At 38.9% G+C, this 288,358-nt stretch overlaps 10 protein-coding genes and 1 long non-coding RNA gene across 17 annotated transcripts; 4 read left to right on the forward strand and 7 right to left on the reverse strand.

The window, feature by feature from the left end:
* Positions 1 to 7,128: 7,128 nt before the first annotated feature.
* On the reverse strand, positions 7,129 to 16,459 carry si:dkey-202l22.6 (interferon-induced very large GTPase 1). Its single transcript, XM_055028932.1, has 4 exons — positions 16,331 to 16,459; positions 14,733 to 14,869; positions 8,109 to 12,795; positions 7,129 to 7,990 (listed from the first exon to the last, which is right to left on the reverse strand). Exons 2-4 carry the CDS (start codon positions 14,773 to 14,775, stop codon positions 7,855 to 7,857), a joined length of 4,866 nt encoding a protein of 1,621 aa, XP_054884907.1. The 5' UTR covers positions 14,776 to 14,869; positions 16,331 to 16,459; the 3' UTR covers positions 7,129 to 7,854.
* Positions 16,460 to 18,700: 2,241 nt separating this feature from the next.
* Positions 18,701 to 21,545, forward strand: LOC129358906 (uncharacterized). The gene is made up of 4 exons (XM_055028150.1): positions 18,701 to 18,994; positions 19,368 to 19,481; positions 20,639 to 20,681; positions 20,969 to 21,545. Exons 1-4 carry the CDS (start codon positions 18,941 to 18,943, stop codon positions 21,103 to 21,105), a joined length of 348 nt encoding a protein of 115 aa, XP_054884125.1. The 5' UTR covers positions 18,701 to 18,940; the 3' UTR covers positions 21,106 to 21,545.
* A 299-nt stretch (positions 21,546 to 21,844) lies between these two features.
* Positions 21,845 to 125,112, reverse strand: LOC129358907 (cell adhesion molecule DSCAML1). 2 transcript variants are annotated; one of them, XM_055028151.1, is made up of 35 exons: positions 124,906 to 125,112; positions 113,601 to 113,921; positions 104,459 to 104,605; positions 64,660 to 64,806; positions 64,253 to 64,531; positions 63,285 to 63,560; positions 62,177 to 62,476; positions 58,875 to 59,017; positions 58,579 to 58,708; positions 56,112 to 56,390; positions 55,384 to 55,512; positions 55,107 to 55,286; positions 53,701 to 53,906; positions 52,497 to 52,593; positions 52,243 to 52,371; positions 51,973 to 52,140; positions 51,700 to 51,770; positions 51,214 to 51,454; positions 47,437 to 47,583; positions 46,549 to 46,704; positions 43,523 to 43,662; positions 39,671 to 39,824; positions 36,859 to 36,976; positions 36,630 to 36,793; positions 36,386 to 36,484; positions 33,059 to 33,247; positions 31,288 to 31,416; positions 30,971 to 31,129; positions 30,715 to 30,873; positions 29,828 to 29,858; positions 29,560 to 29,678; positions 29,279 to 29,431; positions 28,778 to 28,972; positions 28,361 to 28,669; positions 21,845 to 27,781 (listed from the first exon to the last, which is right to left on the reverse strand). In XM_055028151.1, the coding sequence occupies exons 1-35, from the start codon at positions 124,946 to 124,948 to the stop codon at positions 27,192 to 27,194; spliced, it is 6,297 nt and encodes a 2,098-aa protein (XP_054884126.1). In that variant the 5' UTR covers positions 124,949 to 125,112; the 3' UTR covers positions 21,845 to 27,191. The 2 variants fall into 2 exon arrangements, with proteins under 2 accessions (XP_054884126.1, XP_054884127.1); XM_055028152.1 differs by lacking the exons at positions 21,845 to 27,781; positions 28,361 to 28,669; positions 28,778 to 28,972; ... (22 more) ...; positions 56,112 to 56,390; positions 58,579 to 58,708 and having other exon boundaries at positions 58,897 to 59,017; positions 62,184 to 62,476.
* Positions 125,113 to 134,667: 9,555 nt separating this feature from the next.
* LOC129359253 (uncharacterized) lies at positions 134,668 to 137,275 on the reverse strand. Its single transcript, XR_008605883.1, has 4 exons — positions 137,173 to 137,275; positions 136,032 to 136,080; positions 135,334 to 135,369; positions 134,668 to 134,742 (listed from the first exon to the last, which is right to left on the reverse strand). It is a non-coding gene; the product is annotated as an uncharacterized LOC129359253 (long non-coding RNA).
* Positions 137,276 to 138,415: 1,140 nt separating this feature from the next.
* Positions 138,416 to 148,451, reverse strand: fxyd6 (FXYD domain containing ion transport regulator 6). 2 transcript variants are annotated; one of them, XM_055028753.1, is made up of 8 exons: positions 148,143 to 148,451; positions 143,137 to 143,190; positions 142,730 to 142,753; positions 141,318 to 141,353; positions 141,112 to 141,186; positions 140,866 to 140,902; positions 140,699 to 140,748; positions 138,416 to 139,358 (listed from the first exon to the last, which is right to left on the reverse strand). In XM_055028753.1, the coding sequence occupies exons 2-8, from the start codon at positions 143,183 to 143,185 to the stop codon at positions 139,321 to 139,323; spliced, it is 309 nt and encodes a 102-aa protein (XP_054884728.1). In that variant the 5' UTR covers positions 143,186 to 143,190; positions 148,143 to 148,451; the 3' UTR covers positions 138,416 to 139,320. The 2 variants fall into 2 exon arrangements, with proteins under 2 accessions (XP_054884728.1, XP_054884729.1); XM_055028754.1 differs by lacking the exon at positions 148,143 to 148,451 and adding an exon at positions 146,379 to 146,828.
* A 2,031-nt stretch (positions 148,452 to 150,482) lies between these two features.
* tmprss13a (transmembrane serine protease 13a) lies at positions 150,483 to 159,727 on the reverse strand. The gene is made up of 13 exons (XM_055029098.1): positions 159,544 to 159,727; positions 156,039 to 156,213; positions 155,834 to 155,941; positions 154,943 to 155,113; positions 154,480 to 154,606; positions 154,041 to 154,136; positions 153,908 to 153,951; positions 152,868 to 153,030; positions 152,542 to 152,711; positions 151,932 to 152,030; positions 151,042 to 151,184; positions 150,724 to 150,876; positions 150,483 to 150,630 (listed from the first exon to the last, which is right to left on the reverse strand). Exons 1-13 carry the CDS (start codon positions 159,559 to 159,561, stop codon positions 150,616 to 150,618), a joined length of 1,482 nt encoding a protein of 493 aa, XP_054885073.1. The 5' UTR covers positions 159,562 to 159,727; the 3' UTR covers positions 150,483 to 150,615.
* Positions 159,728 to 166,798: 7,071 nt separating this feature from the next.
* Positions 166,799 to 171,492, forward strand: il10ra (interleukin 10 receptor, alpha). Its single transcript, XM_055027787.1, has 7 exons — positions 166,799 to 167,006; positions 167,651 to 167,771; positions 167,909 to 168,093; positions 168,182 to 168,327; positions 168,490 to 168,652; positions 169,796 to 169,914; positions 170,001 to 171,492. The coding sequence occupies exons 1-7, from the start codon at positions 166,943 to 166,945 to the stop codon at positions 170,877 to 170,879; spliced, it is 1,677 nt and encodes a 558-aa protein (XP_054883762.1). The 5' UTR covers positions 166,799 to 166,942; the 3' UTR covers positions 170,880 to 171,492.
* A 13,773-nt stretch (positions 171,493 to 185,265) lies between these two features.
* Positions 185,266 to 197,830, forward strand: tmprss4a (transmembrane serine protease 4a). Of its 2 annotated transcripts, none has more exons than XM_055028318.1 (13): positions 185,266 to 185,394; positions 193,304 to 193,373; positions 193,698 to 193,838; positions 194,025 to 194,177; positions 194,275 to 194,398; positions 194,494 to 194,613; positions 195,081 to 195,124; positions 195,674 to 195,830; positions 195,951 to 196,117; positions 196,399 to 196,494; positions 196,580 to 196,716; positions 196,842 to 196,994; positions 197,074 to 197,830. In XM_055028318.1, the coding sequence occupies exons 2-13, from the start codon at positions 193,367 to 193,369 to the stop codon at positions 197,083 to 197,085; spliced, it is 1,311 nt and encodes a 436-aa protein (XP_054884293.1). In that variant the 5' UTR covers positions 185,266 to 185,394; positions 193,304 to 193,366; the 3' UTR covers positions 197,086 to 197,830. The 2 variants fall into 2 exon arrangements, with proteins under 2 accessions (XP_054884293.1, XP_054884292.1); XM_055028317.1 differs by lacking the exon at positions 185,266 to 185,394 and adding an exon at positions 187,618 to 188,132.
* Positions 197,831 to 198,117: 287 nt separating this feature from the next.
* Positions 198,118 to 206,104, reverse strand: mre11a (MRE11 homolog A, double strand break repair nuclease). Of its 2 annotated transcripts, none has more exons than XM_055028319.1 (20): positions 206,065 to 206,104; positions 205,519 to 205,589; positions 204,960 to 205,092; positions 204,679 to 204,839; positions 204,511 to 204,598; positions 204,256 to 204,397; positions 204,059 to 204,173; positions 202,830 to 203,015; positions 202,577 to 202,748; positions 202,406 to 202,486; positions 202,203 to 202,332; positions 201,514 to 201,614; positions 201,164 to 201,334; positions 201,025 to 201,084; positions 200,775 to 200,952; positions 199,881 to 199,973; positions 199,722 to 199,783; positions 198,769 to 198,830; positions 198,584 to 198,671; positions 198,118 to 198,465 (listed from the first exon to the last, which is right to left on the reverse strand). In XM_055028319.1, the coding sequence occupies exons 2-20, from the start codon at positions 205,536 to 205,538 to the stop codon at positions 198,424 to 198,426; spliced, it is 2,085 nt and encodes a 694-aa protein (XP_054884294.1). In that variant the 5' UTR covers positions 205,539 to 205,589; positions 206,065 to 206,104; the 3' UTR covers positions 198,118 to 198,423. The 2 variants fall into 2 exon arrangements, with proteins under 2 accessions (XP_054884294.1, XP_054884295.1); XM_055028320.1 differs by lacking the exon at positions 206,065 to 206,104 and adding an exon at positions 205,790 to 205,929.
* A 583-nt stretch (positions 206,105 to 206,687) lies between these two features.
* Positions 206,688 to 218,574, forward strand: cep57 (centrosomal protein 57). The gene is made up of 11 exons (XM_055028321.1): positions 206,688 to 206,974; positions 207,232 to 207,418; positions 207,567 to 207,755; positions 207,838 to 207,953; positions 208,058 to 208,186; positions 209,010 to 209,087; positions 214,695 to 214,790; positions 216,020 to 216,091; positions 216,200 to 216,423; positions 216,501 to 216,645; positions 216,725 to 218,574. The coding sequence occupies exons 1-11, from the start codon at positions 206,927 to 206,929 to the stop codon at positions 216,893 to 216,895; spliced, it is 1,455 nt and encodes a 484-aa protein (XP_054884296.1). The 5' UTR covers positions 206,688 to 206,926; the 3' UTR covers positions 216,896 to 218,574.
* A 4,855-nt stretch (positions 218,575 to 223,429) lies between these two features.
* Positions 223,430 to 269,775, reverse strand: dock10 (dedicator of cytokinesis 10). 3 transcript variants are annotated; one of them, XM_055028104.1, is made up of 56 exons: positions 269,244 to 269,771; positions 261,134 to 261,253; positions 257,495 to 257,584; positions 256,612 to 256,694; positions 254,382 to 254,454; positions 254,037 to 254,177; positions 253,585 to 253,719; positions 253,048 to 253,237; positions 252,236 to 252,321; positions 250,094 to 250,177; positions 249,835 to 249,993; positions 249,405 to 249,653; positions 249,193 to 249,315; positions 248,832 to 248,914; positions 248,626 to 248,748; positions 248,442 to 248,521; positions 248,181 to 248,368; positions 247,947 to 248,012; positions 247,737 to 247,829; positions 247,507 to 247,630; positions 247,296 to 247,417; positions 247,067 to 247,150; positions 245,790 to 245,882; positions 245,480 to 245,598; positions 245,220 to 245,289; positions 244,332 to 244,445; positions 244,124 to 244,195; positions 243,868 to 244,014; positions 243,120 to 243,203; positions 242,925 to 243,021; positions 242,737 to 242,769; positions 242,025 to 242,203; positions 241,380 to 241,496; positions 240,756 to 240,864; positions 240,512 to 240,633; positions 239,607 to 239,721; positions 238,903 to 238,969; positions 238,449 to 238,496; positions 235,831 to 235,941; positions 235,326 to 235,435; positions 235,132 to 235,247; positions 233,660 to 233,797; positions 233,378 to 233,560; positions 233,181 to 233,291; positions 232,886 to 233,101; positions 230,304 to 230,361; positions 229,551 to 229,652; positions 228,807 to 228,913; positions 228,590 to 228,712; positions 228,263 to 228,376; positions 227,396 to 227,542; positions 226,032 to 226,242; positions 225,549 to 225,739; positions 225,358 to 225,458; positions 224,542 to 224,680; positions 223,430 to 224,139 (listed from the first exon to the last, which is right to left on the reverse strand). In XM_055028104.1, exons 1-56 carry the CDS (start codon positions 269,400 to 269,402, stop codon positions 224,092 to 224,094), a joined length of 6,567 nt encoding a protein of 2,188 aa, XP_054884079.1. In that variant the 5' UTR covers positions 269,403 to 269,771; the 3' UTR covers positions 223,430 to 224,091. The 3 variants fall into 3 exon arrangements, with proteins under 3 accessions (XP_054884079.1, XP_054884080.1, XP_054884081.1); XM_055028105.1 differs by lacking the exon at positions 229,551 to 229,652 and having other exon boundaries at positions 269,244 to 269,775; XM_055028106.1 differs by lacking the exon at positions 235,831 to 235,941 and having other exon boundaries at positions 269,244 to 269,772.
* Between the last annotated feature and the right edge of the window lie 18,583 nt (positions 269,776 to 288,358).

Below are 288,358 nucleotides of genomic sequence, written 5' to 3' on the forward strand. Positions count from 1 at the left end.
TCCAGTTTGACAACAGACGGTATGCTGTTGTTGGCAGCTTTGCAAATGTCAGACGTACAAAAGTAAAGAATGCATGAGCAACAACCTGCTGGTGCCATCCTCACAACTGATTTCTCACTGTACTACTGGGTTTCTAAATGTCTGCAGCAACAGGTGACCCAAAAATATCTTTCAGACAGAATGTGTGGAAAATAATCCACCGTGCGTTCCCCCGCTGCTTGCACTTTTCCTCTGCCCACCTCAGTCTGACATGATGCAACAGTACTAACTTTTTAATAACAAAATTTGAAAACAAGACTAATGGCAAACAAGATCACATTGATTTACAAATGACCAAACAGGAGGGGGGACCTCGTCATGGTATTATCTGGTGACAAGTTGTGTCCAGTTAGTTGCTTTTCAACAAACTCACAAAATTTGATGATGTCGAGAAAATAAAAACAGAAGAAATCTGTTAGGGGCAAATAATCTCACACAGAACACGCATTTTACTTCTATTGTCAGAACAATTTACCACATTTTGGTGGGCATAGTTATCATTACATTCATAGTTAACATGAAGAGAAGTAAAAAACAAACAAATGAAGTCACAAAAATTAAATTCATGGCAAGGGTTAGGGCTAGCCTTAACCCTAACCTTAAAACTACCCTATTAACATCGGTTCATATTCAAGTAAAAAGTCAAAACAATTATCTGCTTTAAATGTCATTTAGCTTGGAAAAAAAAAAAAAACTTTTTTTCTTTTTTCTTCTTTGGCACAATAATCTTTCAGAAAATCCTCCTAAAATAAAATTTTCTCCAATCTGACCCTCAGTGGGTGTTTTAACCTCTGTCAAAAGAACGACAAAAGGGTTTGTGGAAAATAAATAGCCTCTCCACTGTGAAATAATAAGAGTCATACATCACACAGTGGTCAAATGATTTCACTTTACAGGTGAGTAAACCTCCTTTCCTTTCTAAGTGATTCTAGACTCCCAAGTCAGTAACATCCAGTAAAGCTTTTCTTTAAATCTCTCATCTTAGACACGGCTGAAATGAGAGGCCTTGATAACTGTCGTATGTGTTTTCTTGATTGCATACAATAAATAATAAAATTAGGTATAAATAGTGGGAAATGTATACACATAAATATGCACCGCATACGTGTATGCATACTTTTCACACACTCAAAACAGATTTATTTATTTATCTGTGTATTTTTGTTTATTTATTTTGGTAAATTTTACTAAATCAAAAATGAGTACAGGTTTTGTGACACTATTAAATAAAAGTACAAAATCATTACAATGGTTTTCAAAAAAAAACAAGTCCTGTTTGTTTTTTTTTTCTTTGTTTGTTATGGTTTCTTTTAAATTTTGCTATTGATTTTGCGGTTCTTTCTAGATGTTTACCACAGCAGTGAATTAGTTTAAAGATGTAACTTGACCAACCCATTGTCAATTGAATTAAGCAATGTCTCAATCAACCGATGTTATGGGCTCCCCAGAACCTTCAGGGCTTTTTTTCCATCAGCCCAAAATACACAGCTGCTGCTTTGGAAAGTGCTGTGTCTGCTGCGTGAACTATGAAGTCATATCTGTAAATGTGAGTAGAGCCTCATTAAATCAAATCTGCTTTTATAGGTTTCATAAAAACTAGACTACTTCACAGTGTGTGCAGCGTTTGATTACCACTCAAATGTGAAATTTTCAGGATTCAACAGTGCGACAGGCCTACTTTAGAAAATGTCACAGACTTTCTAAATTTGCCCCTCAAGCACCTTCAGTAGCCAACAGTTTAGTCAGATTAGTCTGACTGCACAACTGTCATGGTTCTTATCTGCAATTATCTGCAGGTGCAAGAGGCTCCTGACTGAGATAAAACTGAATGCCATGGAGAACCGATGATGATTGTCTATCAAAAGACACCCAAAACCCTTTGGTTTGTGTTCTCTGGAAAATTACTGCAGGATTCCACCAATGAAAGAAGAATAACTTTAGACTTCAAGCTTTGAGTTAAATCTTTTCTGTTCTCTTAAAGTGAAACGTACTATACCTGTTGAGATATAAAGAAATTATATAGCGAATCTTCAGTCATTTTAATGTTGGCTATATTTTCTTGTCATTTACAATCTAAGGCAACTTGCTTGCATTTTACTGAAGAATTTGGTCACAGTAACAACAAGGCTGTGTTTCCATCTTCATTAAGATGGATTGATTTCTTTTAAATGATAGTTATCTCCATGAACAGGCTTAAGTCTGTTACTTATTGTATTGTGCAAAAATGATACAAACATTTGCTCATCTCTCCAAATAATTACATTTGGGTGTTCAAATTACCTCTGTGGTTATAGGTGCATAAAATCCAGACAGTCAAATTGCTTCTGTCATTATTTATGATAGAACAGGTCACTGTCATGTGCTCAGGAAAATCCAGTAGTTAAAATGACAAGATAAGACCTCTCCATAATTCCCGTGGTTTAAAAAGAAAGTTGAGCAGAGAGCAGCTGATGTATCTGGTGACCCATCGCGTATTAAAACATCATTTCATAAGAATTGCACCCTCAAAAGTCACGGTCGGACAGTGGAGAAGGTGGGGAGTCGTACCGACCGACTCACAGATTACGAAACCACACACTCAAACAACAAAACAACTTGCAGATGTTTTTCACTCTGTGTGCCTGCCTGTGCAAAGAGTAAAAACCTTCTGGAGTCTAAATGAAGCTGGAAGCCTTTCACATTTGTTAAAAAACTGGAAATATTTTAAGGTTTTGATTCTAATGTTTTGCTTTAAAATTAATACAAGCTTTTTGTTCGACACCAGGATGTTCTCTCACTGATAAGAAACAGACACTGCAGTGAGAAACTGGACTTTTGGACTGCATAAAAAGATTATTGAAAGTAATCCTGAAGTATGTTATCAGGGCAACATAGCGTCAGTGTTTGTCAGTTTCAAACCCACAAAGCAATAATCACCATCTCCTATCAAAAACTTAATTTTCCCAGGCTGCAGAGTTCATAGCTAAACTTAAAGAAAATTCTCACAAAAGCAAAAATTTTCAATGTGCAAATGTTTTCAAAATGTGTGCTCACGATTCAGGACCATGATTGCAACAGACAAACAAGGTAACTCAGAGCACACAATGGAAATGAAAGTCGCCACACTGAGCTGGTCGGCCTGTAGTCATGACTCATTCTTTATAAATACTATGTGAAGGATTTCAAATCAACATCCAGTAATGATGACCCCTGTATGCAATTACAGCTTAGATGTGTTTGCCAGAAGAATGGGGGGGGAAAAAAACCCTGAAATACCACTTCATGTAGTGTTTTCAGAAGAGAAATACCAATATTGCATAAGAGATGAATGCTTCCAACTTTTTATGAAAAGCATGCTGAGCCTGGAATGCAGGAACGTCAGTCCCTAACGTAGAATTAAAAATGAGTTGAAATACTGCTGCTTGTACTTTCTTTACTCATTTTCATTCTGCTGAAAAAAAAACACAACAGAAAAATACGGATGGATAAAGGTAATTAAAAATCTTTTAAACTCCGCTCATTTTTAGTATTGGACTTACAGTTTCTGAATGTAATGTTTGCACAGCCTTATGTACTGGGAGCCACAGTGACAACATGAGGAGTCACCTTTGTTTGAGCCCTGATGTGTTGCTGATGTTTCTGTTAGCTCAGGCACTGTTTGCTGCTGGTTTCTGTGGTTTTGTACCACACTGAGCTTCGAGGGCGCCCCAGTTGAGAGAGATTAAGTCTTTGTCCTTTTATTTATAGTGCCATTGCTTCAAAAATTAAGATAAAATAGAAAATCATCCCTGCAAGAATTGTACATTAGAGGAAAAAGCTGAAAAAAATCACAGATATGAAAGTTTCATTTGAAAACTGAATATGAAGGCATACACGATGGACGTCAGGTGGACAGCAGTTCAGAAATTAGCTCTGGAGTCTCATTTTTCTTTTCTAATTTCAACTATACATTTTTGGGTAACACTTTATTTGACGGGTTCTGAATAAGACTGGCATGACAATGTCATAAACATGACATAACACCTGTAATGAACATGAGTAAGTCTTAATTTATTGTAGTTTTACTTTCCTTTCATCAGCCACAGTCCATAACTTTGACCATCTGCAGCCTGGTTGTATTAACCTTTAAAAATCATTTGCCATTTGTACTTTGATATTTGCATTTCTCTTCCTTTCAATTTGATCTTAATGCTCAGTTTCATTCTGAGTGATTTCAGATCTGTTAGGAGAGGCCAGGGCCTTAAAGTGAAAGTATATTTTCTGGTCACTTCACTGCTTAGGTGTGATGTGTTCCAGAGACAAAATAAGAGACACCATGCACATCAAAACAAGACCTTCATTTCTCTGTGGTCTAGTATTTATACCATCAAACTAAATGTAGTTTCTTTTACTGCTAGACAAGGATCAGTGAGGGCTTTTTTATTGTTTTATGTATATGCATCTTTATAAATAAAACTGCAATAAACTGTATGTATGTTTGTACCAGTTTTTGCTCTACATTTGCAGCAGTAACGCTTGATTTTTCCAATGTTTACTTCTTAGACAACTTTTCATAGATCGACTGCAGATAAAAGACACTTAAGAGATGAATATTGTCTATACATCACAATTTTGCCTTTGCCAAAATTTGCTCACGACCTTACATGCTCGTCCGTCTTTTCTGCGTCTAAAACATAAAACTTTGAGGAAAATGTGTCCATCCCTCATGTCCCTAACAGGCACAAGAGACAATCAGTTCCAATCTTTTCAGCAGTTAGAACACCATACCTGATCTTTGTGCAAAATCCAAGCCACTTTACAAGACAAACAAGCCAATTCAATATGTTTCAGTACAACTATGTGTCCAGTGCATTGAAATCCAGTTGATTGTGTAATGCAATTACAAAAAAAATGAAATCAAATCAAATGATCTAAGCTCAGTTGGTTGTAAAACAACTGATGATTCTGTGATTGCTGCACAGAATGAGCAGCAAGCTACGCGTGAAAAACATTATTTCCTACATAGTTTTTGCAAAGCAAAGAAAGAAAATAAAAAAATAAAACAAGCAGCAAGCCAAGAAAATTACAGTAATTTATCCCAATTTTTTTGACATGTTATTTCAAAAAGCAACCTGATTTTTCTTTCCTTTTTCTACAAAGTAAATCAGTTTTTCTTTTTTTTTTTTTTTTTTTTTTGCCAATGCCTGTTGTACAAACACTGATTTTGCTGTCATTTGATAGTTTTTAACAACATGTCGAAAGCATGACTATTATTCACTGGCAACATTACGCATCATTGCGTGAAACTACCCGATTAAACTACTGTATTTTATAAGTGAACATCTGACATTTTCAGCACTTTATTTGCCATTTGATGGCGTAAACTTCACATTGCTGCATTTCTATTATCAGGAGGTTTTCATTCATCTTGTTTTGGTTTTAAAGTCAGAAGATTCGTGATGTGTTTAATTTTCATGTCGACCGTTTCTGCGTGATGAGGCAATCTGTTCACTCCCACTTGCCTGCGTACAAAAGGGTAAATCTGTGTGTCACAGACAGTATGTGGTGACAGTTGGCTGGCTATTTGTAACAGCTTCAGAACAATGAACCCCTTAAAAGGAATAGGCTATGATATTGATGTCAATTATGAGCTAATTTGAGGTGTGAGTGAGATGGAAGACAACGATTTGGAGCTGGCAAAAAATTGAAGTATTGATGAAGAGTGTGTAAGTGGCGCACTTCACGTATAAAAGCACTACAGTTTCATGTGAAAGCAAATCAATAAGACAAATGTTTTCATTTAGAAATCACACATAGAGAAAGAGAAGGCTTTTCATTTGTATTCTCAGTCGGTTTTTCATCACCTGTGTGTTTTATGTTGTGTGACCACCATTTGGAAATGTGTGTGACAGTAATGATGTGTAAATCATATGCATGTGGTAAAGGTCTTTCTATCAAACATGCTCTTGAATCTTGCAGAAGAATTTGCTCTAAAAGCTTCATGAAGAAATTGTATTTAAATGTGTCTTCTAAAACAAAAAGACTTAAATGTAAACAAACAGATAATGATAAATTGCCTTTGAGAAATCCTAGAGATTAAATTAGTCTTGGTGTGTCTTATTATTCTCAGACAGCCAGCTGAGATTTCTGCAGCTTACGTTGCCATCTTGTGGATTTAATATTTTATTGTTCTCCTCTCGAATCTTTGGCCTCTTAAATCTCATTGTGATCAACAAAACACACAGTTCGCTTAGCACTGCAAATACAACAGTACAGTTTACTGGCTTTTTGACCCGTCATGCTGCTTGTGTTATTCCATGTGTGCTTTTATTGGTTTATTAGCAGTTTGTAACAATCCTTGTAAGCTCTTACGGAGCGTCTAAATTGTGAAAACTCAGTTACAAACTTATCAAGATTCAGCTGTAATCACTGTTTTGTTTGCTTATGCTGTTAGGTTACTTGACCATCTGATCATAACTATAGTTTACATGCTGATATTTTGCTGTCAGCCAACCTGAGGCATCAGATTGTAAAACTCTTCTCTGTAAAATGGTGGAGAAATAGCAATCGGTTCTTGACCTTCAGTTTTCCTGCTCTACACACTTTCCCTATTAGGAATTTTGTGTCTGTGCCTTTTCAATAGTAAGTAGATTGCAGTGTGATTAATTAAAAGATCGATTCTTGATTGCATTCATTACTGTTTCACATTGTCTCATATAAAGCTTAATTAAACATAATTGGTTTGGATTTAAAAAACCTAAGTAAACATTATTAAATCTCCCTGTCATTGACTTTGTTCATTGAGAAAAGATTTTTTCATTTTCTTTGGACAGGTTTCACATGAATTGAGAGAGTGATTGTGATATTTATCTGCATGCTTCAATAAGGTTTGCGATAGCTTAACGATGCTTCAACACAGAGACAACGCTTTGTATTTGAATTCTGCATCAAGCATATGCCAGCTGCTTCTTTGGGATTCAGTTGTTTACTGATAACTCAGTAAATCAACTGGTGTCACAGCATAAAGACTGAATTTTTATCAGAATTTATACAACACACATCAAAAAAAGCTAGAAATAGAGAACATATAAAAAATACTACAGGAAACAAATACAAATATTAATACAGATATCAATCAATAATCACTTATACTTTTAATTTCACACGGTCATGTTGATCAAAAATACTTGTTTAACTACAGTCAATCAGAAAAACAAAACTCCACTGAGAAAATATGCACATTTTCATTAAAATATATTCTACAATGGAAACACATTATGCCATGGAAAAGACTAAGCAGTAAGAAATAAAGTAGAAACGATATAAAAAGGACAAAAGTTTAGAAATAAATTCTAACTTCAAAATTCATAATAAAATATTAAGGTAATGGATATAAAAATATTTAGTAACTTGTGATTTTTTGTATGCTATTTTTTTCATAAATCATATAACACTAAAAGAAAAAAAAAAACACAGCAACAGCCCAACAAATTTATTATTTAAAATAATTTCACTAGCTTCAGAAATTTTACCGCTTTGTGACAGTTTGTTATTTTTTCAGGCTTGGTGGAATATTTTGCCATTTTGTCATAATGACAATAAAACAGCACACAGCAGAATTTGAAGTATGTATGAAAATAGTAACAGGTGAATAAAAATAATGAAGAAAGTTAACATATCATCAGGTTTTATACAAAATTCTCACATCAGGCTCACATTTTTCTTATTTTAAATGAACATAGTCAAAATAAAAACCGAATAAAATACATTTAGAGTTACTCACTGAACTACATGAAGAATACAAAAATTAACATGGCATTAAAAACGGAGTACAAATAAATGCCCCATTTAGTTACACTATTTTCTGCCAAAGACTTTTTTCAACCCATCTAAGGCCTCCTCTCTTGTGATCTTCATCCAGTCCTCTGGAAACTTTGCAAGCTCTTGCTTGTGTTTTGCTGCAAACTTCTCTCTAAACCTCACCAACACGTACCTGTAGATTCAAGAACAGAATCTTTATTTCTGATTGGATAAGTGGTAGCAAACTGTACATTTGTGCAATGCTCAGCAATGCTATTGTAAAGCTCATAAATAGTAAAAACAGACAATACCTCCAATAATTGTTGGCCTTTTGGCTGCTGAGGTCATCAGAAACATCGCTCCAGTTCTTATCTTGCAAAGGAAGATTTTTACATACCATGAATTCTCCGTATGAGTCCTCGCTAGTTTCTGAGCTACTGAGCTGAAATGGAGAACAGATGTCATGAGGCAGTATGCCTTTGGGTCGATGAAGCAGAGAGCTGTGTATCTCATGGTCAAGCTCTTTTTCATCACAAGGGGCCTTGCACAGAGGGCATCTTTTGTCACAGCCTCTCACTATTTGGAGAAGGTGGTCCTGCGGCAGAGTTGGAAGGTCATCGAGAGCCTCGAGTACATTCACATTTTGGTTGAACTCCTGACTGAGACCTAATCGCATTGTGGCCAGTAACTCTACTAAACACTTAACAAAGCAATCCCAATCTGTTGTGATGCTAAAGAGGGGACCATTTAGAAACTCCTTTTCAACGTTAATGTTTGCATCTTTCTCTAAAGTGAGACAGACTCTCTCCAGCAGTGGCTTTGTATCACTGAGCACTCCACTTGCACCTTCTGTTGTTTGACTTACAGCTGCCGCAATCTTCCCTACGACTTCTCCAAGTCTTTGTTGCTTTAATTTACCAAGGCTGGTTGAGGCAGCCAAGTGAGCAACCACTGTGTCATGAATCTTTGTTAGTCGGTAGTCTTCATAGAACAACAAATATTGTTCAAAGCTTTCAAAGCAATCTTCATTAATCAGGTCTTCCAGTATGCTTTGGTGGAAAGCATGTGGAGACTGATACTGCTTAGCTTTATCCTCAATCTCCTTTGCTATATTTATCCCCAATGACTGATTGATGTACGCTAACACTAATGGTTTGATGACCATGGATATGAATGCTTGGGCCACTCTCTGGCACTGATCTCGTTTCCTAAACTGGTAAATGAACTCTGCTGCGTACCTATTCTTGGTTTCAGATATATATGTCAGAAGTTCCTTGTCCTTGCCAAATCGGTCATGTAATTTTTGGAAATCTTGGCATGCTGCATTACACACGTGAATTTTTAAATCGACTTCAAAAGCTGATCGGATTTCTAACGATTTTTCTCTTAGACCATTTTCAATCATTTCTAACAGCTCGGTGATGTAGCTTTCTGAGAAATCTGCCGGTAAACTGCATTTAGTTGCACTAAACCTTTTGTATTCCTCTATGATTTTGTTCGCTACCTTTTGAGCCTCTAATTTTTGTTGCATATTGTTGTCTTCAAGCATGTGTTTCAACCGGCTGCGATATCCAAAATGTTCATCACATACTTGGAAACTGGAAGGCTGCTTTTGGCCTATGACATCAAGTTTTTCCATGTGTTTCTGGAGGCCACGACTGATTAGATTCTGCCTCAGAACCTCTGCCACCCTTGAACTAATGTCATCACTTTCTGAAGGCCTGAAGTCAAAACCGGACAACATCTTCTTCCACACACTCTCAAACTCCTCTTCCAGTTCTTGATCTTGGAGAAGAATATTGGTGGACTTGCTTGTCTCCACTAGTGCAGCCAGCTTGAACTCTTGCTCTCCTTTCAGCAATATTTCAAATTTTTCAATCTGTGACAAAGAACAGTGTGACTCAGTGATTGCCTCCAACTTTTGCTTGACCTCCTCAGATACTCTTTCCTGGAGTTTGTTCATGTTGCTCAAAAGCATAGGCATGAATGTTTCAGAATTCATTTTGAGATTTTCTTCTGACATCAGATAGCTTTCTGCTTTTGATTTGAGTTTGTGTACTTCTGATTTGACTTCCTCTTGCGCTTCTTTCTTCAACTCATTTAAAAGGGCATCTTGAGTAGTACCATCCAAAGCCTTTGTGGCAATAATTTTTGTTGTTGCCCCCGTTAACCAGTCCTCCATGTGTTCCCGAAGACCATCTTCCCATTGGGAAAACTCTGTGCAGAGCAATGAAAACACTAAAGCCACATTGATGTTCTGTAGACTGATGGAAAATGAATCACTTTTTACTGCATCCCACACCTGAGACAACTCTCCAATGAAATCGGACTCTTTGGTCTTGGTTGAACATCTCTTTAGCGCTCCAAACAGGGTTTCCTTAAGCTTTAGCACATCATTTGTGTATTGTTTATCAACTGTTTCAGAAAGAGACATATTAGGCCAAGGTCCTTTCACAAATGTGGTGCTGCTTGTATTTAATGCATGGTGATTGTTGATATCGCCTTTGTCTTCAGTCTGTAGCATCTTGCAAACATGCCTCAACTGGGACGCTTGTAACACAGCGTCTAAGCCCTCGTCTTGAACCAGGCGATTGCAAACAGGAAATACACCGCATTCTTTGGAGCGGAGGAGAGAACTGACCATGACCTTAAATGTCGTCTCAATCTCTTTGCCAGCATGAGGAGAAATGTTCTGGAGTAAAACATCACTTAATGCTATTGCAACTGTGGCCATCATATTGTCGTGAATTAACATATCCATTTCAATTCCTCCTGAAGCTAAGCCAAGACCTTCCACATCAAGTAACAAAAGAAGATCACAATCTAAGTCTTTTCTGCAATCATCAGGGAGACTTAGAACAGCCATATATACCCCTCTGTTTGTTCTTTTCCATCCCTCTTGGAGTTTAACACCAAACAGGCCGGATAGAACCTCAGCATTCCTCGCGTCATGACTGCCAAGGATCGTCAGCACTCTGGTCCTCAACTTCTCTTGACGTAGGGAGTGGTTGAGCTCTGTAAAGATGGAACCCAGCCAGCATAAGGGGATGTTTGATGCATCTCCGTCCATTAGTTCCAGTGGAACCCCATGGAGGAGAAGATCCACTGCAAGTTTGGGCAAACGCAACACATTCTGACTTCCACTCATATGTGTGAGCTCAAAAATCAGCCCCATCTCACGGAAAAAGTGTTCAATGCCTAAATTGTATGTTTTTGACTCAAGAGACTGTGAATGTAAGGCTTTAGCAACTTCACATGAATCTTTAATGTGCAATTGTTCCTTGTTAGAATATAATAAGTCTGGTGTGGACTCCAAATGTTCTGTGGCGTTTTCTGTATTATGCAAATGTTGCTCCTCCTCTTGTGTTGTTTTGCAGCACTGAACAACGTCTGATCCTTCATTGTTTACTGGCTGTTCTTCAGTTTCCTCTTCAGAATCAGTCCAGAAACTGTCACTATCTACACTGATATCAGCTTCATGTTCAAGGTTTTCTGTCTGTGACTCTGGGAAACTGTTTAGTTTTTCGGTTTGATGTAATTGAAGCCTCAATTTGAGCCAAGTCAGGAAATAAGTCCTCTGAATTTTATCCTTTGTGAGAAGAGTGTCTATAAAAATCTTCATAGCTGGGGTCATTTTGTACCTTTTTAACTCTGCCAAGATGTCTTTCTTTTCTTCTTGAAGTTGGGGTTCAGTTTCTTTTTCTGATTTTCTGAGTTTGCTTTCCTCCTTATCTATCTCTGCCAGTCTGTGCCACAAATGCCCCTGCAAAGGGAGTTGTTTCTGCTGGAATTCGACTGATCCCTCATCTAAACCCTTCAATATTTCCTCCACTGTGGCCATAGCTTTTTTGCAGACTGGGCTTTCATCCACATTTAGGCCAATATCAAATGCTAATTTTGCTGCTGCTTCAAGTGTAATGGGCTTCAGACTGTCTGGTACCCAACTTTTAAGGATTTCACAAAGCTTGTTTGCCACTTCCTCCTCACTCAAAGTGCTCCCTGAAAGCACAGACTCTTTGGGAAGCCACAAACATTCTTGAAGGCTCTGTCCACTGTACTCCATAGTTGTGTTCTCTTCTCCTTCTGTGCCGTAGACGTCAATCAGGATGAGCTTACTTGCCATGGCTTTGCAAGATTCAAGGAGTTGCTTTTCTTTCTCCTTAAAGTCACCACAGAAGATTATAAGAGCCGATGATGTTTGACATAAAAGTTTGAGACATCTCTCATGATTGCTGGCGTCACCTCGTAAATTAGAGATGACGAAAGGGGCTTGGTAAATATCTCTGTCGATATCTCCAGTGGGTAGATACCATCCGAGCTCTACAAGGCCGTTAGAGAGTCTTCGGGGAACTTGCCCTCCATCCATGCCCTTATGAATGAATGTGTTTTTGCTTGATTTAAGTCCAGTCAGAACATAGTTAAGCACTTGTGACTTAGAGACACTGCAATGGCCAAGTTTTATACATGAAATAATTGGCAAAGGTGTACTTGCCAAATTGCCATTTTGTACTCTACCGTTAGTAGATCTCCATTGGCCCAGAACAGCTCTTAACGGCCAGAGAAGGAACTGACTGGGTTTCTCTGGATCAGCGTTTGGTAGGACCAAAGGCACAGCAAACTTGCACTGCGTCATGCGCACAGCTATCTCCTGCTGCAGAAATGGGTCGGCAGACATAAAGACAGATGTGACCAGATCAAGAGGGTTGATAGCATTTGTGGTCTTTTCTTCAGAACTGCCGAGTTTTCCCTCTGGTTGTTTGCCATCCTCATTGAAAGGGTCAAGCTGGGTCTGGCAACAAGTGCTCCGGGCATCTTCACTAAGCAGCCAAAGACGTCTGAGGAAAGTATTTGGAAGATCTTTAAGTTCTAGAGGTTGTTTGTCCTCCAGAGTCCATGTGTTGATGTTTGACACTGATGCAGAATCAAGTTGTCTAGTACTATAGGCCTCAAGGCCAAGCTTATGAAGAATGTCTGCCTGGGCATTGTCCTTCAGAGGTCCTAGTAACAAAGAAACAAACAAAAACATTATTCAACATTATTCAAGGATGTAAGAACTGTATTTTAAATTGCACTTGTAATTTTGTGGATTTAAACATATTTTCAATAATATAATGTTTAGATCTATAATCTGTTATTCAACATAATAGGAAAATGTTGAATAACATAACGATGGCAGTTTGAATAACATTGTCATTCAAATGTTGAATAACAAATTAAACTCTACTGATTTAAATTGTGCATATTTTGATTTCAGACCTAGCAATAGACTGAATTTCTGTTGCTATTTTATATAAATAACATATGTGATAAAAAAAAAGGCATCATGTTCCAATCCTAAATATGTGCACCCTGCCTAGGGTTTTATGTCATCTTCTATTTCTGTCATAAGATGTTGTAATGGATCACATCAAACACTTTTGCTAGTGCAGCTGCGGTTTAAAGGGACTTTAATTAAGAAAATGAAAGCAGTTCAGATGCTACTTTCAAACTTTGCTGCTCTGTTACTTAGAGTAACACTGCTGAACACAATTTTTTTGTCTCTCAAAGTTAATGAAATGAAGTGGATCGCTGGGTTTTGGAGAACAGAAGTTCATTTGTAACAATTTCAAAACCGATTGATCGATGGGTGACTGAATTCTTCATTTCCAGTCACCAACCTGTTCCTGTGGTGGGGAATGAGGGTTTTCCCAGAACAATTGTGACAGAACTAGCCCCACTGTCTCCGCAACATTTGACACAACAGAATGAAAAAGTAGTTATCTAAAACGTTATTGAACCAATGTTCACCGATGCGAAAATATGTTGAAACAATCAATAATAATGTGATTCTATCCAAGCATATTTCTCCTGGAATATGCTTGGATATTCCAGGAGAATATCCAAGGGAACACATTTTCCTGTGTTTTCAGGCACAGGGAAATGGTCAGCCTACAGTAAATACTTGTCTGCTGTTCCTAATGGGCTGAACAGTATTCCATGACACAGCATCCCTAACGTTCTTGTGGCAAAGGAAATTAAAATAACTGACCCCACTGTTTACTCTTGAGGCTGAAATTTGAAGAAAGCAGAGACACAGTTGTGTGACTAATCATCCATTTTCCCTTCATCAGTTTATAAAAGTGTCATCCATACAAAGCTTCCCACTTGCCAGTATTGTAAAACTGAAAAAGACACATTCCTACATTTTAAACTCGTGTACCTTATGGAGTATAATAAGGTACAGAGAGATATGATAACATGCATGTTTCTGGAGGATGACACATTCAGACATTTGAATTCTGTTTAAACAGGTGCCCCAAATGTTAGCTAAATGTTAAAAAGGCGATATTGGTCTGTTTGGGTGAATGATTGGATTTTGCATGTTGAAAATAAAAACATTCATGAAATGGGGATTTTAACACTGGGAAATGATCGACTATTCAGGAGATTTAGAGCACAGTTTCTTGGAAGTATTTTGATATTGCTCACTTGAACTAGGCACTATAGAGTGGAGTGTAGTTATGGTTTAAATTTTACACCCATCTAATAAGTGACCTTTGTTTATTTTAGTGGGTCAACGTTGCACAATATTACAGTGCCAAGTGCATTGCTGCGGCATAAAATGGAGATGGAGTTCAGACGCCATTGTTGTTGGTTGTATCTTAAGTAAATGAAGGAATACCTTTTGCTTTGTGTACTTATGACTTTTAACCTCATAATTGTTGCTAAAATATTTTAGGCAATGATTAAAATCAATTTTGATGACAAGCTTTCCCATGACATCCCAGCTGGTCGTCTATTTCACAATAAGACTTAGACAAACTACAACAAGGCCGATTCATCACCTCAATTTGATGGCTAACTGAAAAGTACAAATATCTGGGGCATGCAGTATTTTTTTCACCTAATTTTCTTAACTGCAACATACAGGGCAAACGAAAGTTCAATAAACATACTTTTCTTTTTACTGCTTGGTTTTTTGGTGAGCTTGAAAGACATTGTGAATGCCTCTGGGTAGCTTCACTCTGTCTTAAATGAGGTTTTCCTCCCTCATCTGGCTCATCCGCTAGAGTCTGGGAAACTGGCTCGAAACCTATGAAAAAAGAAAAAAATCTAAATGTCAGTAAAATAAATACAACAGTAACCACAAGACAGTAAAAAGCTTTGTTTTATTTAGTAAATATGCAAATATGCAAAAGTGACTCAACATGCTGTCTCAAAGGAATGCTCACTTGATATGGAGATAATGCAGAGGGCCTGTTTTACTGGACTTTTATCTTCCTGATCTGCCTCTAACACCACATCTTTCTTCATATTTTACTTCTCTACAATCCAATCTCATCTGTTTCAAAGCAAGTGTGACATGCTGATGCAAAGACATTTTTTTAGCCAGACATAAAGATTATGAGACGAACAATGAAACCAGTTACTCAGCAAAGCGTTGATAAGAGCTGCTGCTCTTCAGGTTTTATTTGGCCTCTGAAATTGCACACATCTAGTGAGGAGGTCAGGAGAAAACATAAAAGTTAGTCATTCCTATTTATTGCACTTAGAGTACATATTTAATTTATTTTTTTGTCATTTTTGATTACAGAGAAGGAAAGCCGCAAATTCTGTGTGCCGGAAATTTAGGCCATTGGATTTAATTGACCAAAAATATTTATTTTAAATAAAATTGTCAAGCTGCTGGGATCTATGCTTACTTCTGTGAGACATATTCTTAGTCATGGCTGCTATTGTATGAATTACTGCATGGAAACAATCCGTCTGCAGCATTGTTGAGGTGTAATGGAAGCCTAGGTTGCTTTGATACGGGCTTCCAGGTAATGTGCATCCTTTTTTCTGCCATTTCTCATCTACCTCTTGACAAAAACTGATCGATTTAGGTTCAGGTCAGATCAGGTTACTTGCCAATCAAGCCAGTAACCTGAATCGGCTTTTGCTGCCTTTGGCAGTGTTGGCAAATGTCAAGTCCTGAAAATAAAATCAGCATCTAAGCTGTGCTTGTCAAATGAAAAAACACGGGAAGTGTTCAAAAATCTTCTGAGTTGACTGCTGCCTTCAGAAAACTGATCAACACTAGCAGATGACATGGCACCTGAATTCATAACTGCATAACATTTTACACAACGCATACTCTTTACCTCTTCACGCTTCTTCCTCTCTGTGAGATCTTGATGTCAAAATAAAATTCAAACCTCAACCTTTGCTGAAAAGAGGGTTTTGGATCACTGAGCAACAAGCTGCACAAACTCCAGTTTCAATCCACTCCTTGTAAAGTTCTAACAAATTCTTGATTTTGCTTGACAATCTTCTCTAGACTGCAGTTTTACCTGTATTTCCTGATTAACTTTTTCCTACCACAGCTGTTTCTTTCTCTTTATTCTCTCTGAATGTGAATTTGTATAATGCATGATTTTCACCTTTTGAAATAAGAGACTAAAAATATTAAACTTTTACAAAGTATTCTGCTATTTTGAGATATACTTAAATATGTGTATTGTTTTGCTTTGCATTCTTAAGCATTCATACATTTAAATCAGAGAATTCTTACCCCCTTTTTCTTCCCGTGCATCTGCTTCATGGAAAGAGTCCAGACATTTGGTTGTCCCGTCACAAGTTAATTTATAGCCATCGGTTCAGCGATAAAATACTCCTCCTCTCTAGCCGTACTGGAACCAAATGGTCATTATTTACACCCACAGATACCGACAGAACACATTCAGGACCTGCAAGGAAATGGCCTGCTTGCTTTTGCAAAAATTCCTTACATCACAGGCTTGACACTTAATCTTGATAATAACACAGGATTGCAGTCTTTCAGGGCGCTGCTGAAAAGCATTCAGTTCCAAAAGGATTATCATTTCCCTTCAGGGGTCAGTGACAAGGCTGCAGTCAGTGACGCACTAAAGCCTCGGACATGTGTCATCTCTCAGAGGAAGGTTTCTTATTACAGAAGAGGAAGAGTTAGCATGGTGATGCAGAATTTTATTCACGTATAGCCTTTTTTTGTAACTCTACCAATCTGTCCCGTTGTAGAAGAAACCTTTTTGCTATTGTACCAATTGTATTTGGACGGACAATTTTTCACAGAGTTCAGAGGCCTCGGCTGAAATTTAAGTTTGTTGAAAGAGAATGCCAAAGACTGAGATGTGAGTCCTGACTGAAGTGGCACTTTAGTTGCCACTTCATTTGAAACTCGTTGTACCAGCAGCATCACAAAGAGGAGCTTTTCCTCTACATTGCCTACAGTGATGAGAGCAGCCTAAGGGAAATCTGACCTTCTCCTATCACTTTGCCATCTTTCTGAGACCTCCATTGTTCACTCATTTAAATATGAAATATTAAATCCAGCTCTGCAGCCTAGACATCCCAGAGTAAACATGTCGACTGCTCTTTCGTCTCTACTATAAGTCACTGCGCTCTCTGTGAATTCGTCTTTATTATTCCTTACATTTGAAACTCGACTCAGTCTCAGTCTCTCATGAATAATCTTTATCTCAGGGGGAGATTTTGACCAATAGGTGAAGGTTATTTGAGGAAATGATCAATGAGGACATCAATTTTACCAAGTTCCAAGGGCTGATTGACACAATAACATTACACATCTCTTCTATGGTGTCAACAAAAGGTGCTAAATGAATTAGACATCCAAGCTCTTCTGTTAATATTTAACATTACAGCTAAACAGGAATCAAGATGTAGACCACACCTGAGATGTGCATGTTATCCAGTTAGAAATTAGATTTGTTTTCATAACCAGACAGTGAGAACTCAATTGTTCATGAAAGCTTGTTCAATGTTTATTGAAGCTATGAAATAATGGCCACATTAAATGGGCAGATGAAGCCGCATGAAGCCTTTTCTTTCTAAACAAGCCAAAAAGATATTTCAAAGCTGTGACGCTCTGGTCTAAGTAAGAACAGTGGCTCCTTGTGGCCAACTGAAGCCACTGCAGCCTCTTAAGAGCAAAGCTGAAGTACTGGCTCTGTTTGCATCCAATGTGAACAATAAAACTGCAGCCTTGAACATCGTCAGTCATAAGCTTTTAACACAGCGGTGTTAAAAGCTTAAACACTTTGCTTCAAATGACTCCTACTCAGGAGGAGTGAGACAAACTCCACAGTCTCAGCATTTGTTCATTTAAAGCATCATTAAACCAAGATATTTTTTGAAGTGACAGACATCTGCCAGTTACTTTATTATTATTATTATTATTTCAGAATAATAAACTTGTTTATGTGCTCACTGCTTAGTTGTCATTATTACAAGTTAAAAAAAAGAAAAAGAAATTGAATCACTTCCTGTTTCATGCATTGAATTTGGCATTAACGGGTAACAACCTTGTTAACTTTAAACCCCAGCTTTTAAATTGTTTGTTTTTTCTTTAGGTGAGCTGCATGTGTTAAAAAGATAGATGATCATAAGTTAGAATTGAGGATAGCAATTTGGATTCATGGTATACATCAGGTTTGGTTTAGCCAAATAAATGGCTTGTTATCATTTTAAATGCAAATATTTGAGAACATTATGCAAGATTAACTGAATTTACAGGAACTTGGGATCTGTCCCACTCATTTACACTTATGGAGGGAATTAATATGTCACACAAGGAAAGGTCAAGATTAAATAGACAATAACTTTCCTGATAGTTCAGAATGTCCATTTAGGAAGGTAACAATGTTTGCATCACTCATTTCATAGACATCTCCACATGTACTTTGCATTATCAGTGGGTAAAGCTTTATAACTAAAGGCAACACAAAGAAAATTGTATGATATGTGCATTCGTAAATGCCACATAAAAATGTATGCGACACAAATACTGGAAAGCTGTACCTGAGGGATAAGTGCTCTGCAGAGGAAAAGATTACGGCTTCTCTATTTCTGTCCTACAAAGCTCTTTAGCAGTCTTACCCTTATGTGTCTGGAGCTGGAAGTGCGAGGCGTGTGTGTTTCATGAGCCTGAGAGAAGTCTGCAAACGGACATAATCAACACTGTCTTCACGTTGCCTTTCCCCGAGAAATCCTCTGCTGAATTGCATGCCTGATAGCGCAGACTAATTTCTGCATGGACTTTTAACTTTCTGTTGACTGAACTGAGGACTGCAACACAAAGCCAAGACCTTAAGGAATATTAAAGACTCAAATAATAGTGGTCAAGATGTTGATCACAATGCTAACGGCCATGTATGTGATGGTGAAAGTTGTAGAATCGGTAAGCTGATTTTATTAACATATGACTTACTAATAGACTGCTGAAGATCTGTGTTGAGAATAGTTGCAGCAATTAAATGCATACATAATCCATATTTTCTCGTCTCCAAATAGTTTCTTTATGGAACTGAATTTCAATGCAACTTGCTGAAGGAAATTTGTATATCTTGCAGTGAGTTGCGTCAGTTTAAATCTGACTTATTCAATTGACATCAAAATCTGTATGTGATTTGTTAGAAATTTTCAGTGGAAATTGTCCTCCAAGCGATAGAGATTCACTTCCAAAACTTCAGAGTGTTTCGAAAGGAGGAAGAAAACACTCAAACGTAACTTCTAACCCAAGCCCCATCCCCCCCCCCCTTTTTTGCTTTTAGATTGGGGCTCAATTTGCACAGAAAGACGAACCTTTGCCTTACATGGTCTCTCAGCCTTTGCCCTGGCAGGTTCACTCTGTGTCTCACAGCCGGAGGAGCAGCAAAGCAGAAGAGGTTAGTCTTACCAAGCTCTCTGCGACTTCATTATTGCTGATGCCATCTTACTACCTGCAGTTACCAAATGTATTTCTATGCATGTATCCAAATCCCGTCGTCTGGGTTCCTTCAAAGTGTCTTGTCCACTATTTTGTACATATGACTGCATCGACTGCCCCTCATTTGGCTTGGCTGGGTTTTCATTTTCATGAATTCCTCAGTCCAGTGCTCTGTTACTTTAAAATAAACCATGTGGAAAGTTCACCAGCCAGCCAGAGCTCAACATCATATAATGGCAGCTCCTCATAAAATCACAAAAATTTGACTATGATGGGATTTGCACCATTGGCAGCACCAGATATGTTTCCCAGTTCAATATGTAATTAAATCATTTACTTTTTGACATTGTACTTGTTCAAATACAATTATATTTGGCTTTAGAAAAATTTACTTTCAAGACTCTGATGAATCATTACCTGTAAGTCCATGGATGTTTGCATAAACTGGACACCTACAGCAATTAAATGCATACATAATAACCTCTCAGTTTGCTTTTTTTGACATTTTGGCTTCAAAAAATGTTGACTGACAATCCAAGTGATTCCTTGCACCTCTCTTGTACCTTCGGTGGAGTTTTAGGGGCCTGATTTGAAAGGTACCTCTGTGATTGCTTGACAGTGTAAGAAAAATAATTATGGACTAAATCTGGCCGCAGCTTCAGTTCACTTGTACCTGGGTGAGAGCAGAGTGCATACCTTTTGTTAGTGTCACAAAACCGGTTTTCAAGCTGAATGCAGGCACCTAGCCAAATTTGCGGGTAAGCATGCTAAGATCGGACAGTTCTCTGACTCTGGCTCCCCCGCCAGTTCTCCACTTGAGCTGTAATCCCAATCAAGAGGATTTGTGTTTGAGGTCATTATTCAAGCTCTGGATCAAAAAAGGGCACACGGGTGAAGTCACACATGCCAAAAAAAAGCAGCATGTTTTGTACGGCATCAACGGATTCTGCAAAAACTAGCACGATAATCTATCCATGTGCACGATCAGTTCCGTTTTCAAAGGAATGTGAACAAAGTGTACTGCAGCTTCCAGATAAGTTTGTGTGTTTTTATCTGTTGATCGGATGGGGGTTTTAGTTTGAATGAGATTGTAACAGAGTTTCTTTGCTTTTGCAGTTTGACGGCTACAGGAGGAACAGCATAGGCGTATACAGAAAGAGTAAGTCTCAGGACACTGACTGTTTATCCTACCGTGATTGATGTGTCTTTAAAATGGATTTTTGGATAAGTCCAACTTTTTTTTTGTGTGGATTAAAACTTATCGAAAATAATAATTTTAAAAATCTCATGACATAATTAATCACAGAACTACAAAAAAATACATACATATATATATATATATATATATATATATATATATATATATATATATATATATATATATATATATATATAAATTTATTTTTTATTTCATCGTTATTTTTATTTGCTTCCTCTCATTCTCAGGCTCCTGTACCAGCAATGGCACATGTGGCAAACCATCAGTTCCTCCTCTTAGCCCTGTCGAAGTTGAAAAAGCAGCATCTACCATCCAGAACCACTTCAGGAAGTTCCAGCAGAAAAAAAACAAGAACGACAAATAGATGAACAGTGAGGGTTGCTGTGTTGCAGGTGCAATTACTTTCAAAGGCAACAGGAAGCAGGTGGGCCATGTTGATTCACCTCAGATTAAACATAACAGCCTATAAGCAAAATTTGCATTAATGCTGAAATTAGTTCTGAAAATATATCACAGGAATCCAAGCAGTAACATAAAGCAGTAGCCTTTATGACAAGTGTTGTAGCGTCACTAAGAATTCAAGATGACAATTGATGTGAATTTGTGTGTCTGAATGAATGGTTTTCATGTGCATTGCTGCCAGGGGGGGTTGTTAAAATGTGTGTATTTTTTTGAGCATGCGGTCATTTTTATGACTTATTTTAAAAACGTGGCAAAAACTATGAACATATGTTCCTTTCAATGCGTCCTTGTTGAATTTTAAATCCAGGATATAAATAAAATTGTCTTTAAGACTTTGTTGGATGTTTCTCTCTGATGGTTTCCTTTTTTTTTCTCTTTTATACTTATCTTCGAATGTAGAGACAAATGGCTTAAAATGGTTGGATTTCACAATCACATTATTACTGGTACTCAAAGGTAGGCTGGAAAGACAAACTTAACTTGTGGAGAGAAAATACATGCAGAAAGAGCCTGGGCTTGGATTTTAGTGCAGGATCACCCAACTTCAAGGTGAAAGTGCTAACAGGTGCACTAATGTACAGCCTTATACTAAGACATTCCTGGGGCCAGTTACACTGCAGCCACACAAAATATATGTATTTTTCTATTCTGAAGACTTTGATCAGGAGTTTGTTTCATATATTTAACAGCTTGTCCTGACAAAAAAATTCAACTATAAACACCTTTTTTTTACATTTTGTCTCGATGAGTATGGTTTTCACAAACTTGCTATTTCCGGCTTTTGCTTACTTTACTGGAAAAAACAGACTAAACATTCAAGGTATGGGGAGCACTCGATAAACTCCCTGTTATTTTAGCATTGCTACTAAATAGACCTGAAAAAATAAACATCATCACAGTTTATAAAAAGATAGCTTTATTGCACAAGGTTTTAAGTACTCTTTTTGATTTTTTTTCCTCCGCTTTTGTTTGTTTTGATAGAAAAGCGAATGTAGGGTTAAACACAAGCAATTGCAAACTGAAGCAATGTTTCCCAATAAAAGTTTAAAGAACAACTGCTGGATTCTTAAAATTCGTATTTTTTTATTAATGTCTGTTCAATTCGCTTCGTCCCCCTTTTCTCTTTTATAACCAGGAAAATTTCAGAACATGCAACGCTGCTGTCCCACCCCCATAAAAGCTCATTGACAAAAAAGGACCTCTAGATAAAAAAAAACAAAAACAAGCTGTGATTAAGTAAAAACAGAAATAAATGCAAAAATAAAAATTTAAACTATGCAACAAAATGCCCAATAAAAATCAAATAATATCAGTTAACATTGCATGGTCCATTCTGACATGTTGTATCTGGTCCATGGATGAGGATAAAGCAGTTATTTGTTTAATTCTAAGTTTTCATTGAATCTTCATCACATCACCTGTTCTTCAGAGTTTACATTGTGCCCCGGTTGCTAGTGAAGATGTCGAAAATAGTAGTCATTTATACAAAACACTTCATATGTACACAAGTCCTTTCCTGTGGTGTAGAAATCATTGTATAAAGGTGGACAAAAGGCTACAGAGGAGGGGAGGGGAGAGGTTCTGATTGGTTGACAGATGTAGAAAGGAACCAATGTGAAATAAAGGCAGTATGCAGGTCAGTTTGAAAGCATGTTGTATCATTTTAAAGAAAAATCCACCCCACATAAGTTACACATTATGTTATACATTATGTGTAGCTGCAGTTATGGACTTAATTGAAAAACGCTGAATTGTTATACAACACATCTATGATTGAAACATTTTGAACTGGGTGAATGGGTTTCCATGAACAAGATCAAAATTACCCATTCATACTCAGACGTACTATCAGACTACTAATATTTTCATACACCGTCCTAAAGTTTTCAAAGCCGTCATCGAGGTTCTGATGTGATTCTGGGTGGATATTTCACATCTCTTTCTTTTGAAAGTTTATTTTATGTCCAAGTTTCAAACATCAGCGCACAAATAGTTCTTGTTCCTGTGGTCAAGTAGCTCAGTGTTTGCCTCTTCTGACCACTTTCTCCAGAGGCCACTTGGCCCGTCCATCCAGGCTCCTAATTTCAGGGTGTCACTTATGGAGCAGGTAACCTCTTTTCCAGTTTGTGCTTGAAACATGGCTAAATTCGAATGTTTGGAAGGATCAGCTTGGCAAACGTTAACCTCAAAGAGCTGCTGTGACTTTACCTTCTTGAGGTATTTTGCTTACAGGAAGGCCAATGGCAGAAAATCAAACTCAAATTACGGCACTTTCATCCACCCAGAGCCATAAAAAGTCGTCTTGGTGTTGACAAGCAGCATATGGTTTCTATGCAGCTAACCAGGTGAGATTTAGCCAAACCATACAGAGGAGTTGTGTAGATTGGAGAAAAGCCACAATAAATGGAAACATGTTCATCCAGAACCTATTGTTTGTTTTTTTTTAAACATTGAAGTTTCATATTTATTGTCAGTCCGTCCTGAAATAATTCATCTAAAGCCTAAAATTAATGGGATTTATACATTTATTGCACCCTTATCATTGAACCTCCCAAATTAAAGTGATTAAAAAGCAAATTGAAAATAAATCTCAAATTTACAAAAATTGTGCGAGCCTGATGAAAAAGTTATTTTTATTAAATACAGAATTATTAATTCACACACCATATCAGCTTGCAATTAAGATGGGGTGGAAGTTTCTTTGAAACATATTACATTCACTTTAGGCAAACTGACTGAAAATTGGAGGGAAAGCATGTTGGTTAAAAGTTTATTTCATCAATCCAACCAAAATCCATGTAGTTGGAGTAAGGAAGCCCTTATGGGGAAAAAACAGGCTTAATCCTTTTCCAAACTCATTCTTCTTCCCAGGACAAGTGTTTGCATAACTTAAAATGACAAGGCAAGTAAATGCATCTTAACACTATGTATAGAAATCAACACATATCCATTCTCGAACTCCAAAATACATACATACATAAAAAAAAAAAAAAAAAAAAAAAAAAAAAAATTCTTACAGTTATCCGCAGTAATATCTGTCTCTGGCCTGGAGAAATATGCAATCTGTTTGTGTTCATTAGTTGTAGTTTGGTAGTGGCGTTGAGTCTGTGAACACAAATATTTGGAAGGTACAATACAACAAACCACAAGAGGCTCAATCACTTTATAAGCTTTTCCTTTTAACCGTTTTCTTTTGCGACACCACACTTCCTGCACTATCTGAGACCACAATAAACCAGCAACACGTCTCGCACTATATTTTCACTTTCCTGCGCTTGTCCTTTTCAAAAATCACACGGGAGTCAACGTCTCATTTCTCAAGTCCCAGTTTCACCAGTAACTTTCACACCACTTTCTCTCTCCAAGGTCTTTAATCCACAGCTGTGCTACCCGTTTAAACCTCCCGTCTTCCTGTCTCCTTATCATTTAGTGTGATGCTTCACTCGGAGCGATTGTCTTGTGATCTTTTAATATATATTTTCAATTAGAACGGCTTTTATATGTCTCTGCTCTTTATTCATATATTTGCTATATATTTGAATAGAAATATATATGTACATACTTTTTTTTTGGAAAACAAACATATATGATATCTTTTTTCTATTGCGAGAGCCCTGATGTTACGTTTCACCAATGCAAAACTTTTGGAGCAACTCTTTTTTTTTTTTTTTTTTCTTTTTTTTTTTTTTTTTTTGGAACAATTATTGTTATGAGATTACAAACTTTGGGATAAGAAATGAAGAATGAAAACAAAAGAGGAAAACAAACTCCAAAACATTTCAACCATAGAATTGAAACTTAAATTCGAAAAAGTTGGAGAAACTTGATCTTTTTTTTTTTTTTTTTGCAGTCTTATATAGTAATCTTTTAACACTATATAATTTCATTGCCTGTTCATTTATTCAAAGTCATACAAATATATTTCTCAAAAAAATTGCTGAATGTGGCGCATTCAAGCCATCAATGAAAGTTAAGAATTTCTGCACAGGCGTGCATAAAGGATATCTCTTGTTCGGTTGGTCTGTCCTTGTCTGGCCAGCATGCTAGCAGTACATCACAGTGACACTGTATGAATGTGATGGGGGACGGGGCAGGAGGAAAGGAGAGGCATGGATGATGGAGGTGTTGTGAAGGCGACGGTGAAATGACGGGATTGTGAACAGTAAAGGAGTTTTCTAAAGTCTTTGTCCAGATAAAAATAAATGGAAACAAAAAGGACCCTCTCACCATGCCTTGCAAAACTATAAATACTCCTTTAACTTTTTTCATATTTCCTTAGATGCGACCTCAAACCTGAATGTAGTTCTTAGAAATTTAGTGTGATAAACCAACACAAAAGCAGCATATAACTGTGAAATGGAACGAAAACAATACAGTTTTGAATTAGAAAATCTAACTTGTGAATATTTCAGCTCTGGCTGTATGTTTAATGCAGTTGTTCCGCAGGGAGACAGGCTCAAGTGTCTTGCAACTAATTACAGGTTTTATTCCTCAAGTTTTCTGTACTTTTCTCAAAGTACAGGGACTAAACCCTGAGCCACTTCCCGCTCCATGCAATGAAATTACAATATGCATATAATAATTTTAAATTTGGGTATCATTTTCTTTCCTCTTTACAATTATGTGCTACTCTATTGGTCTATTTTATAAAGTCACAATATATATATATTTTAAAGTTGGCTGTTGCAATGTGACAAAATGTGAAGTAAATCAAGGGGGTGAATACTTTTGCAAGGCACTACATTTCTAATCCTCAAATGAAAGCTTGTGGACCCTCTCCTTCATTAGCATTTTTATAACTCACCTTCACCATGTTGTTAGCAACAGACATCAAATTCAAATCTGAAAAAAATAAATAAATACTAGAGCAAATTAAGTTTAAATTTAGTAAAATTGTCAGCGTCATCGTTATCATTCTGTGTTTTCATAGATACAAAAAGAAAAAAAAAAAATTGGGGAGGAGGGTTTTGTTTTGTTTAGACACAGACTTCTGCCCAAGAATTCAGCATACAGATTGGTTTTTAAAAAGGTCCATTGTTGGTGTGTGCCTGCCACATGTACACATATATATTTACACATATACATCCACGCACACGCACGCACACACGCATTCACTCATGCACTCACGACATTTCTGTTACTTGGATCCTTTCAAACTGTTTCCTTGTGCACATGGGGTTATGCTTCCATCATCTGAAAACAAACTTAAACCTTTTGGATAAATAAATAAAAAAAAAAGAAAAAAAAAGAATCTAGATTTCACTCAATGATGCTCGACATTTTTAGCTCCTCTTTCTATAAAATCTTCCATTTTGACCGCAATGCTGGGTCATCCATTGCATGTGCAAGAGTCATTCCTCTGCCTCTAACATATGGATCTATGATGGACTAACACAGAGGCTGGGGATTTGTGCATACAGCAAAAGCATCCTGCCGTGGCACAACGCTGAGATATGAACGAATCTTCCATCAGAGAACAAAAAGATTACATATTCTTTTTTTTTTAAAAAGGAAAAAAAAAATTAACACATCTTAAGCAACCTGGTTCAATCGACGGCTGTCTTGTTATAGAAAGCAAGACAGTGCAAGTTAAAAGCATTTTGTGCATAAGTTCTGTGTCCTTGCCTGAAAATGAAGATAGACTGAACAGATAAATCATTTTTGTTTTGGAAAGTGATTTCCAGGGTGATTTAAAAAATAGAAAGAGAGAGAGAGAGAAAGAGAGAAATTACACAAATATAACGGAACACAATCAGGCAGAAAGAAAGGCAAGCCCCTGTGCTGTGGACACCCAGCTCTGACCCCTTGAAACAGTTGTGTTGATGGGAGCCCAACCAGCTCCCTGCAGGCTGGCACAGCACAGGCACTGACGGGTAAGCTGTGCATGTGTATGTTCATCACCCCGATTCACCATAGAGGCTCCAGGCAAACACTGGTTGAACCAGCATTGTATTAAGAGTTACAGTGACAGGCCTCGCTATTGGCAGGCTACACCAGTGTGTAGGACTTGGAGTAGGCTCCTGACCCCCCATCCCTCTGCTTCTGCAGTCTGCCTAATCCCGAAGAGCTGCTCTCCAGGAGAGAGTCTCTGGATCCTCCCATTTTGGAGGAGGAAGAAGAGGCACCTCCAGGGGTCCCCCCTGAGGTCCCTGCTGCCCCACCGCCAGAGGAAGATGACGCGCCCCCTGCAGCAGCTGTAGCTGCAGCGGCGGCAGCAGCACTCTGAGCCGCAGAAGCAGAGGAGCTAGGCATGGTGAGAGTCCGCTGGGGAAGCGTGGAGCTGCTGGAGCTAGCAGACAAGCCTCCACTTCCACTGCCTCCACCGCCGCCTCCTGTTGCTCCTCCAGAAGACGCCCCAGAGGAAGTGAGGTTTGACAGGCCGGAGTGGCCCATGGTCAGAGCCTGTTGCTTTCCAGAGTCCATAGTCATGTGACGGCCCTGGCTGTGGTACGCCCGCTGGGCTAGGCCACGAATAGAGGCTTCGCGTGGTGGAACAACTGGACATGGGTCATGATGTTCTGACTGCTTTCGGAAAAAGGGATCGGACTTCATGTACAGGGGCAGGTTGCAGTAGTCGCCTGGAGAGGAAAGAAAAAAGAAGCTCAAATTTAACTTGAAGATCTCGCTCAAAACAAAAGGCTATAAATGTTGAATTAAGAATTACCATCTGAAGAAAATTTCAAAGATCTTCAGTGACAGATTCTGTTTGACTGTGCACATCAGATTTGCTGTGGACAAACTATTTTATTGGAGTGCATAAATTGGACCCTTGAAGATAAACCTTTGATTGGTTTATCAAGGTTTATCTTTAAGGTTTATCTTCAAATCTTGTTTGAAGATAAACAAACAAGGTTAACTTTCTCTGTTAATCATATAACATTTCAGACAATGACTGGAACATTGTTAATACTGCATTTCTGAATGGTTTGACAAAACCATTTACTGTGTGTACAATTTTGATTAAATCCTTGCTTGGTGTGAATCATTGGAATTCCAAAAATCATAGCTTTACAATGATGTATAACATGCGTATAAACGGAAATGGTATCAAAAACCCCTGCATAGCAGAAGAGTGTTAATGGGTTTTAAATACCGATCATATTATTTTCACATATGCATACGTACTCTAAAATAAATGGGAAACATTGTCCACTTACTCTTGGCGCGGTGTGGAATGGGCACGGCTACATTCTTGCCACGATCGTAGTCTTGGGGTTTGGGTGGTGAGGCAGTGAAACGGCAGATACCGGGCTCTGATGGTGTGCTCATAGACGTCATACTGTCTGCGTTGTCATTGGTACCTGTGGTCATCTGATCAGATGAGCTGTCGGATATAAAGCACTCTGTAATCTCAAATTTGGCATGTTGCAGGTGTTCCTCCAGCTTTGCATGCTCGTAGGCTCTCGCCAGTTCTTCGTAGGTGGAGGAGGCACTCTCGGTGGACACCATGCTGTTGCGCCCCTTGTCTGTGACATAAGAGGAAGTACATTTTGTCCAGTATTTTATGCACTCAAGAGCACGGTTTATTTGGTACATGTTAATGGCTGTAAGTGTCATTTCACCCTTGTACCAACCTGTGTCCTGTGAGAGGCTGGCACTGTAGCTGTCACTCTCTGTGACAGTGATACCATGCTGAGAACCAACTGTGCGCCAGTCTGAAGTGAGAGTGCGGGCTGGCGTTGAAGCCTGACACTTGGTCAGAGTCCACTGACTGGAGTAGCGGTTCCTGATGCTGTGGGCTGACTTGACACTCTTCCTTGACACTGGGTCTGGTGGCAAGCAGAAGAAAAAAACCCAAATAAATAAATGAAATGCACATATGTACAGACAGAGTTTACAGTCAAGAAAATGGATGAACATTTACAGAAAAAAAACAAAACAAAAACCACAGCTTTATATTTGTGAACCAATATTTGTCCCCAGTACCGTGACAAAAAGTTGATATGTGACAAGAAATTGAGCAGAAAAGCAGAAATTTTTCACAGTCGATGTTTATACCAATTACTCTATGATAAATATGGCATTTGCACTAGAAGTTTCTGGTAAAATGAACAGTGATGGAAAAGAACACATACTGGTTCCTGGTCTGATGTCAGACATGTCTATCAAAGGACCTGTGTTTTGGATGAGGGCAGGGTGGTGGACAGAAACACCAGTGCAGAAGCTCTGAGGATTCCCAGTTTGGTTGAACTCTGTGTCTGTCACAGGAATAGTGGCCTTGTCATCTCCTACAACAGGTAAAATTAATTTAGTTCATCAAACATACAAAGTTCCTAGTAGCTGTTATTAATCTACAGACTGCTTGATCCAGTAAATGTGAAATATGCACAACCTTCTCATTGTTTTTTTTTCTCACCAATTTGCTTGATGCCTTCTTTGTCCTCAATTAGCAGCTGCACTCTGGGGATGTCAATGTGTAGCCGTGGGCCCTGAGGAGGTCCTTTCACTGGCGTGTCAAAGCTGCGGTTGTTTTTACTAATTCAGAGAAGCAAGATTAGCATACACAATCACCTGCGTCTTTCAGAAAACGCATAAAGCTGACTTTCAGGGTACATTTAAGTTTTTGTCTTTTTATAAAGCTAAATAAAATGTTGGAATTTGGGTCACAAAATAATGTATCTCACCTGATGAGCATCTCTGCCAGGCTTTTGGCATCTAAGAGAACAGGAAATATAATGTGCATATAGTCATATGCATTTGAGTAATTATTCTTTTATTTCTTGTTAATACATTTATATAATAGCCACAAGTCATTGTGATATTTGCTCTGTGGTTCGACGGGAACCATGGGATTTCAAGGAAGGACAGGACAAGCGAAATGCTCTTTGTCCTGTGTAGCAAGCCAGTTTCTGGTGTTTGTCGCTCAGTGTTAAACTATGATTTGTAATACCAGCATAATGAAACTCAGGCTTGGTGATAACACTCAGTCACATGAAAACTGCAGAATCTGACACCACTTTAAGGTCAAAAATTACAGGTACAAAACATTTAAGGTAAAAAACAAAAAGGAAATGGCGAAAGTGTGACAGAGGTATCTGAGCACTCTGAGATTGCTGTTGCCAGCTATTAGCTTCTAACTACGCTAGGATTAGGATTAGTTTCTTATCAACTCCAAACTGAAGGGCTATTTCACAGTTTTTAATTAGTTTGATCGAAATATTTTAAGATGCATGCAACTTTCAGTATATTCCTTATTTGTGAAAACAACAAACTAAGCAATGTGAAAACTTTCTGGCATTAAAACCACGTTGGAGTCGGGTACTGAATATTGAAATGGACTGAATAACACTACAATAACTGCAAATTCTGTGGTTTTCTATATTTCTGAAAACTATTTTTTATTCTGCCCCAAAAAATATTGCTGAAACCCCAAGAGAGGAACTCAATATTGCTGCACTAAATAAAACTGCCAAGGTAAGATATAAACTGCTTAGAACATTTTCACGGAGTCTCACTCTGCTTTACTTTTACTGTGTTTATGCCTTTTCTCTTTTCTCAGACGGTCACTTACCTCGGAGTCTCTTCAGCCTCTTCTCTTTGCGTTTCTTGCGAATGGCGACAAACAGCAGCGCAACCCCAAGAGTCACCAGAATCACAGGACAGCCAATTGAAAACAGTTTCTTCACGTCATCATTTTTTTCCAAGGGGGACTTAATGGGAGGAATGGTGCCTGTATACAAGCAGGAGGATATTGTCAATGGCTTCTTTGTGACTGTAGTATTGTTAAAATAAAATAAAACAAACAAAGAGAAAGAGTATCTACTCACTGCCATCATAGTTCGGTGTTGAAAACTGAGAACTCTGGTTGCCACAGCCAGCGCTGTTACAAGCTTTCATCTTCAGCTCATACCAGGTGCCTTCACGCAGCTCTGCCAGAAACACATCTGTGGTGGCGTTGGTGCGGACATGCTGCCATGTCCACATACCTGTACAAATGCAAACTTTCATCTCAAGTTCGTTTTATTTTACTATGACTGTCAGTAAAGGCTGCACGATCTTGATAAAAGTAACCTTTTTGATGTTTTTTATTTTTTATTATCAAAACATATTTAGCAGTTTAAGAACTGAAAAACAAATGTCCCACCTTTTGGTCTGAATTCCAGTGTCATTGAGGTGATTGGACAGCCTCCGCTGGCCCAGCCCTGCAGGTTGAGGCGAGCATGGGTGGAGTTGACGTAGGTGAAGATCGGCTGGTCTTTGTTGAACTGAGGCTCTGAAAAAGCAAAACACCAAGATGGTTCAGTTGATATATAAATAAATATCATCAGTTATTATGAAATAGATTGTACAGTAGCCATTGTGGTAGATAAAGTATTTTTACAACTAAGACAAATCTAAGAATCCAGTTTGTCATCCTCAATAAATGGCCTTTCAGTGAACGTCGATAAGGGACTTGCCAAATATCAAACTTCAGGTAGTATCGTCACAAGGTCTCTTGCTTTTGTCATGATATTAAGTCACCTATGTTGCATCACAGCATGATCATCTCCTGAACACAGACCTCATCTCCATCCTAAAGTCTACAGTCTGACTGCTGGACATTCCTATGGTGTTTAAACTTTAGTGTAATAGCTTGAATACAAATTTGGCTCCTTTAGAAGTGACAAATTTGCCATTTCTAAAGGCAACATGACAAGGTTAACGTTTTCTTCTTGATGACATGATTTCTTTTTACTTCTCCATGATGTAACCGAAAGAAGCAATGTGTTACGATGTCACTTAAAAATACATCCACAGTGGCTCCTCTACTGCACTTCCCTCCAACTCTCCATTCTATTTCTTTACTGTCTGACAGAACCTCGTTAATGGTCTTCTTTTTAAATAGCTATATAACTTTGATATTTACAACACCGTTATAGCCTCCCTTAAAGTCACTTTGGATGAAGGCATCTGCTAAATGTGAAAACATAAATTAAGTCATCAGAACAGTTATGACATCATCATCCTGATGTTCAGAAATTGTAATACATAGCAATCGTGGTGAATCTCAACTTCTGGCTTCTACTAAAGAAATAAAAAAATATCTCTGTGTCTCATTATTCTGGCACTTTGCACAGAGAAATAATTGGTGGTTATCATAGCTGTTCCGAAACAGGAAGTGTTTAATTCAATCTCAGACAGTAATAAAAAAAGGTTGTTTTTTTTCATAAAATGCAAGTAATCATCTGATTTCAACTACACAACTATATATATTCCATTCTAATTAGTTTATTAATTATGCCACTGCAGAGTATTTGCAAACCTTGGCTCTGGTCAGTAAATTACACCTGTTGTCTCCTGCTCTCTTTTTCACATAAATGGGGTTTTATTTCAAGCAAAGCCATTCACATATTTCCTCGCTGAAGTTGTCAAAAAGACAAATGAGTCTAACTTTGATAGAAAATGTGCCCATAAAGACTGCATTTTTCTTAATCATGACCATTGTTGATGCTACATGAAACTGGTGTTTCTTGATACATCTAAGCTGTACTTGATAATACTTATCGTACATAAGCAATAGTAAGAGAGCAAAGTCATAAGGGACTGAATAAATTAGACTGCAGTTTTACTCTTACACTCAACTCTGCTGCATCTCCAAACCAACACCAACTATAACACTTTTAAGTTCAAAGCTCTCAAAAAAGCTACTGTGAATACCAGAGTGCTTATTTATGTCAATGCACAGCACTAATGCAATTATAATAGAGCTTGTGCAAAGATAGGTATAACTTTAAAACTAAAGTTACATGCTACATACATAATATCCCAGATTTTAAAGGGGATCTTTCTTCTTTTTTACCATGGTACTGTTTCCTCTTTTATAGGCCTGTTAATGTTGCTGTAAATGTTTTAGATTGAACTTTTTCTGACGCTACCTCGCCCGTGGGTCTTTGCCTCAATGATCTCGCTGATGCGTCCAGCTCCAACGCTGTTCTTGGCAGCCAGCTTGACTTTGTACCAGGTCCCACAGCGCAGGCTCTCCAGTTTAAATGAACGCTCTGATGAACTGATGAAAACATCTTTCCATTCTTCTGTGTTATCAACAGAATACTGTAGCACAAAGCCTACACGAAAAGAAAGACAGACAATACTCATAATGATCCTTGTTCTTTTTGTGCCCAAGTCAAAATATACATCCAGATGAAAGACATAATAATTTAATGGGAAATTCGAACAGATTCGCTTGTCAATACATGGAAAAAGTTAGGAAATTAGTTATTCTGATCTGATTTTTTACATCACAAAGAACTGGGTTTTATGAGGGGTATATACAGTTTTAAGATCTGCAAACTATGATTACTCTTGAGTGATTTGTTGCAGTCCTTTCCAAACGTTATGATATTGGTACCTTTACTGTCCACCAGATGGCAATGAAAGACTACCCTTTGCTTTCAGTGAAGCCTAAATAGACAGAAAGTGTTGCTGCTTTCCATCTACGCCGCCATTAGTTACCTACAAACCCAAAGCCTGGGATGGCGCTGACTGAGCATCTATGCAAATGCGGGTTTGCAATATGGTGACTGTTTTGATAATCAGCTTCCTTGCAGAGCCAGCTCCCACCTGCTATAGGAGTATTTCTACCTATCCTCTGTCAGTCTTTGCCTCTTTTTCATCTCTATGTAATTATGCATATCTGAATGTGTCCACTCTGTATTTTAATCCTTTGTACTGTCTGCTTTTCCCTCATTTTCTTTCTAACAGACGGTGTGTCTGACTCCAAAGCATTGCATTGGTTACTATGCAAAATTTGAGCTGTGTTTTGAAGTTTTAAAATCTGCCACAGAACAGAATAGCACAGCTACAAGCTGTAATAATGCAAGAAGATGCTAACTTAAAACAGATTTTTAAATAATGCAGATTTTGCCACCTTAAAGTGTTTGTAAATCTAGTTCTCAGTACCTTTTCTTTATTATTCCTGTGCAAACTGAATGGAAAACTCAGAAAGAGCATAAATGTTTACTGTTCCCAATTTAGAATTAATGCAGAAATGTTTGTTTATGGGAACCTTGAGCATGGCATAGCACAGATGCCTTACAAGCAGGCAGGCATTCTGGTATTCACAAAAGATACACAGATGAGATTATGCATATATGCAGCACAGAACGATGCATGCAAATACCAGAGTGAGGAGCACCATTATTTGAAATAGAAAACTGCACGTCCAGCACACTGTTTTTATTGTTTTCCATTTCGATGTGCACATTGAATGCACAAGAGTTTTTCTGTCCGTTTGCTTGTTTTTCTGAGGATCTCTTGCAGGTTGGTTACTGGTATGTAAAAAGAAAAAGTGTCAGATTTAGGTATGACAAACACTTAATGAAATCACTTTTGAAATCTAATTTCTTCAAAGTTCATCCTTTTTTTTTTTTAAATTAACAAATTAAACCATGGACAAAGTTATACACAATGTTAGGAAATGACCGCACAGCTGATGTTTGATGTGTCATATAGGTAATAACTGCAGCGTGAAATCAGACAGCTGAATCTGCAATGCTCCTACCACCCCCCAGTCCTGACAAATGGGATGAACAAAGACAGCAGCTGAAACTTCATTTGCATGCATGCCCATTCAGCCACACACACTGCAGCCTTCCACACAAAGAGATCACCAATAATACGATAATCAGATAGACACACAGTCAACAGGGAAGCATAAAAGCGAGACACCACTCAATGAATTGATGGATCAAAATGAACACTAAAAATGTGGCAGGTAACAAAAAAAAAAAAAAACCATCAAAAGCAAACAGTGATATACAGAAAGAAGACAGTATGAATTTAGTGGTGTCTTTTTCATCACATATGATCAAAAGTTATTTATTAAGTAATTAAATTCATACATTGTAAACAGTAAATCGATCAAAAAGAGCAATACATTTTAAGGGTTTATTCCTGTTAATTTAAAGAAAAGGGTTTGAATGTAAAGAAAACCCAAAGTCTCAGAAAACTAGAATGTTACATAACATCAATAAAACACCTAAATTGCAAAACTGTCAGCCTTCTGGACAACATGTCCGTGTAACGTACATTAAAGTGCTTCTGGAAAGTATTTGTATTTACAGCACTTCAATTTTCTCACGTTTCGTTATGTTGCAGCCTTATTCAGAAGTGTACAAAGTCAGTTTTCAGAGGATTCTGCAGTTTAAACATAGTGTACCTGTGGTCAATTCAGTTGATTGGACTTGTCTTTGAAAGGCACACGCCTGTCTGGATAAGCTCCCAAAGTTGACATCAGGTCAGAGGTCAAACACTAGGCATAAAATTAAAGCAATTGTCTGTGAACCTCAGATACTAGTTTGTCTTGAGGCACAAATCTGTAGAAGGACCCAGAAATATTTCTGCGGTTATGAAGGTCCCAATGAGCTCAGTCGGCTCCATCACTGATAAAAGGAAGAATTTTGGAAAATCCAGGACACTTCCTAGAGCTGGCTGGTCATTCAAACCGAGCAATCGGTGGAGAAAAGCCTTAGTCGGGGAGGTGAGCCAGAACCTGATGGCCACTATGTCAGACCTCCAACATTCCTCTGTGGAGAGTGAAGAACCTTCTACCTTGTGAGGTAGAATGGCTGGACAAAAAACGCTCCTTAACAAAAGGGGCATAATAAAGTATTTTTGAATTGAATTGAATTGAATTTGAATTGAACTGAATTAGAAACCAGGTACGATTCCATCACCAGACCATCAGTGAAGCATGGTGGCGGCAGAATCATGCTACGGGAAAATTTTATTCCATGTATGATAAAACTCCATGCAAAGAAATTCACTTTCTGAGATGACTGGCAAAATATATTGCCCCTTTATGCAATATTCAAACTCTTTGAGATAGAAAGGTTAGCCAGGTCAGGGAAATGAGAAGGGGTAAGTACTCTGAATCTTATAAAATTGTAAGAGAAAGAAAATGTAAATGTACATAAAAAGAAAAGAAAAATCCAAAATGCAACGAGGAACTGAGACAAGGAATTAACTAAAATGGTAAGAGATGAGAACAAAAAACATATTAGAGAAATGGTGAAAAGAGAAAAACAAACTGAAGCTTGAAGTTCCAGCAACAAGAGATCATCATAGAAGCAATGTGAACACGTTGGGGATCTCATCTCTCTCTCTGGTGTCTTGACTTGTCATGTCAGATGAATTGATCATTACAATTTATCATTGTGTAGGGACAACAAAAAGAAACCCTTCGTTTTAGTACAGCAACTCACCTCTGATGGAGCTGCCTCCATTGTCCCCTGGAATCCAGGCGAGAGTAATAGAGGAGGTGGAGGTGGTGGAAACGGTTAGACGAGGCTGATCTGGAGGGACTGTGGAAGAGCATGGAGAGTTCAGAGTCTACTCTTTCCTGCTCCTGCAGAATCATGGCTGCTGATGAATAGCTTGTTCAATAGATTTTTGCATTTTTTTAAATCATGAATGCCACAAGCTGCCACTAAACCCATAATCTCATACCTTGCACCAAAAGGTTGACTATGATGGTGTCGAAGCCCAATGTGTTGGTAGCTGTGCAGGTGTAATAACCAGAGTCTTCAGCTTTGACGGATCGCAGCACCAGTGTCCCGTTCGCCAGAATGAGACGCTGTCCATCGAGAGACACTGGGATTGCTGTGTCCTCACTAAAAGAAGGGAACAATTATAAAAGAAAGGTGACAGATACACAGTACATGGAATGGATGGTCACCTGTCTTTGGTCCATTTGATGGTAGGTGTTGGTTCACCTACGGAACTACAAGGCAGACGCACCTCCTTCATCCAAGGAGTGGTTACTGTACCTCCAAATGATAAGATTTTGGCAGGGGCTGTTGAAGAAAAATGGATACAAATGAAAGAAGTACTTGTAATATATATATATATATATATATATATATATATATATATATATATATATATATATATATATATATATATATATATATATATATATGGGAAAGAGCTTGAGTTGACTCAAATCTAACATACAAAGATGTGTAATTGTTTTATTTAAAAAATTCTCTCTTTTGTAAGCAATTGGTACATTTAACTATTTTAATTATTCTGCTGTTTTTACTTTATACATCAATTAAAAGCAGAAAACAGAAAAAAAAAAGCCATCCATCATTGTGGTACCATAAACTCAAACATAAAAATATTTGCATATACTTACAAAGTTAATTAAATAATATATTAAAGAACAACTGTTGGTTTTTTTATTAGTTGGGACACATTTATCGGTACTCCTGTTAATACTTTGTCCAGCTTTAATCTGGTAACTTTGTGTGGGATGTGTGAGCTCATCATTTTGATTAATATAGTAATTTATTAACTTAAGCACATTTCTTAATGTGCTTAAAATAATGGTTGCATTTTTATAAGATATGCTTATAAAAATAATGGTGTAATGAATGATAAATTTAGTTTACTTCAATAATTTTTACACATATTTACAGAGGTTACAACTGCATGTGGAGGACTCTGCTATGATTAACAAGCAATTCTCAAAAATGCTAAACACCCTATTTGGGTCAAATGAGTAAAATGTCATTTTCAATATAATCAAATATATGAATCCCTGGTTAAGCATAAATCAATGTACTTTTATTTGTTTGATAAGCAGATGGATACATTTTTTTTTTCTTTCCTGTGATTCATAAGAAAAGTAATGAGTTTTCTTATGAATCAGATTAAATTCATAAGAATTTCCTGGGATTCATATTTGACTTTCAATGTTTTTATGGATAACATTTAATATGTTATCCATAAAAAATGAAGAAAAAAAAGATGATTATAGGAGAAGACAACGAGGAAGTATAGAGGACACAAAAAATATCCTCTTTGGTTGTCACGTAACCTCTTTTTTCAGTGCTACTCCACCAACTGCTCTCTCTTTTTCTTTCCCACACTTCTAAATGGTTGTGCTCTAGTGCACTTATGTTAAGGTTAAATTAGGTATTGACTGTTCTAGCCTGGAGGACACTGTTTTTTTACAGCTGCTGATCAGATGAGCCCGGCACTCACACCAGCAAGCCAGCAAACCTTTGCCCTTGGAGGTCAGAAGGATGAGCAGATAAAGAAAACGGACAGATCATTCATACAATATTTTCCACCTTTGAATCCGAAAGCCTATTGATTAACTGTAACTGACACGCTCATTTCCTACACACACCGCCTGTATCTTGTTTTGCTTGGGAGTTTTCTCCACTCCTGTTTAGTCATTTTCTTTTGCCTTCCCCCTGTTGTCTTTCCTGCTGTCTGTCTCCCCTCCTGATCACCTCCCTGGCTGGAGGCATTTTATCTGGTGCACTCTGAACTCCAAAAATCAATAGCACACCTCTGTGAAGTCTTAACAGGCAGCAGCACAGAAGGAATCAAGAGGAGAAAAAAAATAAAAAACCTCGATACAGTGAGTTGAATAAGGGGCAAAGTGAGAAGAAGCTGAGTGATATCAAGAAAAAGCATCCTTCAGGAATCGTTGCTTTTGTTTCAAAGAAAGCAAGAGGTTTGAAGAGCAGCAACTACTCCAGACTTAATAGTGTAAAGTGCTTTGTGAGAATGAAAGACTATGCACGCAGTGAAAATCAATCAACACAGTTGACTCAAAGTAAATGTGTCAGAAATTGCTTTTAATATGATTTTTTAAATCTGTGAAAACAGCAGAAAATTACAACTTTCTGCTGTCTTTCAAAAGTTCCACATCTGTTAATAATGGACGAGATGGCTACATAATTTGAGAATCCTCTCCGAAGCATAAATTACTTGCGAGGCAATGATTTTTAAAATAGTGATGCCCTTTAATTTAAAGAAAACATTTAAGTTATTAAATCTTTCAGGCTTGTGCTTGAAAGAAAGCAATGGAGCAAGTCATTATCAAGCCGGTATACAGATGAAAGTCCTTTCAACGAGATGCCGGAGAAAGTTCAGTTCTGCACTGACCCTCACTTGTTGCTTTGTTGCTGGAAAGAAGGCTGCTATACTTTCTCTTAGCTCTGAAGGAAAACAAACTTGGCTCTTTGGTGATATTTTTGGTCATGAACAACATGGACAAGCTATAAGAAGCATGTATGTGAAGCAGGCAACAGATGACTTGAGCAGATAGCCAAACAAATTGCTCACAAATATCAGATTTTTCTCCCTGTGTTAGTCTTTAAACAACAGAAAAGCCAAAATAAACTTTCTTTCTAATTATTTTTCTGCTTACCTATTTGAAAACGAAGACTAAATTTAGTTTATTACATTTTATTGTTCGCTAAATATCAATATAGTAATATAGTAATTACTGGGTTATGTAACTTCAGTATCGGCCACTAAATTATTTTTCTTCAAATAAAAGCAATACAATCATTTTCAAAATTTTAGTTGCATATTTGTGAGATTACTCTGACACCTTGAAACATACAGGTAATCATACCACTAAAAAATTCCAACCGCTGTTTGCCATTAGGTGGAATATATTGTGATTGAAATCTATAAATGTTGAGTAGTCAGAATCGATGCCACAGTGCCATTGAAGGGCTCACCCTTTGCAGCAGGCTCCACCGTGACTTTGTCGCTGATGTTACCGCGGCCGGCGGTGGTGACAGCGGCAGCCCAGATCAGGTACTGCTGCCGGTGGTTCAGGTGGGTGATTCGGTAAAGAAGAAGTTCTGGGTTAGCTTCATACTCACTTGGCAGCTGAAATAAAGCAGAAAAAGCATGGGGTTAAACATGACGGACACATCTGGTGGTGTTATAAAATGGCCACTTTGTCCTGATTCTCTGGGACTGGAAAAAAAATAAAAATAAAAGAGAGAGAGAGACAAAATAATCAAGGAGACAGTAAACTTTTCAGAGATAAGTGGATCTATCTCTGAAAAGTGACATGTGTAGCTGGTTTTAGTCTCTCCTGAGCTTTAAGGTATGTCTCCAATGGGGCAACTTGTTCTGTGGGAAGAATAGAAATCTGAAAGCTGTAAACATGGACCAGACACTGAGCCCCAAGTGGCTTATTGACCCCTGTATTGTAGTATGAATTTGTGATTGAGACACTGCATGTATTCCACCTGGATCTAAAACTCCTTGATAGTCCATGTCTAACAGATTGCCCTGTATTTAACTTCCCAGATTTTGACCTGATTTCCTGTCCTTGTTGAATAAAATCTTTCCTATAGCATAATAATAAATAATCAGATGACCTTTGAAGGCAACTTATTTGCACTGGATTTCACTCTAAATGACTGGAAACAAATACATGCCACTTTTCTCATTGTAAAATCATTAAATAAACTTGAATAATTTTTCATCTAATTTTAATAATGAACATAAAATCCCAGTAAGACACATTGTTGTTTGTGTAGTTTGACGAAATGCGATAAAGCTGAAGCGGTACAGGAAACTTTCACAGGAAACAGTAGATGTGATGAGAAGCACTAAGTGCACATCACTGCTGTATATTTTGTGTAAACTGTGTGGAAGTGGAACAGATAAAATGATGAGACAAAGTCATAGAGGTTTGGGGGCATGGTACACTTGTTCTAAGGCAAAACTGTCTGAATGTATGAAGCTAGAAAAGTGGGTAGCGGTGGTGAAAAATAAAAAGATGTGAAGGTTTTACTGGGGGAAGGGAAACCCCCTTGCCCTTTCCTCCACCGTTCTCCTGGGAGATCAAACACAGATATGACAGAGCAAGACAACAGGGAACAGACTAATGAGTCAGTCGGAGATATCATGAACAGCCATATCTGCAGAAGGGATCTTTGATGGAGGAAAGGCGAGGAGAGTCACATAAACAGAGAAGGAGACATGGCTAAAAACACACCAACACATATAGACTGAGGCACCGACACACAAATAGATGCGCACACAGAGTGGCACACACGACCTGGAGGTGGATATGTAATTGCAGTGTGTTTAACCCGGCCATGTGTCTGCTGTCTAGACATGTACGCATCACTGTCCCCTCAGCACACACACATGCAATCCCACATTCACAGAGAGAAAAATCACTATTTTTTCTTACTGCCAATCACGATTCTCCTACCCACCAATTATACCTGTATTCCCTCAACTCCTACTCCACACCTACTCTTCAGCTAACTCAGCCTTCCCGTGACACACACCCACACACACACGCAATCCAGATGAACAGACACACACTTTCACACAGTTGTCCTTGGCCATTCAGTCCATTTCTGTGCTTTCATCTATGAATAGAGTCATAAAAAGAAAACGACATCACAAATGTAGCACTTTTGTGCGGCGGCATCATTTCACATCTTCCACCAGCTAAATCACTTTTTACCACACCTCAGTGATTTAACACTGACTTACATTTCTGACAGACAGCAGCTTGATGAAAGGAAGGTTGCGATACAGGAGTCAAGTGGGTTGAAAAGTCAGAAAAAAAAAGTCACATGAGTAAGATCTGTGAAAGCTGCTGAGCTCAGATCTTTTAGTGCCGAGTGGGGCAACAAAACCTGGGCTGGTGGCCGGGACATCAGTCTGATTGGTAATGATGGTGACCAGTCAATTGGAACTACTGAAAAATAAGACCTCGTCCAATGAGTATCAATGTTGTGGTAGCCACTGTTGAGTGTTGAGTGAGCAACTAAGTAAAAAAGAAAACAGTCAAAAAGAAATAGCTCTCATATCATTTGAATGCACAAAAGATATGAGAGCTATTTCAAGTATTACCAACATTTGTTAACCATGTTAAATGTGGTTATATAAGGTTCCAAATTCAACTTACTACATAAACTACACAATTATTTGGTCTGTTTTTTTATTATTCAAAAATGCTGTTTAATAGAGAATGTCATCTCTTCTCCTGATACAAATAATGATCACTTACTGAAAAATATATATGCTAAATGTTAATTTCTGATATTGTACTTCCTTGAGAGAATTTAGCATTGCCAGTGCAAAGCTTTACTGAAAATGACCATGCACTTCTGATTGGCTTATGTTTAGTAAGTACAATGCTTTAATCAGATTATGTCTCTCTCTTTCTTTTTTTACTCCCACGAACAAGTAATCATTGTCAAAATTACTGAAATTTGTCTCTAATGTGTTCATTCCCTTTTGTCTGTGCCATTCTTATCTGGTTTCCCTCCCTCTTTATCCAATGCACCATCTTTTCCTTTCCTTCACCACTGCTCATCCATCTCCTCATTTTCCTCTGTCACCACTTTTCCCTATTATCCCACTTATCTATGCATCTATCCACAGATAACCCCATGTGTTTTCAACAGTTCCCCCATAATCCCTCCTCCCTTTAAATATTTCTCTGCACATTTGTCTCCATATCCTCTGCAGTGAGTGGAGGAAAAGGATGGATGGGTGGATTGACACATGGAAAGAAGGAGGATTGTACAGTGTAGGTGGGAAAATCTTGGGAGGAAGGATTGACAGAGTGTACACTGCTGTAACGGATATTAAAATATTCCTCTAGCGTGGAGATAGCGGTGATCCGGGGAACGATAGAGCAAGATAATGAAAAGAGGAACAAAAGTACTCCCCGCGCGGAGTGTCTGACCCCCCCCTCCACCCTCCCTCTCTCCAGTCGCACTCATTTACATAGTAATCATCCCAAACTCTGCATGGGAGCTTGGGAGACAGAAAGAAAGGCCGAAAGAAAGAGATAGATGGATAGATGCGTAGATATAAAGAATGATTTGTGAGGGAGGGAGGTAAAGAACAAGATGGATTTTTTTTTTTTTGAAAGGTCCGTGGGGTGCATGCGTGTGCTTGGATGTGTATCGATGGCAGATGTATTTCTTGGTTTTGAATTCACACAGTCATAAAAAAACATTAAACGCATACTGTGCATGAATGAAGCACTTTGTCCCTGGCGTGATAAATTTCAGAGTGTTTTTCTACTTAAATGTGTGCGTGCTTGCGTGTGCGTGCGTGGAAGTGTGTCTGCGCGTGTGAGTGGGAGTGAGAGTGTGTGTTTGCTCTCGGCTTGTTTTCCACCCAGGTTGATGAACAGATGAGGTTGTCCTGGCAACGTGATGAGACGCAGATATGTAAATGAAGCTGGAGGGTGAGCTTGCATGCACACACACTGCACTATGAGGGGAGCTAATTTCACGCACACATCTTGCTGAGACTGCAGCAATAGGCCTCAGACACACACACACACACATGCACATGCAGAGCGAAACACAGACACATGCACAGAAACTCAGAGACAACAAAAGCGGTACAGCCCTTAATTAAATGAAACTGTCACCATTCACATAACATACAGAATGCACAACAGAAGGTCTTTCTGTTTCATCAAAAAAATAAATCTGTCCTTGCTTATTACTCTTCCACATTAAAGCCTCCCTCTTACCAGTTTTTAATCATTTATCAGTACTAAAATCCACCACACCCCTATGGTAACTCACCGGTTGGCCGGAGCCGGAGCTGGAGCAGTAGATGGTGTACTTGCGGATGATTCCATTTGGTTTGTGAGGGGGTAACCACGACACTACGACACTGCTGGCAGAGGAGGGCACTGCTTTAATGCCAGCTGGAGGTCCGGGATCTGAATCACACAAAGGAAAAAAAAAACACCATCCTTAGCCATTTATTCTGTGTTAAATTAGACAATTTTAGCTATCTTGATCTAGTTTGTATATTAGTGGTGTAAAATAAAATGAGTTTGGGAAAACAATGTTTGTGCAGTGGCTAAGCAAAAAGCTCAGCCACGATTACATGAGTTATGTAATTGTGGCTGAAGATGTAAAAAAGTAAATGTGTTCTTGCAGAGTCAGAATGCTCCAGGTTTGATGGTTTGTCCCCCTCTGGCCTGAGTCTGCACTGACCAATGGGCAGCTTAAGCCGCACAAAACTGTAGAGATGATGGTGGACATCCAGACAGCATCACAATCCTTAACAGCACTATGGCTTTGTTTGATTGCAACTAACTTGTTTGTTTGAAACAACTTAGTTGCAATCACTGACCATTGAAGTCTTTAAGTAAAAATATTATACAGTCCAAAATTCCTTGGTAAAATTGTTAAGAATGCACCAAATGATGTAATTGTCTTATCTCTCACCATCTTGTAAATGAGTTGTCTAATGTTGGCGTATGATTATTTTTTTTTTCAAGGCTGTAAACTACTTGCCAATTATAGTGACATGTCATAAGAGTGACGGTACCAACCTTTTATTTGTTAAATGAGAAAAAAGGCTTTATTAAATGGCAGTAGGAGTCTTCTGCAGGGTTGTGTGGTCTTTGCAGAGTTGGATTATTAGGAAGATAAATAATAATTAGCATTTTTAATAATTAGTATTTCAGCTTGAAATGCTCTTCCCTAAATATCCTTTGTCCTTTGGCCTTTTCACAAAATTATATCAAATCAGCTCCAACATGAAACCAATACTGATGCAAAGATGAAAGTCTGATTAAACTGTCATGGCCTCAACAATGCATGCACATGTATTTGTGAAAAAGTGTCGGAAAACCACCACTCTCCCACCTCCCACCTATCCACGTTGTTATGTGACCAACGTCCCTGTTGAATAAAAGGCCTAACAGCTGTAGACCTACCTCTACTGCCTCCATGTTGCTTTTACTCAGGCAGAAGAAGGAGGCATTTCAGGCCTTAGATGAAAGTGGCTTCAAAATTTATAGAATATACAGAATTATACATCAAAACGGTGTTGCTTAGACATTAGCAAAGATATTTTAGTAGTAAAATAGTAGATTAGTCTGACATAAGACATGTTGGTTTTGTAGAAAAGCAAGTCCAGATATCAGGTGAAAAAAATAAGACGCTTTTTTTTCCCCCTGCTGGTTTCACCACATTTTTATTTTCTCTGATATATTAACAATTTGTTGTTCCATTAGTAAACTTTCTTATCAACATTCATCCAATAAGATGTGACACCTGACTCTGCCAATATTCCAACAAAGCATTTCCTGAAAATTTACTTTAACAATAATTTTCAGTAAAAGCAAACGATTTTCCTTCCTTTATTTTCTCTACAAACCATCTCATGTTTTTGTCAATCTGTTGTTGAACATCAGTGTTGTGCACAGATGTCATGCTGACGAAGATTAAAAAATAAACCTTTTGGTTTTTACAAGGAAAGACTTTAGTTGTGACCTTGCTCTTGGCATAATATTTGATATGTAAAAAGTAACACTGGAAGTGAATTAATGGCAGAGATCACACTAATTGAAAACATTCCATTGAAATTAAGCTGGAAGTTATTTTAATTTTTACTAGCATTAGATGTGTAATCATTTTAATTGGGTTATCTTCAATTGTTTTACAGTTACAGCAACCAAAAATGAAATGCAATCATGACATAAAAACCACAAGACTGCTAAAATGTAAGCTAAAAACCAAGCAACTACAAATCAAAAAGAAAAGAGCCCTGGGTCTCCAGGACCTTAAAAAAAAACCCAATATAAATAAATGGCCACGTTAAAAGTTCTTATGCTTACTGTCCAGAGTGTGTTTGGGCATCCAAGAGACAGAGGCATAAGATGTCAGGCTGAAAGCTGGCTGTTTGCACAATTTCATTGCAAACACTTTTCCATGTGTTACAGACAGAACCGAAGGCGAATGGAAGGGTTAAGCCAAGAGAGACAGATAACGTTTGTGAAGAGGTTGCCCCTGGACACAGTGTCAACACATATCAGGGGTAAAAAGACAGACTCCGACAGACACACTCAAAGACTAAAAAAATACACACATTTGAAGAGCTCTTGCGCAGAGGCCAGCTCAGAAAATGGAGATACGGCAAGGAAAAGAGAATAAAGGCCTTTTTTGAAATGACACTTCTTAGAACCCCCCTCCCCAACACACACACACACTCTCTAGCGCTCCCTCATTTTCTCCATCTCGAGATGCCTGCCTCCTTCGCTGACTGGCCCCAGGGATGGAGAGGAGAGGCGGATACGGATGTAATCCACAGCCCGCCAGTGTAAGCACAAAATTAATTCTCTCTAAGCCACAAAGAATTAATCCCTTTCCTCTTGCTTCGTCGTGAGCTACTCGCACACAAACAATAATGAGCGGTGCACACATATGCAGCGATACGTGCACACCAACCCGAAGACTTGTCCACATGCAAAGACAGTTCTAACCCCCCAGATGCACACACATACCCACGTATCCACACACACTGACTGACACCCTTAGGGTTCTTTGCAGCACACACTTTTTGGCTTCTTAATTTTCATCAGCACTGGTAATGGCACATCAGAGCACAAAGAGGTTGTTAATCAGCAACCTCAGCCGTACAAAGACCCTCTCTGCACCCGCTGGCTCCCTGCCTCCCACACTGCTGCCTAAACTGGGAGGAAAAATCCTTAAAGCCGCTTCAAAAAACAGCGTCAAGGCAAATGAAACATTATTGTGGGTAATTTAATTACCTGGCTTATCTAAGCTGATACAGCGAATAAATGCAAACTTACAGTCTTCACGGGTTTGGATATACAGGACGTTGCTCCGAACACCATCTCCGGCCTGGGTGAAGGCCAGAACCTGGATGCTGTAGTTGGTGAACTTCTCGAGGCCTTTGAGCTCCACCTGCTCCTTAGTGGTTGTAATGTTTTGCATTTCACCCCACTCTGGGAACAGGATTGGTGAAAGTCAAACTATAAACTGAGGCATCAAATGATCACTGTTGGAGTATTTACAAGCTTCTCCACACACTAGTACAGAAAAAGACACATTTTCATCTCTTACTTAAGAAACATAGGACATTTCTTAAATCCATAAATATAGTATTATAAGTTTGAGTACAGTCATTTGATGAGAAATAAAACTCATGTTTCAAGTTAATATTTTTAATAACATCACTGCTGACATATTTATTTATGACATTGCTGGTAAACCCTTGTGCAGACTCCTTTTTGCCAATGGAACAGCACCGCAACAATGTTCTTAGACAGCATGGATGAATGTTATGTAAGAAAAAAAGGGACATTTGACCATTTCTCTCATCACTATAATCATCATCATCATCTCTTCTCTCCAGCTCTCCCCACATACTCTCCATATGATAATAAGGTTTGGGGAATAACATGGGCATTGAATAAGGTTGTTTTTATCTGGCAAGTAATTTCCATGTAAATCTGGCCTTTTGGTTTGAATAATCATCCTGGTGAAAGACCCAAAAAGTTGACTATGTTTAGGTTTTTGGTATAGTGTGCCAGATTTCTTTTATTAAGTCCCGTCAGCACAGACTCCATTGATTTGTGTAATTTGCTTAACGATTGAAAGTCACCAGAAACTGAGATCAACTTAAAAACACAATTAAAATTCATAATTTTGACAGACAGACAGACAGACAGTCGTACCTCCGTCTGGGAACACAGCCCAGAACACAACACGATATCCCTTCAGTACACCATGGAGAGTCATTCTAGGAGGTTCAGCCCAGTTGATCACCGCCTCATCTGACGTTACAGAGATGGCTCGAACGTTCTGAGGAGGCTGACTAGGCACTAAAGATGAGAGAGAAAGATGTACATATTGCTAATGTATCTCGCATTTAACCACATACATCTAAAGGTTTAACTAAAAATAACAGGTTGTCACAAAAGGGCGAAGGAAATCCCCTTATGTTACTTTTCAAAATAAATAATTCATAGAGGAGTGAAAATGGAGAATACATATTTTTATCTGAGGAATAAACTACTGAACAGATGTGGTTGCATCTTTTCAGATTTTATACATACAGGTCTATACTAAGTGGAAAGTTGACCACAGACGTCTACACATAGGCAGTTAATCAAAATGTCAATTATGTAATCAGGAAATTTAAATTTTAATTGATTAAACATTTTTAACCACATGATAAAAGTACACAGCTAACCATAGTTGATAAAGAGAACTTGAATCCATGTTGGCAGGTCAAAGCTTTATAAAAATCCAATTGAATATTTAATTTGAACTACCCTGCCATTGTTTGGTTTGTAGGAATAAGTCATTGTTGGTACAGAGAGAACAAGCAACACATATTGAACGGCCCCTGGTGCACATATGTAAAACAAAATGTTCACTCTAATGTTTCAGAATGAAAAAATAATACAATTTTACAACAAGAAAGGCAATATTGAATCATCCAAAACATAAAGCGTGGCCAATTTAAAGGATACCTCCACAAAGTTTGGCAAGAAATCATTTTGATACACCTATTCGGCATTTCCACATCCGACCTAGATTACGTAAAACAGAGTGGTGACTTATAAAAACAACTACAACAAAACCCTGCCATGCTTCTACTTTGATGTATAGGATCATCTCTCTTTCTCCATACAAGCCCCACTCTGTCTCTTCTAGCCCAGGTGTCTTTGGTATTGGCTGCAACTGACCACCAGCCATTCAGGCTTTGAATTACTCCCACTGTTGAAGATGAACAGAAGTGAACTTGTGAAAGGAGTAAGGACAGGAAGAGAGGAAGAGAGTTAACTAAAAGACAGCATGCAATCAAAGAAGGAGACGGTGCCAAGTCCACCAGAGAATTTCTCTGCAGCTGGTGGAGAGTAAAGGAAGTGAGGGGGGGAGGATGGAGGAAGGGAGGCAGAAATAAACGAGGGTTAGAAAACAAAAACAGAGCTTTGCATTAATAGATCTTTGAAGCTAATGATAAATAATGAGGATGCATCAAAAGATAGCCCAATATCCATATTTAGACCTTGCGCAGAGGCAAAGTAAGAATTAGAATGCAGGCAAAGAAAGCAGACACCTAAAAACATCTAAGATTTGGCTTTTGCTTAGCTGCTCAACAGATTCATACGTCTGTTAGAATGATTAGGAGGAAGAAAACAGGAATAAGTGCAGATTTTTGGAAAACCCTGCTAATATATCGAAGGCCATTGTGGTCTAAATCAACAACAAGGAGTAGATGGAGAAAAGAGACTGAATATAAATGGCGGAATTGAGGAGGAGAGTTAAAAGCAAAGGGGGAGAAAGATGAAAAGAGGGAGCAGAGAGACAAAGCACTCAGCTGTGGATAATTACAGCAGGAAGCCAGGAGAGGGAAAGAGAGAAAGACAGACAGAGAGACAAGCTAATTATAATTATTTTTAGTATGCTTGTTGGTATCATTATTATCATAATGGCCATCAATATCACTGTCGCCAGGGTTACAACCACAGGAAGGAACCAGGAGGGCTACGTCTCTTCTGGACCAATGAGGCTCAGTCACCTGTGGACAATTATGTGACGCATGTGTTCATGTGAACTTGAATGTTTTGTACATGACAGAGAAATTTTAGCATTGGATTAAAAATAAATGGGAATATATATAGTGCTCCATATCATTCAGAGCAAATGCATAAGTATAAATAAAATCATCAAAAATTGTGTTCTGTGAAGCCAGAAAAAAAAACACATTTTTTTTCTTTACGCATTCATGTGATGTTGCTTTTGTGGCTCAAAAATATTATAAGCTTGTAATGCTAAATTTCTGAGAAAGACAAATACTATATTTTGGTTGTTTTGCAATGTTTTCAGGCATAAAATGTGGGACATTTTGTGGGTAAATTATCTTTTTTAGCCAATAACTAAGTAACTTTCTATATTTAACTTTTTCTCTGCTCTTAGCTCGGCCATCTTTGGTAAAATGCTTTAGACAGATTTTCAATTATGCAAACCGTAAGCACTCTATTTCATACAAGAACAACATTTCATTTACTGAAAACAAAACAGCAAAGCTTTAATATAAATGCAAAGTTGTTTTAAGACAGACAGAATATGAGTCTACTGTCTCTCATCTTCCTGTCATGTTTTATACAAAGTCTATGTAGATCAATGTGTTTTTATTCCCAAAATATCAATGCCAGTCTTTTTTTGTGGCCAGGCAGAGTTAAGATCAGCTGCTTTTTTTCACATGACTGAATGTGTGTGTTTATGTTCTCTAGTTCTTTGTTTTAGTTGCGTGCTTTGTGCATTTTTGCATGGATGCTTTTGTTGCTAGAAACTTAAAGAAAATGCCCATTTTGCATTCTTTTAATAGACAATAAAGAGTCTTGTTTTGTCTAATTTAAAATCCTATTTGAGACTCTATCTAGCTTCTATTTGCAGTTTTAGTGGTGCTCATGATCTCCTGATCAGGGTTGTAAAAACTCAGTGTTTGAATGCATGTTTAAAAGTCCTAGTAGAGACAAAACAGTGGCATCATGACATCTGTTTGCAGAAATACCAAATTAAAAGCGACATTTTTGAAGTTAAACAGTCTTCTTCGGGTTCAATTCCCCACATAAATTCAGAATACTATAGTTGAATACTACTTTTCGGGAGAAATGTTTTTAATGACGTAAAAAAAAACCCACTCCAAGCTGACTCCCTGGCTGTGGAAAATCAAGAACTGACTTTTGCTTCGTCAAGGTTTAGCACTGTTACTGCTTTTGAGAATGACCTTAAATAAGGTGCAAGAAAAAATTTTAATGGATTTTGATCAAATTTCTTGAAATATTGCACCGAAAAAACATTTTTAATGAGTCTATGCAGAACAACCACATGAATGGTTGGAAGGTGCAATTGAAAATGACACCTTTTAACATTAGTGACACTGAGGCATACCTGACACACACACAAAAGATTTTCAAACGTCCCAAACTGTGTAATACCAGAAAACATGCCTTAGCAGCTCATTTAATCATTTGTTCACTCACTCAGAAATATTCTGTTTACCCCTCAGTAGTCAGGGGGCACAACAGCTTCTCCGCATGTATTTACTGAGATCACTCAGTTTCCTGCAATGCACTACGCTGTGTCTTTGAGACTATCTGTGTCCTTGGTGCGGAAGCATTTGAATTCTAGCAGCACAGCATTTATTGTTGCCTGGAGAAAACGAGTGAGAATATAACAATTGTGGATTGCAAATCAGAAAATGTCTTGACAGAGATTATTGTACGAAGAGAAAGCTGAAACAAATTGCAGTATATGTAGATCAGAGAAAAAGAAGAGCGAAGGTGAAAAGATTCATAGTGCTGGCAGGTTAATGTTTATAATGATCAATTCTGTTTAACTTGTTTTACTACTGCTGGTCAACAAGAGATCTGAATCCTCAATGAAGATGAATCACCAGCAATAATGATGATGTGTGTTATGTTTGTGGCAAACCTTACCATCCTCCAGTGTTGTCGCATTGATCTCTGAGCTTGAAGGTCCTGTGCCCGCTCTGTTGAAGGCCTGGACAACCACACCATACTGAGCAAACTTCTTCAGGTTGTCCAGGGTGTAGACCTCACTGTCCCCAGTGGCTTTCATCTCAACAATGCTATACTGGCCGTTGCTGCCAGGGCCATTCTCTCTGTAGCCGATCTGGTAACCGCGAATAACCCCATTCTGTAGCTCCTTTCTTGGAGCCTGCAGAGAAATGTAGCAAGAACAGAAAAAAGTGTATTAATTATGGTATTTGGTGCCTCCAGCTGCTATTGGAAAATTATGTTTTGATGAATTTTTAATTTCAATTTTTGTGTTTTATGATCTATGTGCTTTGTTGCTGAAATATCCTGCACAAATAAACTTGATCGACTGATTAACTGAATAGAGAAGCTTGCTTACAGGAGCAAGACTACTAAGAAAGAAAGGCACATGTTATATAAACTTGCCTTCCAGGTCACCCGGATACTTTGAGAGGTGACTGGCTGAAGGACGACATCCACTGGAGGACCATCAGGCTCTGTGCAGTGAGAGACAGAAAGTCAAAGTCTGCATCGTTATGGTAATTCCCATCAACACTATTCTCTATAGTCAAGATAAAATATCTTTTTATCCTCTTACTGTGTGAACTGTATAGAGGTTCACACAGTAAAACAGTTTAGGGTTTTACTATTTCTAGTACATGAATGCAAAAGTAAAGATAGTGCCATTCAGAAACCTACGTGCTTCTTCAGTGCTGATGGTGAGCTCTTTACTGGCCTCACTCTTGCCTATTGCATTGTATGAGAACATACGGATACTGTAGACGGATGCAGGGTGGAGGTCTACTATGTTGGCCTGATTGTTTGTGGGAGATATATTTCGAGTGGCATGCTTCAGCTCCCAAGTATCTGTCAAGACAAAAAGATTAATAAATCTAATTTCAATAACCAATAGATACAGTAAATAATAAAATGCTATGTAGTGTCAACAAGCAGTGTAGTTGAAGTTACCTGTCTTGTTTTTGTATTCAATGTCATAGGAGGTAATGACGCTATTTCCATCAAATCTTTGTGTCCATCGAAGATTCATGCTACGATCCTTTACTTCTCGCACTTCAAGCTCTGGAGGGTCTGGAGGCTCTGAGAAATTTAAGGAGAATTTAAGAACTAAATAACACAAACACACCAGATGGTGCAACCAAAAGTGGGGAAGTGATAGCAATACAGTTTTTAATTTTTGTGAAAATATTGTCTTGAATGAATACCTTGCACAGTTAGTTGGATAAGGCCTCGTCCTTCTCCATAAGAGTTGATAGCATGACAAGAGAAGAAGACTGAATCTTCACGCTCTGCTGGCTTTAGCTACAGAGAGAAATGCAGAAAGAGAAGCGTCAAAAAGACAAAACGACTCATTCACAGTGCTGGAATGTTGTGTTGGGAAGAGTCTTAATGACTTCTTCTGTGTCTGTTGCATGTTTGTTAGAGACTGCTTCTACATCAGTTAGAATTATAAAAAATCTTTGATGCCTGTCACATTTTGATTCACAATTTGCCATCCAGCTACTCGATCAAAGTTGTAGTTTTGTTAATTTATGATTAATTATTTTATTTTTTTGTTGTAATTTTTTACTCCAAGGATTTTTGTTGGCTCTACAGGCCTGTATTTTTTGAAAGCAGGCTGACAGGAAAGAGAGGACGACATGCAGCAAATGTTGCCGGGGCCAGGAGTCGACCCCGCGACGGCCGCATCGAGGCCTTCATACATGGGTTGTGCTAACCCCTTATGCCACCACAGCATGCCCCATGATTAACTATTTTCTAATTCCTAATGCATCAAGAACCCAACACAATATCAACCCACTGTCTAATAATTAGTAAATATCTCTCTTCTCTTTACTGATGTTTCTGATAATGTGAGTAGAGAGTACGTTGTTTTAAAAATGTACTTTCAGTAGTTCTATTTGAATCGTTGTATAGATGTAATTACTTTATTTATATCAGAACAATCTGAATCCCATTTGTTGTCATGGTGCATTACAAGAAGATTGCTAACATTAAACTAAAAAGGCAATATTAGTTAAGTGAAAAACAGCAAGATCTCTATATTCAAGATAAAATATCTTTGTATCGTCTTACTGTGTGAACTGTATAGAATTTTACATCTTTGTGATACTCCGATGTGATTGGTCAGACACTCAGAAAGTATGCTTTCTAATAGTTTAGGGGACTCAAGATTTGGATGAGGCACCGCTAAGATTCACTATGTGTACCCCAGCAATGCAGACCTTCACCATTTCACCCATCCCACCAAGGTAAAACCTCTAAATATGAAGATTTGTGGACAACAGGAAATATGTAAGAAATTAAAATAAGTGAAGAGAAAGCTATTTGTCAAAGATGTGAGTAAAAAAACACATAATTGTCTGATTTCATCAGCTAGACGCTCTGCTATAAACAAATGTGTTTTACCTTGAGAGTAGACAACACCTCATCTGTCTTTTCGTTGGGGCTTGTGGTTATGGAGTACCGGGGGTTGCGATCTGGGTCAATCACTGTATCACCTCTTTCCCAACGGATGATGATGGGCCATTCTCCTCTGGCTGTGCAGTTCAGCTCCTTCACATGACCTTTCTTGGCCATGGTAGTGTTGGGGTGACTGGTGATCATTGCTGGGACTAATGGGAGAGAGGAAATCGAGTGTGGTGTGGGCAAATATGTAGAAGCAAAGGAAAACACTAAACAGAAATGGAGGCTGGATGACAGTGAGAGATAAAAGAGAAATGAAAGAAAAGTCAAGAGTAAGTCAAGAGTACTAAGCAGAATTTAAGTGAAAAGGGAGACAGAAGTGAAAGAGCAGAGAGAGGTATAGGAGGAGCTCAGAGTAACAGAGTTCCAATGCATTAGAGCAATGAAGAGCTGTGGTCATTGAGGTAAAGTCAATAAACCTCCTTTCTCATTCTCCAATAGTTAACATAAGGGGAGTAAGTGAATGAAGAGGCAAAAACAATACACTCCACCTTTCGTGTGCGATACACATATCCCTCACATACTCAATCTTCTAAGTCCAACACGCGCACTCACACACAAACACGCACACACCCACAGTATCGATCCGACCATGGTTCTGCTGTTTTGTTTTCATCACTTATTCATCCCACTCGCCGTCTTTTCCGCTTTTCCCGCTTCTCCGCTGAGCGAAACAGACAGAATTGAGGAAGGCAGAGGAGAGGAACGGTTTAATCAATAACACTAACACGAGAAGGAGAAAGGAGTGCACCGGAGAGAAAAACATGTTGAGAACAGTAGATGCAGTTATCTGCACCTTGTTTTACTGGATTGTGTGCGCAAGTGTTAAAAGCTGCCAGATATCAAGCTTAACGTCTCTCTTTTGAGAAAAGCTGAATTGCAAGATCAATGCATTACAAGTTAGCCTTGGATGGTGCTGTACTTGACAGTAATAATCTTTGTTTTTTGGATTTATGAGTGTGTGCACATATACTGTTTCCTTTTCATTTTTACACAAGGTTTGGAGGTTCCTGACAAGCAGAGCGGGATGGAGGCATTGATTACAGATAACGATCAAGCTCAAAGTCTTTTTGACTGTCTCAACACAGATCCCATGAGTCAAAAGATCAATGGCTCAGTTATCTTCTCACTGTCTATCACAGGTCTGCAAACAAACTGCTCCCACTCGGGGGTGCTCTTCTTTTCCCTCTGTTAATCGTCACCTTTGCTTCATCAATCCAAAAGTACTGCAAGCTAATTTATTGGCTTGACAGCATGCAAGGATGCTAATAAAGCAAATAATAAAGCAAAACCAGAGCCTCCTAAATGTTCCATCTCTTCCACTGCCTTGTTTCCATGCGTATACTCACTCTTAACAGTGAGGACCATGCTCTTGCTGATGTCCGAACCCACGCCATTGGAGGCCTGACAGAGGTAGAAACCTCGATCTTCCTCCAGGACATGTCTGATCAACAGGGAGCCATTAGTCATGATCTGAATGCGGCCAGTTAGAGGAACTGTGTGGTACTGCTGTGGGTTTCCAATCCCAGCTGCACAAAAGGTGAGAACCAAACAAGGAAGGTTATTGTAACGTATTTTTCAGACAAAAGTTGACGTGCACATCGGTATGACAAGAGGTTCGTGTACCTAAAGCTCCTCTGGCGTGCTTCCACATGACCTTAGGAGGAGGGTATCCATCAACAGAACAGTTCAAGATTGCTGATTTGCCATAGATGCCATCCTGGTTGTTGGGCTGCACAACAAATCGTGGAGGGACTGGAAAATTATGAAAAAGTGCACTTCAGTACAAGTCAAAAGCCAATTAGTTTCAATCTAGGTGAGTGTCAAAACCTTTGACACTCACCTAGTGAGTGTATTTAAGATTCTGTGCAATCAACTGCATTCATTTGCAGGCATAGGCTAAAAATAAAACTTTGCTCTTTTCTTTTAACATATTGCAAAAGTCTAGCAGATTAAACGTGATCCGACCAGTAATCCCTGTGTTGTAATGAATACATGACTGCTTGTAAGTGTAGCCTACTCCATTTGAAAAATTTGAACAATAATATTAGCATTTGATGTAATATGTGGCTCTATTACACAATTTATGTGTGAAAGATATTAAAGTCAATGATAAAAAAGAGATATTCTAATTTCTTCCAGATTTATTGTTTCCTTTTATTTCATAATTTATAAAAGGGGGATATCATTTGTTTCACACTGATTTTAAACAAGACTTACAATTAATCTTCTTTACAACTAACTTTACAACATGTTTGTTGTTACAACTGACTTTACAACGTAAAAATGGTTTTATTAACGACTCATTCGCGATGAAAATGAATATCTTTGTGCCTACAGCCTTCTTTGCTTACCTGTAACTATGAGCTGCCTCTCTGTGCTGACTGTAGCAGCATCGTTGCTAGCGATGCAGGTGTAGTTGCCGTTGTGTTTGAGCGACACTTTGGAAATCTGCAGTGAACTCATGAACTCCTTTGTGTCGATGGTGATCCCCGAGGAGGGCACGATCTCCTGGCCGTCCTTACGCCAGGTGATTCGTATGGGCATGTCTCCAGATGACACCACACAGGCGATGTACATCAATTTACCGATGGAGGTTGGGGGAAAGTCAAACGGCTGGATCAGCGGGGGGACTAAAAGGGTCAGAGACAGAATAAATGAACGAGAAAAACCGAGGTAAAGGGATAAGAAGGATTTAGTTGAAGAAAAAGAGAAGAAGGTGCAATATAAGGGGAAAAAAGTGCTTTTTCAAAAAAACATCAGCCCATAGAATGACTTATTTTCATCTGACAATAAAATAAATATCTCTCTTTCTCTGTTAATAATAAAGTAATCAAATACAAATGATGTCTTGTGTCCATCTTCTCACAATGACATCTTAAAGATTAAAACTTCCATGGGCAAAACTTGGGCAACTAACCCACTACACCCTCTACAGTGGCCCTCACCAACTCCTCCACTCCAACCCACCCTGCCCTGCTCAAGCCAACCCATAATAGCTGCTCTAATTAGAGCACCATCCATAGGGGAGAAAAACTGTGTTGGCATGGATACCAGCTGAGGTGACGCTGATGATTTGAAGAGGGGGATGACGATGGGGGCTTCGAGGGTGGGGGTCTTGGTGTTTCAGCAGAGACATCTGGGAGATTTTATCTGGGCCTCATTAACATTCATCTAATTAAATCAGAGGCATGATGGGCACAAATTCAAATAAACAGATACCTACATCAACAAACAGCAAGAAGAATGTGCATATGCACACACACGTAAGTGGTAGCCTGCTCTTAAACTTAAACACTGCAGCGTGCAAAACAAGGAAGCAACAAAAATCTGACACGTCGAGAGAACGAACGCAACCCACACTCACACTTCACAACTTCCTGGAACAAACATGTTGTTCTGTTGCAGCTAAGGACAGCACGTAACATTAGGAAGAAAAAATATCCACAACACATACTTTTCATGTATACGAACGCGTGCAATGAGTGAGGAGCACACACACTCCCAAAACTTATACAATAGCCCTCCTGCTCACTTTGATTGCTGAGTGGCTGAGAGCTTGCACTTGGCCTCTCTGCCCCCTAATCAGGGGTCATTAGAGGGGATGCACACAGCTTTGTTTTTTCTTCTCATTCTGTTTCACTAAAACAGTCCTGCTTCTAACCATTCCAATAATCACTCTGTTTATGGCACGAAACCAAAGTAGATTAAAAAGGATCATAATTCCTCTTCACTGATTTGTTCTTTGTCACCGCTATGAATGATAATCCTAACAACCAACCTGATCGACAAATCCTTGATACAACATTATGAAGTAGAAAGAGCTTCAAGCATCCTGGAGCAGCACTGATTAACATATTCAAAAATAGCTTAACCTGAGACTGGGTTGAAGACAAGCAAAGAACTGATTACAAGTTGTCTCAGAGCCACAGACAAAAATGCACCATAACATAAAAGGTGAATAAAAGGTTTCAGCAGGCAGAAATTAGATTGTTGAACGTCTATAAAGTGAACAAGATTGAAGAACAACAGTTTTGTGAATCTGCCATTTATTTTCCTCACAGTGATCTAAATATATTTATCCTCCTGCTCTGGGCAGGATTCTGGCTTAAACATGCTGGGTTTTTGTTGACATCTTTCTCTTTGGAATAAAAAGTTTTTCTTCCGGTGGATAACCGTATTGCTGCTGTTGGACCACAAAAATAACCGGAAGGGATAGAGTGGAGCGCTACTCCTTGGAAGGACGTGGGGTGTGAAATATCTCATTCACATAATGTTTAAGTACATATAAAATGCTGTAAGATTGCAATGGTAAACTGTCTTTGCACTTACGATGGGATTTGTCACATTAAATGCATGGGACACAAAGTACTGTGCAAGCTCTAGTATTGGACAAATAGACGCTAAAGCTAGAGTCAGAATTATTCATACCCCTCCAAGTGAAAAAGGTTTTTGAACAACTTATGCAACAAAAGGTTGCAATAGTCAAACTGAGCAGAGAATTTAACTTCTCATGACTGTCAGAGTCAACCAAATCAACATCTGATTAAAAATTAACATGCTAACAAAAAAAATCCTACCTATATGTAGCAGAAAGAGTGTCTAGATAACAAAATATTGTATTTATGTGTTGCAGCACATTGGATTTTGCACATTCAAATGGTCTATCTGAACTCCAACTGGATCACTTGTTCGAGCAGATGTCATGTACAGCTGAGGAAATGTCCAGGTGTAGTGTTAGATGACGTTCCACACCTCCTTCAGTAAGTCAGAACCTGTGAAACAGTTATCATGTTAAGCAGTGTCATCTCTGTAACTGACCTTTGACGGTGACATAAATGGTTTGTGTGATGAATAGCTGTGGCTGGATCAGCACGCTGCACACATAGGCGCCCTCATCCATGCCTTTCTGAACATCGCTGAGCTTAAGTGTCCCATTCTCAAACACCACCTGGAGAAGCATCATGAATGTGTTAGCATGCACTGATACATCATCGGTAATTAGTACACAGAGGGGTAATTGTGAAGAGTATGTTTTTGGAGCGTAGGTAGAACATTAAAAAAAAAATCCCCTTATTTGCGTGCATTGTGTTTTACGAGTTTAAAGTGGACCTCACCTGCCGATGGTTGTCAGGCAGCAGAATTCCCTCCTTGTACCAGTTAATTGAGTAATAAGGATACCCAATTACTCTGCAGTTTATGAAAGTGTTTCTTCCTGCCACCGCTGTAATATTCTTCATAGGCCTAATCTTTGGAGGCCCTGATTTGTGGAAAGAGATAAATACAGATATGTGGGGAAAGAAAGAGAGGTACAATCAGAGGAAGAAAAAGAAAGAGGGGAAAAAGAAGATTATTAGTTTATGGTGCCAATAGCAGGTCTTGGAATTTTAGGAATTATGCCGAAAGGGGAGGTGGAAAAGGAAGGGAGTTGGAGAGAGGGGCAAGGAAAAAAGACAGAAAAAAAATGTTTAGAAAAAAAAGTTGAGAAAGAGATAGAGGTTTAAGACATTTCATGGTTTTCTGGTGAAATGGCATTTTACTTAAATACTTGAATGAGGGCTGCTCAAAATAAATCACATAAAAATGTTATGAGATGTGCCTGTTCCTCTATATCTACATAGATCAGAAGATTATAAATAAAGCTCTTATTTTTCTCATACTGGAGAGGAGATGAGATTTTATTCGAAGCTCATTATCAACAAAAACAAAAAATTGAACTGACTGCATTAACTACAAAGACAAAAAAAAAGTGAATGTAGGAAAACTTACATGGTTTTGTTTCATTTTTTTTCTAGTTTATTTAAATTTTCTGGATTATTTGAAGGAGGTGTATCTATATCTAAGCCAAAGAGTAGCAATTTATGCTGACTGATTGGTCCTGAAAGGTAAAACACCTCCACAGCAACTGACAAAGCAATTTTCAACATCTCAAATATTAATTCTTTGTGCCTCCCTGTTTTTAATGCATTTTGTCTTTTTCTTGCAAATACCAAAGTATGTTTTCTGTGCTTTTGTGTTGTCTATCTATGACCAATATAAAAATATACAAGACTGAATTCTGTGAAATTTGCTGGAGTCATCATCAAAGGAAAATCATCCATCTACAGTATTAAAAAAAGGTACCCATGTCGAAGCAAAATGCTTTTTCAAAAAACATCTGTGTGTAACTTGACAGAAATCGTTAAGCATTTTTGGCAGCAATTGAGAGCCATCTCTCAGTCATACGTCACTTTGTCTTTGACCTTCTCACCATTGTTCATTTTGTTTTTGCTTCTTCTGACACCCTCTCCTATACCCCTGCCATCTTTTGGTCTCTTTTTTTCCCTCTCCCCTTCCTCCTTCTCTCAGCATGTTCTGAGCTTTGAAGTCACAACTCTGACGAGTCAAAGATGTATTATTCAGGATCTCCGTCACATATACGCACGCGTGCCCTTGCAAACGCGCACACTCAGGCTTAACATAAATATGTGTTCAGCTACGTCTGTACATTTCTGTGAACTTGATTGCTCAGTGAATAGAATACTTCGAATAAAGCAAACCATAGTGAGTGGGAAAGCAGATTAGCATGATTGGGCTTTGTGAACTCTTGTCGTAAGTATGCGTGTCAATGTATGTGTGGCCGTGCCATTTCTGACACTTTGTGTAGCATGGATGGCTAAAATTCTCTGGCACTGGAGCTCATTCTCACTTCAATAATCTTTCTGGCATGTTTGCTTAGAGCAGACTTGCATGTCACAACTATACACGAAAAGGACCAAGAGAAGAGACCAAGAGGGTGATACAGCTTTGTTCAATGGTGTCACTCTTTATCAATGTCATCCCAGACAACAGTAGCTTCACCCCTTCTGTCACCAGAGTTTACAATCAGCTGCTCCACTTATAAGAAGCTGTCCTCTTCTTTTAGTTGTTCTCTTGTTTCACCCAATCTTCCTCGAGTACTTTATCATTTGTTTCCTTCTCATCTTAGGTTTCATGGGTGAGTTTTTGATAAAGGCTTCTTAAATTGCTATGACTAGATGTACAGCTAATGTACAGTCTGCATATATATGTGTAGTATGTGTACATGTGCATAGTGTGTATGTAACTTATTTCTCATGTTACCCACACACAGTGTAATGCACTTTATTGAGACCATCTGTAGGGCATAAATCTTAAGTAAAATGAGCGAGAGTACATTGTAGAAATATTTTTTACCAGAGCTAAAATTGTTACTCCTTTGGAACTTTATCATATTTTCACACAACAAATTTCCACAAATTTGTGAAGTTCATAATTAGATGATTTAATGTCAATGCATTCTCTTGCCGGAGCTGTAAATATCTGTAGTTCCACCAGGATTATCATTGTCCTCCTGGCTGCTTCTCTGATCAGTGCTGTCCTTCCATAGCTTAGCGGTGCACATTGTCCATTTGTGTCTGAAATGTAGTGTTTAAATCAGGCCTAAAAATTCAGCCTGACCTGGTCTGAGCCTATACACACTGTGTCCAAGCCTGACCCAACCCAAATAGTTAACTCTAATTAGAGGCCTGAACCCAAAAATATTATTATTATTATATTATTTTAAATTTCATCCAGATCTCTGACTTTGCTCTCTGTTGGCTTGTAAGTGTCACTTCCTTTGGTTTTCAGCTTTTGTGTTGTATATTCCAGCTCAATTTTCTCACTTGTTGTAAATTCAGGATGAACCAAGTGCAAATCTTCTGGGATATCTGATAGGGGCCCAGCACGATGGAGCCATGTGCGCACATACAGGCTAATAAACTTCTGCACCTTATTTTCTTTGTTTCCTCACCAGGGTAACCTACTTTCTCCTCTATTTATACTATTATAAGTATATTAACAGGTCTTTATGTTGTGCATTCTTGTTTAGTTTTCTCTATGTTGTATGCTTATTAAAAATGCACCAACGAAGCCTGAGCTTGACCATCAACCAACCATAAAATTTTAACCCGACCCGGTCTCAATTTTGATCCAAACTCCACTAAAAAGATTTGCAATTCTGTCACTCTCTCCATTTTCAGATGTTGGACTAAATAGTGCTTATATGGTGATTTAAAATGGTTGTTAAAACAGATTGGTTGTGGAGGTATCTTAGTTTGAATAGTGTATGAATCAACACTGCGGTACCATATATATGCTCAGAGGTTTTGATTCCATAAAAGGGCAAAAAAAAAAAAAGACAAAGAAAAAAGACAAATATAATTTCCAGAAGAAACAAGAAATCAAATTTTAGAAAGATGGTAAACAAAAATAAAAAGGTGTGAAAACTAAAACTATATAGAGGAGAAAAGACAGACATACAGAGCCAGAAATAGAGCAATAGGAGGGTACAGTAAAGGTTATTGGTCAGGGTAGGGGGAGAAAGGGGTCAGGCTATGGGAAGCCTCTGTATGACTGATATTGAAAAGTAGACAGGCACCTCTTACGTTTATGCGCGCTTGGTACTCAGCACTACCAGCCGAGTTTCGTGCGGCGCACCGATACACTCCTCCATCACGAATCTGCGGGCTGCTGACGTTGACGAAGCTAACGGTGCTCCCATCGGAGAGCGTGTACTGGCTGGATCTCACACGTGACAGATCCCGAGCCACGGGCTCATCATCCAGGGTCCAGGTGATGGTAGGCGGAGGGGCCCCTTTGGCAGCACACATCAGGGAAAACGGCTCACCAGGGACCACCACTCGTTCGCTGAAGGAGGCGACAATACGGGGCGTACCATCTAAGAATAAAAAATATAAGGCATAATCATAAGACATAGGAAATCACCCAACAGCTCACATTTCGTCTAAACCCTCGTAAAACACTTTGCCTGAACCATCAAGCAATTAGTAGAAAGTGCTTCGTGCTGTATATTTTGTGACATTTACCCACCAGCTAAGGTCTTCTAGGTCTCTCTGTGGAAAGCCATGTGCAGTCCATATTTTTGTGGTTGTGTGAGCTGTGTGCACTGGCACAGAAAGTAAAACTCCCAGTAAGATTTTAAGGCCAAACACAAAGTGGTTAAAGAAAACATTGGGTAAGATTATGAACTCTTAGTTTTTTTTTGTTGTTGTTTTTTTTTTTATATTCTTTCTTCTTCTTCTACTCTCAGTAGTGTTTCGGCATATAAAACAGCACCTCTATAAATCTACAATAAAATAAAAGTAAAATACAAAATATTAACATAATGATAAGGACAATTGTACCAACAGTGAGCTTATTAAAAACAAATGGGTTTTCCCCTCTACATAGACAATAAATAAATAAATAAATAAATAAATAAATAAATACTGTTAAATTTTTCAATATCTTATCAATCAATAAATGAACATAGTAGCAATCAACTGCATTACATATTCACTTATAAAGCAAAAGCCTAACAATCTGTTCACCAACATTTTTTATTTGTCTAAATATGTTAAAATACTGCTGAACTACTGTATCATTCAGACTAAAGACAAACCCCTATTCTGGCATTAATGCGAGTAAGATTACAGAACAGACAGAGAATAGTTAATATTACACCTGTTTTTTGTTTTTTTTTTTACCTTCCAGCAGTATGATGGAGAAGTCCTGGGCAGTCTGGCCCTTTCGTGAGGCAAAGCACTGGTAAGCTCCAGAATGTCTTTTTTGTGCAGCAGAAATGAAGAGTGTCTCATTGTGTGTTCCTTGGATGGAAAAGTGCTGATCAGGCATTACAGGCTCTGTGTTACGGTACCAGGAAACAGTAAAGTGGGGGGAACCCTGGACGGCACAGGAGAGGATTACTGTACTGCTGATCCCCGTCTTGAGGTTCTTTGGAGACAAAGTGACCCGCAGTGGTTCTAGAGATGAGGAAAAAAAATAGATGACAATAGTGTAGATGGAGGCAAGTAAGTACCTACATATTGAAGGAACAAAAGTTGGTATATGTCAGCATCCCAGGCACAGGATGGAAATTTTCTTATGAGCTACACTGTGCTGGCTAAGCAACACAAATCATATTTTGGTGTGTATTTCTTGTCTATGTTTCAGTTCCTGTGTCTGTCTGCATGCGTGTGTGTGTGTGATTGAGATTGTGTGCTGAGCAGCGAGGAAAAATCGAGACAGGAAGACAAAGAGGAAAAAAAATGTCAGTGAGCAATAAAGCAGCTGCTGTGATGAGCTGGGAGCTGCTGAATGTGTGTGAGAGCATGTGTGTCTGTGTGTCACTGCATCTGCATGGGTAAGATGTTTTTTTTCACAGAATGAGTGCATGTATCTGTGACTCCAAGTCTGTGAACGTCCTACCATATATGATCTGTCACTTAAGGTTTGACGTTTGCACTGTGATATGGTCACTCTAAGACGTGAATTTTAAGCAGTTGGGGTGTGGGACTTGCTGACTGGCTTGCTTTCATCCTCAATAAAACATAAAGAGTCCCAAAATAATAAGTCTGACTTTACGAGCTTTAAGCTTATATAGTTTTACCCAAGCCTTAGAATGACACTAAAGTCAAAATGTCTTAATAAAGACATATCTACCCTCACTACCTACCTATAACATTGAGATGACCTGTCACCTCTTTGGAGCCAAAGCTGTTTGTGACTTCACAGATGTAGTTGCCACTGTCCTCAAGTCTTAAGTCGGAGATAGTGAGGCCAGTGATCCGGCGTGTCCAGCGAGAGTCAGCTGGCAGTGGTCGACCATCCTTCAACCATCGGATGGTGGGATTTGGATATCCGGAGGCAATGCAGGACAACTCCACGCTGTGTCCAACCTGCATCTCACCAGACTGGAAACTATCCAGCACAGATGGGGGGGATTCCTTAGGGTCTAAAAGTGATCACAGAAATGTGATTTTGATTCAGATTAATACACTCATCAAAATCTTCTCAGAGACCAAAAGTCAATGCATGACACATTAGTAACAAATGAAAAAGAAAACAAGTTTCTTTGCCTACCCTTTACAGAGAGCCTGGCTCCATTACTCTGGCGGGTCTCTCCACTGTACTTGTGCTTTGTGATGCAGCGGTAGGTGGACAAAGCATCTTCCTTCTGCACTTCTGAGATATATAAAGCGCCAAATGAGGTCAGGAAGAAACGATTACCTGTAAAAGAGTGGAGAAGTACAGGCTGGTCATTTTGGCATACTGTCAAAGGTCATTTCTGCATGCAGTGTGCCCTATGTCACTCCTTTGCCATATAAGCCACTTCAGTGATGAAACCCATTCTGCAAAATATACCTTCTGTGTTAATTATAAAAACATGTAAAAGCTAAAGAAATATTTAGGGTAACTGATCTAGAGGGATAGAAAGTTAAGATTTGTTCACATACAGATTTCACAAAAAATATGTTGAAAGGCATCTGTAATTGAAGAAAAATTATGTCGAGGTACGTCATAGGACTTTTTACACTCTTCTCAGTATACTTGAACAGGAGTCCTGATATTCATGCCTCAAGGGTCAGTGTTCTGCAACTTTTAGATGTGTCCCCGATCCAGCCTCCTCAGTATACAGTCAGGTTCTCCAGAGACCTGCCAACAACATCAGTATATAACCTAGGTGTGTTGAAGCAGAAACACATCGAAAAGTTGCAAGACATTGGGTTTCAAAGCCTAGATTTAAAGACCCCTGCAGTAGGAGGTGGCTGTTTTATGCCAAAGAAGTATTCAAAAGGCTTGCTTTGTTTTTTGACATTAAAGTTTTCTTAAAGAATCAGAATTCCAGATGAAGTTATTCTGTTGAATTTTATAATTTAAACTTTCAGCTAAAGATGATCAATTGCTGCCTAGACTCCTTAAAAGCCTGTAACTCTCCAGTTTGGCACGGAATAAAAAGTTTTGAATCAGACTCTAAGCTTAGTGTCATTAGCTACCTTCGGTGTGGAACAAGGGTTGTTGAGGATTCCCATTGTGTCTTCTGTAGTTTCTGACAAAGGAAATCAAACTAAATTGTTTTAAATACCACACAAGCACACATGCGAGTTATTATTTCTACCCGTTTTAGGACTTTATATTGGCTTCCTTTCATTTTTCTGACTGTATTTCTGCCTGACCTGTCCAATTTGATGGAAAAACCAGCTGTAAAAGTTGGGGAATGATAAAACACGCTAACAGACATTAGAGTAGTTGTGAAAGATTCTTTGCATGCATCTGTGAGTTTGTTAACAGTTTTTTTTTCCTTAATGGCTCTCATGACTGTCAGCCAGAGCATTTACAATCATAAAGTTCACACACGTGTTTTCATGTGAGTCAGACTGTTGTGCTGAGTGCTAAGCAACGTAAGCTGTAATTTCAAAACCTGCCCTTTTGTTCCAACCTGGGTATTATGCCTTACAGGATAATATGCACTTGGTGAGCGGAGCCCTGTGTAACACATTGCTACACCCTTGTCACAACATGCCTGAAGAAAGAAAGACGGAGCACGGAGGGGGTGATCGGGTAGGAGGGGAATGAGAAATTCAGAGACTATTACAAATGAGGACAAAGTAAAGCAGCATAGAGGATATAAATGAAAAAAGGCTTGTCAAGAGACAATGTGAAGGCAACTCACTCCACCACTTACCCATCAGTTTTATTCTCCTCTCAATGCTTTTATCAATACAAAACCAAAACAAGTAAAAAAAAGAAAAAAAAAATCACCATCAGGAATCTGGTATCCTCAACATTGTAGGTTAGTGTGCTATAGAGTTAAGCTATTACACATTTACGCCAGTCGATTCAAGACTGCCCGCAACAAAGGTCACAAAAGTTTTACTTTGATTAGTTTATTGAATTATCATTTTGTGATCAAACCCTAATTTGCTTGGGGTTTGATCATGACATACAATTTTGGTTGATTTTTTAAAAAATGGGTCCACACTTAAATAAGAGATTTCTATTATTGTTCTGCAGAAATGAAAGACCTGTTGTCATAATGTTCTACACTTCTCTGGTTTTATCTTTCGATCTTTGCCCAGAATTAGAACCAAATATGGAGAAGCAACATTACGTTTTTAATGCTCCTCTGATCTGGAACAAACTTTCAGAAAACTACAGAACTGTTGAAACACCGAGTACCTAACACATTTGATTAAACTTTTGACGACTTTCACTTATTCTTCTGCAATGTTCTCTTTGTAATTGTCTATTTGTTTTTGAAATTGGATTGCCTGGTTCTTAAAATATGCTATACAGATAAATATAACATAATATTGACAACATCTCCACAATCATATACATGATTATGAGACATAAAACATTAATACAGTTCTGTTTTGGACACAACTAGAGTTTTGTTAACTGATTGCAGACTTTAAATTGACAGGAAGTGAGTTCCGAACTGCAGATCCTCTCACAGACAGAGCACTTTGTGCTAAAGTGGTTCTACAAAAGGGAACCTTACAATTTCAATTTAAAGCCGTTCTGGTATGTCTGCTGTTACCCTGCAATCTCTGTAGACAATCGCTGAATGGTGAAGGTGCAAATCTGTTTAAACACTTGAGACAGATTTAACACTTGGAGTTGAAGAGTTGTTGCAACAGGACAAACAAGACATGTCATCGTTTATAGAAATGAACGTTGATTCATAGATTTCCATAATTTCTTGCCCCATGTCTGCTCCCATTTGAGCTCTTTTGGTTTTCTGGCCCTCCCTCATTCTGTCTTTTCTTTTTTGTTATCTTTTTGGCAAAGCTTGTATTTAATTTCTAGTCACTGCCTATCCTCCTGCTGTCTACAGAGATGAGACACACCTAAAACAGTGGAGAGGGTGCAGGCAGGGATGAAGGGAGGCAGCAGTGAAGAGGAAGGGTCTGAGGGCCTACAGGGAAGAGGATGGCAGATGGAGATTGATGGAGGGAGAGATGAGAAGATAAAGAGAAACATGCCGCTGGGAGTGACAGAGGAGGGAGTGAGAGTGATGAGGGGCCTACAGGCCTGAGAGCTGTACACAGCTAAAAACAATTCTACGTCTTTCTCCATCTCGCCCTCCGCTCGCAAACCTCTCCTCGTGGGAGAGATCAATTCTCGTCTAGTCTGCCTACGCCTCCAGGAGTAGGCTGCTGTGGTTGAGTGTGTGTTTGTGTGTGTTCCTGCATGTGTTTTTGTGTTTATTTTATTTTATTTATTTTGCTCTTGGAGGAAGGATGGGAATTTTGAAGTCTATCTCACACCTATGGGAGTTGCACAATCACTTCACTCCCTCCTTATTTTTCATTCTTTCAAAAATATTTTCAGTTCCTTTAGTTCCCTTTTCTATTCTGCGTGCCGCCCCTACAGCCCTCCTTCTGCCCTCTACCATTTTTCCCCCCACCCCAACATTTACAGTGCTCCTCTTCCCCGTCTTTCACGGGGGTGGGGGTCTGTGAGTAATGGAATCAGTTCAGCTGATCTGCCTGAGGCAGGAAGTCAAGCCAGGAGCAGAAGCCTCGGCTCGATCTTTGCACATTTTCTGCAAATCCACAGACATACATGGAAATAACGAGACAGAGAAACAGGAATGGAGAAGAAAGGGATCACGGGGCCTAGGAGTGTCAATTGTCTCCCACAAAGTTTCTCCAGAGAGAGGACACCCCTCTTACTAAACATTGAGAGTCGATTAAGAAAAGTGCCGCTAAATGTGCACCGTGGAGGGCTACCATTTTTTTTTCTAACAAATTATTGTTAAGTCGGATAAATAAAAACAGAATAGAAGGAGAGAAGAAGAAAAAGAAAAACCTTTGAAGAAACGTATTCACCAGAAAGAATGGACAAACCCCCAGATAAGAAAACTGTGCATATTTTAAAACGCTAACTAGACGATGGGCGCAAGGTGAAGATGGAAAAAGACAAGAACAGAAGATGCACGCAGGAAACAGTCATTCGGTGGCAAACTGAGCTGAAAAGGAAATGGCGTAAGTAACCGGGGGATTGTTCTTGGTGCTGCCATGCAAATGAGAGCGGCGCTGCAGCTATGCTAACTAACAGCAATTCACACTGTTGGACTCATCACTTATTAATGCTCCACAGCTCTCCCCTCTTTTCTCCCCTCCAGCTCCCCCCACTTCCCTCCCATCTCTTTCTCTTTACCCATTCTCCCTCTCTCTCGTTCTCTCGCCAGGATCTCTCTCTTTTTTTGTTCTTTCGCTCGCTGTTGCTAGGGCCTGGGCACTCACGTGACAGCAGCTGGGTAGGGGGCGCTGCAGTGGCACACGATAACGAGGGCGAGTGTGCATTTTTATGCACTTAGCACGCATGCACGTGTGTGCGGCAGAGTAACCTTCATTAGAGGTAAAGAAAAAAAAAAAGAAAAAAGGGAGGAATCAGCCATTTAATGAAGGCGATGTAAATCAGAGGAGAGGGAACTGCTGAATGGATCTGTAACTGATTCGCATGCCCCAGACCCTGAGGCCGCAGAGGGGCTTGCCGCATCACTCGTTGCGTAGTGCCACTTTTGCTTTGCGCTCTCGACTTCTGAAACACGTCCTGGAGTTTTGGCGTTTGTGTTGCTGTCAAAAGTTTGCCTGTCGTCGTTCGGCGCCAAAGTGAGCACGGGCGCTGTGCGGCTGCAGGCCAGCAGCCGCGCAAATGGACTTTCTCAGAATTGCGCACCGACTCACAACGTTGTCTTACAAGCTGCACGCTTGCACTCCCACTGTTTCACAATCCACATTTAGAGCGCGCACCTCACAAACTGTGAGCCGAGCATTTTCACTACAGAGATGACACAGCAATGGGAAGACATCGGAGTACACCTACACATCCCTTATTTATTCGACTGATTTGTCCTGTTTGTGTGTGTGTGTGTGTGTGTGTGTGTGTGTGTGTGTGTGTGTGTGTGTGTGTTGTTTTCTCTCTTTTCCCGTTTCCACATTTTTCATTACAGATATAATTTGACCAATTAGGCTCCCTACCAGACATAGAATGCAAATGATCAAATATCTCGGTGGTCCTTATCAAAGATGCATGCCTGTATTGACATTTATGCTGTTAACGAATCATTAAAACTGTGTTAGCAGATGAAATGGATCGTTGGTGCATACATTTTTTTTTCTAAATAAAAGCTGTCAGGAAAATTTTTGAACACTGGGAGGCAAAGTATACTGTGTAGCATGACTCCAGTACTAGAGCAAGTATATGCAGCTTACAGCAATTTAATGGTAATAAGTAGGAGGAGTATAGTGGACAGTAAGGCTTGAAATGCACCAATTCAGATGCCCAACACCGACCATTGGAAATAGCCATTTTTTTCTTAATAGTAGATGTTGCTTGATTGATGCCAAGAAGGTCAAATTTTGAAAAATTGTGTTGTTTTTCTTATTTATTACATTTTTAGAAACACATCAAACATCCCTGTGTATTTTATGCACTTTTACATTGTCATGAAAATCTGATCAAGGTTAGGAATTTGATGCATAAATGGAACTACCATTATAATTAAATTAGGTTTAAAGTAACATTTTAATTGAGGCAGCATGTTTCTTCTGTCTGGACGTAATAGCGTTGGTTTGGAGCCCAACGTCACTTGAATCTGACATAAAGCATAACCTGATATAGAGCTCATGACTAAAGACACATTTATTGTTGGTAGAAAATGTCTTAGTGCTGCATTTTCAGGCTACTTGTTACTTCAACTGAGACTTATTTCTTTTAAAAATGCCAAAACTTACATAGCTTTAGATGTGATAGCAAGGATAAGATCAAGTTAAAATTACTGCTGCATCTATATTTTAAAACCTTTTTCAGATGTCTGTTAAAAAATGTGTGCCTACATTTTACAAAACATTCTACAGAACATTATTTGCTCTTTTCAGTACATGAATGATAATTATTCTACTCAAAAATCATCATCAACAACAACAACTGCAAAGCCAATATCACATCATTGCATAATGATATCTAAAATATAACAGTAGCTCTGATGCTGAATCACTAATTAAGAGCAGTTGTTTTTAAAAAAAATCTCAGTATTCAATGTCTTTGCACTGTGTTGGAATATCATTTTCTGCAGAATATTGCAGAAGTTGGGTGGATTGTCTGACAGAGTAATAGAATATATTCTTATGCGGTTGAATTTATGAGTACTTTTAGTCCTGGTAGGGGAAGATGGTACCTTGCAAAAGTGACTCATTTAGATTTTTCTGTTTCTAAATCAAGAAATATTTAAATAGTCACATACTTTACTTATATTACAAACTCTGACAAGAGGCCTTAAGAGAATCAAACAATGTGAGCAATTTAAACATGACTGGCATCCCACTTAATGTCACATGTGTTGAGATTTGCCTGCAAAATATATTCCTTTTCCAAGTGGCTATTCTTCAGCTGTAAAGCAGTGAATAAGGAAGAGGCTTTGAAATAAAGTCAGACAAGATCCCTGCACCTCTACTTTCTGGTAGGACTTCATTCCTTCCATAGCTAATTTATTTCATAATTACCAAGGGCCTATTATGGTTGATTTGAAAGATGCGCTGGGAAAGCTTACTAAAAGCTATTTCATTTGAGCTCCTAATGCTGTGTCTAAACTACCTCCTTGTGTTATGCATTACAGCAGACACTGATTACATGTTATTGGACATCAGTCAGTGCTCGTCTTTGTTTATTCGCCCAGAATATTCGCTGACATTTTGAGTTCCTTTTACCCATTTGTTCGTTCCCATCTGGCCTCGACAAAGATGTTGAAAGTCAAGCCAAAATTTTCACCACATTTTGACAACCGATGATATACGCCGACAGCTCCGATGGTCAAAATTTCATTTTTTCACAGAGAAAGTTATGTCGACTTTTTGGAAGTGGGGAGAAATCCCACCACCCATCAGCTGGGACAATAGCTGATTACAATGGACACTGATTAATGATATTTGCCATACACTGATTACAATATATGACGATTGTGCACTCGACTGTGCACTGCAAAAACAAAATCCCACCATGTATTTTTGCATAGTTTTTAGTGCAAATATGTGTGTACACTAAGGACAAAATTAACTTACAAATAACTTTTCTGCAAGATATAAGAGCGTTTTTAGGTCAAAAATTCCTTAGCATTTATTCCAGATTATTTAACTTATAACAAGACCTTTTTTCCTGTTGCAAACATTGTTGACCATAGAGTTTAAAGCCATTTCCGAATGTCCTTTTGATCCACTATCTGCCCTTTCTTGTATCTTGTCGCATGAACATTTAGACAAAAGAAAGAAATGGCCAGATATTCACACAAAAGCTTTGGGTTGTTGTGTCTGTAGCTTAGCAATAACTGAGCTGATGATCTCACATGAAGCATCGGTAACAGCAAATGGTGAAAACTAATCTGCATAATAAGATGAAAATGGTAGACAATTTTTTTCTTCATTTCAATGCATCGGGACATTCGGCATGAAGAGACACAAAGCTCAGTTATGCTCAAATTAACGGAGCAAGTTATGGTGGAACCTCTTTGGTTCCACCATTTCAGCCACATTCTCTGAAGGCGTCCACAGGCCGGGATCTCACCATATCAACTTAACTGGTATAACTACAAACTTATCCATGTTTAGATTTTGGTTGCACATTAATCTGAAAGGGGTTGAACTGCTTTCTTGGAAAGAGACATGTGGTGCTACACAATTTCCAGCATCTAACGGAAGACAGTTCTTCATTAGATATGCCCAATATTGTTTGACTGTGTATTTTTAAGTTGCATTAAATTAAATTAAATTAGCTGTCATTTTCGACTGACATGTTTGTGTTGATGAGGCAAATAGTATTTATCTGTGTATTAAGCATTAAGCAAAATACTTGTGGAGAAGTGCATGCATGCATCTGTAGAGGATAAAGATTGGATTGTAATAAAACGTCCCCATCCTCCTAAATCCCCCTGCTGCCCTCTGCCCTTACCTGCCATATTAACACACCCATTACAAGGGCAGATGAATGAAAATGAACAGAGCTGTGGCGTGATTCCTTGAGTGTCAAATCAATACGGCTACCCTTCTTTCTCTCTCTCTCTCTTCCTCTGTCAGCCTCCCAGCCCCCTTTCATCTTTTTTTCTCTGCTGCTATCATTTTCCTATTCTCCTCTCCTCTGTTAGGTCTGAAGAATTGGCATGTGTTTGACAAAGGGAAATCTACACCTAGTGACAATAGGCGCTTTCCCTGTTTGAGGCCCTTACCCCCCCACCCTCTTCCCTGGTTTCACTCTCATAAAATGAATGATGCTTGCCTCTATTTCCTCTCTATTCACATTGAAAGCAGCTAGAAATAGTGAAGTGCTTCTGAGAACGAACCCGATACAGAAAGAGCCACAAGGACGGCGTATTACCAGCGTTTTCTTTAACTCAATCAGAGACCAGAACCTTCTGAAAGGACCAGTGAGAGGTTAAGTCAAAATAATAAAAGAAGGTTAATAAAGAGGAACTGTGTGAATTTTGTCGACTCATTCTTTCCATGAATCTGGGATTGAGGTAGAATGATTTCTAAAGAAAAGACAGACAGACTCCTACTACATTCTTATCTTTGAACAAGTTTCACAGTTTTCAACTCCCAACCCTTGACCTTTTCATCTGCCAGCTCGGTTACGTCTGTTTTCCAGGTTTAGTTTGGATCAGTGATCTGAGGATGGCCATGGTGAGGGCCAATGGAACCATTTAAAAAAGACAAAAAAAACAAAAAACATACTAGCTGCTGCCCTCCCCAACACCACCAAGTCTCCTCTTCCTTTGTCTTTTACTCTGAGTTTCTGTTTCCTTGGTTTCTCCATTTCTCTCATTTTCTGATGCTGCAACTCTGGATCTATTTCTATATCAGTTATTAGAAGGTGACACCCCACACACCCACACACCCCTCAACTCATGCCTAAGTGTGGAGGGCTTGAAAAAGAAGAACAAGAAGCAAAACAAATAAAGTGCATATATGCACTCTTCCAAATGAAAAGATGTTTGTCTCAGTCCAACACTCTTGCCTCTTGCTCTAGGGAAGTCCTCTAAAGAACTAAAACAACCTTAATCACAGATTAGTTAAATCTAACACTTCTTGTAAAATTCACATTACGTCAGCTAAAATTTTAACGTACTTTATTGTCATTTTATAGGAGAGGTCAAAATAAAAAAGTGCCTATTTGTGAAGTGAAAGAAAAATTATAAATATTTTACAAATGTGATGTTAGTTTGTATTAAATCCTGTAATGAAACCAGACTCAGCTACATGTCTTTTAAAGATATGTATCTATTACCAGGTTTGCCCCACTAAACCATTCCAAGCTCTGGCTGTAGGTTTTCGGTTATTGACGTGATAATGAACTTCCACCTCAGTCTCAAATCATTTTCACCCTCTGACAGGATGTGTTCCAGTTTTCTTTGTATTCAGCCCCAGCCATCTTCCGATCTGTCTCTGCTGAAGAAAAGAATTCCCACAGCATGACACAGCCACCACAATTTTTCTCTGTAGGAAATTAGCTGTGACCTCCATCAGCACAACAGATTCTCCCACAAAAGCCATGGACCCCTGCATCCACATGAACCTCATGTTACCTTCTCTGATTGGTTGGTCTGTCAGGGTGTCTTGGTTTGCAGGTGTCCCATATTCTTTCCATTTTCAAAAGATGGATTAAACCATCTATTATGTGTTCAATACATGGGATTTATTGTCAGAAATACCATAAATATGCAAGTTGCAAGATGGCAGAGCTTGCTTGCCTGATAAGTGGAGTTAAAAGGTGCACCATAACATAAAATGACACATCATGTCATTTTGATTAGCTCTGTGTATCTACACAAAATGTGTTCAGCTAAATGTACATTTAATTCATTTTGGTGGCTAGCAATAGCAAATAAACACCGACTTCTGATCTGTCAACTTGTGTCTCTGTTTTTAAATATTTATTTCTGTCAATAATAGACACAGAAATGCTCGGCAGTCATGGGAAGGCTAACAGGGCATATCTAAGACCATGATGCATGAGCTAACTAAACTTTGCTAGAATGTCTTATTTCCATTGTGGCAAAACACAAAAACAACCCAATGAAAATTCACACATAGATCTGCTTGGTTTCATTGTCATCTATCGCAAAGGAACTAGCATGAAAAAGCAAGAAAAAGATGAATTGTGAACGTTATTCAAATATGGCACTAAAAACCTGTTCTTTGAGCTCTGGAACTTGACTCCACTTTGATTTGTTCTGTAAATGCCTGTGTGTACATGAGAAGAAGAGTGTGCTGACACATGTGATAAACTCTCACACAAATCAATAAAGCTTTGCCCTTTGTAAAGCCGTGTTCTCCTCGGTGGGAGTACTACAGTCCCTCAGGATGTAAGCACCACCCCTGTGACATATTCTGAATCTCAGAGAGCAGCGGGGTCACTGGGGAGCAAAGTCTGTGCACGAATGAGTGCACCTTACACAGCAAGACATATGAGGGGGAAGGAGAATCAGGGGGAGGCTTTACGCTTTCCACCGCATTCCTATGGAGGCTCCACTTGTTTGCCGGGCCACTTTCATGATGTCTCCTCAACACTGTTGCTGGGCATCTTGGCTACACAGACCCAAAAGAGGATGAGGAGGAGGAGCCTGCACACGAGAATGAAATGAGGGGTGACTGGACGCAAATAAGCTGCAGAGACAGATGTTGCAGATTGGAGCGGAGGAGTAGTGACATTCTTAAAAATGGGTCCCCCAGACGTTGTGGGGAGGCCTGAGGGGCCTGGAGTGCCTGAGGTACATTCTTGGAAAAGGAAAGGAGGAGGGTCATCACAGCAGAACAAGCAGCTATCTCTGCACAAGTGTCTTTCTGTCTCTTCTGCCTCAATGCCCTCCTACACTCTGTCCCACTTTAGCCCAATGTCACTGCCCGAGCAAGGGGGAGGGTAAACTTAAAAAAAAAAAAAAAAATGCAGGAGCAAGAGAATGAGCAGGAAAGAGGATAAATCAAGACAATCATAGAGGAAGAATACAAAGAAGATAAACAAAGGGCAAACAGGAAATTACAAAACTAAAAATTTAATAGTTAAAGAGGATGAGGACACAGATCCTCCAGTTAAAGGTACATCACACTCTTAAGTACCCAGATCTCTTTCCCTCAGATCTCTTTTTGTCTGAGGGAACAAAAAGAGATGTTTGTGCCCGTCACACAAACATATCGCTCTCAAGAATTATGTAGTTACACAAGCAGTCAAGCACACAGTCCCCAGTGCAAATACACCTACATGCAGACAGGCAGCACACACTTCCACATATACACACACACCATGATGGCAAGTCAAGCGTGTTTTGCGGTTTTGTAGACATGGTCTCCTCATGTAGTCCTCATGTGTTATTCCTGGAGATAGGCAACATTAGGTGAAATACAAATATACTACAAACTAAATCTGCCACTGAGTATCAAACATGCAAGATTAGAGTACTTAACCCGCTGATTATTGCTACTTTTTATGTTCAATCCTTCGTATTGTTGTCTTCTCCTTTTTGTTTCTATAGTCAGCTTTTAAATTAGCCTAACTTAGCTGATATCTCTTCAGGCAATCAATAAGAACATGTCAAAGCGTTCATAAAACTTATAACAAACTCTTGCGGAACCAAAATCCACATATTAAGTCAATTTCCAGTAACATGTCCATATGTCTGGTATCAGTAGATTTATGTAAAATCCCTTCCTCTTCCAGTCTCTCTGCAGTTTTGTAACAGTTTGTTGAAGAGGGAGGTCTCATCAAGGGCTGGCACTGCATAATTTGGCAAGCGGTAGCATCTGCCAAGGTCACTCAACATGCATGCGTGTGTGGAACGATCTCTGTTGTGTTGCTCAAACCCATTTTGCATTTAAAGAAAAAAAGCTCCACAAACATTGACTGATTTAATATCCGAGTTTGTAAAGGTGGATGCAGTGCGGAGGCCATTTTTTGAGGGAATATGCAGCATACAAACAGGCAACGTTTGCTGCTGCCACCGCTACTTATCTGTAAATGGGCCAGCAACTGAAGCCGAACCTCAAATCACTGTAATGAGATAGAGTGATGTCCACGTTTGCAAAGAAAGAGGAAGAGACAGCGAATGAGGATTTTAAGTAGAGACGGAGAAAGATGTGGCAGCAAACTATGTACAGTGAAAGCAGCAAAAAATAAGGGAGAGCCAGAGAGATTCCTCTGCATTTCTGATTTGGCTGGCTGATATTCATCAGAGCGACAGCACAGGGAGGAGTAGATGGAGTGAGGCAGCAACCAGGGTGTGGGGAATAGTTGCAAAATAGAAAGATTTTTTGTATCTCTAAAAGCTATTTGTTGCTGTTAAGCTTTCTTGTTTGGCAGTGCTGCTGTCTTCTGCACCGACCACTTTTTTACGTAGTTAAGCAAAGGCAAAACCTTATCTGGATGGAGAAAATTTAAGAATAACATACAATCATCTTGAGCTTCCTTGAGATATTTCTACAGATTAAAATGGAGTCCAACTGTGGTAAATTGAGTTGAAAAGGCACACACCTATCTACATAAGGTTCCACGGTGCTGGTCAGAGGTCAAACACCAAGCAAGAAATTAAGGAAATTGTCTGTAGATTTCCAAAACATGAATGTCTTGAAGTTCTTTGGGAAGACACGGCCCAAACCAACACAAATAGTGGCCATTTCATTCTCCAGACCTAAACCTTGAGCTCAGCTCAACAGAAATATAAAAGAAGATCTAGGACTCATCAAAGCTCCAGGGGAAAAAGGGTTTGACTATCAGGAGCTCATCAATTCTTAAAGCTCACCCATAAAACCAAACTCTGGAGTAGAGCACTCTACAGCTTCAGACAGATCCACCAGATTTCCTGGTCAGTCCAAAGTTTGCTAATCAGTCTTGCCTGTCACTCATTGAAGTCACTGATGTGCCTTACTTGGGGGTTTTCTGGGTTTACGTCATTGGAGGAAGACCCAGGGCCAGACACAAAACATGCTGGAGGGACGATATCATCTCTAAAACATCTTTAGTATTTTTGAAGAAAAGATCACCTTTTTGGGATTTTTTTTTTAATTCATTGAGATACAAGGAAGTACAAACTATTGTCATAAAATAAATTTCTTATACTACTTACTCTCCTTGTTTTATTAAAGGTTTTGTTAGCTCTAGTGGCCTTTATTTAAAAGTGGTTCAACAGGAAACAGGGTAATGAAAAAAGGGGAAGACATGCGTCAAATGTCACCAAGCTAGGAATTGAACCTGCAACCACCATCACAAGGACTAAGGCCTCAATACATGGGTTGTGCTTTGCCCCTGCACCACCACAGCACCCCATTTACTCGCCTTGTTGACAATACCTGGCCATGTAGAGGGCAAATACTCAGCATGAACAAACAAGGTATTTGTAATAAATGCTGCCAAACAAAAGATTTAAACTGTTCCAAAAAAATTGTGAAATATTTTACTTTAAAAACGCCAAGCATCAGAAGCTGGAAGAAAAAGAACGGTGGTGGGAGAGTGGGATGCAGGAAGAAGAGAGGGAATGTGACAGAGTGGTGACAGAGAGAGAGAGCAGGGCACTCTGTATGTGTGTGTGTGTTGTCTGTGTGTCAGAACTGCGTGTGTGTCTGTGCTCGTGTCCCGAGGCACAGGCAAACATTAGCTGCATTAAGTGAGCTGACAGGTCCCTCCCCATTACCACTACTGGTGGCCCAGGGAGGCAGAGAGAGACAGAGCAGGGCAAGAAATGGAAAAGACACTGTGGCTCCTACCAAATGTTTGTACAACTCAAAACAAATGTGTCCTCCTTCTGTGCACATGCAGACGTGATGACATAGCTGCTTAGAAAAATATGCCTCAACCTTGGCCACAAGCATGCAAAAATGGCCCTCTATGGAAACAATGATTACTGCCATAAAACACACACAGAAGCCAGAAAAAGTCTAAACCCTTGTTTCAACTCATCGGCAATACGTTTTCCCTCAGTGTACAGAAAAAACACACTCCATGCATCATGTATACTGACAGTGATTCACTGTCTCACAGTACACACAAACACAGCAAACACAGACTCGTGTGTATGAATATGTGTACTGCTTAAATATTGATTGTTGCCTTGTCTGGGGTTCAGGGTTAAAGACCTTCTACTACTCCCAGTCTTCTAATATTCCCTCACAGCATCACCAACCCCTCTGCTACAACACGTACACACAGATTAGTCCCTTGGGGGGCATTTCCTTTTTTAGAGCATCTTAATAGCCTAATACCACACTTACTACATTGTGCCATGTAAAATGGCTGAGATTTCTGTTAATACCACTCAGGTGGAGTGTCCTTCATCATAGATACTAATACAGAAGACAGGTGGACAGATCATTACACAAGTTTAGCCATTTTTTTTTTCACAGCCGAGTGGCAGGAGGTCAACTTTGTGACAACTCGGCTTCCTGAAAAAGAGCACAGAGGATAGTAATGAGATGAAGGAGGAGGAGAAGTGGCATAGATGTTGCAGAAAAAGAAGTGCAGAGAGGGTGAAAGGGGAAAAAATGGATAATGTGCAAAATAAGTGGGATAGCCAACTGGGAGGCAAAGAAGAAGAAAAGAAGGGAAAGACAGCAAAAGCAAAGGAGGTAGTTGACCCCTGGCAACAAAGAGCTTCACTCAAGTGCAAGGAAGTGGGGGTTGTGAGGAGTGGGATGTTTGTTCGTGAAGATGTTCTTACTCAAATGCAGTGTCTCAGCACTGTGGTCTGCATGCAGGCACAGATCTGCGTGTCTGTGTGTGTGTAATCTCCCCAGAGCAAATCCCCTTTTAGCCAAAGCAGGGAAGAATAGAGAAGAAAAGGAAAAGCCATCTTTATCCAAATCCAATTGCAGCTGGAAGGAAAGAGCGGCGCGAGGGAGGCAGAAGAGGAGAATAGAGGAGGAGAAGACGTCGTAATTTGTCTGAGGGATTACAAGAGGTGCTGGCAGAGCACGACTGCTTACTTTGCTTGTAAGCAGGCTTTCCTGTGTGCGTGTGTGTATTCCACGACCTAACCCTGTGAATTCAGTGCGTTGTAAAATAAGAAGCAATATTTTCACAACCCAAGTAGCACTGAAAAAAATAAAAATAAAAAGTCTCAACAGGTCTTCTTACTTCAAGTAGACATTTGAGCATTTCATGGTCTTTGAGAGCTGGCGAGCAAATCCTTTCAGTTTAGTGCAGTCTTCTTGCGCCACTATAATTCCTCTGCCTATTTTATTTGCCACATGTTGTGACTAAATAAGTGCAGGACCATACCTTATAGATCATACCCCATGCTGACATGACAACAACAACAAATCAATATTATCAGACCAGTCTGCATTTTCCCAATCTGCCATTTTTCAATTTTGGTTTGACCTCTGAAAACTAGCCTGACATAGTCTGTTCATGCTGAAAACCTTTGAGTCCAACAGGCTCTGTGTTCAGAAGTGATATTTATGGTTAACAAGTGATTGAGCAACTGTTGCCTTGTTTTATCACATAAAACTAGTCTGCCAATTTTCATCTGACCTCTGACATCAACAAGCAATGTTCACCTTACAACTGCTTCACTCTGAATGTATTTTCTTTTCGCATCATTTTTGGCGAACTTTGGTTTAGTACAAATGTTATCCCAACAGATATCTTTCAATCTGTCCTTACCTGAGAAGGTCCTGGCCACACTGTGGCCCACAGCACCACTAAGACCGTGGGGAATCTATTGCCATTTGGTCACCAAATACAGTATTTAATTTCATCCTCCCTGACTTTGCTCTTTCTGTTGTGACAATAAAGCTTTCTGCACTTCGGCACAGAAATTCAAGAGGATTGGATTTATTTTTATCATGAACTAACAAGAAAGGGATGTAACTTAGCCTAAAAATACTAACGTTATTATTTTTAAACAGCTTAACACAATATATCGGCATAAATATTAGCTAGTCCTCGTTTAGCTAACATTGTCTGCTGCACTACTCAACGTACTCGGGTTGATAGGGAAAAAAAAAGTGCAGTTTTTAGCCTTTTGCTGGCTCAGACTGCAAGCTGAAACATGTAAAATCGAAAATCAACGTCACAAAATAAACAGTCGTGATGCGTTTAAAGACGGCTCGGAAAAAATGCAGGAGGCACGGATAACAGTAGAGCAGGGGACATGTCCTCCCACAAAGCAAGTCACCAAGAATCATGTCGACACTAGCAGGTGCTGCCTAAACCAGGTGAGGTTGACATGAGCTTGGAAAATAAAACACATGGAGTGATGCTGTCCAAAAAGTTTAAGCTTATTTTTACTGACACAATGTAGCCATGCTATCAAATGCCCCACAGAGACAGTTCAGCATTGAAAAGCTTTTCTTCAGTCCAAACAAGATGCAATGTCAACAGGATGGATGGATGATGGATGGATGGATGGATGGATGGATGGATGGATGGATGGATGGATGGATGGATGATGGATGGATGGATGGATGGATGGATGGATGGATGGATGGATGGATGGATGGATGGATGGATGGACCTACAAACAGTATCCACGTATAGAAAATAATGCTGTAAATGGTTATCAACTAGTCCTACTTTTGCAGCTATCACTATTGTGCTTTGGTGCCAAATCAATAAACTGCATCAAGGTAAAAAGATACATTGATTATGTCTTTATGTTTTAGATACAATAAATTAAACATAATTTGAAGGCATTTGTTGAAAAGGACAAAACTTCAGGAGGAAAAAAAAAATCAAGTAATTCATTTCATAAGAGTAAGATTGTTGAATGAAAGAAAAGGGGGGAAACAGTCAACTACAGTAAGATGGCTAAAGAAGCTTTAGGTCAGAGTTTGGTTGTCAGTTTGATGCCATATAAACGTTAGAAACACACAAATTCGTACATCTGCCTGGAGCAGGGTAAGACTTAAGGACAGTGGAGTCAGATAAGTGTCAGGGTAAAATAGCATCAGTGTCTTTCTTTGTTTTTGTGAGTGACAGTGATGCAAGGCAGTCTGCCTGAAAACACAGACATAAACCGTGCAACAACACAAACATGCACTAATACGACTGCCCAGAGGCCTTATGCAACCGCAGTTGTTTTGGTGTGACACACAGCATACACTGCGCATCACATCAAATCCACAGCAGCTTCTTACCAAGAAACTTGTGGACCTCAATGACACAGATACCCTGCTTCAACAAACGATGACACACTCCTACAGATACATTCAGACTGCAGTGACACACACATATGAAAATATATATATGAGAAACCCAACAGTAAAACGAATTCACACTTATATATGTAAAATATTAAAATATCGGTCGGTGATACTGAGTAGTGATGCATTATAGACAAAAGGATTCTGTTTGTGCTTAATGGAAGCAATTGTAAAAAGTCAGTCTTTGTTCAAGCAATTGACAAAGACAGTTGAAAATTTTGGAGATTTTACATTAAAAATGTTGAATTGTGTTAACATGAAGAGAATAGTTGTTGCATAAATATTTAACTTTAATTTTCCAAGTTTTTTTTCAGAACTATAATTTCGTTTGCAGAAATAATTATCACTCACTACAGTCCAGAATATGAAACAATGATCTTCCTGACTCTGGGTTCAAACATGCGTGCACAACAGGATAATATATTTTTTCTGTGCTTTTCCTCTTAATAGTCTATGCAGTGTGTGTTGTATCAGTGATTCATCAATGTGGAATAAACTCAGCTTTTTCAGTTATGAATCTTACCTTCAGTCTTACCAGATTTCTATGGAAATATAATAAAGTACAATCAATCTTCAGACATGTTGCAAGTGCACTTACAAAGAGTGGCAAACATTGCGTAACTCAACTTGAGAAAGCTTCAATACCGAACGGATAAAATGCATAAAATTGTGCTCCGGGAATGTCTGAAAAACACATTGAAAATGCCCTGGAGATATTCAGTAGCACTGAATGTAGCAGTGAAAAGGAAAGTGGTGAGGTCGTGCCGTTTTATAAAATGACATTGTCAACATAGACAAGACACGGAGAAAAACTAGAAAAACTAGTCTATCGCAAAAGGACCATCAAAGAAAAAGGTAAACCTCAGTCAGCAAAGGGGAAACCAGAAGAGAAATCTCAAGCAAAATACTCACTTGTATTTAGGTATGGCTGCACATTTACACCATGGAAAGAAAAGCTGTAGGATAATTATAGGATAAGGATTATTGTATGTAGTAAATTGATTATTCACGCCCTCCTCCTCCTTTCAATGGGCTCGTCAGCTGTCATAGAAAAACAACCAGATAATTATCTTTTTGTATTGTTTCAAGTCATGAGATGCAATATTGGTAATTTTAACTGTGGAGTGTAATAGATCTGGCAACTGAGAAATACAGAATCCCTCTTCTTCAAAAGAAAAAGCAGAAAATATGGAAAAGAAAAGGAATGGTTGCAGAAATAAATCTCACTGAGCTCAAAGGGATCCCAAGATTAGTTGGACACTAAAGATGAACTAAATCTTTTAATTTTCTTATTCATTCTGATGAGAAATTGCCTTAACATACAACCAGAGCCAATATGGAATATTTAAGATGTGCTCTCCAACTCTAGTCTAAGTATTGCTGTCTTTCTGATTTCTCGTTTGTGTTTTATATACTTTTTTGACATCTCTTGTTGCTTAGATATAGTTTTTCATTATTTTGTCTGACAAAGCAACAGGTAGGTCTTAAATGACTGGTGAAAATAGGTTGTGCAAGTTTCCCCTTTCTCTCCTTGCTCCTCTTCCAGTTGGATGGATGGAGGTGAGGAGTAAAAAAAATGGGAGAACAAAAGAGCAAAAAAAGACAAAGAATGCAAGCCCCCACAGCAGCACTTAGAGTAAGTCTGCATTATTGATGAGGAGACAAAGGAAAACATTTATTTGTCTTTGCAGATGTGAAGCTAAGGTGATCCCCACAGAGTTGAAGGAGAGCGAGAAAAAGAGAGCAAAACCCAGTCAAGTGATGGAGAAAGGCCCTGTTGAAAGACAGATGTCTACAAAAACTTCAGTGTGTTTGTGTGTAAATAATATATAAGGTCAGGGCTGAGATTTGGCCTGTACATTTCCACGATCTGTTGCGGGATTTCCTACGGGTTGAAGGATCGAGACCACACCATGGAATTATTTATGAGTCCTAAACAGGCGTCACACCACTTCCAGTGTTCAACACAACAAAACGCTAAATCTGATGTTCAAGCTCAATGTTCATACACTATCATTCTTGGCTCGTTTAAACAACAAACATAAATGGACACAGATGAGTGACTAGTTTTCCCCCACATTTGTTTTTACTCTGCTTTTTTTTTTTTAGCATTTTAGAAGACTGATTGTTTAACTCTCACATTTTGAAGAACACTATCCCTTTTTACACCACAGAATCAAAGTGCAAACAAATCCTAATCATGCAGTCTTCCTGAACAACTTGTGATCCCAGCACTGCTGTGTAGTATCACTTTGCCTGTTGTTCGGCGCCTTGTAAAGGTATTTATGCCTGTAGCAGAACTTGTTCTCATATGGTTACATAATAGCAACAAATTGTCATTTATTTTACAGGCATTTTATGTTAAGGGCTAACTCAAACCACTACTTAATTTTGATGTGAAATAAAAATGATACATGATTTTCAAAGCCTTCTCCAAAGCAAGAGCACACAGCATAATTGAAAAAAGAATGTGTTTTCCGTAATCAAAGGCATGAATACACACCTTTAAAACACAATAGGGACTTTGTTTTTTGCCCCAGAATAATATTCTGACAACTATTAAAAGTTTTGGTTCACTTCTTTAAAAAAATCTGGCATTTAATGTGGTGCGTGTTTTGACAAATATAAATATTGACCTTCACATTGTCATGCCAAATGAACACTCTCTTCCCTTTGGTCCGACTGCGATCTGCAGAAATATAGCGCTCAGTAAGAAACAACCAATCAGACCCAGGAACAGACTTTCAGTGCTGTCAATCACCCTGTGAAGGGGCTGCTCACACCCTCCCCCTTGCTCGCTGAGCAGCATGTGACTGAGTGACCTTCCTCTTCACTCTGATTGGTTATTTCTGACATAACAGCAACAACAGACAGCATAGGACCACATGGAGGAGCTAGAGGAGGAAGATTTTGTTTTGTCAGGACATAGTGACAATTTTAACCAATAGATAAAAACATATTTCTTTTTATAAAAGTCACTGATTGCAGTTTTAATCTTTGATTATACAAGGTAAAGATGGTTTCTCAGACTTGACTCCAAATCTCAAATTCATGTGAAGTCTAACGTTTTCATTTGCGACATAAATGCAACTCTAGTCTAAGTGTCAGCACTCATTCCTGTGTGTTTTTTCTTCTCCCAGCGAAGGGATGCTTTTAAAATGAAAAATGGATAGCGTAGCCTAGACTTATCAAAGTTCTAAAAATATTTTCACTTTTTATTCCTTATCCATATTTATTTGTTATATATATATTTCAGTTTCAGTAGTGATGAGGCTTCATGTTAGCCTATCAAATCTTTCACAAGCAGGAACCTTTTCCGTATGACATTAATCTGATGTTTGCTCTAGAAATGACCCATTGTCTAGCTGGGACAGATGGCCTTCCTAGGAACTGACATGTGAAAGTGGCAGAGCCTGCATGTATGTACAGGGCGGTTTTTATCAGCATGGCTATACATTGTGTGTATTTGTGCTTGTGTGACGAGGGGGGCCGTTAGGGGATAAGCACTCAATAACAGCTGACACTGAGCTGCCCTCTGCTCTCACTCACACAAAGAACTATGATTATATTACTGTTTGACTGCCTGTCCCCTTTCCCTCAACCCCCCTCCCAGCACTCCCCACTGTCAGCCCCTATTCTGCCAAGCCCTGTGTGCTCTCCACGGCTGTGATAATTACCACTATTGTGTGTTGCACACATACACACACACATACACACCCATGCAATGTGTGCCACGTGCTTGCCAGCTACCCCATCTGTCTCCGGTTCTCACTACCACTTTCCCCCCACCCAACCTTTGCTCTTCTGATCAGTTTTGTTATTATTTCTGTGGCAACATTCACTATCTGGTACGAGAGAAATAATTTTTACAGATGAAAGAAATTGGTGTAACTTTCAAGTTTTTTCACAGGTTAGTGTCAGTCAGTCAGTCAGCAGTGTTCTCCTTTTGAGACGAAACATACAAATAACATAATCCATGGTTGCTCCGTCTAGTGACACAAGCAATAGAAAGCTATATAGACTATTTGGCAGACTTATCACTGAATACTGATTACTGAATCAATATTCTTTTTAGCGTATTATCATCCTCTCCAATTCCTTTTCATCAGTCTTTCACGTCTTTTCCAACTTCACTATTTAACAAAGAAGATGAAAAGCAGAGAATTGAGATTGAGTAGTTATTGAATGGAGAGTAGCTTGTGCGACAGTGGCGTCCTCTTCCTTTCTTCCCTTTTGCTTTCCCTTTCGTTCCTGTGCCGGTTAAACTTTAATGTGTTTTCCCCACTCAAGTACTCAGGGAAACTCCTCACAAATGGCCTTGGTTGCAGAAACATCAGAGTGGTTGTTGTGTGGCTTCTGTGTGTGTATGCTGGCATTGTAAGAGACTCAGATTTGAGTGGGCTTGTGGTTGTGTCTGTGTGTGTGTGGTGATGTGTGGGGCAACAATATGATGTTGAAGTGCCGTTTACACGAGCGAGTGAAGCTGTGGACAAATGTAGCCGTTAATACAGAAACCTCTTTCTGCCAATTCTCCATCAGTCCTTTTTTTTTTTTTTTTTGGCTTCATTCATTTTGTTCTGCAAGCTGCAACAAACATACATTTGAGCAATCTAATCTCTCCTGGTATTTCTTTTTTATGCTAATGTCCATCAAGGAAAAAGTATTTTTAAACATTCACATCTATGAAATTTTCTCCAAGGACTTCGATTGCTGAAAAACAGTCTCCAATTGTCTCTACAATTACTGGCACCCCGGCAACAGTTATACCAAAAGTTATTTAGACCCCTGGAAAATTTAGGTGTAAAGAATGTTTTAAAGTTTCTGGTGTGTTTTAATTCCACTTCAATTGACATTAAGAGTTGAGCAGGTCTAGAAGAGCCTGAAAGAGAATCTGTGGAGGGAGTCACAGGTTTGGATGATGGCAAGGTGGTTTTCCAAACTCAAAGACTTACTGCTCATCACCAAATGTAAGTAGAAGGATGGAAAGGTTGGTTTCAAATGCAAAAAACTGATTACTGTAAAGCCAATAACAGCAGTTTTCCATGTTTTTTGAGAAGGGTCATTTTTAAAATGTCATTTTTCAGGATTTCTTTTTAAACACATTTTTTCTACTGATTTCAAACTCCATCAAAGTTATTTTATTATCTTTTGAGGGATGCTTGTCTTGCTTCCTATCAGAAACAAACTCATTGTTTAAATTTCTTAAATTTGCCAGTTTGTAGAAACATCTTAAAATAAAAATTTAACTTTTACAAAGGCATAAACAAAGACTGAAAAAGGTTAAGTTTCTGTATTGATTAAATTTTTTTAAATTTATTTTATTTTTTTGTTTTTATTCTTCCAGAAAATCACAAGGCGACATACTTTTACTTATAGAGGAAAACTATTATTTTGAAACTTTCACTTATTTCAACGCAATGTAACAAGGCTTCCTTAGGAAGAAAGAAGCCCACATCTTCACAGATCCTCCACCGTGCTTCACAGCAGTTGACCAGTCTCATTGTTATCTATTTAAAGGTACAATAAACAATAAATTCCATATCTTCACAGTTGTGAAGATATGAAATTTATAAATGGAAATACATATATGATTTCCATATATATATGTAAATCAGCTATTCTGCTGATTTACAGCAGAAAAGCCTTTTTCTGATATGCCTTCCAAAAAAACCTCTCTGCATGTTGTTGTGAGTTGGTGCAGCTGAGCACCACTCTGCTGCTTTTCAAAAACAGGACAGTTCGTAGGTGCCATTATGCTGAAGACTAGCTTGTTGTATGGCTTTTCGATTGTCTTTCCCAGGGGCTGGCGTTAGGTGTGGAGGGTGCAGTAATACAATCACTCCAGGTGAAAACCTTAAGACAAGCTCCCAAAATGAGGTTAACAGTGACTTCTGCTGGAGAGAAGGACAGAGACTGTTAATGCAAGGCAAAACATGATCGAGAGAGGGGAAAGAGGAGCACCTCCCTTAGCGGCTGCCATGTGGCTTTAGCCATCTGTTGGCAGAGTCAAAATTAATTAGCTCCACTCATTACTAGTTTGCAAGAGTGCCGTATTCTAAACCAGACACCAGCTCTCTGACTTTTTTATGATCACTGGTTGCCTGACCAAAACCTGTCCACACCTCCTGTTGCAGTCTGCATAGTGAAATAAAATAGGATTTTTTACATTCAAGACCATAATCATATTATTATTGAAACCCTGAAAAGGTTCAGCTGTGACAGTTGTTTTAAAAATCCAATATAAGTGAAATGTTCCAGTAATCAATAGTTTATAAAACCAATAAAAATAAAAAAAAAACAGTGTGTGGGTGTGAGCAGATGTGGAACTGTCATGCTGATGTGAACCAGTGGAAACACATGACCAGTTAAACTGATAACGCTTTTATCCAAAGTGTAATCAGTATTGTTTATTTCTAGACTTTAGAACGAGGCAAGTGTTGGACGGCTGTTTCACGTGCTTCTGATTCAGGCACGTTGGATTTAAAGTAATGCTTCAAAAACGCATCTCTATCTTTCAAAGCTGCTCCTTTTCCACCAGCTTAAAAAAAATGTCAGTGAAAGCAGGGAGAAAATATTCTTCAGCTTTAGGGAGGGAAACTATATACTCAACTATTTTGAGACATTAAATTAAATAAACTAATACATTCATAGCTAAATAGTAAATGATAAATGGCCTGTTGAATTTTGATAAATATAGTTATGATGTGAAAATCTGTTGTGTCATCTCATCTTGTGCAGTAGACACCACACAGAATATATAAAGATGCTATTCCAAGTTTTACAGTAAATTCTAATTCTATAGATCTATCTGATATTTACAGATCTTTTGATGTCATCTATTTGGATACACCTTCTTCACCCTTCGCCTTCCCTGTTTTCTTTTTGCTCTCTTTTCCTTCCTCTGCCCTCTTATCCCACTTTCCTCTCTCTTCCTTGGGGACTGCTCTGTGCCACCACAGAGATGACAGATGGGGCTCAACATCATTCAGAGAGGGGAAGAGGTGGGGCGAGAGAACAGGGGAAGGCTGCATTCATTATTTACATCACTTGGTATTGGAATATTAATGCTAAAAGCAATCGGGCAACCCTTCATTAAATTAACTCAAAATATAGGAAAAGATAGGAGAGGTAAGATGGAAGGAGAGGAGAGGAAGGGAGGCAGAGGCATGGGAGAGAGAAAAAGGCACACTCAGTTAAATGGGTCCTAAAATTAGTGAAGCAAAAACACCTCCATTAAGAAAGCCTCCATTTCTCTTTCCTCTCTTTTCCTGCACTCTAACACTCCTCTCCTCACTCCCTTATTCTAAACACCTCTTTGTTCCTCATGCTCAGAAAAATCACTGCTTTACCCTCAAGTCCCTGCTCAAGAGAAATATGCATCTCTGTGCTGTCCCTCTTAAGTGCCTGTTCAAAATTTAAACATGCTTATGGTGGCAGAATGTGTCTTTGGTCTCCATGTGCATCTCTCCAGAGAGAATTCCTCCGTCTTTCATTCTCAATATCACTCCCTCCTTGGCAACTGCTCTTTTTCTTTATGTTAGCTCCCTTACCACTTACATTTCTTATTCCTACCTCCCTATCTCTCCTTTTCTCGCTACCTACCATTGACACATCGGACATACAAGTGCATACACATCCAGTGCTTGCGCGAGAATGCGTGAACGAACACGCACACAAACACGCGCACACGCATGCACACACATGCATACGTGCACATATGCAGAAACATGCAAATGCCAATTTGAAAGTCTAAAATTATGCATACAGGCAGTAAAGGAACACATCCAGATGAACACACACTGACAGAACAAGAATGGCTCTCTGCTGCACAGCAACACATTGCGTAAATGCAAAACCACTCTCCCTATTAGTGGAAAGCTGCAACGTGCTGTTGACTTCTGGAGAGGAAGCGGTACGAGTGTGTCTGCCAGTTATCTGATGCCACTGTTACCTACCCCTCAAACTATCCACAGCCCTGCACATACCCTAGGTAGTGTCCCATATTTGCTCGACTTCAAATTAAACATTGTTCATGAAGAAGATATGTATATTCTCTACTTGGGTGAAAATGAAGGTCCAAAAAAGGACACAAATCATTATGGAAGAATCTGCCATATTTGCTTCTATTTTCATAATAGAAGATTCAAATTACACAATGACAATTTTAATATATTAAAATTTCAACAACTAAATTATTCTTTAAGAGGACTGCTTAGATTTACTTTACCACGTCATTTGTTTTTTTTTTTTTTTGTAAATTTCAACAGCATCAGATAGGATAAGAAGTGATAAAGAAAACGTAACTCTTCAACTGTTAAGTTTTAACAGGTTGCTTTTGATGTGTACTTTGAACCTTAATTGTCACTTCACTGAAACTGAATTTAGCAGCTCTATATTCTCCTTCTGGCCATGCAATTTGTCTGCAAGTTTTTGCTTTCCTTTGCGTGTCCACATTACCTTCATCATTCTAGCACCAGTCTTGGATAAAATTCTGGCTTCTTTAAATTCCCCTCTTAAGACAGCAGCATAAACTGAATTATGAGTGGCCAATCCAAACATTTCCATTTATAAAACCCAGATATCAATACAAGAATGACAGAGATTGTGTATATATTCAGTATATACAAATTAGTTGAATTAGACTAGTTCATATGTTCCATTTGGAAATGCAGTAATTCAAAGTACAACCTCAAATTCATTTCATTAAAGATTTTATTAAGGATTTAAAAAAAAAACATTTTTATGACGACACTCAAAATGCAGCAAACAAGCGGAGGATAGAGTACTGGCTGCAATGGTGTGAAGCTCTGATCATGTCTGCCTGCTTACACCTAACGAAAGGAGAGACACACCAGGTGCTTTCTGACAAGCACCAGGTAACCTTTTCAAAGCAAATGTCCTATTATTGCACATGCTACTTTGATCTATATCCACAGTGTACATATTTTAATTCTCAGTTTTATTATTTTCCTCTTTCTTACGGGAACGTGATCCATACCGGTATTTATCAGGTTCTAAAATTAAGTCTACAAAACATGTAACACAGATTTAGGCTTTGGGAGATTTTGACCACCACATACTTCCATGTTTTACCAGACGTTGTACATTTCAATTTACTTATCTTGACAATTAACAATGTAGGTAATGTACAAGGATGAATGTCAAATTAAAAGTATCTTTCAAAAATGAACATTTAAGCAGGTATTAGGCATAATCTTAATAAGCCTCCTTCGACGTATTAAAAATGTTTTATATTGATGTGATGACTAATGCAATTTTAAATGCTGCGTTATTAAATAAAAGCAAAAAAAAATCTTATAATTACCAAAAATAAGGGCTTGAAAACATCAGTCTGTGTGTAATTAATCTACATAGTAACGTGTCGTACTTGGAGTTCTTGAAATAATATCGCTTTTCAATAATATTCAAATTTATTGAATATGACTGTAATTAGTGTTATCTTTCTACTCTGGTTTGTATTTGCATTTTTAACATGGTAATATATTGTTAGGGACACACATCACAAATTAGCTTAGAAATTTCCTATTGTGGACGTGTAAGATATATTCGGCAGCTTGTAGCACTCATAAATTTCTTTCAGTGCCTACAGGTAGAGTTTTCTTCTCTGTCTTTGTGTGCGCCAGCTTCTAATGTTATATCTAATGTACCACAGCATGCAACAATTGAAGCCAGTATAATGGATTTCATTATGCAGAGAGGCTGCATGTGACACACCATGTATTTTCAACTCGGCTGCAGAAATATAGTCAACAAGGATGAATGAGCTGTAGTGCAAACACTCAACTGTCAATCTGTGCTCACACACAAGAGCTCTGTCCATGGGAACCGGCTGGGCGAGGAGGTTACTGTGTCTGTGTTGGTGTGCGCTGGCGGCTGCAGAAAGAATGCATAAAGGCTGGAATGACGTTAAACTGAAATGTATATGAGATTCAAATTACTTCCTTTCTCCCTTTTTACCCCCTTCCATAGTTTTTTATTCAGGGAGCCTTACTCAGCTTTGCTTTAATGCAAAAACACTGGCTTCTGCTTCCGTCTCTCTAAGAAAAGAGCACATAAAAATACAAACATGCACTATCATGAGGCTGCTGCATGTACTTTTACAAAAATATGTGAAATTTGTATTCCAGTTTTTATTACTTGTATTGAGGTTGATCATGACTTTCACTGAAAGATTTTTTTGTTATTGTAAAAATATCTGTAACTTCCTTTTTTGTCAATGGGGAGTTTGAGTCCTCCCATATTAAGCACCCTATTCATTTACTGGTATCCATATTAAAGATATTTGTTTTTCCTCAAGTGGATTAGAGTTTTAAGAACTTTTAATTCGTAATCCGACTTCCTGTTTCTTTGAAGGATAACATGGCTGCTTCTTTCTCTTGATCGCACTATAAGAAGAAAACATGTCATTCAAATAAGGAAGATGTGAAATTATGTTCAAGCAGTCCTCTACAAGAAAAAGACTACCATCTAAACATTTAGAACAGTACATAAATAGCTTAAAACAACAGGGACCCATATTTATCTTGGTACAGCACCAATCAAGAAGGATCATAAAAGAAGGTAAAAAAGATAAAAAATAAAAAACAACCCCCACTGATCACTATTAGAGATCATCATCAAAGAACGGCATCAAGAGAAAACTTATTCTTCAGAGCAGACATGATACACAATTTGCTTGCCAATAGATTATTTGGACAAAATGGCAGAAAAGATGTATTTTGGGGTACCATTAGATAACTTAAGATGTATAGTTTGCCAAACATGTGGCTTCACCTGGTACCATGTGCTCAGTTGTTCTCAAAGTAATAAAAATGTGAAAAATCTGAAAAAAAAATGGCTAGCACACTGGATGATCTGTGGTGATGTGGGCCTGTTTTTCTTCCTACCATCGTAGAATGACCATAAACTCTTTTACTCCATCGAGATTTTAAATGAAAAGCAGGTGTTCTCTGCAGGTGTGAGTGAGAGTGGAAAGCAGAATTCTGGATCATCAACAAAGATCGAGCAAAGTGGGTGGATCAAAAACCCCTTTTTCTGTATACTTCACCATTGTAAAATAAATACTACAAAAAGACTCATGTCAACCTCTACATGGTTTCTGGATCCTGGTTGTCTACAGCCTGTATTTTCTACAGGCTGTAGACAACAGAACTATCAATCACCTTCACTTCACATCACTGCACACATTTGAAGCGGAAGGGATCAAATATTGAGGTATTGTGACCCTATGCCAGGATTCAAAGACAAACTGATACATTTATATAAAGTCCAAAATGGCGGGCATCATAGATGTCATAGACAAAAGCAAATGTTGTAAGGTTAAGAGTTAAGAGGACCTTTTTTTTGTAAAACGCTGTTTTAATACATGTTTATGAAAAATAATATGAGGCACATTTGAACAGCTTAAATAATAAGACATTACCTGAACTTGAAGGTGTTTGACCTTCTTGTCTAGTTGGTAAATCAAAACAGAATAACGCCTGATTTAGTTTCCCATCTACTCATAAACTTACGGTTTAAAAGTTTTGCTACAACAGGTCTAACGTCTAACATTTTTGGTCATTTTCAGTGACTGGAAACTTACTGCGTTTCATTCCTCCATTTGAATAGAAACTTGTTTGAATTCAATGGCGCTCCAACTATTACTCAGCTTAAAATTTCAGTCTGATGAAGCCAAGAGAACCAAAACAACTTTAAAAAGCGACAGATTCTAAGTCCACAAACCAGACACTCTCCTGCCTCAGGCTGTGCCTTAAGGCAAACAAACTTGTTGGCCATGGACCACACTGACACTATCGCAGAAAGTAAAAAGCATTTTCTGCTGTTGAGACAGATAACGGAGTCCATATGAACCACAATAGCACTTCATGTGGGATGCAGTAAGAAACCTTTTCTACCTCATACAAACTCTAAGGTAAAGTATGATATGGACTTAGATCATAAATCAGAGTTTAAATAAACAAAAATATGGTGTCAAGCAGAAAATAAGTCCAGTTTGACACCATCACCAATAAGTATTGCTTCACACAATCAAAATGTTCAGAATTTGCAAAAATCAATAGCACTGCCTGGTAGTTTACCCCAACAATCAATACTGAACAGTAATCTGGTGGTAGATCTGAGCCATTTCTACCAATAGGAGGTGCAAAAGCCACGACAGCTGACTTTAATCTATTGACTACAAAGGAAAACACTCAACATGATGCCATCGAGGGAAAGCTAAATTCTCTATAATTGTTGAGAAAGAACAAATAACTATAGATGTTCCTGTACAAGCCCTCCAAAGCGTCTTGGAGAAAATGCCAGCAAGAGTGCAGAACAGATATACTTATTCTCCAAAAGAAAATAACTAAACACAACCGGCTGTAAAGAGTTTTCAGGATGTGGTATCATTGATTTTAATTGTAGTATTTTCAGAATGAGTCAAAAATAATTTCACAGTTTAGAAATTAAATTAGCTGAAATATAATTTATTTATACTCCCTAAATGTCAAGGTACGCTCACTTAAAACACACAAAAATATTATTCCATTTCTAATGTTGTCAAGCCTCACTGCCATGATGCTTTCAATGCATTTACAAAGTTGACATGATTGTCAGACACTATATTCACGAGAGTGCAGTTCAGTTTCAAACAGTAGCAAACATGTACGATCTCACAAAAGTCAAGGCAGTGCAAGAGATAAAGGGGATCTGTGCGGCCCATCATAAGGTTGGGGATGAAAAAGTGATATCATTTTTATCATTGTCTTCTTTTTTACAACATGAGCTACATAGTGCCACACTGCCCTCATTAATAACAGTGGCTGTCATCAATGGCATAGACATGTCAACAAAATTCATTTGAATGAGTGCTGACGTTTTCACACACTATGTTTACACCACACAAGCACTGCTGCAGCACTATGACTCACTAATGACATTGCTCTCCCTCTATGCAAACATTTAACTTACCTCAGCATGCTAGTGGTGAAAGCTAAAAGGGAAACTGATGGTAGGGCCTACTTTTGAATCAACTTGGCTAATAGTCATCTGAACACATGGGGGGCATCCAGATCGTTCAGCTGATCACCTTGCGTCAAAAAAACAGCAAATCAGTCACAAAACAGGAAGGAATTAATTTGTCACCCTTGATGCCAATACACAGACACTGTTGAAAATGGAACTTCAACCAAAGCAACACCCTTAATTCAAAGGTTAAACAGGATTAAATGTTCCAGACAGTCTCCTTAAGGTCTTTACAGTAGGACCCAGGAGACACTTTTACAAGATGACGGCATATCCTGCAAAATAAGAAACAGTAAAAATTCACCTTTAAAACCTCCACTTCACATAACCCGGCAGTGTATTGTTTTAAAGACACAAAATATTCTTGTTTTTCTTTGTAAAGAACAAAAAAATCATATCTAGAACCTAAAGTTTTAGATTTAAAATGCTGGAAGTGTTTGGTGCAAACAAATGTCATTAGTATTAGAGGAGTAAATCATGTTTGTTTGTGTTGTTTTTCCATGTTGTAAAGAGGGGAAGAAGAGAGGTATGTCTAAAAATATGCATTAAACGCCGGTGAACTATTGACGGGTGAGCACTTAGATGCCAGCATATGTCTTGCGGGAGTCCTCGGGCCATAACATACATCCCAGAGAGCTCATTGATTAGCTATTAATAAAGCACAGAGATTCCATTGCTGACAGGGGAGCTCAGGCTTACACACACACATTCCGACATACACACACTCACAGCTGCACAACAGAATATAGAAGGTTCCCTGAGTTGAAAGAACAGGATAGAATAATAATATTAACAAGAATAGTGATAGAATTCGAAATTAAAGAAGATGCTGTATGTCAAAAAAGACAGAAAACTGAGAACAGATAAATTATGTAAAAAAAAAAAATTGATAAACAAAAGGAAAGATTTGCATGTCTCTCCATGTCATTTCACATTTATTTGCCACAGTTTTCATCCATTTTGTGCCTGATCCTTATCCCCAGTGCTCTATGTCTCCTTATACTCCTCTTCTTCCTCCTGCTTCCTTTATGTCCCCCTTCAACTATTCTGTCGCTCGCTTTCTTTCTTCTGCATGTACATCTTCAGGTCACGGGTCATTAAGTCAGCTCCAGCAGGCATGTGTTGGAACAGGATATTTCTCATACTGCCCTGCCCCCACGGCACTACTGAAACACAAATATGTATAAACACTTGCATCTCTGAAAATACATGTAAAGATGTTTTGTTTGTACTTATTCCCATTGCTTTTTTTTTTCCACACGTACCTTTCATGTCTTCTTAAGAATGCAATAGTGCATAATTTATTTTTGCACGAGATACAAATTTGGATGTATACAACACACATCTAAAAAGCACATAGCCTCTGAACAGACAAAGTCATGTTTGGTCCGTCCTTTGAACAGACACGTGTTTCTATATTTTCCAATATTTTGAAATTGTAGATCACATTTAATAGTTGCGATTTGTGTTTGGAGACCCTGAAATAAAATGATACAATTTTATCCTTGCATCCACAGACAAGATAGGCATGAAACAGATGTGTGTTTATAAAAATGAATCACGTTGCATTTTCTTTGTAAAGAAACTAGAAAACAACATCAGCATCTTAGAATACTTTGAGAGGTAAAATCTAAAAGTGCTGATAGCGTTGATAGAGGTATTGATGCAATCCGGGCCATCTAAAGCACTGATTGCAAGGTGACAACAATTACAGATTAATAAAGCCCATCACACAGTTGACTAAACACGACATAATAATCCCCAAGACTCTGTGGAAGGACAGGATAAATATCGAACAAATGTTTTTGAAAGGTATTCATCACATTACTAAAACAGCGGTTCTAAAACAGAACCCGTTTCATTATTTGAAGCAAGAAAAAGTAAGAAAAACTTTTTTCACAGCATCGTATGTAACCAACTTGGTCAGAACCAGGTAAGAACTTGACTTCAAAACCACACACACCCCCACACATACACACAGCAAAGTTTATGAACACACATACAAATGCGCATATCAGAGCTCTTCTCCACCCAAGTTGTTGTGCATTGTCAAACAACATTAGATTGTATGAGGTGTCAGTGGGATAATTAGAATAACACGTTCGCTGCATTCTTCATTATATGTGTCATCACCACTTACTGGCTGAACTTCCTCACTGACACCACCCCAACCTTCAAACCCTCACACCCAAACAAACAATCACACCACCTTACTCCAACATAACTGATGTCTTCTTTTTCCGGGGGTGGGGAAGTGAGGGTGGTAGTCATGCTCCCCATTAAAAATGGCCTCCAGCAAAAACCTAATTGTCTGAACTTACATCGTGTATTTTTCCACTAATTAGTTCCTTGGGAAGGCAGCATGATGCACAAAGTTGAGGAGCAGCAGCACGATTTCAGGAGGAGGGTGTTGGCAAGAGATCATGGCGGGAGATGAGTAAGGCTCTGACGTCGGCTCTGGATTTGGCAAAATATCTGACGGCAACTCTGTCTGCTTTCGCTGTAATGGAAGGAAGCAGTGAAGCATGTGTCCACGGAGTCAAAAAAGATGTTGAAAACATGGGAACCCCCCCCCCCAAAAAAAAAAAAAACACTGCTAGCGATGATCTCGGGCACAAAACATGAGGATGGCATCAGTACAAAACGAAAGACACGTTGGTCTGCGGGAGGTTGTGCGGGTGTGGGGGATGCGAAAAGCCCAGACAAACTCACACAAGCGGCCTTGCACACACCTTGTGCTTAATGAATAACTAACAAGCAGAAAGGAAAGGGAGCCTTCTTTTCTGAGTGAGGCCAAATGAATTCACAGAAGCGCTATGCAAATGTTCCCTGGGCTAACGAGACTGCCTGCATGATTGGAGTGCCATTGAAATTCTCCTCGTGCACAGCCCTCTCTCACTTCCTACCTCCCTCATATCCTCCTTCAATCTCCCTCCATCTCTCCCGCCATTTCAGTCAGAACGTCCATGTTCTATCTATCTATCTATCTATCTATCTATCTATCTATCTATCTATCTATCTATCTATCTATCTATCTATCTATCTATCTATCTATCTATCTATCTATCTATCTATCTATCTATCTATCTGGTTTTCTGCGCAGATAAACACTGCAGGTCTATCATTGCCTGGACAGCAGTGAATGCCCCTGTGTCTGATTCTCTTTCTGTCTGTCTCACCGACAAACACCCTCACACACACACACACACCCTCCAACCCACTGCAAACACACACTCACACACACACAGACACAGAGTCCGTTCAAACAGAGCAAGCTCAGAGTCGCTCTGCACCTGTTCTCTCTGTAAAACATCCAAACACGAGCGCTGAATAAATAACCCAACTTAACACACATCACAGCCAGGTTCTCATACACAAACACGCACACACCACAGCCCATAAACACACATCAATAAGTAAACACCACCCATTTCCCCTTCCCGGTTGCCCTGCTGCCTGCCCTCTTCCCCTACCTTTTACGTGAGGTATAAACTGCTCTGCTCCTAAAGGAAATCACACGTAGATGTGTATAATGGTTAATGGTCAGACACTAACAGGAGCTATAACAAAAGGACAAAGAGAGACACAGGAGAAAAGATGGAGGAACTTGTCAGATGCATCTTTAATGATTGGGGGCTTTAAAGCTCCCGCTCTTCTCCTTCCTTCTCCCTTGGGTGCTGGGGACAGCAAGAAAACTAAAACATACACCTCTCTCTTTATCCATCCACACACCCTCTCATGCGTCCTTATCTACCTACCTAACTTATTCCGTCGTCTCTCCATCCCGTACTCACTTTGCCATCTGCATAATTTAGCATGTCATGCTTTTGTGCCACTTTGTGTTCCCCTGTTTTCTGCTTATTCTGTGGTTTTTGGGCCTATCTCTTGTTCACTTAAAGGGGTGATGGAGTGGATGGAACAGGCCAGGCACTGTCACTTCACTATCTCCTAATAAGTGCCTCTAAAAAGGAAGGACTAGAGGGGGAGAAAGTTAGGAGTGGACAGACGGAGGGCTGGAGAGAGGTAGCAGGCCTCTACAGAGAGGACACAAAATGGAGACCAGGGCAGGAGAAGCAGCAGCTGTGGCGACACTGCACTTTACTCAGAGAGGCACCGAGTGCGTGTCAAAGAGGCAGCTTCAATCAGTGAACATCACATGTTTTTCTTCACTTTCTTCTTTAGGGGAAGGAATCCTGGTCTTTTTTCCTGCTAATTAGTTGAATTAAGATTAGATCCTCCAAGCTGAAAAGTCGATTTATTCTGCATTTCTGAAGTTAAGAAGTATGCATGTTGATGCAGGAAGTCTTCACTGGTATTTAAAAAGTTCTTCAGCATTATGAAAAAGTTTGTGTTCCCCTTATAGAGGGTAACATGCAATATTATGGAATGCAGTAAACTGTGTTTTCATTCATGAAGGATTATAAATTATACCTTGTGAATCTTGTTGGACTGTTTTGGATCATTTTCGTGATCACTAGACGATCCGACATAAAAATTTACAGGCATTGAACAACATCCAAGCTTTATTTATTCATCGAAACAAAATAAAGCTTTAATAAGTTTATCTACCTCTGACGATTACTCTACTTCCACCATCTTTGGCTGTAGTAGATATAAACTATAACAGCATAACAGAGAAATTTACACTGTTATGCTATGTAAATATTATCCCAGAAACTCCAGGTAGGCTAACCAGTCCAATGAAGATTTGTCAGTGTTTCAGATTATCTCCGTTTCTGGATAATGGCTCTCTTCTTAGAAATGGCTTTGAACAGATATTTACATCAATATCTATGTTTTTCTCCTGTTTTTCTTTTTTTTTTTTTTTTTATTCTTCAGGCTCCTTAAGAACTTTGTGTTCTGTAAACCATCAACGACAGATGAATTAATGCACAAATACTCTTGTAAACTAACAAAGAATCACAACACACTATTTTTAGTTTGTGCACAGCTGTCCTTTTTTAAAAAAAATAAAAAATAAATTAGTCAAAACTGGAATTAGAAGGGCAGTCTTCAAAAAAGGTTAGAAATGTATTTCCTGTGAAAAATATTATTTTCCTATAGAAAATGCAGTGTTTTAGCCATAAAAAGTTGGAAGCTTTGTGAGGGAGGTGGCCACAGACAGTGCTTTGAAACATATGGTACTCAGCATCAAAAACCTCAGTGGCTCATTTGCAAATTTGCATGTACTGAAGTTGACGCAATGGACGCATTTAACAGTTTCGGCGAGGACAGTCTGACCGCCTTACATCCCAGGAAAGAATAGAAATGTGCATTGCTGTCCTCTGCTTGCCTGCGTGTATGCATGAGTGTGAGCACGACTGTGGTGGAGCTGAGCCATGGTGATGCACTAATAAAAATCAAGCAGCGATGCATCCTCACACCTTCCTCATTCCGCCTGCCGGATTGCGCCGGTTTCCATGGCGACCGGATAAAACTCACACTGTTTTAAGCTCCAACTGGAGGAGGCGATTCACACAGTCTCACACACACACACACACGCAGATGAAGTTCCTTATTACACATCTGTCAGAGTGTACTCCTTCAGTTGCCTAACTGACAAGAAAACAAATGCTGATTTTATTATAAGTGACGGCGACACCAGCAAACCATCAATTAAGCGGAGAGACGCAGCTATACGGAGAAGCTGTGCCAGAGCGGCGGTAATGACAGCTGAGTAAAAACCACGAGAGCTAGTCCAAACACTTGGCCCTCCTCTGTTTGACTATCAGCCTGTCTGTCTGTAGATTTTGTCCGTACCGCCCAACATTGCTCTATGTGCAGGCCACAAAAGCAAACAGATTTGGCTGTCAAATACTGACACGACACTCAAGAAGGGTCGAATCGCAGTGAGGCCAGCTGTCAGCAAACACCCTCCTCTCTCTTCATCAAAACCCATTCATACTCAGTTTTATTGACCAACACGACCGTCTGTGTGACATATGTCATCTTGTCAAGCCGACACCTAGCATGCACTGTCTCTAATAAATGGCAAAGCACCAGAGCATCTCGAGTGCTCAAGCGAAGGCTGAAAGTTGAGCATGCAACCAGGAGCTGATGGATGAAGGGGATGAATGGACGGATGGATGGAGGCATGCACGAACGCCTCTAATTGGAACTCGGTGTGGGTCAGTGTTTGTGTAAGTGTTTCTGTGTGGGGCCGTCGACACAGGCCACCAGTCTGTACCAGGGAGGGAAAGAGATGAGAAGAGCCTTTGAGCCGAAGATGGTCGAAAAGAAGAGCACCACTGTCTTACCAATAGGAACTATTCATCAGCTGTGAGGAGAGAGGAGGAGGAGTGACTGAGAAAATTGGGAGGAAAAAATAAAGCTCCACAATGTCTTTAGATTAACATTTTGACAGGACAGCAGAGCATGGTTTCCTTAAGAATCCCAGATCATCATTTCTAGAGATGTCTGAACATGAAAAAAGGAATTTTTTTTTTTTGCTCCAAAAGTTATTTTGCTAATACTTATAATACTGCTGCTTTGCAATTTTTTGTTGTTTTAAGTAAAATTATGATAAACTTTTTTGATCAAAGAGACACGTATGAGCTGTCAGCAGATAAACTTTGCAAAACTTCATAAGTAAAACAATAAACTACATAATTAACAAACGTGTTAACTTTTTTGACTAAACTCAAAAGAAGTGGGGCTTTTAATATTTACATTTTCAGGGTGTGATTTCAACAGTTTGTCTTGTGGGCCTGTGAAAAAAAAAAGAGCTCTAGAAGGATAACTAAAACCAGAATGGATCTTTAAGACCTGAAATGAATATATGACACTTTATTTCCTTCATTTTTTTCACTGTAACACAAACACATCAAGAATTAATTCGACTGCAGATGATACAGAGAAGAATAAAGTGCAAATTTGTGCATAAAGCTTGATAGATTTACAATTTACTTTATTATAGCATTACTTGTGTTTCACTGCTCATGTTCTATTTTAAATGTAATAAAATCTCTGAGTTTGAGTCTTGCGTTACTCCAAGTTAAATAAACAAATCTAAGTTAAAATTGTGTATCCACTTTATTGTTGCTGATTGACTGTGGATCCAACCTCTGTTAAGAAACAGCAATGCTATATGTTCTTGTAGCTGACTGTGTGAGCTGTAGAGAGCTGTGTTTTGCAATTTTTTTGTTTAGATAACAAACATTTAGTGATAAGTGCAACCTGTTGCATTGTTTTGGATGAATAAGCGATTTTCCATCTGTTGGTAACAGATCAGGTATCAAGATAAACGTGGTTGAAAGATCAAAATCGGAAGAGTTTGCAAAAACCATCTTTAAGTTTTCTGTTGTGACTTTGTCAGCAAAACTCTCTGGAGAAAGACGTTTACCAGCATCTATAAAAATTAGTCATCCGCTTGGATGTTTTACCCTTATATTTATTTTTCTAGTCATTTAGGATGAATCAAATTTGGCCTTTTTGACAAAAAAAGAAAAACACTTTTTTAATGTCAAAGTGAAAACCCCATGTTACCTGACAGAGTTTGAAAAGTATTGCACAGCAGAGTGGAGGAAAATTGCAGTGTTCAGATGTGATTTTAGCAAATGGTGCATCTTCTAACTACTTCCTTGAATAGTTGTGCAATCATGTATTTCATCTTAAAGTAAATGATTGCACAATTATTCTTGTCATTTTGTACAAACCACTTTCTACTTTAACATTAAAAGGGTTTTTGTAAGTTTTTCCTTTTCTTTGTTAAGGAAGCCAAATTTTGTTGGCCATGACTGATTTGCAAAAGCAACAAAAAGGGTAAAACATCCAAATGGGTGAGCGCTTTTTATAGGATATATGGTATGGGCCCTATAGGTAGTGATTTACCACTGCATAAAATCTTGACATCTACATCCCTGAGCTCATAACAAAAAATTGTCAATTGAAATACACAATGGAATAAAAACCCAGCAGACTTAAAGTCGTGGATACTATCTGTATTTTTCCTGACTACATCACTGGAGGATGGCTGTGTTGATGGGGGCCAGAATACTGTCAAATGATGACTTACCCTTATCTCTAAGGTTAAGTACGGTCTCCCTGAAGAGGCAGCTCATTTTGACTGTACGCATCTATTTATTTATCTTTGCAAAACAGTACATTCTTATTTCATTCATTTAGGTGTAAGGTCTTTTTCAGGAAACTGCTTATTTACACTTTAGTGCGCGTGTGTGGGTTTTCGAGCGAGAGAGCGAGCGAGAGAGGGCGAGACTATCCCAACATGCTTTTACTTGTTTATGTGTGCATGTTTTACCAAATGATCAATACCATACTCCCACTGAGCGCTTAGCACACAAACGTGATACACTGACTTTTACTAACAAAACACACACACACAGACGCGTGCACGCACACACACTGAGCTATGAGTCAAACAGACTTGCCTGGTCTCACCACTCTCACACAGAGAGATCCGTGACAAGAGAGAGGGGAATCCAACAACAAGCTTTATCGATCCAGACTGGAAACCCCCCTCGGGCCACACACATACACATTCGCACCAGTGTTGAGTTGGATCAATGGGTGCTGCTGTGTGAAGGATAGAATCGTACAAAGAGGAGCACAAGCATACCTTTCTGCACAAAGGCCCATGCACTGTCCAGAGACGAAATAAGCGCTCCGTATCAGAGAGGGCGATAAGGGGCAGAAAGAGCAAAACGTATCATCTGACCTAAACAGTCTCATCTGACAGGCTGCAGTTTGGCGTTGCTCTATAGAGCAGATGTTAACACCGTGCCACGCACAGCTGAACACACTCACAAGCACACGCACAAATGTCAATGCACACTGAAAGATTAGCTACTGGCAAGCTCAGTTTCAAAGTGATATTGCTTCTCCGTTGAATGATTTAAAGAAAGGATCATGTGGAGTAAAGAGAGCTGCTCCGAGACGCAGCAAAGATATGGCTGCTCAATTTTTTTACGAGCGGTGACACAAATGTATCACTCATCCGACTGTGTACCATCTCAAGCCTTCTCAGTCAACATTCCCACGCCCACATGGGCACAAGTAGAGTTTCCTTTATGTTTTTATTAAGAGCACTAAAGGGATGGTGTGTTTCAACAACATGTGTGGATGTATTTTATGTGACCAGAAAAATTTCCAAATGGCTGAATTTGTCTTTCTTGAATGCAGAGGAAAAGTCAGGAGACATTCTTTGAACAAGTGACAGTGTAAAGCAATAGTGCTGATGCAGACCAGTAGAAAAACCTGCAGTTTTTCCACCATTTCCTGTGGCAATCCATGTAAAGAACTTTTCAACTATGGGGATTGTATGGTGAAAAATGTTTTAACCAAACAAGCACCGCAAAAATAAAACCTATTTATCACTGCATGCCCTGCGACAGACTGGCGACCTGTCCAGGGTGAACCCCGTCTCTCGCCCAGAACGCAGCTGGAGATATGCACCCTCAACTCCCGACCCCACTAGGGACCAGGGTGAACAGATAATGGATGGATGGATTTATCACTGTAATAAGACGATAACCAACATTCTGTAAAATTTCTCCATCTAATTTCTCCCTGATGCAAATAAAACACGAGCGTCATGGCATCAGTTTTTTAGCTATTGGCTAACAAAACCTGTCAAACTAATTTCCAACTGCAACCTGATGGTGTTTGGTGAATCACTGATGATCACTGTGGCATTAATGTCCTACCAGGGATGATGGAAACAGTGTCTTTCTCCCAGGACACCACGCTGACGTACTCTTGAACAGCTGAAGGGATGAGGCACTTGAATACGGCAATGTTACCCCGCATGGAATGCTGGTCTGCCACTCGGACTGTGTAGGGCTCCCTGAACACTGGAGTTTTGGAAAGAAAAGGAAGAATGATAATTATTTAAAGCAGTATTATGTTGTTGACCTGGATTCTTTTAGCTAATAAAAATGAAACATCTTTATTTTTTGTAAATTAAAGTGCATCATGTTTGAGAAGCTGAAAGAGAATAATTATAAAACACATCATCAGCTGAGAAGCAAAGCATCAGATTATCTATTCAAGTAGACACAAAAACCCCGTAGCATTTTCATGTGGCTTTGATAAGTGCAACTTTGTGTTTTATTGAAATTAATGGAAACTAAGTTTCCAGAGAGCTAAGACCAAAAAAGCAAAGGTGTTTCTCAATTTGAATACTTTTTTTTTAAGTATTCATATCACTTTAGTATTTTATTTTGTCACCCTACAACCACAATTTTCAGCATCTGTTTTTTACCATCTGCATAGCAAGCAATTGGATGAAGTGAAAGAAAACGATACATTCCTTTTGATATTAAAAAGTGAGACATGCCTGTATTTAGCCCCCTTAAGAAGAGCACATTACTAAGTAGTTCATCAGTCTATAATTTGTTTCCAGTATAAATAAAACTGCTCTGTAAAGAACCCGTTTGTTTGTGTGAGAAAACAGACAGTACTATGAAAACCAAGAGCAAGCGACAAGTCAAAGGGAAAACTGTGGAGAAGGTAAAGCAGAGTTAAGGTTATGAGGTATCTTAACCTTTTAACATTTCAAAGATCACTGCTAAAGCTGAGAGAGAGTATGGGGTAACTTAAAACCTGAAAGGAACACCAAAAACCGCCCTTTCCATGCTTTTGTAGGATGTGAGGAATCTTTAGCTGCAAATACAAAATAAAAAAAACAGCTAAATTAGTAAGTAGTATTACATATGTACACATAACAATCTGAAAAGTAGTGACTCATAACATTTTCTAACTTCAAAAAAATGTTTTTCAATGTCTCTTTTTTTGTCAACACGTCCAGAACCACCAAGTGACGAATGCAGGGACAGACCAGAAAACAATGCTGTCTGGTGTTCAGTTTAATCACATTAGGACAGCGATGCACTTTTTAGCCCCAGACGTAAAGCCACAGTTTGACAGTAAGAAGGCCTGACTTTGAGCTGCGTTGAAAGGGATGCACAGTGATCGGCCCCTGGCCTTTTAAAGCACAGCGCCACAGATGCTATGAGACGGCAAGGAGTGGAGGACCGCTCACAGCCGATGGAGCTGTCACATGCAGGCGCCAGGCATCAAAAACACACCCTCTGCTCATGGCACGCTGAGCTCCAGACTACGAATCTGTGCCAGTGTACAGAAAGGATGGTAGTGATTAAGACGGGCCTCATGATAAAAACAGTGGCCTGCAGCTAACCAAATTATCTCTCCAGTTAATACTGTCACATTTGGATTAGTGGAAAAGTGTGAATTGTTAAATCAAAGCATACATTCATTAGATAAATTAAGTGAGGTGAAATTAAATGAATGGATTATTTTGATAAGAAGGAGAGACAGGTGGTTCAAGGGCACAACCACTAGGCAGAATCATCAGTGTATTGTTTTCTAACCCAAACTGTGTTTTTTGTTTAAAGTTAACTCACTAGATTTTTTTTTCTCTTTGATGTGCACAAAAAGAAGAATATCTGACATGAGTAAGATGAGAAAAACACAATTACAGAAATCAGATAGGGTCTAGACTGATATTGGGGACGGATTCTGGCAATCTATCAGCCGGGCCTCACTTTAGAAATTAGGACAGTAATGGCTTAACAATGTAAAATGTACACGCGCACACACACACCAAACTGGGAGTGGCCTCACCCCTCCCGCTCTCTTCCTCCAGCTCTCCAGTGATATAATTAACGCCTAGCCTGAAGGCCAGTTTCCTTGGTCATTAATAATGCTTTATGCCAGCCGCTACTGTCACTGGAACCCAGTGGAACCAAAGCCAATGTCCTTGTCGAATCGGTGGAGAGTCTTTCACCTTAAAGTTCGAGCTTTATTCTCCCAAGTCTTTTGTCTCATTCTATCTATTGATTTCACAGTTGTACTTTATTCATAAGCGGCTGAATCATGGACGCCGTCTTTCTTCTTTGGTGACTTGTGAAGGAGCACAGAGTATATATAGCGCATATGTGAACCTGACAAATATAGATATACCTTTATTAGATATAATTCAATTTTATCAAAATTTTATTTAGAAGGCTTTTTTTGTGTGTGTTAGTTTGACAATGTAAAAGATTTTTGAGTGTTTTTTATATGTTGGAAGGTTTGTGTTATAAAACCACTCTAGACTTATCAGAGACAAAGTGACAAAAGGTTCAGTTCTTTGTAAATGTGTTTTTGTCCCCTAAAGATCAACGTATATTATGACTTCATTCGATAAGACGAATAAACTTGACCATAATGAAGTAAAATGTGAACGCTTTTAGAATTAAAACTGAAAGATGTGGCATGCATTTCTACTCAGTCTCCCTAAATTAGTCATTTATAGAAATGGTTTTCAGTGGAAAGAAGTTTTTTTTTTTTTTTTTTTACCAATTATTTGCAGAATAACTAAAACACCAAGATGAGACTGAGAGCATCTGGAAACATCCTTTTCTTCAAGACTTGCAGTAAATGTTTGACTAGGCAATTCCAACGAGTAAAAATTGCAGGTCTGGCTGCACATTGAGAGTCATGTTATGCAATGTGGTGAAATCCATTAATATGCCAAGAGCCACAAACTGATTTATCACAGAAAATATTAATAGAAAAAGCAGAAACACAATAATAAAGCAAAGTTTCCCCAGGTTTCTGAAGCACCTGCCAAATCTTCTTGCAGTATTTCTCTCTATCTATCTACTGTCTTCTTCTAATCAACTCCTTATAGTTGTGCCTATTTTGCTATTTTCAGAGGATGAACTGAAATGTTGAAGCTATGTATGTTGTTTTAAAAGCTTACCAGGCTTTAAATTTAAATTTCACATCTTTCTGATGTGATCTTCAAACTCAACAATGCTGTTTGGAGTTTGTTTGTGAACTGAGGTGATCTTTGAAAGAACTTGGTTAACTTGGAGTGACACAATACACCATGTACTTTTTAGGTCCCAACATGATGAAATGCAAGAGACAGAATATAGATCATTTTGCCACCACTTTGGTTACTAGAAGCAGAGCATCGACGACGAGAGCGCAAAAGCTAAAATAAAAAAATCATTCTCATTAGGCCTTCGTTTGACTTCCTTAAATTAAACAACTCTAGCGTTTCATTGATGCCATCTAGCAGTGGATCAATAGCCTGGATCGACACAAGAGCCCCGGCTGTTGTGACCGAGCCAATCCTTTCAATCATTTATTTACTCTCCAAGTGACCTGGCTCCCTTCTGTCAATAGAAAGTAGAATCTCTCCGAGAGTGTTTAAAATCAACCTGACAGCTTGTAAATACTTGCCACAACGATGACAGATATCACATTTCAGTTCAGTGGAAGTTCATATCCAGTCAAGGTCACTTGTTTTACTCTTCACACCCTTTCGAAGGGTGTTGAGCAACAATTCCTTTTCTCACTTCAAATCTGTCAAATAAGCTCTAGCAGCCACCACAACAAGAGGCCACAGTTGTGATTTATTGCACGTTATTCAAAGACCTTATAGGGACGAGAGGGCAGCTTTTCAACATAAAATAGTCTGACTGTTTTGTATGTAAATTGCACTCCCCCACCCCTTCATCGCATGCGCAGCAGAATTATTAGGATGTTACTGATGCCTGACTATAAGTAGCTGGGTTGCCAGGAAACGAGCTAAAACATGGGTCTGGGCGCACTGGGCGCACTGGGAGGCGAGTCTTGTATCACTGTCGCTTCAATAATTAACGACAGGGAAACCAAATACTGCATTTACTAATTTATAAAGGAAGCTGAGAATACGAAAAGATTGTGGAGGAGCATGATGAAACACAAGAGATCCTAATGTACGTGGCTTTCATTACCAACTGAAAATGTTATAGATTATAAAAAAATAAATAAAATAAAACAAAACACTCTTGGGAAACCTGTTTTTATGTTAGAAATAAACTACCAGTTAGAGGAGAGATGCTGAGGACAAATTAAGAAAGAGGATCTATGCGCACTCTTTCCAGAGCTTTGCAGTTTTGTGTATTTTAGCCGGAACAAAGAAGCGGTAAGGATAGCCGCAACGAACAGGTGTCCTTCCTTCATTGTATTGTGTCTGTGGAAACAGCTGTTAGGTAAATGAAACTCAAAACCCTTTGTCTCGTACAGCCCATTCTGTCAAAGCATGACTGCATGTGTGCGCTGAAGTCTCATGTTAATCATTTATGCTGGAAGTTATATGAAAATAAAAACAGTCTGTTCCTTCATGACATTCAGTGATCGGGCCAAAGGGCAACTATTAATTAACCTCCTGTCTTTCTGATTATATGGATTTTTGGTTTTTCAATCTGATACCAGCAAAAAAGAAAATACAAATATATTAGCAGACACAAGAATATTCGGTGACTCTTCTGCTTGGCCTCCATGGAAAGAGTGCCCTACGACATTTAGTGTAAAACTAATTCAAAGTCATACCAACAGTCAAACATGATGGTGGTGGTACAATGGATTCAGGTTGCATACTTCTGTGGGACATGACCTCAACTTCCATCATATTGAATCAAATTTGCATTTCCTCCCCATGCATGCCTGCTTTCTTGCCAGGAAGTTTTTCTTCTTCTTTCACAACTCAAAACCTGCATGCAAGGATGTCAACATACATCGTCTATGTGCGTTCCTGTCTGGCAACGTGTCCGGTGTGGACTCTTTGTCTCAGAGTGACGACTGAACAAAATCCCCAGTTCCCTGCTTGGACAAAGTGGGTGCAATACATGGATTAATTAAGGTTAACTGATCTGGAATATGCATTATAAGTTTAAAGCATAATTATTTTGTCTTGTAATGCCCCTTTTGTTTGATATGGTACTAATAGTGAAATGAGCTTAACTCAATTTAATTGAATTTGTGCAAATCAAATCATATGTGTTATCATACGACCCTATAATGTAAGACACACTTCAGTATCTCCAGTCTTATTCCATCTATATTTACCATTAACTTGTTACCTTTACAATTGACCACAGCAAAAGAGGTTTGTAGAGATGTAGCATTGTTCCTCTGACTATAGAAGAGTTTCACCAAACATGCCTGAACCTACACTCTAAAAGACTGGGAGACTTTTAAAATGTCTTCCACTGGTATTTAAGTTTTCACTACCTATCAGTGGACTCAAAATAGTTTAAAATGTCCAACAATACTTTCTGTTTATGAACAGCAAAAAAGAAAACAAATCCCCAGGATTATAGCTTAAGACTTTTCTTTTTTCCACATCGTGACTTTATTTTATTGTTATTCCTGGTGATGAGTCATTTAGAAATATTTGCCTCACAGCACCTGCTTACCTACAGTAGCAAGGAGGAGTAGGCTTCAAAAGCAGGACATTATGTGTCTTTATTCAATTTTTAGTCTGATGCTTGAGATTTTAAAACTTTTCTTTGGTTGTTTTTTGACACTTCAGTCCCTGGAATTACAAGACAAAATATTCACTCTTTATCACAGCTTTTTTACAAACTAAAAAAAATAAATAAAACGAGTGCCGAACTAAATTAATTTTTACTGAAATTCCACAAAAAAAAAAAAATCTGGGAGTTTTTGCCCAAAAAAAAAACAAAAAAAAAAAAAAAGAGTACCAAATAAAAACATATCTAAGAAAAAAAAAGGCTTTCAGACTGGTGATAATGTTATTATTGGACTACTTGGAGCAAGCATGGGAGAGAAGGAAGAAAAAAAAAAGAGGACAGGAAGAACAGAGGAAAAAATAGAGATGGCAAAGAGACAGAGAAGGGAAACCGCATGGATGGCGAGGAGGGGGTGGGGCAGATTTTTGTGGAGGGTGTCTCACTGCGACTTGTCAGCTGTCATCATTCTCGTGCACCACCTGAGACGGGGTACGCCACACCCCGGCGCTCATGCCTGGGTTGCCAGTGGCAACCACAGACAGAGGGTTTTCATGTGCACACGCGTGCGTGTGTGAGAAAGAGTGAAGGCGTGCCTTTGTGCTGCGTTAGGATCCAGAGGTAATGAGGTGCGCACACATGCACATGAGCCTGGCTATGGAGCTGTAGAGTTGTGGTTGCCTCAGCATTTAATTGATTAATTGTTGTAATTATTTGGAAAGGAAGGTCACTTCAACACTGGGGCTATCTGGAAGGTCACTCTGACGCTGGAGGGACTCTCATCCTCTGGGGACCACATAGGCCATATGGGTTTGTTTGTGTGTGGAGGAGATTTCAGATCCGTTTTAAGAAATATATTTACCTGTGTATGCAGGAGTGAGGTGGGGAGCCGATGACCGCCTCTTTATGTGGCTGCAATGAATGAACAAATTCAACAATGTACGTGTGTAGCTTTTAGTGTGACCCAAAAATCCACTTCTTTTCATATCTTTATATGTCTGTGGCTCATCTTTTCTGCCAAACAACCTGGCAGCCAAAAATTGTGCAGTGAATGGCTCAGTGTGTGTGCGTGCGTGTGTGATTTAGCATTTAGCACCTTGTGAGGACCATTTTTTCCCCCAACAAATACGACTTTGTGAGAACGCACTTTGCTCAAAGCCCTGCCCCCACAAGAAGACGTGCTGCTGTAGGGTTAGCAGGTTTGGTTTAGGACTAAGGTGTGAATTGAGTTTAGGTTAACTTTAGGGTAAGTTCAGGGTAAGGGTCAGGATTAGGCTGTGGAAGTGAATTAAAAATATCAAATGGAAGTCAATGTAAAGTCCTTGTGAAGATAGAAAAGCAGTGTGTGTTTGCGTGTGTGTGTGCACGTGTGTAGTTTTGGGACTATCCAGTCCATGGACAGATGGAGAGACTGGGAGACGAGCGTGCTGGCATGAGCTGTACGCAAGCTGGAGTGGATGGGAGTCTGCTAGCTGTCTGTGTGAGTTCAAAAGAGTGTGAATATAATGTATAAATCTGTTGTATGTACACCTATATGCATTGTATGAATCATGCGAGCATGCGTGTGTATGGGATTTCTGACTGTATCTGCGTGTGTTTGCGAAGATGAGCAATAATGCCTTCTATCAGCATGTTCATCACTTCCCTCCAGCTCTGACCTTGGCAGGGAGCGCAGACGGGTCACTGAGCCAACTGTTTGTGTGGTTGTGGGTTTGTCCTCTAAAGAATTTCACTAATTCATAGGGTCACAGCATGGCATTTTAGGGCACTTGAACAGATATTGAACCAAGATAGCTGTTTTGACAAGATCTTGAAATTACTTCATGGGTTGAAAAAAAAAAAGATGAGATAATTTCTTTTCGATTTTTGTCTTATAATTTTAATAAAATATGTTTCAAATTGAAGATATTTAGAAAATCTACCTCCCGTTTTTTGTGGAAGGTACCAGCTGAATTGTTGCATGAAATCATACGCACTGATCTTTTCCATGCTTGTCACCTTTCATACAGGTCAGGAATAAAGTTATTGAGCAGTCCACAATGTGTTCATATCTAAATATCTAAAGCTTTTTTTAATTCTCTGAGAGTACTGTTGAACTCATCATCTGATAATACAAACAGAAAGGCACTGATACATTGGAGTCCAACTAAATTGACAGGTCAGGAAAGGACAGCAGTTAACTCTGGCAAAAGCATTGCAGATTTGTTTTCTTTATTACGTTGAAACTCTGTGTAGTGACATAAAATATTATGTTTTTATTAGGCATAAATCACCTCCTGTTTGTCTCCTGTTGAGGCTGGAAATGTGACTAAATTATGACAAATGATATGTTTCATGTTAGAAAATCCAGCCTAAGTGGGAAATTTAAGAGATGCTGGGTAAACACGGTGTGCAACCCATTTGCAACTGAAACATCAGCTCTAAAGTGGGGGTTGAATGTTTGCAGTCCAAGCTTTTAGGGCCTCTTCATGTCAATCATAATGAGATTACCAAGCCAAACAAGGATGTTACCGAGCTTGCTGTGGAGAACCACACCTAACTTTGGATGATAACCCATTGGCGTGCCCAGAATGACAATGTAGGGCTTTAATTTTATTTCCAAAGTTTATGTTTTATTGGCCAATGTGATACTTAGACTTTTCTTCACATTGTTGGAGAGTTATAAATCGAGAGGGCTCTGGGAACTGCCATTGAAGACAGTTCTTTTCTTTCTTTTTTTTTTTTCCTGGTGAACTATTTCTGTGTAGGTTTAATCAAATGTTTTGTATTATTATCCCATTGAAAGCTCCGGTGATGACCTATTTTCAGTTTTCTGTTAGAGGCCAGCATATTCTCACTCAAAATCTCTTGGTGTTTCAGAAACTTTTGATGCTGTGCGCTTAACCGAGGCAGAACAAGATAAGTGCGTGGCGCACACCTGAGCGACACCAGAACCATATGGGCTTTTGCTCATGGTCGTCTCTGGCTCTGTGAGAGGTAGGGTTCCCCCACTTGACAGGTTGCCTGTGCGGTAGGACAGAGAAAGTTTGTTTTTTTTTTCCTGGCATGATTCCCAAATGAATTGTTGGCATGTTAATGTATCCATTTGCTATTGTGGAGTCAAAGTGACTCCAAAACTTCATTTGCTGAAGTTAGGTGAGCTTTTTTATGATGCTTTTGATTTTCTGTGGTGAGTGCATAAATATGGGTTTACCTTACAAAAAAGCAGAGTCAAGTAAAAGTTTTTTTTTTGTCAAGATCATTTCCATTGAAATAAAACATATTAAACATATTTTTTAATAAAGTCATCATCTCTGTATTAAAAAGTTTGAATTTTTATTTGATGTAAGATTCTAATGTCAAATTTTAATAACGAAGCAGAAAATTATGACTGACACAAACAAATACTTGAAAACTTCTGTCTGTGTGCAATTGATCTATTTCACTTAGTGAAATGAGATTGTGAAGAGAAATTAGCTTTTCAGCTTGCTAAATTTGTCTGCATGTACAAAATGCCAGATTATTTCCTTCACTTGCTTGCAGCTTGCCTGAGCCTCACCTGCTTTAACGTGGATGCTGGGGCTTCGGATCTTGCCCGCTTGATTCTCGGCGGTACAGAAGTACTCGTTGTCATGGATGATGCTGTTGTAAGCAGAGGGGGAGAAAGGGTAGAGCTGGAGGGTGCCGTTGGCATGCACGTGGCGTATATGGGGCACGTCGTAAATGTCGTCTCCGGCAGCCAGGTACCAGCGCAGGACGGCATGGGGGGCGCCGCCCGCAGGGCAGGGCAGGGACACCCCCACCGAGCTGGAGAAGGTCACTCGCTGCAGGGAGGCGTTCACAAAGTACAGCCGAGTAGAGACAACATCCTCACTGTTGGCTGTTAGGGTGACAGAGACAGGGAGAATCCGTTAGAGGCGACTTCACATATCAAACAAGTACGAAAAATGACAACGGCTGTTCATTTTTGCTATTTAAAATTTATGTAAAATTTTAGGACGTAGAATTTATACTTTCTGAAAAATATGAAACATAATCATTCTACTTCATTCTTTATAAAAAACAATTTAACTGTGCATTTAACTTCCTCCTGAATAGCATCTTGCAATTGACTCAATCCAGTTTCACATCTCTAAAGAAAAAACTCAAAAACCTGGAGTCTCTTGACAAAAGATGGCTAAGAGAATTCTATAAAACTGTAAGTGGCTTTATTCTTACTGTAAAGAAAATAAAAATAAGTTAGAAAACAGCAAATTGGTTGCAAATTAAGAAATATTTTTAGTCAAGGCAATGTAAGGCAGCCTCTTACTTTTGAAGTTCAAAGGCATTGTTGAAGGCGATGTAGAGAATGTCTTATTTAGTTGGAAATCAGAAGAATTTCAAATTAAAACTTCACCATACTTATGGAGTCGTACTTGTTGCAATGAATACGACTCCATTTATAAGACATATAGATTATGGAGGAAGAATCTAATTGCAACTAAGGTCATTGCAGCATTTAACAATACCAAATGTTGCAAAAAAATGCTTTGGCAACAGTTGGTGAAAGTTTTATTGTTTTAAATATGTAAATTCTAATATATTTGTAGTTAGTGCATAACATATTTTGAAAAGGGAGAAGTCAGAATATGCTTTCTACCTCTACCTACTTATTTATGACCCCTTGTTTTGTTTTCTTGCTTGGTTTTTGACGAATTTTATTTGTGTGTGAAACAAAATCAATCACTCAAAAGTTTAAGTCTGTTTTGTATTTCATGTCTTCCTAAGGTAAGCTTGACTTTTTTTTATTTTTACAATCAAAACTATTGGAAAATCATCTGTCCTTTTCTCTCCGTTTCACAGATATGTTACATTACCTTCTTGTTTATTTGTTTAAGATATACAAACATATCAAGCCTGACAGCAGAAGTGGAAATCTTAGCAATCTTGAAATTAAATGTCATTCTGTGTTGGTTCTACATTTCTATGTTCAAATGTTCCACATGTTTTATTTTCTTTACATTTTTTCCAATTAGGAACCCCCAAAAAGTTCATGTTCACTTAATTTTTTGGAATGATGTTGATGTTTAATAATGTGTGAGAAAATGTTTTCTTTATTCAGTCAGTTTTCAATACAACCGGCACAGAAAATTGTTAAAATATAATGATGTGCTTCTTTTTTTCAAATTTAGCATATTATTAAAACAGTGGCATTTCAAGTTATAGAGAGACAAGAGAAAACTCTCGTATTTTTTAAACTTCTTAATCGATAACTTGCATCCCTACAGTATGCAAGGCACTGTGTCCACGGCTCTGTAAAAAAAATAAATAAAACAATAAGAGCCCACTGCACAGAACCCCGTTGAAATCCTCATGATTATGCCACCAAATATTGATTTAGCATTGTTGTTTATAAATGAACATGAACTTGTTTTCTTTGCATAATTTGAGGTCTGCAAGAACTGCACCTTTTTTGTGATTTTGATCATTTTCTGCAAATAAGTATTGCATTTTGACTTGGGATTTCAGACACATGTTGTGAGTAGTTCATAGAATAAAATAACAATGTTCATTTCACTCAAACATATTCCAATAAACAGTGGAATCAGAGAACAGATCATTTTGCAGTGGTCTCTTAATTTTTTCCAGAGCTGTATGTTCATCAATTTCACATTAACCCAAACAACTTCCTTCATGTTCCAAACTGCTGCAAATTGCTGCAAATTGTCTGATTCCATGTGCATTATCAGTAATGTAATAAGCTGCACCCACACAACTCTGAGTAGGGCAAAAAATATATCACAACTTCAAACCATTTCTTCAGATTATGTCCTTTAAGCTAGAGAAGTTGTTGCTTGCGATTCTCAGAGAGGAGGAACTCTTTCTGTTTGAGCTAAGGAACTGGAAACCACACAAGGCTCACTGTGAACGGCTAGCAGATATGCTTTCACAACAACCTCCCCCTCTCAAAATACCCTTGATCAAACTAAAGTGGGGTATTAAGACATCCATGAAAATCTCTGTTTCTGTGTATGTTTGGCTGGGATTAGGAATGGGAAGGGAAAGGAGGGGGGAACCGAGGATCATAAAGAAGTGCTGAGCTCAGCTTGGCTGCAGGCCAGGGGGAGATGTGATGCCCCAAGCCAGAGAATTTTTATCGCAGACATTGATACTTAATTAATTCCTTTTTTCCCCTGGATTGTATCAACAATGCCTGGATTTATTCAATCCAATCTTTTCAATTTTCTACATCCTCAGAGAATAAAGGGGCTCGTTCAACAATTGAGGTTTAAAGACGGCATTGAATTGCTCTTAATCTTTCATTTTTACTGATCGCCTCCGCCATTGTTAATAGCCGTTGACAACTGCAAGATAAGATAAAGAGACCATGAATTTAGGTTCTAAATTTGGGTATGAAACAAAAAAGTGACATACTGTGGGTGTATGGTAATGCAGTTGTTAGCCGTTGTTAAATGCTGACTGTTGCCTTAATCTTCAATCAGAATCATTTGGAGAAAATCAAGCAATACAAAATATAAACAACAACATTTTGAATGAAAAAAATAAAAATAAAAAAACACCTAAACAGTTTTTGTCTTGTATGACATAGCTGGACCAGAAATACTTTTTTTTACTACAATATATAGACTTGTTTATGCAGCTTTGCAATATTTTCGGCCTTTATATTTTCTGTTCCACACACTGGAGCACTCCTTCAATTTAGTTTATCTTTATTTTGTTTGTAAGCATATAAATTTAGAAGTTAAATCTGACCATAGGAGAAGGAAGACTGTGTCACTGACGTCTTTTAGTGGTTTCCTCCTTGTTTGCTCACGTTAGCATCCCTCATTAGAGTGTTGCTCAGCAGCACATTGTGGTGCTCTCCATGGTCCTGAAAGTGCAGATTGGTTTCCCTCAGAGCCTTTGAACATGATTGACACCGAATCAAACAGCACCATTGGATTGAACTTGACCTAAATTCCTATTTTTGAAGAGAGTAGCTGCTACAAAATTGTCTCACTATCTGCTTGTTATCTTTACTGTGCTCGTGCACACATACATCCACGATTGCATCTTTTTTCCACCCCTCTCTCTCTCTCCCTTTCTCTTTGTGCTCCCCTGCCTTTGCTGTTGGCTGAGTTTGACATCAAAACTGAGCCAGTGATTTAACAATAACCTCTCCATCCCTTTGACATCACCTCACACAGAAAGAAACATACACACATTCACTCCCTCAGTTGCTTCTGAGCACCTTTGTACCCGAGAGCCTCCTCCTCTCCCCTTCCAACCAACCACCCATATCCTGTCAGGAATAATGCACTCCTGATCTCTAAGTCAGCTGTAGAATAACACACACACACAAACACACACACGCACAAAAACCAGGAAAGTCGGACATCAGTTTCCTACAGCGGTGTGATTACAATGCGGATGAGTTAAACAGGAAATATTATGTGGATTTAACACTTTCCCTCTGGTCATCAAATCCCACACCGTCGCCTGTCAGAAAAGTGGTAGGAAAAGACAAGAGGTGCTCCCTTTGACAAACACAAATGTGGATGTTTCTGATGTAAAAACATAGAGTCATATTAGATCATTTAAAGATTGTCTCACCTTAATAAGCCTTGTATCTTGTATAGTCAAGCTAAAAGATAAAAAAAAAAAAAATCCTGCCACAAGACATTCCGTTCTGGTTTTGCTGTATATTTTTTCCTTTTTTTAATGAACAGCCCAAACACACAAAGCCAAACAAGACCCAAACGAGAAACACCACCCCTACAGTGAAACACATCAGTCGCAGCATCATACTTTGGGATTGCTTTTTGTATTTGTACTCTTGGAACAGCTAATAACTTTCTGCTTGAAGGCTGAAGATGAAGGGGGGATTTTGGGATGCGAGAGTCCCTAGTCACACCCCAGAATTAAATTTTAACATGTTTCCCTTTGAGTTTAAACACTTGAATTAAACACAAACTGCCTCACCAGCATGCAGATGAGCTGTATAGAGCCATGCTAATCAGCTAATGTTGGAACCAGGTGTACTGCAGCAGAGGCGTGTCTAAAAGTTGCAGGACACCAGCAGTTTAACATCACTGGATTACAGTAAAGACGATTGAACCTGTTCTTTTTGAAACACAAAGAATGATATACATTCTGTGAGGTGAACCATCAACCTAACTTTTCAATGGATTTATTTATTTATTTGTATTTTTTAACTAAAACGTGTTAGCAATGCACCCCAACACATTCACACTTCTCCACTTGTTTTTGCTGTTGATATGACAATGGAGTATGAATATTTATGCTGTAGAGGCAAGGATATATCCTACGGTGAATCTCTATGCATAATGCAGCTTTTTGTGTCTCATCTAGATTCATTCAGGAACAACATCAGAAAATAAAAAATAAAATAAAAAACATTTTGGACGCACTAAACTATGCAGCTGCATTTCAACTTAGAAGTTTACATACTCTGATCATTTGCATTAATGTCATATAAACAGTTAAACACATATGGACTGCACAGCTTTGGTATATACTTTCCTAATTCACACAGGTTCAACACAGGCTCCAATTTACACATCCTTGAGGGTAAAATGATTCCTTCAGTGATTGGATTAAAGAAATTGTAGAGACAAAAGTTTTCTGATTCGATGCTTTGCTTATTTCACATGGCTGTGTATTCTGCTGCAATGTATTTTTAAACATGATTTAGGCAGGCAGGTATTGAACATCTGCAACATACAAGGACGCTAGTGAGGAGAAAACAGAACACTCTAATTTTTGGTCTCTGCCACCAAAGAATATCAGCGAAACATCAGAAAGGACAATGCAAATGGATGCATTTACATTATCTATACCTGCTTATCCTTGCAGGGTGAGTTTTACTTGCTCCATTCAGTAAACGAGCCTTCACCTCAGGAACATTTATGTCTCTTATTCCACAAGTGGGTCAGAAAAATCTCTGAAATCCTGACAGAAGCATCAGACCATACTGAGCCACCACATTCAGTTTAAAACCCGGACATGGAACAAACCTCTTTACTTGCCCAGTATGACACTATATTAACTTTTCCTTGTGAGCAACAAGGTTACACCATCCTGTAGTTGTATCAACTTACCAGTCAAATGCAAGAAATCAATCAGCAGCTTTCCAGCTGGGTCTCTTCCAACATGGAGCTGCCACACCTCCACAGACGCTGCCCTCACTGCCCAAGAAGCTGCTGTCCCCACTCCTGAGAGGTTCTTTGGGGAAACTGGCAAATTAGTGTCCAGGTTTTGGGAAGACTTCTGCTCAGCTTTTGGGAGCAGAAGTCTTCTGGTTTCAATTCCTTAGACTTGAGACTTTGAGGAAGCCCTCCTGCCTGTTCCCTTCCAGTCAGTCATTCTAGAGATTGCAGTTTCCCCATAATTGTCATACTTCTGCAAAGTGCATCATCACCATCATCAATCTCAGTCCCTCATCTTTGTCCTCCAGACATTGCTGTACAACCAGGAAAATCAGACCTTTGTGACTTTTGTGAAGTGTCAAAGAAATGTAAATGAGCATCCTTTGTTAACACACCCAGGTAGCTAAAACTTTAAGGGATGCTTTTTCAATTATCTGGTTTCCAGAGTGCCAACATTCAACGGCCATATCTTAATTTGATTTATTATTATTATTATTATTATTATTATTATTATTATTATTATTATTATTATTATTATTATTATTATTATTATTATTTCCATGCGTTTGACATAATTTTAAAAGCTTAGCATCCACATTTTCAAAAATCTGTAAATAACTCAAAATGACCGTGGGAAGATTTATTTCCTGGTTTTGGTAGGCAAGTTACATTTTCCTGTTCCATTATGTGTGGAAATCTTTTAACGTTTTTAAGATCGTTGCCACCTTTGATTGTGTCAGTAAGATTCCCTGAAATCGTGACATTCACTGCTGGCCAGACTTAAAAAACCTATAGCATGCAGTCAACATTTAATTAGACTGCATGACATCTCTTATGCTAAACCACGAACATTCAAATGCTTGTGTTTTCTATAGAGCAAGGAGCGTAAAAGCGCAAGGCAACATTATCCCTTCAGGTTTTTGTGAGCACACTTTTGGGGTTTTGGTTCATTTTAGAAACTGCCATGTCAGTTTTGTTGTCATTTTTCTCGCTTTGGTAAGAACCGAATTTGTCTGAATGCTTTGCCTTAGAAACAGTACATCACACCAACTGGCCAACGAAGTGAGCGTGTTCAAAATAAACAAAATGTTCAGACAGAATGTGAGGCAGAGTGACTTCTTTTCTTTTCTCACGTTTGTGCTGCATTCATCTACCAAACACTCCACAATAAAGAAACATACTGCTTGTCTGAGCACAATGATGATAGCAACCTAGCTTCAAAGTGATGTGTAGAGGTTATTCTGCAGAGTTCTAAAAGCATAGAAACAATGCACTTCAGTCCAATCTGATGTTGGAGGAAATTATGCCTGGAACATAAGACTTATTGTATATATTGTGAAGCATTTTCACAGAAGACTGGTAAGATGAGCTTCCATTTTAACTGTGTACAGTTTTGAAACAATCGCATTTTATTTGTATGCAGTATAAGTGTCAGACTCATAAGAGTTCTACAAATTTTCCAATCTGCACAGATCTCCAAATAAACTGCAAAGTTCATTTTGGGGACAAGACAGGTTGGGAATAAAGTTCAGAAGTTTCAAGCAATGTAGGGTTTGAAATCTCACTGTTCAATCCATCATTCAGAAGTGGAAATAGGATGACTGTAAACCTGGCAAGACAAAGCCGTTGACCTAAACATACAGACTGATGAGAGATGAAGCCAAGAGGCCCATGATGACCCTGGACGAAATGCAGAAATCCACAGGTCAGGTGGGGGAATCTGTCCACAGGACAACTATTATTTACTCACTCAGTAAATGTGTTCTTTATGGAAGGGTGGCAAGAAAGAACGTCATTGATTAAAACAAAGAAAAAAAACATGGAATAGTTTAAAACAAAACATATTCATGTGTTAGAATGGGCCAGTCAAAGTCCAAACCTAAACCCAATCAATAATCTGTGGCAGGATCTGAAAAGTGCTGTTCACCGACGCCCTCCATCTGATTTGTCTGAGCTTGAGCTGTTTTGCAAAGAAGAATAAGTAAAAGTTTCAGTCCCTAGATGTGCAAATCCGGTAGAGACAAACTCTTAAACACTTGCAACTGAAATTGTAGCAAACGAATGTTCACAAAGTACAGACCCCTAGGTGCCTAAAAACTGTTACACTCCGCACTTTTCAGTTTTTTATTTGTTACAATATCATCAATTAATATATTCTTACAGAACAAAAATGTTTCAAATCCCGTGTAATTGTCTTTCTACTTCATAACTGAATACCTCTTTGTGTTGGTCTTTTACATTAAATTCCACAGGAATATACTGATGTTTGTGATTGTAATGTGACAAAATATGAAAAAATTCAAGGGGAATGAATACTTTTTCAAGTCATTGTATCAGTAATTAGCTGCACATTTTTTCCTGCTTTCTTTCAGGAAAAATTTAATTGCTAGAGTCATGATACACCAACTCTGTGATGGACAACATGAGAAAGTTTTTCAAATTTTTCACAAACTAAATTATTTAAGTACAGAAAAGGCAAATTAACAATATGTATGATAATTAAAGCAACAATTTTCTTTTGAAAACATTTCATGAACAGAGCTGACCCCTAAAATAACAGAAGTGCAATATTCCCTAATGTGTCTTTCAATCAGTCTTCATGTTTTTGTTGCCTTTTAGGATTGTGGATTGGCTTTGTAAACTTTTGTGTAATTATTAATGATGCATTTATTTATCTTCTTCTCCCAGTCTTTAGGTTTCTACACAGGTAATCATCTCAGCATCCTTCTCCATTATGCTAAACCCTCTGCATCCTTCACTACATCTATGAAGCCTCTCTTCTCTGTAATGTTATTCGGAATATTTACATGATCATAATATTGAACATCAAACTAAGCTTACACTGTAGGACAAAGCTGTTGCCTTCCTCACACTCATGTAGGATCACGGGTTTTCTTCTACTTCTCAGAGGTTAACTTGAACTTTGCTCTGAGTTTTTCCTGGTGCTTCTGTCATCCAATTAATGCAACAAGATGAGATCTGATTAGTAACCTTGGAAAAAGCATCAATGCCATTTTTTACTGCCGTTTTTTTCTTTTTTTTTTTTTTTTTTTACTCATTGATGTCTGTGATTTCGAATGTAACTAAGTAAAATATTTAAAAACAAGCAGAAATAAAAGTAAAGGTTTAGGTCTGTAAACTCCTTTAAAGAAATACAAAGCTTTCTGTCGTTAAGCACAGAAAACTTGTACTTAACTTCAGTAGTTACTTTTCACCTCTGCAGAGTTTGAGAGTAACAGAATTAACCATTTCCGGCATTTGTGTTAGAAACTCCAATTGCTAGTATAGATGCAAGCATAAATCATTAGTATAATAATGTTATAGTATTTGGTTAGGCTGGAAGAAATTGCAATGAGAAGTTATCAAAAGAAAAATAATGAAAGTAATTGTCTTTAAATAATAAACCACATTTTCCTTTTTTTCATTAAACACTGCATTTAGTTCAGGGAATGTGGTTGAGAACAAGGTGGTGCAGATCACCACAAGACATTTTCTTTTTAACATTTTTTGGAGTTAAGAGTCAATGCCTTTAAAACTCCGCACATAAGCAAAGGTCCTGATTTCCCAGTTGATTCTATGTTCCATCGACTGCAATAATTATTTCAGCCCTCTTCCTTTTGAACAGGCCTGGATCCGGCCTATTGGGCCTGGGGTAACATTCCCATACATCCCTGACCTGGATATGACTCAGTTTTATGTCCCTCATATGACAAGCAGCCTTCCAAATCATGACAGAGAAGAATGAGTGACATGTATCCATTTATCGACCCATCCCTCTCCACTCCGCACTCAGACATGGGCTCAGGTGTGCTGACACGCAGCCAAACTCACGCAACCATCAGTGACAGGCAGAAAGAGAAAATGTGTGTAAAAAGAAAATATTCCAGGTAAATTCCCTCAATTCTGGAGTAAAGAAAACACAAGACGCAAGCAGATGATAGTGTGCCATATTGGGTGGCGCGGCGCTGCCAGGAAAATACGCAGTACTGATTCATATGCATGTATGATAATACACCTCCGTCTTTCGCCGTGAAATTGGACAATATCATCAATTAATATATTCTTAAAGAACAAAAGCGATCAGATGTTTGATACGTGCAAAACCAGAGGGAGCATGGCTCTGAAAAATCTGCGGAAAAATTGAAGTTTGTTTTCCACTGCGTTATCTACATCTCTCCCGTCTCAAGCACTCTTTCCGCTCCAGTGGCTGCTTGCAGCCCCCGACCCTCCTCCCATCACCACACACGCACGCACACGCACACACACATACACGATACATTTCGTTCAGTCACGGGACAGGGGAATGTACAGTGCGTAAAATCGAAATAGACCCTGTAATCCAATTACATACAACAAAAACAGCCCAGAAGTCCCCCACCGCGCAGGTGCACCCCAGCAAAGGGCACTGCCAAGGCCAGCGACTACAAACGTCTAACACTCACGAAACAAACATATTAGTTCATATGAATAAACTTTCATTATATTTAAGCATCCAGATTCAAAGTCGCTTGTCAAAGCAGCGGATTGAACTAAGATTCTTTTGATTTTCTTTTTACATAAATATTTATCTATATGCAGATATTTATATATATGCATATTTTCCCCCACTAATTCTTAGATTAATATTTAAATGTTTTTGATTTTTAAAGAAAGGGGAGAAAATGACTAATTATCTTGCATCTGCAGTGTTCAGAGCAAGGCCAATCAGTACAATGTAGTGGCACAGAAAATGGTGGATGAATAATTAGAGCAAGGATGATAACAACTGAGTCACTCCGACATTTTAGCAGAGGAAACCCAACTATAACTGGATTTTTCTCGCATTTTAAAACATCCAAGTGGAAAGCATCACCTGAGCATCTCCTTCATCTCATCAAAATCTACTGACCCCTTTTTGCTCTGCTTTCGCAGGAATTAAACAACTAAGCAAAATCCTCAGAAAGATCTATTTTTGGCACCTATAACAACAACAAATCCAAACTGAGATAAAAGGGGAAAGATGCTTTTACTCCTAACACTCCATTTTTTGCCTTCTGCACTTCCAACACACACATTTCCGTGCGCGCGCGCGCGGGCGCACGCAACCACATCCACTCAAACTCGCTCTCTAACATCTTGCTTGGACAGAAAAGATCTGCAAAAGCTTTAAACTTCTCCATCGGCTCGGACTTTTCAGAGGAAACGGCCCCAGAGCCCCACCATCCGCGCTCTTCATCAACACAGATTGCTATCAGCCTCTCCTCCTGTTCAACAGCCTCCATATTCACGGCACATTCTCATATTCATCATGCAAAATTGCTAATACTGCAGCTTTTTGTTTTTTCCTGTTTTTTCTTTTTTTTCTGGTTGCAACAAGATTGCAGTTTGTGCTCAACTTTATGTTTTTTATGCTTCACACAAATAAAAGTGATTGCTGATTTTTGTCTTCCTCTCTATAATTTATTTGCGCCTAATCAGATTAATCAGCATTGGGGGTATGCAGACGTTAATCCAAGCAGCAATTTATGATAAACTGATGGCCGACAAAAGAATAAACACCTTAAAAAGGAAAAGAAAAAGTTTTCTGTCTTCTTCAAACAGTGGTTTGGAGTTGGGTGCGCGTCCTATAGAGCATGTTAAATTTCAAATCTATCAGCCAGCCAACTTCAGCGTCTTTTTTTTTTTTAGAGAGGAAGCAACATGCAGACAAGGCAAACACTGAAATCTCCAGCTTACCTTCTTGCAAAGAATACAGCAGGAGTAAAGTTACAAGCCACATGCCATTAATAGCAGTTATATTTCACAGGAATGTTGTGCAGTCCCCCCCAAAAAAAGAAAAGCGCACGGCGCCGCGTTCGCCCAGTCGAGGCTCCGTGCACAGGACCGGATCTTTTCTCTGATGCTCCCCGGCGGTCTTCTCCAGCCCTGGTCCCAACACTCTCCAGCTCCGAAAAAGCGAAGAGCCGAGGAAAGAACCGCCTCTGCTCCCCGTTCTCCCCTCCCCTTACCGGGACAGGCTGCTGCTCGCTCCACCCCCGCTATCCAAATGATGCTCCGTGTGTTGGAGAGATAGCCTACAACGATAACGCACTGTTCAGATGTGCGGGTGAAAAAAAAAAAAAACTCGCTGGAGACAGCACTTTTACGCGCAATGACCTGATGAATTCACTCTGTAAACTGAGGAAAATCCGAGTTCAAACTAAATAAAAAATCTTTCTTGCATAAAAGTTTAAGATGGTTTGGGCTGATGTTCTCAATCGTAAAACAATCTTGAAACTGGATATAATAGAAAAACTAAAAACGGATCATGAAGTGTCAAAGTAGATGGATGAGGGGAAGCGCAAAGATTCCGTAGAGTCCGCTTCGGAATGCGCTCTGCCCACATATAGCTACAGACAGCGGGTCCTTTACGCAGATGATAATTTCGATAATACTATTAAGAAAATAGTTATCAAGACCCAAATTAAGGAACAAATTGAGAATAGAACCAGTAACTTTACTGGAATGTATAATTTAGTAGATTGCAACACGCAGCTACTAAATTATAATGATTGTATGAGTTACTGGTGATGGAATACATACAGCTATTTGATTCAGGTGTGTTGGAGCAGAGATGCGCCTAAAAGTTGCATGATTCCAGCAGGCCTGAACTTGGGCATCTCCGACATGCAGCTTTAAATAGCAGGTGTAAAAAGAGACGCGTCCAAGTATTTTGCATGTTCTGCGTCATGGAGCAAATAGGATGTATCGCCGGCATGTTTCCTTGTCACTATGTAAACTATCTATGTAAACTATCTCTTTTACGTTTGCAAACTTCGTCACCTTGTGATCCGCCACAGGACATAATCTGGCTCTTTGCACTGACCTCACAGGATTACCTCACTTATTGTCATAACAAATGTACAACTCATCTGATATTTAACAGTCTGAATTCCCAGACAGCTCTCTGCCTGGCTATGCTCTAAAAAATATTTGCCTTAGAACACAACCCACTTGGAGGTATTTTTCTGACCTAACTTTTTTTTTTTAAACTCCAAAGTTTTAAAAAGGCAAATATTGAATCCTTACAAGTGCAATTACAAGAACAGTCAATAATAAACACAATCTAGAGTAGGCCAGCTTTCACTTTCTATGTGCATCCAGGAACCTTGGCTGTCCATGATACTGATCACATGATGACTGATACTGATCACATGATCACTGGTCAGCCACTGTTCCCTCCTTTGACGAGTTTTAAGAAATACTGATCAGTGCACACCAGCAGCTATGTATAGTTCTTAGCATAAAGGCTAATTGTCTCCAAAGAGAGCAACCTTGATCTCTAGTGTGAACGTAATCATTGGTTGAACAACTGACTTCACTGTGAGTAAGCAGCATTATTTTGCTGTCTTACCCATTTTTATTTTATCCCGAGGAAGACGTTGGTTGAAGAGCAATTAGGTCAACTGAAGGTGGAAAAAAAAAGTGTGCCTGTGAAAAATAATGAGTCTTCTTTTTAGTCTCTCCTCCACCCCTACAAACTTATTTTCTTAAAACTCCCCAGCATCTGTCCTGATGGTACTAACCAAGCATTTGGGTTAAAGAAATGACCCAGCAGTTTTTAGAGTGCAAGGCGGTGTTTTGAGAGGCATAATCAAAAAGCATTTCTTGTCGTTTAGTGGAGCTGAGGCAAGCTGTGGAGCCCTTGCACTCCCACTGAGGAGCCGCTGTAGTGTGCCAGGGAAGGAAGCAGATTCTGCCTCCACTCTTTATTATGTAACAGGTGGAAACCCACAAACCCACGCGATCTGTCTCTCTTTTTCTTTCTGACACACACGGAGCCAAAAAATAGGAATACACAAACACCATGCAATAAAAGTGATATACACAGAGGCAGAGAGTGAGTACTTGTGTGGATGTAAATCTTTTGGAGCATCAAGGGCACTAAGCATGGTGTGGTTTGTCATTCTGATGTCATGATAATATTCATGAATAAAAATCCATGGTTTTTGTGATACTTATGTGCACATTTAAAACCAAAATCCATACCTGATCTGATTACTTTTATTTATATGGATTGTTATACATTGACTAAAATAAAAATAAAAATCTGAAAATGAAAATCTTGCCAAATTTGCAACCAATTTATAAGAAAATTATACCATATTAATCTTTTTTTTTTTTTGCAACATTGCTGAAAAATATTCTAAATGTATTTTAAAAATTTACCACAGTTGTTTACGTCATAGATCTATCAATGTGCATGGTCAGAGCCAAGCAAACACAAATGCTGGATCATAAAACAGACGACCATAGTCCATTGTTTCTTGAATTGCAAGAAACACATCATTTTCATTAATAATATTTTAGAATACATTAGTATTTAATTATGCTTTCATGGCCAAATGTTTTAAACACTAAAAATAGTAATAATAAAAAAAACGTATGAAGTTTAAATAGCCGGAAGGAAACTGAGACAGAGGTCAAAGCGACACAGGTGATCAAGAACACAAAAATAAAACACCAGATGGAACAACATAACCAAAATAGCCAAACTAAGCGCAAAGTCCAACAGATTATAACCAAAAACATTTGAGGGTTTGCAATCATCACCAGTTAGAATATATTAAGTAAAAAAATCACAGGCGCTTGGTCGCCTGTCTGTGTCAACCTCTACATCTGACTGTTCTGCGCTAACCTCACCACTTCTCTCCTGCATTCTGCAACTTCCCTGGTCAGAAACAAACAGACCATTGGACAGGACTCAACACACTAAAGCTCTTCGCACAGAAGCATCAGCCATCTGCCTTGTATGATAACACACAAGGAATGTCTCCTAAAAGCAATGTGGCAAGATGGTTAGGGGGGATGACGCGAGTCGGTGTGACAGCACCAAGCAGGTTATGCTATACGTCAGCCAGTGATCGTCATGGGGACTGACAGTTTGAGCTCGGCCGGCCAACCAGCCAGCCGGGCCAGTGAAAAAGCAAGTAGCTCCCAGAGAGCTCCAGAGACTGAGAGTGAGAGCAGCAGTCCAGGACAGGCCCACCACACTTATTTCCTACTATCCCTTTGCACATCGCTGTGCACTGCTGTTCTTCAAAATATAAGGGAGGAGGATAGAATGGTTATGCAATAGGGAAAGTGGAAGGAAGAGGTTTTGTTGACTGAAAAACAGGAGGGCTTAATGTGTAGGCAATCAGAGACACCCCTCAGGCGCTGCCAAACATGCCAGGATCATATTTGCATTAATGTGTCCGGTATTAATTCATTGCCCAAAGCCCAGTGAAACCTCTGCAAGGTTAAAATTAGGAGGATCGTGTGCATGGCTTTGCTGCTTCGCTCTGCGCAAGGTCACTGAGATCAAGACGAGAACGAAGAGAAGTGCCGGCATGGGAATGATGGAGGACAGTTTTGATTGGTGGAGCAGACTGAATCAGTTGATTGGACAAATGACATAGTTTATGAATCCTTAAACAAATAGGACAATTTAAGGCAGAACACACACTCTAGAAACATAAAAGAAGCCACAGATTGTTGTAGACTTCAGAGTTTCTCAGCGGTGCCAGCCTTTCCGTCTCCGCATGCTGCATAAAGCTAAAATGAATCACACACACACACGACCGTATACAGCAGCACATTAACAGGAAGCTACCAGCCAATCCTGTGTTTGCCTTCAACTAAGCATGCGTGATAGTTGTAGCAGAAAGTGTCTCAGCACATCTGAGAATGCGTATGTATGACGGCGAAGCACGGGGCAAACATCTCCGGCTGTTCTCGTCGGGGATTCATTTGCCCGAACGTGGTTGTGTTTGCACACGCATGACAGTACATGCCCATAAGACATCGAGGGGTGTTAATTTATTCAAATGAGCTGAAGAGGATAGTTATGGACTGGGGTGAGGGGCAGTGGAGGTGTATTTTCTGTTCAAGGCAGGGCAAAGAGAGAAGGGTGGGGGCATCAGCCAGAATTCATGTCTTCATATTTTCTCTTGTTTCCCCGCCCCTGATTTGCAAATGAGATCATCTACATGCTGCGAAAGACGTGCAAGGTAAATATGCAAACATATGTGAAATTCGGAGAATAAAATAAATATGAGGAGTGAAGAGATTCAGAAGCAGATGTAGCACCTTCGACACAAACATCATACCAAGATGATAGCCGTACTTCCAAGATGGCTGCTGCTGGAGGCGTCCTCTTTGGGACAACCTGGAGATCTGCTGCTCTTACTTCAAATTCGGTGACATCCCAACGTAGTTTTTGGCTTCAGGTTTCATCTTCAATAGTATAAAGTGAAATATGCAACGCTTAGTAATAAAATTAAATAAAATTGTCAAATCATAGCAATTTGAATATGTTAAACACCTTCGCTGCATATCAGATGAGCAGATATTGATCAGAGATATCTGGTGACACCCAGTGGCCACAGCTGAAGATGTTATCAATAATATGATTACAGTACATACTGACTTAGTTCTCTTTTGGCTATTAATGAAAAAGTTTTTTGTGACTGATAGTAGATTTCTTGAATATTAGATCAGTGCCAGATTTTTGACATATAATGCTATTTTTTTTTAAATGTCCTTAGTAAAAGCAAGATTTGTATCTTGCTTTTGATATAGCCATAGAGGAAGGTTGATTTTGTGTCTATTTAACCAATATGTGTTGATTTTTTTCACATGTTTTGCATCATCTGCTGAAATATCCAGCAATGACTCATTTTTAGTTTACTGATTAAAACTCTTGCTTTTTTTTCTAATAAGTAATTGTTGTAATGGTTTCTTAGATGCCACGTAGTTTGTTCAAAATGTCACTCTTTGCTCCAGTTCTCAAGCTGCCTATTTGAAGAATTATATATTTTACCTCCATTACTAACATGCTCACTGTGAGTGGCGGCAAGATAGGCAACGGTCCGCATTTAACCGAGTGACTGATAAGGTAGAGTCCCTGCGTCGCGTCATAGTTATTGTACAATGCATGTAGAACTAGTGAGTAACGTTGAAATACAAAAAAGTCAAACTCAATTTCAGTACTAAGAAATACAGTCAAAACCGTTTTCAATATACAGCAGTATTTTTCAGAGATAAGGAAGCAATTACAGTGCAACAGTATTTTCATCAAATTAACCAGGACAAAACCACCAAGCAACATTTAATTAGAAAAAAGACAAATAGTTGTTTGTCTCTGTAAGAAAACAGAATTTTAACTAAATTTGGTTAAAAGATTAGTACCAAGTTTGATTCATTGGAAGTGACAAACTATATCTCACTGTACCAGTTATCTGTTTCAATGACAACCAAATATAGCCAGAATCCAGAATGTGTAGCTCCAATCACACTTAATTATTTTGAGGCATTTTACACAACTATACCACACAACTATACCCCGGTATAGTTTTACACAACTATACCAAGGGTATAGGGGTATTATACCAGTTGTGAGCAGTCATTCAAAGAAACTGCAGTAATCAGATCATAAATAAGGGTCAAACAAACATAATGAAACTACTGTGGACACTCATCACTTTGACTTTCTGGTCTATTGCATAATATTAAATCAACAACAAATGGTTACATAGGAAAGGAAAACAGACCCAAGACAGAAAAACCATGAGCTGTTGAAAAGTGATCCTTTGAAACATTTCATGAAAATATAAATAAACACACTTGTGTGCTTTTAGCTCATATCTTACCAACTATAACCAAGCAAACTCTGAAGGAATAGAGACATCTGATTAAAAAAACAAACAAAAAAAAACTAAAGAACATCTATTGCAAAGCCACAAATTATTCTCGGTGAATTACTTGCCATTTTAAAGTGAACAAAACCACACCAGTATGGACTACCTACTTGTTCTTATGGTAGTGATGCAGGTAATTTGTGCAGTGAAGCACAAATTACCTGCATTTATTTTCAGGGCTGACTTATGTAGTTTTGTGCTCAATTTTTTTACATTTATAATTGATATGCTATCTATAATCTAAAGTTTTTTGGGTCTTTTTCTAATATGGTCAGTGTTACAATACGAATTAAAATATCTTGATCTTTTTCAAAAGTTGTCAAATTACAACCACTAATAGGTATAATGCAAAGTATAAATTGAAAATATGTATTTAATGGGGTTTTATGCAACCAAAACATAATTCATGAGTGATGGTGACATACACATGTATCCCCCTCCCGCATTTGAAATTTGATGATTGGATTATATGTACTTTGCCTTCTCAACTAAAGTACCCCTAAATAAAATCATGAACAAGCTTGAGTAGTATGAACAGTTTCACAAGGCACCGCTGTTCCTCGTACGTCTTGAGGCGTTTCATAAAGATGCTAAATAAGGAAGTGTTAAATGCCTCCACCTGTTTGCTTTTTGCAGGAAACCCCCGAGGCTGTTAGCTTTCTGGGCAGGACTCTGAACAGTAACCAGTCCCATAAAGACTCGTGGGAACTCTATCTGATCAGCTCTCACACCTGTCCAGCATAATTTGCAACAGTATGTGGTTCTATTGCTCTCTAAACTTCCCCCTTCTGATGCGATGTTATCAGGTGGCTTCTCACACTTGCCTCAGCTGAAACCCTGATGGAAAACAACTGAAATGAGCCCAGGAGATGCCGCTGGTATCAGGGAGTGGGGGGTGGAAAAACTGTATACTTCACTACAAAGCAGCAACTTTTACAACTTCATTTTTTTTTTTAATGAAGTCCTGGGGCTTCATTCCGGGTGGGAACAAAGAGGAGTGCCAGACAGAGATGGATGGAGAACTGGGGGTCCTTGGGACTCACTCGCTTGACAGCGCCTGTCTCTTCTTGTAATGGCTTATTTATTCTGGGGTTATTAATCAGGTGTGGTTTTTCTGCTGATATGATTTATGTGCTTTGTCAGCTATAAAGGCATCATTAAAATGGAAAAAAAAAAAAAAAAAAAAAACAGAGGCCCAGCCTATTATGGATCAGCTTCAGTAGACTCTGATGTAAGGGCAAAGTGCTTGGTCCAGTTTTTGTTTAGTGACCAATGGCAACAGAGGATCATTTTTTTCCCCTTGGAACCACAAAACACTTAACACATCGTCATTTATCTGATAAGCTTCATCTGTTCGGAGAATTAGTTCCTCTGTCGATGTCGATCCCGCCCTGATGTTTTTAAACAAAACAAACAACAACAAAAAATAGCATAACTTGCACAAACAGATCTTTAGATCTCTGGCCGTCCTTCAGCAACTTTTCACTTACTTGTCATTTCCCTGTTTGTGTCTTCAAACAGGAGCTTGGAGTTTCGGCCTTGGAGAGTTTTTTGCAGCCGGTGGTGTTTTTCTCTTGTCCAGTAGCCCCATCTTGTGTTTTCTTTTCCTCACTACCAAGAAGCCAAGCTTCAAATGAAGCTTAGGTGTAAATTCAACCTGGGAGACTCGATCCAGCTGACATTCATCTCGCAATCGCCACGTCCTACCTCAACCAATCAGGGCTGGAGCAACTCTCCGATTTGGGCCTATCATCATCCAGGACCGTCTTCAAAAGCCAAGCTACCAGAGGGTCAACCCGCTCGTCGCTGTGCACAACCCACCTCCTCCCCTCTTCTCCACCTCCGTTCTGATGGATGTTTCCAGGATTCTTCTGCACCCAGCTCCACCACCGGTTTCGGCCCCGGGGAAGACTGTCCGAGCTCAGCCGAGCTGATGTCCTGCCCGCGGTGATCCGCGACTCACAGTCTTCAGCCGGGGCCGAGCGCCAAAGATTCTGTATCATTAAATCTCTAACTGCTATTCTCTTCTCTGTGTGAGTCTCTCCAGATTGAAATGCAATCTTTTTGGTTTTCCTTGATTACATTTTTTGGAATTAATAAACGTTTCAGTGAGTGAATAATGGAGAGGGAAAAAAAAGTATTTTTCCATTTTTTATCATTTTCATTAATACCATTTTTGCAATACTGTATGTGTTGTTTCTTTGCAGCTCTGACTGCTTGTTCACTGTTGTTGTCCTGATGGAAAGGGAACCTCTGACCCTGTCTCAAGTGTAGTCCAGCTTCTAACAAGCTTCCTTGCAGGATTGAGTGCATTAAGTTTCAACAATCGACCCACCAACTCTGACTGGTTTCTATCTCCCTGCGGAAGAAAAACATTCCCACAGCATGATCCTGCCATCACCTTTTTTCAACAGTATTTATAGATTTTGTTCAGGAGTATTACTGTACTGAGACAGCACTGCTGTTTTCCCACTCAAACACTGTAAAATAAATGTTCCATTTGAATTTTTGTCCTATTATAAATATAAACATCTTCTGTTCATATTGTGTTCTTTTAGGTGTAAAGAACACCAATGTTAAAATTGTCCATGTCCTCAGATGCAGTAAATGTACTGCAAAGCTAACAATGACACATTCACATAAACACAACAGGAAGTTTTAACTCACAGTTAACTTCTAGTGCACTTTACTGCATCATAATTGTCTATGGGGAAGCTAAACTTGCAGGTTTCTTGATTTTAGCACTCTGTGGTTATTTTTAAATTTTTAAAAGAGGAATTACACTTTCACTGAACAAACACAAAAAAGGGGAAACACCAAACACACAGAGCAGGCAAGCATTTCATCACAATGAAAGGGAAATTTGTTCTTTTTCTGTGTTTGAAATCCAGGTATCTTCTTCTTGTTATTCTTGTGGCTCAAGGAATCAGTGATTACAGTGACAATGCATTCCGCTTACATATACTTTATTAATACAAAATGTTTTCATGTCACACACTTAACAACTGACAGTACCATATTCTTGCATCCTTTTGTGTTTTTTCGGTTGCTTCCTTGGCTTGGCTCAGTAATCTTCTTCTGGAACAGGTTTACGCTGAGGATAATAACAAATACGTTAGATTTAATGTAATCACCATTAAATGTTAATATCAGCTTTTATGACTAAAACATTTTTTTTAATTTAAAAAAAAAAATTAATAATCATCTCATAAATATTTTAAACCAGTGGTTCTTCAAAACTATGGCTTTCAACTCACAATCTGAAGGTGGAGGTTTCTATAGCCCAACCAAAACATGAAGAAAAATAAAACAGCTTAAATAAGTATTTCTAAGTAGAAGTAAATATCTCTTGTCAGTGTTTCATACTGGTACAAATTTCCCAACCACTGATTAAAAATGTGATTCCCATTATGGCCTGCAGATGTCCCTATAAATCCACGTGAGGTTTGGTCATGGGCAAACTTACCTTGGGTTTGCCACAATTTCTGATCTTGTTACCTAAGAAGAAAAAGAAAAGATCTATTGTTTTCTTTATTTGTATTAAAATCAAAACATCAGTTTATGGAAGCATTGCAGTAACCAAGCCCCATAAACCGAATATTTATATTTTCTGGCTGCCTTTTAACTACTTTCTTTTGAAGCCAATGAAGTCTTTCCAGCCAAACACTGACTGGAGGAATCCAGGTTCAACACTCACGTATCATTGTTCTCTTTTTTATTACATCTCTTTTATCATGCAAACCCAAAGTGTCCACACATAAGGTTGAGAAAGACTTACCAAGCAACAGAACGAAGGAAAGGAACACGACAACTCCGGCGAAGATCAGTCCTCCCATACGCAGTGTTTCGTAGTCTGAAAATTTGCACAAAAAAAAACATCACCAAGTCATCACAATTACTTTAACGCTATAATCTACTTTTCTCTTTTTATGCTCAGTAATCCTTCTCCATCCATCCTCTAACACCCTTGTTCCTAGAAGAGTCTGGAGTTGCTGGTGCCAATCTCCAGCTAACATTTCAGGTGAGAGGTAGGGTCACTCTGGAAAGGTCACCAGTATGTCGCAGGGCAGCACAGAACAGACAGGCCAAACAACCATGCACACACACTAACACCTCAGGAGAATTTAGAGAGACCAATTAACCTGACAGTTTTTGGGCTGTGGGAAGAAGCTGGAGTGCCCGGAGAGAACCCACACATGCACATGGAGAACATGCAAACTCCATGCAGAAAAGAAAAAACCGGGGGCAGGAAACAAACCCAGGACTTTCTTGCTGCAAGGCAACAGTGCCACCAACTGGGCCACCATGCAGCCAATAATTCTTCTGTTTTTCTTTAATTGCCCATTTAAAAATAGCTTTTTTCATGCCTTATAATTCATGCTGGCAATACATGCAGCACACTGTTCTATTATCAAATGTAGATTTCCAGGAAACAACTACCCACCGTATGTAAAGTCTGCATCCCAGTCAATTGCTGCATCTGAGCGGAGACAAGGAAAGGACAGAAGCAGAAAACTTTAAACAAAATTAAAAAGAATATTTTTAAAGTGAAACTATAACAGGTTTTATTTTCCTTTTTAAGTAATCTACCCCTTATTAAGCATAAATTAACTGTGTAATTGTTTGCATTGGAGTACAGATCGCATCAATGACAGAAAAAGTTATTGAACTTCCTATTAGACTTGGAAGTTCACATTAATAAAATACCACCTTCGGTGTCATTAGCTGGCTTCAGGGTTTTTGCATATTTTCTGCCACTGTGCACAATACATTTAGCACCAACTCAGGTTTAACTTGACAAACAATGAGCAACAGAAGATGCGAAATGGACAACGTTTATTTCCCTGCTCTCTCTGACACAATACCACCTTGAGTGGTGAGGGCTGGCGCCCGCATTAAAAGCCACCTCAGCGACAAGCTACTGCAATGCTACGGGATGCTCATGCTACAGGATGTTTATGTTTATGCTCAAGTTTCAAAGAAGCAGAATAAAAAATGGACAGTAGCTTGTGTAAGGTAGTAAGGTAGGATTTATTAGTTTGCAGCTGTTTGTTGTGCTGAGAGTGACTGTGACTGAGTAATTGCACGGTGCCATGCTAAAGTGTTTTTCCACTTCAAGTGGTAATGAGCGGCTTCACTCACCTTTTGCCGAAGACATGGTGCTTTGTCTGTGTGAGTTCTCTTGACTCAGCTGTACCAACAGAAAACAAAAAGTGAACAAAACAAATACATACCACATCCAGTGGGCCATCAAAATCCAAATTATTACGTCATGTATTACAGTTATTTGTCACATTGCTGAGTATTCTCAGCGGGTTTGGTGTCCGAATGCTTTTTTCAGGGGTAAAGGTGAAAGTTTTTTTGTTTACGATGGCCTTCATTTTAATGTACGCCTAAAAACTGTTGAAGTTAATTAATTTCAGCTTCTTTATTTTAGATGAACGCTCAGTGAAAGGCACAGAAACTCTATACAGTGTGTGTTCTGACAAATTGCCTCATTAGGTTTCCTGCTGCAGCCACAATGTGACTGCTTTGATCTTTGCTGGGAATTTAAAGAGGCTAATGGTATTATTGAACTTTTACACTCCATTCCTTCTACCATTACCCTTGAACTACACACACACGTACACACGCACGCACACACACACACACAGAGCGAAAATCTTTTCCTTTGAGCTACATCTTTTGACCTATAATCATTAACTCCCACAGATTAACAGACTAACATTTTCCTTAGCTGTCTCTCCTTTCAGCTGAAACACACCTCACTGAATTATGGACTTCACTGCTCTATGTATTATGTGACCTGGCCTTTTCCATCCATCAGTGAGCTTGAGGACATTCACCAAGGGCAAAGAGGTTACTCATTAATGCATTATGGCTCCAATATTCATTAACCTTGAACCTTGATCAGTCAGATAAAAGTAATAGAAAAACTAGCCGCTCTTTCCGCAGTGTTGATACAAGGTGACTTTAAGGAAGACGTACAGCAAAAACAGTCTCTAAAAAAAAGTACGCTTGAGAAGAACATCCAAATTAAGTAATCTAAACTTTTTAACATATATACCTATTTAATGTGTATCACTGGTTTGGAGAAAATACTTCTTACAATACATACAAACTGTAAGTTTCAAAATACGGTATCAACTTTGCTAAGCAGAAACTCGACCCTTTCTTACACTTTTGTAATATGCAATGCACCATAAGTATGAATATGAAACAATTTTCAATGACAAGCATGATTTATTCATGAAATATTCTTACAAAACAAGAAATAACCTACCTGAGCTGCTGAAGGTTCTGTATTACCTCTGTCCAGGTGTGTGTGGGCATGTGCTGGGTGGTCCCATCTTCCTAACTTACAGATCCACCCACTTGCACACACACATACCGTCACACCTAGACATACACACACACACACATACAAGTTTTCCATTCCTTCCACCACACTTCAGTGCAACCTCTTGGTTACATATTCACAGTGTCATAAACATAGCGCAGATGTAGAGGAGAAAAGACAACCTTTGGAATCGTGAAAGAAAAAGAGGAGGACGTTACAATCTACGTTGTTGCAAAAGAACCCCTTTCCACACGAGCTGCTTCAAAGCTTTGACAGTGGAACAACCTTGACTGACATTGATGCAGGATCAGTGACATCTTAATGCTTTCAAGCATAAAAGACTGTGGAGAAAAGGAGACGTTTTACAGAAAGAAATAGATTAAAGGCACACTCTGTCTTTGACCACACTTTTATTCAATTATGCCAAAAGCACAACAGGTTGCTACACAACAAGGCTTTATGAAGGAGATGAACACAGCAGTAGTTGTACAGCAGTCTGTTCCCACTCTTTGCTTTAGCTCGCATATAGCTGCTTTTAATATAGACTGGCACAGAAATAACACAGCTTTTGAGGTTAAACCTCTCAACAGATCATCCACACTTCATCTTCCAGGGAATGTGTAGTCATTTGAGAAAAAACAAACAAAGAACAACTGTGACAGCAAAAATAATAACAGAGTAAGAACACTTCCCCTGCTTTAAAGAGCTTGCAGCGCTAGCGACTGCAAGTGGAGGGGAAGTTAATCGCTGCCTGCAAGAGACCGGTTAATCCCAGTGGAGCCGGTGATGCAGCAGTGCAGTAGATATGTGGAGAATAAAGGCAGTGACACAGCTGATGTGTGAGCTCTCTCCGCTTCAGGTGGTTAAAAAAAAAAGTAGATAAAAAAAAAAAACACAACATCGGAGGAGACCGTGCAGATACCTGCGAATCCTGCTCAGAGAGCAGTGCTGAGATTGTCTTGTAAAAGGCTAAACATGTCTACATGGAGAGATACACGATCAGAGCAGATGTGATTTGTTCACAATCCTGCACACCAAACAATAAACGTCCAGGGCCGGACTTAAGAAAAAGGGGGACCAGGGCAGTAGCCTGTCGGTACAGCATTTTGGGGGTTGTTGTTAAAGACGCAGTATGTAACTTTTTTTTTTCCCAAAAAAACACGTTTAACATATTGTGATAGCACATGCAGGCTAGTAAGCATGACCACCAGTTGATGGCAAATAAATTGTTTTCCTGTAATTGTCAGCTGTTTCCTCCCCATTAGCATAGCTGCAGCTCATACATTAGAGTGATTGATAGCACTAAGACACTTCTACTGGCTCTGATGGAGCAGTGTAATTCTGCATTTGGCAGTAAGACCACAGCTCTAGCATAGATGGTGAAATATTTTGGGCCAACATGTCTCTTTTCAGCAGATACAATTCAGGTCTTGATAAGCTGCAAAAATTCTGATAAATCAAAGACACACAAGAACTGAAAACTTGTTAAAAATAAAAAAATGTTTAACTTTATTACTTTAATCTTTTACTGGAATGGATTTACCCTGTGGGCCACGTTCTCCTAAATCCAGCCCTGTACACATGTTCACCCAAACACGCCTAACCATACAAACACAAACATAGATCTAGAATATTTGACTAAACAGCTCATATGTAAAGTATTTAAGTATAAATACTGTATATATATGCATGTATCTTATAATATACATATGACAATTTTTTTTCTCAGGACGGCTGGGAAAACGAGCAACAGATTCACAAATCCTAAAACCTAAAGTCAAGTAGTAGAAGCACAACGAAACATCTGAACTCACAACACTGGAAATATCTCAAGAATTTATAAGACAAACTTGTGCCAAAGATGCCACAACAAGCTGCAGTGAAAGACGGTCACAGAAAAGGCGCAGCATTTGACAAGAGCACTGAAGGACAACTCACAAAAAAAATTTAACACCTGGCAAAAGATCTACTCACTTGTTACATTTTTAAACGTGTACACCATGTCCTCACCCTCCTGTACAACTAACTAGAATAAACCTCACGGGGTTTTTTTTTTTTTTTTATATATATTATTGTTGCGCTCCTGTCGCCTCAGTTTTCTGCTGGAGTCTCTTTGGCAGCCGCTGCAGCTGAAATGGGTCAGAGAAATAGGTTTTAGATTCAGTACTGTGGAGTATGCCAGCTACCATGCAATGTATTTATAGTGTGGGAGATCTGCAAAAAGTATCCCACGAATTGGAAGGAAAACGATACTTTCTTTATACAATTTAATAATCCAAAATGTGAAGAATGTGTCATGCATTTGTTTTCAGCCTTGTTTTTACTTATTGTCCTTAGATAAATCCAGTGCAACCATTTGCTTTATATGTAGCAAATAGAGATCACCTGTATGTATCTGATTTTAAGTATAAACACTGCTGTTCTGAAAAAGGACTCAGAGAAGTTTACATGAACAAACAGCATCATGAGAAACGCATCGGGAAAAGTTAAGCCAGATCTGTGTTTTAAAAATATATTCCAAGTCTGAAAATTCAACAAAGCACTGTTTAATTATTCAGAAATAGAAAGGAAATGAGAAAAACTCCCAAGTATCCTGACAAATTAATAGATCAGGCAAGAAAATAATTAGAAACAGCCAATAGGCTGTGGGGGACCAACTATCTGTCACGAACTCTACTAATCCTTGCTTTGAAGACAAGTACTAAGAGGAAAGTGATTGGTGAAAGAAAGCTTAGGAAGTCCTGTGTAAAGTGTGAGGGTATCAAATTAATAAAGTCTAAAAAAATACATTGGATTTTGTGGTATTATGGGACAAAATGGGGTGAAAATAGGGTACATCTTCCATAAGTATTAGTTCTTAATAGGGGAAACATTAAATTATATATGCAAAAAAGGCACTGCCAGCTTGGATTTTTGTCATGTTAAATTGAACTTTGTCAACAGATTTGGTGAAGTTTTAATCTGACATCTGACAGAAATGACTTTAACGTAAAGTAACTCATGTTGTCATGACAAGGACTAAGAGTTTTCACAAGTCAAAAGTGTCACCACTTTGAATGTGATTTGAATGTCAAAAACTGCAGCATGTCTGAGATTAGCTTTAGAAAATGATCAACCAACATTACTCTGTTCTTATTTTCACTATGAGGAGCCAGGTTCAACTTATCGCTCAGCAGTCTTCGACTTTATTTATTCAACACTTTACAAAGCTTGAAAATCGCCAAACGAGGACTTTTTGCTCGCTTAACGTAAAAAAATATATATATTCAAAAAACATTCAGATAGAATTTTTAATGGCCTTTTATGGAATATGAGACTGGTTAGAATACACATTATTAACATTTACTAAAATATATCATGGCAGTGGACACAATATGTTGCTAAAGAAAAGGGGTTTGATAAATTCAACACAGAATTAATTATGTGTATTTTGTTCTCAAAGGCATCAACTTATATTTATGATTGTTACCCTTGGTGACAATGAGGTTCTCTTCCTGTACCTCCTCGTCTCCAGGGGCCCTGCAGAGAGAGTTTATAGGTTGTCAGCATCACTAACTAATGATAGACAAAAACATTAAAGGTCGGTCACGACCAAGTCTTCTTCTTCTCTTCAGCTCAGCAGAAACTCGGGCTTACCTGGGCTTCTGTTTTCCTCCACAGCGGCATCGTCGACCTACAAGCAGACACAAATCATCACCTGACCTCTGAATATGTCATAAGACATATCTTTTACATTTTCATGGTTAAGAGTGGGATTAAAAATTTGAAGAAGTGCTACTATAATTACAGGACATCCTGAGAGACCTTTACGTTTGATTCTGTTCGAAATTATTTTGAGTGCATGTAGATGTGGTCAAACAGAGGAATCAGAAATGTTCTTACTGAGGATTAGAAGGATGCCCAGCATAAACAGGATCACCGCAAACGTCAATCCCCCAATTCTCAAACTCTCATAATCTGAACAACAACAACAACAAAAAAAAAACGCAATAATTTACACATCTTGTAAAGCAGTGTATTTGCTATTGGTTTCATACATATGTCTGATAACACTTTGGTCATTTGCAAGTCGTCTGCTTTAAACTTACCATAAATAAAAGGATTTTCAGCCACTGAATGCTCCTCTGTGAAAGCATAGAAAAAGAAAATCTTACAGGACAAATAAAAATATACTCTTGTCTTTTGCGCTATCCTCAGTTACATTTTAAATACATTTCAAAGTAATTTAATAATATCTCTTAAACTACATTTTTAACATATTTCCCACCTGTAGCTGAACTCATTTAAGGAAATTGGCAGTGCCACAAAATGTATGACACATATCAGCCAAAATGTTCAATTTTCATTTTAGAGGACACTCCTTCTTGTGGTGACTGTGTCCCCTACAGATGAATTTGGGCAAATAGGACCTGCTTTACTTCTCCCCACTCTTCCATGAATCCTTCTACAGATTTTTTCACCAAAATGTGGATGTCTGCAGCTTTTAAAAAGGTTTCTATTAGCTTGATGGCTGCTTCTCTTTTTAATGCTTTGCTACACCAGCCGTCAATTTGACAGGTTTCCAGCTATGAAAGTTTTTTCCCCCATTTTGTATAATAGATTGAACTGCACTCCATGAGATATTCAAAGATTTATAACCTAACCCTGTTTTAAACTTCTCAGTAACTTTTTCTCAGACCTACAAGTTTTTTTCTCATACTTTATGATGATGATGTTTGATCACTATAAAAAACATGTGGCTACTGTTATCAGATGTATTTATTCTTAGGTTAAATTACACACATTGTATTTTCTAAATGCATGGCTCATCAATCTATTATATTTAATTTGGTGGTAAGAGCCTAAAGAGGGCAAAACAAATGATATTTCATATGTTTACTGGTGAAAAACAAATGAAAATTATATATATTATTTACTTCTACTTCACAATGATGAACTTTCCTTTTTCTCTTTCTTGTTTCTTTCAAATAACAACAACAAAATGACGTGTAAAAAAAATCTAAAACCTTCCAAAAAGAGAGCAGGAAGATGCAGAGGCTTATCCAGTTTGTACCACAAAGCTTGGATAAGCTTAATCAAATCAGGAGGGAGTCTATTGTTATAAAGTCAAACAAGTTCAAGAAGAATTAATGCTTTTCAATGCATTGTAGGGCATCCTCTTCAAAGCTATTCCTTAATAGTGTTTTGAACGTCTGTTGGACTTTGACCAAAATAAATACTTTTTTCTTCCAGAAATAAGTTAAACATGTTCAGAAAAAGACACACAACAGAAACAACATTGGAGAGCCTCAAGAACAACTGATCAAGATAAATAATTTTAGCACTTTTACTTTTGTTCTCAAAGGCATCAACAACAAAAAAAAAACCTCATTAATTTGGTATTGATATTTTTGCACTTTTGCTACTCTTTACTCTTGTGCATACATCCTTATGGGGATGATCTCGAAACCAAATGTTCAGTTTCAACCCTGTTAGGAAATAGGAGCTGCAGGGCACTTACCCATAGCACTGGGGTCTGATTCAGCTGAAAAGCACAGACAAGATGAAGAGATTAGAGGAAGACTGAAGAAGGAAAGAGAAGCAACACAGGGAACGAATTGGAAATGATTTGACGTATGTTTGCTTTCAAATGTGTCTCAAAATGGCACGAGTTATATATTTTAAGCAGAAAAAGACTATTTTATATATCATCGTATCTTAAGAGACCTCACACACTGAGTGGGCGAGCCAGTGTGTGCATGTGACTCATAAAGCTTTCAGGTGGTAATTGATATTTTGCTGAACATCCCACCGAGGCTGGCTTTGCTTTCACGCCAAAGCAACCCAGTCTGCCCAAACAGCGCCTCCTTATGGGTGCTTTGTGACAGTGCATGCGTGTTTCTTTTTGGTAAGCAGGGGAGCACTTACCAGCTACACACACCAGGAGTGAGGAGAGGAAGAGCAAAACCGTTTCCATGGCAACTGTTGACAGAGTAAGAAAGAGTGAAAGGGAGAAAACATCAGAAACTCCCGTGAATGAGGTAAAACACACTGCTGCAACCATATATATATTTGCATATGTCTCCTGAAAAAAATAAAATTTGACTGTTTTACGTGTTACTTGAGGCAGAAATTCAAATTTAGAATCAACAGGAAGCAAATGACACATCGTTCAAACCTCTGGAGGTTGACTGATGTCTAAACGCCCTCGTATCTAGTTTTTTTTTCAATGCTGCATAATTATCCGTGTTCGGAGACACACAGGTTCAGTCACTTCTAAGCTATCGTCCCAAAGGACAACACATAACCTTGACCCATTTTCATATAGACTGCTCAGTGTGCTCACACACCCATCCACTGTGTCTCATACCGTATGTGCTCTGAATCAACCATCACCATTTATATCTGACCTGTTTCCGGGATGAATCGGTCAAAATAAACCAATCCCCACATCGGCTGTCACCACATATTGAAAAGAAAATTCTGAAGGCAAGCTGAAGCCACACTTTAGCAGGGCTTCACAGTTTAATGCTGAGGTTCCTGAAGGTTTTATTATGTCTCCTGCTTTACAGTTCTTCTTTTAAAGGGTTAAACAGGTTGCAAACCTCATCATTTGACTCACTGTTGGTCTATTTCGGTCCATTTGGCTGCTTGTCCTTTCTGAGCCTCATTACGGTATCAGCAGAAACAAATCATAAACATCGCATTGTTGCACATGTACACTCACTGTGTCAGCCTTTTGTAAGCAGTACAGTTTATAAGATCTTCAGACATCTCTGAAATTATGAAAGAAATACAGAAGAGAGTTAAACTCCACTAGACTAAAGTTTTCTACACCTAAAGTGTTAATTAAAGGGGGATAAGAGAAATAACTATTACATACTTTACTTTATTTACCTTAACTTATATTGACAGTTATCCTTAATTCATTTTTAGGTTAATTCCTGCTGCATGTGGGTTTACATCACAGCATTTATATTAAAGTTACAGATAATTTTGTGTTTTCATCAAATTTGGAATGGACGAGACAGATACATCATTTTATAATTTATATGTAGTGCCTATGTCTTATAAGCTAATCTGAATGATGCTATGTGACAGTGTGTCACATTTGCATATTTTAAGAGGCTTTTTGTTTCCACAGCGGATTTGATGACTGAAGGTTGTCCCCAAACTGTACATCATATATGTTCCATTCAAATAAATTATTTAACAACACTTCAATCTTATATTTTTATGTAATTCAGTTTTTAGAACATTATTTCCAATTTATTTGGTAAATTCTAGTCCTTATTTAAATGTTTTTTATGTGTTTTCTTGCAGTGCTTTCACCTGCTTGAACTCAATTTATTAATTTATTTTGGCTATTTCTTCATTCTAAGCCTCATTTGTCTTCATAACAGAGCCCTCTAAGAATCGCATCATTCTAAGTGGCCACATCTTAACAAAACTACAAAAATATAGAACAGATCTTTGCTTTTTTTCTTCCTGAATCCTCACCCTTTCTTAGGATTTACACACATGTGATGCTCTGGCCAAATTGAAAGACGAAGGGACAGAACAGGGCGAACAGGACAATTCAGTGAAAATAATCCACCTGATTTAGAGAACACAGATCATCTGTGCAGCTTCAGAAGCCATTGTGTAAAGCGACTTCTTCCATGCAACTGCAGATATGTATCTTGTCACTTCTACTTATATTCATGTTGTAATGCAATTTTGCAATTACTGAGAACCAGAGCCATAAAGAGGCCATTTTTTTCAGATACTGCTTCTGTACTCATTTTTTTTTAGTTTGTTGCAATGTCAGATTTATTTTAGATTGAAAATTTACACTTGATGCCACCAATTAAATGTGTTGATTTTAATCACTAGCATTGCCCTATTAAGATAACACTTTGTGCATTTTGTTGCATCTTCTTTGATTAGAATCCACAACCAGCCAGCATTGCTTCCAATCTGCTACCAAGTAAAACATGAACATATCAAAGTTTATTATAATTTGTGAGAATTTTGAATATACTTGACCACATAAATTCAAAAAGGCCTTAATCATATTTGTATGTCCCTCTATTACACATTCAGCATTTGTGTGAAAATATATATTATCCAGTTCATATTTCTTCTGTTTTTCCTTTTTTTCTTCAATTTAACTAATCAATATCAAACTATTTTTTAAGCCGTACAAAGTGAGTATAGCACTTCTATTTTCAAATGTTGATTTAAATTTTCAAGGGAGAAAATCTACACAAATCATCCTGGCACAATGGGAATGAAGTAATTGCCTTAATCCTTAAATCATTAATTACCTTTAATGAACCACATTTTTTTGGAAAGCTGAGTCTAATTTTACTAACCACACAGGGACATAATTAATCAACTGATTTAAAAGAAACCTGTCTGACAATGTGAAGAAGGCACAAATAAATATAAAATACACATCACATTTAATTTAAATAAATTTGAGGACATATGAAAATCTAAGTCACTAATATTCATCTGAATGAAACAGAGGGAAAAAGAAAAAGAAATCTAGCGCTTTGGGACTCCAATGAACCACAGGATTTCTCCACTAAAGAAGAAAACATGCAGTGGGGAAATTTTTAAGGAGTGGTCAGCCCCTCAAAATTGCCCTAAGAATGGCTGACAACATCTAAAACTCCACAGACTTCAATTGCTCAGTTACAATTCAGACATAAGTAAAGAACCTGAGCGTTACAAAGCTAGCAGCTGCATACAAAGAATACACACACATTTTGCTTAAAAACATCTCAATGACCCCCGAGACTTTTGGGAAAGTATTGTGGACTTATGAAACAAAAGTGAAAAATTTAGGATGGGTCGTTTAGCTGAAGCAGGACAGAACTGACGGAAGAAGAATCCTGAAAAGAAGACTCTCCAGTATTTGTGACTTTAAGCCCAAAATCATCACCCAGCTCACATCTGCGGGTGATGATCCAAATCCCACCTGCAAGTTCACCTCCAAATGATTCACAACAAATTGAATGTTTCAGCAGTCTAGTCAAATTTCAGACATAAATATCAAACCAATGGTGGGGTTATTCATAAAAAAAATAATAATAAAAAAAAAACTCCAATGTGGATGAAATGCAACAGTTCTACAGAGAAGAGTCAGGCAGGATTTATCTGCAGCCATGTAAAATACTCACTCTCAGTTATCACAAACGCTTGATGGACGTTTTTTGCTGCCAAAGGAGGAAAAAACCAATTAAGATTAGATTATCCACAGAGGGCCAAAGAGCTTTTTTGAAACGTCCATCTTAGTGTACTAAACGTCCTCATCTCCATGCTCAGAATTCCCCCACTGAGGGACAAATAAAGAACAAACCTATTCTATTCTAGACACTTCATATCACAGAGAGAAGGAGGAGCAGGTGGAAGAGAGCGAGGTGGGGGGAAAATAACACGACAGATGGAGAGGCGCTTTTTTTTTCTTTTCTTTTTCTTTTTTTTACAACACAGGGACAAGGAGAGGGCAAGCAGAGAGACGGTCAAGGTAGGAGACATGAACCACACCCTGGGCGGGGGGAAAAAGCACTGTCTGTTGAGAACGCTTAGTGAAGGGCATTTAGGGGAGACACTGTCTGAGGTGAGGACTGTGGAGAGGCAGTCTGTTGTATAGAAATCACATAGTGTATGAAATGTGAGAATGCATAAAATAATTGTGAAACATTATACGAGACTCATGGGGGAAAAGAAGGAGCTTATACGAGCAAGATGAAAATGTTTAAGCTTGTTGATTTTTAGGTTATGCGGGGCAAAACCACATTGTAAAAAGGTCATAAAAAGTACGATTTTGTCCCAGATGAACTACCACGAGCCTGATGACCCATTATCAGAGCTGTGTTTCAAATAATGTCATCAGAAGTGGTCCTCTTATGGTTAACCATATTTTTATTCAATTTAATGTAAATCGAACCACCGATAAGGAAGGTTTTCATTCATTCACTCTCTTTCTTTTTCAATCTAGGAGAAATAAATGGGTCACATTGGCCTCCATAAACCATGTGCAGTGACCTGCTCCTTTATATCCGCCATCATCGCAATAAAAAAAATGTCAAATCACCATGACAACAATGTGCGTCGTTCCTCAGTGTCCAATAGGAAATCGCATCTGAATGAGAAAGAGGTCCGCGAATCGATGGTGGCCTTATATCAAAACACATGCAGGGACAATAAATCAGTCAGGGTGCATTTATAAGCAAAAAAAAAAAAAAAAAAAAACACAAAGCAAAAAAAAAAAAAAAAAACGGGTGTGGTCCACAGCTTTAAAATCAAAAGTTCAAGGTTGAATTTCACCAAAACTGTAAAATCCTCTAGAAATGCACGAGTCAAACATGACTGGGACATGAAGTTGATCCGACAAGGTCATCAATAACCTTTTCATCAGTAACGAGTCAGGCTATTAGCCTCAGGCACCCTTACGTGTAATGACACCGTCATTACTGTGGAGCAAGAATGATTCCCGTCAAGTCTGTGACGGCAGCGCATCGGTCCTCCCCAACCTGTGGATCATGTTCTGGAGGGGGAAATAAAGACACCGTTCGCATCTGAGCCGGTGTCTTTATTTTCTGTGGAGCCCTGAGGGATGAAATAGAACTTGATATTTATGTCAAAAAAAAAAAAAAAAAAAAAAAAAAAAAGTAGGCTACTCATCTGATAAGCAATCAAAGAAAGTCAATTAATCAGGTTGCGACTCGTGTTTTCTTGCGTGTGGTGCCAGCCGACACACCCTCACGGTTCGACTGGAAGTGTCGTTAATTGCGTCCCTGCGAGTTATTTAGACCGCGGAGCCGCATTGTGCCTGCGGAACGTGACGGCCGCTCCGAATGCACGTGAAAGCATTATTTCCCAGAAAAACACGCACGGCAGTGGCAGCGTGAACGAAATCAAATATGCGCTCATCAACTCACCTGTTGTTTCTCCGGAGGACGTTTGGGTTTGTGTTGGTAGAATGCGTGTCCGCCCGCGACAATCAGTGACTCAGTCTGCTTCACTATCGCTTTGGTTTCGACACGACGGCTCTCATTTGTCTGTTTGTTGCACAACGATCATGTAGACACGACTTCTCTTGGAAAAACAAAAAACAACATCAAAAAGAAAAAAAAAACAGACGTGATGGATAACAACGTGGTTCCTGCAGCAACCGCTTTTCTCCGTGTGTTGGATCCTGTCGCTACCCCTTTCTCTGTCTCTCTCCGTCTTTGCTCGCTCTGCAGACACTGGTAATATATAGATTCCATCATACGGATTTTTTTTTTTTTTTTTTGCTCATTTTCATAGGGTATACTGGGGCATGCACAGTTAGAATGCCTTCTAAAAGTTTCATTGACAAATATAAAAGCTTAAAACCTTTATGTTGATTTTCAATATTTTCCATTTTGGAAACCCAGAATGGAAATTTTGGGTTTCCATTGCAATAATAACCCGTGTTACCATAGTTGCATTGAAAAAGTACTCCGACTATTCTTTAGATTCATTCTAAAAAAAAAAAAAGAAAGAAAAAGTAATTAATGACTTTATTAAGACAAAAAAGGGGGGTTATTTAGAGCATTAATGTGAAGCTATTGAAAAGTTTGTCATGTAACAGTAAATGCATCCAACACATGACTGGGGCTTATTTTGTGTGAATGCATCAATGCAGCGTGACTTGGAGGCAAACAGTCTGCGGCTGGTCTGCAGCTCGGTTTGCGTTATTTTGGTCTGGTGTCCATCTTATTTTAATCAGACACAAACAAAGAAAATTAAGCTAATTTTACAATGTTGATCGATACCGAGTCTGGTCATTGCCTTCCGACAGAATTCTGCTCAATTCTCATCTCCCTTCTGTGCTCTGTCTGGAGTTTCTCCCATTGAGCAGAATTTCTCTGGTAGGATTTCAACTGGGTCTGTCAACAAACAGAAGGGGAAGTTGTGAATGAAGTTGTAAATGTCAATTTGATGTGCTAGAAAGGCAACGGTGAAACTGAACAAAGCCGTGCTGGCCAGACTTCCAAATATTGAATAAACATTAAGACCCATCTGGTTTGGCTCGGCCCTTTTCTCCTTGCAGTGGGGCAATGTTGTTTATTGCCATGACTTCAAACTAGTGCATTTCATTTGTCACCCCCAAGGAATTTGGTTTTAAAATTAAAAAGTTTTGTCCATGCCTCCAGCAAGTGACTGTTTCACAATAGATTACAGAGCTTCTGCATGAAGCAAAGTGTGGAAAACAGAGCTGGCTTTTACTGAGCCACCAGGTACCAAGTCCTTGTGGAAAACTAAATCAACATATTGGCAAAGTCTCTCTCCAGGGGATGTCGAAGTGTTCTGAAACTTCACAATAGACTTCAAAATATTGTGTGCCTCTCCAACTGTGGGGATTTGTAAGAACCAGAAAATGTGTGAACAAGGAACACAATAAAACAAAACCCACAAAAATGTGTTTAAATTCACAAAATTCTTTGATTTCAGTACAAAGTAAAATGTACATTTCTAAATTAAACAGACAGACAATGCCCAGATGTTGCCCTGAGAAGAACAAACCTTTTGACTACACACGCACATATATATATATATATATATATATATATATATATATATATATATATATATATATATATATATAATATATATATATATATATATATATATATATATATATATATATATATATATATATATATATATATATATATTCCTTCATTTTTAAAGTATTTTTAAAGTGTTCCTTCATTTTTAAAGTGTATCATGATCCCACTTTGATCAGTGGGATGACGATACTAAGTTCTGTCATTGGCAAAAATTAAATATAGAAAGGTGAGTGATTTTTGAAGCTCAGCTAATGTGAAGGGAGAGTGAAACACCCAAAATTAAAAGTGCTAGACTGATTTTGAATTAACTTGTTCAGTATTTATCTTTAGATGTGTAGCGTCCGAAGACACCGGCAGCAGTCCCAGTGTGGCATGTAGATGGTGTTTAATCTTCTCTTAAGCCAGACTAAATATTCAGTCTTCTGTGTATCTGTGTGTTAGTCGATCTTCTGCTTGAACAAAGGATATTAGACTTAACTATGTCTTCTATTTCATGACTGGTGGATTTGTTGTTTTCAATAGTGTCGTCAAAGCTGTCTTAACGCAAATTATTCTAGTCTCCAAAACATTTTCCTTTTCACACCTTTTATTGTGGTTGCCATTTATATAGTTTGTTATCATTTACCCAGTTAGGGTAAAACTGGGTAATTGGCTTTTGTTTGTAAACCAACATGTATCTTTGTAAACCAACATGTAACTTTTTATATGACAATTTTCACTCTATAATGTCTTCTCATCACAGTGTTGCAATTTCTTCATCAAACACAAGTTTGCGGTGCAGACTTCATTAACTTGGCTGGACGTGCAGGAGATATTAAGGTTTCACTTGCTGAGAGAAAAAGAAAAAAAGAGGAAGCAATGTTAAAACAAATATGAATTAATTAATATGGTCAGAAAAAAAAAGTAAATTCTCAATTCTTACCTGCAATTTGCTGTAGACCCAAGGCAGAACAGCGCTCACTCTGGTGTAGACACCAGGCTTGTTTACGTCACCACAACCTGATCCCCAGCTGGTGAGCCCCACCAGGTACCAACGACTGTCTGCTTTACACACCAAAGGTCCTCCACTGTCACCCTAAATCACACGCATGAAAAGTTAGCATAGACAGTTACCTGTAATTTTTGTGTTTGCTGTGGCTGTAATTTAAATGAATATAGACATTTGTTGTTTAATTTAGCACACACAAATAGCTTTGCGAATTCACGCCAGACTTGACTGATTGTCATAGAATAGCCTCACCTGACAGGAATCTTTGCCTCCTTCCAATGTCCCAGCACAAATCATATTCCTGGTCACTGCACCTCCATATACTGATGCGGCATTGCACACATTTGTGCCAATGATATCCACATTCACTTCCATTAGGTCCTTTGAGGGCTTTCCTTTTATTTGAAACGATAAAAGTGAAATATGAGTGAGTGAAATAAGCAAGAAATGCCTAAGAACAGATCAAATTTCACATTTGTGTGCAGTATCATAGCAACTGTTACAATTTTTTGGGATTTTATTTCACTACATTTTTAGATTATTCAAATCATCTCCCTCATGTGCACGGTGTCTCATTCAATTAATGATTATTTACATAGTTAATATACAAGCTGCTGGCAGGCTATTTGTGTTCGTCTAGTGACACTGACAATGTCTTTACTAATGTTCTACCCTCGCTTTTATGCAGCTTTCAAGTCAAACTCCACATTTCCAAAACCCGTTAACATAAAGGCCTAAACAGCAGCACTTATGGTCAAAGTCTAACCATGCCAAAACATTTAAAATTTGAAACAAAAGCCAATTATTGCCTTCGAATAACACAATTTGCAATCAGCTGTATGAACTCTTTCAATCAATAAACAGCACTTCCTTGTCAGTGTAGCCCTGGGGTTTTCAAAGTGGAGAGCTGGCCCTTCTCAGAGAAAAAAACTAAACTGTTCCCCCCCTAAACTACATTTGCAATTATTTTTGTAAACATTTTGCTGTTTCTATGCTTCACGTTCCACTCATACGTTTCACTGTTGTAGGGTTTACTTGAATTTGCAATGTGCTATTATGGATTTAGCGAGATAGCAAATGTATATTTTTCACTGAAACGAGTTACCCCATTTCTTTTATTTTTTCTTTTATTTTTTTTTTACCTGATCCTTCACTAGTACTGCCAAAACCAGACGTCCAACACCTGGTTCCCTGTGGAAAGTCCTGGCCATTGAGTGGAAGGCAGGCTGGCTGAACATTATCTGCAAAACGCAAACGCATTTATCTTCAGGAAATTCATCAGTAGCTTTGTGCTTCCTTGAGGAAATTAAAGGACACACAGTGTGTTTTATCAAATGCTCAAAGTGAGACTAGAAAAAGCACAGGTTTACCTGTAAGGGAAGCACATTTAGCTAGTAACGCTTCAACAGCACTGTATCGTATTCTTTTTAAAATGCAACAGACCTTCACAGGACAATTACAATTTTCTCTGACGTTGTCTCAGGCAGTTTGGTTGTTTGACAGACAATCAAATTACATGATGGAGGTTATTTTTACTGTACCTATCATGCAAAATCCCAATAAAATACACACAACAAAGACATAAATGTTCTTCCAGACTCCATATGTACTATTTAACTCTTACTATTTAGACACTTAAATAGCTGAAGTCTTCAGTTGTAGTGGCTTCTCTTTTAATAATAAAAAAAAGGTTCCTATCGCTCCAAAATATTTCTCAAAAAAGCAGCACTGTGAGGTAAAAATTACCCTCACCGTTAAAAGTAACTTGAGATGTAAGCTTAAGAAGAGCTACATCGTGGTCACTGGTCCTGCTGTTGTAGATCTCGCTGAGTATGATCTTCTGAACCAGGTAGGGCTGAGTTAGTTTATCCAGAGACACAATTCCAGCATACACTTTCCAGTTTTCAGCAGAGCGATACTCCCTGTGGTGACAGGAATGCAAAATATATTTTTCACTGTGAAAGATGTTGACTAGTCGCGGTTTATTTCAAAATCTCAGTATTCCAGGAACTCAAAAGGTAAATACTGTTTCGATGTTCTGCAGTTTTAACGTAGCTCACAATTTCGGCATCACTCACTCAGGGAAACAATGAGCAGCGGTCAGCACAAAATCCGGTGAGATCAGGACACCACCACAGACGTGGGATCCTTTGAACTGAAGCGACACCTGCCAAGGCCACTGACCCGATTTAGCCACAGTGCCCCCGATGATCCGGGATGTAGACGGCTGTTTACCACAGTCTGAGGAAGAGAAAAGTGCATAGGAAAAATATTTCTTTATTCAAGGTTGATTTATTTGTCTTTTTTTTTGTTCAACCTCCTATAGAATCGTAAAAAGTTGCCCCCTTGAAGTTAGCGTTAGTTTGTCTTTTTATTTTCTCACTTGGTCTTATTTTAGTGACTCATTCATCACCGGTGTCATATAAACTTCAGTGGTATCAGTCCTTAGCCACTCCTTAGCATGCTCCTTGCTTCCAGGTATGTCTACATTTATTGTCTGTGTCTGTACGACTGTTTGGTTGTTTGGTATTCATCTGTGCTTCCCTGTGATTTACTGGGAACTTATAAATATACACTGGTTTTCCCTGATTTTCCTCTGGAGAGGTGACACTCACCTCATCACCATGCAAAGTTTAAGCAGGTATAGTGAATGGATTGGTAATATTTAGGCCTGCATTCATGTATTGGACCACACTCAGACTGGTAAGTGATCAATTTGACAACTAATTTAGGTCTAATCTGGATCTAAAATGGTTTAAATTGTCAAGTACATGCAGAAACAACGGGTGGTTGCAGGTGGCTAGAACAACAGCACCAACCAAAGCAGTGGAAGAAGGTGTCATGTTAGCAGATGGGTAAGTAGTGTGAGAAAAAGCAGGCAAATGAAAGTATAAACATTGGCACAATTTTCCCCCCTATAAATCATTTTAAACCTTTGCAGTGTTTTTATGAGAGCTCCTATTCAATATTTAAATTTCAAAACTATTAATGTGACGAGAAAAAAAAATAGTTAAGTGAAACTGAGTGAGCGCAAGGTTTTACACGAGTTAAAACAAACAATGAAGGGAAGAAAATGGAAGCTGTTGTGTGACTGTAGGAACAGATGGAGGCTTCTTACCCACACACTGCAGGGATACGATCTTCTTGTTTGGACAGGAAGAGCTGCGGAATGCAAAAGAAATGCATGCCAATTACCATAAGTACACGTCTACAAGGAAACAGTTTGAGCACAACCTGATAAACCAGCTTACCTGGTAGTTAAGAGACCCTGAATAAGAGAAGGTGGATTGCTGGTCAGTTTTAAAGCCATGGATGGATTGGAATCAATTTCTCCACTTAAATAAGACCTGAAGAAGAAAACAAAAATTACTCAGACAACTGAGAAAGCAAACCAGCCAACACAGCAGAAATTTCATCAAATCAGCCCCTGATTGGTGCTGGAAACTGACTCTGGTTCTGTCCAGCTGAGAGATAACAATAATTTCTACAATTTTCAATTGAAGTCTAAGTTCACGGGCAGCAGGGGAGGAGAAATTAAATGAAGCTCTGTGGGTATGATATAGTTTGCAGACTGAAAATCTAATTCTCACTGATGGCTGCTGTAACTGGATCTGATAAGAGAGGTTTAAAAAGTCCTTTAATAAATCTCTGTCACTGTAAAGTATTTTGTTAAAACTGAAATTTGTTTACTGTCTTAATCCGAGCTGTGAGCAGACACGGTCAGCATAATCCTTGTTCCAGCCACTGTAACACACTGGTAGGAAGCGTGTATCTTGGGCTGTTTTCACCTCCAGGCTGTTGCTTTCTCCGAATCGCACTATAAAAAACATGGAGAAACACTGAATGGTGATGGAGTTTGTTTACTTGTTAGCTTGGTTTTCATTTTTGGAGAAAAGGGGCTTTTAGCTTACCCACTTCAAGTTATTTTGCACACATTTACAACCATAACATAAACATGTACACTATGTACAAGTTAGTGTACAAAACACATATAGCCTGAGTGTACATAGTGTGCAACTTTCAACTCTTAGCATTATTTTATTATTCTCATTGGTTCATAGTTTGAAACAAATGTTAGACACAAATCCCTTTATAACAGTGGATTTTAATAACCTGGCTGGTGAAGTCTGATTGTGTGCCTGTGTGTACTCACCACAGTTTGTTTCGTCGGAGCCCAGTTGGCAGTCTTTGGTCGCATCACACGGGACAGTGTCGTTGGGGCAGGTGTCAAGCTGAAGCCAAACATTTTCTTTGTCAAGATCTTCTTTGCTGTTGTCATCATCATCATCGTCTGTGTCCGCTAATGCCTTGGTGCCATAATAAACTGTGGATGTGAAAGTGGAGATTATTAACTACTGAAATGATGTTTAAAAAAAAAAATCACAAAAACAATAAACTGTAGTTTAAATGAAAATGCAACTTCTGTGTGAGAACAAGCTGTTACAAGATGTGCACGTTTTGTTTATCTACCTGGGTTTTTTCTGGCAACCAAATTGATCAAAACAATGTTACAAAAAAGAGAAGGGAAGACTTCATCAGCCGAAGTTCCTTTATTTGTTTTATTCTATGTGACCTGTTTTTTGTACTGTATGACCAATGTGCTCAAACATGTCTGGGTAAGAAGAGCCACTATTGCTGAAACCAAATGAAGCCCAGAATTTTAATGTTATTTTATGTTGTGACTTTACAAAGCAAAATAACAATGTACCTTTTCGAATGTTCACATATTGTCAGAAAAGCACCATTCATTTTTACAACATAAACCATGTTGCAATGATGAATGTGTGCAATTTATCTAGGGGTTTGGTGTCAAGGTAAAAATATCCTGATGAATAAACCCTGATCCTGTTGATTTTGTGCAAACTCTGAATTATTTACTCAAGTTAATAAAATAGACATGAAAAAAATAGAGAGAAGCAGACAGATATATGCATGTCTTTAGGCTATGTGTGTCAAGGTTTAAAATGGCATCAGTGCTATGTTGGAGGAGCCACTTAATATTTATGACTACATTCACTCATGTATATAAATAGACAAACTTTACCTCCAAGCCATATAGCAACTCCCAGCAGAGTAAGCACCAGCAGAGCCGCCGCTGCCGCCTTGAAGAACTGAGCCTGGTTTCCACAGGAGTTCTGTTTCTTCTTAGGCACTGGACAGAAACCGAGAAGTCACAGATTAAAAAAACAAAAACATAGATCTTTATAGTTCAGACTTGTTTAATCTCGACAGCTGTAGATGTTACTCACATGAACTGGGTGCAGTGACTGGGGGCGGAACAATGGGTGGGGGATACTGGGGGATATAACGGGGCTGGTTTGGGAGTGTCAGCCCTGGGTTAGAGCCATACACCACTTCTTCATATGGTCTGAGGGGGGGCTGAGTGTGTAGACCAAGAGAGTAGTAGGGAGGAGGAGGTGCGTCCTAAGAAAGAGACAGAGGAGAATGTAAAAAAAAATATTTTAAATTGAGTTTGTTCATTGATATGGGATTTATTCTTGACAAAGTAACATAGGACTGTATGTGATAAATATAACACAAAAGAAAATGTATGCTTGTCCCTTGCATTTTGCTGTCAAGACTGATACTATAACATTATTTTTTAATGCAAAGAACTAAAATATCAAGTATATATTTGAGTCCACAACGGAGTAATAAGCTTGAAACACAAAAACTGAACGCATCTCGGCAACTAAAACAAGAGGTTCAGGAATTCCTTTGAGATTTTCTTTCCACCATTCTCTCTTGCTCACACTTTCACATAGCCATGCCAGAAATTCCCAACAAAAGCCTGAATCAATATTTGGACTTTCGGAAAGATTGAGTGATGTCAGCATACAAAGGACAGGTGATAAGAAGGAATGGAAAACTGAGACTGAGGATTGAAAAGGAGAAATTGACATTGGTGTTTCAGCAAAGTTCACAAGGTTGATTGAAGATCTTTTGCTTTACATAGCCCTACTTCCTGTTTCACCCAGCAGGTGGTTGAAGTTTTGCTATTATGGTCGATATTGTAACCAAAAATGGAAAGGTTGAAAAGAGCAGGGAAATATTTGTATGAGTATTTTTCCATTAGAGAAGGTTTTGCCATATTCTATTAGGAAACATGAAAAGTGCCCTATAGAAATATTTGTACACTGAGTTTATTTTAATTTTTTATATTGATTCTGTCACATTGCAAACACATGTCATGAAGTGTGAGTTTGTTGATGGTGGACCAAAACGGAGACAGAAACTGGGACGATGGATCATTTTGAATAATGAAAGTATTAGAAAACAAAAACTTACAAAGATCGATGGAGCTAAAGCAAAAGCACAAATCATAAATACCGGGGAAAGAAACTATAAGGAGACAAGAGGAGAACAGAGAGAAGTGACGGGAGATGTCGCGAGTGGAAAGAAGGATCGAGCGAGTAATGACTGATAATGAGAAACTTAAATTCTGAGGAGGCTGATGGCAGAAGGAAGCAGATTTAAGAGAAGGAGAGAGAAAGTAGCTCAGGAGACAAAAGAAAGTACACAAGGGACCAGGAAATAAATCTAACAATAAGGATTAACCAGACAAAAGAAACCTAATAAAACAAAAGTAACAAAGAAGAACTGAGAAATAAACATAACCAGAAACACCAAGAACTGAACTAATTGAAAACAGGAACGAGACAGATCTAACAAAAATAATAGCAGTAGACAAAACTCAAAACCAAGTCAAAACAACCCCAGATATCACAACACACTTAAATCTATTTTATTAAGCTTTGATGTGGTACGTTAACACTGCAGTGTATAATTCTGAATTGAAAGTAAGATTCTCTGATGTTTATTCTTTCTGTACAGGCAAGGCCCTCAGTCAATACCCTATTCAACCACCTTGAACTGTAAGTGCACATTAAAAATGGCTTTACCTCAATCAAACTGAAAGAAACTGAAGCCGTTTTCAACTCTGTGCACATATTTTTGGTTGGCTGTCAGTCTTTATGTTTGTTGAGCTCTTCCAACATTGATGTTTTCAATATCTATTTTTTGTTGAAGGTTATTGTCCAGCTGGAAGTTGAACCTCTACCCAAGCATTAAATCTTTAACAACATCTTAAAGGTTTTCAAAGAGTATATATATATATATATATATATATATATATATATATATATATATATATATATATATATATATATATATATATATTATATATATATATATATATATTTAATGTGCAGTGGTGTATAACTTAACGTGCAGTCATGTATAACTTTCTCTTCAACCATGTTTCCAACACATACTTTGACAGTAACATTGTCAATGAATGCCTGTCGTGAGATGTTGACGACTTTTCCTGTACATGTTTATCAGAGTATGTGTTTTCAGAGACAACTTGCTACTTTTGTGTGTGAAATCAAAGCAGGGAGATTTGACCAATATATAAGAAAATCCACCTTTAGTTTTTCTATAAAATCTATTTCACTATCCAAACATTTTGGGACTATGGTTCTGTGTTGATGAGGTTTTTTTTTTTATTTTATCATAAGCTTACCTTAAAGCTCTGAAAGGTAGGATAACTTAAGCAAGTGTCCTATAAAAGAAACTTTCTGAGGGGGCCGTGCTGTGGTGGCGCGGGGGTTAGCATGCCCCACGTTTGAAGGCCTCAGTCCTCGACGCGGACGTCACGGGTTCAACTCCCGGTCCCAGCGACATTTGCCCAAATGTCTTCCCCTCTTTTCTCGCCCTCTTTCCTGTCTACCTACTGTTGAAAATACGAGCCACTAGCACCACAAAAACTCTTCGGAGAAAAAAATGATGAAAATAAATAAATTTTCATAAATTGACAACATTTTACTGATCCCGAGTCGCGTGACAGTCAAATTGAAAACTAAAATTCTTGTAATATTTCAGGTAATGTGACTCAGCCTTTTTGAGCACAAGTTAGCACAACTATTCATTTCCTTTATGGCTTCAGTGTTTACAGAAGGTCATGAATGTGACCGGACAGGTTTGTGATCTGTAGTTTCTCTGCTCTAAATGAGGTTGACTCTACACAACATTTTGTTTTGTAGCTTTGGGAAAACATTTTCCAGCTATTGTGTTCCTGCTGCATTCATAGTGTTTGGCTTACAGCCAAACTCAAGAGTTAATTTTATATTATTTTTTCCATTACGTAAATGTTTGAACTATTTTTTTCTTCACCATTATTGTACTTTCATAAACTCTTCATTTTCTTTTAAATTATTTTAAGTCTTATTTTTCCTCTTCAAAAACTAGAACATTGTGTGGTATGGCATTGTATTCCTATCACAAAAGGTTTAATTCAAACTACGCTTTCACACGTTTAATTCTGAATGATTAATCCATAGGTTTGTCCATTAACAGGTTGTGTTGTACAGTAATTGCATCATATTGTCTGGATAACTAAAAGTTGTGATTTTTGAGGCATTTGAAACTGTCCAAAAATAAGCTACTGAAAATCCCATAATAAATCCTGCCTGGAAACCATAAAATTGGTCTTTTTCACATCATAAAAAGTTCATTTTCAAAAAAATTGAATAAATGTACTTAAAACTTAATTTAAGACCGAATCCTTCACTGGGTCTGCTGCATTGCAGGTAAATCATCATTCATCACACCCCACAGGAGTCCAAAAACAAACAGCATTCTGCGCAGGTTTAGACAAAGATTCTCTCCAGCAAAACAAACACATCCACATTTCAATTCTGATGAGCTTCACAAAATATTAAAGAAAAGATAAAAATTTAGATAAAAACCTACCACATCTCTCTTTGCCATTGGATTTGGGACAGCAACAACAATGTAAAAGCAAGTGGGTGGAGCTTTTTCACAACCAGGTTAACTCTGTTACAGCAGCAGTCAGAACATGGTGGTGAAACATTAAACTCCACTGTTCGTCTTTCTCCGTTTTACGTGAAGTTGGATTTTCAACAAACTGAAACATTAACTATAAGGGTTGCTCTTTGTCATCCCTCCTTACGGCCTCCCACTTTGAGCAGTTCATTCTTTGGTTCACAGAAATAGGCGTGCCCAGCAGTTCCTCACCTGCCAGGCCAGTTACACTGGTTTCACAGTGTGACTCTGCATGATAGTTCAGATTACTTCAGCTCAGCTGACAAAGACAACAACCTTCATAAAAAGAGTCAAAGTAATTAAAAAAACAAACAAACAAAAAAATCACCTCAAAATACTGAATGGCATAGCACCAAGATACATTATGGATGTGCTGTTTTATCAACTATCCAGACCAAATCTAAAACAAACTTTGAGAAAACTGCAAAGCAGCTGAAACACAGTTCTTTTTAATGAAGGCTGAATGCACCTGTGTAGAGTTTCTTTTGAATCATAGTAAAATTTCCAACACATTTGATGTGTATTGATTTTAACAAATGTCAAGTGCCAATTGTTGGTTTTCACTTTATCCATGAATTTGACGTTTTCACAGCGTAAAACACTTTGAACTGCCATCTTGTTGAAATAAGCTATACAAATAGCCTTGATTGATATGCAAGATACAAAGTGAATTTGTACAGTGGGAAGTTGCTTGGCCCTCTCTCCAGGAGAAAATGGAAACTCAGTTAAGCCAACATGCAAATCACAGTCCATTCACTAAGGAATCAGGAAGACTTGAAGGTCCCAGTCAGACTCTAAACACAGAATCTTACCTGTTGTGAACAGAATCTTCATAAACAATTAAAATCTTGATCGTGGTTCTCAATTTTGGGCAACATTCAGCATCAGACACCAATAAGTGTCTATACAATTGACTGGGTTTCTTAATCTAACTCAACTTTAAGGTTCTGGAAGAGTCCAAAATCATACCAGATGCTATTGAGGACAGAGACGAGGTTTAAAGGGCGAAAAATAATTGTACTCTGAAGAAAAAGATTAGGCCTTTCAGCTTTAGTTGGAAAAAACATAAATTTTTCACAAGTCAGAGTCCACAACACTGCATCAGTTCCACAGCTAAGAGTCCACAGTTTCTACCAGTTCAGGCATGGCAGCTCTCCACAAAATGAGGTTCTTGATTCAAAGGTAGCTCACCTTCAGAGAGTCCACAGAGATGTCAAAATACAGCATTCATTTGGTTGAACAACACTTCAGTTTAAATTACAAGTGTTTTATCTTTACCTCAAGCTTCAAGTTTGTTTTTAAGGGAAAAATAACAAATACACTGTTGCAATTAGTAACGGTATATTTCTAATTTGCAATATTAGTAATATATACAACATATTACTAATATATGTCAAGTGTAATACATTTACATAAGATGCATAATAAGATCTGCATCTTATTGCACAAACTCATTAAACTGTACAAACCTTTGTTTTGAAAGAATGAATGGGTCTAAAGCTTGTGTTTTGGTGGGCACCTACTGTGGCTGGTATAATGCTGATCTAACAGGTTTAGCCTCATGACTGGCAGCAAAAGGAAAGTTCGAGAAATTACTTTGTGATTTTGTTTGATCAATAAGAGGTTTTACTAATTGCTGAACACTGCACCACCGTGTGTAGAAAGGTCTGAAAATTCAAAAACCTTTCAAACAGACCTCTCAGTCAGACAGAGAAACTGAGGAAATGGGAAGTGACATGACTTGCTGTCTTTCTTTATATACTCTGCAGGAAAGCTGCAACAATGCAGTTTGGTAACCAGGTGCAGCTGCTGAACAGTGGATTATGTGTGCTATAAAAAGAGATGGGCCAAACCTTATTACTACTGACCCCAATAACACTAGAAAACCATTCACTTTTTCTCTGAGAAAATGTAAGCTTTTGCTTGTTTTTTTTTTTTTAATTATGATGACGTTGAGGAATATTACGTTGTTTTCCGAGTACATATCCTTACATGCACTTCATGTCAAAGGTAACTGTGCTGTTAATTACAGCTAGACTGTATTCTCTTAAAGTTAGACCCAATATTTGTGGGATTCCCACTAGTTGTGTATTGCTATTACAATAAATATCACAAATATTATGGTAAGATTGTGGTAAGACTGGCATGGAAAAAAAAATTATCTGATGAAAAGGTAAAACAAAATGGGCTGCACAGTGGTGCACTTGGAAGCACTATTGCCTTGCAGCAAGAAGGTCCTGGGTTTGATTCCCAGCCCGGGGTCTTCCTGCACAGAGTTTGCTGTTTCCTGTTTATGTGTGGGTTCTCTCCGGGTTCCTCCCACAGTCCAAAAACATGACTGTTAGGTTAATCTTTCCAAATTCTACCTAGGTGTGAGTGTGTCTGTTTGTTTCTGTGTTGCTCTGCGACAGACTGGCGACCTGTCCAGGGTGTACCTTGCCTCTCGCCTGGAACGCAGCTGGAGATAGGCACCGGCAACTCCCAACCACACTATTTGTTCATTCTTTGTTTTTGTTGCTGATTCATAATGAAAAAAAAAATCAATAACCAAAATATGCTCATGAAAAGTCTTTTGGTGTTTCATTTGTCTTTAAAAAGGACAATTTCTAAACAAAACTGGTTTCCAAAATCTTGACCAGCCACCCACCACTAGAGGGCAGCATCATTTTATTACCAGAGGGATATGCCTTAATTAATGAAATCCATGCTGTGTACAGTTTTCTACTTTCTATACATCAACAAAATTAGTGAGTATCTAGTGAATTCATATTACTCTTGGATCATTTAGGTTTGTTGAATATAAATTAACCTGAATATAAAGACAAGTTATGGCACATATATGATAATTATTTTCTTTTGTATGATTATTAACAATGCAATATTTGTGCTGTGTCCACTTTGATAATTGTGTGTCAGCATATCCAGTATATCCAAGTCGCTGATTACGTGTATATTTTTCTGCAAAATGCCAGTAAATGAAGTTCATCTTGTGACTTCATTTACTGTTGAATAAAGTCAGACGGGGAAGTTGAACTGTTATCAGTCAATCTAAGTTTTAGTTCTATAACCATGAAGATAGTTTTGGTATCAGCTGATCTTTCTAACTTTCCAACTCATGCTGTGTATTTCACCCAGGGAAATAATATGTCGGAAGATTACTATTCAAAATCAGAAGCGCTCTAAAAATAATACTACTTATATGGTAACAGTGACACATCTGCTGCAACTAAAGCCAGACCAGAAGTTACTAATATGACAAAGCAAAAAAAAAAAAAAAAAAAAGAAATAATAAGTGTTAGTGTTTCACCCCTCTGACCCAAACTGTCACCCTCAGAAGAATGAGATTGCTTAGAATAATCAACAAACACCCAGGAAATAAGGTGAATCATACATCACAATCTGCTGGAGCACCTGGGCCTCCTTTCCATAGAACAAAACAGCTCTTACATCATGGACTGAAAGGCTATTGAGCAAGAACAAGACACCTCCAAAAGAGCTATAAAAAGGCTTCATGGTCAGAGCACCAAAGGCTGCACAATTTTGACACAATGACATTTATGCAAGAACCATTTTTTTAAACTGATAAAATTGCACCTTTTATCAAGCGAAGGTAGTTCCACTTCCAGTGCCAGTGGTACAAGTTGAGAAATGGAATAACAAAGAGGCAAGTCTTCAATTTCACATCAAATCAGCATCTTTTGGACACTTGCACACTATTTTGTGCTCCAACAAAATATGAAAAAAAAAAAAAAACTGGTGATGAATCTTGTGGGATAAGAGTAATTGTATAGAATGGCACAAAAATGCACCTTTCAGAATATAATTTAATTCTCAAAACGCAATGCGTGAAAACTTAAATCTGTCAACTCTTAACGCTTGAGCTTTGACCTTTAACTTTAAACTTAAATGTCCCAGAGCTTGTGGTTTAGGTAAGTAAGATAGCCAAGTTCCGAGATAAACAAACACTGTCACACTAAAAGGCCAAAGTTAAGCCTGAGCCTTTATATGACGATGCCATTTTGATGAGTCATCCTGCCGCCTTTGCAGTATTTTGTTTTTTTATTTTACATTATTTGCACAAACATTGCCTAAGGTGTAATTTTCTATAATTGTTTTTAATATACAGATCATACAGTAAACACAAGGTTTCGGTCAACTTTTATCACTTTTTCTTCAGCATAATTTTGTAGTATGGTTTTGAAAGGCCCTATGAACGCTTCAGTCGTCATGTGTACGTCATGCTCTACCACCACTAGAGGCCGCTGTGTAACATTCTCTGCCAATAATGTTTGGAAGCCGTGGGGAAAACTCTCAGAACAAATAATTAGTAAAAAAAAAGAAAAATCCCCCTTGTTTGAAAAACCTGTAGATAATCTCTCACACTTTCACAAAGACTACCCACATTTCACATTGACTCAGTATCTCTCTGTCCAAGCACAAGATAGAAATCAAAAAGTGACACCAGTGAGCAACAAAACTGTTTTGTCTTTTTCATGACTCCTACCGGAAGTAAAACTTGAAAAATAAAAAATAAAATTCCATTAGAGGAGGAGGTGAGAAGCCACCTCTCTTTACTGAAGAGAAATGTTGTTTCTCAGAAATGAAAAACAACAAGTTGTTTTGGAGAAGAACTCAAAATAAGTAAATGAAGTTCTGCGAAGCCCAAAGGGAACTTCTCTACTGTTCTATGATTAAAATAATAATGACTTACATACTTTACATTTTCACTAGTTTATTAAGGAAGTTTTACAAGAATCGCTGAATCACCGGTCAGTCTGGTGTAATTTATGTTAGGTTACATAATAGTTCTAACCATCATGCTGCTGCTAAAGATGTGGATGCCCAAAGTCCAGTGATTGAGGAAAAATATCTAACAAGTGTTAGATGCATCCATTGTGCAACACACCTGAATCAATATTTCATCAGCATGTGTATTTAGTGCTGCAGAGCAAAGGCTTGGTAATGTGCAAATAATTTGGGCCAAGAGTGTTGGAGAAGGAAACCAACAAAAAGCAGGATAGCATATTTGGGGGGACTGGACTTGGACCCCCAGGTGTCAAAATATCAGCTTGGGTTTACACTCTTGGTAATGAAAGCATGCAGTCTTCTGTTAGCACAGTGAATAACACTAATTACATTCTAGCTAACATAATGGTGTTACCAACAGGTTATTCTTTCCACATTGGTAAATCTGAACATGAATAGCAGACAGAGTTAACTACCGTATTTTTCGGACTATAAGCCGCTACTTTCTTTCCACGCTTTGAACCACGCGGCTTACAGCCCGGTGCGGGCTTTTCTGTGAATTTTTCTTCAACTCTTTAGCAGGAAGTAAATCATTGAAAGTCAAAATTGGAAATAAAAGAAGAAAGCGCTCATTTTAATTTAGAACAAGCACATGCTAGCAGCAGGGACAACGGAGAAATTTCTTCAAACTCATACCCCCTCATCATGGAAACAACACAAAGAAAAAAACGCCGCTTTTAAGTTGAGGAGTACAGGAGAGAAATATAATAAGGTGCGCCCTATAGTCCAGAAAATATGGTACTGGTATTAGCAACATGTTAGTTACAAGTAGCTGCTTATGCTAGCATGTTAAATATGCTATGATTATGCTAACAAATTATCCTAAACGAGCCTATCACATATGGACAGTCATAATCACATAGCCTAACTTTAAACATTTAAAGTGTCACTGACACAATAAAACCACTTAACAATGCAGAACTTGTTTGAATTAAGCCAGAATTGAATTAATAGGTTTGTTCATTACTATTCAGTGGCTTGGAGGTGACAGATGTCCAGTTCCAACCGTTCCCGCCCAGAAACGTTGGAGTCATGGTGTATTCTTGAACTACATGGCTCAAAACATAAGAGTTGCAGTCTGTCAGTGGAACCGGCTCCCTCTTCTCTTTCCCAACTAGCTTCTTTCTCCAAAACTTTTCATTGGAATAAAAAATTCACTTAATAAAAGTGCTTCCAGCACCCATTAGTGTATTGTAAAAGTATTCACACCAATAACTTTTCCACATTATGTAAGAGTATAATGTGCAATTGACAATGTACTATGCTATTCACATTTTGTAATAGTATATTACATTGAACACTATGTTAGCTTCGGTAACTTGTTTTTTTTGAGTTTATATAACTTCAGGTCAACACAAAGATTGCATAGCAGTGGAAACTAGTTTTTGAATCTTTTTGCAAAAACAAAAACTGTGAAGGTGTGGTGAGCTTTTTTTTTTTTTTTTTTTTTTTTTTTACAGCTGCATGTTCTTTGTGGTACGTCTCAACCCTCTTTGAACATCATGGTTTAATAGAAAACCAAGCCATTGTTGCTGCTGCGGTATGTTTGTGAACCTGCACTCCAGTCTTAAGTTTTTATGCACCCTCCAACAGCTTTCAGCCTGTACTTATCTCCACCCATCTTCGTTAACTCAAACCAATCTGACTGTCCTTCCTGAAGACAATGATTCCATGTTGCTACCATCACAATGGTAGAGATGGTATGTATATATGCAGACAGTATTGCATGTAGGCCAAAAAAGGTCTGTGACATTTGCTGTTTCCCTTCAAAACACGGAAGGTTCAAGGGGTATATTTGTTAAGGTTATGATGTAATTATACATTAAAATGATGGTAATTTATGGTGAAAAGGACCCACATGGATCCAAGTAATGAATCAGGGGTCATCAATAACAAGTCTTCTGAAACAAACATACTGTAATGCAGCTGAGAATGAATTAGGCCTTTCTGATGTAGCCTGTGACTGGTAAATTCAGATAGAGAGTATGTAAACTTGTGTAGAAAGAAGATAAGACATAAAAATTCCCCCACAATGTAGTGCTACTTTTCATAAAATAATAATGATGAAAGTCATAAAAAAAAAAGTGAAAGGGGTATTCCCAATACTTTCCTCTTTCCTCTGTTTGTACAGTGAGATGGCAGAGTAGCCTGTGCACTGTGACTGTATGGAAAGGAAAAAAAGGCAAAAAGAAAAGAGGAAGTAAAGGCTGCGAGAGGAGGAGAGATGTGAAACCAGAAACCCCGTCACTGATTATGTCACAGCAGGAAACTCATCATCTGGAGGGCGGGGAGGGAGCAAAAGCAGATCTGGAGGAAGGTTTTATTTTTTTCTTCATATCGACAGCTGTCACTGAAGAGAAAGCCACATCGCCGCCTTTGATAGGATTCTACACTGATAATGGTTTCAGTGATCCCTCACTGATCACTGGAATGAAGGACTTTGCTGGAAGTTGTTGAAGGATTCTGACTGCGTGTTTATATCCTTCTCAAGGGCGTGAAAATGGATAAGAAATATCAGCCACTGAGTTTGGTCGTGCTAATCGTATTCATCGGACATGTTTCAGGTAATTATAAACTTTACTGATCGTACTGACTTTTCAATATCAGTGGATGGCAAAATTTAATAATTTATAGTAGTAGTTAATACAGAGAGTATTCACAACTTATTTATAAATAAGCCACATCGCCGCCTTTGATAGGATTAATAAATAAGTTGTGAATAAAAACAAGTTTTTAAAGTTATTTTTACTTCTAAACTTTGGTGGAAAATTGTAAATGGAGTAAATATAGCATGAGTAAATCTTAATATATAAAGTCAATTTTTCATCATTTTTATTGATCACACTTTGACTGATATTTACCCAAAAACTTAAATACTTATTTGACCTTTGGGTTCAACTTGAACATTTTCTCTTTCTTTCTCGTGAATAGGACACACACATAGCAAAGGGTAATGCTCTGTTCCCCTTCTGAAAAAAATCCCTAGTGTCATTACAAATCCTATGATTTGCAGCTAGACTTCCTCTTTTCTTGTCTCTAGAACAGCTAAAGATACCTCTTCTCAGTATATATTTAGCATAAATGTACATTGCAGATGTTTCCTCTTTACAAGTTATGTAAAACCAATCAGTGATTGGAAACGTTAAAATGACTGTACAAGCAGATGCTTAGATTTTAATTTTTAATTTTTTTTTTTTTTTTGAAACAGGATCAGCCATTAAACCGCCTAGAAATGTGGAAGTGCATATTTCAGAAGATGAAGTAACGGTTCGGTGGGAAAATCCTGAAAATGCTCCATCAGAAACAGTGTATAATGTCCAAATGAGAAAGTATGTTGAAGTTGTTTTCAGATAGCGAATTGCTACTGGCGTTACACATTTCAGTAGCAGTTCAGCTTTTATAAGACCGTACATTCAGATTAGTCGCATTTTTCTCATTTATTGACTGGTGAAAATTCTGCCTTCAGGTATGTCGCAGAACACTGGGATAATGTATCCAGCTGCATGGGGATCGCAAGAAACTTCTGCATCCTTACCGCAGATATAAAAAAAAGAAATGAATATCAAGCTGCCTATCAAGTCAGAGTTCAGCTTGTCAAAGGAGATCAGCAATCTGACTGGAAAAGAGGGAAAAGATTTTTATTAAATGAAGGTAAGTATTTCAGTTAGGGATGAAGTAATTGTATCAAGATTAACTCAGCTTTAGTTGCAATAATTTTCAATTTCTTCTCTATTCAAAGGTGAATTGCAGCCTCCTTCCTTTAGTCTCTGGGCTACTTCCAGCACACTTACAGTCCATGTCCATGAAAAACCCATCTTGAGAGAAATCTTTCCATATGGAGTTGTCTACACATTGTATTTGGAGGAAATTGATCGAGAAAACAAGGTGAGTCAGAGAATTAGACAGGGCATAGCCTTCTGTAACCACAATATCACTTAAACTCACACATTAAAAGCAGTAATAAACTAAATGGATATTGAGTAAAATCCACATACTTTACTCCAGAAACATAATTTTTTTTTTTTTTTTTTTTTTTTTGATTGCCAGAGTACCACAGTTTACCTGGAAGATGATGAGGAAGGGAGCAAGAAGATGTTCACTGGTCTCCAGTGGGGAAAAAAGTACTGCATCAGCGTCGAAGTCAAAGGCAAAGGTGTTACCAGCAAAAGCAACATGTCTGCAAAACAGTGCTTGCTCCTCCCAGAGCAAGGTAAAGTAAATTGTTTACACTTACCAGTAACTTAGAGAACCTTTCAAAATTATTCAAAATCTTTAACATTTTCACATTTTGTCACGATGCAACCACAAATTAGTTTTTTTTTAAATCTACAAAAGTGAATCATAAGTTTTCACTGAGCCCTCTTTACTCTAATATCTATAGAGCCATCAATGTTACATAACCTTTTGAAAAAAAGATGAATTATAATTCTGTACAAATATCTATCACAGAAAATTTAAGGTCATTTTTGAAAATCTACCATTTATTAGATTTTAATAAGAAATGTATAAGATGTATTCTCTTCTATACATCATATATACACATATCAAAAATGTGGATATTTGTGGAAAATGATGTAATAAGAAGTGTGCGTTGTTTCCAAGCTCTCCATTTTGCAATAAGCTAGGGAATAAGGGAAACACCAGACAAAAAGAATTTCCCCTGGTCAGATGAGACAAAAACAGATTTTTATTTTTTGGCCTATGCACAAAGTATTATGCACGACTGAAAACTTACTGCACATCACTTGAACACACCATTTCTCTATTGTAAAACATGGAGATGATAGAATCATTCAGTAGGAAGTTGGTCAGAGTTGATGGAAAGATGGATGAGCAGAGTTAGTTTTGGAAGAATCTGCAAAAGACCTGAGACTTCAAGGCAGAGGTTCAGGAAAACGACCCTCAGCATACAGCCAGAGCTAAATTAAATTTAGAGTGTATAGCAAGACTTGAAACTTGGTGCTCAGAGATGCTTCGTTTTCAATTTGACTGAACTTGAGCTTTTTTGCTATGACTGAGCAGACATTTCAGTCTCTTTAGAGCAAAGCTGGTAGCGGCGCGTCCAAGACGCGCCTCATCAATATACACTTATACAACTGAATTTTTGCATCAAATAACTCTACGTCTGAATTTGTTTTGGTCAAGCACATAAAATACAATTAAGTTTCTGTCTGCAACATTACAAAATGTGGAAAAGTTTGTTAATGAAGAAAAATTACCTCCATCACTCGAGACGATGGCATGTAATACAGCAAAAAACATTCCCTAAAACTGCCTCAGTTTCTTGTGTTTGTATATTTTCGCCTTGAACTGGTCGGTTTGTAAAACGGAAATTTTGTTTTTCTTCTTTCAGAATTTTACATTATAGCTGTATCATCCTTATCTATTCTTGGGACCCTGGTATTTGTTATGGTTGCTATCGGCATTCTGTTGGTTTACCTAAAACGGCCTGCAAAAACGCCTGTAGTATTGGTAAGTTTAAAGAAAAAACACAAATGAAAATGGTTAAAATATGATATGCCTCATGATTTCTTTTCATCTTCTCTTCCCCGCTTCAGAAAACCCCTGTGAGTGGCTGGCAGCCACTTTCTGTCACAGAAGGGTCCATGGAGGTGGTCACGGACAAAGGATGGTTTATTTCCAGTTACAGACTGGAGGCAAAACCCGCAGTGAATCTCCCCGAGACCAGCCTTACAATAATAGAGGATGGCGAGGAGGAGAACAGGAGGACCAGCTTGGACAGTGGGGTCAGCGTAGAGGCGAACTCCGCGGCAGACAACAGAGGACAACGTCAAGAGAGACAAGAGGACAGCGGCTGTGGGAGCATGGGAGGCCCGGAGAGCTCAGCCCACAGTCACACAGATTACCCTATGCAGGATGAAAGCATGGAAGCGGATGATGTCAGCAAGAGGGAAGACAGTGGGATGGGTTTGGGCTGCCCACACCATTCCTCTTTCTTGACACTTGACAGCCAGGACACAAAACCTCTTGTCGAGACAGTCATTGTTGGGAACTACCGCACCCAGAGGCCGTCTGAGATGCAGGTTCAAAGCAGAGATGGTGAGAACATGTTAAAACAGATCCCTGCACACTCAGTCATGGCTGACGTGGTGACAGGATACAAACCCGGGCCACAGTCCTGTATCTGTTCACAAACAGGCCAGTGCAGCTGGTGCCACAGACACGGCAGTTATGGACCCGAAGGAACCAAACTGTGCAGAGCAGTGTGTATCGAAAACGTGCTCCTTGGTGGGACAACTGACCTGGTGGACTCAAGAGTCGGCAAAACACACATGGACTCTCTTATAACAAACTTGGAAGAGTCATTTTTACATGTCTCTGACACATTTCCCCTATTGAAGTCAAAATACGAACAGGACAGCAACATGAACAATGTATCCCTCTCCCTCTGTGACGTTCAGCTGGCAACTGACTAAATGGTGTGGAATTGCAACACTATTCATGCATCCCTCCTGACGTACACATCACATTGAATAGTTTGGAACGGAAGTGAATAGATTGCAAAATGCTCTGAAGGATTCAGCTGGTGGGGCGAAACAAATCAAGTTGCACTCTGGTTTTAACCCAGGCGGGGCAGAAAAAACAAGTTAAACGGCAAAACTACTGACTATTAACCATTACTGATGCCTTTTGAGCTTGTTGGTTGAAGAAGTTCTTCGAACCTGCTTCTCTGGGTGTATCGTTGACTGACTAAACTGCACATGCCGGAAATGAAACCGGTACGAGGAGAACTGTGAAAAAAACAGTTTGACAGCTACCCACTTTAACATTTCATTTCACCTCCTCCGTCTGTGACGTGTCGTCTTTCAGGTTCTTTTTTCTTTTAAATGGAGAACTACTTATGGTACTCCTCCAGTATTAAATGGAGCAGAAAAAGAAGCATAAATCAGTTTTTCACTGCGATCTGATATCTAACAGATCGCTGTTTTTGATTTAGCCTCTTGTGCCTCAGCAAACAGCCATTCTTGAGTACATCCTGTTGAGACTATGTTGTGTTTCTAAAAATAAATGTATTTATTTAGTATTTCAGCCTTGACTTGGGTGTGATTAAACCATTACTTTGGATTCTTCTAGAAAATTCCACCGATAACGTTCTCGGTCTCTGAGTAAACAAATGACACATTTAAGCAGGAAAACCCTGAAACAAAACATGTGTGCGACAATGTACGGGATCCCCAATTGCAGATGAACTACAGGAACTCGTGCTGTGGTTTTTTTTACGCACCTAAACTAGGAAACAAATGCTTCCTCTGCACATACATCCACCAAGCTTTGAAAAAATCCCAGAGCACAGTTCTATATTGTTTTTTTTTTAGCCATGGTGAAAAGGAACCCATCAAAACAGCAGGCCTTAGCTTTTTTTCCAGATACCATTAAAAACATTATGTGACCTATTTCTTCTTATGCGCACTGACGTTTAGAGGAAGTGAGACAATTTTTGGTTTTTCCTTCTATATGGGAAAAGCACTTATTTATTTAAATGATGATTATTACAAAGTATTATGATAAGTATTTCTTGTCTGAATGACTCAAAGCAAAGAGAGAACTGAATCCTGTCTAGTCTGTTTAATAATCTTCTATTTAATATGTATATTAGTATAGATATATATTTATGGTATAGTCTAGGTTTTTACATATAGCCACATCATGAAACTTTATAATTATCTCCCATTGTTTCTTTTCAGGAAGGAGACTGTTTCTCTGTCCTAAAGTTGCACGTCTCTTTGTGTAAAATGTGTGTATTTAGCATGAAAAAAAGCTAAATACCTTTTGAAAAATGCTGATTGCCGTTAGTAAAAATGATCATACCCGTAGTGTACTGAAATGGTCCAAGCAGCCACTCAGAGAGGAAGAAATAATTTCTCCGAAACCAACATAAAAAGCCAGGTTAAATTCACTCATAAAAAAAAGACTTCTACTTTTTAAAGATATCCCCTGTGATCTAAATTTTAAATATTTGGCCAAAACGACAATTGTAAGAAAATGAGGGGATCTTGCAAGCTTGGAAACACTGGCTCCTCTATGTCTTGGTGGCAAAGTCACATTGTGTGAGTATTTTCCTACAGGTCGGGGTATTCCACTGGTGCATCAGCCAAGAAGTGTGGATTTATTGGAGAGGCTGTAGCAAACCCTTTAGAACATACCTCTGTAGAATTGCACAGAACACGCAGGAAATCTGCACAGCACCTCACCAGCTGTCAAGCACAAAGGGAGGGGATGATTTGGGCTGCATTGAAGCCCCAGAGAGAACCATAAGCTCCTTTTAATTCTAAAATATTCCACAATCAAATGCGAAGCTACTCATGTGACAGTGAGAGCTTACCTGAAATATGGTCATCAACAAGACAAACATAACAGCAAATCGTAAGCTGTGTAAGGGGTAATCAAGGTATTGCAACAGCCTACTCAAAATTATAACCTCAACTAGGGTGAAATGCCGTGGCAGGAACTTCAGACAGCCGTGGAACTACAGAAACAAATGCCCGGAAACCTCAGCGAAGTGAGATGATGTTTTTAAGAAGAGTGGGCAACAATTCTTCCACAATGATGTGGGAAACTGATAAAGTCATACAGAAACTAACAACGTCAAGTCACGGCGACTAGAGTTGGCCCTACAAGTTGTTGAATCATGGTTAGCTTTTTGCTGTTATCAATGCCTGACAAACAACTACAATTGAACATGGTGCACATTTTTTTTTTTTTAAAGATAGAATCAAAGAATTGTGGAACCTTGTGAAGCTCATTTAATTTTTACAGAGAGGATGTCATGATTTCATGAGATTAAGAAATAACAAAGCAAAGTGAAAAACGTGTTATGTCCCTGGTATTGCAAGTTAAAAGGCTGTAAGAGTCAGGATCAACTTTATGACCAGTGACAACCCACAAGTCATTGGTCATGATGTTGGTTATGCTTGGGTGTCTCTTTTCATCATTGTTAAGGAGCAAAAACCATCCAGTTTGGTGCAATCTAACAAACAAGCAACTTTATCTTAGATTGCTGAGAGCATCATGTGTGTGTGTGAGGAGATGGTGCCAAATGTCATTTCATTTCAGTTTGTTGCTAACAGGGCAACATTTCTGCAGACTGGTCAGGGTTCCCATGCTGGTGCCTTCATACCACTGAAAGTGCCAACAATGGATGTGACAATAGACATCAGAGTGTGATCTGGACCATGAAGCAATGGAAGAAGGTGGTCGGTTTTAATGACAGATGCCGTCCTTTTGTTTTGTTGGTTATTTTTACATCACACAGATGCCAATGAAGGAAGAGGACTGCTAACCTGAGGAACTTTTGACAGCAAAATCTTGAAAAATACCGTAGGTTGGCTACATATTGTTCCCAGAGTACATAGCATACTTTTGTGCATCCTGTAAATTTCATGCTTTGATAGATCAGTACTGTCTTTGGCGAAAAGGGGACCAACAAACTATAAGGTATGTGATCATATCTTATGCCACAAGAATATTTTACAACAGTGATATTGCTAATCTTACTTTTTATTGATCAGAGGTATTCTCACTGTACTCCATCATTTACATCAACTGTATGCGCATTGCTGACTCTTGAGCTAAATTTCTGATACATGTTGACTCTAGAGTATATGGGCTTTGACTAGGTGTTTTTTGAACAGGTTCCACATAGAAGTGTTCTTTGTGAGAACTTGAAATTGGAGTTATCAGTTTGGTTCTAATTGTGTCGTAAGCTATTTATTTAGAAACGCAATGTCATATGAAAGGCACATTTATCATTTTTAAATTATACACGTGTTTGCAAGAAACCAAAAAGTGAAGCACACATTGAACATGCAGCTCTCCATTCATGCATACCTAATTGCCACTGACTGCAAGCTGATCTGCATGGCTTGTTGCAGCTTATGTACAGATGCATTTTTTTTTTTTTTGGAACAGTGCAAATCAATAGTGCCATAAATATAAAACATGACTTTCCTCTCTAATACAGAATAGAGTAATGCCATCGCATACCCATAACATCAAACATTAAAAGGTACTATTACAGTACAAATATATTTATACATAATTATAATTCCTCATATCCAGTTCAGCATAGCATAATGGGATCTTCTGGTGTCAATGAATGTTTAAAGAATATTTAAATAAGGACTGTTTCACAATGAATTTTGAATTTGGTGCATTGCGTCACTCTACTGTTGGTAAGTAACAAATTCATCTGAGTTTTCTAACCCTGTCTTAATCTGTTTAAAGATTAAAACATCATTAATCTTAAAAATATGAATTTTTATCCTCTCTGAGCGCTTTCTCACTCTCTTCTTGTCATCTGCTTTTTTTCTTTACTTTCATCCTCAGTCTCAACCATATGCATAAACCTGAGCTGAAATATTTTTTTAAAGAAGATTAGAAAGTTAATGTAGGCCTTCGTAGATGTGAAACTTGAGTAGAGAACAAAATTCCACCAGACAAGCTAAAATGCAGCACGTCTTAGTTTTTTGTCAAAGTGGGGCGCACAGGTACAGCAGGTAGCTCAAACCTAATGAATATAATCACATAGGTATGCACATCTAATGGAAATATACTATTACTTAATAAGAATTATCCTCTGTTTTTAACTTCACTTATCTTCAAAAATGAGTCAATCCTGTCCTCTTTGTATTTTCTGCATCTTTCTAATATTGCAGGGAAAGTCTAGTTTAATTTATACCTGGGTCTGAGTATATAAGATATGAGCAAGCGTTTGAAAAGCGCTCCTTGAAGGATGACCGAAGGCATATAGTTTAAAGGGCACTTCTGCAAAATCCTAAGGAGTGGCATGTAAGACATTTTGTCTCTAAGTTGCTCTTTCTATTGTATCTTCTTTTTATACATTGTCGAACTAATTGCTTGATTAAAAAAAATCTTTTTTGAAACTTTTTTATTGTTTTCAGTTGATGTAATAACAAACCATCAACAATAAATCACTCAAAAAATTAAATAATACATTCAATTTACATAAATATAATACGCAGATACAATATACAGATATAAGGCATGTGCTATATACAATCAAAACCACTAATTCAGAATCCTTTTAGTATGTAAAGCTATCACCGAAAAAATAGCACACAATGTAGGTTTCTCTTCTACGAAATAGGGAATCAATCCAACATATAAAATGCCAGAAATGAACAATAACATGTATTTTAGCCTTTGTCAAAACCTTTGGAGTTCTGTTTTGAGACATCAAGAGCATAAATGATTGTTTTTCACTCAACGCGATAGGCAACATCGTCACCCCACTGCAAACTGTTTTGAGGAAAATAAAATTTTTAGCAAACAACTTCTGGTTTCAGTAGAGGAGAAACAGTGAGACATTGTAGTTCCACTAACCATAGAAAGTTTCAGATGGGCGGTAGAGATGTGAATTTAGAGGGAAGTCACCCGCAGTTTATAAGAAAACTGATGTGCCTGGTTCCTGTGGCTGGGTTGGTGAGATATTCTTCCCTTTGCCTCAGACAGTTACTATCAGCAGTGAACGCTGTCTCTTCTTTCTGTTTCTCTGAGTGAGCAAAACTGACTTATCATCACGAGACACCTCATGTTGTCGGTTTCTAGTGACACAAATCAAAACCGACAAAGTTAAATTGCACGACAATATCTATTAACATATGAATTGATTGCTTTGTGTGTACTCTAGAATCAGAAGAGACAGCGTTGGTTTTGAATTATCAACTGGAATACTTCTGTGTCAAGATAAAAAAAAGAGGAATTAAAGAAAGCTTTAATACAATAATGCAAAGTTACCTACAAAGACAGAACAACATACAAAAATTAAGGTGCAATCAAATAAGGTATTACTTTTAACTACACAAACAGTAATGCAAGCTTTAAAAATAAACTTCATGCTGCTTAAGGATGTGAAAAATGAGGTGGGCTCCTTTCATTGTGTCGGAGTTTTCCGAATGCCAAACACTGGTTATTTTACGGAGCCGCTGATTGTGAAGGGAGGTTTCGACTTTTTCAAGCCAACTTTGCTGTAAGGTCAAAACACAGCAATGTTGATTGCAATCACAGTGCAATTTTAAAAGAGGAAATAAAACTTGCATATATGGCTTTGAAAGAAAGGCAGAACAGAAGAATGTACTTACGTGAGCACTCTGTCTTTCACTGTTGGCTCTGGAAAGAAGGAAAAAACATAATGAAAAAAGTTGACTTTAGTTGTTTTGCTTCCATGAGTATAAATTTACATACTGGTTTTGGGGATTTTAATATTTATCCAAAATCAGTCGAAACACGTTTTCCCTTTCGATTTAACTCTGGAAAGTGGCAAATAGCAGGGAGACGAGAATATTGCGAGCTCCTTATTCTGATGTATTGATCTATCAAAAAGAGATACCTATATGGCTGATTTAACTAAAAGTATTGCACTTCATGCATTATGTGTTCAATTGTGTTGCTTAAGTGGTCTTTCACTGTATTTTGTATATGATGTGTGATATGCAAGATGCTGTGGCCCAAGTATTCATTTTTATCTTACTTTTTTTCTTGCAGCAATTTTTCAACTTCTTGCATTTATACTTGCAGCAGAATTGCACAATGCCAATAGTAAAGAGGATTGCCAGGATCCCAAAGCCCACCAGGACCCCAACCGTTGCTGAGTTTACGTTGCTTCCTGTGAACACAAACACGGATGCCCTTAGAATGGTTAACTTGCAGATTTCCCCTCCAGCGTGTCAAAAACAAACAAGTAAAAAATACATGAGGCAAGAGTGGCATCTGAGTGTTTTTGAACTTAAAACATCTTTCATTATTGGTGTTCATTTTTTAAAAGATGAGGTAGACCGCATTGGCTTAATATAGACAGTTTATACATATTTGTTATTAATGGATACTTTATTAAGACAGGAAAACTTCAGTGGAAAGACAAAAACTAGGTTGTGAATCAAGTACCATATTACTCTATTTATAGAACAGATCTTTAGTTCCTCACCCTAACATCATAAAAAGGCAGTACGTTAAAAAAACAAAAAACATGCAATCAATGTAAAGGTAAATTATTGTTTAAAATCCCAGCGTTGTCAGAATATCTTGCTTGGCTGTAAGACTTAATGATACAGAACTGAATCTTTCTTAAAAAGAAGGATTCTTACCACTATTCCCCATGCCTGTCAAGCCACAATGACCGCTGCTACCTGGGGTCTTTCTTCTCTTCCCCTCTTCCTGCCTGCCGGAGTTGAGTTCTGTCACCCACTTCTTAGACTCGACATAAGATTTTCAGAAGATTATTTTATCCTGGATCTGACGAGCCAAAACAGAGAGCTCTCTTTTCTTTCTGCTTTTGCCTACGTCTTCTTGTCACGTCCCCATACCAAACATTCCTTCAAACCGGTCCATCTCCTTTGCCTGTCCTGCCTACAATTCACTCTCCCTTTATTGTCAAACTTTTAAGTGATTCTGATGGCCTGTTGTTGTCATATTTATGCTTTGAAAGCTTGTTCCAGAGTTCACCGATACTGTGGTAGAAGCCTTTTTTTTTGGTCCGTTTTGAAGAAAACCACAGCTATGAACAAAACCAGAAACATCAAGAAAAACAGCTGTGCTCTTTAATCATATGACCTTCAGTACTTCTTAAACGTAGGCGTTAACACCTACTCTGAAGATGACGTGGCATTTTGACAAAATAACCAAATTCAAAGCAAATGACTCAGAAAGAAATATTAGTTCTTTTTACGAACTGACTCAAAAGTATACCAAGCAATGACTTCAAGTAAAAAAGTCCCAAAATTCACTTGTATCCAAAACAGACAACTGGATGGGTAAGTGATTGATCTCATTTATTGATCTTGGCACAGTGTGGCATTTTCAAGATATACTGTACTTGGATTATTTTTCAGTGCAAATTAATGCTTGTACAGATGTTTATATTTGTAATACAGAGAATTATGTTGTAATACAGCACCTTGCAAAATCATGCACACACCTCAAACTTTTTCCCATGGTGTCAAGTTACAGCTGCATGCTTCAACAGACTTTTTCTCAGATTTTAATAACTTAGCAGCACTAAGTGGTGTCATTGTCTTCCTGATCAATTCCAATCTATGATCATGTCCCTTCAGCACTTCACCTGATGATGGCTTTCAACCGGCCCAATCAGCGATCAATGTTCTGTGCTTTTCATTGCTGTACCCTGCCTGTAGTTTTAGCAATGACAGAGGAGGAAGTGAACAATGTTGTTTGTTTTGTGTTGGCTACGGTTTCAAAAATGGAATTAACATCAACAGCCATCTTGTTTTCGTGTCTCTGCATTTCTCTCTTTGTAGGTTTTTTTTTTTTTTCACATAGCAGGCAATTTTTTATAACGTCAAACTGATGCATTACGTCACGCAGAAACTTTAGCAATTGGCTAAAATTGAAAACATCAGAGTCCTTGTCTCCAGCAAACAATCATCCAGACCCTATGTATGAAGCAAAGCGTACGGAAATGGACAGTTTTTTTTGGGGGGGGGGATTCACAAACAACATTGTTCTTCAATTTGTTTGTTTTTGTCCAAAGCTGTGAATAGTATTTTAAAGTATATTTTGATATCCACTGAAATATTAATCTCAAGTCAATATTGTTGCCTCCACTTTAGTAACATTTCTGAAAAATAGTTTCTTCCTCTTATTGTCACATTATCAGCTGCAGACAGACGGGTAAAGAAAATTACCCCTGCCTTTTTGTTCACACATTTACCGCTCACTTACAGTAAGCAGAAAAAGAGGCTTTTCAAGAAAAAATATTTTTATCTTATTTCAAGGTAACACATTTCCAGTTTTTCCAGTAAAATCACACAAGGAAATGACCAGAGGAAATGTAACTAATCCTTTTCACAAAGACTAGGGAAATATTAGATTATAAGGCTGCTAGGCTTCATTATGACATCACATATCCCTCTGCTATTATTCATGAATAGTTATTGCTCCAGTCACCCTTCTTGGGTTAAATATTGAGTGGCATATTTCACATTTCTGAGCAGGGTAAAACAGCTTTTCTCATACTGTAAATCCACCCATTCAGCAAGGAATGGGATGACACACCCTTTACAATATTAGAACAGCAAAAACAGTCCCAAGGCTTTTTGTAAAATCTCCACAACTAAATCCCTGATTTAAACATTGAAAGAAAGTCAGTTTTAATGAACTAACTTAAATAAAAGATACATTTTTATTTCAATGAGAGTGTTTACATTGTGGAAACAATACATACATATGTTTTTTATTGTTTGTTTTTTACTAGGATAGCTTAAACGTGAAATGGATGGGGGAAGGGAACAAAGTTTAAATTAATTTACAAATAAAATTCTGAAAGTTTTGACATGCATTTGTATTCAGCCTTCATTACTCGGATACTCCATATGAAGACAGCTCGACAGTGAGGTATCTTTCTTACTAGTAAACCGTGAACTACACTTGTGTGTCATTCAGTCTCAATATAAATGCAGTACAGCTGCTGTGTGAAGGTCACAGAGGTTTGCTAGAGTTTGCAAAATGTGAAAAAGTTCAAGAGCTTTTCAAGGCACTGGTGAAGTTCAGTGGTGCAGCCATCTGTGTCAGAGGAAATCCTCTGAGGTTTTTCCCCCAAGCCGTTTGACCTTACAAAGTCATGTTCCTTACAATATTACACAAATTCTAACTTAACTTAAAAATAAAAGGTATTTAAGCAAACTCCTCTGTTTATTATACCTATGCTGACACATAATTCTGAAAGCAGTGAACGTTTTGGGATTCATTTTGAAAGTCTGTCTTCATAACTTTGTTATGACTGTTTGCTTAATGTTTAATGAGGTTGTAACAGCTGCTAGGTAGGGAGAATACATCGTTCTGTATCACATCATATTGTGTGAATGTCTCTGTACATGTTTGAAAGCACGTGTCAGTCGTCAACAAAACATCTGTCGGTACCGTGTGGTTGAGAGTTTCCTGTTATTTAAGTTCGGTGAGTAAGTCTGTCTCTGACATCATGGGCTTAATTGCAAAACACAAAATGCCACAAATATTTCTGAAGAGGATAGATGCCTTCATTTAACTGAGGATAAAGCAAAAATGTTTTGTTTTTTTTACTCTTACTTGTATAAGAATATAAAAAAAATAAACTGACGATTTTCCCCATGCCGGCCATGTTTATGTTGCATCTTGAACTGTAAAAGCAGGTGAGCAATTCAGGTCCAAGCAAAACAGGAGGAAGTTGTGAATCTCTGGGTTCTGGCCGATGAATCGTTCATAATTTAAGTGGAATTGTAGTCAATTGGGGTCACGGTGAGTGTTTCTTTTTTTGTAACTGCAGAGAAAATGTTGCATGTCTATACATCTGAATGATGTGTGACAGAACAATTTGGATTCTCTGTTCAGATTGCTTGGAATGAAAATTAAACTGAATAAAAATAAATGTAATCAAATATGTCATTATTGCTATTTTAAAGATTGGGAATTTTCAGTCAAAAAGGCAGACAACAAAAAAACATTGAGCTACTGTGACCTCTGATTAATATTATACCAATATACAATTTATGTGTCGAAATGTCTGTGTTGCGGGGTATAATACACATTTAATGTTATTAATATCAAATCTAAAATTTTGAGAGTTTATTTACGGATCGTGCCTCGATTAGTTTTGTCTGTTGACTGATCGTGTCTGATCGTGTCTCGATTGATCTCGTCTGATTCAGGGTAGTGGAACGCGTTACTTCTGTTCCTCCGTTACAACACTGGAAGTGAAAGAAGTAACGTCGTGTCCGTGTCTGTGTTCACCATTCCCTTATACAGGTAAAATTACAACTTATAAGGTTCAGATCTGTATGTATATGTTTATTCTGTTAACCGAATGAGCAGGGAGTCTTTGAGTTCTTTACAGCAGTTTGAGTTTTATTAAGCGTTGTACTCGCATTAGCTTTCTGGCTAGCAGCAGCCGGTGCTACATTTCTTATTACTGTATGGCGATAACCATAATGTTTCTGTACAATGTTCAGCACTCAGTATGTGGTTATGTAATGTTTGAAACTATTCTTGAAAATACATTGCAACACTGGAAGTGAAAGAAGTAACGTCGTGTCCGTGTCTGTGTTCACCATTCCCGTGTCTGTGTTCACCATTCCCGTGTCTGTGTTCACCATTCCCGTGTCTGTGTTCACCATTCCCGTGTCTGTGTTCACCATTCCCTTATACAGGGTCGACATCTGCCAATATACATTGGCAGACATCAAAGTTGATGTGAGGCTGTACTCATTTCCACAGTCATTTTTTTTTGTTGATGCACCTGAAGCTTCAAGGGGAAAAGAGTGTGCACCACATTTTCACAACCACCTTTGTGCATGAGGCCTCTGGAGAGAATCAGTTAAGATCAGTCAGATATGGATGAAGAGGAAGGACGAAGCCCACAAGTGTGTCCAAACTCCCTTTATTCCCAAAGCAGTTGAAACAACAAGAGACAACTCAGTCACAGGTATGACAATGTCTGTTTTACTCTGTGCTTGTGCAACGGATGGCGGATGTTAACAATTGATGTAGAACTATCTCTAGTCAGCAGCAGCCAAGTTTTATGGGAACACGCCTTGTGGAGCATCTAGAATGTGGAAATGGTTTTCTGCTGGCAGGCATGACCAGGCTACGCAATTCGTTTAACAACAAAAAGAGAACCAATGACTTCCACTTGCAAAGAAATGTTATACTCTGTGAGAAGTGAGAGTTCTTGAGGGCAAGCAGTTAACCTTATTTTTAATGGGCAGCATTATGTGTTTTCCAGGCACATAGGGCAATTTTATAGTACAATCAAGTATCTATGTTAACTACAGTCGTTATAAAAAGTGCTATCAAATATGATAAAATAACTTTTACTTCCTGATATCACACCTTGAAATTGGCCCTCTATCTCTTTAAAAGCTCCTGCTCATTATTAAACTCCGCCTTCAGAGAGTCATCACAACACAGCTCCTCTGTTAACCCTTTAACAACAATTTTGCAACGTTGCACTGAGAGGGAGCTTGTATAGTGAGCTCAGCAGATGCACGGCTCCACCAGGTGTTTGCCAATTCCTGCAGGCGAGTCTGAAGAAGAGTGGGGGAGTTGGGTGGAGGCAGGAGCTCAGAAATTGCAGCTCTAAGGAGGAGCTACACCTCCTCGGTCCAACCAGGCGTTTTGCATAGCTGAATGGTTGCCATGCAGATTTAAGGATTTCTGTAACATGCACGAAAGAATAAAGGTGACACTACAGGTGTTATTTTTAATGAGGGGACAAACATTATGACATGATGTAAAGCTAAATAAATATTACATAGTACTTCCTCTTCAGCAATTTCAACACTTCTAACATTGCATCTTGCAAAAGGTGACTAAAACTGACAGGTGTACAGCACAGAGGTCATGTTAGACTTTTTTTGTTTTCCGTCATTTTGAACGACTCTATCACACAATCAATCAACTGTATCTCGCCACTTACAGAACAGTGAAATCAAGTGACTAAACTTAAATTATGAGCGCTTCACCTGGTCTGCATCTGGAAGAAAAATCTGTGCTAAAGTTTAGATCAGCCCAAAAATAAATAAATAATCCAACACAACCCAACCAAGTCCATAGGCACTGTGTCCGAGCCAGATGCAACCCGACTGATTAACTTCAATCAGACGCCCAAGCCTCAAGTAAACCTGACATTTTTTTTTATTTAGGATTTTACTGCGTTTTGATTTCACACCATTTGAGTAAGCGGTGCAACTTCTCACAGATTTTATTTAACATCTTCCAGCTCCATTTTGCTCTTAGACAGTAGGCTATATTTAATTCAGTGTCCATGTCAGAAATTATATTCAAATGGATTTATTTTTATGAACTCTGTGCAATAAGTTGGAAGTGTCTTCTCATCTGCAGCAAGTACAGTCAGGGGTGTGAATTGTAGTCTGTCAAAATGACGGACAGGCTTCAGATTTCTCCATCGATTTAAAAAAACTACCGGTCAAGTAGGAAAAATATAACATTAATGTGATCCTTGATACTGCATGTTAAGAACGATCTTTTTATCATGTGAAATGTATCAATATGTAAAAACCTTACTGGCTCCATGAACTACAATTTGATCAGTGGAACCCTGATGACAACCACAGAAAAAACATAACTCTGTTTGGAAATTAGACTTTATGTATGTCTGGGCCCCCCACTGCAACCGTTTCTGCTTGTGAGCACTGGTTAGGGGTAGCCCAATAGTATGTTTACACACCACTGTAAGCCTCTGGAGGATCCTCCACCTTGAGGTCCCAGAGGCACCAGCAGCTTCAAATAACTGTTTGCTGGTTTGTAATGGCATTTTAGCAACGGCTCTCTTAATCCGATGAACTTGCCTGGCAGAAACCTTCCTCATTGAATCAGTCACCAATCTCTTAAGTTTTCATGAAACATCTAATGTTTTCATAGGCATTACACTATTTGATGCTTTTCGGCAGCAGAGAGATCCTTTTTCTTTCCAATGTTGCTTGAAACCTGTGGCCTGCTTAATAATGTGCAACATCCTTCATAAGTAGTTTTCTTTAATTGGGCTCACCTGGCAAACTTATTATCACAGGTGTCTGAGATTGATTTCAGTGATCCAAAGAGCCCTGAGACACAATGCCATCCATGAGTTTAATTGAAAAAGAAAAAATATATATCTTTATGACACTTCAATCCAATTTGTATAATAATTTGGAACACGGTGTATATTAGTGCAGGTTTTGTAACGCATGTATCTTATTCACATATGTGAATCACATCAACAACAACACAAACAACATTGCTCTTCAATTTGTTTGTTTTTGTCCAAAGCTGTGAATAGTATTTTAAAGTATATTCTGATATCCACTGAAATATTAATGTCAAGTCAATATTGTTGCCTTCACTTTAGTAACATTTCTGAAAAATAGTTTCTTCCTCTTATTGTCACATTATCAGCTGCAGACAGACGGGTAAAGAAAATTACCCCTTGCCTTTTTGTTCACACATTTACCGCTCACTTACAGTAAGCAGAAGAAGAGGCTTTTCAGGAAAAAAATCTTTTCATCTTATTTCAAGGTAACACATTTCCAGTTTTTCCAGTAAAATCCCACAAGGAAATGACCACAGGAAAATGTAACTAATCCTTTTCACAAAGACTAGGGAAATATTAGATTATAAGGCTGCTAGGCTTCACTATGATATCACATATCCCTCTGCTATTATTCATGAATAGTTATTGCTCCAGTCACCCTTCTTGGGTTAAATATTGAGTGGCATATTTCACATTTCTGAGCAGGGTAAAACAGCTTTTCTCATACTGTAAATCCACCCATTCAGCAAGGAATGGCGTGACACACCCTTTACAATATTAGAACAGCAAAAACAGTCCCAAGGCTTTTTATAAAATCTCCACAACTAAATCCCTGATTTAAACGTTAAAAGAAAGTCAGTTTCAATGAACTAATTTCATCAAAATTAGGTCAAGCATCATGCTTGACCTATTTTTTTTATTAAATGAGAGCATTTGTATTGTGGAAACAATACATATGGGTCAATGCTTGACCATGGAGATGAGAAGATTTTATTTTTTTCAAATCACACTTCCCACAAGGTGTCTAAAACCCAATATTAAGTTTCACAAAATTTACTCCTAAGTGCGAAAACAAAGGATAAAACGCCTCCACTGGTGGGCGGCAGTGGAAAGACGGTTGAATGTAGAGAGAGGGCTGATTGTGTGTGTTCAAGGATATAGTGAGCGAGAGAGTGTGTGTATTTGCTTTTCAGAAAGAGGAGGGCGGAGTGATGGGATGAAGAGATATTGAAGGCTGTTTGCTTGTTGAAGCTATAAATGTTAGTTGTAAAAGTCCACAGAGGAAACGAATGAACAATCTCCATCAGGAACTATTGATCTCTGTCCAACTTTCTTGATACTTTTTGGATTCTATATTCACCAGCACCAAAGGAATAAAAACATTTCTGTGGCAGGTGAGCATAAACTATATTAATAATGATTGTGTCAACGTAATTACTAAGATGTTTTTATGACTTCCTCCTTTATTTCCAAATTCAAACCTAAACTTGTTTCGACATCGCAAAGTTAATTATCTTTTTGTGTTTCAACGGCTTACAATAATGTAATAATTATGGAGAAGAGCAGAATGAGTGGCATGTGAACTGTCTGACAGATTTAAGTCTGAAAACTCAAACTTTGGTCTCTTTCTGTCAAACTTTAACTGTTTATTTGCTTTTCTGATCAGAAGGACTAACTGTTCTCATTGAAATGACCTTCAATAAGTGTGTTGTAATCTGTTTGAAAGGGCAGTGTTTGTTCTCCTTGTTTGTAAATCTGATAGTTATAAAAAGCTAAAAAATAAATCTGAATGCCATTTGCAAAATATAAAAAAAAATATATAATATATATATATACCACGTGGATGCAGAGGGGGGTTCAGTAAATATCAATGTAACTTTTACTGCCAAATATAAGAAAAGGTGAAGATACCATTTAGTTAATTGTGGATGTGGATTCCTATATATATATATATATATATATATATATATATATATATATATATATATATATATATATATATATATATATATATATATATATATATATATATATATATATATATATATATATATATATATATATATATATATATATATATATATATATATATACATATATATATATATATATATATATATATATATATATATATATATATATATTATTATTATAATATTAATAATAATAATAAAATTTCTTTCTTGTTGGGGGCCTTTGGAATTGTACTACTTGTTTCCCCACTTTATGCAAAACCCTGGGTATGAAAATGAAGAAAAGCTGCGTGGAACCATGCAGGATCTGCTTGGAGATGAATCTGGCAGTAGTGGACAGGAGAAAAGACAAACAAACTGCTACGTCATTTGATCTAAATTTTAAGTTTCATGTTGATCTCTGTAGCTCAGGCAAACACATCAAAACAAGATTACTCATTCCACTGGGGTGGGGCTCTGATGCATCGTGGAAATTGCATGACAGAATGACAAGTGGATTAACAGAAGCTGTTTTGCAGAAATCGAGTGCAAACCTGGCTGTTTAAATCAGCCTAAAACTGTTTCATTTGCAAGAGATATCACCAAGACCTTTTGTTTTCTTTACAAAAAATGTATTGATCCAGGCTTTTGTAGTGCAAGCTCACAGCTACGATCATACTGAGGTTGCTTGTACGAGAATGATTTATGAGCCATCGGATGCATGACACCTGATGACATGCACCTGAGTGGAGGAAGGTGAGGAAATACTGGAAGTGACCATCCGATATCTGAGATCAGTAAAGACTATCTGCTTCTGTTTGTAACAAAGGCTCTTTCTCTTCTGCCATCCTGATCACTCACTTCTCAAACTTCCCACCTAGATTCCTCCCCCCTCCCTTTATCTCGTTGCGTCCGGTTGGTTTCCTGTAATATTTTCACTGGATTAATTATTATCCCAAATGACAGGGTTTCCAGAAGTGTGACGTGTGTCTTTGAAAGACAATTTAACTCCTTCAAAGCGGTGTAACAGTTTGTTATGAACTCAGTCTTTGCAGTCTGACATATTTGATATGTGTGGCTCTTTAGGCCACTTAATAGGTTGGAAACTGAAAAACTAAGCAGGGAGTCTCGATTTTCATCCTGAATTGTAGCAAGTTTTGTTTATTTGAAATATAGGTCTGGTGTGAGAATCGTAAAGAGCTACTTCTGCAAGGAAGAGTTTCGTAAAAATTGGGAAATAATAAGAAAGCCAAAATATGAAGTTGAATAAAAATAAACAAGACAATGAATTGAGTCAATCTGATCTTCAAAGATGTGCTTGTACATAGTAATAAATATTAAATTTATTCAAGAATGATCACATTTTCTTCAGATTTAAATAAAATTTGGAGAAATATCTAACTTTAAATGCATACTTTTATAGTTCACCATACCATCTCATACGACACATTTACTCAGTCGTTTTAGGTATCTTATGTTTACATGCCTCACCTGACCTACAGTTTGTGAGTCAGGATGACTGACTGATACCTGCTCAGCATATTACTGTCAAAACAAATCAAGCGGCCACGCCTGAGCAACTGCTTGCAGTGGCAGACATGTTTTGTCTGTCAGCAACGTGCTGCTTTTTTACACTTAAATGTATAATAGTTCATGTCAACTGAGGGAATCCTGACTAATAAACACTTAATAAAAGAATAGACCTAAAATATAAGACCTCGTTAAAAGTAAAATGCTGCCTTTGGGGCTTTTATTGAAGTTGTCAGTTAAGATGTTAAAAGGAGGAGGGACGATACAGAGGGAATGCAGGTAGGAAGGTTAAAGTGTCGTGTTACCGGAATTTAGTTTTGCTCTGTCAAAAGACCTTGGGCTATTAGGGAGAAGCTTCTTTCTAAACTGCACTGCAACAACACTCGGCACCGTACACCGGCACGGTTTACTACAGCGCTGGGATCGCGGAGGTGGAGGTCAAACTTCAAACTAGATTCAGATACGCAGATAGATTGAAAAGGAGAGGGAGCTCGGAAGGGAGACCGGGACAGGATCGCTCCAGGTTTTCCTGTTAAAACCAGTGGGAGAAAAGGTGACAAGAGGCAGAAGAAGGAGGATATAGAGGACAGCACAAACTGAGGAAAGGGCAGTGGTACGCTACTTACAGGAAAAAAAAGGAGAAAATGGGGGTAAGTAAAGCATACGAAGCTGTTCTTTTTTTTTTTTTAAGGCAACCATCTAGTAGTTATGATTGATCTGACTATTTGACCTGAAACAAGCTTGAAAACACTGCAAAGTAAAATGTGGTGACTTCTTAGGTTGAATCATATTAATCAGTTCTGCAGTGTCGTTGGGTAAAATCTTCTAAATTTACACTTCCTATTTTGGACTTTGTTCCATCACATAAATGAATTATCTCATTTTATATTTTGTCCCGACCCCACCAGGGACCAGGATGTAAGAACATGGATGAATGTTATATTTTGTTTTTACATCCCTCAGCTCTCTTCTCCTGCATAGCTTCTCAGATGCCCATTTTTCTCAGCTGAATTCAGATGAAATATTTTTGTTTTCTAAGTTAACGCAGTTATCGAAGAGATAACTGTCAAGGTTTTCAAATGACCCAGTTATAATTGCTTTTGTTAAAACTGGAGAGCTTCCCAAAAAACTAACTAAAATAACTATTGGTTTAATATGACTTAAAAAACAAAAGAGAGAGAGATTTGTGTGTGACTCACAGACAGGTTTATGTCAGTCGTCATGTTATTTTAAGACGTCGTCTTACAAAATATGACGATATTTCGGGGAACAAAAACAACCCACTGATCTTAGAAATCGTTTGTTCAATTCCCAGAGTTCTACAGCCATGTTTCAGGTTTCCCAGCTTGTCATGTCTAGTTTCGTCCTCCCTGCATTCTCGATACTCGGAGTTTACGGCACACTTTCAGGTGTTGGTGACCTAGTTTCCTGTTACAATTTGTTTGTTTGTTTGTTTGATTGAAACCAGGAAAAAGAAAGTCATAGAGATGAAAAATCTATTGCCAAAGACCATCCTGGGCTATACACCAGCAACGTTTCTTAACATGACATTGGTTTCTTGATGTGTGTTTAACCGTTCAAAAGTATTGATAGTTAGAGATTATATTTTTTTTCTAAAACTAGAATGAAGTTCTGAATAAAATGAGACACTATTTTTGTTACTTAAGATCAACATTTTAAAGAAATTAGCCACCTTTGACTTATTTGCAAAGCCATAATGTAAAAAAGAAAATAATTGAAAATACGATAAAATAACTCTTTGAATGAAAAATTCCTCACAAAAGAAACTGAGACACGTATCAAGAGCTGAACATATCGACAAAACCTGTTATGACAGAATATGAAGCACAAAAAACCTGTTTGGCAACATTCTCTGTCTGTATAGCTACTGGTCCTTTATACAGTAGACAAGTGTGCTTTTTCTGTGTCTTGTAACAAACAAATCTACATAAAATGTAGGGCTATGACAGGTCTTTAGAATGCCTTTGTGCTGTAAACATGGTTGCAATCTAAAGGCTGTGTGAAAAAGTAGTAGAGCAAGCTAAAAAGTAGGACAACAGGCAAAGCAAAGAGTTCCTTAAACCATCTGATTGCACATTATGTGCTAAAATTTCTTAATGAGACTCTTAAAAGCCAATTGCAAAAGAACAATATCTACCTTTTGTGAGAAACAACCTTGAAATAAATTTGTATTTGATTGCTGCAACATAATCTCCTAACAGTATCACCTAACAGCGAACTTGTTGAAGCATTTGTTGTTGTCCTTTTAAATTCCCCTTTTTCTAATATGATACTTTACAATCATTTTACTCGTAAGCACAAACTGCAAAAAAACTTCCGTGTTTTTAGACAAGTTCAAAATGAGCTGTACTTTATTTGTGCATTAGACTTCTCTTGACTAATTTTCAATGCAGACGCTTCCTTATTTTCCAACAGTAAACATGGTCAAACAGGATTATATGACTTTTGTGCAGCTGCAGAGCTGTGAATTTGACCAACATACTAGTGCATTCAAATTAATTCTAGTTATCAGGAGCTACATCTCTAGGGCATCTTTGTGACGAGTGCTGCCATGACTTAGTGACATTTTAAACATTCACAAAATATTTTACATGATTCTATATGCATATAATTCATATATGTAAAAACAGGAAAGATGAATGCCCTTGCAATAGTGCTACCTTTCGAGGCTCCGACAGAGATGTGTGTTGTGTTGTGTGTCTTTGTGCCATTATCAAAGAAAAATTTCCATTTTATGTAAGTTTATATGACAATAAGGAAGTCTAAAGATTTGGCATTGAGAAAAATGAGTTAATGTTGCCTGATAGAACATAAATTGTCCTCATGGTATGAATAAATATGTTAATAATTACATTTGAAACTAACTCTTGTTTTGTACAAATTGAAAAGCATGATGGTCACCTTAAAAGGGAGCAGTGCTGGAGAGCGTTGCTGTTTGGTTTATTCTTTACATAAAAATGGTTACCACCACAGTAACACAGGCTTCAGTTGCTGCTTTGCATAAAAGAGGGCCTCACATGCAAATGTGCTACTTCTAGTTAGGCCACACCCAACTCAACCATTTATCAAATTAAGAACGTCAAGGACAAAGGGTTAGCTGCTGTTCAGAAGGTTTCAGGCCTCCTAAGGAAGTGACGCACCGGGAATTTCATTACAATCAGAAAGGAGGGCTGTATGCATATTGAAGAGCTTGCTAGGCAATGGCAGCTCTGATAGGTATCAGTGATTCTGCAAGCAGACACATCTTTGCCTGGGCTCAAGACAGGCAACAAAGAATTTCTCTGCAATATAATAAAAAAATTAAAAACCAGAACACTTCGGACAGGCTGAGTCAAGAAACTCCTGCGATGTTCAAAGGTAAAAATCAGCGTGTCAAAAGAAATCTTCATATTAAAAGAACTGAGAACTCTGAAATTATAAAGTCTGTTTCAGTCTCTAAACTTTGCTTGGATTGTGGAGTCAGCTGTAGCGAACTTGGTGAAACTCTCTTCAGAGCTTATCCATCTCATCTACAGATCTCGCATCGGGCTGTACAGATGTTCAGAAACATCTCAATAGCTGTTGGGCAACACACTGTAGATTGGATAAAAGCTCATATTATTTATAGCGCCGACATTACAACCATTGTAGAGATTTAGAATAACATAAACGCCTTTCTTATTGGTTAATTACAGATTCACAAGGAGGTCAAACCTAATACATTAAAATCTAACATATATTTATCATTTGCTTGCTTCTCCTTAAAGATCAGTTGATAGGAATGTGATCACATCTCAGTAATTATGCTTACCTGATTGATAAAAACATATCCAGAAGCTCTACATTCATGTTGGGATCCAGTCAAAAGGGTTTCTTTGTTCAGCTAATCCAATAACAAAACAAACATCTCCAGTTTTTTTTCTTTTCTTTTCATAATATATTTGCTTTGTTGAAACCTCAGACAGAGAAGTGATCATGTAGCTATTATGAAACAACTAAAGATGGGTGTGTCATCCAAAAGGTTGAACATTTTTTCTGCCTTTGAGTATATCATTTCTAGTAGAAACTTTCTACTAAAAATCTGGATTCTAGATCTTTACAGCCAGAGCTTTCATAGCAGAGTAGCGCAGCTGAAGGATTTGGATATAAGATCCCATTAATCCTACTGTTGGTTGTTTTACAAATAATGTTAAAACGTTACCCTAATCTTAGCTTTCCAGATATCAGTCCAGTAAATGGTTGTTTAGATGCATTCAAGTCATTTGCACATTTAGTTTTAAACTGATGTAGGTACAATATCAGACTTCTGAATCACTGAACAATTTTTCTTTGTGTGTGGACGACTGCAGAAAGACAATAAAAACGTTCTCAACTTGAACGTTTGTTTAAGCAGGTGCATCTGCATTATTGGTCAGGTACACCATGTACAGACTTGCAAGGTCGATGCTATTGTGTTTCTGTGCTCAACCGATGCCTTTTAACAAGAAACATCAAGTACCATGAGTCCTCAGCCTGTGGCTCTTGTGGTCGAAGATGCAGCTCGACATCGATTTGCATCAGTGTCGCTTTTTTCCCACAATGTGTTGCAGACGAACAGCTCAATCATCAGATCTAATAGACTTTGCAGTTTGGTTGGATGACATTAACGCAGTGGTAAACATTGAAATAACATTTTAATGGCCACATCTTTTCTTTTCAGTCATTACGATGTTCCCTCTCTGAGCTTTGGTATCCGACAACTAAGACCGAAGAGATGTTGGAAGTAAAGGTCTTTTTCTACTGTTCAAATATCGGCAGGCAGAGTTTGAATGCATGACGTTTTGATCAAAGCCGACCAAATACCGCATCCATCCAAGCAGTTCTTGGTGATTTCAGTTTTTCACACTTCATCACTGAATGATTTTTTTAATATATATGTATATGTATATTGCAGCTCAGCTTTGCAGCACATGCAAAGCTGTTCTTTTGAGTGTGAGGTTGAAATGATCTGATTGCATCTAATAGAAAACCAGAAAATAACACTGTGGCAATTTAACAACTCATATTTGTAGAGAAAAAAAATGTTCCATGTGTCGTGCAGCATCCTGGTTCTGCACCTTTAAAACCACCATAGCGGTCTTGCTTCCTTTTCTATTCTAAACAGTTTTTGATGATATGCTTACAGCCCTCCTTTCTGATTGTATAATTTCTCTGAAGTTAAACCTCATGCTTTGTACCCAAGGATATCAGTGAGGGTATTTCATAACAATTACCAATTATTTGAAAATTATTACAGCCAAGCAACTTGATGGTAATGTAAGTCAGGCTTCACATATCTTGTACATTTCACTGACTGCTGTTTTGCTAAATGCAAGCATGAATATTTATATTATTTGAATCAAAAACCTCCTTTCAGATGAATTGCTAGATTTTTTTATTTTTATTTTACCAATGTAAACATGCAAAAACTAATCAACAGTTACAAAAAGGTTTTGATTGCTCCAATTCTATTTCAGGATTTTCCATTAAAAGGTTATAAACACTTACTAAAATGGAGGGGTTTATTTTATACTCTTTATATAGTGGCTTATCTTTTGCAGGTCGCCTGTGTCTCTATTAGGAACAAATGTCTAAGTTGAATTAAAAACTATTGAAAGTCTGAATCTCGCAGAGGTGTGAATAATTTTGGGCTTAACTATAATTTTCAATATGTTGTAAAACGCCTGCTTAAAGAAAACTTTTACAGGTAGGGCACTGAAACCGGCCCACACTTCCTCTGAAATCTGGTCTGGTTTCATAGACACCTGTTGCTCATGTGATATCTGTTGTCTTCTGTCCTCAGAAATCTCAGACCAGCAGGGAGACTCAGGGACCAGCAGATATCGAAATACCACTGAATCCAAGTATGCAAAGTAAGTTAAGAGCCCATCTCTGGTTATAGATCGAATGTGGAATCAGGAAGCTAAAACATTTGAAACTGCGGGTCAAAACTTTGGAATCCCAATCAGGTCCTTTTCCGGCTCCTTTACAAGTCCTAGAAAAGGCATTATCAACTCCAGTCCTCAATGGCCAGTGTCCAGAAACATTTAGGCCTACCCCTGGTCCAACACACGTGCATCAAATTGACATCCTCAGTATGCATTCAACGACTGGAGTTGAAGACCACTGTTCTTGATTGTTTCATTTTTCTGTCTTTGATATTCTGATTTTTTTTTTTTTACTTTGTTCTTTTGCAGTTCCTCAAGAAGTTGTTTCCAACAAGCCCATGACGAACTCAACACCTCAAAGACAAAAGGTGTTGAAGACGAAGAAAATATTAATCTGGATTGTGATAGCAGTAGTGATTTTGGCCATATTGGTCACTGCAGGATTTCTTAGTAAGTCCCAATTCCTGATAACATTATATGTTATCAAATAAGTTTGCTATTTTAAACAAGATTCTCCTTTGCATTTCAGCAGAAGAAATGTTTCTATGTAAAGAATAATTTCCAGGATTTAGTGTCACACATTTCCAGCCCATATTCTCAGCCACTGTTCTTACATGTGACTCCTCTCCCCTCCAGTTAAGATGCTAATTGAAAGCCATTACTACTACTGCACACGCTCGGCGAAGTTCATCCCAATCGCTCAATCCTGTGACGGAAACTTTGATTGTGTTGATGGAGAAGATGAGGCTTATTGTTTGTCAGAATTCAAAGCAAACGGCACATTTCCAGGTACAACTGAAACACCTGGCCTTTTCACATATTATCCTCTAAACAAAACTAGAGTTTGGAAGCAAAATTGTGATTTTCTCCCCCCGATCCCTCTCAGTGCGTCTAGTTTCTGATGAGCATGTCCTCCAAGTCTTCAACGGCAAAACATGGGGGACCGTCTGCACCGACGACTGGAGCACACAGCACACCGAGACTGCTTGCAAACAACTAGGATACACAAAGTGAGTTTTAACAATACTGTCACGACTTAAGAAACTGGTTGTTTGGTCTTGGATCACAAAGAGCCTCACATTTCTCCTTTACTCTCTGTGAACAGATCCCCAACAAGCAAAGATGTCTATGTTAGCTCTTTGCCGTCTCCTTTAAAAACTGGACCGTTCATGGCAGTCAGGAGCGAAAGTGGAAGCACACCAGTACATCAGGCAACCGTTGAGCGGTGAGAACAACAGTTTTGCTCATGTTTTTTTTTAAAAAGTCCTGTTTGTTTGCACCACTTGCAGGGATGATTTATGGCCAAATTGAGGTTTCAAGCCATCTGAGCAGGCCAAAAGCTCTCCCTACAAAAAAAAACAAAACAAACGAAAGTTAACACACTATAAATATTAATCTGCTATTAGTGTACAAAAACTCCCCTTCGCTTCACTTTTCTTTTTGACTCTTGTTGTCTTTTCTTTGCTGAGTTTCTGTTCCTGTAATGCAGAAAAAAGTCCAGTTTTTGTTCCTTAAATGTATTTTCCACGAAAGTGAACAAACGGGTACTTTACCCAGACAAAACGGAACGAAAACTGGATTGAAGTTAGAGAAGCAGGGGAAAGATTATTGTGTCCATCATGTAAGTTGTTTTTGGTTGCATTAGCATATACAGTTCTCGGCTTATCACCCTTTCTTTTTTTCTACAAACAGCAGCGTGTGCCGCACTGGATCTGTGGTCTCTTTGAAGTGCTCAGGTGAGTTCTGGTTTTAGAAAACCAGTGTGTCGTGTGACTGCATTGTTTCCAGGGTTTTCATGACATAAAATAGGTTTCAGTGGAGAAGAGCATTGGAGGTAACAGGTTTCACACATGCAGGCCTAAACAACCCCTAGAAACTCACAACACATTGTGTTTATTCCTGCTGCCAGGATACTAAGAGTTCACGTCCCCCTCTGCCATATATAATAATAATGAGCACAATCTTTATAGATAGTGTCTTTCTTGCATTTATGCTACTGTTATTTTATCCATTACTGCACAAATGAATCAAATTTGTACCGACTATAAAACAGTCCTCTGGTTACTTTATATATTACATATTTTTAATATCCACCTTTATCAAACACATGATACCAAGTATTACAAGACAAACTTTTGCAATCATTAGGTGATAATTTGTCAACCTCGTGATATAAAAGTAAAGATTGTTATAGAGTAGTAAATTTTGTAAAACTTATTTACAAAATTTGCTAGTGGGTGGTGCCATTAAAAACCGTTTCTCATAAAAATTGCTGTATTGGTCAGATTGTGGAGAGGGGGGCAATGTGGAGCGCATCGTTGGTGGCGTGGATGCCCGGATAGAGGATTATCCCTGGCAAGTCAGCCTGCAGAATGGCGGGCACAGATGTGGCGGCTCACTGGTGTCATCACGTTGGATAGTCACTGCTGCACACTGCTTTAGGTTAGTAAAATCGCCGCTGTTGGCCATTTCTTGTGAATTTTGGTCCGCCACGAAATATTAAACCCCCTTTCTCCTACCTGTCTTTCTCTCTCTCCCTACCTTATTCTCGGGCCCCTGCAGCGGTAACAAAGAGCTGAGTCGGTGGACAGTGATGGCAGGAGAGACATACATGACCTCATCAGGACTCTCCTCTGTGGACAAGATCATAATCCATGATGAATACGATGAAGGCAGAAACGACTACGACTTGGCAATGATGAGGCTGAGCAGGCCAATCTCAGTGGGAGGTTAGGCCTAAAAACACACAAAATCTTAACACGCTCAGATACATCTCTTAAAGGTCGTGACCTTTAAGAGATTTCTGAACATTTATCAAAGCCCTTTACTGACATCTGGTGCTCAGTGTTTTCAACTCCAATGTAATTTTAAAATTTAAATCAACAAGCTGATGATCTTGTTTTCTTTGACTGCTTCTCTGTAGAGATTCTTACTCATCCTGGTGATGGTAATCGTACATGCTTGAAAAGCAGCTAATTCAACTCGTCTTTCTAACTTTCTTCATGATCAGGGAAACGCAAGCCGGTGTGTCTCCCTCCTAAGTACCTTCTCCTTCCTGACAAGGCTCCTGTGGTTGTTTCAGGCTGGGGACTGCTGAGAGAAAATGGTGAGACTCTCGAACCAAGGGAAGAAAAAAAAAAGGTTTTGCTTTTGTAAGCTAATGCTACAGCAGATTTGTTTTACCTTTTCAGGGAAAACTTCAAATGTACTACAAAAGGCCAATATTGAGATGATTAATCGAAATACATGTTCCAGTATTTATGGAACCTCGCTATCGCAAAGAATGATCTGTGCTGGCAACTTGAAGGGAGGTGTGGATTCCTGCCAGGTAATGAGTTACACTCAGGGTCCATTTAAATGTCTAAATTGAGCTACTTGACGACGTATCGTCACTGTGCTGTTCTTGCAAGATTTTTTAATACCGAGCCATTTGTATTGTGGTTCAAACTACAGGGCGATAGCGGAGGCCCCTTGGTGTATTTTTCCTCCTCTAAGTGGCATCTGGTGGGAGTGGTGAGCTGGGGTGATGGCTGCGCACGGGAAAACCGACCTGGCGTCTACAGCAACGTGGATGACATGCTCAACTGGATCTATACAGTCATTGAGGTACTGCATGCAAACAAAGGAACCTCCATTTTTACAGGCTTCAATTACATGAGTTTTTTTCTTCTTTTTTTTTTTTCAGAAAAACCCATGATGTTCCAATGTGACTGGAGCCACTGAGTGGATTTCAGGCATTTTTACCTGAGTCAGACTGTGAAGCTGAGGAAATGAAAGTTCTTGTTTTTGCACTGCTTTATGGAAATAAGAGGACTTTGAGGGAGAAGAGCAGAATATGCACATCTGCTGTCAATGAAACATTTGCATTACCCCGAGCCGCAAAAGTATGGATGCAGACATATTCATTTTCACAGGACATGTGAAAATGAAGGTGAATGTTTTTGTAATTCTTTTTTTGTGTCTGCATTTACCTCAGGGAACATGTTTGCTTTTGTTTTTTCTGTTGCCTAATTAAGGTCTCAAAAAGTATTGTAGCTATTTTTTTTTTCTTTCTTTATTCTGGAAGCACTTTTTGGCAAAACAAGCCAGTCAGATTCAGTGATGGTTGTTTTTTGCAATAATAGATGCTTTTATGGTGCTGAATTTGTGGCCCTTTTCTCAACTTAAGTGCCAATAATGCACGATTTTTACAGGCAAGGATATTTTAGATTAATTAAAAAAAACATTTTGTTGTATCAGTGACTCCTAAATAGTCACATTGTTTTTTTTTAAATGCAGGTCAAATAATTTTTGCCTTTCTGTGTAAATTAAATGTTGATGCTGTTAACATTTATTTGATTTTGACATATAGCTGTAAATAGTCTGTAAATATATATGATAAACTTTTTCTCACCTTGGAGACTGTTATGTTGAAGTGAAAATAAAACTGGGAAATAAACGTCTTTCATTTTGTCTACTTCACAAATGTGAACGAACCACTTTGTACCAATGTATTTAACCACTCAACATTAGTTTATTCCTTTTAGTAAGGTGTTTTTGATTAACAAATAAATATATTTTTTTTTTATTATAATTTCTAGTAAAATGAATTCGTTTCTAAACATTTGAGAATACTTCGAGTTTCAATTGACTTTAGTTCTGAGGTCAAACTGATTCTTTGGATATCCGGTCAATTATAATAAACTGCAAATCAGGAATGAAAACCTTGGCAGAGATTTTAAACAACTTGGACAGATGTTTGTCATTTTTATATGACAACTCTTTATTTTTTCATATTTAGAAAGGGCAGTGAAAAAAAAAAGATTCACAACAGGAGCCCTCCAGGAAATGGAAACATGAATGTGCAAACTTGACATTTTCTAAACTCCTCTGCTCAAACTCTTTAATCCCCACAGTAATGGAAACTCCATTATTTTACCCCATGCAGTTTTGGTTGTAGACTTGAATTAATCATTGTCACCATTTAAGAAGACAGAAGAACAGTGCAGGAATACAGACAGTAATTCTTTGAATTAAACACAAGTGATGGATGTGCTTATCTTCTTGAACCACGACTGTGGCCTTTGAATGGGTCGTCCTGCAAACATGAAAACAAGTAAGATAGAAGAGTCAAGATTAGTTTGTACATTGCAAAAATAACAAGATGGAAATGTGGAAAGTCTATGAGTAATCTAACTTCCCATATTTGTTCGTACCTCCTCATCACTGTCATCAAAAGCAACTCCTCGAGATGTCTGACTCTGGCTCTGAGAACCGTACTTGGGGAAGGATGATGATGACGATCTGTGTTTGACAGGAACAAAATTCAGCTTAGAGGCAGAAGAGAAACGGTATGCATCTCTCTGGCTTTTCTCTGGCTAAATGTTAACGTTGCACAAACCTTGGAGGCGGCCTGGTAGCTTTCATTACGGGTATATCTTCATCTGAGTCTTCTATGATCACCTGAAGATGGTCAAACGGCACAGAGAGGAATTATGTGTTACGTTTATGAAGGTACCAGGAATATTTTCCAAGTCACAGGTAAGCTCTAGAATTAAGCTGCACAAGAATTGGTCTGAATGTTTTTATGTTTCTTTTTGACTTAATTAGTCGCTTGAGTTTCTAGCCAGGTTCTCTGTTACAACTTTCCATTTCATGATGTTTTTGTAATTCTTTTTTTTAATTTTCATTTGATCATTTCCACAGTCCGAACCTGACAACGAACCAAAATTCGGGCCAGGTCAGGCCAAAATTAGTTGCTCAATGGTCAGGTTTGTGGTCTGTGGCATCCTACAATACATTCAACAAAGAATAGACCAAATGTAAATGCACAATATAAAGTTGCGTTAATCTACTTATTAAGGCCTATTTAACTGATTAGGTAGTTTATCATGATGAGGAAAGAAAGACAGTAATGTGCAGATGTTTGTTAGACTGTAAAACATGCAGCGCACATCCAGCTCCACCCCGCTATGCTCCCAGATGACACATCCCAGATGATTTGCACGTGAGTCAGCCTGCGGTTACAAGTGACGAAATGGAGCTGGAAGTTGCTAAACAAAAGCTACACCGCTTACTCAAATTATACTCTGAAAGCGAGAGCAGTGAAATCTTATTTGAAGTAATATGTCGCATTGACTTCAGGCTCGCACCTATAATCACAGTTAAATTACTTATGATAAGTTAATTACATGGGTTGGATTGGGCTTGGGATTTTTTATTTTTTTTTGCCCCAATCTAATCTCTAAAATTGGTGGAGTTGAGACATAAGCAACAAGGAAATGTTGAAATCCATTCGAATTGCTGAATGAAGAAAAAATCTCAATGGAAGCTACGGTTTATTTGTTTATTTACCTCTTCAGCTGCAGAAGAAGTGGATCCTCCTATTTGAGGTCTTTGGGATGTAGCCTGAAAAGCTGAGAAATGAGAAGAGATAAAGACATAATATTGAGAAAATAGGAAAAAATCTCAAATATTTCAGCGGGTTATTAATGATTGAAGAGTCCCCTCTACCCTGAAATATGTTTCTGGTCTGAGATGCTGGTGCTGATCTCTGGGAACGACCCCGACCCCGACCGGCTGGCTTTGCTTCTGATGCAGCAGAACCTGGACAGGTAAAGGACCATAAGATTTATGGGGACAAAAAGACACACACACACATCCGCAACGCAGAATTAGATGGCAAATTCTTCACGACAATTTAAGTAAATGCTTTATTAAATGAACAAAAAGGCTGTCACTGCAGGACTCCAGTGGTGGCTTATTTATTTACCACTTTATACAACTCAGGTGACATTTCGAAGCCCTTCGCTCCGAATTCAACTGTGAAGAACTTTCCATGTCGGCCGACGCCCAGATTCCAGCCTGAATGACATACTGAGAGCACATTTGAAAACTCCAGCTGGTTTGCATATCCAAATCTGGGACTCAGAAACTAGCTTTCCGGCTGCGTGGACTTCTTCAGTAAATTAGGCCCGACATAAATAACAAATTGGCTGCAACTGCTATAGTTCACTGAATGCCTGGTGAATAATTAGCAGAAAGGTCTCCACCTCTATGATAACAGTGAGCAGAAGATATTAGATACCATCATTATTAATATCAGTCTTTCTCTGTGTCTGTTACATATTTGACTGGATGGCAGCAGTCATTTATCTCAAGGTCATATAGTAGCTGAATTTAGAGAGAGTAACAACAAATAAAATTAAATCACAAACCAATATGGTTATGCCCACAGCTGCTTTAGGCCACATTTACTTTATTAATATGAGGTAAATGATCAAATTTGCAGAGAGACATCAGACTGACATGGACATCTTGAATAGCAGCCTCATCTCTTTAAATGTCTTTTCTGTAAAATATTGCATCTCACAAAAGCACTTCCTGACATCCACGTGGGACTCTCACCTCGACCCCTAGCCCCGCCCCGACTTCCTCGCCCTCTACCGCCTCCTCGTCCTCTGCCTCGGGTCGGAGCAGGAAGCACCCCTGAATCCTCGTCGGAGTCCATGGTAACATCTGCGGGCTCAACAGACAAATCGAGATCACCTCGCTCCATCCGGTGGGCTCTGGCTCTGTTCATGGCCTGAGACACAAACGCATAATGAAACACAAGCTCTTCACCTCATCTGAAAGCCCGGTTGGTATTCTTCCCTACTTCTTTGATGTCGTCCTCTTCTTCAGTCGTATTCTTCTTGGAGTCTCTGAATTTCTGAATCTGAAAGATATTCCGTTAACCATCCTTCCCAACGCCACACGACACGACGGTTTGCTTATCTCTCCGGTGCCTCTCTTGCCTCTGCATCAATGTCTTGCTCTGTGGTTACTCCTCTGCTCTGAAGATGCCTCTGCGTCTTCTCCAACTGGTAGGTGATCAGCTCCTCGATGGCGTCCTTCTCGTCTTTGTCCACGAACTCCTGAATGGCTTTCCCCATGCCCTGCTCGGTCAGCAGGGACAGCTGCACTTTCTGTGAAGACACACACACACACACACACACACACACACACACAGACACACAGACACCCACACACACACACACACACACACACACACACACACCCACACACAGTGAGAACATCAGATGAAGCGCGGGAAAAAATTGAAATCCTACGAGTGATGTCAGCTTTTCATTTGATGTTTACGCACCTGCTCAGCCGCTTCGAAATACTGTTTGACCAGGTCCTCCACCCTCAGTCCCTCAACAGCAGCTGGTTTTACGAGCTTGCTGTAGTCGACATTGAGCTCATCTAAAATTTGCAATGAATAATAAATACATAAAACTAATTATACATATTTAACATGTAAAATACCTGGATGTCTTAAGAAAGAATCCACTAACGGTATTAAAAAAAAAAAAAGCAAATTTTTTTATTTCCTGATTTTGTTTCAAATTTAATTATCCTGAATTTATTGAATACAGTTCCAGTCAGAAGTTTAGACACTAGTCATCCACATGAATGTCATTATTTCTTAGATTTTAAGCCTTTGACTTTCACATTTTTTTTGTTTGTAAAATTGTCAAACTGGGTTCCTGTGCCTTCATTTAGCAACATTTCAGATTTCGTAAAACGAACTGAGATAACTGGGTTTTCCAACAAGATGACAATCCCAGAGAGATAAAGAAGGTTAACATCAAGCTTTTGGAATGAATGTGACATTAATACCCTGGAAAAGGGAAAGCAAAGATGCATCCATAAAATAATAAAATTTCTCAATGTATGTCCATGATGAGTGGATGCAGACTTCTGTCTGACACTGTATTGGTTTGGTTCAACCAATCAGCGTTGGATTCAAAAAGAAAAAGTCAGCAGAAGTATATTTAGGAGAAGTCCGACCTTTGACGCCCTCCTTCTGCTCACGCTTTCTGAGGAAGTGAATTATATCTTTTGGGTTAGCAACACGATCCACAAACTTCTGACTGAAGCGAGAGGTGTTGAACGTTTCAAAACCTCCACTGTAGTCCACCTAGAGACAACAACAAGGGAAATTCATCTGCTGATGAGCGCTGACGTAAAGATGAGTGCAGAAGTCAACTCACCCTCAGTCGGACTAAAGGTTTCTCCGGTGTGAGTGGACAGCCGAGTCTTTCCCTCTCGGCTTCTTCTAACATTTCAGAGACCTCCAGGTGGACAAGAAGGAAACAATTAACAGAGACAGACAAAGTGAAATCTTAAACCCGTGCAGTGCATTTTAAGAAGAACATCGCTACCTTTGCAAAGCACAGGTTCTCCACCTTCTTCGTAACCTGAGGAGTATCAGGTGTGAAGAGGTCCTCGTAGTCAGCCAGCACGACATCCTGGATGAAGAACTGACGGACTGTCTTTAAAGGGATCTTCTGCAGGTTCATTTTACGACCTTTGACTCTAAGCAGTCCTATATGCCTAAGTGAGCACAACGGCAGATGCTTGAAAACCTCAGCTGTTCAAAATACAATGAAAATTTCCTGAAGTGAGTGTGTTTACTTCTTGGTGGCTTCTCCTGGCGACAGGGAGGTGGCTACAGAGCTTCCTGGCTGCGTCACATAGAAAAGCTGCTGCTCATTTCTAGTTGGAGTAATCAAACACTCGTGTTCGTGGCCCCACACAACCAAGTCAATGAAATCATCCAGGAACTGCTCAGGAATGTAGTTTGTGGGACCGTGCTTACTCCTAAACAGAAAAAAAAGCTGATTTAGGATACATTTTTTTTAAATGGCAAAAATACTGATCTTTTTGAAAACAGCGCATCAAAATATTGAAAAATAAAGATAAAAGTTATTTATCTTTATGGTAATAGATAACATAAGAAAAGAAGCAGAAATAACATCTTTTTCAATTGGCCATTGATAGGTATTTGTGAATCTAAATAAAAGAACAAACAGACAACGCAAGTGAATTTTATGAAAGCTTTTGCAAAAGGAGAGAACCCAGCAAACCGCTGCTTCCAGCCGTTTACCGAGCGCTCTGAAGACCCTTTGTTAGGGCTTTCTCTTTTATTACAAGTAGATAGTAGAAAAGGAATGTGGAGGGAGGCAGATAGGAGTATCCCGAAGATACAAGTGGCTGCAGCTTCAAGGTCTGTACACAGCTGCAGCTCCAAAGTCTAACAAGTATGAGAGCTTTTCTCAGGAATGTGAATATTAACTTTATTATAGCTACCAATGTAAGAATGATAACAAAACATAATTATTCTAACAGCCATTCTTTCTTAAAACAGTTTAACATTGCCATTCAATATGGTCACTCCTCGCATAAACAGTAGTAAGACAAGGTGAAAACATGTTCATTATACAAGACACACATGTGAGAGTGTGTCTAAATTCAATATCACATGATAATATAAACTGAATGAATCAAAAGTGGTGCTTGCTTACGCAAGATAAGGCTGTAAACCTAATCTAACAGGCCTGGTAGTAAAGAAACCCATTATCAGAGAAGCAGCCAAAGGGCCCATGGTAATAACACTGCTCCTGTGGGACAATCTGTTAAAGCAGCAATACAGATTTAGGTTAAAGGCTGCACACATGTTAGAATGGCAAAGTTGAAGTTCAAACCGGAAATACTGACGATAGATTTTAAGAGAAATGTAAATTATCTTCCAATTATGCACTACTTTTTAGTTTGAGTATTTTTGCAAGGCACTGTATTTGTTACAATACGAATTCTACCAACTCATTTAAAACTGTTCACATCACTCATGTTTGAGAACTCACCTGTTCTGGTGAATTGCAAAGAGGTTGAACCAATTATCTTGATCCTCTTTGGGTCGAAGCATGGTGACCTGCTTGTTGACAAACATCCTGTACAGGCGCTCATCCGGGATCGAACCTTGACATGCATTCATACAAAATTTAGGTACGACGTGGATGAGAAATGAACAAATAGGAACCAAAAGGAAACCCAAACTTACCAAGACCGTACAGGGCCAACTTGGTGCTGCCTTTCTGCAAGAGGATTGGACTAATCTCTATCCTCTCCACAGAGTGAGAGTGACCAAAGTGATTGACGAGACCAGAAGCACTCAGCAGGTCCAGAGCACACAAACCTTCCGCCTTGAAATAAAAGACATGTTAAGGACGAACACACAGATAAACAAAGTAAAATATGTGTTCAGAACTCATTTGTATTTGATGAACTCATTGTTTTTCAAGCAGAAGGAAATAACCCCGGTTGGATCATCGTGGTTGCCATGAATACTGAAGACAGGGATCGAAATGTTCAAGTTTTCGTCCTGATAGTTCACCCAGGGGAACCTACAACACAATGATTCATTCATTCGGTACATATGCAACACTGATGGAAAACCCACAGAGGCAAACAAAAAAAAACTGACTGTGTTGTGTTGAAGTTAATAGTCTGGTCACTGAGGATGTTAAAGGTCACAGGTGAGTCTCCCATGCAGTATTTCCTCATCATAGTGATGCAAGTGTGGAGGCATCGTCTTGACGGCTTGTTCTCGTGAAACAAATCCCCACCCAGCAGGATGAGATCAACCTGCAGAAAAATACATTCAGAACCAATCAGGCAGATGAACGCCAGAGAATAAAAAATTGTTCAGACAAAACAAGATGTGAATATCGACTTCCACGCTGGATCACAGTTATTCGCACATACCTGATTCTCCTTGGCACATTCCAGGATTTCTTTCAGCGTGTTGAAGGAGTCGCTGCCACGAATCGCGTCTTTCTCGAGGTAACCGAGGTGAATATCAGTGGAAATCAGGATCTTGAATGTATCCTCATCATCCCTGGAAAAGCGAAATGAAATGTGATGATAAACGCAGCTCAGACATCTTTAAGAGAGACACAACACAATCAACTCTCCACTGTTGCTACACCCTCCGGAGCAGATGTGGCCTCCACAAGTTGAACAATTCAAATAAGCTTGAATGCATTATTTAACAACTAGGACCAAATTGTGTTGTATGTAATTAGCTTTAAATCAGTCAGCATGGTTGTAATCTGTATACATTGGACATCTTATGTGTGTTTTGTTAAGTTCCTTGAGACAAAATCTCTCTTTATTCGGCACTATATGAATACATTTAATTTGTATTTTGCCACCTTTGATTTGATGATCTAACTAAACTGGAGCACAAAAATCCACCATGAAATATGGCGGTGGCTGTATCATGCTGTGGAGAGGCATTTGTCAGAAAGGATGGAAAACTTACAACGAGTTTTCTGAAGACATGACGATGCAAGAGGCTCTATTCAAAAGCTGGCACGTTAACAAATGGTTCCCCTGTAGAGAGCAAAGACAATCCAGAACAACTAGATTATAGTCATGCTAAAAGATTTCAACTGTTCATTCAGATCCCACGATTTCTTTCAACTTTTCTAACTTTTTTTATAACCATCAGTCATAAAGTAAAACTAAGTGTCCAAATGGCTTCGTTATTTTTTATTTTTATTTATTTTCTAAAAGAGTAAGAATAGCTGTACCTTCTAAAACATAGCTCAGTATTGTATGGATTGACACCGTGCTAATTAACAATAACTAAAGTGGCGGCCATAGCCGATAGAAGAGTGTAACTCATGGTAATTTAGCGTGGGGATAGTAAAGTTAGCATTTTTTTAAAAATCCTATGGTGCAATGCACCAGCTTTCTTTGCATAGAAGCTAGCTTTAGTTAACATTTAATACGCATGCGTAACATTGGCTCGATAAATACACAAAACATTGAAAACACAGATGAAACTGTAAGTCCTGCCACCTACCTCCCATGAAGTCTCTATTTACCCTGAAAATCCCGGTAACGCTTGCAAAACGTCATTTCCCCCCTGTGGAATGCTCACGGTTATTGTAGTTTTTATTCCAGGTGATCACCGACTTGATCTACGACAATATCCGAGGAAGAGAACTACATTTCCGCAAAACTTGCGGGTCGCTTGGTTTATCCGCGTTGGAGCGCCGCTGAACCTTCTCCTCCTGCGCTAAAATGTGAAGACATTGAAGAATTAGACGCCGCAAAGCGACATTTGATACTTTACGTTCGCTATATTAACACCGGTATTTTTGCTGGAAGGCACATGAAAACATCATAAATACATTGCTAACCATAGTTCAGTGGTTAACAAATAAATAAATTTAAGTGCATTTAAAGCATGATGTGTAATTACGCAATACCTACAATAATAAAAACACAATAATAATAATAATAATAATAATAATAATAATATAATAATAATAATAATAATAATAATAATAATAATAAATTATGATGTGCACTGAAAGTTATAGAACTACAGGGTTTTAAGGCGTTATGTTTCTGAGATGAAGTTGCCACTCACAAAATGGCGGAAGAACTGACGTACGTTTCTACGGGGCAACGCGACTTCTGTTATCTACGTCTATGTCAGTCCTGCTGAGCGTCGTGCATAACGGGCCAAGCCGGACTTGGTATCATTCGAACGCCAAAGCGTTTTTTTCCCCCCATAATATATTTGCACAGAGAGGCTGCACAAAAAAGCGGAGCTTGGCTAGCTTGTCAAATCAAAAAGGGCGTTTCTTCATCAACTTTTAAATCAAATCATATGGTTTACACCTTTAGCTTAGGCGGACAGCGTCGGCTGTGCATCAATGGAGATACTTTCAAAAACACCCCCAGCAGAACCCTATCGGTATAAGGTACCTCAGCTCTTTTGTATCATTTAACTTGAGGAATTTGAACGTATTTTGTGTCGGTTATGTGTATTATCCAAACCGCTAGCAGTGGTTGCTACATTCTCAAAACAGCTCCTTGCTAAGCTTTACGAGTGTGTGTTTAAATAAACTTGTTTTTAGTTCAGTCGTAAATGTAAACGTTTGCCGTACTTCTTTTTATATTCTTTCAATTGCAAGCTTTTATTAATTGAAAGATGTCCTTGATCCTGTGTCCCTTGCAGGCATCGCGTTCTTCTCTAGAGCCCAGCAGGATGGTGTCTGACAGGCTGTCCATGTCGTCTTACAAAACCTATCCTGCTCGTCGATCTTCCATCAACATTCCTGCACGTCACACGTCCCAAACATTCACTCAGGATTCATATCGTCCGGCATCACCCATCAAAACTTTTCCAGAGAGCAGCAGTGCAGGTGATTCCTGTGTTGACAAAGTTTCCACTCAATGTGCTGGAGCTCCATGGTTACACGTGCAACATGATGCCGCACTACTTGAATGTCTCAGCCGCAACAGCGTCCTTGAATTTCTGCTGATTTTGTTTTGTTAATTGTACTATTGCAGCGATCTTATCTGCCTTGAGGAATCTCCAAGAGAAGATTAGGTGGCTGGAGGCAGAGAAAGAGCGAGCAGAGTTGAGCCTTTGCACTTTGTTGAAGGACGGATGTCTGCAAAGTGACAGACCTGCGCAGAGACGCCTTTCTGATGAGGACATGGAAAGAAAACCAAGCGAGCAGTCAAACTGTAACCAAGGTAAAAAAAATGACCTCCAAATAGAATTGAAGTTTTAAATTCTGTATGTTAACCCATCACATGTTTTGTCTTTCATTTGTAGTGCTGATCACCCACCTTGCTGCTGCAGAGAATCGTTGTGAGAAGCTGGAGGGACAGTTGGCGCAGATGAAGAGGATGTTGCCAAGGACAGAAAGCATCAGCTTGCCCAATCAGGAGGTGAACTCAGTGATGTGGATGTTCTTGAAGAGTTGGGTAACACCTCACGCTTTAAAATGCACAAAACACTGTAACGCAAACAAAGCTGTTTGTTGCCTTCGTAGGCTTCAATAGAGAAACCTGGTATAAGTAGTCACCAGCCTGATGGACTGAGCGACCATGCTCAGTTGGAAAAGCTGGAAAAACTCGAGCAGGAATATCTCAAGCTGACTCGCACACAGCAATATGCGGAGGTACGTACAAGGCACCAACATGTTTTTTGTTGGGTTTTTTTTAAAGCAAATTGTAGCCATTAACCATTTTCAGCATCATAAGAAGGAATAGTGTTCAAATAATTCAGAGATGCTTTATTGGCCCCAAAGGGAAATCTGTGGTGATGATGACGGTGGTGGAGAATATAATCGCTTCTGATATCTTGCAATAACAGTCATAAAACTGGCTCATTTGGAATAAACCAGAATCAAAGATGAATAATTACCACATGCATAGATCTGTTTATTACCAGTCCATGATTTGGAGGCGACAGATGTCCTCCTCCGACCTTCCTCCAAATACATCGCTCACAATTCCTCTGCTTCTTGGTGACACCTGTACTTACCCTTAGTTGTTTATTACTTGACTTACCCTGATTACGTCACAAGATGGAACCGTTGTTTGACCCACTTATAAAACCTGCCACACTAATGTTTATGAAAAGCTATGTGTTTTTTTTTTTTGTTTGTTTTTTACACAGAATGAACGCACAATAGCTCCATCTTTTTCAGTCATGTAAGTGGTTTTATGATGTCAGTGACACTTTGAGCTTATGCATTGCCCCCGATCTAACTGGAAAGCTGTACTTTTAGGTATCTATGGCCACGGAAGTGTTCAGAAGACAACTAAATATCAACAAACCAACCGAATTTTAAGTCAATCTCACAGAAATGGTTTTTGGAGTGTTATATTTACAGATAGTAACCATACATAGAATTTATTGCATATATTGTTGTCATATTATTATTGCAGTACTGTCATTATCAGCAGCACAGTGATGATGATGATTGTCGTTGATTTCAGATGAAGATCTCTGCCTTGGAAAGAAAGATACAAGAAGAGGAGCACCAGAGAATGCTCATTCTGGATAAAGCCAATCAGGTAGGAAGACTTTGTCTTCTTATTATTTTTGAATTTGTATATATATATATATATATATATAAAAAAAATTCCCTTCTCATCCACCGCGGGGTTCTTATCCGCTGAGCTCGGGTCCTCTACCAGAGGCCTGGGAGCTTGAGGGTCCTGCGCAGTATTTTGGCTGTGCCAAGGACTGCACATTTCTGGACTGAGATGTCTGATGTTGTTCCTGGGATCTGTTGTAGCCACTGCTCCAGTTTGCTTACTCCAGTTTGGTTACTGCCCCGAGGGCCCCGATGACCACAGGCACCACAGGCACCACTGTGGTCTTCACCTTCCAGGCCCTCTATATATATATATATATATATATATAAAAAAAAAAAAAAAAAAATTCCCTTCTCACCCACCGCGGGTGGTTCTTATCCTCTGAGCTCGGTCCTCTACCAGAGGCCTGGGAGCTTGAGGGTTCTGCGCAGTATCTTGGCTGTGCCAAGGACTGCACATTTCTGGACTGAGATGTCTGATGTTGTTCCTGGGATCTGTTGTAGCCACTGCTCCAGTTTGGGTTACTGCCCCGAGGGCCCCGATGACCACAGGCACCACTGTGGTCTTCACCTTCCAGGCCCTCTCCAGTTCTTCCCTGAGGCCCTGGTATTTCTCCAGTTTCTCGTGCTCCTTTTTCCTGATGTTGCAATCACTTGGTATTGCTACATCTACCACAACGGCTTTCCTCTGATGTTTATCCACTACGACAATGTCTGGTTGGTTCGCCATTACCATTTTGTCTGTCTGGATCTGGAAGTCCCACAGGATCTTAGCTCTGGCGTTCTCCACCACCTTTGGGGGTGTTTCCCACTTTGATCTCGGGGTTTCCAGTCCATATTCTGCACAGATGTTTCTGTACACTATGCCTGCCACTTGGTTATGTCGTTCCATGTACGCTTTCCCTGCCAGTATCTTGCACCCTGCTGTGATGTGCTGGACTGTCTCAGGGGCCTCCTTGCACAACCTACACCTTGGGTCTTGTCTGGTGTGGTAGATCTGGGCCTCTATTGCTCTGGTTTTAGGGCCTGTTCCTGGGCGGCCAGGATGAGGGCCTCTGTGCTGTCCTTGAGTCCAGCTTTTTCCAGCCATTGGTAGGATTTACTTATATCAGCCACTTGGGTTATTTGCTGGTGGTACATCCCATGTAGGGGTTTGTCCTCCCATGATGGTATCTCTGGCACCTCAACCTCCGTTCCCTGTTGTCTGAGACATTCACTGAGCACATTGTCTGTTGAGGCTTTGTCCCTGATGTATTTATGGATCTTAGTTGTTTCGTCCTGGACAGTGGTTCTCACACACTAGTCCTCTGCTTCCCTCCTTGCGGCTCGTGTACAGTCTCAGGGTGCTGGATTTGGGATGGAACCCTCCATGCATTGTTAGTAGCTTTCTGGTCTTAATATCTGTGGCTTTTATCTCCTCCTTTGGCCAGCTAATTATTCCAGCAGGGTATCTGATTACTGGCAAGGCATAGCTGTTTATCGCACGGATTTTGTTCTTGCCATTGAGCTGGCTTCTCAGGACTTGCCTTATTCGTTGGAGGTATTTAGCTGTGGCTCCTTTCCTTGTGACCTCATCGAGGTTGCCATTTGTTGTGGTATACCTAGGTACTTGTAACTGTCCTCTATGTCTGCTATTGTTCCTTCTGGGAGTGAGACCCCTTCTGTGTGGATGACCTTCCCCCTCTTTGTGACCAGCCGACCACATTTCTCTAGTCCGAATGACATCCCAATTCAGTGCTGTAGATCCTGGTGGTGTGGATCAGTGAGTCGATGTCTCGCTCACACTTGGCGTACAGCTTGATGTCATCCATGTAGAGTAGGTGACTGATATTGGCCCCATTTTTGAGTCTGTATCCGTAGCCAGTCTTGTTGATAACTTGGCTGAGGGGGTTCAGGCCTATGCAGAACAGTAGCGGGGACAGAGCATCTCCTTGGTATATGCCACATTTGATGGACACTTGTGCAAGTGGTTTGCAGTTGGCTTCAAGGGTGGTTTTCCACAGCCTCATCGAGTTTGCAATGAAGGCTCTCAGAGTCCTGTTGATGTTATACATCTCTAAGCATTCAATGATCCAAGTATGCGGCATTGAGTCATAGGCTTTCTTGTAATCAATCCAAGCCATGCACAGGTTGGTGTGTCGGGTTTTGCAGTCTCGGGCAACTGTGCGGTCTACGAGGAGTTGGTGTTTGGCTCCTCTGCTATTTACACCGATACCCTTCTGTGCCGTGCTCATGTGTTTATCCATGTGTTTGCTTATCTTGGCCGCTATGATGCCTGACATGAGCTTCCAGGTTGTGGAGAGGCAGGTTATTGGTCGGTAGTTGGGTGGGACTGGACCCTTTGATGGATCCTTCTGGATTAGGATTGTCCGCCCTTCAGTTAACCATCCACTTTGTAGCAGCTGGTTCATTTGGGCTGCCATTCGCTCATGGAGAGCAGTGAGTTTCTTTAGCCAGTAGGCATGGATCATGTCAGGCCCTGGTGCTGTCCAGTTTTTCATACCTGAGACTCTTTCTTGGACATCTGTCACAGTGATGGTTACCGGGGCTTGCTCAGGGAGGTTGCTGTGGTCCTCTCGTAGAGAGATCAGCCACTGTGCATGCTGTTGGGGACGCCTCCCTTTCCCATATGCCTTTCCAGTATGTTCCGTCTCCAGCCTTGGTGGGTCTGCTCTGTTGTTATTGTTACCCTGCCATTGAGAGTACACCTTAGCTGGTTGAGTGGAGAAGAGCCGGTTAATCCTTCTGGATTCATTCTCTTTAGGCGGCTGGACAAGGCTTGGAGCCTCTGTTTGGCAGTCTCGAGTGCTTCAGGTATGGGCATCTGCCTGTACTTTCTGGGTACTGGTCTTTTCATTGCACCCTTGTGGAGCTCTGACAGTTGGCTCACTTCCCTCCTTGTTACCTTGATTTTAGCCTCTAACCGTCTTTTCCATGGTGGGTATTGGGTCTCATGGTTGCTCTTATAGCCAAGTAGTTGTAGATCAGCTCATTGGTTTCTGTTATGGTGTTGGTAGGGATCGTTCTCAATGCTGCATTCACATTCTCAATGAGACTTTCAGATGGTACTTCACTCAGCCGTTGTAATTGGCTGGTTGTCATTCGGGTCATGATTCTCTCTCTCAGGTCAGCAGCTGTCTCGTTTCGCTCTGTTTCGCTCATTGGGGCCGTGTATCCCCTCACTGGGTGGGGACTTGTAGTTAAGTCCCCACAGTCCTGACATCCGGGTTCCTCCCTTTTGCCGTAGCATTTGTGTTGTATCTCGTCAATCTCAAGTTGTGATAGCAGTTGCCGTTTGCGGATGTTGGAACACTGAGCTACTAGTTTGTTTAGCGCTTAGTGTTGACTGGGGATGTCGAAGTAACCATTCCTTCCCCAGTCTTTGCATGTAACCCCTCTGACTAGGGTTACTTGAGTAGTAGCATTCCAACAGATCCACATTTTCATCTCTCGCCCATTTCCGTCTTGTTCCAGTAGCCCATTTGTCATCAAGGTGCTCTGGTTCCCCAACACCTGACGCAGACCTTGTTTGGCCGGGCGACGTCTGAGCCGGCATGTTATGCAACTTAGTATCTCTCATGGTATGAGGTAGGCAGTAGCTTGAAGGGTCTTGCCTAAGGACCCAGACTGGATTCGAACCCTGCCCTCTCGGGTGATATACTGATGCCTTATGTATTGAGCTATCCAGTCAGCTATATATATATCCTATGGATTCGAACCCTGCCCTCTCGGGTGATATACTGATGCCTTATGTATTGAGCTATCCAGTCAGCTATATATATATATATATATATATATATATATATATATATATATATATATATATATACATATATATATATATATAATATATATATATATATATATATATATATATATATAATATATATATATACTCCTGATCAAAATCTTAAGACCAGTCAAAAAATTGCAAGAATTTGCATTTTGCACTATTGAATCTTAAGAAGATTCTAAGTAGAGCTTCACAATGTTAAAAGAAAATATTAGTGCAAGAGACAAAAACATTTGAGCAGGGAATTTTCTGAAAACTGCATTTACACTCAACATGATTTTTTCAGCTGATCAAAAGTTTAAGACCATAGTCTTTAAAAGCCAAAAGCTGTGCAAAAATCTGGATTCCATGTCATGTTCTGTGAAGTCTTTACACTGTCAAGACCTCCAGATGGCAAAAGCAAAAAAGTTCACTGACTTTGAACGTGGCAGGATTGTTGAGCTGCATAAGCAAGGCCTCTCACAACGTGCCATTGCTGCTGAGGTTGGACGCAGTAAGACAGTCATTTTGCATTTTTTAAATGATCCTGAGGGTTATGGAACAAAAAAGTCAAGCGGTAGACCCAAAAAAATTTCACCAGCTCTGAACCGCAGGATCCGATTGGCTGTCCGTCAAGACAAGGGACGATCCTCTACCCAAATTAAAGCCATTACTGGTGCTGACTGCAGCCCGATAACCATCAGACGGCATCTGCAAGGGAAGGGCTTCAGAAACAAAAAACGTCTTCAAAGGCCACGTCTTGTTCAACGCCACAGAATTGCCCGTTTGGACTTTGCAAGGGTGCACCAAACATGGGACATTGAAAGGTGGAAGAAAAGTTGTCTTCTCTGATGAGAAAAAGTTTTGGCTTGATGATCCTGATGGCTTCCAACGTTACTGGCATGACAGGGAGATCCCTGAGATGTTTTCTACACGGCACAGTGGTGGGGGCGCCATCATGATTTGGGGTGCGTTTTCCTTAATGGAACAATGGAGCTTCAGGTTGTGCAGAGGCGTCAAACAGCAGCTGGCTATGTGGAGATGTTGCAGCAGGCATCCCTCATGACTGAGGGCCCTCGTCTGTGTAATGATTGGGTTTTTCAACAAGACAATGCTGCAGTTCACAATGCCCGCCTGACAAAGCAGTTCTTCCAAGAGAATAACATCACTCTTTTGGACCATCCTGCATGTTCCCCGGATCTAAACCCAATTGAGAACATTTGGGGATGGATGGCAAGGGAAGTTTACGAAAAAATGGACATCAGTTCCAGACAGTGGATGCCCTTCGTGAAGCCATTTTCAACACTTGGAGCAATGTTCCCACTAGCCTGGAAACACTGGCATCAAGCATGCCTAAACGATTGTTTGACGTCATCAACAAGAATGGTGGAGCTATTCATTACTGAGTCCTTTTTGGCACTTTGATTTCTGTTTTGGGGGTTTTGGAGGTTTTTTGAGCTATGGTCTTAAACTTTTGATCAGCTGAAAAAATTATGTTTGAGTATAAATGCAGTTTTCAATTAATTCCCCGCTCAAATGTTTTTGTCTCTTATGCTGATTTCTTCTTTTAACATTGTGAAGCTCTACTTAGAACCTTCTTAAGATCCAATAATGCTAAATGCAAATTCTTGCAATTTTTTGACTGGTCTTAAGATTTTGATCAGGAGTGTATATATATATATATATATATATATATATATATATATATATATATATATATATATATATATATATATATATATATATATTTGCTAGGCTTGATAAGCCAAGAGACTGTTATTTTCATGCTTTCTTTTTGTTTGCAACCTTCAGTTACAGACAGGTCTGGAAGCCAACAGAATGTTGCTGCGGTCCGTTTCTCCACGTTTATCCTTCAGACAACCCAAAGAGAAGAAACCCAGCCCGAAGGTAAAGACCTCTAATGGATGGCTCACAGTGTTTGTCATGTTTGCATTTCAAGAGGGCAATTATTCTCATAATTAATCCAGTGCTGTGAAATAAAAAGAAAACCATATACTTGTGAAATACATGGAAAGATTAGTCTTTTTTATTGCATTTTAAGTAATTAGCTTTATAGGAACAGATTATTGTGTTCTTTGGAGATGCACTCATAAGGGAACTGAGTGCATCTCATTCAGACCAACTGTAATGTTAATAGCATTGAAAATATTAAACACTTTGTTGTTTAAATACATGTTTTTGTTTTTGTTTTTTTTAGTCTTGCTGGAGGTGGCACTTTGTACATGTATTACATACATAAAAGGTGCATGCAAAAAATGGAAAATTTGTTTCTAAACAAAAAAAGAAAGAAACTCCTTTTGGTAACATTTGTTATTTAAACAATTCAATGAAAAAGTTTTTAATGGCAGCATTGTAGATTTTTTTTTTTTGTTTAAATGTTGTAATTTCCAAGCTTTCCAAACAGACATTTAAAAACACACTTCACCACAATTTATCCATGTTATATGTTGCACTACAGTCTCACACATAGACTCATTCAATTCAAAGTTATTAAACTTGCAGTATGCAGCTTGCATAAAACATGTTTTTTACATATCTGTTAAAATTGTCACTATGTCGTGACATGAGACAGATAATCTGTGGGCAAAAAAAATCCAGCTCCTTTGCTGCCTCCTAGTGCTACTATTGACATCTGCAGAAATGCACTGTCAAAAACCTGGAGGAAGATCTAACTGTTGTCAATTCAAGCTGATGTACGCACTGTTCAAAGTGATAATGGCAGATAAACAACCTACCGTTGCATTTATATTGTTTATCTGCTGTCATCGGTGGGCTAAGCTTTACACTCTGCTAGCAGGAAGACGCTGTAGAGTAGCGGGGAGGGGAGTGTGAGCAGCATGTACACAGGCATGCGTAACAGCGCTAAGACCCACCTCCTCGCTCTGATTAGTTGTTTCTGTAGTTGGCACTGAGGGAAAAAAGAGGAGCTCTTTTTTTTCTACAGACTGTCTGTCTCATATAATACTGTTACAACAGTTGTAACAAATATGTAAAAAGCATCTTTTTTAATAAAAATTAGATGCTGCAGCTTTAAAACATATGTTGAGCTGTTGTCATAATTTCTATCGTATTTCCCCTCTTGTTTGCTAAGTCATTGTTCAATTTTTCTTCCCCAGCAACCTTCTCCAAAATCCCCAGAAACTCACTACAGACTGAGCCTAAGAGACATACCATTTGTCACTGGAACGGTACCATTTGCACTTCATACACTTCTGGTTGTGCCTTTTGGAACACGATGATAAGTCCTCCTCACTCTCCCCCTCAGTGTTTATCTTTAAATCTCTATTGTTTTGTAGTCGGTCGCCTGCAGCCACTCAGTCAGAGCCAACGTTCAGGCAGTCTTGTCCCTCCTGAAACGGCACCAGCCTCATCTCTGCAACAGGCGCGTCCTGTCTCGCAACGCAGATCTCTCGGAAACGAGCAGCCAGTCAGACGCTTCCTCCACCTCGTCGTCCACTTGCGGAGACGAACTATCGGATCTCCTGCAAGCCCTACAGGAGGAGCTGTGCCTCATGAGTTTGTGAGCAAGCTTGTGAATGTACTCAATATTGGAGTTCCGTTTGGTTAAATGTTAAGGCGCATCCCCGTCGCATACAGGGAGCACACTGAGTTGTTGAGGCAAACGGAGAAGAGCATCTCTGAAGAGGAAAGGGAAGCGCTTCAGAGTGAGCAGGCGAGGCTACTGCTGAGAATGGAGAGTAAAGAAGAACAGATCAGTAAGCTCTGCAAGCATAAATCACAGGTGGGCCTTCGCAATAATTCTCATTTTACATTCGTAGTGTGACAAAATCTGTGTGTGAGTGTCTTTGTTTGTGCTCCAGTTAAAGAAGTTGAGAAAGCAGGTGAAGTCTGGGAAGAGCTTCACGGAAGAAAGACTTGCCACCAGAAGGCGCTATGTACCATCCACTAAAGCTCAACTAGTTGAGAGAAACAAAAAGAACCTGACGCTTCTGAAGGAAATGAAAGCTCTGCAAAACTCTTTACAGATCTGAAACTCGCTACAATATATTTATAACATAATCTGTTTATTGTTTTTGGTGCTATTCTTCTACCTCTGACTATCAGCTCTTAACCTGAATTTGCCTGGTGCTGAAAACCCACTACACACAACCAGAAGATTCACTGCTTTCATCTTCTTTATAAGATTATTGGTACCTCAGCACTCAGATTTTCTGAGTTCTTATTTAGGAATAGAACAAGGACATCGACTAAAGTCAAAAGTCCAACAAGGAAAGGCCAAGATATTCAAGTAGCCTGCAGTTTAGTGTCGGAGGTGGCTGCCATTCATATAGGATATCATGAAAGTTGCCTGTTACCAAATAATTTATGATTTTTAAATCACATTCCTCAGTTTGTGCCGTGATCAGGTTCTTCTTTTTAAAATGTAGAGTTTTATTGAATCAGAAATCAAATATTTCCATTAAGAACCTTCAGCTTTCCACACTCTGACCAGCAGAGGTCAGAGTGGTGTGATTTTTGAAGTACAAGGGTGAAGCAAACCAGTGCTTTGATTTGATTTTTTTTCATCAATTTTATTTTTTATTTTCTTTAAACAGGGTATAAGATTGTATAACATATATATTTATATATACATAGGTTCAGATATCAAAATACCATTGTTTTTGTCTTCAATTAAATTCATAATTGCCCAAAACCTATAAAGAAGAGCTGGACATATCGTTCTCACATATTAAATAAAAACTATCACCATCACTATCTAACTTTTTTTAAAACTTGGCGTCCAGCTGTGGAAGACTTGTGATACTCTCTTTTAAGCCTGTAGTCCTTAACAAAAGCATTCCACTTGGATTTTCTTCACATTTTACCATCTTGTCATAATTTTATGATCAGTTATTATGCAATAGACCAGAAACAATAATTAGTACAACACAGTACAGAGAAGAACCTGAAGGAAATGAAAACCGTGTTTCCATTTGCGCTGCTGTAAGTTTAAATCTTTTAACTTGAATTAATTTATGTTTCAGATTAAAAGGGGCTGGATACAGAAAAACGCCACACATTTGAATATTTTTTTTGTAAGATATCCTGAAATCATGTCTAAGTTTTCTTTCATTACGCAATTATCTATGTCAGCGTATTTAAATTCACCAAAATTTGTTTCAAAGCGCAAAATGTGCTAAATTTTCATTGATGTTCTGAACTTTGGAGCAAATGTTCTGGACTGAGTACATTTTCTCCATTTACTCAGTCCAGAAGAAGCTGTAAACTGGTCTTTAACAGGTGCAACACTGTACACCATACAAGACTCTGGATTGCTTATTCTGCTTTCGAGTTTGACAGTACAGCTTTACTTGTAACTCATTCACACACTGGACATCCTGAAAAGTAACCATTTCCACTTGGGAAAATGTTTACTTTCGTACCAGTGTTAATTTTGATTGTGTTTCGTTTTAACAATTAACTCGGTGGGTGCATTCCATAAAAATTAAAACATGTTAATGGATGTTTTATCTCATTGCTGTGAAAGAGTTCACAAGAGGACACCAAAAGATCTTGTGCATGCAAAAGTTTACTACATAATAACATAAACCACATTGCTGCTTATCAGGCGGTAAAAACTGATGTTGCATGTGTTATTTTTTGATTTTAATGAGGAGAATGTGATTGTGAGACATCGGGTAATGTTGCTAAATAAACCTGAATACGGACACATGCTGTTGGTGATGCCTTTAATTCCCATTTCGCACGGGTTACAAGTAAAATCCTCTCGAGGATGCCGGTTTGACTTGGGGTTGTGGATATGCATTTCAGTGTGCCTTGTAAAGAGAACAAGAGATGAATAAATAATGACTGTGACGGAGCTCACACAGACTGAGTCAGCGACCACAGCTGAGTCTGATAAAGGCTGCCACATGTGTCACCCTGAAACCACAGCCCGGACCGGGAGAGGAGTCCAGATACCTGATCCTCTGTTCAGAGAGGCTCGCGTCTCATCCCTGTTGACCAGGCATAGATTGCCGTGGCCAAATGAAAAGAGCACCTGTAATCAGAGACTCCAGTTTCTTGGTCAGGTGTGATAAAAATCGGTCTGCTTGCTTACTCATTGAGAGCCTGATCTAGATTGACCTAGTTAGGAAGGAAGAAGAAAACCCAGATGAGGATGCAAAGTCCCAGTTTAGATCTTCAACCTGTTCCAATAATATGTCCAAAGTCTTTCAACATCTTTTCCTCAGGAATCTGTCTCGGCTATGGAAGCCAGACCGGTGATTTTGGGCTCCTCTTGGTGTTTGGTCAGAACAGGTCGACTGGTGTAAATGTCATCAACGGGTAGAAGGAAGGTCACAGTTTTTACCTTGGCCCTGAAGGGAAAACCAAATGATAGGAATTATTTCACCTCAGTCAGAACAGGTCAGCTATTTAACGCCACCCCTCAAAGAATGTCTTTGTACCTGTTTTTATGGACGTACTCCTGCAATGAGTGGCGGCTGATGGCTTTCTCTGCTTCTCCAGACGCATCGCTGTCATGCTGGATTTCTTCATGAAGTCTGTCCCATCCTGAGTCACTCTGCCTGTTCTTGTCGATTCTTCCCTCCCTCACTCTCAGCCCGGAGAGGCTGGAGCTCGTGGAGTACCTTCGCACAGTCATGGCAGCGTTTTCTAGGAAAAACACACGAGTGGAACTAAACCTTTTAAAATGTATCCAGCTTTTCATTTCACACATCATTAGTTATTTAGTAAGAAAACAATCATTTTATTTTATTACAAAATTATTTATGACTGATATTCTTTAGTCATGAATATTGTAAACATGACTAACTTGATAAGAAAAATGCATCTTCAGTAAAAAAATTAACAAAAATGCTCTGATAAAGTCGAGTGGTAGTTAAAAAATAATCCAAGGTGGCCTAGATAATATAGGAGGAAGAATTCACTATATATTCAATATATGAATGCTTGTATTCTGTAGGAAGAATTGATGGGATCAGGGATGGAGATAAATATGGGGCATCCCTGAAGGAAACCTGTTGCGCTGCAAAAGACTTACGACTTGAAGTTTCTCCTTCATCAGGAGATCAACCACTGCAGTTTAGAGTGACGGATTAGATCAAATCATGTTCATGTCCAGGCCTAAATTCATTTTGTATTTATTTACTTTTGTGAATTTTCCTTAAGAAAAAAAAATACTTGCTGTGTTAAATAAGTCAATGTCGGACCCAAAAATAATATAATAACAATAATAAGTACCCACACATCAAGCCTAACCCCATTATCATTATTATTTATAATAGTTACTACTACTACTAATTATTATTATTATTATTATTATTATTATTAGCTTAAAGATATTAAAAAATACAGTGTTATGCGAGTTTCACTTGCTCTTGCCTTTGTACTGTCCCTCCAGGACTGGCGCAGACGCGTTCCGTCTCAGGTTCCCATAAGGGTTTTCCAGTGTCGCGGGTTGCTCCGATCCAGCGCTGCTTTCTCCTGCCGTCCCTGACTGCTGACCACCGCTGTCCGCCCGTAGCTCTCGGTTCTCCGCCTCCAGCTTCTTGATTTCGTCGCGCATCTCCATGATGACCTGCGCCAGGCTGCGGCTGCTCTCCATGGTGCTGCTGCTGCGCTGCCAGTACCAGGGCTTCCCGAAGACCGGAGGAGGGTCGTGCAGGAAGGGCTCGCCGTGTTGCCGCGGGTTCATCATGCTGCCGCCAGGAGACTTATGTTGCTCCTCCAGATGAGCGTCTCTCCAGGGCCTCTCTCTGTGTGCGCGCCTCAATCTCAGTCCAGATCTTAATGTGGGCAGATTATGTCGCCTTTCACCACTTAAACAGCCGAAAGAGCTCCGGTGATCAGCCAGCACCGCGCAGGGCATCTTTTATTTATGAGCCCAGGAGTCTGGTTTCATGAAAGCCAAGCTTGGGGTCGGAAATGAAATGCGCTCTTCACAATAGCTTTAATTGGAGACCAGTGGCGCCCCCAGGAGGGGGGCACTGAAAAAGGTGCTGAGCGTCCCACTGGACCCCCACAGAGAATCATGTTCAGCTCAAAAACATACAAATATCTTCTGTCAATACATACAAGTAAAAACCTACTAATTATTTTTTTATGTTAGTTATGCCACCCTAAATTTTTTAATGACTTGTTCTGGCCACAATAGAAAAGAAAAAGTCTGGAGTGGCACTATTGGAGACGGATATGAATCCAAAGAGATTGCTGCTCTTCAAATTGGTTACGATGCTTGTTTGTTTTGTTTATCATCAAATAGTGCATTTCAGGAGGCACCTCTATTATAGGCAGAAGCAGAAGGACACAATTTTTCAAAGATTTAAAAATGCAAATAAAAATAAGAAACATGTTTTGAGTGAATGCATGCATCACACCCATCCAAACTCCCTGTGAAATCACCTAATAAATTGCAATTTATTGGGTGGCCATTATCCATTAATTGAAACTATAATGAAGAAGTCACCTAATGAATTATAATTTCAGGGTCATGACAACCAAAGACACATCATAATGCAGTGAGGATATTTTCCTTCACCAGGGAATCTGGTCAGAGTCTGATCTGGTCAGAGATGAATGGAGCTAAACACAGGAAAGTCCTGGAAGAAATTTTTTATTATTAATAGAATTGTTTGTTTTTTTTAAAGAAAATTGAAAATCATTCATCATTTCCAGTTATTTCCCAATTATTCTCTACTTTGTGTTCATCTATGACAGCGGTCTGCAGTCTGGGGCTCTCAATCCAAACTCTCAATGTCTCTTCATATGTTCGTCTCAAAATGTTAAAGAACCAGTTTTGTTTTAAAATCTAGATAAGAAATGCAGGGTTTTGCCTTTGCTAAACAGCGCTATTTTTGAAGTCATTAGGCTTTAAAATCTCAAGAAAATATTTTAAAAGTTTGCGGTTGTATTGTAACAAATAAAAAAAAACAAAAAAAACATTTGAGTCCTGTGAACAATTCTGAAGTAATCCATGCAGAGCAGACTTCACCATATTTTGACATCATACTAGAGAAACTAAAATTATAAATGACTGTAGCAAATGAACCCATCACAGTTCAGGCTACCATGAGGAAGACAGATGCCAACAAACCAGTCTGTGGAGGAGAGAAACCCAACCAACCCACAATTTTAGGCTTACAAAATAGGCTGCAGGGCTCTCAGGAGGCAGGAGGGATGAGACTAGAAGGACAATGGTTTGTAAAGAAGATGTGTCAAAGGAGATCGATGCAACTCTATCTGCTTCATCTCAGATGTTCATTAGACTGAGGGTGAGGAGGCGGAGATATAAATGTGTCAGCTGTCTTATCAGACAGCAATAGAAACTGAGGCCAGAGCCCCAAGGCTGCCTGTTATCAACAGCATTATGATCAGGGCCACTTAACCTCTTTCTATGTGCAGTGTCCTAACCTCAGGCTTAGCATCAATAAGTAAACACCTGCTCTTCTTTTCTTTCTCTGTGCATGGTCAGTAATTATACCCAACAATTGCAGGGGGAAGAAACTGACATTAGATCCCATGGAAACTGTTCTCTGTGGGGGTGCAAGGGAACGCTTTATGTCATTTCACTTTCAGTGAAGCCTCAACTTCCGCTCGCGGCGACAAAATCACTTCAACACAACTTTCTGCTTTTCCTCACTTATTTAGAATCAAATACTGAAGGAAGGGAACGGAAACGAAACTGAGGGAAAATCTTTTGCAAGCCTAATTTGCCAAACGCAGAACAGAAAGCCAATAAAATAACTCTTAAAATCAACTTAGATTCCCAAAATATATAATAAAACTCATTCATTAAGAAGAATGAGTTTCATTTTGAGCTTAACTGTCCATGAAATATGATCAAGTTTGAAAAGAAAATAAAGTGAAAAATAATCTTGTGTTTAAATTGGCTACAAATGTAATAAAGTCAACATATAGGAGCAAAACTGTGCAAATAATACCTGTCAAAAAGCTTAAAACAACAAAAAATGTATCAGACCAGGGCAAAAATACACCAGCATATCAGAGAATAATAAGAAAGTGAATTAAAACTCTAATGCTACCCATTAAAAAGAGAACTAAAGGAAAAAGAGCACTCCCTTAAAATCATTAACACTTATGGATACTAAAGGACAATATTAGAACAGGATGTCACATTATTAGCAGCATTATTTGGCATAAGGCACAGATTTAGTTTGAAAAGATTTATCTTATTAAATATTACTAAAACTACTATATCAAATTGACTGCATTGTATCAAGATGAGTTGCAGGATGAATAAGAATCCTGCCATTGAAACACCCAGAAATTAGATAAAGACAGAAGTGAAATGAATCAACACTCATATTATTTTAACATTAACAAATTTTTATTCAAATCTCATACATAAAACTTTTGGGTTTTTTTTTGTTTGTTTGTCTGTTTTAAATTCAGCTAAACAAATATTAATATACTGTATACTTTATAAAAGGAGACATTTCAAACATTTTTTTTAAATAGTAATACTTCTTATTTACAATTCAAAACATGAAATAATAACCGTAACAATGCCATTTCAATTATAAAAATGTTACAAAACACGTTTCTTCCTTTTTTCTTGTTTGTTTTCTTGTTTCTGCTTGAAAATTGGCACGGCGATATCCGTTCAGAATGTTTCAAGGATACAAAGTAGCAATGTGGAGCTGCTCTACATTCAGATAGTAGCTGGAGATCTGTTTCATACCTCAGATTCTTAGGACCTGCATTCAAATCCGCTTTTATTTTTCACATTAGCCTTCTTTAGATAGTTTGAAATACGTTGGGATTCCATACGTAAATAAAAATGTAAAAACCGTGCACCAGAAATGCACCTCCGTCTCAGTAAGGTCACCGTGCTCTAAAGGGCAAAGGGGCGTTGGGAGAGAAGGCGCATGTGTGCGTGTGAACAAATACATTGTACGTTTGTCAGTTTATATTAAATCAGCTGGCAGGGCGGCACAACCTGTACCAAACCAACACAAACAGTAGCTAACAGTCCAGGGGCCTGGCCTCTTTTGTAGACAGTCTAAACTCAACAATGGGACTACAGACTACCACAACCACGCTCTACACACTTCTTCTCTTTGCTTGTCTTTTCTCTAAAAACACGGCAGTCACAGTTCCACTAATCTGCCGCTCCAAGCAGCAGCAAAAAACAAGATCACAATCAAAAGCAATCAAATGAGCAACGCTCAGGCTCAAACTGGCACAAGAAATTTCTGACTGTTCAGTAGGTGCTGTGTCGCTCCGATCCTGGTTGTCTTGTGTGGGGAATCTAGACAAGGGCAAGAAAAGAAAACTCGAGTTGGAACAAGAAAATCTGCGTTTTAACGCTTGCGCTTTGATTCGACAGGTAATTCAGTAAGCATGAAGCGAGGCGGCTTATGAGTGGTGACATGGCACAGCGGTTTTTAGAAGGAGTGGACAGAGAGGAGGCACTGAAGGCAACAACAGCATTTGTCAAGCTACTAAAGTTGAAGGGAGAAAAAAGGCAGAAAAAGCTGCAGTTTAAACAAAAAGTCCATGGAGTCCATGAAAATGCAGAATGTTTGATAAAAGTAATGCAAATTAAAAGATGCAGTGCAAATGCAATCGAAATAAAGAAGCAAAACCTATTCAGAACAGGCACAAGATGGTAACGAAGTCAGTGGAGCTACGTCTCATTGTGATGTGAGACCTGTTCATTCATGATGCCAGACAACTCAGTGAGCATGTCCCGGTAGTGAGCCCTCATCTCCTCCTGGTACTCCAGCTGGTCCTCCTTGATGAGGCGCTCATTCACGTCCAAAGCCTGACCGCAGGCTTCTGCAAACTGCCTGCAGAGGACAAATCAAATGCATCTCATTTGGCTTATCAGTAAATGAAAACATAAATGAGCAGGGATGATAGCATGTTATTCAATTTTAGCATTTTGTCCCTACAAAATGCTTGCAAAATGCTAGACTATAATACCTAACTTTAGATAATAAAAAATAGACATACTAATAATACTAGAATGTTCAAATTAGCGTTTCATAATAGGTTGCGATTTTGTGACTTGCTTGTTATGATTAGCAATTCCAGATCCCAAGTAATCGATTAAGACCAAAGCTTTAGATTTCAAAATTTAGAGCTTTTCTAGAGTCAGGTTACATCTATTAACACCAAATACTTTACATTAGCATTGCTATTGACGGCAACATGCTAATGTTAGAATGATTGCTTATCCTAGCATTTTCTTTCTATATTTTATTTTTATTTTTTTTTTTAGTTTTTGTCTTTGCATTTTGTTGACAATCACCAGACAGGACATGGACAGAAAGAGAAAGACATGCTGCAAAGTTATCAGAATCAATAATTGGCTTCCCAGGTCGCCTGCATTCAGATTTTTAATTATCTATAAATGGACATGTCCCAAAATAGTTAACCATTTACATGAATCAAGTGTTACAAAAATATGTTCTTCTTGACTATTGTTTTCACTATAGGAAAGTAGAAAACAGGAAAATCCTACCTGAAAATCTCTTTTAGGAGTTTGACCTGGTTGTCAGGATATTTCTTTGCATTCTTCTCCTCCAAAAATGCTCTGGCATAAGCCATAGGTCCTGCATTCACCTAGGAAGGACCAATCAGCAGCTATAAAGCCAAATATTTAATGTGGTGTATTTGTATCTTACTTTTTTTTTTTCCTGGAGGAGTACTTACTTTGACGCTAACACTGCCTTGAAGTTTTAGCTGGAGCCGGATCATGTCCACCTCTTCCATGTTGCAGAGCTGGTTGAGCTCAGAAACTTTACGCGACATCTCATCAATGGCAACTTCGATTGGATTCATCTCTGTGCTTTGCTGCTCCACCACCTGCATGCGTTTCTTTAGGTAGGGAAAGCTGGAACTTGCTGCAAAAATGTAAAAGTGTCACACCACCGTTCACCAAATTCACTAACAGACTTGAGTGTTTTATGTAACTTCTCATTTGCACAACCAGGAAAGATGTTTGGAAAAAAGAATGAAACGAGATGTAATAGAAGAAAAAAAAAGTATCTGAGGTTTAACAAACTTAGAAGTTTTACTAAGATTTCAGGCATAGTTGCTTTTCATTCAATGCACACTATTAGAATTAAAGATTTCTGAGCATTAAGCAGCCATCAAACAAACAGAAAATAGGCAAATGGATACACAAATACTAACTGGTCAGTATGGTGCGTCTCTTGCATTGCTCCTCCACATCTCCATGTTTCTTTCCTGACAGGGTGAAGGGTGTCTCGAACACAAAGCGGTTGATGTTGTGGTGTCTCTCAAAATCTGTTCTTTTGTCATGTTGCTCTTTCTCGTCAAAGTAGGGCACTACATATGTCACCTGAATGTAGGCGTACTTGGATTCCAGGTCTTTAGGATTTACCTGTTTTGGACGAAAATCAGGAACAAAATGTGAAACTTTAGAAAAAAACGAGTAAAACTTGGCAAAACTAGTAAAAAAAACTAGTAAAGGTAAAAATTTGTACAACATTGTCATTTTTTATTGCAGTTGCATGATGTGAGAATGTTTTGAACCTATTTTTTTTATGTGAGATTAATTTTCAGGACCCTATTCTCAGTACTTGATACAACTCTCTTTAGAGATAGGACTCCACCTAGATTTCTTCAATGAAATTTCACAATGTTTGACCATTCCACTTTGCACAACCTCTATGGCATCCAGAGTTCTGGTCTGTTCCTATGCTCCATTTCCTGCAACTCACAGCACAAGTTCTCAATAGCATTGAGGTCTGGAAGTTATCATGGTCACAGAGGAAGGTGGACCGTGTGCCTGCTAAACTATTCCAGTGTTAATTTGTTTGATCTTTATTACCCATAAAGATCAAATAACAATCCCCTTTTTAGCAAACTGACAGGTTCTGCCATATTTTATTCAAATGTTCCTGATATTTCAGAGTTTATGATGCCATGTACTCTTCTAATGTTATCTGGGCCTTGTAAAAGAAACATGGCCACATTATCCTCCAACATACTGAACATTAGGCATGAGGTTCTTTATTACACAGTCAATGTTTGCTTCATGTCAATCACAGATGGAGGGTTTGTTACCAGGAAAGTCAAACTTAGCTTCGTTTGACCAAATCACGCTGTTCCGGTTGTGTTCAGCAAGCTCTATGAAATATGAAATGATTCTTTGTTGACTTTTTCTCACACTGATATTTTGGCTTTGCCATCCTTTTTCTTTTATCGTCATGCTCAATGTGGTGGTGGCAAGATAAGTGTGATTTCTCATCAAATCTTTGTTATCTCGCTATGACCGTAGCGAGATAACTGAAATTATTGTGGTCTAAAGATGAATTAGTTACAGTTTCTATGTCATTACAAGAAACTGATTATATATTGTTGAGCTCCTTCAGGAAAGGAGCTCAACACAGAATTATGCGTGAGCATTTTGCAAATCTTTACCAACTGTGCAAATACTTGCTGTGGTTGCTCAATTTTTTTCAGATCACATCCACATGTAATAAAAACCAAGTAGATAAACCGTTGTTTCAATGGAAAAACTCTACCGTTACCTTGTTAGAGTCCTGGATCATCTTCACATTGTCAGGTCCAAACTTGTCAGAGTAGAGTTTGAGTAATCTCTGGGAGATTTCAGACAAACCCGTCAGTTTTGGCTCTTTATAGATAAACTCTTTGCTCTCCTCCTCCTCAAAGAAGCCCTAAAATCACAGATGTAGATAATTAGTAAAGTATAGATAAACCATAATGTTTTCTTCATTCAAATCTCTTGAGTCAATGATGCTGCAAATAAACACATGTGATCGTGTTAAAGCATTTCACTCTGTCCCAACAGCATGTTTGTTAAGTTTTGGATGGAAGACTAGGAAGATCATTTTCAAAGCAACGTTGGGATCAGATGTCAAAGGTGAGTAGGTTTTGCTGAATGTGTCGAATGTGGGTGCATGACATCAACCTGTCTTAATTTTTAGGGGGAAAAAATAACTTTGTCGTCAGGCGTTACGGGCAGTAAGGTGGACCACAAGAGTCACACAACCTTTCATAGGGTCAGAGCAGCAGATGTTATTATTGGTAAAAGGACAACAGAGGTAAGAATGAAATAAAAACTTAAGGGCACTCGAGACTTACCGCAATCTTGAGTTAAAAAATACAATAAACGGGAAAGAAAAGAGCAAACAGAGAGATTAAGGATTCTGACTGCAGAGAAAATTTTAGCTATTTAATTTTGTCTAAACAGATTTTAGATTTGTTTCCAAATCAAAGCAAAGTGTAACACTTGCATGTTATCTAAATTACAGTAATTGTAGCTGTGGAGGTTAAGTCTCTGCTTCGGAAGTTGGGTGCCCATTAGCATCTCGTGAAATCATGACCACACTTTCCCAGCCAGTGTTTTGTCTTCATTTACATTAATCGTCACTCACTTGTCCATAAAAAGCCACACGGTAATAGCGTCCGAAGAGCCGCTTTTCTGAGTTGACGACCTCCGTCACCTTCAGATATGAGCGATGAATGTCGTAGTACAGCTCCGACAGTCTCTGCGGAAAAAGTGGAATAGCACACACACTTAGACAGATTACTTATATGGCACCAATTCACAACAAATATCATTTTAAGGAACATTTTCTAATGCACATTCAAAGTTGAACACAATCCGATTCATTTCTATCCAATGATGCAGCCGTCTTGTAGCTACATTTTGTTCGAATACAGCGAAACTCTCAAAATCAGAAAACGGATGTAAACGTTACCTTGAAGTCTCTCCTCTTCTCAAAAACTGCAATCACAGGTTTGTTTATGTCTGCAATAAGCTCATATCGCTCAGATTTCCACAGATAGTCCACACACAGCTCCAGCTGCTCCACCAAAGTGTCCTAAAAGCATAATCCAATATATCTCTTTTGTACCAAACCACTGTTATCTATAAATTATAAACATGGATGTTTTTCTGTAAAGGAGAACACTCACCTCAGTGTATGGCGTATCTTGTGTACCTGTATCTTCCTTCATAGCACCTTCCTCCTTAACATTGGGACTAATGCACATAAATGCTGCCCAGCCCATGGAGAATGATGCTAGAGTGACAGGCAGGTAAAACTGACATTAGGGCATGCAATTCAGAATATATGCAGTAGAGACCTTCAGATTTCCCACTTAGATTTTGTGCTAATGGTGTTGAAGTCAGTTCCATTGCAAAGGTTATTAAAGCCATTGAACATTTTCAAGAGAAATAATCGTTTGTGGTTCTTTCTCTTGCTAAGAACCACAAACATTTATGCATTTTTTAGGGTCTCAAAAGTAAGACTAGTGACTAGTTAAAATTTGTGGTTATGAAAAGGACAAAATGTGAAGCATGTGCATAAAATATAATGTATAGTCAGGCATCCGTTTTCGCTGCCTTGCACAAAATTAACATTGTTGAGTGTAAATTGTGAGCTATAATATAATTTGGTGATATATGCTGTCAAACAAAACTGGTGTAAACAACACTAGGCAGGCATTGAACGTCATTTTATTTCCTCAAACAAGATACCGGACATAAAAGCTAAAAGGTTTCATTCCTAATCTGGGCAAAAAATATACACCCTACAGGAGAGAAAATGTTAAGAAGAACACCTGACAGCATAGTTTAAGTCTAGCTCATGTTTCAATATCAACACATTGGAACTCCCAGTCCCTCCACCCAGCAGGCCCCCAGACGCACACACTCACTGTCTTGATCTCGGGAGGAAGTTAGTAAGGAGCTACAGTTAAAGACAGGGCTTTCTTCAGGGGACACACAGGACATTCCAGCTTTGTCGGCTCTCCAGTAGCCTGTTTGGTAGGAGGGGAGGAGGAGCAGCAGGTTTATAAAAATATGCGTCCACTTGCTTTGATCATCTATTCACGAGGACGAGATTCACAAAGCGGCTAAGCAACAGTAGCTATGGGCTCGGTTAGTGAAGCGCATGCAAATGGATGCCAGGCACATTGATGCAGGCTTTATATGAGGATGCACAGACGAAAGGAGCGAGTGGAGACAAAGATACAAATGAGAATATGTAGAGATCAGCCTAGAGCGCTACAAGAAACCAAGAGACTGTTATTCAGAGCTAAATATCGTCACTGCAACTGTGCAGTAAAGTAAAATCAGCTTCAATTCATGAGCCATCTGCACTAAGCCGCTGTGCACATATTCCACTATTTTCAACAATTTTAGAAAGAAATTATGTCTGAAAGTTTCGATTATCGTGTTCAATGTGAACAACGGTTTGCAGATTAAAATTTATTTATATAGCTGTATATTTTTGTATACAGCTATATTTTTAAACAAGTTCTGCTAATAAACTAGTAGAACTTATATAGGCAGAGATGAACATAAATAGATGCTCAGTAAGCAAAGATTTTTGGGCAAAAAGTTACACAGGCAGACCATGCTGCAAAAGAAAGCTTGTTAAATTTAAGTGGCCAAGGGCTTGGACTAACCTCTCCTCTTCAACGATTCAGCAATCAGGGCTGAGATGTGGATGTAGCACATAGCAGCCTGAGAAAAAAACAAAACATTAACAAATGCAGTTTTCAGGTAAAATCAAACACCAGAAGGTGATACATGCAATAAAACGTTCCAAAGAATAAATGAAATAGATAAAATAATGTAACAAATGAGTGAAACAGAAGAATCATGTAAACGGCGCCTAGCTTTTTAGCTGACCCCTCTGCATAAAAGCCTTGTGACAAGGAGCAAAATGGTGACACCGGGCTTATAAGGTTGAGAATAAGGGTTATATGACATTAACATGATAAAAGTCAGCATAAAGTTGTCACGAGTATGTGATGGAGGTGTAAGCAAAAATGCTTAACAGCAACAGGCTTTATACAGTTAGGGCCAGAAATATTTGGACAGTAAGACAATTTTCGTGAGTTGGGCTCTGCATGCCACCGCATTGGATTTGAAATGAAACCTCTACAACAGAATTCAAGTGCAGATTGTAACGTTTAATTTAAAGGGTTGAACAAAAATATCTGATAGAAAATGTAGGAATTGTACACATTTGTTTACAAACACTCCACATTTTAGGAGCTCAAAAGTAATTGGACATATAAACATAACCCAAACAAAAAAGTTTTTTCTCAATATTTTGTTGCGAATCCTTTGGAGGCAATCACTGCCTTAAGTCTGGAACCCATGGACATCACCAAACGCTGGGTTTCCTCCTTCTTAATGCTTTCCCAGGCCTTTACAGCCGCAGCCTTCAGGTCTTGCTTGTTAGTGGGTCTTTCCGTCTGAAGTCTGGATTTGAGCAAGTGAAATGCATGCTCAATTGGGTTAAGATCTGGTGACTGACTTGGCCATTGCAGAATATTCCACCGTTTTGCTCTCATGAACTCCTGAGTAGCTTTGGCTGTATGCTTGGGGTCATTATCCATCTGTACTGTGAAGTGCCGTCCAATCAACTTTGCAGCATTTGGCTGAATCTGGGCTGACAGTATATCCCGGTACACTTCAGAATTCATCCGGCTACTCTTGTCTGCTGTTATGTCATCAATAAACACAAGTGACCCAGTGCCATTGAAAGCCATGCATGCCCATGCCATCACGTTGCCTCCACCATGTTTTACAGAGGATGTGGTGTGCCTTGGATCATGTGCCGTTCCCTTTCTTCTCCAAACTTTTTTCTTCCCATCATTCTGGTACAGGTTGATCTTTGTCTCATCTGTCCATAGAATACTTTTCCAGAACTGGGCTGGCTTCTTGAGGTGTTTTTGGGCAAATTTAACTCTGGCCTGTCTATTTTTGGAATTGATGAATGGTTTGCATCTACATGTGAACCCTTTGTATTTGCTTTCATGGAGTCTTCTCTTTACTGTTGACTTAGAGACAGATACACCTACTTCCCTGAGAGTGTTCTGGACCTCAGTTGATGTTGTGAACGGGTTCTTCTTCACCAAAGAAAGTATGCGGCGATCATCCACCACCGTTGTCTTCCGTGGACGCCCAGGCCTTTTTGAGTTCCCAAGCTCACCAGTCAATTCCTTTTTCCTGAGAATGTACCAGACTGTTGATTTTGCTACTCCAAGCATGTCTGCTATCTCTCTGATGAAATTTTTTCGTTTTTTTCAGCCTCAGGATGTTCTGCTTCACCTCAATTGAGAGTTCCTTTGACCGCATGTTGTCTGGTCACGGCAACAGCTTCCAAATGCAAAACCACACACCTGGAAACAACCCCAGACCTTTTAACTACTTACTTGATTACAGGTTAACGAGGGAAAGGCCTTTTGAGTTACTTGCAGCCTTTGGAGTCCATTGTCCAATTACTTTTGGTCCCTTGAAAAAGAGGAGGCTATGCATTACAGAGCTATGATTTCTGAACCCTTTCTCCGATTTGGATGTGGAAACTCTCATATTGCAGCTGGGAGTGTGCACTTTCAGCCCTTATTATATATAAATTGTATTTCTGAACATATTTTTATCAACAGCTAAAATAACAAAACCTGTGTCACTGTCCAAATATTTCTGGCCCTAACTGTATATATTCACGCAAATATTGACATGGGGAATTATGGAGAATTATAAGAACAAAAAACAAGACATCATCCCAGACTTCTTTATCAACAGCGGAGCAGAGAGGTGGTCTGATAAGTTGAGTCTGACTTTTTTTTTTCCCCCTCGAACAACGGCAGGGAAAGGATGATCGGGTATGTGCTCATTTTCGATTGCTGCACAAATTATTACATCGATCACAATTGTGCTTTTGGAACATAAGAAACAAAGCTTATTGAATGGATCCCTGATTGCAGCTAAAGCCAGCGCAGCCTCCTGCTACTCCTCTGCCCGCAGTAGGATGCTGCGCTGGCTCCTGTCAGCGGTTCACTGTCTTTGCCGGATGCAGTAAAATTGCCAAGCCTTGACCAGTCCGAGGTAATAAAAAGGTTGGGGACCACTGCCCTAAATGACTTAGATCCATATTGGTAAAAACATTAAAAATTCTAATCGAGACATCCCAAATTGAAAGTGTTTCAAAAGTCACTTGGATGAGATCAGTCAAAGGAAATCTGAGATGTCTGACCTCAGACAAGTCCCCATTGCGGACGTGAACCTTGGCCATGCTCTCCAGCCAGGTGCGTCGGAGCTCAGGAGTGCTGGCGTAGGAGTTAGCCAGACTATACTGCAGGTCCACCAACATTTCTGGGTCTTTTTCATGCTCCTTCATTTGGGCCGTAGCCATCAGGACCGTCCTGATCCGTTTGGTCAAATCCTTCACTTCAGCAGGGAATGATGTGTTCTGAAGGAATCAGAAGAACATTCCTTATGTTAAAATGTTGATGATTCTCAAAAACCGTATGACCATAAACTTGCGTTACCTTGAGCGGCACGTCTCCGTTGGCAAAATTGTTAATGATGGCCAAGGACTGTTGAAACCTCGAGCCTCCAATTCCAGCATCTGCGATCAGCTGGCTCACTGCTTTGATAACCTACAGTGGAGACAGCGGCTCAGCGTAGCTCTGGAAGAACCCTCGTACTTCCATTACTGTGAATCAAGGGGTTGGGTGGCACTGACCTGCAAATGTGAGCGGACGATTGATTTGCCTTTTGTGAACTCAAAGTTTTGCCTCATGAAGAAATAGAGCAAGGCAGCTGCCTCCGTCTGGGTGGAGCTGGATCGATGGTTACAGCATTTTAGGATCTCATAGCACAGACAGCCACACAGGTCTGCCTTACCCTGGAAGAACGCGCTGGGAAACTGCGGAACGAAAGGACAGTCACACCCAACATCACATGAGAGAAGCTAGCGGAAGTCTTCGAATGCACTTTTTGTGTAATTAAATGGGGCTTGCTGGACCTTTTGCACAAAGAGCCTGAGGGCAGCAAAGACGTGGCGCAGGGTCGCAGTTGATTGGTTGATCTGAAAGAAGAGCAAGTAGGTGTCCAGCACCTTCTTCATCAAAGTGTTCTGCCCTTCGTCCTGCAACAACTGCTTCTATATGAAGAAAGAGGAACAAAGGAGTAACTGTGTGTTATTGTGGTCGTTACATTTAATAATAGGAATCAATATCATTGAAACCTAAGGAGGTAGTTTTAGATATTTTAATATTGTGGGGAATTAAATCCAATATGACACAAAATGTTAGAAATAACAGCAACAAATGATTGATTTGTGGCAATAAAAGAAAGAGAGTGCAATAAACCCAATTAGTAATGAGCAAAAAATAATTACATTTCAAAATTAAATATACATAATTGTCATTTTGCAGCATGCATTCATTTTATAAGTTAAAAATATCAACAATAATCCCACTTGACTGTTTTGGAGCAGCATGTAATGCCTATTGTGTATTTGGCTCTATTTCTCTAGCCAACATCTGAGTTAGTAAAAAAAAAAAAAAAGAAGGGTTTTGCAGTGACCTAGACAGAGGCCAGTGTTTAATCCGATTGAGGTGCTAAAGCATGAGTTCAAACAAGCTGCTCATGCTCAAATACCCTTCAGTGGGACTGAATAAACAAATTTGATGATGGTCAACGAAATCTGGGCCAACATTCCTTAATTGTGCCAGTTATTGCTTGATAGCAATAACCAACCAGGTTGGTTTGTGATATAATTGCGCATAACAAACAACATCATCCTTTAAAAACTGCATCGTGTCATAACTTCTGCTCAAATGCTGATTCTTATTTGAATTTCATTTTTGTTTTCTGGATGGAGCGATAACTGACATTGTTTCTGATTGGTCCACTATTGTCTTGTTTTCAATATTTTAGCTGTGAATTGTGGCTCTGTATTAATATATATTATTTAGCTCATCTTCCAAGTAGGAAGAAAAATAATTAATAGCAAGTGTGTTTCAAGATAATTGTATTCCTTTTTCGTCCAGTCCTCTAATTCTTAAACTTTGACTTCTTCCTTGGTTTACTTTTATCTTGAATTTGTTTTATCCTTTCTGTTCTATATTGGCTTGATCTAACATTGCACCAACAACTAATGAAGTATGTGAAAACAAAACAGCCACACGACACATGACCTTTCAAGCACATAAGTGCAGAGAGTGCGAAGCAGTTTTTTTCTTGCCACCAGGTGGCAGTAAAAGGTCAGGTAATATGCTGCTGAATCCATAATTCACACCACAATCCCTCCTGGATTCAACACGAACATTTATTTACACTAAATAGTTTAAGCGTTTGCTACCACAATTCAATTTTTTTTTCTTTTTCTGTTTTGTACAAAACGTCATCTGATTTTACATAAAAAAAACCAAAGAAAACTGATAAATATACAAGCAATATGTTGTAGCTTTGGCTGTGCAGCGTGATGCAGACCTTATGATGGTGAACAAAGAGCTCCAGCACATCCAGCACAGTGAGAGCCACCTCTGTGGACAAGTTGGCCTCGATGTCTGTGGGACTCAGCGTGTCGCCGTCCTGGATGCTCCCATCTACAAACAGAATCGAGCGCGGGATGCAATTTCAATTTACGAAAAGCAGCATTTTAACCCTTTCGGTCTGTGTTTTACCCGTTTCCATCATCTGCAGCAGCTTTGGGTTCATGAGAGCGTTCTTGCCCCTGATGATGGGCATGGTCTGGGAGCGAGCATGTCGGTGGCCTTCTCCTCCAGAGGCCATCCTGGGGATGACAGCACCAGGCACGTTTTAGAAATTAAACAACTGTAGCTAAACGAATTAACCTATAGAGAATAGGAAACTTTTATGCAACATAATAAATACTAACAACACATGATGGTCAATAGCTATGACGAGGGGCATGCTCAAAACACAGCTACAATATGTGGCATGGAAACACAGTGATAAAAAAAAAAATGAATATACAAAAAACAAAAAATATTTTTAATAAATTCTGTCTACTTGTAAATTTCATCTATAGTTGCATTTTCTATGGTTTCTTGTTATTAGAGATCATTAAGACCAAGAGCACTTTGAGTAACCAAAGACTCAACATCTTCGTTTTAGCTCATCGTCATCATCATAATCATCATCATGGCTGAGGTGGAGGATGATTACCATTGTGGGAAGAGGCTCGAGGGTTGAGAGGACTGGGAGGGGTTGCTAGAGCCCTTCAGGGTGCCATTGGCCTGGGTTGCCTGGGCCAGCTTTACTGCCGCTGCTAGCTTCCTGTTCACAAGCCAACCACATCACAGCTAACGTTAGTTACTGTAGTTAGAGCAGTCAATGTTTTTTATGTCCATCATTTATCAGTCAGTGATCCTAACTGTGAGTGGCAAGCTAGTATCTGTCGTTGCATGTTTATATAATCAATTGAAGACCTTTATGTGAACGAGATGCATATCAGGGAGGTTTTAGCTCTTTTGTGGCCTTGCATAGGTTTAGCAGCTGCCTCACAATGTGTGTGTTTTCTTTTTTCCCCAGCAAAGCAAAATGAAACGCAAAAAAAGCATTCAAGATCTGCAAAATGGACCTTGGTAGGATGAGAGAGCAGCTGGAGTCGGAAAAAGAAATTCAGCTTGTACAGAGTGGAAGGTCAGCCAGATGGGAAATCAATTGTTTTAGTTTGCTATTAGTATAATCCTACAGAACTGAAGTGATGAACAAAAGGTTAGAGTTTGCATTAATGTAATGCAAATATCAGCGTCAGAATTAAAACATATGGATTTGATCATGCTGAATGCCAGCAATCAGATACCTGACCTCAGCGTAGGTTTGTCTAGGTAAACACTTGCTGCCTTTGTAAGACAAAAAAAAGGGATATGGAAATGTTGCAGATGGATTCACAGAACAGAGGATTCCATGCACCGTCGGTGAGAAAAAAAAAAACATAACCACACAATCAACACAGGAGAAGCAATCAAGTAAACACAGATAAGTGCTGGATTGATGCAATACATCATACACGTGCACCAATATGGATGGTCACCATGCACACGGATGGGGGGAGACATGCAATATGATGCATCTTACAATACAATATTTAACAGTGACATACTCTATTAATGTGTCAGATAGTGTAGATAGCCCAGGTGACCCTTGACTACGAGGGTTACCTTAAGGTCGTGATAATGTGGATTGGGACTAAGCTAAATTGTTTAGGAAAGCATAACTTTGCAAACAATTCTTTTCCAAAATGTGAACATTAAGGGGATATTGGAGGTAGTTTTCTGTGTCAATATGGTGTGTAAAATAAAGTCTGGGTACGCATAAGAGTAAGATATGGACAAGCTATTTTAAAAGAACCTGTGCTTTCTATGCCTTCTCGGGTCATGTCTGAAGTTCATTCAAGTTGAGAGAAAGACTGCAGCAGATAACAGAAAAACTCTGGTTTCCTGCTCCAACATCTGTCTGTATTGAATATGTTGAATTTGGAAATGTTGGCAACCACTTGGAAATGTCAGAGCTAAGGATCAACACTCTGGAGCATAAATGGAAACTGCTGTTTTAGCCACGCTGGCCTTAACAGAAGGTATATGGATTTATGTCTTTCTTTAAACAGATAGTGTCAGATAAAGGACCAGTAAAACGCCGTTTTAGAGTGATTGTTTCTGCATCAGTCACAATGTAACATCCACTTTGAAACTAAAGAATTAATGACTTCTTATATGAGGTTTAATTTAAGAAAAAAAATCCATCTGAAGGTCAAAGGTTTACAAAAATAGGAGGTTTAGAAATTGGCTACTAAATTCTTGTCATTGCATCTCTTAAAACTGCTAGATTTTGCACTATGTGAGAATTATGAAAGGATTATAATGTCAAACCTGGACACAGCTCCCCCCCTCTGGATGACTTAATACAATGTGCCAAGTCTTGAAGCCTATATTGTTGTCTGGCTTGGAGGCTGGCTACACACTGCTCATGTACTTCAGCCCTCCTGACCTACAACCGGAGCCCACACTGACTCAGAAAGGCGCTTAGAAAGGTAGACAATGATACATACACAGGCGTATGGCGGTGAATCCTCTGATGGCCTGGTATTACAGACGAATGTTAAGCAGCTAGCCGAGAGCCTTTATCAGCCTCCCAGCTATCCATATTCAGTAAAAGCCTCCGCATACAAAAAATCAGCGTGTTCATTCAGTCTTTTTTTTTTTTTTTTTTTTTTTTTTTGTAGGGCTTACATGTCTGAGTCCTACTGCTGAAAGGAAAAACACGGTTAATTTAATTAGCTGCAAGGAACCAAAAGATGGAAGGGTCTAGCAGTGCCAGTGGCTCTGCTCCAACAAGAGCAGACACTCACATCTCAACCCCCATCCTGAGCTTTCCAACTCCTACAGCGCAAAATCCAGCAGTGATTCTTTCCTCGCAGCACGATCCAGGAGTTTCACCTCCCCTCCTTCTTTCCGTCTTATTCCCTCCTTATCCATCTTCTTTTCATGAAGCTCATCCACGAGCATGCACACGCATGCAAAGCACATATTAGTATTTCTGCCCGACCGTGCCCGATTAATTTATTTGTGTGTGCTCCAACACGTCTGAATGCGGCTGCATTTGTGCATGTGTGCAACCATGATTATATGAATTATGTATCAGGTGGTCGAGGGTGTGGAAACCCTCAGCTGCAGCAGGTAATAGTTTTTTTTTTCTCTTTTCCCCCCCATATCAGTAGCTTTGTGAAGAAAGCATGTGAACAGCATCAATTGAGAAGAAAGCAAAGAGAGACATGGACATACCTGGCTATGTGGCGTTTCCCCAGAAACCTGAAGTGCTGAAGACAAAGCCTGAGGGAAAAAAAAAAAAAAACAGCGCCCATTTGGAAATGTCTTGTGTTTCAAAGATTAAATGGGGAAAAGAAAGTATCTCAGATAAAATTGTGCAGGATGCAAACTAGCATAGATGCTGACACACACAGGAAGCATAGAAAGTTAATTTAATGCACTCCTCTGTGGATTGGGATCTTGGACTAAAATCACAAGCTGCTTTCCTTCTCTTGCTGTGTCATTATTTTCATCTGTTCCCTTCTGGCCATGTTCCCTTCCCTTCTCATTTGCCTTTCCCCACCCTTGGTTGTCTCAGATTTATTTCAAATTGCCTGTAGGCTTCTTCTATAATCAGCCAAATATGACCTGTGGTACCGCTCTTTCAACAAAGAAAAAGAAAAAAAATAAATAAATTACAAGCTCTTACTCCAGGATGTTAAAGAAGTCAGAGATCTCCTGGTGTATGGCCCGGTGCCAGTAGGATACCAGCACATCTGGAAATGGTGAAAAAAAAAAAAAATGAATCAAGTCACAAAAATTTCTGATTAGCTGAGTACCGTTTGTAAAACCAATGTTATTACTCAGTTATTCATGCAGCTCAGAAAACAACGCTCACAAAGCTTTTTGGAAAAAAAAAGAAAATATCCTTACACCAAATAAATATTACATGTCATATTGTTTCTCTGATGTTATATTCCGAAACGAAAGAAAAACAGCTAAATGTTGTGGAAGTATGCAACTTTAACAGATTTGAGACGATGCACATCACCATGACATGCAGGACTCCAGGTGCAGTTACAAAACGGTCAGAGATTTGGTTAATTTGGAGGTGAACACCTTGATTTCTTTTCTGCATTCAGCATTATTTTACTGAAAAAAGGACACAGTTCTCATAGAATGACAATCATAGGCTATAATGTGATGCTTGTTTATCACATGACTTGGGATATACAACAAACCAGCGCCAAAAAAAAAGCAAAAATAGATGGATAAAAATTTGGGAAAAGTAAGGGGTCAAAGTAGGTTTAGTTGAAATGCTAATTTTAAATCACAAGACTTCCACCACAATTCATTGTAGTCATGAACTGAGCTGTCCTGCTCTAGTAATATGATTATAATAATGTTTCTTACCTTCAGATATCGTCTTCATGATGTGTAGAAAGCACATGAGGAGACTTCTGGTCTCTGCTTGGTCCAGCTTGTCACAGCGAGAACCATAACCAATTAAAGACTGTGGACGAGCAAACTAGGACAAAGACAGCAAAACAAAAACAAAAAAAAGAAAGTTAGTCGAAAATAATCTGTCAGCTATGTGATGATAGACATTTTCATCTCCTCTTCAATTGCTTATAGGTACTGTAGGCATTCAGAAAATACAGAAATTGTATTTTTAATAACGTGCAAATAAATCAAATAATCTGATCTGAATCAGACTATTTTCTGTCTGGTTGTTATTCAGGACCAGCAGGTCAAATACTTCAAAAATTACTTTCCACTAAATGTTTCCAATCCTAGAACACACACCATGAAGAGTCTATGAAAGAAACTTAACATCCATTATTTTGCTCTTGTTTTAGTTACATGAAAATTTGATAAAAGTTAAGAAAACTACCTTTATCAGATAAACTACAGCACACAGTTCAAAGTTCAAAGCAGTGGTGGACCACAAAAATATATCCTTTGTTAAATTATTAAAAATGCAAAAACCGCTTTCCTGTGAGCTTTTTCTCTTTTACCTGCTCAACAAAAACTAAACACAATAATAGTTTAACAAAACAAAGTATTGTTAATTCAGACTTCAGAAAAACATGAACAAATATGAGTATTTCTTTTCATAACTGGCTCAAAACGTCTCATTTTTCTATATTTCTCTACATGTAAATATTTTTATTAACATTTATCCAGGAAGATTGAGGACAGAACAATGCAAATACAAACATTACATAAATAACTTTTGCACCATCTGAGAAAAGAAAAATCTGCTTTTCATAACAAAAGGAAATTGTGAAAGCTCTCTCAAGTGTTTCCTCTCTCACCTTCTCACATCCATCCATCTTTTCACTGTTTCTGTCACTGTTGCTGGGGTTGGAGTCCACGCTGATCAGAGAACCTCGGGAGTCAGCCTGGTTACCCGTAGCAACCGCCAAGGATGAAAAAGCTGGTGCAGGGGAGGAGGAGCAGGAAGAGGATGGGAGGGAATCGCTATCATTGTCTCGACCCGTATGCTTTTACAGAAGATCGGCTCGCAATGCAGACAGGCGCATATGTGCACTGGCATACCTGTAATTGAATTGAGCACTTCTTTGGAAAAGGAGGCATCCACAGAGTTTCCGTGGCGAGTCACCCCTCCCGCCACTCCCCCACTAACGCTTACATCATCCCGAGAGCCCTGCAACGCGGGCAGGCAGAGAAGCAAAGAGGAATAGATCAAATGCTTGTCATCCACAGTGTTTCTAAACCTAGAACTAATCATCAACTTGAATGATTTTAAATAAGTCTGTTTTGTTCAATCCAGACCTTGAAGAACTAGAACCTTAACATATAAACAGAAAAAAGAAAAAAAAGCTAAACAATTATGTTAAACTGAAGGCTTTCCAAACCTTGTCAGTAAAAATCCACATATGTAGAAGATATATGTCAGGGTTATTGGTATTCAACAGTAACCTTCAAAGAAGTGGAAGTTGCTCATTCATCTTTCATTTGACAGACCTTTGGAAACAAATGCAGAGAAAATCCCACTTGTACAACGGCAAAAAAAAAAAAAAAAAATCCTCTCGGGAATAAATGCTGCATATCCATCCTAGAGAAAAGCTTGTACTGTCCTTTCTTTTATTAACTAAAACTTATAAAAAGTGCAACAACATGTGCAGGAACTCAGAAACATCGTCAATCTCTCTGACTTACTTGGTCGCTTGAAGTGAAGTAGATGGGGAAGAGGTCCCTGAGGAAGAAACGAGGCATGTTGTCTAAAATCAGTCCATACAGAGGCAGGTAGAGGGATGCGATTCTCGCCTGCTTCTCCTGGAAGACAAAAAAAACCAAATCACCCGGTGAAAAAGGATCAACACATGAAGATTATTAGAGGAAATCTCCACTTGGCAATCAATTTTAGGTTTAGGGGAACAGCCCATTTTCTCATATTAACATGACTTGAATGACTAACAAATGTTCAATGTTTTAGGCTTTTTAAAGGAAATAGAAAAAAACCCTGAAAATTACTTTCAAATGACAACCTTCCCGTTTTCCACGAACTACCCCTTGTGGCACATTGGGCTTTGACTCAGACCTCAGGAGACTCGGTCAGGATCGAGACCGTTTGTTGTGGTTGGCACTGCTTATCCGAGGGCAGATTATAGGCTTAATCTGATCTAGATACTTCCCAGCATTCATTAAGAAATCCTGACTGTTGGTTGCAGCTGCCATGAAGAATCATGTCTGTGTGTCTGTGTGTGTTCTTCTATGGATGAGTCACAATTGAACGATTTCTGCTGTGTGCTCATGAGTCAATTCCATGCCTTTAGAGTTTTCTTCCAAACAAACGCGTCTAACCTTGGTGGCATAGCGGGAATCCAAAGAGTGTTTGGCCATCAAAGTCTTTAGCGTGGCCAAGGCTAGATGCCTCAGGTCCTGTTCGTCCTGGAGAGCCAATCCCAGTTCTCGCAGCAGTAGCCCCGTGAGGAAGTGCTTCCTGCAGAACTCTCCAGTCAGGTTGTATTCAGGCACTGAAACTAAATCAAGTTGGAAATTAGAAATTTGCTGAGTTGCAAAAAGCTTGTGAGGATGTTTGAATAGCCTCAGTTACTTTGAGAACATCTTCACATCATGAAGTCTGCTGCTCACATTATTTAGAGGAAGGCAGAGTAGCCCAAAACTGCATTTAAGTAAGAGCAGCATCACTTCCAAACATTATTAACAAGTAATGCACCAAAGAAATATTTTGAGGGAAAAAATGGTGACTGTTTCAGGGTTAAATCTGATGTATTTTCCAGATCAGACAGGCAGAAGTTGAATGTAAATAAGATCAAGTGCAAATTCTGCTATTAAACAGTAGAATAATAAAAGAATAAAGCAAAACACAAATTTCCACATAAAGAATGTGCATAACATAAACCATTTGAAACCAGTAGATGATGTATGCATGTTTGAACAGTGCAACTATTTCTAGTGAAAATATACTTTGTGTGCTTTATGAACAAAAAAAATGATGGGAAAACAAACAGGACAGACAACAGTATAAAAAGGAGTGAATGGAAATATTTACCATGAGTGCTTTGCGGCTCTGGGGATACATGATCTGACATGGTCAAATAAAACGACAGAAAAACGGCACAAAGAGAAGGACAGATGGACTTAATGTTAATAGGCATAAATAAATGAAAATGAAAACTAGTCGATGAATGGCTTTAACCACATAAACAGGAAGCGGCTGTGAGCTGCAGGGCCTCCTACCAGTGATGCGAGCAGAAGGGAGAGGCAGACTGAGAGGAATATAGTGCTCATGGTTGCACACCTCCCTCAGGAATTCAAATTTTAGCTCGCAGAGGACCTGTCAATCACAGAAAAATAAGAAAACGTCTTTACTTACAGTCCTTACGAGTTATCTCCACGCTTTTAATATTTGTGTTTGCAAGAATTTCTTGTTACCTTGCTGTCTGTAGCAGTGATCATATTTATGTAGTTGCTTATCAGCTTAAATGTGAAGCCTCTGTCCATCAGTGTAAAACAGCGCTGCAAACACACAGACAGTCACATCAAAAACTCGCTGAAGATAATGCGTATCGCATTAAGGGAATTTGATATGGAAGGAACGGAGACGCACCAATGGATCGGCTGGTAACTGCAATCAGACCTTTTTCAGCTTCATTGGTAATGATCACTGACAAGCCAATCACAAGCTCAAAAATGTGAGTTTTCTCTAAGAGTAAGGCTACCATTCTAAGCACAACGAGGTCATGCTGACATCAAGACTCTTAGCAGGGACGCTGTTACTTAGGAAAGACGATCAGCCATGTTTGCTGATACCATGAAACAGGCTGGATGCAGAAATGTTGGCAGCCTTTGGAAAATCCTAAAGTTAAAATTAGGAGCTAAGTTTTCTAGAGAATTCAGATGGAGACATTAAAATAATATTAAGACCCAGTTTCATAGTAATTATGTGCTATGTAATTCCTCCTTCCTTAAAGAAATAAATATTTACTACTACAACAAAACGGGTAGAGAAAAGGATTAGGGGTTAGGGTGAAAAAGGAAATCAATATCCACAGGGTAAAACTTTACAGTGCACTACTAGTGAGGATGATTATATTATACACTGACTACTTCAAAACCATAAAGCTGTGAAGTATTCAGAGCAGTGCCGTATGCAGCAATTTTCCCTGTAGTTTGTTCTCACCTTGACAAAAGATGCCACAGCTGAGTTGGCACTGCGGGTTTCCTCCACCAGATCTTTATACTTCCAAAAAATGTGTTCGGACACCGTCTCCACCAGCGTCTCCACGCGGCTCAGGTAGGACGAGGGGAAACGTTGAGGCCTCGGAAGCTGTGGGTACAGCAAATGATCAGATGAACCTAAATATGCAGTTATATCTCTCTTGATTAACTAATTAGCCTTTTTTTTTTTTTTTTTTTTAAAGGCGGCGACAATTTACCTTTAGTTTTTCAGAGTCGACCAAATGATGAGCCATGGACTTGACAATGAGCTCAAAGAAGAACCAGGAGAACTGAAACCATGAAATATTCAATGTAAAGCTTCAGCTATCCGGAATATTTACAAAATATTTGCGTAAACAACAACCAAGGAATTTTATTTTTTTTTAATGAATACAAATATATCTGGCTTAGTGAGTGGAGTCAAACCTTGAGGACATTCCTGACTGCTGCCTGCTCATTGCTCTTCAGGTCAAAGGTCATCCCTTTGGCCAGCTCTTCATGAACCGTCCGAAAGCCATGATCCTCTGATTTAAACACATACTGAAAAAAAATAAAATAAAGATTAAAAACTCAGGTTACAGGTATACTTCCAGAAGGGCAGCGGTCTCACAAAAAAAAAAAAAAAAAAAACTCATGCTTTAGTAGCTCAATTTTAGACAGTTTAATAAAGAGTATTTTGTTGTTCACGAACATCTAGAATAGACTGAGATGTTAACTAGAAAGCTATGTCATAAAGAAACTGTTTAAATACAACATGATCATATTTGATAAAAAATAAATCAAAATTGAAATATTTAAAAAGGCAATTAAATATATTTCTTATCCATTTTATATTGGAAACGAATCTAGGAAAAAAAGGAAAATGGCTATAATCATTATAAGCTCTCTCAGACTCACTCAGCATTTTAAATTGGACACCACTTCATCATGCCAGTCTGTTACTATGGAAACCTCAGTTTCATTAGCTCTATTGGTCATCTCCTCATTTCTCCCAGCACTCCCTCTCTGCTGCTGCCTCTTCAGACTCTGCAGCCTTCCCGCTCTGTGGCCAACATGAAGTGGGTCCATCTCTTTTGTCCAATTTTCTCTCTTATTTTTTACAAAATAATAATATACAAAAAAATAATTTTATGTTTCTCGCTGAGAGGGTTGAGTGTCCCCGATCTGCGGCTGTTTCTCTTAGTTGTTTCATCGAGAGCTTTTAAAAGCATTGTGCTATCTTCCTGAAAATGACTAACAACACGGGTACAAAAACAAAGTCTCCTAAGTTCCCAGAAAGCCACATAACACACACATTCATCTCTTACACTTTACCTTAATGTAGGACTGCAGGTAATGATCCAGGTTTTCTTCGTGACACTTGCCAACAATATGAACCAGCACTCTGCAAGTAACAACAAAGATGTAATTTCTTTTAACTAAGGCATATGATAATTTTACTATCTATAAAATAAACAAAAACTAAGGAGAATTTGTCATTTTATTATTATTGTTACTGCAAGCTTTTCATTTCTTAACTAAATCAACACCAATGCCTTCAATGTGCACAGTGGCCCTGCAGCGCCACTGTTTACCTGGTGGTGGCAGTAGTGACCTCATCGTTGTCATTCTGAGTCAGAACCTTGAACAGCTGGTTGAAAAGAACAGGCAGAAACCGAACAATCACTGGGATTCTCTCCATGCTGAGGAGGCCCTGGAGATGTATAGGAGTCAAAAATAAAATAAATGAGCCAGGTAATAAAAATAAGTTAAAAAGAGGCTTAGAAAAGATTCTGATTTGCAGTCATATTCATTAAAAGTAGGAGTTATAGGCCTATGTGCTTAGTTTCTGTCTCAGTTGCAGCTTTTTGAAATAAGAGCAGATTTTGCTGGCCTTCCTCTGACCTTCAGGCAGTTGAGGAAGTTGGAGGTAGGAGGCTGAGAGAGGTCCAGCTCTCTCTTCTGGCACTGCTGGAAGAAACGGTTCAGGTGGGGGTCCTGGCAAACAGAGACGGGTTCATAAAAAGCAGCAGCAAGCAGCTGAAACATTACTTAGAGAGCTCCTTTCGTCTTAAAAGAACGCAAAACCTCAGATATAGTTCCCTAGCACTATGTAAATCACATTACCTACCTGAGGTCATTGGTTCAACGTCCAATGCACAGAAAAAGTTTTGTTATTGTATGTTTATTTTTTATTAGCATGCCCTACAGGCTTTAGTCACAAAACTGAATAGAAACTTACATTTATATTAACTTTACATTGGTTTGCACACATGAGCGTTTCTGCATACTTTGCGTAACAAGACACGATTATCATTTTATGACAGCTTTTGTCACACGTAAGCTGGACTCTAAAGCTGTGGTCCTGCTTTCTTATCCTGGAAGATATTTTGATCAATTTAAAAATGCTTTTTAACTGGGTTTAAATAAAAAAAAAAATGAAGCAAATGTGTCAGTCTTGTCACATATGAGGAGTGTGGGAATTATTTCTTATGCTCCTTTTTACATATATTATTTATCTATTATGAAAAAGGGTATTATATTTAAAATACGTTGATTTTCTTATGACGTCATCTGGGTCATCTTACCAACTTTTTTTTCTGGTGAAAAAACTTTAGGCGCCTGTCTGGGGCTTAAAGTTCAAAACTTTAGACTGACCCAAAGTGGTTAAATATGTATGAGCTGTTATAATCTGAAATAAAGTCGACTGACCCGCCATATTAGTTTCAACACATGACTATGTTGAAACTAATATGCACAGTCTCTTGATAAGTTTAATAGCAGTAACACCTGTTAGTGGCATACAGAGTCTCTGATTCAGAGGAGCTTTTTAAAAAGTATTCAAAAAACCACAGCAGCCTGTAATTTGTCTGGAGGTCAGATTAGATTGCGTGGAAAGGTGAAGCCTCTAGCGTCGCTGTCATACATCATAAATATCAAAGGAACGTGTATAAAAGTGTGAAGGCGGTATCGCTGTGCTAATAAATTAGGAGGACTTGCAATAATAAGCAGACATTTCAAGAAAGGCTATTTCACCAAGGGGTTTGTAAAATGCTGCGTTGGAAAGTCTCTCCTTGCATTTGCATGACAAGGAGACACGTTGCAACGCCATGTTGCAACGTGTCAACGTGGTGTGAAATTTGAAAAGAAGCAGATACTGAAAACACAGTTCACTGTCTTACCTGAGTGTATACAGTTGAAATGACATTGGTGGAAACTTTGAAGATGGCTTTTCCTCCATCAACCCATTTCACCTCAGCTCCATTCTGGTAAGAGGAGATAAAAAGAGCTTGAGTTGTGAACTCTAGAAAAAAAAAACATATTACACTTCAAATCCCTGTATGTGGTTTTCTTTGCAAAATCCTTTGTTGTAATCATCTAATCTTCTTAACATCCATTTGTTACTCTTACCTTGGTGTTGCTGGCTTCTTTGATGGCAAGGTATCCAGGAGGCAGGTTACAGGAGACAGGAATGTTGAACTCCTGAGATGACACTCGACCTTCTTTCAGTATAGGCAGCCAAGAATACCCCACTGACAAATAGGACATATATTTTTTTCTAATGCGAGAGACCGAACCAACGTTATCCCATAACCTGACTCAGAATTTAGCACGCTCTCACCTGGGGTCTCTAAGGCCTCTTTCCTTTTTGAGCTCGTCTTCGCGTTGATGTCGCATGTGACGTGGTAAAATGAGAAAAGTAGATGGTGCTTTTCATGAAGCTGAATAGGAAGCTCAATCTTCACCTGCGGAGACGCAAATGTTAGATGAGTGCTGGAAAGATGCAACCCTGTCCAAGAACCAATTCATCCCTCATAGAGCCGACTCCCGACATCTCCTTTTCCGGCTCACCTCGTCGTAGAAGTCAGGGTTCTGAGAGTGATGTAGGACGGTGGAGCAGGCTGCTGTAGTGAAGACTGGTCCTCCAGGCTTGCCATAGATGCACTAAAATAGAAATCCCCCCATGTTGGAGAAAACTTATTTTGGGCAAGAAATGAATCCGAAAAAAATCCCATGAGGATTTTTTATTTATTTTTTATATTAAGAGGGATAATGTTGTACCTTTAATGGTTTGGCAACTTCTTCGTCTGAACTGCGGAACTCAACGTAGACTGCAAGGTTACGAGCCTGCAGACAATAGGATCATTGTAATACTAATGAGTGAACACATAAACCGCACAATAAAAAGGGCATTAGAAATATGCATACCAGGAGGATTATTGGAAGTAATTTAACATTTAACTTGCATCCCTTTTTTACAGACTTTAAGTCAGGTTTTAGCTCAACAAAACCCACCTTGGCGAAACTCTTCTGGCTGTCGTACTTGAGGTGTTTTGGGTAGACATAGATGTGGTTTCTGTAGACCCGGTGCGGTTGAGTGAACTTGGTGGTGTCCTGTACAAACTCCTCCATCTCAACAGTAGGCTGGTGTTTGCTCAGCTCTTCAAAAGGCTTCACCGGAACATATGAGGACGTCACGCAGTCTGAAAGATGGGGTTTCGGGTTAGATCAGAGACTTGACAAAAGCAGAGAGTGGAGAAGTACAGGGATACATACTGGGATGCTCCATTGGAGCATTTTCTAAGGCTATGTCCAGGGTCCCGGGGACTGTCTGTAGCTTACTGGTCTTCTCAGCTCTGCAGAGGGAAAAAAGCAGAGGTGATAACTCTGCAGATAGGACCTGCATGTCCTATTTTGAAGACAAGCAGGTCGTTTTCGTTTCGCGTTCAAGTTATCTCACCTCCTGTATTCAGAAACCAACTTTATCAGGTCATCAGTAGAAATCTTATTGCTCTCTTGTTTGAAGAGAGGTGAGAAACGGGACTCGCGGTCCAGCCCGCCATGGCTGTCTTTAAACACCGGCCTAATAAAGACAAAATGGAACATAAATCATGAAGTCACTGATAGCAACTATGAAGAAACATTTATCAGTGTGTCATTACTCACCTGACAGACCAGGCGAATGGCATTCGGTATTTCCCCAGTTTGCTGCAAAACTGCTTGTTGGTTTTCAAAGTCTTCTGCACAGTCTGTTCAGATGAAAAGCAAAAAAAAAAGTGGATGAGTGGGCAGTCAGTATGATGCAACAGCTTACATTTTTGTGGTCAGCCTTAGAGTGAACCTAATATTTAACAGACTAAATCAGGGGGGTCGTTAGATGCAAAACCTAAGGTAGCTTATTGAATGTCTGCTGATTAGCTTAGGAGTATGAAACATGGACAGCTGAAAACGGGAGAAGGAAAAGGTAACATAGGCGATAAAATCTTAGAAAAATCCAATATCTGAACAGTGTAAATAAACCACTGACCTTGCTTGAGTCTGTGTTTTTGATGTAGGGTTCAGTCCCAGACGCAATGTTTCCCATCAGCACCTTTTCCACTCTTGCCACCATGACAATGTCAGTGTGGGGGTTGGTAACTGAGAAAATGGCCTGCAAGTAAACCATGAAACAGTTGACTGCTACACTCATTCTATGGTGTAAGAGGCGCAACAGGAAAAAAAAAAAACAACAACTTGTACCTGTTTGGGGAAGCAGAGCCATTGCTCCAACTCCGGGCTGAGGTGACAATCACCTGGCTTCCTCTCAGCAGGAGAGGACAGGCCATTTTCCTGAGCTTCCACTCCCGAACCGGAACCCACCGGCCTGTTGGCGCTCCCTCCGAGCATCTGACGCACGGCTTCGTGATTTAGGTCTACGTGGAAGTCCGCAGAAACTTTTCTTCCCTCTCTTACATCCAGCAGAGCCAGTGACACGAAAAAGGGTTCAATCTGGAGGAGATTTTAACCTGTCAGCGTCTGCACATTTGCAGTTTTAAAACCGCTGCATTTTTAATTTACTTAACCAGGAGGAAATAACCAATAATCATCAAATGCCTTAATTAATCACTCGAGTTGAAATAACATTTGGAGGAAAAAAAAAAAAGTATAGGTCAACATATCCTATCCTCACATTTGTGACTGGCCCAGTTTCACTTTCGGTGACGCAGCCTTGCAGCATCAGGTTCAGGGATTTGCAAGTTATCATGAATCTTCTGCCAAGCTTCTCCTCAAACGGACGGACCGGCGCACCATCAGACAAAGAGTGTTCAGTCCGTGGGCTCCTCAAAACCTGCAGTTCGATAAACACTTTTGCTGTGAGCACAGACGCAAACAGCTCAGAATAAAACAAGTAAGGATTTTTTTTAAAAAACATAAAAAAAAAATCTTACAGGTGTGTCTGGATCAAGAGAAAACAGATTCAATCTGCCTTCTCTTCTGACAGAACGAATTCCCTCATCTGTCTCTGAAATATACTGTAAAGAGATGGATAGTAGAAAAATCAGTGTGTGAAAGTACTACACTGGTAAATCTGAAACGCTGCAGCGAAAGACCTCATGAGAATTGAAAGAACACGTCACATTTGTTGAATTCTAGCTCCTCATCAGTTGATTCTGGTTAATTTGTTAAATTCAGAATAAAAAAAAATACCAGTCTTACATATAAATCCTCAAAGTGCTCAAACTCCAGTACACAATTGAGATCTCATTGTTACTTATTGTCTAAACAGGGCATTTCTCTCCAAGTCTGCAGATTTTTCACCTATCAGGCGTTTCTCCTGTGGAACCAGTTTTAGTCTTTGTCTTGTCTATGCTATAAATGTTCCTGTCTGATAAAGCTGATTGTCATTATAAGTTATCCTGTGCTATCTCTGCAGTTATGCTGCAGAAATAGTGTGTAGTGTATAGTGTTCTGGAAGACATAATCCCATTGGAGGGATTGTTCCACTAAAAGTAGGAGACCCAAAGCAATAGTTTGGATTACTGTAGATAGAAGACTTTTCACCAATTGCCTGGCATGATGAACCTGTGCTTGGCTCCATTGTAATATAACTAGGACAAGATTGGACAGGACATATGTTTTTTTTTTAATGATTATTATTTGTTTGCAAGATTGGATTACTTTGATTATTTACTTCTGTATAATATTTGCATCAATTTATCGTCTAGAGTACCTTGAGAAGACATGTATTTTGAGTCGGTGCTATGTTAAACCAAAATGAGTGAAACTGCATTTGGAAGCAAGGTTTTGTCTTTTACAATTTAAATTGCATTTGCAATCTTTTATGACAACTACAATTGGTGTTATTTGATAATTTATTTGTCTTCTGTACTAAATTCTTTAAAATTCTACAATGTCTTCTTATAAGTGGCAGAGAAAATGCCCCTGGCTATTAAACAAAGGGTGAACTGGTATGGTCCAATTTCTGTTCAGTGCATTTACATTTATGCCACCTTCTTAATAGGTTATTCTCTTCATTTATCTATTGATGTACCAATAATTCATCCAGTAACCCAAGACAAAGTTTTGGTCTGAGGTCATAAAACATTGGAATCCTTGCAGTTTCTCTTTTAATACCCCGATAACATCCAGTAACTCACCTTCCGGCTTGGACAGAATCTTTCAGTTTTTACATCCTCTTTCAGGAATTTTTTTTTATACAGATAAAAAAATAGCTTCCTTTGAGTATACTCTTCCTGAAACTAATTTCTTACAAAATTGCAGTTCACTCATTTTCTTCAAAAGAAGTAGTCAAGAGTTTCAGGTTCCCTGATTCAGAACCAGTCGATGAGTTTATTTCTTACAACCATCATGCAACAGTTTAACCTCCATTACGTATCATAAATTATGAGGCACTTCAGCTCTGATTATAATTGGGATACAGTGCTTATTTTGGTAAATTCACCCAAACCTCTCACAATTTAAGGTAATTCACGGGGCCTAAAGGTCCATATTGAAAATTGGGTCAATATTGTGAAGGAGAGGCAGAGAAGAGGCCACTCTAATCATATGCTTTGAACCAGATATGCTTTAACTTAACTCTGGAAAACAGTTTTCCACAGCAGTCTGTTGGATGGAAACAGATCCTAAACCCTCAATTTGTGCTCTTTGTTGCCATGGAGAAAGAAAAATAAACTTATTACTTATGTGAGACATTTTGTGCTGTAATTTGCCTCTTCGGGTCCATTTTTTAAATTAGAATATTCTGAGCATAATACTATACGACAAGGAAGATTGAAGATCATCATAAAATAATTGTTTGATCCCCAGAATTTCAAGGAAGATGAGATAACAGGCGCTGGCGTTAGAAAACTCATTAAAGAATGTTCATAAGTTTCTACACAACTTTTAATAGTTGGTATATAATGGTTTAAATGTTTTAGAAGACTAAAAAACAGGGTACATTCTGCAGTGTACCCTGCAACAAGAACAGCAGTAGTTATATGCAGTTTGAAGCTGAATAGTTTGAAGTCTTTGCTGGAACAGCAGAGCTGTGGGACTTCTTGTAAGAGGTAGCCATAAGTGGAACCAACCTTTGCCAGATCTGGATGGATGCCGTTCTCTGTGGTTTCTTCGTTTTCCTGCAAACAACTGTCACTCAGTGACATGTCAAACACGTCTGCAGAGAGAAGAAAACACAATGAGGACTCCCTGGAGTCTGTCCATAAGCGATGACTGCCGTCATCGATCGGATGCGAATGTTTACGCAAGCGGTTCATATTACGTAAATACGAGGCCATAAAACATTTTCTAAAACAGGTTCGGCATTAAACTAAACACTCCGTTACCTGAGCCAGCAGACATATATCCAATTAAGTATAAAATATGACACCATTTGAACCGTTTATGGGTAATAACGCAAGCGGGCCTCGGCAGAAATATACCTCTTATGTTGCCTGGAGCTATTCTTCCAAAAAGGCATGCTGGCTCATTAATGATAGGTCACCACACACCCACAGCCTGATTTAGAGGCATGCCAGCAGACCACAGAGCCATGCAGCCTGAAGCCATTACATCATTCCTTCACTTTTCACTGGTTTAAAGAGTCTTACAGTCTGTTATGTTCAGTTAGAGGCTGTGGGCCTACAAGAGGTTTTGAAACAACTACTAAATAAAGGGTGGAGTCACTGTCAGGTCTCATTTCCTGAAATTGAAAAAAAAAAAAAAACTCCAAACCCTTCAAAACAAATTCCCCATTACAGCAACAGCATGATGATAGACAATACTTCTCCAAGCTCAACTAGGAGAAGCATTACGTCTCCTAAGGGATTTGTTCAATTGATGCAATCAAAGAAAGAAATTTCTCACAGTGAATTTTGTATTCCAGAACACAATCACGTCTCACCCTGCTGTTTTTCGGTGGTGAGTTCCAGACTCTTGCGATCGGGAGCCGGCCCTTCGGGGGGACTTATCTGCAAAATGCGAGTCAACGTGCTGATCCACTCCTCCATGTCCTGCTCGCTCTCCGCGGCCAGCACGAAGTACGTCACCTCGTTCATCTTCAGCTCGAACGCGTGCTTCCTCAGACGGTTGTTCTTTGAGGAAAGAAGAAAAGTAAATTTCTTACTCATTCAGAACACAGTTCCTTCATTGAAGGTTTCTCACAACTTTTGAAAATCGGAGGACCTGGCGTTTTTGTGATATGCAATTAATCGTAAAGCTGAGTTTGTCAGTAGGGCAACTAACCAGGCTTTTATCTTGCACCAGATGTTTGCTTCTGAAACCTAACATGTTAGTTGAAAATCTGTGGCGGTATTTTGTGGTCTTGAAACCAGACAAGCAGAACCTGGTGCTTGTCTGGCCTGGTGAAGCATGATGGCTGCCTACACAATAAAGTGCACAGCAAACACCGAGTCACAATCATAAATTTGGTGAGGCCTACCTGTACAACACCTGTGCATGAGTCGAGGAAGATGCAGCCTTTGGGTTCCTTAGAGATCTTTTCATCCTTGTAGAAGTTCATGATGTATGAGTTATCTGTGAGCTGAGTGAGCTGGAAGTATCTCCGCTTAAATGACTGCACAAAAACCACAACATATGTTTTACAAGAGTAATAAAGAAATTTATATTTTATACGTAAAACAAATAAGAATCCAAAAAGATCAAATAAAACTAAAGCCAGATAAGCAATACTGTGCACTTTAAATAATAATGTAAGCACATGTTTATAATTAATCCTTTTTATTATTTGAGAAACTTTTGTGTAGATTTCAGCTGAACCAAAGGTCAGCGTCAAACAATAGCATTTTTTGGGGGCAAAGAAAGAAAAAGTGTGGCGATAAGCTGGTGTGCAAAAGTGGAAGAAGAACAAGACGACAATGCAATTCTCCTCACTCGGACAGTGATGCTGTTGTTAACTGTGCTGTTGAAGTTTCCTTTATAAAGCCAGCCCGACCGAAACACACCAATTCCCCCTCCGCCTCCTCCACCACCTCCGCCCCCTCCTCCTTTGGATGAGGACAGAGATGTGGTGTCCTGTAGAAAGAACACAATCAGTTATAAACGAATAATCTCTTTTCAATAGAAACTCAACTGCTAGACACTAAACCAAGATCTTTTCACAAAACACGAGAGCCATAGTTGTAATAAAAAAAAATAATAATGAAAAACGAGCAAGATGTAAGCAGTGTGCAGAATTTTAACTCTACCCCTCCAAAAAAACAAATGGTGATTACAAACCTCATCTTTGTCCACATCTTCATAGTCAATCTCAAAAGAATGGGATGGCAGCTTCTCCGGTTTGTACAGTTTTCTTGAAAGGAAATGGAAAACCAAACAAGTATTTGAATCAGCACGTCTTTGATCTGATAGAAGGGAAAAAAATCATTTGTTGTGTTGGATTATTGCTCTCAATTGGAAGGAGTGCAAACAACAGTGGGTGGCTGCCTCCGCTCCATCAATCTCTGCCAGGAGTCAACAATAAGTAGCCCTCACTGGATCCCGCTCCACTAATTTTTACAGGAGGACATGTCTTTGTGTCTGAGCGAGGAGATGAAATGTTTTTTTGTGTGTGTGCTGTGAGGGGCAGACTGAAAGGCTGGAGTCTGTGGAGGACGGCCCTGGAGCCAACCTCTGCGAAAGGTCTAACCGCAGTAAAAGCTGTCCGGGAAAACATCTACGTTTAGATGAATTGCGGCGACTGCGGGCTGGCCACCAACATGGGGAGACTTCTGCTGGATGGAAAACATGGAAGCCTCTTCGCTCAAATCACAGCAGTGACAACAAGCTACAATTCCTCATTGTCATGTGGTTTTTAGAGCACATTTCACTTCAGATTGTTCCATAAACCCGGAAGCAAACATGTTTACATGTAAATTAAACAAACCCTACAATTTGTGTGCCCTATGTTTTAAATGACAGCACTTTACAAGTGTACTCTAACTTGTCGTTATGCCTCTGTTTTAGTATATAGTTCATCCACGATGTCATATGGAGGTCATGTGAACTGGCCGAAAGAATATAGTGGCAACCCAGGGGACAGAAGAGGAACATTCCTGTGGCCGAAGGGCTGTTTTGGGTCAGCCTCCCTGGGACTCACTAAGCTAAAGTTAACTGACTGACAAACTGATTCAGAGCAGAAACTACATTATTCAATCCATATCTAACAGAATGACTGATGTTAGAAGAATGGGATAGTAGAAGAAATGTAAGGTCCTTGGGAAATTCAAGATGGCTACTAATGTAAAACAAAACAAGTAGGAGCATTTTCTCCGATATTAAACGTTAAAGTTCCACCTTTAATCTGAGAACACCTACTAAGTGAGTGAAAAAACTGTACTAATTTATTAATTCCAGTAAAATAAATATAATGATCATATTACGTGTAAGCTGCTTTGCTTTTTCTGTTGACCAGAGTATCTAGCAGCCTTTAATTGGAAAACCATCACTTCTGTTTTCTAGGGGTATAAATATGGCATGACACAAGATCCCATTTCTCTTAGTCAATCTTTTAAACGGGAAGACGAGGAGAAAGACGTAAGTCAAGTAAGGATGTGCAGACACACACTACAAGAAAATAATTGCTTATCTAACTTACCCATGTCTACAGCATAAAAGGAAACGACTGAAACTGTAACAAATCAGGCTCGTTCAGGAGGCAAGTATATCTTCTGTAATCAGGACTGCATGACAAACACTACACGTTATCTACATCCTGACTGCTTGTTTGGGCGTGTAGCTCGGGGAAAAGCTTTTCTGTCCACCCATCTGAAATGTAACAAGTGGAGTTTACCAAGCACTACAGGAATTTGGTCAAACGAGGCTAAGTTTGAGCAGATAGCAAACAAAACAAGAGATTTGGCATGAAATAAAGGACACACAGGCCTATGTGGAAAAGCGCCTGATGTTCACCGTTGTGGGTGGTAGGATAGGTGATGATGTTTCTCTCCCAAAGGCCCCGAGAACCTTGTTTGAGTTGCTATATTGTATCACAACCCCTTAGAAATTAAATAGAAATCTGGTGACACCAGACGGAAAACCAAAAATGGCAACTTGTTCGATCTTTCATCAGGATAATGTTTCAAAATTGTCGAATTGACACAAAAATGGTTGAGCAGACACGCAATTCACCTTTGTCATGTTCAAGTCACACATAAGTATGCAATAAGAGTCCTATTTTCATATGTAATTCAACTGCACTGGAAAGAGAGAAAACTTTGAACAAAACAAATCACTGCAAACAAAAACATAAAAGCATGGCACAGCGTAATACGAAACAATTAAACAGTTGTCATTTTACAACTTTCTGTACAACAACCAGCTGCAAAACTCAAATACTTACTCAAATTATAGAGCTCCATCTTTGCGTACTTAGTAATTCACTCTTCATAATTCACAAAAAATGTATTCATTTTTTTTTGTATTAATATACAAAGAAATGTTACATAAACAAAAAAAAACATGTTACTACCTTGGCAGCAAGCGATAGTCTCCAGCATAGTCATCATACTTGAACTGGACCACATTTAGCTCAGAGTTATAATATTTGCAGGCCTGAAAAAGAGGGTGAGAATGACTCTTTTTTTTTCTTTTAATAAGACAATTTCTGTGGAAAACGTGGACATAAAGCAGGTAAAAAAATATATTCACAGGTCAGAAAGACAGGGTAGATGAACTGACTCTATATCAAAAAATAAATAAAGAAGTTCTTTATCATTAGAATATTTAAATTTAGATTGTCACCAGATACATCTTTAGCTTGCCAGAGATTGCTTGACTGGTTAAATGACTATTTTCAAACAGGTTATCTGCAGTCACAGAGGCTGCAGGGAAGTTTCACATCCTGCTTGTTTGGTTAACATAGTTTTGCATTTCCCTTTAATCCATTTATACAACATCAACATAAATAATTTGTTGCCAAAGATACAAAAACTAGCAAGGCAACGGTTACTAGATTCAAATGTAACCATAAGAAAGTGTACACATTGAAAGAATGTGATCATTGAGTTGTACCTATCTGATATCTCAGATATTATTCCAAGACGAACCCCATGTCATGTACATCACCGCTAGTTTGTCGCAGAAACGCAAAAGAACTTTTCATTTTGCATCAGGAAATTGTAAAATTAGTGTAGGTTAAACTGACAGACGACCACCAACCAATTTTTCTTTTCCCCTTCAAACCACATTGAATTCAGTGAAAGGCTCTTGCAGAGCAACAGCAATGAAGCACTGTCAAACAAAGGGCTGAACAATTAGGAGGAGCCAAAAACCAAAATAAAACAACCGAGTTTAAAAACAGACACTAAGTAAAGCATTAAATCAATGGGCATAAAACAGTAAAAGCATCTTACTTGTCTGACCAGCAGACACTCAGCCTGGAGTTCTGCCCCTTCAGGGACAGTTGAATTGAGAGTTCGTCTCTCTTGAGGCACCGTGGATACCTGCAAAAACAAATGGGTGGATGACGGTCAAATTGAGAGATACTTTAAATATTTGCTTAAATTAGTTCATTCTCAAACATTGTTTCAGAATCTACTAATGAATCTTTAAAAAAAAAAGAGATGCTGTAGTGTTGCACTCAACCAGAACGCTTGTATGCAATAAGGCGAATGTTTCCAGCTGCAAAAAAAAGCTGTAACAACAAGTTCCTTTAAACCAAGGAACTTGTTTAGAAAACTACACCTTCAAGCTTGATTGAAGGTGTAGTTAAAGTTAGACTTGCATTGTTTCCCCTTCAAATTTCCCATAGATTGACTTCATTGCTATTGGTGCTAAAATCTAGTAAGTCTCATTTTAATGACATGGATTTGTCTTACAGGTCTAAACTGCCAATTCTTATTTTGATCAACTCTGATAACACACAAAAATGAAAAATAAATAAATAAATAAATAAATAAATAAATAAATAAATAAATAAATAAATAAATATTCCTTTTTTAAAGATAGTGGGTCCAAGAGTAAATTTATGAATGAATTTTACAGGCACAGCTTAGATATGTTTTTATTTATGTTTTCTGAAAATATATATAAATGAATAAAATTCTTATTTTTATCCTTAATAAAAATCAATGATAAAAGAATGTATTGTCATTGCTTTTGCATGTTTTCACTGTTTCTGTAACTAATCTCTGGCGATGAGCCCTTGACATTGGAAGGCCTCCTTGTCATCACCATAATCTTTAGCTTTTGCCTGTCAGATTCAAGCATAATTTTGGCTGCACCATTCTTAAATGTAAACATGTCTTGTAGACTGGATAAGAGGGTTAGTAAAATAATAATAATAATAATAATAATAATAATAATAATAATAATAATAATAATAATAATAATAATAATAAACATTCTTTAAAGCCAAATCTGCCAGGCGTGTGAATATGTTTTGGCCTTATTTGTAGCTGAACCAAATGGTGGAAGCATGTGGGACTGGTGTTACTCTATACAAAACAACTGACTGGGTGGGATACTTTTTAAAATCCACATCAACAAAATTTTGTTGGCATTTAGTTAGCTTTTATTTAGCTTTTTAACAATGTTTGCATTTAACGTAAAAACAACTAGATCATTTTGTGAGTTTTTTCTTGTAAATACAGTGAAATATTTGTACTTTTACAAACGGTTACTCATACCATAAAAAAAATTATACAAAGCTATGTTGTTTTCTTGACTATATTTCTGTTTTCTTTTGTCTCCTTATAGTTTCTCATAGTTTTTAGCGTTGACATTTGGTCCTTCTTGACATATGCAGCACATTGAAAACTGAATTAACAGTGCAGATTTTACAGTGGCTAAATCAGTTCAGAACTTGTTTGACCACTTGCTATTTTTTTGGAAACTGAAGATAAGAGCCAAACACCGGCTTGAAAAAAGGTGACAAAAGTTTTAGATACAGAAATCAAGTTTGACACCTGCAGCCAACACTTCAGAACTCAAAACTAAAAGTTACTCTCTAATATTTTGACACCAAGACATTTGTCTTAAAAATCTCCCTCCATGGGGTTTTCTACAGACACCACTGCAGATGAAACAAATACCCAGAATCCTTAGTGTTTTTTGGACTTTTTTGATAGATTCACACATTTTAATTAGGATGTCTTTATTGTTATTGTATACATGAAGCACCACAGGACTTCATTTCCATACAGCCCATCCAAAAACAGGTGCTCCAGGCTGCAGCCATTGTGGGAGGCGCCACCTTCATTGTGCTGGTGGTCCTTTAGACAACTATGGTTCAGACTTTTAATCCTTAGTAGCCCAAATTATGTCCATGAATGTGCCTCATTCAGCTTTTTACAAGACTCTGGGTCGAGATCAAAGAGACCTGATTTCATTTTTTATGGTCAGTGGAAGTTTTGGGTGAATATCAAATCAATGTGAATCATCCTCTACAACCACAAACAAACAGTGTTACAAGCTGACAATTCAAAATGTTGTTTAGTCTAACACCATCTTGGTTAAGTTGCATCTTAACCAAGATGCTGAGTATTTGATAACAAATACGCCTCATGGCTAGAAAATGTACACTTTTTTTTTTTACAGACCTGCATGAGACAAAATGTTTTCAAAGGTTTTACTCTACATGGCAAACTTTTGATCCTGAAAAATTATTCTTCTGTTTTATCAAATTTATGAGCTTACATCCACTAAGATTATTATAAATTTAAACATTTTGTGAGAGCACATCAGAGGACAAAGGTATTTGGTGTTACCTTGTAAGCTTAAGAACACCATCGCAATGTTCATGCTTCTGGTTTAATGTGTCACAGAGAAATCACAGGTCAGCAGTTCAAAGTTTGCAAAAAGATGGAGACAGGAAAATGGCCACAAATCTCCTCAGATCCTTCAGCAACTTCATCAAACGATTGTTTGAATGCATTTAACTCATAAATTACACAAATTTAATTATCAAAAAGCCTATTTCCTTATCCATAAACTAAACATCACATTTCAAACAGACATCAATAACCAGATTAAATTGCTTTGATACATTTTTACAAACCCACGAATGCAGAAAAGGGAATAAAACCCAATCAGCACCAACATTCAGACTTTGATTTAGATGCTGTGCTGTGAGCTGGCAACAATTTTTATTTCTCCAATGATTTAGCAAAAGAGCAGAGCCAGTAAATACTTTCTCCTTGATTAATACTCTGGCAAGACGCTTTGACTTATAAGAAAGAACATTGACAGCACACTGCAGACATAAAAATCAGAGAAGATTGCTTTGCTGCCAAATGAAGCTGGCAACCAGCAAAGCCATAAAAAAAAAAAAAAGCTTCAGTTCTGGGGTCAAAAGCAAATAGATCCCTGAAACACAAGCATCCAACGAGGCCATTTTATTGCGCAGTGGATGCACATCTGCAGCAAAGCATTAGCATAGTAATGAAGGTGCTAATGAACAAAGCTAAGGAGAGTCTAAGAGAATGAGCTATTGAGTGATTGAAAAGACTGTAAGCCTCTACATGCATGATTAGAGTGTGTAAATGATTGGCTTCCATAATGAGCGAGAAAGTAACACACAGTGCCTTTTAATAATAGGTCTATCTCGGTCAATTTCATTTACAATCTTTTGGCTTCATTACCATAAACAAACAAAACGCCCTGCCAATTCCTAGCAATATTTAATGCTAATTTTAAATAAGTAAATAACTTTTTATGAAGCAGACCTGAATTCTTCCAGGAGGTCCAGCTCAACGACTGACTCACCCGATCAGCTAAGACCTTTTTTTTTTTGCTGTTCTGTTGTCGGGAAATGCTGAGTTAAACTAGCCGGGGTTCAGATGAAACGCTTTGACAAATGTCCAATGACAAATGTCCAATGACAAATGCAATTTTTTTCTAACACCAAATCGTCATTCCAAAAAGGTCAGACGCAACAGAAAGGTTTCTTGTTGTCTTGTATGTGTCAATGACTCTATAAAGCCTGAATGCAGCTGTGAACCTATAGATTGCTTTCTCCACAACGGCACAAACCACTGAAACCTTTCACTTACCGAGAAGTCATTGTCGGGGAAGAGGAGCAGCTCCCTGAGCGGGTCCTCCTTCAGCTCCTCCCAAAGTTCAGAGATGACAGCCTCATAGTCAAGAGGATCGATCACCTTCGGCTTTTCCTGCTGCAAATGCAGAAAGAGGAAATGGGCAAAACTTAATTTTGGATGTGTGTTTGATCTGAACACTATAAAATACAGTGTCTTACAAGATACCATATAGCGATCCAATCCGGAGCAATCCTGCGTTGCATGGTGCAATAGAATAGATGATAGATGTTATTTTAATATAACTTGAATGAAGGACACCATAAAGTATTGCATCATAATTTTGTGCATCATATGAGGCAATTGTGAAAAGGGAGAAAATTGTTTTTCAACAATTTTTACAAATGCAAATATATGAAAACTATATCATGCATTTTTGTTGGGCCGTCTGTGCTCCCATAAGTAATTTCAGAGCAGCCAACTAGTATCGGCTGCATCAAGGTAAAGTGGAAGCAGCTGGATGCAGCCCAGACCTGTGAGAGGCCACAAAAGACTCTGACAGGACAGCAACCCTAAGCATACAGCAAGAGATGGTTTAACTCAAAGTTTATTTATGTGTCAGAATGGCCCAGTTAAAGACAAATCATCAATAAAAGCGTGGCCAGACTCAAACGAAATCATGCTTACAAACACTCCCTAACCAATTGAGGTATTTTGTAAAGAAAATAAAGAGATTGCAGCAAAAAGTGGTCTTACTAACACTCAGCTCAGCTTGACATAAATATGTGCCACACTTTTCAGATTTTTGTTTTTTCTTAGGGAAAAAACTTAATACACAATGTCTGTTTCCACAGTAATGCACTACTTTCACATAAGACTTCAATCGAATCCAAAAAGATACAAGTTTGAAAAGGTTCAAGGGTGTATTGCTGTTGTAAGGCATTAACACAATGTAATACAATGTGACAAAGCACCACAAGAAATGGAACGTATTGTAAAACGTATATATAATAACCAACAGATCATTACAATAAATCAGAGTTATCTTTTTACAGATAGAACGTGTCATATCACAATCGCAAGCAACTGCATAGACAAGGAAGGAACTCACTATTAAGTGTAATGCATTTGTATTTTGAAGGCCATTATGTTCAGTGATGACCAAGCAACAATGTTTCACCAGGGTAGAAAGACGTTTTACAAAACCTTGCAAACTCCTAAGTCAAGCAATGCATTCTTTATCTTTATCTTTGCTTCCTGATTTTGCATGAAATAATCAAAAGAGCATCCATTATTAAATGGTGAAGTGTTTAACATGGCTGAACTGACTAAATGTCTCCACTTGGGTACAAAATGCAGTATTCTGTAAAGTAAAGCTCTCAACATATTTACAAAAAACATTTATTTTTCTGTTCAAACCACTTTGTGATGTTATTTTGATATTTCAGGTACATACCCCAGCCGGATTCAAGCAGAAATGTGTGTGTGTGTGCAAATGGCAAATAGCCATGAACATGACATTTTAGGTGTTTTACCATGACATCACAGGGACCTAAACAAGTTGCAGAGGAAGTAGAGCTGCTGCCACAGCGCAGCTTTTGAAACACTCCACTGAAAAGTGTGAAGCTTGAAAGCAAATGAGATCAATAAATTAGCGCATTAGACAGCTTCCTTTATCTCCCAGACAAAGTAATTATGTGTTTCTCCCACTAAATAATTAATAACAGTTCCTAATATTGCAGTGCATTGAATCACACAACAGTAAGGAACTAGCCACTCAACAGTTTCTGCTACTTTTACAGGTCAAATCAACCCTCTCACAAATAAAGTGAAAGCCACCAACCAGGACTTGTGACATGACAAAATAAAACAGCATTGCAGGCATGTTTACAGCAGCGCATGGCAACTTCTGTCATTGAGAGAGCGGCAGCCCTGCAGCAACAACAGCAAAGTGAGAGGTGCAGCAGGTTGTGGTCAGAAACCCAGAGGAAGTTATGATAGCTAGTTCAGTTCACTTCTATTCTGTGGCCCCGGGCTTCACCGCCGGGTTTAACACCCTGGCTGCTTTCACGGCCGTCTCTGGCATGAAAAGTGAAACAGATGGCTACAGAATGATGGAAACGCAGTTTTAGTTCTCTTCAAAAATGTGACCATGGATGAAAACGACTTCTGCCCCTAAGATAGTTTGCGTTTTTAACAAGGAAGGAAATTCAGCCTCTATTATTTCCCATCATAGAAAAAAAGAAAACAGTGATCGCTTACAGTTGTCGCTGGGGATTTTGTTCCTCATTTCTGTTTGATTGTTGAACTTTGTTAATCTATGAAAATGGTTGGAACTTTAGCCTAATATACTCATAATTGCCGCCAATTATTGAAGACCTTTAACCTTTCTAAAATAATAGCAATCGTTATTTAAAATAATCCCTATAGGAAAAAAAGCAATTAGATTACATCTAAAAGCAAGAAACAGGTGTGTAGTTGAAGTCTGAGGATTTGATTTGTATTTTATGACTTCAGTGGCACTCATGTGACATGTCAGTAAATGTTTCAAGGAAAAGTCTAGATTTCTCCTCTCAAAAACTGGAGATTATTTCAGAATTACAGTCGAGCTGTCTTCCAAAGAAAAGCAAGAGGACTACTTGTAGGTTTCTGTACAAACCAAACTTAGTATTATGGTCCTAGATTTTTAATCAAATAGTACAGTCACAAAATGTAAACCGCAAAAATATACAACTGACATAATCTGAGTAGTTACTGTTTAACTACCAGCCTGGAATAGTGATTCAATACATCTAAAATAAGGAAGAATGCCACAAGAAGTAGAAAAAAAAAACATAAATACATACAATGCTGAGGCGGGTGAAATCCGCCCGTGCTCGTTTGGTTTTTATTTTCCTCCTGAAGGTGATTTTGCTCCTGAAACTCATTGCCGGCTGCCTTCAGAGAACCATCTCCGGAACCTAAAATCAAGAAAAGCTATACAACATGCACATTGTGGGCATGTGCTCTTTCAGAAGCAGAACTAACTCTCAGTGCGACCTTGCCTCAGCACACGTGGATGGAGGGGAAGTGGATGTGTGATTGTCCAACAGACACCACACACACACACACACACACACGCAGATGCAAGAAAGTCCCCATTGAGCGAGACATAAACCAATCAGATCGTAGAGATTCTACAAATCGCTTTTCAAATGTAAGTGAGTTAACCGGTGTTTTAACGCGGAGTTAAAAAAAAAAATAGAGGCTTTCGTTTAAAAGCTATAACTGCGGCACTGATGATCTCTTTTGGTGTTTTTAGTTCAACATTTTCTTGGTGTTCGCAACAACACAGAAACAGACACGCCCACAAACTACCACCTTCCTGCACCAAGCAATGTTGTCACAGCAACTGTGAGCCAAAATAAACATCAGCACGCTTATGAGCGCTTATGAAATAATAATAAAATAATAAAAAGCATATATGTCTCACATTACAGCTGGATATATTTTACAGCAGCTAGCATAATGCTTGTCTCATGTTTGGTTGCTCTGAGACTAGCACCCACTTCCCTACACTGAGCAGAACAGAGAAATATACAAGAGGAAACAACTTTTGATGATACAACAAATGCTCATATATTTATTTTCAGACCGTGGCCATCATATGAGTGCGTTTAGATTATATTCAGAGCTACAGTCAAGTTCAGTAAGACTATGAGTTCTGATGAGGCTCATCTGTCAGATTAGTTCTCATCGGTCCGATGTAATATAATCTCAAACGCAGGAAATAACAATAACTAAAAGATATATAAGCTTGATGTATATGGTTTTCTGTCCATTCTCTTTCTATGAGGCCTGTGATGAAATGGTGACCTTTGCGAGTGGACTCTCACCCACTAAAAGGTTATTGGAAATAAGCTTCCCCACGACTTGCCATGGATTAAGTGCATATAGGAAATGGATCGATGGATGCTTTTCAGGGCTGTAGGAAAACAGACGCAGATCATTTTGGTAAAGCAGCACAAAACAGCAATAGGAACAAATCCCATAGCTCGCAACTTTGCACCTTATTGTCAGGACGTAAGGCTCTCGTGCAACAAGAAGACAATGGAGTAGCATTGTACATAGTGCAATCACATAATTTGAAAAGCTAAAGAAATCAATTAGCAGCCAGAAGAAAATTAAAGCAAAATTAAACTTGCACATTTTGTATCTACAGTCAGTGCAGCAATTTGAAATGTGAGGACGGTAAGAGAGATTAATAAACCCCACCAGCTGACAGATAGAGAGCTGGATCAAACTTTTAAACATAAAATTAAATGACAACACAAGAGAAGGTCAAGATATTTCACATTTTTTAATGCATCTTTATCATGAAATGTGTGGTGGATTTTCAGCCTTCAACAACACGAGTCACATCCATTCAAGATGAGAAAGTTCAACTATATACCAACGTTTGTCAACTGGGGAAATAATAACAGCAAATATATATATCTATATTCATTAAGTGAAACCTCAGACAGACTCTATTTCATAAGACTCGTCTTTTAAAACTGCTCTCTCATCAATTCAGTCATTGACATCTATTCAGTATCTGCAGCCCCTCTTCCCTTCGCTCCATCCTTTCCACTGCTCCCTTCCAGCTGGCTCCACCCACCTCTGCCTCTTCTCAGCAGCTCTCACATCTCATCAAACATCCTCAACAGCCTTCGGTTTTTTCTCTCTCTCTCTTTGATACCTCTCTCCATCTCCACCCCGTTCCCTTGTTCTCACCCTGTTAAACATCCCCTTTTATCCTCTCTCCTCCGTCCCGTCTCCCGTCTGTGGTCCTTCCTCCCTCCCAGCAATGGTGAGGCGGGGTGGGTGTGGCTGATGCTAAGCTCCAGCTGCATGGAGGACACGAACAGAGCAGTAGACTGTCGGCTCACAGCGCGACTATTGACAAGGATAGCTGGGAGCAAAGCAGTTTGCCCGAAATTAGAAGAGAAAAGAGATTAAACAGAAGTCAGGAAAACACAGAGACAGAAAGCTAAGAAAGACTTGTCATTCTCAAGCAAAGATTTAGGAACTTTACGTCCTATTAGAGCATAAAAAATGAAGGTCATACTGGGAGGGAGAGAGCGTGAAAAAGACAAATATTGCAGATTGATGTGGACTAATAGCGGAAGACAGAAGAGTGCAAAGACAGCTGCTGAGACAGCAGAGATGAGCAGATCCCAGACAGAAAACATCTGCTTCATATCATTAAAGCAACACATGGTGAAAACTCTGAAACTGATGGAGAGTCACACGCCTGAAGTTCCCGACTAACATAAGAGAAATAAACCGATGAGCTTGAATCATTGAAATTGCTAAAACCAGCAAGACAAAGGCAATTATCATGTGTATGCAAATAAAGTCGCAAAAGGCTGCAAAGAGTTATTTAATAAAAATAAAACAAACAAAAAATAGATTCATTAAGAACAACAAAACATTCACCTGGAAACAGAATAGATTAAACTGGTATTCCCTGGTTTGCCATAGCAAATTAATTTTTGCATTTACCTGGCTAAAAAAAACCAAAAAAACAAATTATTACAAAAGTCACCATCGATGAGGTCGACCTTTCCACAAAGATCATGATGCCTTACCTATCTGACCATCACAATTAACAGCAAACAACTAATAAGTGGTTTCCAGGAAAACACAACCTGAGCTGACTGAGAAACTGTCACGCAATCGATTGTTTAAATTTGATTTGGACAACATTGTGGGGTTTTTTTTCCAGATGTTTGCTCCAGCCTCCAGAATAGCTATCTTTCACCTTCTTGACAGATGTGATAAAAAGAAAAAAAGAAATCTTTCATAATCTTTTTTTTTTAACTATTCATTTTTACTTTATTGTAATGACATTTTCAGTTGCATTTCATTTTTATTCTTTTAATATTCAACAAGCTGAAGGGGGAATTCACATCATGCCATCGAGCATCAACCAGATGAATGCCTGCGACACAAACCACTTAAACCATCACAGTCAAACTACAAGGATGGTCATAAATAATGCACAATTGAAATGTTTTGAAGGTTTGATTTTGATCTGGAAGATCATAATATGACTTCGCTTCACCAAGTGGTCGAGCGTGTCAATTGTGATCGCAATAAGAGGCGACATGCTGGAGAAACCATTACCGCATTCCTTCAAAAGGCTACATTTGTTTTTCTTTATAAGTCACACAATCTTCAAACTTTCTCAGGGAAAATTTTGCTCAAACTAGTGACAAACCACTGATGCCACCAAATTCCTGTTCACCATCCATCAGTTTTACAGTCCGCTTCTGTTAGTAAACATCAAGAAACTCTTAATGAGGACGCAACAATTATTGTCAGAGTGCATTCACTCTGGTCTGGTTGAGTCAGACTCGAGATCTTTGCTCGAAAAGTCTGATTTGTTTGTAGAGGACCTAAAATGCAAACAAGCGTGGGTTCAGATCAAAAAAATATAAACTCTCTGACCAAAAACGTAGCTGTTGACTCTCTGCCAGCGAACAAGATCCCGGAAGCAGACTACAACACGCAGCACTGTGGGTACACATGACCGTAAAGAATGTGTGTGAAGCAAGGTAGCCAAGAGAAACATCTGGTGGTCAAATGTGGAGGGAGGATGAGTTAAACCGATACTAATAGAGTCACATGAAATTTATCACCACTGCTTGTGAGCCCTCAAAAGGCCAGCGAGGTTTTTGAGTTAATTAGTGAGAAAATTGCTTGCGGGATTCAACCATGCATTAGAGCCTCCTCACAGAGGTGCTTTGTGAAGCCACGGATTTAGAATCCAACGCATCTCTATTCTCCTTTGAGGGAAAATGTGAGCAACAGCTGGTATGCCGCCATGTACACAGCTTGGACTGATTCAACCGAAGAGTTTTCTTTTAACTGGTTCGCTCCATATTTGAGCCAAAGGTTTACGCGCCTTGAATGAAACATGACAAGCTCCCTCTTGAATGGATCGGCCCGTTCATCCAAGAAGGATGTGGGATTAAGTTCTGACCTCATACTGGCCACCGAGGTCCTGTTGGGAAGTCCCAGTACTTTTGCCACACGGCTTTAAGATGCCCAACACATCAGAATATTCTGAAATCATAGAACATCTTGTTTGAATTAAAAATGCAACACAGTTAAAACAAAACACAAACACTGACTGATGCACTTTTTGTTGCAAAGGAAATGCCTGTCTGTTATGTTTTTTTAAAAACGAACTCTGCAAGATAGACACTTTGTGCTCAGTTGTTCCATGAGCTAAATGGATCAGCTGAGTCCACATGCTAATATGATTTTGGAGTGGATCTCGCTCTCTTGCCTTTCGCAGGAGCCAGTAACTGGGCACCAAAGACGACAAGATTTAAGGAGGGAAAGAAGGGGAGTAGGGGGAAACAAAAGGGGCGACTGTAAAGACCTCCTTACTGCCAAGATTCAAACATTTTTTCCACTTGGCTTACAGAAAGTAGGATTTCTTGGAATTAAAAAAAAAATCTGGCTAAGAATAGTTGTTACACATGGCTGACAGGGAACTCTGTCCTGAAGAGAGAAGATAGTAAGGAGAGACGTGTACTTTTACATAATCCAGTCATCAACTCTGCAAACCATTCATTCATATATTCAGTGAAACACTTCTCATCCACCAAATACTTCTGTTAAAATCAAATAATATTTTCTTTTTTTTTCTTTTCACTCCAGGCCAAATGCAAAAAAAAAAAACTTTTTTTTTTTTCCCACAGAAACCAGATTCCTCATGTCTGACCCCACCACCCCACTCTTCCATTTCCGTCTCTTTGCCTCTTTCTCAGCTGTGAAACTTAATGGCCTCCTCAAGCCATTGCTCATTTGTCAGTCTCAGCAATACTAAAAAATAAAAAAATTAATTTCAACAAGGGAAGATAGAACAAAATGCGGAGAGCCAAAAACGCATAACTCAACACAAACCTGCACACTTTAACGTACTTTTTAAACGTTTCAAAGTGCATGCTAACGAACCTTAAAAGAACTGTAAAAGCTGCTTTTTTGCACATAACTGCTTCCTTTCCAGCACAATGCCAGCTCCCACCCAACGCTCATCCACACATGCATTTCGTACTTAATGGGAAGCCGCAGATGCAGCAGTGTTGGTTACCATTATAATGATGGTCAGAGGTGAACTGGTGGAGATGTAACCCTCCAGAGTGGGAGTTGCAGCTTCCACTGACGCCTGGTCCTGCCGTGAACATATATGACCGCAGTCGGCTCCGCCCACAGAGCGAAGCAGCAAGACCACGCTGGCTGAGCACCCCATTCTCCAGCGCCGTGGCCTCCGAATCCTCCCTGATCCACTCCGGATGAGCTCAGCCTCCTCTATCGGAACCGGCCTCTGCTCAGGCCTCTGGTCCCGCCAGAGGGGTTGTGTTCTCCTCTAGAAGTGTGACACCTAGAGCTCCATCAGGCCCAGTGATGTCACGTCAAGCAGTCCTGCTCTGAAAACTTGGGGAGGTTTTCCCAAAGCTGCTCTGCTTCAGCCTGCAGCTCCTAATGTTGCTGTTGCTGAGCTGACACACTGGCAGCCCTGCATGTCTCTCTCTCCTCTCTCTCTCCCTTCCCTTCTTGTGTTCTCTCTCTCTTGCTCTCGTTTTCGTCCTCCAATACACACACACTGACTGCAGCTGTGTGTGGTTCAGCCGAAGCCAGACACATCCAACAAATCACACTCAGCAAAACCCGTCAGCTGACCAGAACCAGCCGCCACACGCATATGCACAACGGAGACTTCCACACACACCCAAGCCAACATTATTTTTTCTGATTTCCATACTGCTGCAGCTATGACTCTCTCCATTTGTTTCCCAAACTACACCAACACTTTTCAGTCTTAGCTCTGTTTGTTGTGCTAGGGCCATTGTGGGTTTTGCTCTTAAGAGCTTCCAGCAAATGTTCTGCAAAGCTGCGACTGCTCGGCTAAATAATGCGTGCCCCGGCTGATTGTGATGTGTGTTATTATTTTGCTGCAATCCTGTTGCAGTGAAGTGTGAGAGAATGAAAAGTTCAGGAACACAAAGTGGATGGAGAGAGTGGAGTGGGTGGCCTTATAGATGAGGCATGCATGTGAAGTGTTAGCCCTGCAGAGTCTACATTTGAAATCATTCAGACTTTGCTTGAGCATAAAGGCAAGTCGCAGAAGACTGCCTTGAAGTTTTCCTGCCTTGCGATATCGCTGAGTGACTCTGATTTTTCTGATGTCTTCAAAACATCTGGTGTTGCTTTATTTCACCGACTGTGGCTGAAGGAAAAGAAAAGAGGAGCGTTCCCAGAAGAAAGCATTTCTCAATTTGAAAGTATCTGTCATCATAAAAGCCCCTGTTATTCTGCGCCAGTTGTCCTTGTTGAACTACATACCGATCAAAGTAAAGACTTCTTTTTTTAAAGAATTAATGCAAGCCAGGTTTTTTTGCTTTGAATTTAGTTTAACAGGCCCTGATGTATTTGCTTAAATCACCGAGATCTAAAACAGTGGTTCTCAACTCTGATCCTCGAGGCCCAGTGTCCTGCAACTTTTGGATGTGTCTGAGCTGAACAATGAGGTCATGAGAAGGACTCTGGAGATGTTGACTACATTCTGAGGATATAATTCAGCCATTTGATTCAGGTGTGTTGGACCAAGGACACATTAACAGTTTCAGAACACCTCAGAGCCTGGCTTTGAAGACCCCTGATGTAAAATGACGCCACATGGCAGCTTTGATTTGCTCCACCTCTCTCTCTGTGTCTCCAGCCAGCCTGATTGGAAGCACCTGCTTACAATCATCGCCTCCTCCTGTGTGTATTTAGTGAGTGTGTTTTCTTCCTTCAATGCCAGTTTGTCTTTGTTTCTGTCAGCAAACAGTTCAGCAATCTTTTCCTCTGTATTTTTTGCCTCTATTAATTTTTTTTTTTACCACTTTTGTGCATTTGACTCAGGCTTTGCCCTGCCTTGCAGTTGCAAAGTGGTGTTATATTTGTCCATAATTTTCAGGATATGTATAAAAAACACCTTGATGTGATAGAAGGAGTGGACCTGCAGCTCACGCTTTCCAGGGTTTTATTTTCTTTTCTTTTAATTGTTGAAACCCATGTATCATTTTACTTCCCTTTCAAGGTTATGCAACACTTTGCGTTGGTCAATCATATGAAACCCTAATAAAATTTATAAAGTGCGGTTGTGACATTGAAGTAGATATGAATATTTTTGCGACCTACTGAACGTCTCTGGACTCGTTAAAAATGAGATTCAGAGCAGCACTTCAACTGGCTGTCAGAGAAAGCCTGAGTCACTAATCAGTTGAACAAAAACTACCAAAGAGTTTCAATTTCAGTTACTTTATTGCAACAACTCTCAAAATGAATTGCATCAGTGAAAATGAAACTAATTGCAAGCAGCTAAAAGGGAAAACACCAGAGTGCTCACAGACCTGCTGATTTTTGCTGATTCTGACATTGATGGTGTGTCAGAAAGAGTAGGAGCTTCTTAAAGAGACAAAGACCAAACTATATTTGACATATGCAGCATTTTTATAACAACTGAAGGTGACATACTTACTTGATTGGGTTAAAAATGTGCCTCAAATGCATACCACCGTTAATTTAATACAATGCTTTCAGATACTGTTCATCTGCTGCACAGAGTGATTGTTGACAAGGCAACAATCAAGCACTCGTTATGGTAGCTGAAAAGCTTTCAGCATGTTTGCACTGGTATTTTTGAAGTTCTTTGAGGCCAAAGAAAGGCTTTACAAGAGATTCTGGATCCTATTGATCACAAAAACCTTGAAGGAAAACTTCAATACATGCAAGGGACCAGCATGAATAATTGGAGATAAATAGAAAAAAATATTCTGCTGGTCGGAAATTGACCATTTTAGACTCGGATCAATACTGATTAAGGGCCAAAAATTCAGGAGGGCTTCAAATCAGTGAACACCACCAGGAATGTGTTTTTACTGAGTGGAGGAAGGCTCAAACTTAGCTATTTTATTTTAAAACTGAAGTCAGAAAAAACATGAAAGTGCAAAAGTATCCCAAAATAATTGCGACAGAATTTCTCTAGAAATGCGTTCAAACCGAGATATGTCTGTAGTTTTTAGGCTGTGGAAGCAGTAGAGAGAAAAACCTCCAGCAGAAAAGTTGCTCTGTTTTATCCTTTTGATCTCTCTCCGTCATGAATATGTCAAGAATATGGCGATGTTGGCAATTTTGGGGGAAAATCTCAGATTTAGAGCAAGTAAATGCATCCTCTGCAATATCCACATTGAGGCTCATTATGTGTGCTAAATGCTTACATAAAGTAAAGCAAGGAATCTCATAATATGCCATTGTCTTCAAAATATTTAAACGTTCCTTTAGTCAACTCTGAATTCATAATTCAGCAGCAGACTTTAAATCTCTGTAACGCTGTAAGAAATTGGGAATTGTTTACAACTTTTCCACTGCAAATAGCTACATTTGGTGTCTATGAAGTCATCCCAAAACTATTAGATGAAACACTTGAGTTTCATCTAATTTTAGGATTGACTGAATTCCCTATATGTGTAATAAAGTTAAATAGCTCCTGAGTTTTGGACTTTCTTGGTCTCACAACACAGAGTGAGGTAGCCATGGAGATGCTGTTGGGTAATTATTAAGCTCCATGTCAGTGCTGTGCAAAATCCCACCCACCACCCACTGACATCTTCATTATTATAATACTTTACAGCTATATATAAACAGCAAATAAACACAAATGGACAAACAGAAAGAGGCACCGAAGTGTAGACGTTGAGTTTCAGCCCTGCCTCCCACACAGTGCTGTTAACAAACACGGCCCACTTAGCAGGAGATGACAGAGAACATGTCCCGCGCAGCCTGTGAAGTGCACAAAAGACAAACATTAACTGTTCCCACCAATAGCCTCTCCTCCTTCTACATCCACTGCCTGTCACTGAGAGCCACTCAGTGCAACATGCCTCATAGCAGCAGCGTTTACACACTGGAGCCACAGAAATGGGCTTTGTTTCTACGCCAGGTTTCCACAATGGTCCCGTCATGAAGACATGCCCACACCAACGTGCCCTCCGGTGTCCAGCAATGTGCCCATGTTACACAGCTGTCTTGATCTCATACACTGATTCACCCCGTCTGCCTTCGCACCATTTCCAAACACGCGGTACATTATCGGACGGGCCGCTGCAAGTATGTCCTTGGCTAGAATTGAAAATGTCATGAAATGCTCAAACAGTAAGAGAGTGGAGACATTTCAAAGCAGATTTGCTGTATGTGATCTTTTTGTTTGTTTCCCAAGCTTTCTGAAAGAATTTTAAAGTTTTATTTTTGCCACTTTTGTCTAGAAACAAGACTGCCATTATCCAAAGGAAAACTATAAAAGACTTTATCAGAGCCTGGATAATGACTAAGAATGGCCATTTTAAAAGAATTACCAAGAAGCTTATCCCGAGAGGAAGAGTGCTAAAAGTGCTTTTACACAGCACTTTAAATCATGATGACAGCAACTTGAGAGACCAAAATCACTTTACAGCACATCCAGAAGACCAGCTGACATGGCAATCCTGTCAGATGTGTCTGAAAAGTGTTTAAAAACACAACAGTGCTTGTTTAAGGTATGCTTTACGTCAAACATTTAATTTATGGAAATTCTGTTTATTTAGCTTCAACTTTAACCCTTAAAAAAAATACATTTCCTCTTAGTAATTGTAGTTGAAAGAGGATGGGTTTACAATGCTGATTTTTCTGTCTTTGACAGGAACAGAAACGCTCCACCTTAAAACTCTATGCAGCATAAAATAGAGCAAAGTCAGGTCAGAAGGAAGTAAAAAGGATGTCGACTTGTCTGTTCCATGCTTCACCCCTTCCCAAACATTAGTGTTTCAGTAGGGGCATGACTGAAGGTTATAGCTGAGGATTTATAAGATGTCTATAAATCTTCCTGAAGCATACGACTGCCAGTAGTAAATATATCATTTTAAATACTGATGATGATTATGAGCATTTGTCGGTGACGGCCATGAGTATATTACCACCCACCACTGGTGATAAGAACGACATGCAATATAAACCTTAAACTTACTCCATATTTTGACATGAACAGCAGTATGATGTGCTAAAAATAAACTCATACATTATATTTATACAATGACTGAATTAAAACAATTCTGCATTTACAGCACACAGCTCAGTGAAAGAGCACCAGCTTTGATTCCTGACCCCACCCTATTTGCAGCATGTCTTCATCCAGCTCTCTCTCTTTCTTTCTGTCAAGCTGCTATTAAATCCAGGCCATTTGTGCTGCAAATTCAATAAAAGGCCGACATTCCTCAACAGGAATCTAAAAAGAAGCCTTGCCATTGATCACAAGAGCTTGATTGCAGAGGGTGGCAAAACCTCTTATCTCCTCTTTGTGGAAAATCACTTTTTCACACAGGGCCGCGTTAGTTTGTATAGTTGTTTTCTTGCCAAAAAAATTGCATTTGCAAATGGATATTTTTTTTATTCCCTCGGGTTGCCTTTGTCCGATATCCAAAATCGTTTGATGATCGGAAATATGTCAGTGTGAGAAAGAAAAACAAAAAAGTCTCAGCCCTGTCCGGTCTGGAGAAAAACATCAACATAATAACAAAAAAAACAAAAAAAATGCTCCTCTAAATTACCCCTGAAGGATAAGATGAGCAAAATCAATGAGCATGAAAACACAGCTCTGTCGTTTTGTTGCTGTGTTTACATGATGTAGATGTGGTTACCGGGTTCTGCATGTGAGTAACTAGATTTAAACTGCAAGTGAGCCCGAACCTCTGAGGAAAATGACATCACCGTGTTGTGTGTAGCTGAGTACTCTCATCATGCGTGGAGTTAATGTGTTCCAGCTGTGGAGCCTCCATCACTGTAATCCCTCTCTCCCCAGCAGGACCGCTACTCTGACGAACAATCCTCACAACCAACAAAGCGAACGCTTCACACTCTACATTTTGCAGGAGGGTGAACGCGCACTTGCGCAGCAGCGCATGTCTGTGCCAGTAAGTCCCTGAAGGTAAAACTTGAAAAACTTCATCCAACTAGGCCAAACAGGAAGGTGGAATTCATTAAACCTCGTGCAAACACTGCCTTGTAAGCAGCTAAGCTCTGCTATAGTTAGACTCCCTGTAGAGCTGGAGGCTGAATCACGGCAGCATGTTTTGATGTGGTGTGGAGCTCCACTGAGTTTATTCAGGAAAACACGCCCCTGTTACCATGGTAGCTGCAATGTGAGGGATGCTGCTATTCAAGAAACGAGTTAAGTGCACTGGAGCATTTGGCATTTGCGGAGGGCAAAGAAACAAAAAGGCCCGTCGTTAAACTTTTCCTGACTGAAGTACGCGAGAACTTTCACTACGTCTGCAGAAATCTTATCAGCTCATGCCAAACACGACTTACCAAAAGCAATGCAGACACTCCCAGTGCCATCCCATAACTAGTGATAATGTTTCAAAGTACTTTCTCAGAGGCACTTCTCAGAAAAACCACAGAATACAAATGCACTACCACAGCACACCATCTTTGACAAACAGGAAGGCAGAAAAGGTGTAAACCGAGTAAATTTCTTTCACTTACCTGATGCATCTGGTGATTATTTTTAGGTGACAGATGTCAGAATGTGTGGGTTTTGTGAGGTGACCCCTGCTTTTCTGGTTTACTACCTTTTGCAACACATTTTGTCAGCGCTTTTAGGGTTTTTGCTCTTTAGTCTGTCCCTACGTTGTCGCTTCGGTGAGCTTTGCCGTGAGATCACATTTGTTGCTTATTTTATTCTCGGCCAGTAATTTCTGGTTTTGACTTGCAGACATTTGCAGAACCTTTAGTTTTGTTTTACATTGTGGTCTGCTTCAAAGCCGTTTCATGACGCATGCAATGTTACTCTGCGCTAATGTTCGCAAGGGACGTGTTTTGAACTTTTCTCTGTTTGTAAATCATAAAAGGTTCATTAAAAGGAACTTTTCCAAAAGCAGGATTCTGTTTCAGATGTACAAACTAAGCTTTGCTTCTCCGTTCTCAGCAGGCAGCCAACAGAAACTTGAACGTACTTGCAAAATTGGTCAGAAAACGTCTTGCCTAAAACAACTGACCGATGTGAATTTATCTCTGTAACCGTGCAGAACTATTAAGCAAAAGGATGATCTTAAACATAGATTTTCATGCAGTACAATCAGGCTGCACACCACGCAGGAAGTCTGTGTTGGGACACTGTTTATGTTGGTTGTTAACTTGAAGAGCAGAGATACAGCACACTGCCAATGCCATCTAGTGCCGGGAACTCAACACAGCAGCGTTTTGTGCACTGCATTATGAGAGCGTCTCTGTTTATGCCCGTCTGAATTTCTTCTGATTCCGCTGCTACAGCTTTCACGAATGACCTCAAGGAGGCACTGCATGCATGAGATGCTATCTGGTTCACTGGTAGTTGGTTTGTTTAGAAAAGGAAGCTATTAAAAAGTCTTTAACTAGAGCTCGAGTCCTGAGGCAGGAGGGATGTTGGGGGAAGGGGGCTAGAGAGGGGAGAATTTGGAAGGAGATGGGGGGGCAATTTTAAAATCTGCTGCCGGGTACGGAGGGCATTGTTAAAACTTTCCAGTCGTCCTCTTTTGGTTTCATTTTCCGACTAAAATTAATTCCAAAATTGAAAGCAGGAAAACATCATCGTGCTTTTACCTTAGTCACTTACTATAGAAATGTTTCAATTGGACTTTGAACTTTAAATTTGCCTGTGTGAAATCTGAACAGAACGCCGTTAACATGATAGAAAGATAACTTTGTCATTGTCAGAGATCAATGTTTAAAGTACAATGTTTAAAGAGGTGAGGCTGGAAGAGAGAGAAAGAAAGCAAGTAAAAGTGAGGTGTCTTTGAAGCCTGGCTATTAACTGGACTCCACTATAAAAGAAACTGAACTGATATTCTTGTGGAATGGGTTTTATATACATATTTTGCTGCTAAGGTTTCCTCAGACAGCGGTAAATCAAGTATTTACGGAACATAAAATCCTTTTAGACATTTGCGTTGGGATAGTTTGAAAATAATCTACATCCGTTTGTGAAAGACCTCTGAAACATACGTGAAGTAATAAAAGGAGAGCCAAGCAGAAAAAGCAGACACACATCTCCTCTCGGAGACCTTCATTAATTCTCTCTCCCACATGGCACCTCTCCACATCTCCCCGCTGTCTCTCCTCCTGTCCTGACTCAGACAGCTGAGGTCACTGATTGTAGATGAATTTTGCAACAAACTGCTCTTTCTCAAAACACAATGCTTTACGAAGCTTTTTTTTTTTACACTTACTCAACATTTTCACACTTTGTCGCATTACAAGCAGACACCAGTTACCTGGAACATGTAGCATGTATGGTTTTGGACTTTTACAAAACTTTAATAGATCTAAAAAAGGGAAGCATTCGTATGCATCCAACCCCCTTTCCTCTAGTACCCCTACATAATTTGCAAGTCACTCATAAGGCAAATAAGAACAGTCAACTTGTATGCGGTTCCATTTGCAAATTCAGGTGCATTATGACAGCCTGGGGGATTTATTAGAAAACACTGATGAACACCATGAAGACCGAGGAACACAACAAACAGATCAGAAAAAAAAAATCTGGGAAGTTTAAAACAGATTTAGGTTAAAAACACTACCAAAAAGCCAAAATTGCAACAGAAACCATGTTTACCAAATAATCAAGAGACCCTGAATACAAATGAATATATATAACACTTTTCAGGACTTTTTAAAAACCATATAAATTCAATTCCGCTTCACAATTATGAGCTTCTTTGCGTTTGTCTGTCACATAAAGTAAAAATAAATTGCAGTTTGTTGGACGAAATCTGGAAACGTTCAAATGCTTACTGTAAAATACTGTAAATATCTGCATTTGCCTTTATTGAGAAAAAGAAAAGAGAATTATATTGGCATGCTCAGTTGCCTTTGCACTGAAAGTGCAACAAACACACTTTCAGTTGCAAAAATGAAGCACAAGCTCTCGTAAAGAGAAGGTATCAGAAGTAGAAGTACAAAAAAACAATGGTTAAAAAGAAAGCCGCTGTTCATTTAATATGATTCTTCATCGCAGAAACAGAAAATGGAGCCTCTCGGCTGAAAGGGGAAGTTTTGTCAATATTAATCTGCACGTCAAAATTTCATCTCACTGGAAAGAACATCAGAGCGGCATAATAAAAATCACTCTAGCATGATGTTTATGACCTATTTCTTTCAGCGCTGATATTTAGCCTTTGTATTTTGAAGATCATATCTGTGACATTTACACAGATGGGACGCTACTCTAGTAGAAAATTTACAGGTTAGGTTTTCTCCAACCAACACGACACCAAATCTGCTTGTGAAATTTCTCAATCTTAATTTTACTTTTAATGCCCCAAGTCACCAAGAAACTCTATTCCACAAATGTTTTCTTTGTATTCAGTCCTTTTTCCTGTAACTCCATATGCTTGAATATTGTGTCCTAACTTTGAATTTGACATATTCATTCTCCACCAGTACTTACTTGTGTCCTCTCCAGCCAGAAATACATACCAGCACAATGTGTGAACTATATTTATGAAAATAAAAACAACAGCTTGATTGCAGGAAGGCTTCTTTACAACTTCTTTTTTTATATATATATCTTCGCTGCAACAAAAAGCCTACTGAGACGGCTATTTCTGCATTAATCATCCATTCACAGCTCCTACACATGACACCTACACAAAGCCTACATGTAACCTCCACACCAGTCATGTCTACTAACCAGACTCCCACTCAGCTCTGCTCCGTCTCCCTCGGGTCTCAGTTCAGGCTGAGGACGCAGCTGCTCTGAAGACTTTTCCTCATGTGTTTTAATAAGCATAATGTTTCTTAACTGTCTCCCTTCTCTCCCCCCAAACCCGATCCACACTTGCCCTGCCTTAACACCCCAAATAGCTCTCCATGACCCCCCAACCATCCAAGCCCATTTCCTCGCAGCACAAGCAAGCTAGGAAAACCCTAATTTCCTTGTCAATGTGACTCTGCTAGCATGAGTTAGGAGGAATAGCAAAATTTGCCATCTTTGATCAAAATTACATTGATATCCTGAGCAGAATTTGCTATTTTATGAATACTTTTTATGTTATCATGGTCCTGATTTCCAGAAACCAGACAAAACAATCTTTTTTTTTTTTTTTTTTCACTTACTTCCCGGCTGTAATTTAGCTTATGCCCCTCAACGATACACTTGAGTCTTGATGTCTTACAATGCAATGGCACTGACAGCTACCAGTGTTGCATTGCCCAAAGCTGCCTGCACCTTTAAAAGTAGCAAACGGTGATGTGTTCCAGACTTCAATGTAAAGATCTGATGCACTGCACATTCTGCTCTCCATTCAACATTTACTTAGTAGTTCCTCACAATGGTCTATCAATGTACTTTTTGAAGAAAAAAAAAGACCTTAGGGGGACATTGGGAAGCAATTTCTGTTTAAAGAAAAAAAGTTTCCTCTTGTGGATTTTTGTTCTAAATCATTTGTTTCTACCAGGATCAAGTGAAACTGTGGTGCATTACTCAAGGTCATCATGAGGATCTCATTCAGCACATGAGCAAACTTTGTGGCAAGTTTTTTTTTTTTTTCTCTAGATATGATCTGACCATCAAAATGCTGTCATGAGTTCCTTCAGCACTGAAAAAGAAGCTTCTTGTTCTTTATTTGCATTTTATTTTTGTCTGACTGGTGCGAAGGCATCATTGCATTTGTCAATACCAAAAATACTAGACACCACTAGTGAAAATAGTCTTGAAAAAATAAGAGTTGGCTGCTTAACAACTTTACTCAGGGACTGAATCAGCAGCATCAGCTAAACAGACACGTTTGACTTCTAACCTGCTTTCGCTAACAGCATTTAAAAAAAAACATCAAGTGTGATTAATGTTAACTCAAGGTTGCCATTGAGTATCAGTTTATGCCTCAATATAATGTATTGTGTATAAAGTACAGCGATAAATGCTCATAAAAATGTCCGAATGTGTTGATAATTATATGTATAACTACATTTTCTTCTGAATACTTTGTATATTCCCTTATTCCCAGTTAATTTCCACACAATTTGACAGTATTTGTCGACCTCTAATCGACAAACTATAAAACTAAATGACCTCCTGCTGGTAGATACAAGTAAATGGACATACAGTGAAATATTTTAAAAGTGTAGATTATCAGCATAAGATGGAGAAATTACTGTTAGTTATTGGTCACTGGACACAAACTGACGCAGGCTGTCCCAAGAAAGAATGTTTTATTTCCTCAAAGAAACATATGGACTTTGTAAGACTTAAGGAATACGAATTTCCACATCCAAAAATGGTGTTTACTGTCAAATTTACAATTAGGCATTCCTAGTTTGCACCTGCGTGCTTCCTGTTCCGCCTTGGAAGAAAAATGCATATCTTCCCGTCGTGAATATGGCACGAGAATGACGATGCAAGGTTTTTGCGGTCATGCAAGCATTTTCAGCCCTCCTACTCTGGAATGCAGTACGAGGGAGAGAGACAAGACTGCGATTCACTCGCACAGTCACTGAACTATTCTTAGTCCACTTTATGAAGTGGGCCTTCAGCACCAGCCCAGCAATCGCTCCACTGTGAATAGAGCCAGGAGAGACAACAAGTGCATGCTGCGGCCCAGCAAAGTGCATGGAAGGACGTTTGAAGCTGAGCTCTTCACAGATGCAAAGTCTGCTCAGCTGCATATAAATGCAGCAGTTCTTTGCCCAAAGAGCCTATTGTGGACGTACATTAGCACAATGCCTGGAGCCCCGGGGACCTCGCTCGCTCCGTGTCATTCCTCTGCTCATGTGACCTCTCACAGGCACTGCCGTACTGACAGACACACATTTTCACTCCAGCTTTCCCACATGGATCAAACAGAGTTTTCTTCTCTTTTTAATTCAATTCAGCAAATGGAAACGTAATACCGTCTTAGAAGAAGCGTCTCCGAAAAGAGCATTTCCTGTGTTTATGTCCAAGCAAAGAGCCACACCACTAGGATTACTGTGCAGTGCATTATGCAGGTCCCACACAGTGGAGTAATTCAGTCGGAGGCTGTGTTAATAGTGACAGTGACAGGCTCGGGCTCCAGCTATTTTCTCTCTATCCATTTTTGAATGAAACATTGAGAAAATTGCTACACACACCAAGGCCTGGCAGTGCAAGTTCCTTCTGCTGCGAGGGAAAAACAAATGTCTGTGGATCAGATTTGGACAAAGTTCCAACCAGTCACTCATCTCCGTTAAGAAGACACGCATTAAAATCCGAAAATATGACCAGAACCACAACAGAATGGAAAGCACCAGATTGTAGGAAGGTCTAAACCTGACAGTGATGCAGAAACGAGCTGTGCAGGTTGTTCACTGCACAACTGCAGAGTTGTTCACTGATGGGAAAGAATGAATAAGACATCCTGTTTCACACAGGCATGCATGAAACAGTTTCTATGAGGTTTACACCCAAACATGTTGGTTAGACACTTGGTATGAAGTTTGATATCAAATATATGCGAATTGAGTGTTACACAGCGTGAGGTGCCTATTTGCCTCAGCACAGTCGCAACCCTCAGTAACAGGAAACTCTGCGACACATCTTGAAGGTTTATGCAGCCCATACATTTAGCATAGGCAATCTTAAAAACAGCTAGACAGCAAATATTTCTCAAAATCTTCTTTTTAAACATTAGTGTTTTCATTAGGCATAAGCTGTTAAGCCACTAGGGACAGTTTTTGGGGGATTTTTTGCTAGTCATTTAGTACAAAATGTCTACAGCCAACAAAATCCCAAACGATCATTTTTGAGGATTCAAAAGAATTAAACTTAGCCGCAATTTTCTTAGGTTTTATATCTGCATGACCTTGTATATTTCCTTCATTCTAAGTTTATCACAGCTAACCTACATCTTCACCATAGTTTCAGTTTTGCTCAGGTGTTTTCTTTGTCTGAGCCACTGCAACACACTGCTGACAAAGTTGACCTTTTCACAGCAATTTCTGATGTTCATGAAGTCGTTTTGGTTGAATAATCTAAGTTTGTATAAGTTTAAGCAGACCAACATTTGCTTTAACAAAGAGGAGATCTAAAGGCAAAAGTAATTATTATTTCATATTCAGGTACTGCAGCCATAATAGAAGCCCAGATTATCATATTTCCACCACTCTGACATTTTAACGGACCTCCCTGATGGTCTTGGGGGTTTTTTTCTTTTCTTTTCTCTTCTATTTATGGGAGATTTGCAATGACTAAACCCACTCAACTGTGTCATTGAACCCTTGCTGAGGCAAATGGATGCAGCACAGAAATAACTTTTTGGGCTTATAAAGTATGATCAACAAATAAATTTTGATCTTATTGTTCTATAATCAGAATTTAACTTGGACTTTATCCAATTGATCTATATGTGACTGGAAAGCATTGGAAAGAATTACATTGATTTCAATTGAGTTCAAATTAAATGTTAATCATTGGTAATCTACGTCGGACTATATTTAATCTCTCAAAAATATCTGCAGATCAAGAATTTCTTTCACTTCTCAATGATCTGTTTGACACATAAATTTAAAGGAATAGCACTGCAAGAAATCACTAAAGCTGCAGCATGTACCTTTACACAATAAACCTGTTATGGCTTAGAGAAACTCTCTGTAGCAGAGTCCTAGTCAAAGGTGATTGAGATACTGAATCTCTCTCTTCCTCTTTCACCGGTCTTCCCCTAAATTTCTCACTGGGTTTCCCCTCATCACACAGTTGAGCTCTCAAACATAATAAAACCCAGTGATGTCTGAACCAATTATAGACTTTCTGTCTCCATCATTACAATATTATTTAACCTCTTAACTGCCTTTGTAATGTAAGTCAATGAACCCATGAGGTCACCAGTGTCATCGTCACAGTCAAGGTTGTTAAATATGAAGGGTAATACAAAGAGTCGGAATCTGAATGGAAATAGATTTAATGCATATTTCTGGCCACTTGACCAGAAATACACTCTGTACTTAGTTTTTAGGAGTAATAGGTATTTAAAACAACATATCAAATACGATGAACAAATTAACCAAGTGGACAAAGCTCATGGAGGAGAATGGGTACATGTGCAATAGTAAAGAGGTTATAGAAAGGAAATTTCACACAATTTAATTATAACCTAAATCATGGTGGAGGGAGTGTGAGAACAGCGAAGGGATGCAGAAGATCAGAAATGATAAAGTCGGAAGGAAAAAAGATAATACATAAAAATCGACAGGAATGCTTCCTGTTAGGAGTTCCATCCTAATTGACTTCTAACCACGTTCTCGCCTCTGACACAATTGATTTTACGGATTACAGGCTGGTCCAGCAAACACAAGGCAGGGGTTCCAATAGCTGATGCTGCACACAGCACATGGCGAACCAAAAATTGTGTTGGCATTTCTTTTTTGTTGAAGCACTACGGCACATTGCAGCTAAATCAAGACCAACGCAGATCTAGAGCAAGCCCAAACCTTGCATGCGCAGGCAAAGTTTAAATGCTTTGTCCACACACAACAATAACACACACACAGAGAACGAAATGCACGTACACTGCTTTGCGCACTGAGCAAACAGGCAAGTCAGCAGTCACATGCAATGCACCCCAGGTGGTCGACATGAAGTGTCATGAAGAGGAAGCAGAGTCAGACTGACAGCACGCCCTTTTGACCACAGACAGCCACAACATATCACTGGGACATGTCAACCAAGAGAGGCCCACTAGCAACAAATGTGCATGTCACAGTGGGCGACGCACACTTTAGCTACGGGAGGCAAGGCAGCCTGGTTCAGGGCATTGGAGCAGAGAACATGGCAAAAGGCACAAAGCAACTGTCCCATGTGATGAATAAAAACAGGCAGATGAAGAGAAAGCTGAAAAATCTACGGCGAAACATGCAACAAGGAAGTAGAAGATCGTCCTGATTAGAGACAACTCATTTATAAAGTGTTCATTGTATTATGGGTATTATGTTTAAATTTAGAGACGAAGACTATCCATCTACATTCTACAAGGAAATTGTGACATTTAACCCAAATTTGAGACATACTAAAAATAAGATGAAATGGTCAGCTGCATTAATACTTTCCATATTGGTTCATTTCCCTCACTGAAATTAAAATAATGTCTATGGGAGGCAGATTTATTAATCCAACATCAATCATACAATAACATTACCGATTGAAAATGAAAGCATGGACCACTTATTTATGTGCCCTGTTTTAAAAGGAAACATTTTATTCTGATAATGTTTTATGATAGCAGAGGATCGATCAAGTAATAGACTTTATGTTTATTATCACTATCTATTTCAGAGACAATAGTAACACCTATATTTCAGGGATTCCCCCAGTGTGTCATAATGCCTAGTGGGCCACCAGGGTTTCCTTATCTTCCCCACCAGGCTAAGTGTTTTCTGTTTATTTTAGATGTGTTTTTATACACCAGTAACGGATTAAGCGAGGCTTATAGTTGACGCTTTGAACTGGGCGAACAATTACCTAAAGGAACTGTGTAAAATATCATATAATTATGAGCGGAAAAGAGCATATTGATGATGAATGAAAGTGGCTCGAGAATGGAGCCTTGAGGAGCCCCACGCGTGATCTTTGCTACCTCACATTTGTAATCATCATATGACAAAAAGTAGGCATGGACTGCCAAATAAGATCTTAACAAATATAGCACATTCAAATACAGACTGATAACAATTGTGCAAACTAGATACACAGACAAGTTTTACAATTTAAAGCTGTATAACAGACACTGATTTGTAATTAATTGCTAAAATCCAGAATTAACTTGGCACAGCAGATGACCAGAGAAGGACACGAAGAATGCCGAAGACAACGAGAGGCATTTATCTGTCAAAGCAAAGACAGAACCATGGTGATGTAACACCGCAAACCAAAGGCATGACCTAAAGTGCAAGGGTGACCGCATGCACAAGCAAGCCTTTTCTGCTGGTTAAACAAATTTTGAGCCGCGGTGATGCCAGGGTGAGCATGTTGGCCCAAGTCACTGGCAAAGCGGCTGTTCCATGGAAGCATGGAGGCATGGTACGACATGTGGTTCATCCCACCAGGCAGCCGGAGTCACAAGAATGACACTTGTGTGCACGCCGCTGTGCTGCTCTGTTCAGCTGAGAGCCATAATAAACAGTCAGTGCTCCACAATACAAGAGCTTTTCTTGTTAAATTGCTTTAATTGCTGCCCTAGAGGAGTGTTTGATATAACGACTACCTCATTTCTTTCTGCAAACAACTCATATTTAATTTCTTCATTAGGTAGTTGATGTAGAGCAGCTCAGTCTCTGACAGTCTCTGAAGCAATCCCTGAAGCAAAAGGCGCATTTTTTAGGGGTTTACCAAGGCTCATACATCCCTCAATCCTGCATCTATCTTCTCCCTGCATATTACTCTCTGCATATTTAGGAATGGGTGGGCTGACCACTCTGAGAAACACTCTGAAAGCATTGATTGCTTTCCCAGAGCTGCTCATCTGAAGAAAAATGCAGCTTCAACAAGCTGAATTTTCCAAGTATTATGTTGTTTGCACTCACAAAAAAAAAACTTTCACTCTTGTTCTCAAAAACTGATATCACCTCAAGACACACGGAGCGCAAACAGACGCCACATGCAACAGAGACATAAAGGAAAGACGGCATAGAGAGGAGAGAAGGAAAGTCAGTGGAGGAAGAGGGGGGACTGATGTTAAATGAATGAATGAAACTAGAGAGCATGAAAAGAGAGACGAGTCCAGGTTAGTGAGAGAGAGAGTCTTCACGCTTCGGCGAACGTCATGCCATAGGGCCAGATTCTGCTGACCTGCTTTCTTTCGCTAACAAAGGCTGAGCTTTTTGCACAATCCAGAAACGTTTCCACACGTGCACACAACACATTTGGAGATTTGCACGCCCACTTAAACAGAGCCAGTGTTCACAAGTGGGATATGCAGGTCCACAGGCATGTTTCCACTCAGGTTTAGCTCCATGCTTCTATTTACATCTTTGTGCACAATTTATATCTTGAAGTTGATCTTTTTCATCCCTTTTTGACGATTGCATTTTTGATATTGAGGAAAGAGTTGAGAAAAAGAAGTTTGTGAAAATACTCATTTTCACACTGGAATGTTTGATAAAAATGTACATATAAATATAACATTTTAATGCTTTCCATATCCATGGTTTCCAAAAAGTTCACATTCAGCACTGGTAGCAGTAGTAATAGCTACCTTATCAACATAAAGAGCTTCCAGTGTTGCCTGTCTCTGATGTTTCTCCCAGCGTCTTTTACTCATTAGAAGGAGGTGGGATAAGGAGCTTTGTCAGTAGGCCTTTGGTTTTACCTTGTGAAGGTAATGACCACCTGTTTGACCCTTCATCTGTTTTGCTCATACAATTGACTCAAAGCCTCCTGGAGAAAAATGTTGAGAGCACAATGGGATGTTGTGTTTCGCTCTCTCTTTTGCTTACTGGTGTTTTCTCAGCATAAATATTTGCGGCAAGGTTAACTTGCTACATTAAACTGTCTATGTCGGCTACATGCCGGTTCAGGAAATTGTAAAGTGACTGCAAAGTCGGTCACTTTACTTTACTATTTTACTATTTTAGTAATCTTAGATTGTGTTTATTTTGAACTAAAACTGAACTCTGAATTAAAACGTCTTTGTCTTAGAAGACCCAAGTTGTTACAATTTTCTGCATTTCTTTATCCTCTAGGTTAAACATTGAAAGTTCTCAAAATATGGTAACCTTACATGAAAATGACTCACTGCATCACTGCATTTTAAAAAAACAGGAACAATTCTGTGACTCTATTTTACAGTCTACTTTGCTCAATTTAATACTGAAAAATCAATTTGTTCCTTCTTAAGACAGCGTTGCCTTAGGGTTTAGATAGTGTAGCAGCCTTTTTTCTACCAGCTGACTTGCAGCACACAGCAATGATTGGGGGAGAGGTAGTGCTGTCTTACTCTATTCTAAATAAAAACACTGATTACCCTAGCACATTTTCAGAACAGGAACAAAAAGCTACCATTCGCAGAGGGTCACCAAAATTGGACGGCAACAGTTTGAATAAATGTTGCATCGTCCAACGGATCTAATTTCTGCAGCGACATTCAGATTTCAGGGTCAGAATTTGGTAGAAACAACATGCAAGCGTTGGCCCATCCTGACAAGCATCAGTGCTTCAGTCTGCAGCAGTGATATAGTCTGGAGAATATTAACTTGGCCCATTTCGGACCCCGTAGTACCAGCGGAACATCTTTTAATCTCCACAGCTTTGTTCACCACGTCTACACCTTTAGTGTTCCAACTTAACACGGATGCTTCCAGCAGCATAATTCAACATGACAGTGAGTCATATTCAAATCATCCCAATCCAATAAAAGACCCTTTTGAATGGGAGATTTGCATAATAGATTATGTCAACATTGTCTAACCTCTGATGAAATGGATCCCACACATTGCTGAATATGTACCTTGCAGATTTAAAGTAGCCCAATTCTGTACTGCCAAGGTGCACCTAATAAAGTGGCTGATTATTGTATTTTTTTTTAATGTTTAATGTTAATGTTTAAGACAAACATAAAACTTGTGTCAGAAAGAAAATTGCATGTTTCGCAATGAAAAGTGACATTTCTTAAATCTTTCATCCACTATACAGTCATTTAAATCACGTTCTCTGTCACGCAATTCCTATCCAAACCTATATTCTCTCTGTCTCTCTGTCTCTTTCTCTTTCCCGTAATTCGTCTGTCCTACTGACACAGTAACACCGAAGTGAAGAGATTGGTGGAGTGGGAATAAAAAAATTAAAAAAAAGACTGGAGTGGAGTGGAGTGGCCTTTTCCCTGTGCTAATCTCCATAGGCTGAAAACGCTCAGAAGAAGATGCAGGATTCATTTGTCTCCTTCCAAATGAATCGAATGTAAAAACTCAAATCCTCTCGATTCTCTGTGTTTTTGTGCCTCCCCCTCCTCCCACAATGTTATCTGTCAATCAAAGCCTTTCATTAGAAGGCGCGACACACCCACCGCAGCGTCTCTTCCACGTTTCCCACTATAATATCTTAATAACATAATCGGTCGTAAATTAGGCTCGGCAGAACTCATTTTTCATCGTTTCCTCTCGTTTTCGACCCTCCATGTCCACCTCTGTGTTTCCTCGCACAGATGTAAA

Source organism: Poeciliopsis prolifica, unplaced genomic scaffold (assembly GCF_027474105.1).
Source record: "Poeciliopsis prolifica strain line A6 unplaced genomic scaffold, Auburn_PproV2 SCAFFOLD004, whole genome shotgun sequence".
Classification (NCBI taxonomy): domain Eukaryota; kingdom Metazoa; phylum Chordata; class Actinopteri; order Cyprinodontiformes; family Poeciliidae; genus Poeciliopsis; species Poeciliopsis prolifica.

Bases quoted from the DNA above. Each gene is read 5' to 3' on its own strand.
- tmprss13a (XM_055029098.1), bottom strand. The intron at 153,031-153,907 runs GTAAGAAGCCTC...TCTCTTCCTCAG, and splicing joins CGTATCCCTGCAGTGTGTGG to ACTGTGGTAAACAGCCGTCT. The intron at 152,712-152,867 runs GTGAGTGATGCC...CTGTCACCACAG, and splicing joins GCTGCTCATTGTTTCCCTGA to GGAGTATCGCTCTGCTGAAA.
- mre11a (XM_055028319.1), bottom strand. From the start codon at position 205,538: ATGTCTTCAGAAAACTCGTT. The intron at 204,599-204,678 runs GTCAGTTTTTTT...ATTGTGTTGTAG, and splicing joins ATTAACTTCAACACAACACA to GTTCCCCTGGGTGAACTATC. The intron at 202,487-202,576 runs GTAGCGATGTTC...GTCCACCTGGAG, and splicing joins AGAACCTGTGCTTTGCAAAG to GTCTCTGAAATGTTAGAAGA.
- cep57 (XM_055028321.1), top strand. From the start codon at position 206,927: ATGGAGATACTTTCAAAAACACCCCCAGCAGAACCCTATCGGTATAAG. The intron at 209,088-214,694 runs GTAGGAAGACTT...TGCAACCTTCAG, and splicing joins TTCTGGATAAAGCCAATCAG to TTACAGACAGGTCTGGAAGC. The intron at 216,424-216,500 runs GTGAGCAAGCTT...CGTCGCATACAG, and splicing joins GAGCTGTGCCTCATGAGTTT to GGAGCACACTGAGTTGTTGA.
- il10ra (XM_055027787.1), top strand. From the start codon at position 166,943: ATGGATAAGAAATATCAGCCACTGAGTTTGGTCGTGCTAATCGTATTC. The intron at 167,007-167,650 runs GTAATTATAAAC...TTTTTGAAACAG, and splicing joins ATTCATCGGACATGTTTCAG to GATCAGCCATTAAACCGCCT. The intron at 169,915-170,000 runs GTAAGTTTAAAG...TCCCCGCTTCAG, and splicing joins CAAAAACGCCTGTAGTATTG to AAAACCCCTGTGAGTGGCTG.
- LOC129358906 (XM_055028150.1), top strand. From the start codon at position 18,941: ATGTTGATCACAATGCTAACGGCCATGTATGTGATGGTGAAAGTTGTA. The intron at 19,482-20,638 runs GTTAGTCTTACC...TTGCTTTTGCAG, and splicing joins GGAGCAGCAAAGCAGAAGAG to TTTGACGGCTACAGGAGGAA. The intron at 20,682-20,968 runs GTAAGTCTCAGG...TCTCATTCTCAG, and splicing joins CATAGGCGTATACAGAAAGA to GCTCCTGTACCAGCAATGGC.
- tmprss4a (XM_055028317.1), top strand. The intron at 194,399-194,493 runs GTGAGTTTTAAC...CTCTGTGAACAG, and splicing joins AAACAACTAGGATACACAAA to ATCCCCAACAAGCAAAGATG. The intron at 195,831-195,950 runs GTTAGTAAAATC...GGGCCCCTGCAG, and splicing joins ACTGCTGCACACTGCTTTAG to CGGTAACAAAGAGCTGAGTC.
- dock10 (XM_055028104.1), bottom strand. From the start codon at position 269,402: ATGGGGTGCTCAGCCAGCGTGGTCTTGCTGCTTCGCTCTGTGGGCGGA. The intron at 238,497-238,902 runs GTAAGAGCTTGT...TTTTTCCCTCAG, and splicing joins GACTTCTTTAACATCCTGGA to GCTTTGTCTTCAGCACTTCA. The intron at 227,543-228,262 runs GTGAGTGACGAT...CTGTGATTTTAG, and splicing joins GTGTGGCTTTTTATGGACAA to GGCTTCTTTGAGGAGGAGGA.
- LOC129358907 (XM_055028151.1), bottom strand. From the start codon at position 124,948: ATGTGGCTTGTAACTTTACTCCTGCTGTATTCTTTGCAAGAAG. The intron at 113,922-124,905 runs GTAAGCTGGAGA...TCACCCTAACAG, and splicing joins GCTGTATTCTTTGCAAGAAG to CCAACAGTGAGGATGTTGTC. The intron at 63,561-64,252 runs GTAGGTAGTGAG...CCTCATCTCTAG, and splicing joins AGGTCATCTCAATGTTATAG to AACCACTGCGGGTCACTTTG.
- si:dkey-202l22.6 (XM_055028932.1), bottom strand. From the start codon at position 14,775: ATGTCTTTCAAGCTCACCAAAAAACCAAGCAGTAAAAAGAAAA. The intron at 12,796-14,732 runs GTATGTTTATTG...CTTTGTTACTAG, and splicing joins ACCAAGCAGTAAAAAGAAAA to GACCTCTGAAGGACAATGCC. The intron at 7,991-8,108 runs GTATTGTCTGTT...TTGAATCTACAG, and splicing joins AAGGCCAACAATTATTGGAG to GTACGTGTTGGTGAGGTTTA.
- fxyd6 (XM_055028753.1), bottom strand. From the start codon at position 143,185: ATGGAAACGGTTTTGCTCTTCCTCTCCTCACTCCTGGTGTGTGTAGCT. The intron at 140,903-141,111 runs GTAAGAACATTT...GTCTGCTTGTAG, and splicing joins GGGCATCCTTCTAATCCTCA to GTCGACGATGCCGCTGTGGA. The intron at 139,359-140,698 runs GTAACAATCATA...GACCCATTTCAG, and splicing joins GAACCTCATTGTCACCAAGG to CTGCAGCGGCTGCCAAAGAG.